We start from the raw sequence: 288,358 nt of genomic DNA, 5'->3' as shown, positions 1-288,358 counted from the left end.
TCTATCAAATTGTCGTTATCATTTCAAAGAGGTAGAAGTACGCTATCATCCATTGTTACATATACCACTTACATTTCTATGCTAGTCTTTAATGAACTCTGTAAAACCATTACGTTTTACTAACTATACTAAATATACATATCATGTATAATGATGATACTGGTCATTACCGCACGAAATAACATACAATTTGGATTTTAAGGACAGACACATCTATACTGTCTTCAGGGCATGGTAACCCCGATGTAATATTATTTAATTCTAGGTGACTAATTGACTTTGCATGTGTTTGTGACGGGTGCTAGCGATGGGGCAGGATATGCTCACCCTTTTAGAGTGAGTGAGTGAGTGAGTATGGTTTTACGCCGCTTTTAGCAATATTCCAGCAATATCACGGCGGGGGACACCAGAAATGGGCTTCACACATTGTGCCCATGTCGGGAATCGAACCCGGGTCTTCGGCGTGACGAGCGAACGCTTTAACCACTAGGCTACCCGACCGCCCCTACCCTTTAGCAGGGATTCCTTATGATAAAGGAAAGTGTGTTGTAATTTATATTTATGATGCTGTTTTAACGCTGTAGGAGAAAATAATTTTCACTTATTGTTTTCCTTCAGGGATCCCAGAATGAACTGTCAGATTAACTGAATAATCGGCTGAAACGAATACGAATCTAACCCATTGTTGTAGCGGTAATAATTCTGATTGTTTATGCGTATAGAGTCAGTTGTGTCGGGGTTCCTGCAATTTCACACAGACGTAACTGCATATTTTGCACTTGAGGCTACCAGTTGAACCAATATGATTCTGAAAGTTACTGATTTAATGACTGAAAAGACATGTCTTAACTCATAAAGGAAATGACCCGTGAAGATCCGGGATAGAATCGGTCTTCAGCAACCCATGCTTGCCGTAAAAGGCTCGCTGACTTGGTTTATGCTTGTTATCGTATCCCAATTGCGTGGATCGATGCTCATGATGTCAATCACTGGATTGTCTTGCCCAGACTCTTTTTTTTACAGACCGCTGTCATATGGCTGGAATATTGCTGAGTGTGGCGTTAAACAACAAAACACAACAACAAACAAACATAAAGGAAATGACATAGAGTCTAGTCGTGCAGTAAACAATACCATGCCAACTTGACGTCGTGACTACAATAACTATTGTATTTCATCAACTATAAATGCACATAAATGTGACCTCCTACAATCTCTAGCAATAATGGCGCCATTTACAATGCTGGTCAGCGGTGTGGAATAAAATATGTTACCCGGACAGAGCAGCAAGGACGTCAGTGACAAAAGGGATTACATTTCCGACGTCATTTAGTGGATCGAGGACATGGACACTAGTGTCTGTTTGCATGAGGTTGATCCACACCGTTACGATGTCTAGGGCAAGGACAATAGTGACAGCAATATGGAGCTGATGCACGCCTTTGGCGGTTCAAACATATGTTTCACTATTGAAGAATGTTTGCAGAATTTCGGCAAGAAAACCAAACTATATGTTATTATTGTAATTGATTGTTTTGTTGAGTTGTGGTAGTTTTGATAAGCAGATCGATCGTGACGCTAAGTTAACAACTGTGTGTCCCTGTGTAATTATACCTGCAATATGGCCTCACTCAGGACGCTGATTGTCGTGATAGCAGTCATTAGTTTTGTATTGCTGTAATTTGCCTTCATTTACAACGTTCCTTATTACGGGATATCGCACATAGTTTTATGTGTTGTTAGTTTGCATGTGGTTGTTCACGCTGTTAGGAGCTCAAGGGCAAGAACACAAGGTCAGTTCCTATGAGGTTGATCCACGCCATTAGGAGTTCAAGGACAAGGACATTAGTGCCTGTTTTCCCACGTCTTTAGCGGTTGCAGAAATATGATAATGTTTGATAGAAGTTAATAGCTGAAGTTCTGCACGAATGCCAAACTGCATGGTATTGTAATAATTGGTTGTTGTGTTGCCGTGTGATCAGTTTGATAAGCACATCGTGACAAGTGGACAACTGTGTGTCTCAGTGCACTAATACCTGCAATATTGACGTTGATAGCCGTGATGGCAGTGGTTATTTTGAGTTGCTTTAATTTACCTTTAATAGAACAATCATTATGTCATGATATCGCAAAGATAAAAAGAAGTGGCTTTACTTCAGCTCAAGTAACAATCAAACATCACAGATTGCAGGATCCGTTGGCAGTCAATTTCCCACTCCCTAAACCTGAAATAACGAGCCAAGATTATTATCTGACGAGGAAATATTCGGAAAACTTTGGTGATGTAATTAAGTGAATTCGTGCAAAAAGAACCGAGCAACAATACTGATGAAAGACAGTTTAATTATATGACGTCAACGCCAGACAACAACCAGTCTCGAATATCTGCCAAACAGATTCCAATGCGCGTAAAAGGGAAAATAACTGTGAAAATAAAATAAATAAATCACTGAAAACCAGTGATGACACCCGGTGTTATCGAAAAGGGTCAGCATGACCCACCCTCCTGGCAGCACACGACTCACACACGATGCATTACATAGTCAGTGTTTGTTGCCTGACGCGGCACAGCAGTACTCCTGGCATATGACGGCAACACTTGTTTAATAAAGATGTGATGAATATTGGAACAAAAATGTGGATAAACATTATTCTGAATGAAATGTCGGTGCGTATTTTAAATGGATATTCAAATAGCTTCATCTGATAAATAGATGTTACATTTCATGAAATGGGTATACATACATCCTTGGTTTCTTTGGTTTAAACTCACAATAATAACAAGAAACACACACTGCCTAATCTTTGGATTATACTCACAATAATAACAAGAAACACACACAGCATAATCGTTGGTTTATACTCACAATAATAACAAGAAACACACACTGCCTAACCGTTGGTTTATACTCACAATAATAATAAGAAACACACGCTGCCTAATCGTTGGTTTATACTCAAAATAATAACAAGAAAGACACACTGCCTAATCTTTGGTTTATACTCACAAAACTAAAATGAAACACACACTGCCTAATCTTTGGTTTATACTCACAATAATAACAAGAAAGACACACTGCCTAATCTTTGGTTTATACTCACAATGATAACAAGAAACACTCACGGCCTAATCTTTGGTTTATACTCACAAAAATAACAAGAAACACACACTGCCTAATCATAACTAAATTATTATTTTTATTTATTTGGAGAAAATTAATACGCAAAACATTGCGGGAAAGGTCAAATTAAGCATAATGTGATGCGTTGTACATTCATTATGTGAGTGTATCATGATACTCAGCCGTGAGTTAATAGCAATATCATGATACATTAAGGTGATGTTCTTAATAGTATAAATCCGGGGTGGGGTGTGTGTGTGTGTGTGTGTGTGTGGGGGGGGGGGGGGAATTCAGGGCTGGAAGAGGTCGCTGGGATCATAAGATTAGGAAACAACACAATCTAGTATGGGTAACATTTAAAGTAGAATACGGGTGAAGATGGATCTTTTTGCTTGATGCTTACCTACAAAAGGCTAGACATCTTAACAGATAGCAGGATGGTGTTGTCTGTGTAGGAATGTAAATACCCGGCTTGGGTCTCCAACGATCAGGAAGAGTCAACATGGACGATCTATATATTGATATGTGTGTTTAGATAACTGACAGTGATATATGTCAGGACGTAGGTTATATATAGGAAAGATCGACAACTAGACGTACTTGGGTAATTTGACATAAGCCATGTCTTTGATTAGCTTGATTACTAGACAAGGTGGCTCGAAGCTCGCATATTCTGGTCTAGTTCAGTTTGGAATAAGTGTTTCTGGGAAGTAGGCTTCAGATTTTTCTATTTATGCAAAATATAAACAAAGGAAGACAGTTGCGTGGATCGGCAGTAATGGTCCATTTGTTGACGAAAGATACACCTTTCTTAATCGTGGTCAAAATTTTGACTGGAAATGACAACATTTCCGGTGTAGGGATTATCTGTAATGATATGGATGGTCTTTTTTACGCGGTTGTTATCAGTTTCTAATGGCATGACAGACACGAATAAGTAATTGTATCGTCCGTATTGCTATGTCTAACTTCCAATATAAGTGAGTGAGTGAGAAACGCCACTTTTAACAATATTTCGGCAATTGCACAACTGGGAACACTAGAAATGGGCTTGACTCATTGTAACCACGTGGAGAATCCAAGGTTTGACTCCATGTAAGCGCATTAAACAATATTCTCTCACTCACTCATTCTAGGGTGTTTACTTTTTAATATAAGATTGGTCATTGCACATGTTAACATTATGAAGTGGCTTGTGTGAGGATGACTGGATGACTGGATGAAACTGGATGGATTATAACTGTGAACATCTAAAACACACACAGAATACTGGTGGTACATGTTTTCCACAGACAGCGCATTGCAATCAATACTTGTACAAGATAGCACTGGGACATAGTATATAAAGTTATAAGTTTTATCGATTAGTATGTGCTGTGGCGATAGTTCTACTCAATAAGATGAAGCCGTGGAGGCGCCCGAGAACAAGACGGGTTCTCTATGATGGAAAAGTGACCACATCGACATAAACTCACGCCATGTTAGATTGACTTTCCAATTACTGCGATCACTCATGTTCTGATGAAACATATAAACTTCAGTGAGGAAATGACGTTCAAGGTTGTGTGCACGCTGAACAGCAACGGTCGGGATTGTGAAATGACGACTTTCGATTTTTTCAATATTCAGCTTGTTTTCACTACTACTAAAGACAATATTTGAAAATCGAAATCAATATTTTCACAAATTGGATGTAGTACGCTATAGACAGGAAAGAAGGCAAGGAAATCTCTCGGATAAATTCACTCTCGTATGTTCCTCTCCATGGTGACGAAACAGCATGTTCGGTAAATAAGACAAGGAAGAATAGGAAGAATTCATATCCGCCTTTCTTCCTTTCTATGTCTAGAGTGTTAGTTTTCTTTTATCAGAAAGTCATTCCACGATCAGAATTTTCAACAGTATTGACTGAGTATCAAACTGAGGCGATATTGTCAGTATAGGGGGCACAGATTGCCCAATTGTCTCAGGTGCCGCAATTCGCTGTACAAGTTGCATTCTCAGCATCTAATCTTAGGCGTACCAGAAATCTATGATCGTGGGTTCGAATCCCAGATTCGCCCTGTCCAGTGATTTGTCAGCACTACATACCCGCGGTCTTGGGGGTCATAAAAGTGGAAAAAGTGTAAGACTTGCAACAACTAAAGCTTCCTCCCACATCAAGTTCACAAGCAGAGATTTAACTGAAATACTGATCTTAGCTCTGAACCAAACCAAAGTAGGATCCACAACGGTGCACTCTTGGCGATTCTGGGTCAGAATATAGGTCCACCGCAACTCCTTGTCCCGAATGACGTAACCAAACATGTTTACCTAACATAGAACGTGTTGACTAAAATACAGTCAGCACATATAGCGTCAATCTCTAGTGAAATAATCAACACCAGAGGAGAGTCCCTCTTAGCCTGTGAATATCTTGTTCAGACAGAGCGTCTGATGTGTTGACTGACAATTCTGGGATAGAACATTAAACATCGCTGGAAGTGTACATGACATGTCGGTTTGTGGAGTATAGGCTTCATAGAGCAGCTAGCCAGAATCAAGCACAGCCAAAATTAAACACAGCCTTGGTTTACAGTCAAGAGGAGCACGCCAACACAATCCTGATGACGCAACCTCTCGAGTACCAAATATACCTACTACCAAACTAGCTGTTTATTGCACTAGTTACACTGATGTTACTCAGTGAGTTACTGTCACAACCCTGTTTCCAGAAACGGAAGGTTTCTCACATTTAACGACGGATTTCATCTGACCAATCCTCCCCCTATCGAACAAGAAATTGGCCTAATAAACAACTAGTTTAGATGTCCGGAAAATGTTATTTTAAGCTCTAGCGACGTCAGACAATCTACATCTCAACGAGAAACCATTTACTGAGGTTTGCCTGAGGTCTGTGGTTTGCATAAAATGATCAAACATCAAGGATGCTTGCATCATAACAGAGTTATGTCCCTTGACAGTGTGTGGGGGCGGATGTTGGGAGTGTGAGTGTTATTTTATTAGTGAAGAACGTCAAACACAATGTCCCTATTTCAGTCGCACATGTTCCTGAAGTACACTTTTGGCCACTCGTGGGGTGCTACGTTGGGATAAGACCGATCGTCTGCTAACACACTATTACTATAATCAATATGATTTCTGCATCTTCGCTCGCCAGCAACTTGATACTTTACGCGGAAATAGTATAGTCGGGATCTTGAATTCGATTTTGTTTGGTTCTAACTTGAAGAACGAACACTATCGATCACAGGAGGATCTTCATTAATGTCGCTAAATAAACACATCACACAGTTCTACACGAGGAACTTCATTATGTACATGCAGTATATATACAGCGGAGAAAGTCTGTGACAAGAAGTTGTTCCAGAATGTGGCATCAATACCAGAACTTCTCCAATCCCATGACTCGTGAAAGGTTACCTCACAGATATGATCAGTTAACAGAGCATTCTGTACTTTCCTTTCGTATTAAGTATAGTATTTTAACCCTTACTCGTACAATCACTGGAAAAATATAAGTTTGGTGCACTTATGAATAGTCTCATTAGAAAGTGAAATATTGATAACATAAATTTCGAATCCGAGCATAAAAAGGTGTTTTCCTATGGTATGTTATCAGAAGTCCCACATGTCAACCTTGAAGAGTGATTCCTATCGGGGATGAGGTAAGCTTGTGCTGAAAGCCTTTATTAGTTCCGCTTAAGATCTCTCATGGGTTCAGCTGGTGGTCGCCGTCGTGTTGATGCCGGAATATGTTTCACCTTCATTTTTAACTTATTTACTTAACTTATCCACCTTCCTCAACACCCACTTTACTAACTCTCCCCTCACCATCCCACCCAAACACCTACTCAACCAAACACCCATCCACCTAAGGTCTACCCATGCATACACTGACAAACTCAATTATATAGAAAGTTGGACACTGACTCACTAATACGCCCACCCACCACCCACCACCCGCCACCCACCATCCACCACCCACATCGGAAGTTCGACACTCACTTACTCGACCACCTTCTAGCCACCCACTCACTCACTCTTATTGTACTTTCGACATAGCAATACGGACGATACAACGACGTATTCGTGTCTGTCGTGCCAGGAGAAGCTAGTAACAACCACGTGTACATGACCATCCGTATCCGTACATGTGATCTGTATACCGGATAGACCACGCCATTGTTCCACGTTTTTAAGCGCAGAATATGTGTTGTTTTTATGTTTGGCTAAATTTGTCAATAATTGCCAACAACTGAAGGAATTATGTTGATCCTGCTGGGGTCCATGCATTTCGCAAAAATACTGTAAGTCCCAAAGTTTCTTAGTATGGTGATGTACCTTCAGTTATTGGTGATTTATAGCCTTTTCGCATTGTTTCGCTAATTAATAAGAAATATTTTTAATGTTCTCTAAGCGTCTTAAATCGAACTTGTGATAATCTACTTTCTTTACTGTCCAACGATGATAGGGTTTTATTTAGTCAAATTATATGTATTACCAATGTAACTTCTCGTCACGATAATGTCAACAGTATCTCTATATTTCTACCACGATTGTAAAAGGTGTATCTTTCACGAACAATTAGGCCACCACTGCCAGTCTTTGCATTTTCATATTTTGCATAATTAGAACAAGCCTTCTTCCAAGAAACAGAATACCTCTTCGAAACTGAAATTACTGACAATTAAGATATGTCGAATGTTATAATGATACCAACTAGACCAGACTATGTGAACTTCGATCCACGTTGTCTAATTATTCAGCTATTCAAAGACATGGGTTATGTCAAATTACCCAAGTGCGGCTAGTTGTTGATCTTCTCTATATATAACCTACGTTCTGCCATATGTCACTGTCAGTTATCTAAACACACATATCAATAAATAGATCGTCCATTTCGACTCTTCCTTATCGTTGGAGACCCAAGCCGGGTATTTACATTCCCACACAGACAACACCATCACGCTTCCTGTTAAGATGTCTAGCCCTCAGTAGGTGAGCGTCAAGCAGACAGATCTATCTTTACCCGTCTTCTACCTGCAATGTTTCCCATGATATAGTGTGTTGCTTATAATCTAATAATATAGTGTTTTCCCAATGGGGCTTCCTGTGAAGGCAAATAAATGTTTGTACCTCGTATGGTGAGCATACAGAGGCAGTGAGATCTAGCCCACCTGCTGCATGCTACTGGATCAGGATGCTTCAGGCTCTGAATGCCAAACTTCGAACACAGTTTATCATCTGCTTATGCACATTGAATTAGGACACAATAATAAAAGGTTGTATTGAAATCAGTTGGATTCTTTTACAGTGGTAAAAAAACTTATTGTGCTAATGGACGATGAAATAATCATTTGAATACAAAACAGTGATGAAAGGATATTGTGTAAAATGGAGGGAGTTCTGCACAATGTATTGATCATTTAAATTGTTTTTAGACATGTAAAGGACATTTTCAAATTTGACGCATCAGTGACAAACATTATGTCCGATGCCACTCCCTTTTTTTACTTGTACCATATGTTCCCGTGGTTTTTTTTCGGGTGAACAATTGACTTACCTTTGCATGTGTTTGTGACGGGTGCCACCGTCGGGGCAGGCTAAGCTCACTTTTTCGCGACCACCTGGTATCATTACTTTTTTATAGTGATTCATAAGCACTTGATATTGTCGCCTGTGTTTGGGACGGGTGCTACGGGCGGGGCAGGTTACTTTCACTCGTTGCAAACACCTGGTATTATCACTATTTGAGAGTGATTCAAAAACACGTGCGTATGATAAAGTCGAAATGGACTCTGCTTGTAGCGGAGTTATCTTATGATTATGGAAAGTGTAGTGTCGCTTATATATACTGGAGTGTTTTATTGTTCTAAAAGAAGAAAGTCTTTTCACATATTTTTCTCGTCTATTGCTATGCGGGCCACAAAATGTGGCGCAAAACACAATGACGCTATTGAAAAAGTACATGCTTCCTACTTTAAGCGCTTTTTAATGGTTGGAAAATATGCTTCCAACAAAGCTATTTTAGGTGAAACAGGACGTTATCCCATTCAGGTATTAAGTCAACTTCGAATGACAAAATATTTGTTAAAATTACTGAGGATGGGGCCGCAGAGATATCCTTACCAATGTTATAAACTACTGAAAGCTCTTGATGACAAAGGCAAAACGAATTAATTGGGTCTCAAATATCAGATATTTATTATTTTCATGTAGCTATTCCTTTGTGTGGATATCCCAAGATGTAGGGGATACAAATTTGTTCTTATACTCTTTTAAACAATGGTTACAGGATATGTATAGTCAAAACTGGCACGATAGTATATCTTCTCGCTTCCTTAGCCATTACAAGGATATCAAGTCTGCTGTAGAACCAGAGAAGTATATAAGTATGTTAGATGATAAATCGCTTTATGTAAATTCAGAGTGGCATTACACAATTTCAGTGTAAATTGTAGACGTAGATGTGAAAAAAGGGACGTTGAAATGGATATCTGTAAAAACTGCCAGTTAGGAGAAATTGAGGATGAATTTCACGTTTTATTAGTATGTGATAAGTATGAACATCTTAGAGAAAAGTATATTCCAATGTTTAGCAATAGGCATCAAAACAAGATGTTAATGATCAGTAATATAAAATCCAAGAACTCTGCTGTTATACGGTCATTAGCCATATTGTTGAAACATATATTCTCTGTCAGGTAGTTTTTATATATCATGTATATCACGTGGCTAAACAAATGAAACTGAAAAAGTCAACTGTGCAATGTGGCCTAAAATACCGAATAAATATCTATGAAAATCTATGAAAAAATGTGAACACGGAATAATACGTCTGTTAAACCGAATAATAAGCTTTTGTGGATATCACTCTAATCCAGAGAAGTAAGGGGATTTGATTTCTTTATTTCCGTACTGAGGAGGCCACAGGACTATAGCAGATGTGTATAAAGTGACGTGTAGGGGTTACACTGGAAGTAACTGTTTATTCAGCACTTGATGATGACCAGTATCAGATTGTTTCTACTGCAATGGCATGCATATGTAAATTGAAATGCTTGCGGAATGAACGTCTTATAATGCATAAGGAATCTGAAGAAACTGTAATACTTTGGTGTATGTCTTATTGACTTTAAGAATACACACACATACTTCTCAACTTTTGAAAGGAATATTTGTATCTTTCCCTAATACACAAAAACAGATTATCATACTATTCCAAGTGTATATTTAACAAGAATGACATGTCGGAGTATTCCTACCAAACCTTCAGTAGTACATATTCATTGTGGTATGATGCTGACGAACCTTGGATCATAACCAGGATGAATCTGTGGTTCGAATCCACGAACTTTTATTCTGGTAGGGTTAAGGGGCGCAACGCTGCACAGCAAATGGTGACACCTTGGATTAATGGTGTCCTTTCACGAAGATATTGAGAAAGGATGCGTCCAAGGATCAATGATTTGAGAAGGTCAACTTGCTGGATTGTCGTCTTTCTGCCATGTGTTCTAAATAAACATAAGTCGCATCAACAAGACATTTACCAGCTGTACGTCATGCCTGTATCCACCCATCACTCATAGGCTGTGTGGATACATGTGGCCTTTAGGAATACTTGTAAGCATGACAGAAATAGACACAACTCCTGATAGTTAAATGGCATTATGATTCCTTGCATAATGCTTGTAACATAGATTCCGTATCTAGTTACTAAGTCACATACATTTAATAGGGAAAATCAGAATAGAAACTGATTTAACAGTCAAGATAAAACTGCTACCGACGAAGGATCTTGTACAAGACAGTTTACTTCATCGGCCCAGATGTAGAGCTTTAGGATCTTACACAATTCATAACGTCAACGCTTTAGTATAATCAGTCTCAGTGATCTGCTAAACAGGCGTACAATACAAAAAGTAATGACATCACCGGAAGATATTGGATGGTACACAACACAGTTTATTTACACCACGTCGACCGGTATGTACATCTAATTAAGGATCTACACAATGCAGTTTCTTTACACCAAATCGATGAATATATACATTTTATTAAGGATCTTACACAAAATAGTTTACACCACATCTCTCTATGTGTATATCTTGTTAATGATCTTACATAATATAGTTTACACCACATAGCTTGATGTGTATATCTTGTTAAGGATCTTACACAGTATAGTTTACACCACATCTCTCTATGTGTATATCTTGTTAAGGATCTTACACAAAATAGTTTACACCACATCTCTCTATGTGTATATCTTGTTAAGGATCTTACACAATATAGTTTACACCACATCGCTCCATGTGTATATCTTGTTAAGGATCTTACACAATATGGTTTACACCACATCGCTCCATGTGTATATCTTGTTAAGGATCTTACACAATATAGTTTACACCACATCGCTCCATGTGTATATCTTGTTAAGGATCTTACACAATATAGTTTACACCACATCGCTCCATGTGTATATCTTGTTAAGGACCTTTCACAATATAGTTTACACCACATCGCTCCATGTGTATATCTTGTTAAGGATCTTACATAATATAGTTTACACCACATCGCTCCATGTGTATATCTTATTAAGGATCTTACACAATATAGTTTACACCACATCGCTCCATGTGTATATCTTGTTAAATGTACACTTTATAATAAGGATCTTACTCAAATGAATAAAAGCGACAAAAACATTTCTGTAAACATTAAAAATGTATGCTATAAGCATAGTTCCAGCATTGTACCATTCCGACTATATTATAGTGATGATACCAGGTGTTCGCGAAAAGTTGAGCGCATCCTGCTCCACCGGCGGAACCCGTCACAAAGACATGCAAAGGCAAGTCAATTGTTCGCCTGAAAAACATACGTGGACATATGGTAGAAGTAAAATAGGGAATTGCATCGTACATCATTTTGGTTACATATGCGTCAAATTTGGAAATCTCCTCAGTTTACTGAGACCGTGAACGTTTGTAACCCTGATCAAACAAACTTAAAGCAAGTGTTGTATGGCGCCGTTTGACATCTTCGTGGAAAGAGCATGCTCGAGTGTACATAAGTTGTGAAATGTAAACACCAAGGATTCGAGCTGGGGTAATATGGCTCGACATGAAAGGAAAGTTGCATGCATCCCTATTGTCTTACAGTCTTGTGGAGAGTGATTTGTCAATCTGAATCTTTATGCATAGATGTAAATATGAAGACAATAAGGTGCGCGGTTTCGCTTGTCTGTTTTATTTCTAGTTCAGGTTGGTAAAAGAAGGGAAGTAGCTAGTCGGCCTTTATTGAATGATATCAGATCATCGATATACCTGAAGCTTCAGTTAAAATTCTCTGTGCTAAAGATACAGGTCAGCATGTAGGGAGCTCAGTTGGTCGCACGGGGAAGCCCACTTCTTGCCTAAATGTGTTATCCGAAACATTTCCCATTGATGTTATCAATGAGGAAGTCCAGCATTTCAGTGTCTTCTCAGTACACTTCAGATGACAGGTGCTTTCATTATTGACAAACTGTCCTGTACCTCTGAATGGACAGATGTAACTATGTCTGTGGTCACAAAGTTTGTTCAGTGAGATAAAAATATTAGGCTATTTATATTGCGCATATTTCCACACCACTCAGGAGCAAGTTCAAAGAGCTATTATTACCCCGGTCACTGGATCATTGTGCACTCAAGAATCATTCTCATCTCCCGAGGGAGTATACAACCGAAGCTGCTTGTTAAGGTTAATAACCACATTGCCATCGCATCCTACCGGGTACCCATTCACTGCTGGGTGGACTATGTTGAAAAATCAAAAGGTTCTTTTCGGAGTTTGCAATTCATTTCAGTTTTAAAAAACACGTTTTGTACAGCATGAATCCGAACGTACAGCTTAAGTACCATGTGCAATACAATGTACACTATATCAACTCTGACTGAAAAGGTTAAGGATCTTACACAATTAACAATTGAACATTCATATTGTGAGGGCCAAGCTGTATGAAGGTCAGTGTGTGGGAGTAGTCCATCAGTGTTTTCGTCATTTCAACTGGTCGTTCGCTCGCTTGCTTGCTTAAGTGAATTGAGAGTCTTCACTTTGTGTGGCATTGGTGTAGGCTACTGAAGATCCGGTGTAGAGTAGGTCTCCAGCAACCCATGCTTGCCGTAAAAGTCGACTATGCTTGTCGTAAGAGGCGACTAACGGGATCGGGTGTCAGGCTCGCTGACTTGGTTGATGCATGTCATCGATCTCAAGTGCGTGGATCGATGCTCATGATATCAATCACGGGATTGTCTGGTCCAGACTCGACTATTAACAGACCGCCGTCATGTTGCTGGAACATTGCTGAGTGCGGCGTTAAGCAACAAACCAAACAAACAAAATATAATAAAGACAACTTCAAAGTTCTATCAATTGCCGTGTCTTTCAGAAATATGTGATTAAACTATTCCCAAGTAGTTACAATTTTTCGTCATGCCTAATACTGTTTATGGACTTGTTCGTACATAACTTCTATATTGCACCAAGTAACACTGAACATACGACCCACATTGGGCCCCTGACCTATAGAACCTTTTGACATTCTCAGACATTCCACTGGTAAAAATAATCACAAATAAATTGAATATCAAGCGCTGATAGATGCTGAGGAAACTCCATCTGATGGGTCTGTCATCTGGTCACTCCATACGACAGTTTAAAAGCTTGATTTAAACATTGCCATATAAACCAGACTCTTTACAGATCGTATTTGGCACAATCTGCATTCGTTAATACAATTAAAAGAGACTGTGATATCTACCAAGTTTGAGTGGTCAGAACTTCACTGTAACGCATGCCCCGAGATACCATATTTCATTTCCTAATTACCGCCCAAGCGGCGAAGGGCGTCTGGTCATGTGACGCACTATTGATTAATCAACATACCCTACAACGATGTACGTGATAGGTGTATGGCCCGTCGACGGGCACTCCGGCAGATTAATTCCCCACTTGTTTTCAAAATGGCGGCGGGGAGCAGTCATTAAACCTACGTTGACGCTGATTGGTCTAGCCTATAGACTTGATGGATTTGAGGGTGCAACAAAGTGGATCTTATCCGAAAACCAAGGTATCCCCTCAAGTTAGTTTGATACAACTTCAATTAAGCTGTTGCACCGCCTAAATCAGGGTAATTTGCACATAGTGTTCTAATAAACGGTAAATGACATATCCCCAGAGCTTGTTAAAAACACAGATTCCATACTCTGTAACACCATTCCGTTGACAAGCATGGGTTTAACCCCGCTTTTAACAGTATTCCAGTTATATCACGACGTGTCAGCTTAATGTGCAGGAAAGCCCGAAGTGATGCAGGTCTTAGACGTTTACCACTTCGATGAAACCCAAGAGAACGGGTGTAGTGCTGACAAACCTGGAAACATAATCGGGGCTAACGGGGATTCGAACCCACAATTATAGGTTTCTGTCGAGCCCAAGGGACGCAACTCCACAAAGCAAAATGCGGGGTCTTAGACGTCTGGGCCACCCGTGCCCTCATAGTTTAGAGAAGGATGCCACCTTTCATCCGTCACCAGATAATTCAGTTATACGTTTCTATAGTTAAAATATTTAGTGTGCTTCAGTAAGGTGATGTGCACACCTGTCTCTGAATCCGCGAATGTGCGGGAAGAAGCTGGAGATTTATGAAAGAATACAAACTCTGCAACATAACACATTGTGAAGAGCAGGTAAACATCATCATGATAACAATCCCGTATGGACATACACTCGGCCTTCAATCTGAACCCGAGGACAGCAGAGGGCCGGATGTGGCGGTCACAGCGCATTTCACAACGCATCATCAGACATGAGAGTTCACGCGAGGTATCAGAAACTATTTACTGTTTCTTGCATCAACAAGGTTTAGTTCCATGTCGTTCTCAAAATTCTCAAAAAGAAAGATGTCAAACTGCAAACGAAAGCTTTGATGTTGCCTTGCAAACGTGCCTGTTTAGATCTCGAAAGTAAGTTATGCTGATAGTGGCTTGAAGCAAGAGATTTTTACACAGAAACATCTAATCTGTCCGGGTTTGTTTCACCCACTATCTTTCTTGCAATACTTTTTAAAATTGCGTCGTCTCAGATAAAAAAAACATTGCCGACAGAAAGTTTATCATGGCTACAAAGGAAACCAATTTCCAACATGTCATTTAACTGTTACGACAATATCAATTATTAAAATTATTTGGGCAAGCTATGACAATCTTCAGTAATATCACTTAGACCTAATCAGGAATACGAAGTTTTCCTCTCCATGGCAGACAGATGTCAGAAGACATAGGGAGGAGGTGTCAACCGCCACTGCTTGCTTTCATATTTCAAATAGATGACAGTGTGTTGTGTACGAGCACAGTTGGACAGTGACACCGGCCTTTGAACTTCTTTCAAGGGACCGACCGACGCGGCCGTACGATCGTACGTACGTACTAGTTCGAGATTTATCTTGTTAAGTGTACAGGGATCGAGGGGTGACAAGGGCGGACGTCGTAGTAGGAAACCACTGCTCAGGTAGTCGTTGACCCCAAGCGGCAAGCCAAGGCCCTAAGGTATTTTTTAAGAAACTTAAATCCGATACTACGGAGTTCTAACCAACACAAGTACCAGGACTATCATGATACGATGCAGTGTTTGCATCTTAAAAAGCTAATGTGTTTTATATACAATAAACAAGGTAACTAAAAGCCCGAGGTAATTTAACATTTAATAAACATAGGTGGTTATCCTAAAGTACTCAGGGAATGAAAAAAACTGTTTTTTCGATCTCAGATTTTAATAAATGCAGTTAATATACAAAATATATAAATATTCAAACAACTCAATTAGTACTAATTGGGCCTTGGCACAAATACAGCGTATCAAAGATTTTTATGTCTTTTTACACGTAAAAGTGCGTAAAAATATGAACAAAACAGACTATTGTGAAACTGAGCATAACCAGGTGTTAGTAGATCAAGGTGAATGTCCATCACCTATGACACCTTGACGACAGGTGAAAACAGCTGCTTGAAACCCACGTGCATGTGATTTGTCAGTGGTTAGTGATTTGTAAGTGGCATTGTGGGATAGTGAATCATCGTCAAAATATCAGAACGTAAAAGTAACATATTCCCTTCTCAAACAACAACTTACATGTCATTATAATTATGTACATAAACGTAGCTGTTATTTTTATTGTTGTTGTGATAACTTTTTTCCAGGCTAATTTGCAGAATGCCTATAGCCTGTTTCTGCCACTTGAATGTTGAAAGTGCCTACAAATTACCTCCTGTAAAGTACATTATGTATTGAGCACTGAGATAAAACTAGCAAATCCAGACTAGTACTTTTCCAGTTGTTTTGTTATTTCGTATTTACGTAATGCTTTGTGTCGATTATTAAATCCAGCAAAACAGGGTTTTTTCATTTCCATGAGTACTTTAGGAGTTGGAAGAGTTGAGCAAAATAAGGAATCAGGGGGTCGAGTGTAGTCAACTCTGAACTCAGGTGATGGTTCTCCTAGCAGTTGGAATTGTAGAGCAACAGAGGTATCAGGGGGTCGAGTATGGACAACTCTATAAGGGCACATGTGGCGTTAGGGGCAACGGACGCAGGGTTGGTTGGTTTGTTGTTTAACGTCGCACAGCAATATTCCAGCTGTATGACGGCGGTCTGTAAATAATCGAGTCTGGACCAGACAATCAAGTGATTGATGTCATGAGAATCGATCCACGCAATTGGGATCGATGACATGCATCAACAAAGTGAGTCGCCTCTTATGATAAACATAGTCGCCTCTTACGGCAAGCATAGGTTGCTGAAGACCTATTCCAACCCGGATCTTCACGGGTGTACAGAACGGTGATGTCTAACGATTCGCCAGGTGCGTGTTAGTCACAAGCGATTTACGAATTATTCCTCTCGTTTTGTATTACATAAACAATGGGTTCCCCATTTTGTTATATATTGTGATCACAGGATATTAAACTGTTTACTTTAATTCACAAAGAATTGTGAAAAGTGTAAAATATATAAACCGTGACATGTACCCCTTTGGTCGAACCTTATACGATTATCCTTAAAATTCAATACCAAAGGAGCTTTCTTCGCATCTTTTATTTTATAATATTTTTTTTATTCTGAGACGTGATAAAGCAAACAAAATCACATACTAATGAACAAAGACGTGTCCAATACTGTATATAATTGTGTTTGTTTTGAAATATTGTTTTAGGTTTTTGATTAGGTAAAATTAGTGTGTGTTTTTGATCTCACCCAAGTGATATCTCCTGTGGGAGCCAGTTTTGGATGATAAATATTAATCAACATACCAATGTCGTCTTTCTCCGACGTTGTCAAAGACATAAAACCAGCCATGACGTCAAATAAAATGGTGTCATTTTTAGTAATTCATTACGTTTGATTAAAAGGCTAGTGTTCCATTGATAATGGGGCAATATTAGTCAAATTACACTTACTTCCTTTTTTATGAAGAACGATTTCATCATTTCTTATCGGGTTTGTTATAACTAAACGTGTACAGTTTCAATATCGATATTTGTGTTGGAATAGTTTGGTCCCTCTTGAACAAAACACCATGAAAATATATTGTCCTTATCCACAGCTAATTCTCACCAGTTACAGTTAACTAGTGCTAAGCATAGCGGAGTTATGCCCCCTTTTCTTTGTAAGCGTGAAACCTCTCTGTCATCTTTTTTTGTATTGAATGTATAACGTTCAGCATAAGAATATACATCCATGTGATATATATTTGTCCATTTGTCCTTTAGATATTAGGTAGAATTCTGTTCTCTCACAGTTTCCATGAAGCTGCTCCAAAAAAACAATCGTCGCACAGTACTTTTATCGATGTACGATAAAAAATGGAAACATTTGATGTTTTTTAACGCAGAATAAATTCTCAGACAACACTTAGCAGTGTACTTTTTTCAAAACGGTTTAATATTTGCAGTATAATTTCACCATCAGATAGGAAATTCAATATTCTTCACCCCTGCGTAATAATATTGCCGGAGGTAGATCCAGTGCCGCGTGAGCTCAATTCTCGCACTACGTTTACTTTTCAGATCTTTGGAAAAAATGCGTCAGAAAAATAAATCGACATTCAGCGGGGGAAAAATGGGAGTTAGCGCCTTAGCGCGACGATAGGACACCCGAATCTAACGATACGCCGTTGTATGGTATTAAATTAAGACGTGTCAACCTTTCATGTGTTTGAAGCATTGTTCTGTTATACTCAATTTGATTATGCTGTGGATAGAGTAGATGTTTGTCTATTTACACACGACAGAGAAATTTAAAAAAAAGTTATAAGCGGCAAGTAATAAATAAAATACGAAACTCGCTCCTGTGAACTACTAATTTTATGAATCGTAACTCCCATACCTTAACATAGGCTTACGATAGTCTTTGCGCTAAGATCGCTTTGTGCAAGTGGGCCCTGGTATATGACGTTGTTGTACAATAGGCATAATAATAATAATTAAACAATGTACAACAGCTGCACTCTGCCAAGCATCGTGTCAGGCGCTTAATGTCGCAAATGTAAATAATCGAATATGGACCAAGCAATCCAGTGATCATCACCATCGATCTAAGCAGTTGGGGTACGATGGCATGTATCAACCAAGTCACCGAGCCTGACCACTCGGTCCAGTTCGTCGCCTCTTACGACAAGCATTGGTCGCTTAAGATCAATCCTAACCCGGATCTTAACGGATAATACGAGAAATTAAATATCCTTTATTGTAATAAAACCCGGTATACTTAAAAAGCACGTGTTTTTCAACCAGTATTAGGCTAGCCTATGTTCAACCGTGTGGGCTTCGGGCCCTATTTTGTTTAGCCACGTCAGTTTATGACAAGACCATGTATGAGAGATTATTGACAGAGATGAGTTATAAAAGAACTGGCTTCAATACTATAAATCCGGCGGGCATACTGTGTACACATCGGCTTTTATGCGTATACCTCAATACACAAAACATATTGACCCAATTCTTATAAATGAATACGGAAACAATAATAACTTCACAGACTGCTTATTTATAAAATCATTGAAACAAAAAAAATCCGAAATTAACAATACAACATCGGTGACATCTTTCATCGCAGTAATGCAAACTAAGGACCGTCCATTCCATCGTCTACCAATCATGTAGGAAACAGTAGTTCGGAAACAAACACAAAAAAATGCTCAAAAGCCACGAAATCACTTAAAAAAATATTTATTGGGAATACCAACCCGGGATCCAGAGTTTTGAAACGGTTGCTCTTGATGTTGATGATGTTGCTACTGGTATTGGTGCTGGTGTTGATGTACGTGCTGAGATGGTATTGATATTGAAATTCATGTTAATTATGCCACTGGTTCTGCGACGCTTTTATTTATTCATTGAAACATGATGAAAAACGTAACGAACTCTTGTGTGATGCGCTGATGGTCTTGGCATATTTCGTCTTAAAACAAAAATACGGTTGGATAGCCTAATTGGTAAAGCCATCGTTCTTCAGCCGGGTTCGATTCCCTACAAGTTCATTATGTGATGCTCGTTCCTGATGTCCCTCTGTGATATGGCTTGTGATACAGTGGTATATGTGGTGGAATACAATGCTCATATTCATCATAAATGCTGTATTGGTTCCACAAGAACAAAGCGCCCCTAAAATATTTTAAGAAAGTGTTCTCGCTTGAAAAGGGCCATACTTGTACAAGAAGATGCTTGCGTTTTGCTCTTTTGTCAAGCTCTGCATACCCGTTTTTAAATAAAAATGTTATCCAGTGTGGAAGTGTATGGAGCAGTTTTACCCATTTCCCATTTCCAAAATACACAGTTATTGAAGCGCCATATAAATCCTAGCTTCGAGACGAATTTGACGTGTTTTTGTGTTCCGCCTTGGACAGCGGCAAGAGAGTGACTTGAGTCATGTATCAGTTATCAGCTGTTCACATATAGTATAAACGAGTCATCAGGAAAACTAGTGGTCAATGGTATGAGCACTACTTCACGCCTGTGGAGTCATACACTCGACCGGGCCTTAGTTGAGAGTACGTCCCCCTTGGTGATCAAAGAAATCATCAAGCGTCCAGACACGTGAAGATATATTAGTCTTCAGCAACCCATGCTTGTCGTAAAAGGCGACTATGCTTGTAAAAGGCGACTATGCTTTCGTAAGAGGCGACTAGCGGGATCAGGTGGTCAGGCTCGCTGACTTGGTTGATGCATGTCATCGTATCAAATTGCGTGGAGCGATGCTCGTGATATCAATCACTGGATTGCCTGGTTCAGACTCGATTATTTACAGACCTTCGTCATGTGGATGGAATATTGCTGCTAGCGGCGTTAAACAACAAAGGAAACCAAGCGTCCATCTATACGCAACCAGATCACCATTTTCTGGACATTGACTTTTTTAATCAATATCATGTGAGTGGTTGGTGCTACCGCTAGAGCAGGGTATGCGAACCCTTTTCGCGAAGACCTGGTGTCGTCACTGATATTCAGTGGTCTATTCATATCATTTTCGTCACCAAATGGAAACTGTTTCGAAGGATAATCGAGACTGTTCTCCCGCCTTGACGTTATATATTTACAATAGTTCAAATATGAACGGTCCAAATCATGGAGAAGAAGAACAAGTCATGTTTACGGTATATAAAGCATTTATTCACAGAATGGTAATGTATATAGATAATATTATACATGAAGGTAATAGCAGTAAGTTTGTGATGAAGTTCAGTCAGTAAACTGTTGGTTTGCATATTGTAAAAGTGAGTTGAAAGACGCAAAAATCTAACTAGACTTTGCATAAACCTGGAAGAGCAATGAGAAATGCAAATCTAGCGAATGTATTATTACCAATATCTAGTAAATACCTAGTCTAGGGTGTACTTCATACACATAAAGCGGAAAGGGTGTTGCATAGGTCACTACTATTCCACAGCAGCGGGTACTGAGACACGCGAGTTGCCCTGCAAACCGCCCCTATGCCGAGATGCGCAGCTGTCAACATTATACGACCACCGAGAGGCATCTTGGAGGGGAGTCGACCCTGAACCTTGTTTGCGAAGGGTTAACACACAACCGACTGGAAGAAAACTACAGGCTCACATTCTTGACAACCAAGTTGGAAACCCGCAGAATGACAACTAAGAGGGGAAACCCACAGAACGACAACCAAGAGGGGAAATCCACAGAACGACAACCAAGAGGGGAAATCCACAGAACGACAACCAAGAGGGGAAATCCACAGAACGACAACCGAGGGGAAATCCACAGGACGACAACCAAGAGGGGAAATCCACAGAACGACAACCGAGGGGAAATCCACAGAACGACAACCGAGAGGGGAAATCCACAGGACGACAACCAAGAGGGGAAATCTACAGAACGACAACCAAGAGGGGAAATCCACAGAACGACAACCGAGAGGGTAAATCCACAGAACGACAGGAGGGGAAACCCACAAGTTGACAAACAAGTTGGAAACCCACAGCCTGGCAACCAAGTTGGAAACCAACAGAATGACAACCAAGTTGGAAACCCACAGGATGGCAACCAAGTTGGAAACCCATTTCGATTGTTGAAATAAATACTTTAGAATCAATAACGCAACTTTGATGATGACTTTTCTTCTCGTTTGATGTTCAAACACGTCATTTTGAATTTCTTGACGTTTTACATACATTTTATATAAAAGGTACAATAGCAGCTTTGTCGGGAAATTAAACACGTGTTCACCTCTCATTGTTCTTGTTATGGCAATGGCTGCTGTGTTTTTCCTTCTCCTGGCGGCCATTATTATATTAAAGGGTGCATTTTCTGCCTGTTATTTCGGTTACTGACCGAAGTTCCCCTTGATCAACACTGGTTAACTCAAGCTGAATCAAGTTAACCCTGGTTGCCAAGAAAAAGAACTTTGGGGAAGCTGAAGGTCACAGGTCACAGGTCACAGGTCACACTCCGTACTCACGCTCTGCAACAACCCTTTCCACTTTAGTGAGATCTAGAATGGGACATAGCAAACGGAGTCATACAATGTAGCAATGCGTATTTACCAGCACCTGACATGTATACTTCAAGCATACAATCACTACCAGAGAGGAAAACTTCAGCAAACAGAACGGTAAGCTATTACATATATAGCAGTAACACGCTGAGGAAAAGTGAATCGTGTGGACGTCTCAAGTAGACTATTTTGTCATGAAGAGTCGGGTTTGATTTAGTCCTGCCTATCGTCTATCGACTATCTGTTCCCTCGTCAGCTGACTTTTGCTTTCATTGATATTTATAGTAGTATGGGCCAAGTTCCAATCACCCTGTGAAAGCCCATGACGCTTAATTATTATTACCCCGGCCAATGGATCAGTGTCCACTCCATTTTCTTTCTCATCTCCCTTGGGAGTACACAACCCAAGCTGCCTGTGAGGCGCTAAAAGGTTAACAGCCACATTACCATCTCATCCTACCGGGTACCCATTCACGGTTGGGTGAACAAAATCACTTCCCAGACACCACATGTGCTACATGTGCTTCATTGTGGGGCGGACCGCCTCCGTGGTCTAGAGGTAGAGCGTCCGCCCGGAGAGCGGAAGGTCCGGGGTTCGATCCCCGGCCGCGTCATACCAAAAGACGTTAAAAGATGGTACTTGTTGTTACCCTGTCTGGCGCTCGGCATTCAGGGGGTAAAACAAGCTATAGTCGGCTCGGAGTCAGCATACTGTGTCTGAGTGGGACATTCATGTTAAACTGCGGCATGGTATTTCAGTGGGCTAGCACTATAAATCGGCATCAGTCCGGACTAATACAAGCAGCCACACACACCCAATTTCACCTCATCTCATTGTGGGGCAGAGCCAGAGCGCTAGAAACTATTTCCTTAGTCTTATTATTTTTACAAATCCGGCCCCGTTCTATATTCGTGTTGTTCTCGTCGTAGCTTGTTTCTTGCTGTGTCCTATGTGCGGTAAAATAAATTTCGAGCATAATTCTTAAGTCTCACTCATATATGATATAAACGGAATAGATATCACTGGCCGTCACACCAAAATGCGTTAAACGTTTGTATTGTTTCTCTGGTGCTCGGCATTAAGGGTCTAAAACAAGGACTGCTCGGCTCGGAGTCAGTTAACTGTGTCAGAGTGGGGTATCCATGTTAAACTGCGGAATAGTATAAGCAGGTCCCCTACACACGTCCATGCACGTCGCTATGTGCAATAAGTGCAATAATCCTGTGCGCCACCCTAAACCCCATTTTATCTCACCTCACCTCAAGAACTACTTTGTTTGGAACTACTTTGTCGCTATTTTCAAAATTTCATTTTTGAAACATTACCATGTTCTGAAATAATGAATGCGTTAATTTAAGATTTATTTACCCTAACTCATATGATGTAAGTTCAAAACACAGTATACCATTTGTCTTCATGGTCTCGTGCAATAACTATGAACGTCATTTGCTTAAATAAAGCCTAGACGTAAATATTAATATCTCCAGTAATCCATGTGCAAGAGGCTGCTACCCTGTAAACTACACACGGTTGTTGTTACCTCACCTTAATTACAGTGCAGTGTCCATTTAATGTGATGTACATCAACAATCATGAAGGGAATTTACAAGGCAAAAAGCAAACATTTCCTGCCACAACAGTTCAAATTATATAAAAATGTTAAAATGAAGTACTGATTCAATATCAACAAACATTGATCAACAATATGAAATGTCTCAAAATGACTTCAATAGTGGGACTTGGAAAATGTACATTACAAAACCCTGATACACGGCATGTCATGCGAAGGCAAATACTGACAAGACTCTGTCATACAATAATCGGGACACAATTTCCCATGCGGCTGGGCCGACAGATATAAATAATAACCACAATTCTAAATGCTTGAAAGAATATTATGTTGGGAAAATGTTCATCAGAAAGAACTGTAGAGCAGTTAAGGTCAAGGTTGCGGCCCACGACCCGGAAGTACCAGCAGGCGCTGCGGCATTGCAATCCTTCTGGTCGCAGAAGCAAAGATGGCCGTGTTTAGACCCTCTCTCTTTCATACAGACCAGGTGCTTGTGCATCTTCATGTTGATATCTTTGGAGCAGGTGCGTGTGTAATGTACTGCACCTGGAAATAGGAATATAATACATATACTGTCAGATTTACTCATATGTCTACATATGAGCGTTAAAACCAAGACGTAGAACCTACCGTTCCCTGAAACACTCAGACCTGTAGTCTTTGCTCAGTTTGTGCATGCAGCCTGAAAATAAGCAATACGTTAAATATCCGAAAGCATTATGATATCACGGTTGAATAATTATTTACATGGTAACCGGAATAAAATTATTGGATGAAAGCAGACTTCTGATTGTGTTTGTTATTCATGCTATCATTATTATTGTTGGGTAGTAGTAGTAGTAGTAGTAGTAATATACAGTCACGGTATTGACAAATTCACACGAAGAATCATATCAGACAATAAGTCCCACCACCCTCGCGTTTCCCCCAATCGCTTATATTTATCAATTTTAGTGGGAGGGCGTGGTTTGATTAACGTGGAGGCTCTTCATGATAGAATTGTATTGTGCACTTTTGCACACATATATTTGTCTGATGATCCTCTTGTGAAGCATGTCAAGACTCATGATGAAAACAAGACATTCCACAGTCAACCGTCAATTTGTGATTTTGCATCAAAATGTAAACATGAAATGTAGGTTATACAATGAAATGTAGATAATGCAATGATGCACGGAGGTCTATCCATGGTACGACCCCGAATATGTAGAGGTCGTCGTGGAAAATGATATATACAAAATTCTTCGGAATAGGCCCACAACAGGAAAAACATGGCAAATCCGCGGACCTCACTTTCGAAACGTGACGCGTGCATTCCAAGTAACAAGTTCTCCGACTCCCAATTTTTCTCGGTGCCTTAAGTTTGGTACTTCACAATCTTCAGCTGTTGGCAGACTTTAGGAGAGTGCCCGGGTTTGCTGTCAGGAATACAGCCCTTCTGAAAAAAAGGGTAATGCAGAAGGCTGCATTGTTGGGGAGTCTTCACATTCTCCGAAAGGTTCTGGGTGGGTTCGACTTGGCAGCGCTTCAGCATGGTATGGACTTTACGTCATGGCGTACGACAAGTTCAGTGATGAATCACACTTCAAACTCGACTTTGCAGATGGTCGAATCTGTGTATTGAGACCCCGACATGGACGATACCATCCATGTACTGTCGGACATAATTATCGATATGGTGGAGGGTTAGGTAACGGAGCTTCTACGTTTTGATGGTCGCCTTACAAGTCTTCGCTTCCGTGATGAGGTTCTAAGGCCAACAGCTGTACCCTTTCAGAGTTGGGCGAAACTTTGAGTTTCAGCAAGACAATGCTCGTCCTCATACAGCATGTGTGTCGATGGACTTTCTTCAACTCCACAACGTCACAGAACATGTACTCCCCTTGCCCGCCAAGAGCCCAGACATTAATTCCAACGAACATATCAGGGATGTCATTGGACTTCGAGTCATTTATGGGGACGTCCAACCACAGACATCGGACGCCATGTCCCTTGCTCATTGGGACGAGCGGCGTGCTGTTCCACGTCCTGTCATCCGGGCGGTAATCCCTAGTGTACCTCGCAGATATCAGAAGGTCATCCGCAGACATGGGAGACACACCAGATACAGACATTTGATTATGAGACACGTTGAATTTGTCTGCGCGCTTTTTGTACTGACAGTAAACCTAATTGCCCTATATTTTACATTGTTCCCTTTTTCGTCTCCATCAGCATATGTATCACTGGTAGACGGAAGCATTTATTGTACCACTGGTTCATAGAGATACAACTTTATAACAGATTGTTTAATAAACGTCACGCGCTGACGGGGTCGTTTATGACCTTAAACATTTACCCTAATGATGTCACTTTAGTGTCATTTCAGCAATATTTCAAACCATTCTGAACTGATCTGAACTTTATTTCACTCAAAATTACATCATCATCATTATTATCATAGCACACAAAATTATTATAGCAGTTTGAGGTTAAGAGAGGACATAATTACCTACCATGGCGATCTATAATTATTACATACAATCACTGGTGGGATTTTCAGTTGGTACTTAAATGACTTCATAACGAGTTCACAGAATTTTCCGAAGATCATTTACATTTTTACTTTTAAACATATACATCATTTTATGGACAAAGGGAAAGTAAGTATACTTTTCTATGATAACTAAAGTAGTCACATATAAACAAGTAATGATATTCATCGCCTAAATCAGAAACAAAGGTCAGATCTTCTTCCAGCAACATTTAATTTGTTACATCCTCCAGTTTCTACGGGTAGTCTAAATTGTAGGTGAGGTGAAATGTGGTTAAACGTCGCGTATATTATTGCACTTATATAGTGACGTGCATGGTGTGTGCGTATGTGTCTGTCTGCTTGTACTAGTCCGGACTAAAGCCGGTTTTATAGTGCTAGTCCACTGTGATACCATGCCGCAGTTTAACATCAATACCCTACTCAGACACAGTAAACTGACTCCGAGCCGACCAGTCCTTGTCTTTGTCCCTTTGTCCCTAAATGCCGAGCGCCAGGCAGGGCAACAACAAGTACCACTGACCTTCCGCTCTCCGGGCGTGCGCTCTACCACTAGACCACGGAGGCGGTCTTTAACTAAGATATAAATTGGGAGGTAGAAGTTCAAGGTATTCTTTCTATTTCGAATATTGAATTACACGTTATTATGTTATTAAACTGTGCTTCTTTGACAATAACATGAATGCCAACGCTGTACAAACTGCTAATAATTATAAATCAACCCTCCCGAATCCGCTTCTAAAGCACATAGACCACTGATATGGTACAGTATACCGCCCCCCCCCCCCCCCCCCAATCCCCCTCCACCAGCTCCAATATATGTAATATCAAATAGTCGGTCCCTTACGTAGCCCTATACAAGTAGGTCCATTAGTACCTGTTTGTAATTCTCGAACATGTGTTAAACTTGCGATTGTACAGAGACCGGCTGCGTTCGGATTAAGGAGGTTTAATGTAGAAGATAGTTTCGTGATGAAATGATTCGCATTTCTGTGACCATCGCCTTGTTAGCTTAAGTCTAACGAACACTGCCCCAGTCTAGATGTCTAGTCAGCGTATGCGCGATGACTCTTGCTGTATTGATCTCGACTGCGCCTTTGCTAACCCGTGTTCACCTAGCTGCCTACCCGACCCAGGACGCCATGACCCACGTGTCACTGAATAGCATCTCACTGGATACAACAAGCATACAACTGACTGACTGCTAACACGGTCACAACTCCAACACGGAACGGATCTGGTACCTGTTGCTGTAAATTTTGGAAGCGTTTGTTTGTTTGTTTGTTTGTTGCTTAACGCTGCACTAAGCAATATTACAGTATATAACGGCGGTCTGTAAATAATCGAATCTGGATCAGACAATCCAGTGATTGACATCATGAGCATCGATCTACGCAAAAGGGATACGATGACAAGCATGAACAAAGTCAGCGAGATTGACCACCCGATCCCGTTAGTCGCCTCCTTCGACAATATGGAAACGTTGACGCCCTCGTGTACTATATCAGCACCATGCCTTCAATAAAACAGTTATTCCTTCGTTAAGACTTAAAATCGAAATTGAACTGGAAAACGGTAATTCTGAAAGAAAACAGCTGATCATCTCCTCTAGGTGTTACCATACCAGGTAAGTGATTATCATTTCGGTTTCATATCGGCGTGTCACCTTACTGGTAGAGGAAAATCCAGATACGTTCACGTTTTGAGGTACTGACCAAACGATGTACATAATCAGGACCATTATGGATTCGAACTCGTGATCATCGGATCTAGGCTCGCCCGGGGGCAGCGCCAAAGACTACATGGCTAGCCACGCTCTCTTAACGTAATAAATACTGAAATACCGAATGTCTGAAGCTAATGGGGGTTAGAGAAAAATAAATTCATTGCCTAGGTAACAGTGTTACCTAAGTGGGTTCTTATCAACACGACTTACACAAAGCTCTTTTTTCACTGCATTGAGTGTGTTCCATGTCTGAGCTCGAGTTGCATAAAACGGTCAGTGGCTTCATCAACAACCCCCGGGGAATCGTACAGGAAGCAGATGCATCGTGCGAGGTGACGGCTGTGCTTCAGCACTTGAAATTATGTGCTGACCATTTACCTCTGATGTCATCAGTTGTTCACGTTCTCTCATTTTGCTACATGCTCTGTACAGGAAAAGGTTGAACTGGCTGACCCCTGTGCGAAATACGGGATATGCGGAAAGCGCATGTTAAATCTCCAATAGGAAGAATAAGACTGACCCTTACCGGAAGAGAGTTCTGTGACCCATTTGGCGCAGTAGCCCTTGCATGCTATCTTGGTCAGCTCCGGGTGGCTGATGTTGAACGGATCCCCACAGAAGTCGTCACGGGACGGGGAGATCGTCGTACAGTAGAAGCAGTCTATGACATCGTTATCTGTCAACAAATAAACATCATGTACTTTCTAGGCTGCCCAACAGTCCCTGAAAGGACTCACGAACAATTTACATCATACGACCCCTCCCACTTAACCGTGAACATCCGGGTTAGAATAAGTCTTCAGAAACCCATGCTTGCCGTAAAAGTCGACTATGCTTGTCGCTTGTCGCGATTAACAGGATCGGGTGGTCAGGCTCGCTGACTTGGTTGATGCATGTCAGCGTATCTCAATTGCGTGGACCGATGCTCATGATGTCAATCACTGGAATGTATTGCCTAGAATCGATATATTTTCAGACCGCTGTCATATTGCTGGAATATTGCTGTGTGCGGCGTTACACAACAAACAATAATCAATCATAAAAGTTTCATCTGAAATATCAATTAACCTGAACAATAACACGTGACGGCTGTGTGAAGATGTATTCTATGCAAGCATGATGGCCGATTTGTATCTTTACTCAGAGCAAATACATATTTCAACATGTAACGACTGTTCTGTCCAACGGCACATCCATGCATAAATATTCATGAAAACACTTGTGGCTGCGGCTAGCGATAAATCAATGAATGGCTACTGGATGTGAAACTGTAGATTCATCATGTGTTTTCCTATAAATCTATCGTAAGTCTTATATCATCCACATCTTGCAGCAGAAACCAGATTCGTCAATAAGCGTTATGGTCTCCAACGTAAAACATACGTAAATAATAGCTCCCTCAACACGTTGTCCTTCGCTGTGACCAGATTGGAGATCTCGCGAGACTTGCTTATGTAGTGCGATGTCAAGTAAGGGTAATTTATCGCGAGAAATTGCGTGATAAATATTCACGACTGGATCCATAGATGCTGTAGAGGGCGACAGCATCGATATGCCTTTCAGTTTGAGTCGACATACTCATTCGTAATTCAAACAAGCGATACGTGAGGCTTTACGTTGTAAATGCAATGTCCATTTTGATTTCAATAGTACCCTCGATATCAAAATAAACGCCATGTTTTATGCATGTAATATGTTCAATGTTTCAGCGAAAAGAAAAGGCTATGTTCGATCTGTTTTGTCGAATGTTGTTTTATCTGTCTATAATCTCTGATCATGTTGTCGTGCTGTATCAAATTGATTACCTCCTGTAATGCAAATATGTGCTTTTGGAAACACATGCATGAAGGATAGTATTTGTATTGACTAGCCCGGCGAGCGAACAGTAATTTTTTTTATTATCACTGGCTTGAGTCATTGGTGATGCTGGGAACAGATGCACCTTTCTACTCTGACAAACCACATCTTATGACCCAGCGTCACATAATTTGTGATATTTATGTCATATGTTTTAGGTGAGTGAGTGAGTATGGTTTTACGCCGCTTTTAGCAATATTCCAGCAACATCAACAGGGGACACCAGAAATGGGCTGTACATATTGAGCCTATGTGGGGAATCGAACCCGGGTCTTCGGTGTGACGAGCGAACGCTTTACCCACTAGGCTACCCACCCGCCCCTGTTTTAGGTGTGGTGAAATGGAGTATAACGTCGCGTCCAAATTAAATGCACTTATATAGCGACGTGCGTGCATGTGTGGGTTTGGCTGCTTGTAGTAGTCCGGATCATTGGACATTTATTATCTCAAATCTACCTTCGCTATCACACCTTGAACTTTGAACACTGCAAACTATTATCTCAAATCCACCTTAGCAATGTTCCAGGTTCAAGATGTGTCTCGAGATTATTAGATTATTTACTATGGACTATTTGTTCTCAACAAAGACATCCTGCATGTAACATTTGGGTATTCGTGACTGATCATATTTGCTTAGCCAATAAATCACTTCTTGCTGTTCGATCTCTTTTTGGGGTCAATGTTTTTCTGACTTTATTAATGCCACTGCTCGTGGTAAAATACTGAAAGTACACCACCACCCCTTAAAATGAGTGAGTGAGTAAGTGAGTGAGTGAGTGTTCAGCGAGTCAGTCAGCGATTGTATAGTTGTACCCGTTCACACGACATTAGGCATTGCACAAATTTTCAAGTTTTATTTCCAAACTGTTTCTGTTCACCCGGAAGTATATACGACCCTTGTTTACGTCGAGACAACTGACATTTCGAGACAGACGAATTGACATAAACATATCCGACGCAATAAACTCGGTGTTAAATTCAGAGATGAACTGTTTTCGATGTAACCGTGTTCGAGAGTCGAGTTAATGTGTATCAATCGCCGCTAGGTGGCGGAGTAAGATAGTGCTTCATACTTCACGTGGCCACCGCATGTCTGCTCGGCAGTGAACCAGTTGTGTTAGATTGGTTGGGTAGTAGAGGGACCACGCGTGATTCAAGCTATTCCTTTTCAGAATCAATATAAAGAATACACCACTAACATCTAACGGCTCATTATTTATTGAAGCATGCAATTTCCTGATGTAATATTTACAACAGCAATATGAAGACAGGTGAGTAGGGTTTTTATGATATATGATGGCTGTACGCCGCAACACAGGCAAAGAACCAGGGTCTCGTCACGAGGTGCTGGCGGCTCCTGGGGAGGATTACTTCGTGAGCTTCAAGAATTCTGAATACCGTAAATTCGCGCATAACAGCGCCCCGGGTTCATCTACAGAAGCCATCTTCCAGTCCTCTCCTGTCGATGTCATATTTGTTGACCATGTTCCGATTGCGGTGTGATTGACAGAAACATATGATATGCATTGAATGGCTACCTGTAATTGATAGGTTACACCAAGGATAGTGATAGCTGGACTTTATCACAGATAGTGCAGATATGTGCACAGATAGTTCAAAGATCTAACATCGGAGATAGGTGACAGATATGCGCTATCACGGATGGTGCGCAGATAGGCGACATCACAGACAGCTAAAAGAGGGATAGTACAAGGATAGTTTAATAACCGATAGTATAAAGATAGTTAGATAACAAATAGTGTAAAGATAGTTAAATAACGGATAGTGCAAGGATAGTTGAATAACGGATAGTGTAAGGATAGTTGATAATGGATTGTGCAAAGATAGCTCAATAACGGATAGTGTCAAAATAGTTAAATAACGGATAGTGCAAGGATAGTTAAATAACCGATAGCGATAACGATAGTTAAATAACGGATAGTGCAAGGATAGTTAAGTAACCGATAGTGATAAAAATAGTTAAATAACGGATAGTGCAAGGATAGTTGAATAACCGATAGTGTAAAGATAGTTAAATAACGGATAGTGTAAGGATATATACATCTCGGATAGTGCATGGTTATATATATATATATATACATCACGGATAGTTCATAGGCGACACCAGGCACAGTTGAATGATAGGTTACACTGTGCATGGTGGATCCATAGACTCCACCTTGGGTAGCCGCCTTTATGCTTTATCACGACCAAGGGCGGTAACCATGGCATGGAGGACAATCAGGAACCTTTCACGTCAATCTGCAGAATATCTGCCACCACAAACCAGCCTCTATGTACTGTTCCTTCCACGCATCCACCAGCTCGAAACACGGCAATGGCCGTTTACCGAAATACGGATATAAATGAAATATTCAGCAGCGCAGATGAATACAATTCGTGTGATTAAAATACTGCGCTAGACAACCTTTCACCATCACGCACGGCATCTCAACATGGCATGATCCGATAGAAGATTGCTCAACACCTGTTTTACGTCATATTGTTTGCAACAAAGAAAGTTTCTATCGACAAACATTGGGTTGCTTGACCAGGGGTCCTGATATTCCGGTTTCACCTTATTGTTATCATGAAGGTAGTAAACGACTTGCGGAACAGCATAGAGTGAGATGTCCGAATGAAATGGGGATCCTCTGGCCACAATGGCTGAATCTAATGGACATAGTCACGAACCATCAGAAAAGCTGTGGTTTATTGTCATCGTCATGGATGATTGTGTGAATTATTTGAGTTTGATGCTTAATGTGTTTAAGTGTGATGGTAGCTAAGAAGTTTCGCAGGCCGTTGACCATTACTATTTTGATGAAATACAAAGCGATCAGAAACATAGACATACGACAGTCGTAGTGCTGGGATCGATTTGTAGAATGGTGCCATGGTACTAACAGAAGAAAAGACAATCACAACCCACAACTTAGGGAAATAAACCTTATAATGAGTTTTTTGCGCCAGTACTCTAGTCGCAATGTGGCTGAAATAGGTCTACCGTATTCCCCCTCAACAGAACGCAAAGCCTTAAAGACTTTGCATTTGCCTATATTACAAAACATTATAACTCCATAACAGAAGACTAAAAGGTTAATTCAAGTATTGACACTCCATAATGGTTCCTGGGAATTCCCCCGAGTCATCGACAGACTGACGATGTCAGGCAACTCACCAGCAGGGTCTTGGGGGCGTAGCTTGCAGAGGAGCTCCTGGTGTTGGTACCTTACGCCTTGAATACCCATTTGTTCCAACCTCATGCCTAGCATGATAGCTCTGTCCTCGCTTCCAGGAATCAATTCCTGATAGTTCTGCTTTTCAGGTGGCATAGCTTACTTGAGTGTCGTTACTCTTTCTGAACTTAATATAGGCTTACAACTTTGACATTTGCAAGCTAAATCCTTCTCGTAAAAGTAGGCCATTTTCATGTTTTGTATTGTCACATTATTTAGTTCGATAACGTAAGAACATTTAGAGTATCAAGTTGTATATACTACGTTCCTGTACACTGGCAGAAATAGGTCAGTGTTAGTTAAAGAGTGAGTGAGTGAGTGAGTTTATTTTTACGCCACTTTGAACAGTATTGCAGTTACATCACCGCGTGTCCACTTAACGCCGGAGGAAAGTCTGAAGTAATGCAGATCTTAGACCTTTACCAATTTTGTAAAACCCACGACCACTGATCTAGTGCTGACAAACCGAGAAAAATAATCGGCGCGAATCTAGGATTCAAACCCACGACCATAGGTTTCTGGCACGTCTAAGGGACGCAACTCCGTACAGCGACTTGCGGCGTCTTAGAAGCCTGGGACTCCCGTGTCCCGATTTCCTATGAAGATCCCATCAGTCAAGAATTCCAATCTCTGGCTATAGTTGTGCATATAAATAAACGCCCCTCTGTACGTGTTGTTTAACGCCGCACTCAGCAATAATCCAGCTATATGACGCGGTCTGTGAACAAGTAAGTCTGAACGAGACAATCCAGTGATTGACATCATGAGCATCGATCTACACAACTGGGATACGACATGCATCAACCAAGTCAGCGAGCCTGACCACCCGATCCCATTAGTTGCCTCTTACGACAAGCATGGGTTGCTGAAGACCAATTCTAACCCGGATCTTCACGGCTCCCTATTTACGTGCACCAAGAGTAGTGTAGTGGTTAATGTGTTGACTTCTACAACCGAAGACCCGTGATCGATTCCACGCACGGATAAGCATTTGTCGGTGTCCCTGTCGTGACATTGTCGGGTCAGTGGTCTAAACCTCCATACATATCATGAGGAAACACGTTGCCACCAAAAAATATATTCACAAGCAATGACCTTGGGAAGGCGGGGTCGGGGTCACTTCTAAAAATTGGGATGAGTTACAAACTGGTTGATGATTATAAGTACAACAGCGGCATTTCATCGCGGACTGACGTCACAGAGCGTCCGCTCAAGACATGCGTGGAGCCTACAGTATGGAAATGTATTGTGAAATACCAATCGATATTTGTCTTCAAACAGAGTGTGAAGTCAAGGTGTTAAATACAATTAGAGTCAATTTCAGCCCGCTGTTGTTGCTTGTAATGCATTTCTTTAAACTACTCAAAACATCAAACTGAATTTGAGGTGACTCAAATTGGCTTAACACAATACGAGATGTGGCCTTACGAAACCCCAGGAGCAAATCCTGTGGCTGATTCTAAGAATAGCGGATCCCAGAGACTATGGGTACAAGGGAAGGTAAAGTAATTCTTCACAATACAAGGGAAGGTAAAGTAATTCTTCACAATACAATGGAAGGTAAAGTAATTCTTCACAATACAAGGGAAGGTAAAGTAATTCTTCACAATACAAGGGAAGGTAAAGTAATTCTTCACAATACAAGGGAAGGTAAAGTAATTCTTCACAATACATGGGAGGGTAAAGTAACTCTCACAATACAAGGGAAGGTAAAGAAACTCTTCATAATACAAGGGAAGGTAAAGTAATTCTTCACAATACAAGGGAAGGTAAAGTAATTCTTCACAATACAAGGGAAGGTAAAGTAATTCTTCACAATACAAGGGAAGGTAAAGTAATTCTTCACAATACAAGGGAAGGTAAAGTAATTCTTCACAATACAAGGGAAGGTAAAGTAATTCTTCACAATGTCTCCATTGTTATGTTTGACTATCACCCGTGCTGGCCTCATATTATTTCAGAATTGATTTAAATATTTCTTGCGTTTATGGACGTACAAACGTAAAAACCGGTGTGATCACTGTATACATTTAAATATCTTTTAGATTTATTGAAACAAAAAGCAAATACGTTTGCAATCATTTGCAATTCATTTATTCATACTTAAACTTTCAAAATGATTTAGTTAGACGGTACATTCCTCTGAAGCAAGATATCTACCACTTTAAAAAATATATATTTTATGAAGTAAGAGTGATCATTAAGTAAGTTTGGTTTTAACGCCGCTTTGAACAGTATTCCAGTTATATCACGGCGTGTCAGCTTAATGTGGGAGGAAGACCAGAAGTAATGCAGGTTTCAGACATTTCCCATCTTGTTTAAACCCACCAGCACGGGTATGGTGCTGACAAACCTAGTAACATAATCAGGGCGAACCGGAACTCGAACCCACAATCATAGGTTTCTGGCGTGCCCAAGGGAAGCAACTCTGCCATGGGACTCCGCACAGCGAATTGCGGCTCGTATGAAGTAAAGAAGTTATCTTTAACATGTATTTTTCACTAAATACATGAAACTTTCTTATTGTTTGCAACGACGTTTTGGAGCTATTTGCCCCGTCATCAGGTGAAATACTCAGTGAGCGCATTTGAGTTGATATTGTAGATGTTGCCTCACATACGTTTGTCGGGCACGGGTGGCCCAGTCGTCTAAGGCGCCGCGATTCGCTGTGCAGAGTTGCGTCCCTTGGGCACGCCAGAAACCTATGATTGTGGCTTCGAATCCCGGTTCGCCCCGATTATGTTTCTAGGTTTGTCAGCACCAAACCCGTGGTCGTGGGTTTCACCGAAGTGGTAAACGTCTGAGACCTGCATCACTTCGGTCTTTCCTCCCACATCAAGCTGACATACGCGATATGACTTGAATACTGTTAACAGCGGCGTTAAACCCAACTCACTCACTCACATTCGTTTGTTCTTCAACTTATAAATACATGTCAAATGTTATTTTCGTGATTTTATACATAATTTACATTACTTAAATGCAAGTGTTTCTACATCATGTTGAGATCCTAGGAATGACTTACGAACTTCGCAAATACCTGGTGTCATCACTGATTATTTTGTTCCATTTATGTATTTTTCACCGCAATTTTGCCTTTTACGCCGAAGATATCGGTTTCGTTGGATGTCGAGACCGGTGCTTCCCTAGCGTTGACGTTATACATTTACATCTCAGCCTTGTGGAACAAACGTATCGCCGTCTCCGGTTGTCTGGCATACACGGATAACGTTCATTAGATGAAGTTCCTTATTCATCAAATGTCATGTAATTTCCTGTCTTCATCTTGTGTGATGAGAGAAAATAGAAGCACGCCGACCCTGCTCTACGCAGGATATTTGTCACGGGCAATTTCTCATATTAACAAGTTCATTTGTCAGAGTAATATCGTTGGGAGTCTAAATGTATTTGTAAAGCCATTCCTTTGAGGGTTTTATCAAATATTGGCCACGACGCTCCGGGAGTGGGGTCACTATGAAGGCGGGTATTTGTCTCAGAGCACGGTCCTCTCATTGTGATGTAGGCCTTAAAGTCTGATACACAACAAGGGCAGGTTCACGTTCATGTATTTGTTTGTCGGATACCAAATGACATGCATATCTCATACATATATTTTCCCCAGTGGCGTTTTAGATTAGATAACATGTGTGGAGGCGGGAGAATGTTATATTTATAATATGCTTAGTTTTCAGCAAGGGACCGGACATTGGATATCCAGAGCGCGGGGCCTGGATTTAGTTGGGGGTTTTTAATATTGTAAATCTGGACATTAATATATGATTTGTTCCAGAAAAAAAGTGGCAACAATATTTGTCCATTTTTCAACCCAAAACGTTTGCTGCACAAGTCCTGAAATTTTATTTGTCGAGAAATTAATTTATCGGCCCCTCCTAAGATTTCGTGTTTTGAAGCAGTGACCAAAAGATCCAGTCTCTAACAGAAATACACACACAAACGCACGCACGCACGCACGCACACACACACACAAACGCAAGCACGAAGGCACGTGCGCACGAACGCATATGCACAAAGACACGCACGCACGTACATAAACACACGCACAAACAAACATGCATGCACGCACGTACACCCAATACATCTCGAAAATATTTATTGTTGGGTCCCGTATATTCGACAGAAAGCTTCAGATATTTGGAGTCCTGTTCGTGTTCGATTGAGACGATATAGGAGGTTTGCTGTCGTAATTGTGTCAACAGAAATTATATCCATACATTCTATATCAGTTAATCGTCACTCAGACGTGATAGGTTCGGATTTGTCACTATATACTGTAAATAAATGACATGAATATATTACCATATGGCAGTCACACAGTACTCCGAGTTCTCATATTAATACGAACCACAACGCCACGTCTTTACTCGCGAGCAAGGATCTGTGCATGCCGCTTACTGAAATGTCAGATACCTCTTGTCAATTTCCATAAACTGGTAATTAAATACTATAGGTCATACGGCAAGGTAATTACAAAAGAGCAACGCATGTAAATTTCCTCCATGTTAATCGATTGTATCCACATGACTAAACTTGGTGTCGACCTTGCTCGTTATTATTTTCGCCGTGGTCTTTGCACGGGTTCCATTGAAGTGTTTTTAACGACCGCAATATATTGTCACTTTCTATCAATTTGACAATTATGTATTCACACATGTTTTTTCTGTAATCTTTTGGTGTTGATTCGGGCTGATGCAATACGTCAGTTGCAATATGTCAACAGTGACAGGATAAAACAATCGGTACAGGCTTGTTTAACGATACGGGGGAACTGCGCAGGAAATTGATAATCACGGGTTTACTGAAACGACTGAAATGGACAGGATGTTGTGCTAGATATAGTCTAATTTCAAAATGAGTTTTCGTAAAAACACCGACGTCCTTTGGAGTGGATTGGACATTGGCATTGCCGCTACCGGAAAACAGTGTACAGCCGCGAACAGTGACGGACCGTACTCCGAATAGTACTGCAAATACAGTACAGTAGCTACTGATACTACTACCACATCTGCTCCTGCTCTCACTGCTGCTGCTGCTGCTGCTGCTGCTACTGCTATTGCGACTAAACGTACTGTGCTACAACTACTGCTACCACAATCACTACCACTGCATCCGTCATCACTACAACAACTGTTACTGCTACCATCGCAACTACCACTGCATCAGTCATCACTACAACTGTTACTGCTACCATCACAACTACCACTACCACTGCATCCGTCATCACTACAACAACTGTTACTGCTACCAGATCACTACCACTGCATCCGTCATCACTACAACAACTGTTACTGCTACCATCACAACTACCACTGCATCCGTCATCACTACAACAACTGTTACTGCTACCAGATCACTACCACAATCACTACCACTGCATCTGTCATCACTACAACTGTTACTCGCTACCAGATCACTACCACAATCACTACCACTGCATCCGTCATCACTACCACGACAACTGTTACTGCTACCATCACAACTACCACGACTACTGCTAACGTCATCACAACTACAACTACTACTGGTAACACCATCACAACTACCACTGCATCCGTCATCACTACAACAACTGTTACTGCTACTAGATCACTACCACAATCACTACCACTGCATCCGTCATCAGTACAACAACTGTTACTGCTACCAGATCACTACCACAATCACTACCAATGCATCCGTCATCACTACAACAACTTTTACTGCTACCATCACAACTACCACTACCACTGCATCCGTCATCACTACAACAACTGTTACTCGCTACCAGAACACTACCACAATCACTACCACTGCATCCGTCATGACTACAACGACAACTGTTACTGCTACCATCACAACTACCACGACTACTGCTAACGTCATCACAACTACAACTACTACTGGTAACACCATCACAACTACCACGACTACTGCTAACACCATCACCACTACAGGTAAGGTGAAATGGGATGTAACGTCGCATTAAAGAGTATTGCACCTACATAGCGACGTGCATGTCCCATAATTTAACGTCTTCTGGTATGACGCGTCCGGGGATCTAACTCACGACCTTTCACTCTCCGGGCAGACGCTCTACCACTAGACCACGGAGGCGGTCCCATCACCACTACAAGTACTATTGCCAACACCAACACTTCCTACACTACCAGTACTACTGATACAACCTCCGCCACTCGCAAGACGGTAACCATCATAATTAGCACTGCTTTTGTTCCTCCTTCCCCACCCCCCTTCTCCTCCTTCTACGACAAGCCATCTTTAGGGATTCCAGGGAAGACAAGATCCACGCAATATCACGAGACAACTGCCATATGATAGACCCTAGCTGTTTGACAATGCACGGAAACAGTAAATGTGTAATTTACTGAGGAAAACTTTGTTTCGAATTTAGCCTTGTATTACCATAGTACAATGTCAAAGAACAAACATACACAACACGATGCCAGCATAACCACACTAACAATAAGGAAATCAGCTTCACAGTGAGGACGATTCTTGGAACAGACACGCCTAGAACACTGGAACTGAATAAATGGTTAGACACAGCCGATAACAACACGTGGATGCCATCTTCGTCAAAAGTATGGGATTAACTGACACTATAACGGTGATACTTTGTAAGTCAATAAGACAATAACAGTGCGTGGTCTTTAGAATGGGGATTCTTGCACAATAGAGCGATGCTGTTTTGTAAGACAATGGATCGAATATACTGTGTTACACAACGAATGGTGATGCTTTAATTTGTAAGGCAATTTGGATTGTTCGACACAGACGCCCGTGGGTGGGGGGTGGGGGTGGTTGGTGGTTGTGTCAATGCACCATTACCACTGCTCAGTTTGGGTGCATGTAGGAGTTAAATGGTGTGAACGAAAATAAATACCTAATTGTTTCAAATTAAGTTTCAATATACCCCCGAACAGCGACTCTCGACTCGGACCTTCCTACGTTTCGAACGGTTTTATGGTAGACATGTTGAGGACATTCTCATATTTGACGCAGTGACAAAAATGATAACTGATACAATTTTCTATTTTGACTATCATATTTTCTCTGGGTTTTTTTTTCAGGTGTACAATTGACTTGTCTTTGCAAGTGTTTGTGTCAGGTGCCACCGATGAGGGAGAATACGTCATCTTTTCGCGAACACCTTGTATCATCACCATTTGAAAGTGTTTATTAAATAATAATCTCTACAATACATTTATTCAAAGCATTTTAGTTTTTAATGTCCACTGCTGGCAAGGGAGACTGTCTGTTCAAATAAAATTAGCACAGTAAGCAAAATCTCAGGTGCCCAATTTCAACACATCGGCGAAATTTATGAGCAGGAAATTGTCAAAAAGGCGAATTTACTTTTTCTAGAATATCAGTTTCTACCTTCTAGTCGCCAACTTCGCTTGCCGATGCTAAAAATCATTGGAAATCATTCCTATCAGCCAGTATTAGTTTTTTAAATGAGTATCTATCAGTTTGATACCTTTTAACAGTTCGCTGTATACAAATCTTATCCTGACATTTTCCCTTTTTTGCTGTGATATATATACATATAATGTACTTTTTAAATACCATACCTTGTCTCACTAAAGGCTGTAACGGGACGCAATATTCTTTTACAACGGAGCACAAAACAAATACAGTATGTCAACCCTAGGAACACTTATATGAATACAAGATGTGCTGAACACCATGAGTCTTACGTGTGAGTCGGGTTTAACGCTGCTTTTAACAGTATTCCAGTTATATCACGGCGTGTCAGCTTAATGGTGGAGGAAAGCCCGAAGTGATGCAGGTCACATCGGTAAAACCAACGAGCATGAGTATGGTGCTGACAAACCTAGAAACATAATCGGGACGAACCGGGATTCGAACCCATAATCATGGGTTTTTGGATTGCCCAGGGGACGCAACTCTTCACAGCGAATCGCGGGGCCTTTTACGACTGGGCCACACGTGCCCCCCACCTCCCCCTCCAACACCACGAACACGTGGTGCACATGATGTATGTGAATTTAAGATGCACGTGATGAACACACTATATCTGTGAGCACCAGCGGTAGAGCGTCCGCCCGGCCGTTTCATAGCAGAAGACGTTAAAAGATGGTACTTGTTGTGACCCTGTCTAGCGCTCGGCATTAAGGGGCTAAAACAAGGACTGGTCGGCCCGGAGCGAGTATACTGTGTCTGAGTGGGGCATTCATGTTAAACTGTGGCATGGTATCTCAGTGGGCTGGCACTATAAATCGGCATCAGTCTGGACTAGTACAAGCAGCCACACACACACACGTGCATGTACGGCGCTATATAAGTGCAATATTCTTGGACGCGACGTTAAACCCCATTTCACCTCACCTCACCTCTTTTAAGAGATTCCCCAGGAGACAAAGGTGATAATCGTCCGCGTTATATGTGCGTCAAGAAAGAATACCCAATCGAGTTGTATTGGCACCGGAATGGCCATATAACTGTGATGCTCAACCTGGCTTAGTGTACAGTCGTACCCCAACGACCACTCGAAACTCACTTCGTCGCACCCTGGGATACAAGTGTGTTATCCGCTATTAATCTGTATAGTGGAATTGCTGTGCGTCTCACAGTAAGCCGGTTTACTCTAAATGAGTTTCACTGATCGTTCCTCGTAAAATGGTTATAAAATGACACTGATATTCCATTTGACGTTAGACTTGTATTAATGTCGGTGTGTGGCTATGATGATCGGAAGCTATAGAGTCATACTGTGGAAATTATTGAGAAGTGAAGAATGCATGGAAAACTGGCTTTAGAAATTTTACTTGAAGCATGTTAGAATCTTAAATCCAAACTACATAAATACTGCATATCGATAAATGTTTCAAAATTTCAGTTTAATTTATTTTACAAAAAAAAATGTCATATGCATCTGAGTGAGTGAGTATGGTTTTATGCCGCTTTTAGCAATATTCCACCAATATTGCTGCGGGGGACACCAGAAATGGGCTCCATACATTGTAGCCATGTCGGGAATCGAACCCGGGTCTTCGGCGTGACGAGCGAACGTTTTAACCACTAGGCTTCCCGACCGCCTCGATATGCATCTGAAGATTGCATAGCGTGTCTCAATACATGTGCATATAAAATTCGTGTTGCACATCAGATATTTGACGTGTGGCAATCAATTAAGTGATATAACTGGACACGGAAAGTCATAATAACTTCTAAGAACAAATTTATATTTGAATATGATATACTATAAGCCTGACAAGTTATTTCATAAAAAGTAGCTGGATAGGACACACTTACCCGAGTGGCACTCCGTGTTCTTTGAGGCCGCCGACAGGAACGTCATCAACCACACTGTAACAATCATAGGAGAAAGATGTAAGTATCAACATCCGAGCTAGCCTACTTCGTAATACGTCGCTATGGCAACCATCAGACGCCGGGCTGTCAGCGTGTCATGGTGCTATGCAGTATTCTGTAGTATCATTCATGGGCCTTGGCTTCTTTCTGTTTCCCGTGCGTATGTGTGGCCAAGCCGAGAGGCCGACTTCATATAGGTCACGGCTCAAGCACTTGCAGTGTAGGGAGCTTGCAGCGTTACGCAATATGTTGCCTGTGTGGGTCGAAGTTCCGCGAAGATGATAACGTTTGTCTCCTCCGTAACTTCTCCTCACCTCCTCAGGGAAACAAAGATGACTTTTTATGGCAATATGTGGCAGATTACAGATCTGTTTTGAATACGCTTCAATTAAAACTGGCAGCTGGGTGGTCACCTCATCTGCCGCGGCGCGTGCTGTGAATGCTAAGACTGGCGATAGTATATACATCAGCGTGTTCCCATTCTGCCCCTGCGAATTGGAATGCATAAACTTTTAAACCATTACATTGACTAGTGGTTATGAATCATGCAAGTATTTCTCTGTGATGTAATACCTCATCAGGAAATAGGGCCATAAATCACGAGAAGAGCTTGCAATAAAGTAAAGAACTAAACACAGCTAATGTCTTTGATCCTAATAGTTGTGTATTTAAGCACGGGATTCACTGCGTGTAATTCAAATTACACTGGAGACCCTGCAATATGAAACAAACAAATCTTTACATCTTTTTTATGACCTTTCCAAATCCTTACTAAATTGACTTCAACGAGAACCGGAAGTATATGGACCGAAAACGGATACGAGGTGCTTGGCTGGATCCTCTCTTGAAATCTTTTCAATTTTGGAAATAATCATGAAAAACAGACACTTACTAAAGTCTCAAACCAGACCAATGTAAAATATCGGTTCGATTGATTCTTCTCCAATTGATCGCGAAGGTCCAGGACTTAACAGCTAAATACCGCATTCAGTCTCCTTACATAACGCCCCGAAACACAAGTCGATGCTGGGTCGAGACCAAAGAAGTAATCACGATCGCTTAAAAGCCCACAAATGGTTTTGAATTATCACTAAGCAGCACCAAGTCAGAAAGAATATTCAACGTGAATGCACAAGGACGCTTGAGAAAACAGCAGTGAGATTCCTCTCCGCCGCAGCTGAGGTTCCCGACCGGACCCGAACGACAATGTGCACGGTACAACTGTTGCTCTCTTGCAGAATGAACGGCACCGGATATCGAACCGTTTTATGGTAATAGATTCCAAGCTGATTTACGACAAAAGATGATTGAAATCACACTGTGAGGTTTAACTGACGGAGTCGAGCGAAGCCCTGCTGTTAGCGACAACCTGTGTTCAGAGCGAACGCCGGCGATTCCCCAGCGACAACTGCCTGAGATGTGACACCGAAAATTGAATAGAATAAAACGCTGGGCTATATATAGTCTATATTATAACAATGCTCTACGTAGCTGTATGAGTCTTGCCAATTGCACGAAACAATTCACGTCGCGTTCTTGTAAAATCTTATTGAAAATAAATTAGGGTGTTTCGAGTAAGGAATACGCATGTGTCTTTCTCGTGAGGGGCAATATTGTCTGAGAAGATGATTTTGAGAGTTGCGTCCCTTAGCCGTGCAAGGATCAGCTAATACTGGGTTCGTATCCCAGATTCGCCCAGATTCCAACATGTCAAATAGTACGTCTCTGATTCAACGCTTGTCTCCTCTGCAACTTCTCCTTACTTCATCAGGAAAACAAAGGCGACTTGTTTATACAGATATATAACATAAATCGCAAAGGACAATGAAGAAAGAAGCGTGTTTATTTCAAGATAAAACATTGTTTTATGTGGACGTCATTTCTGGAGACTCGGATATGCGCTTGCAATTTGACTACGTCATATATTGGTCGACGTTTTTTTTAAGAGGGAGGTTTCTGTTAAGTTGTTACCCATAAATGTAGCTGGGCCGAACGATCGCATCCAAAGGTTGCAGAGATATGACAATCGTTAGTGGAAGAAAAGGTACAGATGACCGATGTGACGATTGTGGGAATGTGCGGGAAATACCAAACTTAACCCACCTGTTCGTAAAATGGTCTATAATACATACCGTCAGAAAGATGTATACCAATACACCCTTACATACCGTCAGAAAGGTCACCAACACATCACAACGTACAGCCAGAAAATCTATAAAGATTAGCCATACGTACTGCCAGAAAGATGCATACTAACATATTCCTACGAAGTTCATAGCCATAATAGTTTATGGTTGATTTTGCAGGACGATTGAAGTCATATTTTCATAGTAAATAAAACCGACAATATCCTATCCATAATTATAAGAAATCTCAAGCAGGGTCCACTGAACTATTCCAACTAGATATAAAACATGTGTTAATGAATCACCTTCAAATAACGTTCCTACCAGGTATTCGCGAAAGATGAACGAATCCTGTCCCATCTGTTGCACCTGTTGCAAACTCCCCGTTTTAACTTGTACCCGTATTTTATCAAGTGAACACTGCACTTGCCTGTCCATGTGTTTGCGATGGCTGTCACCAGCTGGGCAGGATACACCCATCTTTTCGCGAACTCCTCGCAACCACAAGCTGGGGAATTTACACAATGAGCTGTCAAATCCATGTCCCCGATTGGGCAACTTGGATGAGATGGTGTGTTCCTATAGGAAAGTAACACTGTTGGTGGTTCCCGAATATTATGGGACCTTTGGGGCAACTGAGAATGTTCCTTAATACCCCTTTGCAAATTCTGGAACATGAGGTCTTTTTCTGGTATAGTGGCTGAACGTTTCAAAGTATCAAGAACTACACTCTCTGGTCCATACTGTGGGATCTTACTGTTTGTTAACCCGTTCATCAGCAAAAAAATTGTTGGAGTCGTTTGATTTCTTTCAACAAATGTACCACATCGATGGTGTCACTTGGCATTCGTACTTTCTTGTGACCATGGCTGCGGCTGCATCTTTGAGACGCCGGAAACAGACACAATAGGCTGATGTTGTCAGTTCTTTGGTAAGAAAAGTCTTTTATTTTGCCATTACATCAACATGACATTGCTGAACACAACAGTCGAATCATAGGAGTTTCTCTAGACATCCTATAAGTGCGACTGCTTTAAAGCTATCAGACAGATGGTCTTTTTTCCCATAGCCTTCCTTAAATGCAAAAGATGGAGTGAATTTCAGAATTGAAATGTTGGTATTCACAATTAGAAATATTTCTTTTGATGCCGATATATGCTGGCTGACTCGTTTAATCAATGCCATACACAAACACGCTTTCAGTTTGAAAGGACAGGTATTTAGAAGGTTTGTGCAGTATGCTTTTGCTGTAAAGTTAATTTTCAATTCAGGAGCTGTTACCAAAATAAGACAAGTTTTGCAATGCTTTCTGCCTCAAGATTTGTTTTTTTAACGCAAAATTCCAGCTATATGACGGCGGTATGTAAATAATCGAGTCTGGACCAAACAATCCAGTGATTGACATCATAAGCATCGATCCACACAATTAGGATACGATGACATGCATCAACCAATTCAGCGAGCCTGACCACCCGATCCCGTTAGTCGCCTATTACGACAAGCATAGTTGACTTTTACATCAAGCATGGGTAGCTGAAGACCTATGTCTGAAACATGAGTGAGTGAGTATGGTTTTACGCCGCTTTTAGCAATATTCCAGCAATATCACGGCGGGGTACACCAGAAATGGGCTTCACACACTGTAACCATGTCGGGAATCGAACCCGGGTCTTCGGCGTGACCCTACCTCCGCTCTGCCACATGAAGAAAAATTGCATGGAGAGGGGTTCGAAAGAATAAAGACCTCTGAACATTTTTTAATGATGTTAGTAAATGAAGTGAATTTTGAAATAGAAGTTAACATTCAAATAAATCGACTACAAACATGCACATGTCCATAATCATAAAAAATGAAATGGTAAAGAAAAGAAAATAAGCGGCAAAAGAAAGTATGGGTTCGTAATTTGTAATTTTCCTAAAAACAGCGATAACTAGTGGAAAGTGGGTATTGGGATTATGTCTGCCCAGGAACAGGTACCAAAAACACCTCACCCAAAGCGCCACCTTTGACGGCGCTCGTGCGGGGACAAAAACATGGTGAAACAGGTTTCCCGCCTATGACAATAACTGCACGTGCATGTTTGCTGTATAAATGCGTTCGTCTGCAGGGTATAACCACACGTGATGAAAGCACACAAAAGAAATGCCATGACTGTCACAGGAGCAGAGAGAGATGGCCGAAATGGGGGCAACACAGGTCCAAATTGCCAGAAGGTTTGGTTGTACACCATTGACAGTAGCCAGGCTGTTTCAACGGTACAGTCAGACAGGGAGGACACAGGACAGGCCTAGAACCGGACGACCCCGAGTGACAACACCACTGGAAGACGGTCAGATACGGCTCCTTCACCTGCGAAACAGATTCGTTACGGCGACGGCGACGGCAGCAACAGCATTGGGACATCCCATTAGCCAACGTACAGTACTACGACGACTTCGTGCTGCTGGAATCCGAGCGTATGGTCCTTTCCGAGGAATGGTACTGACTGCTCAACATCGACGCCTGAGACTGCTATGGGCGAGACAGGTTCGACGCTGGCAAGTGAGAAATTGGCGTCGAGTGCTGTTTACTGATGAAAGTCGGTTTAACTTGTTTCGAAATGACGGCAGAGAACGAGTTTATCGACGCAGAGGGGAACGTTTGGCTCCTGCGTGTATTCGAGAGGTCCATCCATTCGGCGGGGGAGGTGTCATGGTGTGGGGCGGTATTTGTGGAGATCAGAAGACTCATTTGGTGATTATAGAGGGAAACCTGAACGCTGTGCAGTACAGAGACCAAGTGTTGTAGCCAGTTGTGCTTCCGTTCTTACAAAACCAACAGCAGGGGACATTGTTTCAACACGACAATGCCAGGCCCGATACTGCCAGACTGAGTCGGAACTTTCTAAACCAGCAGAACGTTGACGTTTTGCCCTGGCCTGCCCACTCACCCGATATGAATCCTATTGAAGATCTGTGGGACCATCTTGACAGACAGATTAGAGCACGCCATCAGCCTCCCGTCAACAGACAAGAATTGCAGCAGGCCCTGAGAGACGAGTGGCAACGAATTCCAGTCCACGTCATCAGAAAACTGACGTCATCGATGAGGCGGCGTATCACAGCATGCATTGAGGCAGCTGGAGGTCATACACGCTATTGAAGGCAACTGTGTCGACAATGAACTTGTAGTGTAACAATTTTTGGGTGACATTTCAGACAACTTTTGAAAATGAAATTTCTTACCCCACCATTGTTTACTTTGAGCTTACATTACCTGTGATTGTACAATTTCATTCAAACTGTGGTTGATCAATCATTTGTTACCCCTCCCTAGATTATATTATAATTCACAACAAAACCCAGGGTATGAAACTCCCAAAAATTTCAGCCAGACCACAGGACTGGCTAGCTGAAATACTTGCCAGCCCTGACCAAAACCTGCCTGCCCACTATAATCATATGTTTCTCAGGATAAGCTAATGGGGTTTCTTTTTGGTTACATTTTATCATTCATCTTTACATGTGAATTAATGATTATCATCGGGAAATATTTAGAATATTGTCACATATGAAATATAACCCGACCGTCGGGCAGGGGGATTTGAAAATCTGGCAGCCCGAGTTGAAATCAACCCGTCTCGGAAAGTCGGGCAGGCAGGTATTTCGAACACTGCAAAACCTCTTCATGTTATATTTTTATCGATCATGGAACTTGACCTATACTTTCTCTGGCCGCGAAGTTTATGTCCAATGATCAATTTCTCGATGAGGAATTTTAATATTCAGATTATCCAGAAAAATGGTAAATACTCACGTGTCCATCCTATGATATGCCACATTAATATTACTTCTCACATTTTACAGTACATGTTATCATTGTACAAACGAGCAGAAAAAAACTGGAACATTTACATTTATATGAACTACGAACTATCTGTGGAGCCATTAGTGGTGCCAGCCATAACGTGATACTCACAGACATGGGCTTTAAGACACTAGCTCACAGAAGACAGGATATATAATTCATTTATTGATACTAATAATGCACTATGGATCCAGAAAGGTGCCTGTAATCTACTTCAGCTCAAGCCAGGTACCTGTAATCTACTACAACTCAAGCCAGGCACCTGGGCTATTACTGATGGGCACGTGTACAGTGATCTACTTCCTAGCTACAGAATCACGCACCCAGCTGACACAGATTGAATATAGAACATGTAACACTACGCGGACAGACCGTATCACGTGAAGACATGGCCTGGAGAGACACAGCATTAAACCTTGCAAATATATCTATTTTCAAAGTATCATTCCCCCAGAGAAATAATAAATGAAATTTGTCTGGAAACTCAGAAATTCATGTGTCGTAAAGGAGAGTTGTTTTATTTATATAACTGTTTTTGTAGATTTGGATTGTTGTAGAGAAACTGAGAAAAAATACAAGAAATATAATATGTTGCTGTTGTTTAAATAATAATTCAACTTAATTGTGTCTATGTTAATTGCACACAGGTTGTGCCATCACACACCTGTACCTACACCACGTGAAGCGGCTCTAACAAAGCATGATGACGTCATAATGCTTATCAATTGGCACCAATGACGTCATATTGCAAGGGGCATAAGCCGTGGTGTTTTTGTTATGGAAATAGGACACTTGGTAAATGTGAAATATAAATCGTTTTAATGCAAAAAATATGTTAATTAATTGTGATATTTTTATATTTTTGTCTATGACACTACTAGGTTAACACTTTTAATGTGGAAAAAGTACAAGAAATATAGGTTCATTTCCGTGTGAACTTGCCCTTTAACAAATCACAAGCGTATGGATGATATAAATTCATTAAGTGGCAAGAGTTACCGGTCTTGCATTCCACTGTGTCACACCCCTAACACGTAGATTAAGCGCAGTCTGAAAGAGAGCGACCTTGACACCCTCTGCCTTAGCCAGAGCCGGCTTAGTAATAGCCCCGGCGTAGACAATAACAACCTGCTTGCAGATCTTCCAGTCCATATTTAGATCACAAAATGTGTTTCGTAACGCTCTCCAGTCACAGTCGTAGAGAAAGTAGAATATCCTACAACAACTCTTCATAAAAAATGCCAATATTTATTTGTAACTCGTTGACTAACGGCTGTGTTGTAACCTTTTGACTGATACGTAAGCACTAACGGCTGTGTTGTAACCTTTAGACAGATACGTGAGCACTACCGGTTTTGTTGTAACCTTTTGACTGATGCGTGAGCACTAATGGTTGTGATGTAACCTTTTGACAGATACTTGAGCACTACCGGTTGTGTTGTAACCTTTTGACTGATGCGTGAGCACTACCGGTTGTGTTGTAACTTTTGACTGATACTTGAGCACTACCGGTTGTGTTGTAACCTTTTGACTGATGCGTGAGCACTACCGGTTGTGTTGTAACTTTTGACTGATACTTGAGCACTACCGGTTGTGTTGTAACCTTTTGACTGATGCGTGAGCACTAACGGTTGTGTTGTAACTTTTGACTGATGCGTGAGCACTACCGGTTGTGTTGTAACCTTTTGACTGATGCGTGAGCACTAACGGTTGTGTTGTAACCTTTTGACAGATACTTGAGCACTACCGGTTGTGTTGTAACATTTTGACTGATGCGTGAGCACTAACGGTTGTGTTGTAACTTTTGACTGATACGTGAGCACTACCGGTTGTGTTGTAACCTTTTGACTGATGCGTGAGCACTAACGGTTGTGTTGTAACTTTTGACTGATGCTTGAGCACTAACGGTTTTGTTGTAACCTTTTGACAGATACTTGAGCAATACCGGTTGTGTTGTAACCTTTTGACTGATGCGTGAGCACTAACGGTTGTGTTGTAACTTTTGACTGATACGTGAGCACAAACGGCTGTGTTGGAACCTTTTGACTGATGCGTGAGCACTACTGGATGTGTTGTAACCTTTTGACTGATGCGTGAGCACTAACGGTTGTGTTGGAACCATTTGACAGATACTTGAGCACTACCGGTTGTGTTGTAACCTTTTGACTGATACGTGAGCCCTAACGGCTGTGTTGTAACCTTTTGACAGATACGTGAGCACTACCGGTTGTGATCTTCCAGTCCATATTTAGATCACAAAATGTGTTTCGTAACGCTCTCCAGTCACAGTCGTAGAGAAAGTAGAATATCCTACAACAACTCTTCATAAAAAATGCCAATATTTATTTGTAACTCGTTGACTAACGGCTGTGTTGTAACCTTTTGACTGATACGTAAGCACTAACGGCTGTGTTGTAACCTTTAGACAGATACGTGAGCACTACCGGTTTTGTTGTAACCTTTTGACTGATGCGTGAGCACTAATGGTTGTGATGTAACCTTTTGACAGATACTTGAGCACTACCGGTTGTGTTGTAACCTTTTGACTGATGCGTGAGCACTACCGGTTGTGTTGTAACTTTTGACTGATACTTGAGCACTACCGGTTGTGTTGTAACCTTTTGACTGATGCGTGAGCACTACCGGTTGTGTTGTAACTTTTGACTGATACTTGAGCACTACCGGTTGTGTTGTAACCTTTTGACTGATGCGTGAGCACTAACGGTTGTGTTGTAACTTTTGACTGATGCGTGAGCACTACCGGTTGTGTTGTAACCTTTTGACTGATGCGTGAGCACTAACGGTTGTGTTGTAACCTTTTGACAGATACTTGAGCACTACCGGTTGTGTTGTAACATTTTGACTGATGCGTGAGCACTAACGGTTGTGTTGTAACCTTTTGACAGATACTTGAGCACTACCGGTTGTGTTGTAACCTTTTGACTGATGCGTGAGCACTAACGGTTGTGTTGTAACTTTTGACTGATACGTGAGCACAAACGGCTGTGTTGGAACCTTTTGACTGATGCGTGAGCACTACCGGTTGTGTTGTAACATTTTGACTGATACGTGAGCACTAACGGTTGTGTTGTAACCTTTTGACTGATGCGTGAGCACTAACGGCTGTGTTGGAACCTTTTGACTGATACGTGAGCACTAACGGCTGTGTTGTAACCTTTTGACTGATGCGTGAGCACTAACGGCTGTGTTGTAACCTTTTGACTGATGCGTGAGCACTAACGGCTGTGTTGGAACCTTTTGACTGATGCGTGAGCACTAACGGCTTTGTTGGAACCTTTTGACTGATACGTGAGCACTAACGGCTGTGCTGTAACCTTTTGACAGATACTTGAGCACTACCGGTTGTGTTGTAACCTTTTGACTGATACGTGAGCACAAACGACTGTGCTATAACCTTTAGACTAATACGTGAGCACAAACGGCTGTGTTGTAACCTTTTGACTGATACGTGGGCACTAACGGCTGTGTTGTAACCTTTTGACTGATGCGTGAGCACTAACGACTGTGTTGTCACCTTTTGACTGATGCGTGAGCACTAACGGCTGTGTTGTAACCTTTTGACTGATGCGTGAGCAATAACGGCTGTGTTGGAACCTTTTGACTGATGCGTGAGCACTACCGGCTGAGTTGGAACTTTTTGACTGATGCGTGAGCACTAACGGTTGTGTTGTAACCTTTTGACTGATGCGTGAGCACTAACGGCTGTGTTGGAACCGTTTGACTGATACGTGAGCACTAACGGCTGTGTTGTAACCTTTTGACTGATGCGTGAGCACTAACGGCTGTGTTGTAACCTTTTGACTGATGCGTGAGCACTAACGGCTGTGCTGTTACCCAGCGACACATGTCACTTCTGTGTTAGCACTAACGGCTTCCCATTATCCACAGCAACACCGAGACACTCAAACAAATCTGAGCACATGTTGATTCTGAGGCCTTGCTGTGTACGCTATTCTTTCAGCTATCGATTGCAACTGTATCTATTACCGAGTGTGCTCAGAGCAGAAGCAGCACTGATGTTGACTGTTCTTTAAAACATCTACATGAAGCGGTACACATTGCACGTGTATGCTGCATGTGCTTCGTGCATACACGTGGATCTTAGACAACATAATACAAATCATTTCAATTTCATATTTATGTTGACATTTCAGTTTGATCCAATGTCTTTCTCAAGGGAACAACCACCTGTCTGGGTGGCAGACAAATTGCTTCAATGCGAAAAATCTATAGTCATTATCAGTGTATTTTGATAAAAGTTGTCTTCATTCGGCATCCTATTTTGATTATAGTCATGCTATTGTTAATAAGATGTGTATCGATTGATCGAACAAATGTCAATTTGGTTTGATTGCAATACGCCAAGGGCAATTTAAAATAGGAACATCGGAACCTCAATCGGTGTTGTCAGAGGTGTATGGAAAGTGGAAAAAGCTGGGATTAAAATGGAATTTGTGAAAAATAAACTGGTAAAAGATAATTTTTCTTCAGGTTTTACCCTCGCCTATAATGTGTTCGCTGGACATTCTGCGTGGATATCCTGACAAAATGTGATGATCATGTTCCTGTTGATACTAATATATCCGTATTTCCGTAAACTATAATCATATTGGATGAAACAACAGCAAAATTCCTAGATTAAATTTACAGTTAAAGATTCAACACGTACAATGCGTACGTCATCGTTTTTTCACCTTCGTTTCATTAACACATACTTGCCTGTAGGGAAAAGAGGTTTATGTGGTAAACAGTAATCTTTAGAATATGTGCGAATGAATCTGTACCCAATATACTGAATGTGTCCCTTTTCAATACTTACTTAGAAATTCTCAATTACTGAAAGCCCATTTGGACGTTATTATGCTCAAGCGTCGCCCTGATTCATTGTGGACTGACAATGGCGGTGGAACCTTCTTTTAGTGAAGGCACAAAGGTATCCTAACTGGGAAGGAGTTGCAGTATTAAACAGCCGCTCCTACACCACATCCCCTAACAATTAAATAACGAATGGTTCATTCACTGCCATTTGTCAATTCTTTAGGATTTTGTTATGCGTTTCACTTTTACTTTTTGTTATCTTGATTTCGAAACCAATTTCCAACCAGAAAAATGCTTGCATGTATAATTCTATCATTCCAACGACTGGAGCTCCTCTGTTGGCCAGCCGCGGGAAATACCGCAGCATCAGTGTATCACTCGTGCTTTATATACCGACATCACTTATATTGAAGTACAGTCGGTGTACTGACGGTTTTGTCCCTGCACCGTTCAGCTCGTCATCTGTAGAATAGCTACAACTGAAGCAAACTGAACAGGGATATTTAGCCAATGGTTCTTTCCCTGAACACAACACTACAATAACAACAATAAAGGTACATGGAATTCTGTGGGCAAGAGCCTGAGTGGGGCCACCTTGGGTGCAAATCTTGGTGGTAGTAGCAAATATGCAAACGAGCAAAACTTGCAAAGGCCGAAACCCATAAGAGAACATTGTACGATTCCGACTACATCACAAGCAGGTGTTTATGAATCAGCATCAAACAGTGTTCATACCAGGGACTCGCGGGAGGTGAACGTATCCTGTTCCATCATTTTGACATCAATTTGGTCACCGATGCTTCATATTTGGAAATGTCCTACACATGCCTCCACTTTTTTGAAAGATTTGTTGCCTCTCTTTCAGGAACCATTGAAATTGCACATAGTGAGAACAGGACTATACTCTGCGTCGACTACTGTAATAACGCCTTCCTATCTCTACAACTGTCATACCGCCTTCATATCTCTACAACTGTCATACCGCCTTCCTATCTCTACAACTGCAATAACGCCTTCCTATCTCCACAACTGTCATAACGCCTTCCTATCTCTACAACTGTAATAACGCCTTACTATCTCTACAACTGTAATAACGCCTTCCTACCTCTACAACTGTAATAACGCATTTCTATCTCTACAACTGAAATAACGCCTTCTTAGCTCTACAACTGTCATAACGCCTTCCTATCTCTACAACTGTCATACCGCCTTCCTATCTCTACAACTGTAATAACGCCTTCTTAGCTCTACAGCTATAATAACGCCTTCCTATCTCTACAACTGTAATAACGCCTTCCTATCTCTACAACTGTCATAACGCCTTACTATCTCTACAACTTCAATAACGCCTTCCTATCTCTACAACTGTCATAACACCTTCCTATCTCTACAACTGTAATAACGCCTTACTATCTCTACAACTGTCATAACGCCTTCCTATCTCTACAACTGGCATAACGCCTTCCTATCTCTACAACTGTAATAACGCCTTCCTATCTCTATAACTGTAATAACGCCTTCTTAGCTCTACAACTGTCATAACGCCTTCCTATCTCTACAACTGTAATAACGCCTTACTATCTCTACAACTGTAATAATGCCTTCCTATCTCTACAATTGTAATAACGCCTTCCTATCCCTACAACTGTCATAACGCCTTCCTATCTCTACAACTGTAATAACGCCTTCTTAGCTCTACAACTGTAATAACGCCTTCCTATCTCCACAACTGTCATAACGCCTTCCTATCTCTATAACTGTCATAACGCCTTCCTATCTCTACAACTGTCATAACGCCTTCCTATCTCTACAACTGTCATAACGCCTTCCTATCTCTACAACTGTAATAACGCCTTACTATCTCTACAACTGTCATAACGCCTTCCTATCTCTACAACTGTAATAACGCCTTCCTATCTCTACAACTGTAATAACGCCTTACTATCTCTACAACTGTAATAACGCCTTCCTATCTCTACAACTATAATAACGCCTTCCTATCTCCACAACTGTCATAACGCCTTCCTATCTCTACAACTGTCATAACGCCTTCCTATCTCTACAACTGTCATAACGCCTTCCTATCTCTACAACTGTCATAACGCCTTCCTATCTCCACAACTGTCATAACGCCTTCCTATCTCTACAACTGTAATAACGCCTTCTTAGCTCTACAACTGTCATAACGCCTTCCTATCTCTACAACTGTAATAACGCCTTCCTATCTCTACAACTGTAATAATGCCTTCCTATCTCTACAACTGTAATAACGCCTTCCTATCTCTACAACTGTAATAACGCCTTCTTAGCTCTACAACTGTTATATCGCCTTCCTACCTCTACAACTGTCATAACGCCTTCCTATCTCTACAACTGTAATAACGCCTTCCTATCTCTACAACTCTCATAACGCCTTCCTATCTCTACAACTGCAATAACGCCTTCCTATCTCCACAACTGTCATAACGCCTTCCTATCTCTACAACTGTAATAACGCCTTACTATCTCTACAACTGTCATAACGCCTTCCTACCTCTACAACTGTAATAACGCCTTTCTATCTCTACAACTGAAATAACGCCTTCTTAGCTCTACAACTGTCATAACGCCTTCCTATCTCTACAACTGTCATACCGCCTTCCTATCTCTACAACTGTCATAACGCCTTCTTAGCTCTACAGCTATAATAACACCTTCCTATCTCTACAACTGTAATAACGCCTTCCTATCTCTACAACTCTCATAACGCCTTCTTAGCTCTACAACTGTCACAACGCCTTCCTATCTCTACAACTGTAATAACGCCTTACTATCTCTACAACTCTCATAACGCCTTCCTATCTCTACAACTGTAATAACGCCTTCCTATCTCTACAACTGTCATAACGCCTTCCTATCTCTACAACTGTCATAACGCCTTCTTAGCTCTACAACTGTCATAACGCCTTCCTATCTCTACAACTGTAATAACGCCTTCCTACCTCTACAACTGTCATAACGCCTTCCTATCTCTACAACTGTAATAACGCCTTCCTATCTCTACAACTGTCATAACGCCTTTCAATCTCTACAACTGTAATAACACCTTCCTATCTCCACAACTGTCATAACGCCTTCCTATCTCTACAACTGTCATAACGCCTTCCTATCTCTACAACTGTCATAACACCTTCCTATCTCCACGACTGTCATAACGCCTTCCTATCTCTACAACTCTCATAACGCCTTCCTCTCTCTACAACTGTCATAACGCCTTCTTAGCTCTACAACTGTCATAACGCCTTCCTATCTCTACAACTGTAATAACGCCTTCCTACCTCTACAACTGTAATAATGCCTTCCTATATCTACAACTGCCATAACACATTCCTATCTCTACAACTGTAATAACGCCTTTCAATCTCTACAACTGTAATAACACCTTCCTATCTCTACAACTGTACGTTTTTAGCTCTTCAACTGTCGTAACGCCTTTCTCCTTCTTCAAGCAGCTTGCTCCAAAGCTGAAATGATGTCTTTGCCGTCTTTGCCCTGATGCTAAACAGACATATTCTGTGCACGGAAAATGCTAAAAAGAAATACAAACATTGGTATCGTTACAATCTCTAAACAAACACAGGATCACAACATGAAACAATGTCAATTCAGTAGCCTAAGCAACTTAGACTCCTCAAGTTTCGGGAGATTTACGTCAGTAGGTTGGTAACTGATCTCTGTTGATGGAAGCGCTGGATATATGAGCCTAGAGCTTCGCCCGGGAATATGTCACGTGACAGGACACGAGATGATGCGAGAATAGCATGAAATCATAGCTTTACAAATACCTCACTTTGCATTGAATACAAATTATGCCATGCCTGAGAAACAAGGCGTCGTTTTATTCTGAGTAATGGGTTTGAGAAACCTGGCTGTACCAGCCTCCATATTAACTTGGTATTGATTTAATTTATAATTGAGATAATATAAGGTCTCACAGTTCTCTATGTCACTTCACTCAAAAGATGTTTGAATGAGTGCATATGAACACTTGTGTTAAATACTATGCTCCTTGAAAATGTGGTGTAATACTAACCTCCATATTATCCAGTCAGCTTCGATTTCAGCCATGTCTTTTCATCAGTTCTTTTACATCAATTCGCCTGCATACCACCAACTATGCTTCAATTTCCTTGCTTTCTCAGTGTAATTTAACGCACTTTCATATTATAAATTTAGCTTCAATTTCGCCCTGGTATCAGCTTCTACTCTTAAATGTAATCTGTATGCTTCCAAATATGCTTAAATTTCAGCAATCCATGTTCTAGCTTCCCCTCCTCAGTACAATCAACTTTTGTCTTGATTATAAAACGTGATTCCAAAGCGTAATAATAATCAGTACAAAGAGAGACACATTGCTGGGTCTATCAAACGTACTACCAAATCCCTGTCTGAAAGATTAACCATCATCTTTAATACAATCAAGGAAGGACTTTCTTTATATTCACAGAAAGTATTTGAGACAAGTGGAATTAATACCATGTAGTTTCTCAAAAAAATCAAAGGATTATTACCATCTATGAAATGAACTAGGCTCAATTCTGTGAAGATATTTGATTGTTCAACTTTGTACACCGCTATATCACATGACAAACTTAAGGGAAATCTTCATTCCTTGATCCATGGGGCTTTTGTTACAAAACGTGGTGACCAGGACAATTGTGAAAAATGAAAGCAAAAGCCTTCTGAAGTTTACTGAGAAACCAATATGAGAAATGCTGAACCTCCTCATTGATAACCTCGGGCGAGTAGTATGCATCCCCATGGGCACCAATGGCGCTCCCCTTCGTGTGGATCTGTTTCCTTATGAATATGAAGCGGATTTTCTGTTGGGATTGGCAAAGTCAAAACAAGGTAATTTGGACAAGTAGTTTAACTGAAGCTTCATGTAAATCGATGATCTGATATCGTTCAATAACAATCAAATAGTCAATTCCCTTCTAATAATATACCCTCCTGAACTAGAATTAAAGGAGACCAGTGAGACCGCCTCATCTGTTTCATATTTCGATCTATGCATAAAGATTCAGAGTGACAAAACACTCTCCACAAGACAGTATGAAGTGAGATGACTTCAACTTTCCAACAGTCAACTATTTTGTTGTCGAGCAATATTCCTGCAGCGCCAGCCTTTGGTGTTTACATTTCACAACTTTTGAGATACAATCGAGTATGCTCTTTCAACCAAGATTTCAAAGAGCGTCATACAACTCTTGCTCAGTTGTTTGATCAAGGTTACAACATTCAAGGCCTCAGGAAAAGCTTTCAAAAAGTTTTAAGGTCGATATGTGGAGGACATTGCAAAATTTGAGGCATCAGTGACAAAACTGATGTCCGATGCAATTCCCTATTTTGACTTGTACCCTATTTCCCCGTGCTTTCTAAGGTGAACAACTGATTTGCCTTTGCATGTGTTTATGACGGATGTCACCGGTGGGGCAGTGTACGCTCACCTTTTCGCATTACTTTTTGGTAGTGATTCATAAACACATGCTCATGACATTGTCGGAATCGTACAATCGACTCTGTTTTGGGCAGAGATTTCTCATAAAATTTGGAAAGGGTTTTGTCGCTTTTATTTCTTTGAACAATGCACATGTATACTTCCAAATCAACTCCGAATTCGGCCTGTTTTAGCTTCTATTATACACCCATTATCTTTGGCCCATTACAAATTCTTGACTGAAACCAGTGTAACTCCAGTGCGCAATGGACAAATCGTAACTTCGAAGTAATAGGTTGTTGTTCGTGCTATCATGTCATTCTGATAAAAATGTTTCTGTCAATCTTTGAGTAAAGATATGAATAAAATGGCTTACATTTTCCACACCTTGGTTCAGCCACACATTCACAAAACAATGTGTACAAAGTGAGTGTGTGAGCGAGTTAATTTGGTTTTACGCCGCTTTTAGCAATATTCCAGCAATATCATGGCGGGGATACCGATGTCGGGAATCGAACCCGGGTCTTTGGCGCGACGAGCGAACGCTTCAACCAGTAGGCTCCCCAACCGACCCATGTGTACAAAGAAGTTGTTTTTATACGTGAAACCAGCTAACCTTACCACATCATAGTAGTACAACATACTACGGCTATTCTTTACATATCTGTGGCCTAGCAACCTAACAAGTTTAAGCCAATATATATTTTGGGGTTTTATCTCAGAAAGTGTCACGGGAATGGACGTGCTGGTCATACTTGATGATGGTTCGTGTTTTACCTGTCCATATCCTTCCAGACTGTTAGCCTGAAGTGTTTGAAGTTTCAAATATTTACAGGTTTCTAGACTTCGAAATTACACATTTATGCTGCCACCATTCTGTGACGACGAAATACATTCTTGAATTTAGTGATAATTAAAGCAGGAAGTGATATTGGTTGTGATAAGGCACCGCGGCACAGTATTTAAACTACGTATGGAAAATATCAGTGCAGCATATTTTCACACTGTTTAAGTGCACTGATCAGGTCAATTCCGCGGCCATTATATGAATCACGGTTTAGATTGCATGATATCCTGATATCCTGATAAAATATGCAGTTTTCCTTTCGAATCTAACTACCTACATGGACAGTTTGTGTAATTTATGAATGTCCGTGTCAAACAATGTTCACGGTGCAACAGTGTGCAGGGAAATCAAACTCGGTAAGATATAGTGGGTGAGTGAGTGAGTGAGTGAGTGAGTGAGTTGGGTTTAACGCCGCTTTTAACAGTAATACAGTTTGTATCGCGGCGTGTCAGCTTAATGTGAAAGGAAAGTCCAAAGTGATGCAAGTCTCAGACGTTTACCACTTTAGTGAAACCCACGAGCACGGGTATGGTGCTGACAAACCTGGAAACATAATCCAGGGCGAACCGGGATTCGAACCCACAATCATAGGTTTCTGGCGTGCCCAAGGGACGCAACTCTGCACAGCAAATCGCGGCGCCTTAGACGACTTTGCCACCAGTGCCCCTAAGATATAGTAACGTACATTAGCACATGAAATCCATCACACTATATGAAAATGCATGATTGCATTGACTATGCAGCAGTAGAGATTGTATATTTCGAGTGATTGTCAAGGTCAGAAAGTGTTTGAAGCGTAAGTAAGTGGTCAGATTATAACAGGAAGTTTGATAAGAGTTACCGCCCCTTGTTGTTGTAAATAAACATAGCAAGAAACTTCGTGATGTGACAGTTTTTAGAAGGCTACTTCTATGAGAGCGACATGGGAGATTCGAAGCCTTTTTACGACCTGACTTCCATCCATGTGGATACCTTTCTGTAAATACCAAAATTCCTGCCAGTTGAGACACTATTCCGGATTCAAGACCAATGACAGGCCTGTTTCAAGACATGTGACATTAATTCAAGGGCCTGTTAATTATTGCTTCTGCCACGTATTTGACCTAGTAAAGAGCCCTTACTATAAACCTAAAATTGTGTGTTTTAATTTAATTTGTTGATTATACATTCAATTTGTGGTCATTACTAATTTCACAATTTTGCATTTCCCTATCTCAGGGTTTACCTTTGCGTTTAAAATTGGGAATCACTGCTAACACATTATTGCTATGATACGATACGTTTATGGTTTCTACAACCCCTGATATGCATTCCTATATCGGTGCAAGTATCTGTTACACCACAGTGCATAAATACTAAATGAGTATTATACGAGCATGTGGGTCATACTGATTTTACGAACCGAGGGTCAGAATTCTTGTATTTCTCGAAGGAGATCGAGGGTAATACATTACTTCTTTCATGAGTGTCGTGAACTCTATATTTTCTTAATTCTTTATTACCCATATATTCTTAATCCCTTTGTGCTCTCCTTTTAAAAACAAAAATGCACTGATCACGACCGCCGCCTCAGAAAACCACAATTGTCGAATGACCTCAACAATCTTCGGGTATGGCGTCGTTACTAGTGTGACGCCAACACTGCCGTCCGGGTGACGTAAACAATACACACGTAAGAGGCGACTAACGGGATCGGAGGGTCAGGCTCGCTGACTTGGTTGATGCATGTCATCGCATCCCAATTGCGTGGATCGATGCTCATGATGTCAATCAATAGATTGTCTGGTCCAGACTCGATTATTTACAGACCGCCGTCATATAGCTGGAATATTGCTGAGTGCGGCGTTAAACAACAAACAGACAAACAAACAAACTCATCGTGTGTACAGCTGATGTAGTAAGAGAAATGTGACACAGGGCTGTGAGTTCTCTTCTCTGTACAAGCTAAATGTTGCAGACGGCACAAGCTGTTCAAAACCTGTCGATGTCTAGTTATGCCTACATTCTCGTTCTAACATCATATTTCATACATAAATCTTAAGGTAGACTGTAAATCGATGCTTGTATACAAAGACACGGACGTAAGAGTAGAATTACATGAACATTACGTTATTCGTTGATGTGACACGAGAACAGTTGCGTGGTTAGCTTGATCAGGTGCAAAGCCAGCTGTGGCACAGAGATGCTGCTTCGCTGAAGGACAGCCTCTCCAAGCAGAACATTACCGGGAATTCAAGACCAGAATGCCTCGCAAGCTTATCGTCTGCGTCAGTTGGTATTCGGATGAGTTTGGTGTAACATCGCTTTCTCGCCTTCAATTACGGCCGCAAGAAAGAGATACAGCGAGACGAGAAAACGCCAGCACGAGACGAGAAAGCGATAACGCGAGACGAGAAAGCGATAACACGAGACGAGAAACGATAACACGAGACGAGAAAGCGATAACACGAGATGTATATCGCTCGTGCTATCGCAATACACTCTTTTGTTCAATGCGATAAAAAGTATATACGTAAAACAACAGTAATGAATTGTTAAACCACACGTTAGTACAGTATCATTAAGGGGTGGACCATTTAATAAAATGGGGGGGGGGGGGGGGGGATATTGTTGTTCCCTTCATTAAACACATTATAAGTTGTAGCAGGATCACGAGGGCTACATGGAATGTTATGCGTCCCGGAGGCCGGTGGCGAGTGGTATAAAAGTACAATATTATGGTGTGGTAAATCACATCCAGGTGTTTCTATGACATCTTCCCTAATAGCTCCGTCTAGAACCACGGTATTACGGTATGATAAATCACATCTAGGTCTGTCGATAACTTCATCCATAAAGGGCGGTCGGGTAGCCTAGTAGTTAAAGCGTTCGCTCGTCACGCGAAGACCTGGGTTCGATTCCTGACATGGGTACAATGTGTGAAGCCCATTTCCTGTGTCCCCCGCCTTGATATTGCTAAAAGCGGCGTAAAACCATACTCACTCACTCACTCTTCCCTAAAAGCTCCGTCTGGAACCACGGTATTATGGTGTGATAACTTACATCTATACTTGTCAATAATATTTTCCTTAAATGCTCCGCCCAGAACCACGGCATTACGGTGTGATAACACATCTATGTCTGTCGATAACATCTTCCCTAATAGTTCCGTCTAGAACCACGGTATTATGGTATGATAAATCACACCTAGGTATTTTTATAACATCTTCTCCAATAGCCTAGTATGGTCAGAGCTAGGTAGGAACTATTTACACATGCATTTGCACCAAAGGCGCAGGGCACTCTCACCTTTTCGCGAACACCTGGTCCCAAAACTACATTGATACTTTTTTAGTGATTCATAAATTCATACTTAGCCGGAATCGTATAACGGACTAGAGATATATTATGATTATGGAAATGGTTTTATGGCTTTTATTTACATGAGAGAAAACCACGTGTGCAACATGTATAGATTGAATAATCTGATATTTATCTTCAAGAACAATAGGTAGCGTAGCAATCGCTGACTAGCCACCAGTCACACGCCTCTCAGTAATAATGGACGCCGTTAACACAATTCTAAATACCACCATTGTTTTATCATTCTGCAAAGTTTCCTAACCTACTACTGTCTTATACGTATAACTCATACCTGTGTGTACTCTGTAATGAACCTATACTGATAGTGACCCGTGAAGATCAGGGTTAACATAGTTCTTCTGCAACCCATGCTTGCTGTAATTGTAAGGCGACTATGCTTGCTGTTAGAGGCGACTATGCTCGTCGTAAGAGGCGACAAACGGGATCGGGTGGTCAGGCTCGCTGACTTGGTTGATGTGTGTCATCGTATCCCAAATGCGTAGATCGATGTTCATGATATCAATCACTGGATTGTCCGGTCCAGACTTGATTATTTACAGACCGCCGTCATATAGCTGGAATATTGCTGAGTGCGGTGTTAAACAACAAACAAACAAACTATATTGATAGTTGAAGTGTGTACTATTAATGTCAAATGAGTTTATGGTTCTATAACACCTATGGCTCTGTTTACTAAACCAAATAGGGCTCTCCGGTAGCCTAGTGGTTAAAGCGTTCGCTCGTCACGCCGAAGACCCGGGTTCGATTCCCGACATGGGTACAATGTGTGAAGCCCATTTCTGGTCTCCCCCGCCGTGATATTGCTGGAATATCGCTAAAAGCGGCGTCAAACCATACTCACTCACTCACTCACTCACTAAAACAAATACCTATAATGGTGGTTAAATTCTACAACCGTACGACCGTGTTTACATCAAGTTCACTAGTACCGTGGAACACCAGTGAATATGGTTGCACCTTACATGGAATTGACATAGGGCGTTATTGAATTATGCTGTGACCTTCTTTCTGTTGCGTTTGGTTAGAGCTATTGTCCGACTTGTAGGCGGTACAGGCATTGTCACTCGTCGTATACAGCTGCTGTTTACGAGATTATTAGTATGTTATACCTGAAATTACCCTAAATACGCTGTTCGGTTATGTTAACAAAGGAGGCGATATTTTTTTTACACAGTACACGCAATGGAATTTACACTTGCAGCTATGCATTAAATTGCTCGTTACCAGACTTATGAGCTGACACAGAAGACGTTTTCAGTACAGGTATAAGCCAAATCAAAGAAAATAATATTTGGAAAAAGCATATAACAGTGTATAATTTACAGGAACCATAATATGGTATTATCATGAAGACAAGTACCGTCATTTTGTTTTCCTTTAGAAGAAAAGTACTAGAATATAGTATAAGAATAAGGAAATAATGAATGCATAGTATTACTGACCTGTGATAACAGCTCTAGTTGTTACTCCATAGACCTTGAGGTCCATTTCTTGCAGTGGCTATTACGTAGCATTCTCACAGCACCAACATGTGCTTACTATGGGCGTGTAATTCAGATGTTTAATACAGGCTGCCATCTGTCGCGTCTATCAAAAGATTGTCATATTGTAATTGAAATAGGTAGGAACATTCTATAAGAGCTGGCTAGCGTCTGAATATTCTGCCGTGGCGTGAAGCATGAATGGAGACGAGTTTTCTGCTTTCAACGACAACGCCTGAATGTCTTGCTTATCGTATACTTCCCCGCGTCAGCTAAATAATGCCACTACTGGGTGATTAAGTGTACCAGATTCGATTATTAGATCTGAAGAATAAAATAGGCGGTCACGCTGTGGTTGTCGTTTGCATAGCCGTTGAGAGGTGACACTTGAAAAGAGAGGGATAATGAAACTGCCACCATGTTCTTGCTGGTGTGAACTGGAGACAAGTTAGGCACAATGATGTTATTATTGACAGTGTATAGGTACACGTGGATACATTTGACAGCTGGTAACAAGTGGTCACTCTATCGCATTTAAATACATGCTGAATATATAGCACAGACTGTCATAGTTAAACACTAGTGCATGCTAAATATATAGTACACACTGTCACTAGTACATGCTAAACATGTTGCACACTCACTATCACAGTTAAACACTAGTACATGCTACACATATAGTTCGCAGACTGTCACAGTTAAACACTTGCTGAACATATAGTTCACACTATCACAGTTAAACACATGGTAAACCTTTATTCATCCATGCATTTGTGAAATACTCGATTCACATACATGGCAACACATTTTGCGCAGAAAACACGATGGAAATCGACCGGAACTACGCTGACCTTGACTATTGCTGACTAAGGTGTAGACTAAAGGCTTGCCTAGTCTTCTGTAGAGTGCCCGCTTCATGCTGGCTTACGAAGTAGCTGTACTACACACTGTCTGCTTTGTGTGTGAGTAGCTCATGTGTGAGTACCGCGTACCCTGCAGTATGACTATACAAAGTGCCATTCTTTGTATAAAGTTTTTTATCGGTGTTTCCTGAACTGAAATCGACAAGCCATTCAAAACAAAGGACGCTCACTCTTGGCTGACGTCAGAGTTCACGTTTAAGTTTCTGATGGTAGAATTGAGATAGACATGTGTTTTCCATTTAGATCCAGTTACATTTATTCAAAATTATTATGCAGTTTATAGAATTCCTTAAGCTTACATCTTGCTCAAATGTGTGACGCTCGTGTACACGTCTTGTAGATGTAGCCTAGTAGAATAAATAAAGCGACAAAACTATTTCCATGTCGAATAGATCCCGACTATATCATGAGCATGTGTTTATGAATCACTATCAATTAGTGATGACACCAGGTGTTCGCGAAAAGGTGAGCGTATCCTGCCCCACAGGTGAACACCCATCACAAACACATGCAAAGGTAAGTCAATTGTTCACATGAAAATGCACGGGGACATAGTGTATAAGTCAAAATAGAGAATTGCATCGGACATCAGTTTTTTGTAACAAATGCTTCAAATTTTGAAATGTTCTCTACATGTCCACCATTAAACTTTTTGAAAGCTTTACTGAGGCCTTGAAAGCTGTAACCTGGATCAAACACCTTCTGAGCAAGAGTTATATGACGTTCTTTAAAATCTTGATAGAAAGAGCAAGCTCGATTGTACCTCAAAAGTTGTATCTGCTGGAGCTGCAGGAATATTGCTCGACATGACGAGAAAGTTGACTGTTGGAAAGTTGAAGTCATCCCTCTTGTCATACAGTCTTGTGGAGAGAGTTTTGAATCTGTATGCACAGATCGAAAGATGATGCGGTCTCACTGATGGCCTTTATTTCTAGTTCAGGTGGGTAAAGCATAGGAAGGGAATTGACTATTTGATTGTTATTGAACGATATCAGATCATCGATATAGCTGAAGCTCAAGTTAAACTTCTTTGCCAATCCGAACAGTAATTCCGATTCATATGCATAAAGAAACAGGTCAGCAAGAAGGGGAGCGCAATTGGTGCCCATGATGATGCCTACTACCAAATGTCTTACTCCCAAATTTTATGTAGATGTTATCAGTGAGGAGGTCCAGCATTTAACATAATTATTGTTTTCTCAGTAAACTTCAGATGGCATTTGCTTTCATTTTTCACAAGTTGTCCTGAACCTCTGAACACGTAACTGTATCTGAGGTCACCACGTTTTGTAACAAAAGCACCATGGATCAAGGAACGAAGTTTTCCCTTAAGTTTGTCATGTGGGATAGTGGTGAACAAAGTTGAAAAATCAAATGTTTGGACAGAATGGAACTTGGTTCTCTTCTGAGATTGCGAAAAGTCAAGTAAATCCTTTGAGTTTTGAGAATCCACATGGTATTAATTCCACTTGTCTCAAATACTTTCTGTGAATATAAAGAAAGTGCTTCCTTGGTTGTATTAAGGATTATGGTTACACCTTGAGACATGGAGTTGGTGGTACATTTGCTGGACCTAGCAATATATCGCTCTTTGTACGGATTTTTATTGAGCTTTGGAATGAAGGACGAAAGAGGAAAAATCATGTGTTCAGGTTTTAGAGTCAAGTCAAAAGTTGACAGTACTGACTTATGGTATTGGCAGATTTCTTCTTCAGTTAACATACGTTAGACACGTTCAGATGTCTGACGCTGCTCGTGAACACTTCTTGGAGATGTAACCTGGCTGAAATCACGTTCAGGTGTCTGATGTTGCTCGTGTACACGTCTTATAGTTGTAGGCTAGAAGAAATCACGTTCAGCTGCCGGACGTTGCTCGTGAACACTTCTTGGAGGTGTAACCTGGTAGAAATTACGTTTAGGTGATGACATTGCTCGTGTACACTTCTTGTAGATGTAGCCTAGAAGAAACCACGTTCAGATGCCGGACGTTGCTCCGTTATATTATTTGAAGTAGGCTAGATGAGGGAAACAGGACAACTCGCGCTAGAAACAACGGATGTGTCCTATCTGCATTAGCAGACAAACAATATCGTATTGAAGCTTTTAATTTTTTATCCAATGCATATGGAGCTGATAATGTACTTTGCTGGACGAATGTTCGACAGTTCATCATTACTGAAGAATTTGGACTGACGCAGCACAGTAGTGCAGTAAACAAAACGCTGCTCTTGTCGAAATAGGAACGAAATAAGGTAGCGAAAAGAGCCCGGTTAAGGTCAGGTTTCACAATCAGCCAATCAAATGCCCAGGATGACCCCTGACAGACGTGAACTCTGTGTGAATACTGAAATATGTGCATCGATGTGTTTCGTTTTACCTTTGATTAAATAAATCCCTTTCTTGGACAGTCCGAGTCTCCCTATTCATGTTTGTGTATGTGTCGGAGAAAGACCACGCCCACTTATATATGTGTCTTACATAGACCACGGATACATTTATATGTGTCTGTAATAGACCACGCTCACCTATATATAAACATGTTTCTGAGATAGTCCACGTCCACGTATACATGTGTTTGAGGTAGTACCCGCCCACCGATACATGTGTCTGACATAATACGCGCCCACCTAAATATGTGTCTGAAATTATACCCGCCCACCTAAATTTGAGTGTGAAATAATATCACCCCACCGATACATGTGTCTGACATAATACCCGCCCACCTAAATTTATATATGAGTCTGAGATAGTAGCCGCTCACATATATGAGTGTGAAATAATACCCGTCCACCTATATATGTGTCTGACATAATAACCGCCCACCTAAATATGTGTCTGAAATTATACCCGCCCACCTATATATGTGTCTGACATAATAACCGCCCACCTAAATATGTGTCTGAAATTATACCCGCCCACCTATATATGAGTGTGAAATAATACCACCCCACCTATATATGTGTCTGATTTAGGGAAGGATACTCAACCACGGACAATATTTTTATTTTGTATAGTCTCATTCAGCGCTATATATCAAGCAAAGGGGGTAAATTTTACGTTTTATTTGTTGATTTCTCTAAAGCTTTTGATTCTGTGGATAGAAGTAAATTATGGATTTTATTTACCAAGCATGGCCTGAGCAGTAAAATGGTAAAACTATTGTGTAGCATATATAAAAATGTAAAAGCATATATAAGAAATAACGGTGTAATGTCCATCGCTTTTGACTGCAGCATTGGTGTACGCCAGGGATGTATACTTAGCCCTTTTTTGTTTGTCTTCTTTATTAATGAACTAGCTACAGCTGTTCATCAGAACTGTACAGATGGTATACAACTTCATCCAGACATTGTCAAGCTTTTCCTTCTGTTATTTGCTGATGACATTATCATGTTTTCTAGTACGGTGAAAGGATTGCAGAAACAAATAGCAGAATTAGAAGTTCATTGTGATAAGTTTAATTTGAAAATTAATATAAATAAGACAAAAATCGTTGTTTTCAAAAAAGGTGGCAAATTATCAAGGTTTGAAAAGTGGTTATTTAAAGGTCAGTGTTTAGAAGTAGTTAAGGGTTATAAATATTTAGGTGTGTATTTTTCCAATACGTTGGCATGGAATACACATGGAAATAATGCTGCTGTACAGGGAAAGAAAATATTGTTGGGCATGTTCAGTAGTTTAAAAAATGTTGGGGCTGTAAACTATAGAATATACTTCAAAATATTTGACACGAAAATTAAACCCATTCTTTTATATGGGGCAGAAATTGGGGGATATACACAAATAGATGCTCTGGAAAAAGTTCATTTATATGCTTGTAAGAAATATTTAGGAGTTAAAATGAATACCCCAAACGTGATGGTTTATGGTGAATGTGGACGAGTCCCTTTGTGTATAGAAGCACGTCTGAAAATAATAAAATATTGGATAAGACTACTTAATATGCCCTCCTCAAGATTCCCTAAGAAATGTTACAATATGATGTGTTTGTATGATAGCAATGGCAAAACAAATTAGGTAACCGACTTAAGGAACCTGCTGAATAATTGTGGTTTTGGTTACAGTTTTAAATTAGAACAAATTGCTTATCCGAAGTTGTTCATAAATGCTATAACACAAAGATTAAAAGATTTATATTTTCAGTCATGGAATGCAACTCTAACGCGTTCACCAAAGTCCCTGTTATATAGCAGTTTCAAGTCATATATCATTGCAGAGCAATACCTTTTCAGTGTTAGCCTTAGAAAATTTAGGGTAGCACTTGCAAGATTCCGATGTTCATCACACGATCTTTTAATTGAAAAAAGTAGATATCAAAATATTCCGATTGAAAATAGACTCTGTCCACTATGTGACCTAGGATCAATTGAGGACGAGTATCACTTTTTACTAGTATGTCCGCATTATGATGAACTAAGAAAAGTATATTTACCAAAATATTTTCATATAAACCATTGTACATTTAAGTTTAAACTATTACTGACCACTAGCAACATCGAAACCATAAGAAATCTTTCTATGTACATATATCATTCTTTTATACAAAGAAAATCAAGTTTGGAAATTATATGATTGTACCAATTGCTCCTGTAATCATGATTGTACTATAGGCCTGTGGCCTCCTCAGTACGTTGACTAAAGAAATTGAAATTGAAAATTGATCTAATACCCGCCCACCTAAATTTATATATGAGTCTGAGATAGTAGCCGCCCACCTATTATATGTGTCTGACATAATACCCGCCCACCTAAATATGTGTCGGAAATTATCCTCGCCCATCTATTTATGAGTCTGAAATAATACCCGTCCACCTTTCTGTGAGTCTGACATCATGAGTCTGATACATGGTTTTGCTAATATCTATTGAGTTGTCTCCCTGGTCAGAAGAGTGGCTACATCGTCGTGTGGCAGCAGAGCGGGATACTTGAGGAGTGCCCGTGGGGAACAATCAGATTTGTATAATTGCGCCGTAGATTACCACCCACTGCTCGGCACCACAGCCGTCTACGCTCCAGTACCGATGTCGCTGAAAGAACAGGCGGGTCTGCAGATTGAGTTTTGTTGATTTGCGAGTAACCACATTCATACTCTCGTTAACTGACAAAAGAAATCATCGGGGTTGCTTTTTATCTCTCCTAGAGCTTTGATTAATCAAATATCGACTAATTGTAAATCTGTCCTTATTCGGAAAGAAAAAGACTTTAATGAAGTTTCTCTCCTTTGGCGAATTTCGTAATTTGATTTCACTGCTTGAAGAATTCTGTGGCACATACTGCATTGCAAATAGCGGTTTCCTTTATAAAGTAACCTTTCTTTCCGGCCTATTGCAGTGCCTCGGGATTCCGTGGCAACAAGAACTGTGGAATATATGACGCCCCTCACAGATAGTTTAACAGTTTGTCTGTGTCAGGTCAGGGTTCTGTCATAGGGAGTGAGCAATCTGCTGATTCAATCCGTCCGAAAAATATCCAGACATTAATATGCAATGTATACCACTGCATGACTATAATTACAATGTAAAACTTTGTCTATAATATATACAACGTAAGCTTATGTATAATTATAAATACATCACATTAATATATATATATATATATATATATATATATATATATATATATATATATATATATATATATATATATATATATATATATATATATATGTGTGTGTGTGTGTGTGTGTGTAAGTAAGTAACTTAAACATGTATTACTATATATTAAACCTTTGTATTTCTAAGCATAAGTGGTAAATCTATGTATTACTATATTATTTACGGTTCACCTATGCGACGAGGGGAGTGGTTTTTATTCCTTACATGAGATATCAAATTATTTACAAACTCGATGTAAACAAGATTTACAAGCTTTAAAAATATTACCCGCATTTAAATAATGATGACTCCCTGTATACAATCGGGGGTATTTTCCTGAATTATTATGCGATTATCTGTACATTTATATATATTTTAATTCTGGAAACTCAATAGTCCAGAAACTCTGCGGTCTTTGCCCAGTCTCGGTCAAAGGTATTTACAAAATTAAACATGCTCTTTTCATGGGAACATACCAAGGAAGATAAAATGTTCAAGAAATTGTTCAAAAACTCAATATTTACACTATGTCGCCCATGGGCCTGCTCATGGGCGAAGTGTGGCCCATGGGTAGGCCCATGGGCGAGAATATTTTTCTTTTCTTCAAAACGCATGGTTTTGTTTCGCAAATACATACAGATGTTCTTACAAGTATCATGACACATAATGTAACTCAGTTTAACTTAATTGAACGATTTTATAGCGTTATTGAAATATTTCGCCCATGGGCGAGAAAAAAGTTTGGCCCATGGGCGAGAATATTTTCCTTTACTTAAAACTCATGGTTTTGTTTCGCAAATACATACAGATGTTCTTACAAGTATCATGACACATAATGTAACTCAGTTTAACTTAATTCAACGATTTTATAGCGTTATTGAAATATTTCGCCCATGGGCGAGAATATTTTCCTTTACTCAAAACTCATGGTTTTGTTTCGCAAATACATACAGATGTTCTTACAAGTATCATGACACATAACGTAACTCATTTTAACTTACTTCAACGATTTTATAGCGTTATTGAAATATTTCGCCAATGGGCGAGAAAAAGTTTGGCCCAAGGGCGAGAATATTTTCCTTTGCTCGAAACCTGTGTTTTAGTGTCGCAAATACATAAAGGTGTTCTTACAAGTTTCATGTCACATAATTTAACTATTTTAACTTAATTCAACTATTTTATAGCGTTATTGAAATATTTCGCCCACGGGCGAGAATATTTCCTTTTGCTCAAAACTCGTGGTTTTGTTTCGCAAATACACAAAGGTGTTCTTAGAAGTTTCATGAAATATAATTTAACTCATTTTAACTTAATTCAACTATTTTACGGCGTTATTTAAATATTTGCCCATGTTTTCGTCAGTCCCTTTAAAGCATCAACTAATTGTGTACAAAGTATATTGTATCATGTGAAATATACTTTATATTATATCTTTACATTACTATTTAAAAAGGGCCTTTGGTTGGATGTTTCCTTTATAGAAGTTTTACAAATTTCACCTGTTTTACATATTGTAACGATCTGTAATGAACACGACCTTACCTCTCAAAACGTTTTGACAGTTTGTCATACGAGTTCATGCGCTTGTACACCAATTAGTTGGCGTTATTTTCCACAACATTAAAGTATAGTTAGTTTCTTTTTCATTTCCCATTTTATGTCTCGTTGATACATCACACTGGGCAATTACGTGACACTAGGTATGCAATATACAGGTACGCGTGCGCGTATTTCAATGGAAAAAAACCGATTCGTCTTTCATTTGCATAACGTCTGGCTGAATATCTCACATTCTAACGAAATCTCGAAATAATTACTTAATTACATGCGGTGTCGAACTGACCAATGGGAATTATGTTTCAATGCGATTGAGGAAAACTTGAGTGAATATTGTGACACGAAAGCAACTTTTAAATGCATTGTCAGTTTTGGTATGATAATGGTAACAGTAAATAGAAACGCAACAGCCTTCTTATGATAATTCTCATATTCTCATTAGTACGCTGTATCTAATTACAGTGTCGGCCTTATTTACAGGTGATTCTACAATACCTGCTCTCGGTCAATTACGATCTGCCACACCACGCGTGAATAAACAGTTATGCAGGTGTTGCTGTACATGGGGGCAAATACCTAGCCTGCATATGTATATTTTTGTGTGAATACATGTATTACATATTTTCGTTGATATGTGGATACATTAAGCACAAAGACACAAAAAGTTTATGAAAGATGAATTGGTAGCTTGATATAATCAACGAGAACGAATCTTGTCTTTTCTCCGCGATCCTGATGTGTATCATCGTTTAATGGGTCATTCGTTAAAAGTATGTTGTGAGGTGATATCAAAGGAGCCGCCCAGTTTACACAGTGTCGTCCGTTTCGCGTGAACTATACCCCACCCTGTCCGTATTTGATGCGGTGTCAGTGTGGAAGGAGTTTGAATTACGTCCGCCACTGGCCACAGAAATCCTCAAAGTATAGTAACAATCAACAAGGCCAATGCCGTACTAATAACCTAGTGACGCACGTAACAACGACTGTCAATCCGTCTGCTACAGCTACCATACCATCATCCATGTCACAACTGGAGTATTAACGGCTTATTCAAATATCAATTTAAAAAATTCGTTAAGAGACTAACGTATGTCGTATTCAGTCCTCAACTGGATGGTACATTCTTTATATTAGCTAACAGCCCTGTTTGTGAAAATATGTACCAGACATAAGATTTAAAGACTAATCAAATCAATTGTAAGACCGCTTAGACCATAAAACCGAATAAAATATGTCTTGGTATCATCGCTTGTGTATTAGATTATGGTAATGACCTGAAATGTTATAACGTTAGATTAGGAAGGAGAAACATTAAAGTGTTTTACAATACTTGGAAACATGAGCAATAGGATGCAGCAACATAAACATGCATGGAATAGTGAAAATGGTGAAAGCAAATTGAAAAGGATTTTAATTCAAAATTATTGAACTAAATAACTTGCCTGAACACAAGGGGCACCCAAACTTGTTTGACATTTTTTCGTGTGTTGTAGACTGTCGAATGGGACTCATGTGTGTGCGTAGGGTACACATATCTATTGCAAGGTTTAGTACTCATACACTTTGTTCTCTTTTTGTGTTGATATGATTTCTATTTTCGTACATGATAAGATTTCATTTTTATCTTTGGCTGCTCTGTTTATATTTGTTCGAGTAGCTGTCTGTCCCTCATAAATTGATATAGTTCTGCCTATTGCATCTCTTGACTACAGGAGATCTACAACATAAAGCGGATCTAAATGCAATTCTTGTTTTAACCAAGCCCGAGTTTGACTTTCCAGTAACTGGATTTGTTTGTTTGTTAGTTGTTTAACGCCGCACTCAGCAATATTTCTGCTATATGACGGCGGTCTGTAAATAATCGAGTCTGGACAAGACAATCCAGTGATTGACATCATGCGCATCGATCCACGCAATTGGGATACGATGACATGCATCAACCAGGTCAGCGAGCCTGACCACCCGATCCCGGTAGTCGCCTCTTACGACAAGCGCTGTCGCCCTTTTACGCCAAGAATGGGTTGCTGAAGATCTCTTCTACCCCGGATCTTCACGCAGGGATTTGTGTAAAGTCATTCCGACAGCATACAATGCCAACTCAAAAATTATACTCAATGTCTCCTCAAAGTAATATAGTACGGTACTTAGAGTACATGTGATATTATACTCAGGTTAGGGAGATGTTTAATCTTTATAACGTGTTATTATTCTACCTAACAATGTATTTAATGAAATGAATGCAAAACAAACTCAACGGTTAAAAGGTTTCATTGAAAATACTACCCCTGGTCTTGCCTAATAAAACACCTGCAACACGACACAGATTAAACGCAACTTACAAACACAATCATAATCTGGTTAATCTGTATCACTCAACGAATTGGAGTAGCTTACTCTGCCCACAGTATGACAGTATTGGGCAGCTCAGTAATTAGTAGGTAAGACCAGGCAGGTACAATGGACACACTTGACTGGTCTGTCTGATGAGTAGGTCGTCTGACAATTGGGAGTAAACCATAGCAAGTAAAGCGGGATATCTAAGAAACTAGTTGCTCCTTTTATGGGACCGATTAGTTTTTTGACCACGGGCCTCGGCACAAGCGTGGTGTTGGAAGACAAGTTAAATATGTACATCCCATATGGTGACTGTTTTTCGCTATTCATATTCTAAATCCATTCACAATACCACAACATTTTAGTACTCCTTGAAACTTTACAATGACTTCAAAATGTACAATAGACTGAACGAGAACAAGTTATATATTGCAGATTATTCAATCATTGTCTCTATTATCAGCCGCTACAATTGTATCGTTTGCATTGTACAAAGAAATATTTTGTCTGTCTTATAGCAGATTTAGCCTCAGAAAGTGCTCATTCGAATTAGGAACGAAAATAATTGCTTATCATGAATATATATGATACAGTTAAAAGTTACTTGTACACTTTAGATGTATTCACTTTAAAGCGTATGCGACCTTCGACCTTCGCGAGCGAATTGAATGATCCAGGTTAATTGGAACGAAGTCTAGAACGGGTTATAAAGTTTTGTATTTGGTAATGGGTAGGTTTGTTAAATAAGATTTTTTTAATTCCTTTTATTCAAAATGTAAAAACATTAATTATGCGCTGAAAAATAGAGCTGACTTGATGCGTTAGCCACCTGAGATTGTCTGGTGGACACGGTTTAACCTTACTGGGCCCTCACCCTGGTTGTTGTTATAAGGTATTAAGAGCTACAGCTCATTACATTTTTTGGTTACAGTCTGTCTGACTAAAGTGGACATGTGCAGGTGAACTCTGTTCAATTAGTGTCTGAAATGCCCAAAAATGTGAACTCCAGACAATAATAACCTAAAAGTAAATCCACGTGCGTCTGCCTTTCCCCTCGTTCACCTTCGAAATCCTTGATCATGCCAGAGTTCTGAAATTCAGTGACAATGTTGCTGAACAGAAGAATCTGATGGACGTATTGTGCAGAACCTGTTTGACACTATGGGTTCCAGGACCACTAACACTGGGAAGAGTGGCACTCTAAGCTGAAAAAGTTTGGTCCTAACTGCCCCAACATCTCCAAGTTTGTAAGGTTGTTGACATCATTAAGAAGAAATTAACAGTCCCATGCTGAGAACTTTCTCAAAATTCAGGGAATTTGTTCTTGCACTGAAGCATATCGTGTATTTCATCTGTATATGTGTGAGGTGTATATGTATAAAGACTACACTTATACCGCATATTCTGCAACAGAGTATAATTAATCAACTTATTATTGTCTCTCCATTTACTATGGCTGACTGCACTAATACCCTTTTTACAGTGGACACCGGTTACAGTATACATGTAGGCTTTTTGTTCAAAAAGGAATATGCAGGAAATTATATGTAACAATTAACTGTGTACTAATTGCATGTTTGAATGTTATCAGTTTTGCGTTCTGAGATACAGTGATGTAAGCATCTTCTACAATTAACAATACATGAAAATAATAAAATACAAAACTCTCTGCCGGAATGATCAAGTAAAAATGACCGCGTGACAAGACGAATCAACTATTTATACCCGATAAAAGAAACTGCCTTATTTTAGGAACAGTGCCATAACAGGACATTTGAAATTTCTAACAAGCAGATACATTAGTGACTAGACTACATGTACCTAATCCGTATCAATCAAAGGTGTAAAAAAACTGAAAATCATATCTGTCGGAGACCTACCAAATTACCAAGTTTTATTAATACTATATTTATTACAATGCAAATACTTTTGTGATACATTTTTCAGAGGAGGGGACACACACACAAGTATATTGCTTCCGTGTGTGAATGCAGGTTATACTTGGCATCTCAGTTCTCAGTTTCATACCGGATGTATATCTGAATTTGTATATGGAACCATGCGTACAGCATGACAATTGCTTGCTAGTCGTCAATCTACAACACACATGACACGGTCAAACAATTTTGGGCACCGCTTTTGAAAGTTGTTTAGTACAATAATGTTTTATTAAAATGTCTTTCAATTTGCTTTCACCATTTTCCCTATTCCATTCCATGCATGTTAATGAAGCTACATCCTATTGCTCATGTTCCCAAGTATTATAAAACACTTTAATGTTTCTCCTTCCTAATCTAACGTTATAACATTTCAGGTCATTACCATCATCTAATACACAAGCGATGATACCAAGACATATTTTATTCGGTTTTATGGTCTATGCGGTCTTACAATTGATTGTATTAGTCTTTAAATCTTATGTCTGGTACATATTTTCACAAACAGGGCTGTTAGCTAATATAAGGAATGTAACATCCAGTTGAATTCCCAGTTGACGTACTTACTTCTTTTTTTTATCAAACAAGAGGACTGTATACGACATACGTTAGTCTCTTTACGAACTTTCTACAATTAATATTTTGAATAAGCCGTTAATACGCCAGTTGTGACAGGGATGATGGTATGGTAGCTGTAGCAGACAAGTTGACAGTCGTTGTTACGTGCGTCACTAGGTTATTAGTACGGCATTGACCTTGACATGTGTCCCTTGCCAAACATCGTCCTCACCAGAAGTGCTGAATTCTAAAGATGCACCTGGGTGTAAATTGACGTGGGAAAAAAATAGGAACCACATTATTGATATATTGATGACACTAAGCTCGCAGATGTTACTGCATGCGAGAGGCCATGCAATACAATAAACGGTTATGTATACAGCAGCTGTTCAATATGGGAAACGCCTTTGTTCATGTTCACAATTCATGTCAAAGATTTTAGATGACGTTTCAGAATCAGTGAGGTGAATTGTGGTGTAACGTTGCACTTCTATAGCGACGTGCATGTACGTGTGTGTGTGTGTGTGTGTGTGTGTGTGTGTGTGTGTGTGTGTGTGTGAGGTGAATTTAAAGATTGTGACAAGTTAACTGACTATAAAAGTCCAGTTTCCACCCTTGCCGTACTAGGCTGTAGTTTCTGGGCTCGACCGTAGCGCCACCAGTGACTATTACGAGTTATGTCCCTTCTATGTCCCTCCTATTGACCAATCTGATTCCACCTCTTGTGTCACTTGCATTTGCTTCAAATAAAATGGCGTCGCCCAGTCAAGATGATCTGATCGATAATCAAGATCTATATTGTAATAAAAAGGCTTTTACTTCGCAAAGTGCATCACATCCCGTGTGCACCTTGATTAAAAACATGAAAAGATTTGGAAAATGTCTGTTGACGCTAAGTTGACGGTACACAAGCTTTGCAAATCCTTCAGTCGACCAAAATCTGCACGGCAGTTTACGATCCGAATGTCCATTCGTTGCGCGATTGTGATTGTACTATGCATAGACTCGTTAGTCCAGCCAGCAAATAACTCCATAATTCTGGACTTTTATAGTCAGTTAATTCCCTTGCCTTGGGAAGATGTGACTTGTGTAATAGGACCTGTTATTTATTGCTGCTGCTGCCACGTACTTGAGCTATTGCCTTATATGATTGTAAACATAATCCAGTGTATTTCAATATAATTTGTTGATTGTTCTTTGATTTCATGTGGTTATATAGTTTACGGATTTTACCATTTATTTGGGTACGAACCAATTTCTGTCTGGGTGAACCTTTGCGTCTCAATTTAAGAATCAACACGTAACAATTTATAGAAGAGAACAGAACTTTCCCTATTCTTTTCTCATTTAACTAGACGCAGACTAGACGCAGACGCAGACGCAGACGCAGACGCAGATCCATGTACAATCACCCATCGCTGTAACACTACAATCTCCACAAAACAATACGGAAACTCGCAATGGCTTGTACTTCATCTCCGACACCGAGTGTAACAACATGTCCCCACATACTTTTGGAACGATGTTCTTAAATGAAATAACAGCAGTGGTTGATTGCCCGAGGGGCGCCTCAAGTTGCCAGGTCTCACACAGCAGGGGGTCATCGGGCGGTTGTCACAAACAGGGGCTACAGGGGACCGCCTCCGCCTCTGACTCGGACGCCCCATTGTGACTGGTACCACCGGTGGGGCAGGATACGCTCACCTTTTCGGGAACACTTGGTGTCAAATTAAATAGTAATTCATAAACACATGCTTATGGTATCGTCAGAATCGTACAATGACTCTGCTTTCAGCAGAGATTTCTTAGGATTACCCAAAGGATTTTGACGCTTTTATTTATGTACATGAAATGGTTACTAGAGTTAAACCTTTTTATAGGTTTTGATAAGAAAAATATAGAAACTAAATCTTTCTATACTTCTAGGACGGATACGTTTCTTCTGAAATATCTAAGCAAGTGTCAACTGAACTTTCTTTGATGAATTTCCAAACTGTCTCACAAAAACATAAAATAAACATTTCAAAAGCCTTTACAGCTATGGATCTACTATGCTAAAGCAAGGGTCATTATCAAGGTGAACCATTGTTTCGAACTTGCTACCAGTGGATTCAGGCGACTAAGGAACGACCCTGTGCGAAGTGTTTGTTGTTGGTTTGTTTGCTGTTTGTTTCTTGTTTAAGGCCGCACACATCAATATTCGAGCTATATGACGGCGGGCTGCAAACAATCGAGTCTGGACCTGGATCGGGTGTTCAGGCTCGCTGACATGGTTTCTGCATGTCATCGTATCCCAATGGCGTGGATCGAGGCTCAAGATGTCAATCACTGGATTATCTGGTCCAGACTCGATTACTGACAGGCCGCAGTCATCTAACTTGAATTTTTCTGTGTGCGGTGTTAAACAACAAACAAACAAAACAATGGCAGCAAGTTGTTTGTCGACAGTCCCACAGCAAATGATGATGGTTTTTGTTGTTGAAAAAGCACATGTTAATGTGTTTCTAATTCAAGACTGACAGAATTCTGAAAATAATTGTCTGACCTGACCCCAGCGGTGGACGTCGACCGGTAAACAAACATCATAATTGGCGTGACTCTGAATCAGACCTCTTAATCAGCTAATCCGGACTCAGCGAGTGACCAAATGACTGCTTCGCCTGAATTATCTCATGCAACTGGTCACTAAGCACTGTTATATACTCACACGCAAAAGAAACGCATGTCGAGTATGCAGTATACATGTTATTTATTTTCAACAGTAAAGACAAGAAAAACTAATAGGGCAAGATTGACAAAAAAATTGACTGAAGACAGTTTAATGGATTAAAAGGCAGATGACATAATAGGTTTTTTTCAAATGTTAAGGGCTTACACAGTTTGGGGTCAATACCCAAAATGTCAGTCAATACCTGGTGTGACCACCATTAGTATTGATCACTGCCACACATCTCCTGTACACTGAATGGATCAGACGCCTGTGAAGGCCCTAGGGATCCTCCTGCACACATCCAGAGGCAGTTGTAGGGACTGGGCGCCTTTGAACCTCATCCCACAAGTGTTCAGATCAGGGCTGAGGGCTGGCCACGGTAGAACACGGATGTTGTGTTGTTGCAGAAAGGCCATGGTAGCTCTGGCAACATGGGGACGAGCGTTGTCCTGCTGGAAAATGTGTTGTTGATATTGTGCAAAAAATGGAACAACGTGGGGTATGATCACTTGGCCGATATACCGCTGAGCAGTGACGCCGTGTCCCCGACCTTGACCAACATTCAGAAAGCACATGGGTCCAAGTATCGCATTAAGTCCAATCCCTGCCCATATCATGACGCTAGGGAGACACAAAAGCGACTTTCATCAGACAAGATGACACGCCTCCACTCACGATGACGCCAATTGTGAGGACCCTGTGCCTACTAAAGTCGTGCTTGTCGATGCCGTGGTTGGAGAACAGGACGACGTGCTGAGGTTGTTGGAACGGAGACGTCGGATCACAGTGTCCCGGCTAATGTGTCGATTATGTGTTCCTATGGTCTGTCGAGCACTTTCACTTGCAGTTAGGAACGGATGTCGCTCGTATTGACGGGTAATCTGCCGATCTTGTCGAGGTGTGGTGACCCTAGGACGACAGCTCCGAGGAAGGTCATCTGTGGTCTGTGTAGCATTGTATCGATGCAGGAGACGGTAAATTGTAGTTGTGTTAACGTTGAAATGACGGGCAACATCTTGGACAGAGTCTCCAGCTTCCAAACGTCCGATAGCCTGGTTTCTCTGAATTTGAGTTAGGCGTGGCATTGTTGACCAAGGAGTGGTAGGTCCAAGAATCGGCCAAAGTTTTATACCCACTACAGTTCGTGACAGTTCGTGCATTTGCGATTTCGCGAGAAATGGGTGCATGATGCCCACATATTCATTGAAATGGTGCGTTTTGGCGATTCGTTTTTTATGTTGCGTTTTTACTCGGGGCTTCCAAAATGCAACCAAAAATATTGATAACACCATCAGGCTTCACTACATGCTAAAACTCCTATCAATTTATGGTTCCGTGATTGTTACCTATTTGCTTAAAACCACTTGCGTTTCTATTGCGTGTGAGTATATATAGGCATTGTGAGCAGATAAGTCCATCGCCTGAATTAGCAGGGTCCTAACTAAGGAAATCAGACAAATTCCGCATGTTCTTCAATTTGAAAGTTGCAAACAAAAGAATTGATGCTTTATATTCAAGAAACATTCTCAGACAAGAATCAGTTTCCCCGAACGTGCCACAATATTTCAAATTTCAGGAACCACAAACAACTTCATTTTCCTATACCGTACACCATTTCGTCCAGGTTGTCGAATTATAGGAAAGTGTTTGCAGAACATGCCAATAAATGGGCCAAGAGAGAAGAAGAACCTGTGGCATGTTTTTCAGGATGGGTGAAGTCAGTGCGTGGTGTTGTCATTGGTAGAATGCACCATCTGATAAAGAGGAAACAGAAGTGGAACAAACCCATTCTGTCTCAGCCAGCTGTCATCTAAGGGCTGGCTGCCCTACATGAAAAGTTTGTAGTTAACATAACCTGGTGTTTGTAAAAATAGCAAATAATGCCCCATAAGGCCAATATGGTAAGTGGGGAAGAAATCTGCCAAAACCCTAGATCAGCACTATCAACTTTTGGCGTGACTCTAAAACCTGAAGACATGTCCATTCCTCTTTTGTACTGGATTCCAAAGATCAATAAAAACCCGTACAAAGAGAGATATATTGCTGGGTCCAGCAAACGTACAACCAAACCCCAGTCTCAAAGATTAGCCATACTCCTTAATACAATCAAGGAAGGGCTTTCTATAAATTCACAGAAGTATTTGAAACAAGTGGAATTAATACCATGTGGATTCTCAAAAACTCAAAGTAATTGCTTGACTTTTCGCAATCTCAGAAAAGAACAAGGTTCAATATAATTCTGTGAAAACAATTGATTTTTCACCTTTGTACACCATTATCCATTATGACAAACGTAAGAGGTCTTCAGCAACCCATGCTTGCCATAAAAGGCGACTATACTTGTCGTAAGATCGGGTGGTCAGGCTCGCTGACTTGGTTGATGCATGTCATCGTATCCCAATTGCGTGGATCGATGCTCATGATGTCAATCACTGGATTGTCTGGTCCCGACTCGATTATATAGCAGGAATATAGCAGGAATTGCTGAGTGCGGCGTTAAACAACAAACAAACGTAAGGAAAAGCTTCATTCCTTGATCCATGGGACATTTTTTACAAAACGTGGAGAGCATAGATTTAGTTACATACTATCTTCAGAGGTTCAGGCAACTTTTGACAAAATTGAAAGCAGATGCCATCGGAAGTTGACTAAGTTTACAATAAGTGAAACGCTGCACTTCCTCTTTGATAACATCCATGAAACATTTGAGAGTAAGACATTTAGGCAAGAAGTAGGCATCCCATGGCCACCAATTGCACTCCCCATCTTGTTGACCTGTTTCTTTATGCAGATGAATCGGAATGTCTGCTCTGATTGACAAAGTCATGATGAGATCAAAAAGATTATGCCAAGCAGTTTAACTTGAGCTTCAGGTATATCGATGATCTGATACCGTTTAATTACCATCATATAGCCAAATCCCTTCCACTGACTTACCAACCTGAACTAGAAATAAAGGAGACCAGTGAGACCGCCTCGTCTGTTTCACATATAGATCAGTGCATAACGATTCAGAGTGACAAAATACTCTCCACAAGACAAGAGGGATGACTTCAACTTTCCAACAGTCAACTTTCCCTTCACGGCGAGCAATATTCCAGCAGCTCCAGCCCATGGTGTCTACATTGTACAACTTTTGAGGTACAATCGAGCATGCTCTTTCCTTCAAGATTTCAAAGAGCGTCATACAACTCTTGCTCAGAAGATGTTTGTTCAGGGTTACAACATTCAAAGGCCTCGGAAAAGCTTTCAAAACGTTTTATGGTAGACATGTGGAGGACATTTCAAAATTTGACGTATCAGTGACAAAAATGATGTCCAATGCAATTACCTATTTTGACTTGTACCATATGTTCCCGTGTTTTTTAAGGTGGACAATTGACTTGCCTTCGCATGTGTTTGTGACGGATGACAGGATACGCTCACCTTTTCGCTAACACTTGCTATCATCACTAATTGATAGTGATTTATAAACAAATGCTCATGATATAGTCGGAATCTATTCGACATGGAAATAGTTTTGTCGCTTTATTTATTCTACTAGGCTACATCTAGAAGACGTGTACACGAGCGTCACACATTTGAGCAAGATTTAAGCTTAAGGAATTCTATGAACTGTGCAAAAATATTAAATATATGTAACTGGCTCTAAATGGAAAACACATGACCCGGTAACATCCCTATTTTATAGTGATTCATAAATACATGCTCATGACAATGTCAGAATCGTAAATCGGCATAGATTTCTTATGAATATGGAAAAGATTTTGTCGCTTTTATTATGATTATGATTATAATAGACACCGCTTTGAGTGACGCAAGCATTCAATATATGAGTAGTGTATCGGCTTTTACTTTGATACACATCCTATATTGTTTTGGTTGAGAGAAAAGAAATATCGCCTGTTGTATCTTGAATCGGTGTACCTCTTCCGTCTGATGAGTCAAAAGACGACAACTCGTTCGTCGAAACAGGCCAACACGAGTACTCTCCCTTACACTGTCAGCCTTAAAGGTTTCTCAGGCGTTCAAGTTGATAGTCGAGTTGTCACTAGTCACTTAAAACCATTTACCATAAGTAATAGACATGAACTTGAGCATCAAACACGGATGATAACTATTGTCAAATAATCATTCTTAATAATAATTAACTGCTTGTTTTAAAATGATTTCAACTATTTTTAGGAACTACAAATTCGTAAATGGTAATTTTTTTTAATTGTAATTATTCTATATATGACTGCTCGTTTGCTAAGGTACACATTATGAATTACATTTAAAATAGATGGTACTTTTACTCTGTGTTGTAATTCATTAAACACGCACTGAGCTGGAATTCGCTCACATCACGCTGTTCTGTTCGTCCTCTTGTGTTGGTGTAATAGGTGTGACATTGAGTTAACTGTAGCGAGCATTACAATAAACCAATAACATGTATGTTTTTTTTAACATGTATGTATAGGTATTTATGCGATTTTCTGGCTTCAGAACAACTGTCAACTTATAAATGAAAAATACATTAATCTCAATAAAAGTATTTTACAGGCGCTTAATTGAATTGTGTCGGCTCGGATAACAGACACTTGACGTGAGCCCCTGACAATGGATTACTAGTCTGCTCATATGGGACACTCTGTAATACGGATTGCTACATCCTTAAAACGAACTGTGAAATCTACTTCTAAGCAGTAAATTGTACACGGTCGCATTTTCAACAATGACTGTGTCGTTGTTATTATAATTCATGTGTGATATGTGTCTGTTGTGGAACGCCACAGTCAACATTCTGCCAACCATATGATGGCGGCCTTTAAATAATCGAATCTGGACAAACAAGTGATTGACATCATGAACAACTTTCCAAGCGTTCGAACCCTTGACACTAAATAGATAACAACACGAATTAACGCAACCAAAAAGGCGTGTTTATTCTGCAAAGACATGTAGTTTGGCACCAGTTTGTTTATTTGTTTGTTTGTTTGTTTGTTTGTTTGTTTGTTTGTAGTTTAACAACGCTGTACTCAGCAATATTCCAGCCATATGACGGTGGTCTGTAAATAATTGTGTCTGGACCAGGCAATCCAGGGATTGACATCATAGGCATCGATCTACTCAATTGGGATACGATGACATGCATCAACCAAGTCAGAAAGCCTAACCAAGCGATCCCGTTAGTCGCCTCTTACGACAAGCATGGGTTGCTGAAGACCAGTTCTTACCCGGATCTTCACGGGTCTCGGTAGGTTATGAAGGCCATACCAATGCTTGGATTTCAGCCAGTCACAGAACAGATGGTGGATTCCAACTGCCGGATTTCAGCCAGTCACAGAACAGGTGGTGGATTCCAAATGCCAGATTTCATCCAGTCACATAACAGGTGGTGGATTCCAAGTGCCAGATTTCAGCCAGTCACAGAACAGGTGGTGGATTCCAAGTGCCAGATTTCAGCCAGCCACATAACAGGTGGTGGATTCCAAGTCCCAGATTTCAGCCAGTCACAAAACAGGTGGTGGATTCCAAGTGCCAGATTTCAGCCAGTCACAGAACATTTAGTGGATTCCAAGTGCCAGATTTCAACCAGTCACATAACAGGTGGTGAATTCCACGTGCCAGATTTCAGCCAGTCACAGAATAGGTGGTGGATTCCAAGTGCCAGATTTCAGTCAGTCACAGAACATTTAGTGGATTGATTCCAAGTGCCAGATTTCAGCCAGTCACAGAACAAGTTGTGGATTCCAAGTGCCAGATTTCAGCCAGTCACAAAACAGGTTGTTGATTCCAAGTGCCAGATTTCAGCCAGTTACAAAACAGGTGGTGGATTCCAAGTGCCAGATTTCAGCCAATCACAGAACAGGTGGTGGATTCCAAGTGCCAGTTTTCAGCCAGTCACAGAACAGGTTGTGGATTCCAAATGCAAGATTTCAGCCAGTCACAAAACAGGTGGTGGATTCCAAGTGCCAGATTTCAGCCAGTCACAAAACAGGTGGTGGATTCCAAGTGTCAGATTTCAGCCAGCCTTAAAACATTTAGTGGATTCCAGCTGCCAGATTTCAGCCAGTCACGGAACAGGTTGTGGATTCTAAGTGCCAGATTTCAGCCAGTCACAAAACAGGTTGTTGATTCCAAGTGCCAGATTTAAGCCAGTTACAAAACAGGTGGTGGATTCCAAGTGCCAGATTTCAGCCAGTCACAGAACAGGTTGTGGATTCCAAATGCAAGATTTCAGCCAGTCACAAAACAGGTGGTGGATTCCAAGTGCCAGATTTCAGCCAGTCACAGAACATTTAGTGGATTCCAAGTGCCAGATTTCAACCAGTCACATAACAGGTGGTGGATTCCAACTGCCGGATTTCAGCCAGTCACAGAACATTTAGTGGATTCCAAGTGCCAGATTTCAACCAGTCACATAACAGGTGGTGAATTCCACGTGCCAGATTTCAGCCAGTCACAGAATAGGTGGTGGATTCCAAGTGCCAGATTTCAGTCAGTCACAGAACATTTAGTGGATTGATTCCAAGTGCCAGATTTCAGCCAGTCACAGAACAAGTTGTGGATTCCAAGTGCCAGATTTCAGCCAGTCACAAAACAGGTTGTTGATTCCAAGTGCCAGATTTCAGCCAGTTACAAAACAGGTGGTGGATTCCAAGTGCCAGATTTCAGCCAATCACAGAACAGGTGGTGGATTCCAAGTGCCAGTTTTCAGCCAGTCACAGAACAGGTTGTGGATTCCAAATGCAAGATTTCAGCCAGTCACAAAACAGGTGGTGGATTCCAAGTGCCAGATTTCAGCCAGTCACAAAACAGGTGGTGGATTCCAAGTGTCAGATTTCAGCCAGTCATAAAACATTTAGTGGATTCCAGCTGCCAGATTTCAGCCAGTCACGGAACAGGTTGTGGATTCTAAGTGCCAGATTTCAGCCAGTCACAAAACAGGTTGTTGATTCCAAGTGCCAGATTTAAGCCAGTTACAAAACAGGTGGTGGATTCCAAGTGCCAGATTTCAGCCAGTCACAGAACAGGTTGTGGATTCCAAATGCAAGATTTCAGCCAGTCACAAAACAGGTGGTGGATTCCAAGTGCCAGATTTCAGCCAGTCACAAAACAGATGGTGGATTCCAAGTGTCAGATTTCAGCCAGCCACAGAACAGGTGGCAGATTCCAAGTGCCAGATTTCAGCCAGTCACAGAACAAGTTGTGGATTCCAAGTGCCAGATTTCAACCAGTCACAGAACCGGTGGTGGATTCCAAGTGCCAGATTTCAGCCAGCCACAGAACAGGTGGCAGATTCCAAGTGCCAGATTTCAGCCAGCCACAGAACAGGTGGTGGATTCCAAGTGCCAGATTTCAGCCAGTCACAGAACAGGTGGTGGATTCCAAGTGCCAGATTTCAGTCAGTCACAGAACAGGTGGTGGATTCCAAGTGCCAGATTTCAGTCAGTCACAGAAAAGGTGGTGGATTCCAAGTGCCAGATTTCAGCCAGTCACAGAACAGGTGGTGGATTCCAAGTGCCAGATTTCAGCCAGTCATAGAACATTTAGTGGATTCCAGCTGCCAGATTTCAGCCAGTCACAGAACAGGTTGTTGATTCCAAGTGCCAGATTTCAGCCAGTTACAAAACAGGTTGTGGATTCCAAGTGCCAGATTTCAGCCAGTCACAGAACAGGTGGTGGATTTCAAGTGTCAGATTTCAACCAGTCACAGAACAGGTTGTGGATTCCAAGTGCCAGATTTCAGCCAGTCATAAAACATTTAGTGGATTCCAAGTGCCAGATTTCAGCCAGTCACAAAACATGTTGTTGATTCCAAGTGCCAGATTTCAGTCAGTCACAGAACAGGTGGTTGATTCCAAGTGCCAGATTTCAGCCAGTCACAAAACAGGTTGTGGATTCCAAGTGCCAGATTTCAGCCAGTCACAAAACAGGTTGTTGATTCCAAGTGCCAGATTTCAGTCAGTCACAGAACAGGTGGTGGATTCCAAGTGCCAGATTTCAGCCAGTCATAAAACATTTAGTGGATTCCAAGTGCCAGATTTCAGCCAGTCACAAAACAGGTTGTTGATTCCAAGTGCCAGATTTCAGCCAGTCACAAAACAGGTGGTTGATTCCAAGTGCCAGATTTCAGCCAGTGACAGAACAGGTGGTGGATTCCAAGCGCCAGTTTTCAGCCAGTCACAGAACAGGTTGTGGATTCCAAATGCAAGATTTCAGCCAGTCACAAAACAGGTGGTGGATTCCAAGTGCCAGATTTCAACCAGTCACAAAACAGGTGGTGGATTCAAAGTGTCAGATTTCAGCCAGTCACAGAACAGGTGGTGGATTCCAAGTGCCAGATTTCAGTCAGTCACAGAACAGGTGGTGGATTCCAAGTGCCAGATTTCAGCCAGTCATAAAACATTTAGTGGATTCCAAGTGCCAGATTTCAGCCAGTCACAAAACAGGTTGTTGATTCCAAGTGCCAGATTTCAGCCAGTCACAAAACAGGTGGTGGATTCCAAGTGCCAGATTTCAGCCAGTGACAGAACAGGTGGTGGATTCCAAATGCCAGATTTCATCCAGTCACATAACAGGTGGTGGATTCCAAGTGCCAGATTTCAGCCAGTCACAGAACAGGTGGTGGATTCCAAGTGCCAGATTTCAGCCAGTCACAGAACAGGTGGTAGATTCCAAGTGCCAGATTTCAGCCAGTCACAGAACAGGTTGTGGATTCCACAGAACAGGTGAGTGAGTGCGTCTTGTTTTACTCCAGCATATTCCAGCAATATCACGGCGTCGGTAATCAAAAAATGGCTTCACACATTGTACCCATGTTCGAATCGAACCCAGATGGTCAGGGTGATGAGCGAACGCTTTAACCACTAGGCTACCCCAACGACCCCCAGAAACATGATGAATAGTATCTATTTTTTACAAGTATTCGTTTTTCTACAGCCTCGGACTTCGAACGGATCTCAAATAAATGGATACAAATATGGATATTCAAGGTTTTTTAACTGTTTTTCTTTCTCTTTATCTTTTTTATCTTTCTCATATTTCAGCTTTTGGCATGTTATTCAGATTATCGCAACAGCCAGATGTTAATCCAATCTTTATTAGGCCTTAAACGAGAGTATTGTCACCATACTTCAAGCCATTTTTGTTTTGAACAAATCTGATCTTGTATGTGTAGGGCATTGATTGGTGAATATGGAAACATTCAATTTTTTCCATTGAATGGCAACATGATTTACTCGGCTAATCATTAGATTCGATGTATTTGATACGCCGAACAACTAGCCTTCCAGTTTCTGTCCTCTCCAGTTCCGTCAGGTCCGTGTACAGCCTATTTCCAGAAGTTCAAGGTCTCCCGTCAGGTCCGTTTACAACCTATTCCCAGAGGATAAAGGTCTTCCGTCAGGTCCATGTACAGCCTATTCCCAGAGGATAAAGGTCTTCCGTCAGGTCCATGTACAGCCTATTTCCAGAAGTTCAGCGTCTTCCATCAGGTCCGTTTACAACCTATTCCCAGAGGATAAAGGTCTTCCGTCAGGTCCGTGTACAGCCTATTCCCAGAGGATGAAGGACTACCGTCAGGTCCGTGTACATCCTTTTCCCAGAGTATCAAGGTCTTCCGTCAGGTCCGTGTACAGCCTATTCCCAGAGGATGAAGGTCTTCCGTCAGGTACGTGTAAAACCTATTCCCAGAGGACGAAGGTCTTCCGTCAGGTACGTGTACAACCTATTCCCAGAGGACGAAGGTCGTCCGTCAGGTACGTGTAAAACCTATTCCCAGAGGACGAAGGTCTTCCGTCAGGTACGTGTAAAACCTATTCCCAGAGGACGAAGGTCTTCCGTCAGGTCCGTGTACAACCTATTCCCAGAGGATCAAGGTCTTCCGTCCAGTACGTGTAAAAACTTTTCCCATTTCGGTCGGATCCTTGTATGCTCTATTCCCAGAGGATCAAGTTCTTTCATTAAATAGATCCCAGTGTAGCTCACTTCCTGATAATCACAATTTTCCATCAGGAACATCTATAGCCTATTCTTTGAAAATCAGTCTTCCGACGGATCATAGATTTTTTGTCATTTCGGGAAACCTGCAAGGGCGGGCATAAAGCTGACAATCAGTATCGGAATCTTTTGGAATTTGTGGGATTAGAACCCAGAAACTAATTCTGACAACATGCGGTTACTGGTAGCATTACGTTGTTGTACAGTGTCATAGAGCGCATATTTCGTGTTCTTCTCTACATCTCAGGCTTAGGTGCCGAAACTATCAAAAGTACATCAAACAGAACGTATTGCAGTTGTTCGTCTTTAGAAAAAAATGTCTATTTGCTTGCTGACTTATAGCCTAAATTTGACATGAGTATAATAAGGAAGACAATATTTAGACCAATGCCTCCCCTGTGGGTGTTATATTTCTCGACTTATCATTTACACTTCTCACAGAGAACCCCTTCCGCTAGACGAAACCAACCGTGCTGATGGAGGCAGCGGTAGCTTCATGATGAGTCAGCACACATCCGGGCAACTGGTAGCTACTGATTGTAGACGGCCATTGATGTAGTGATGACCATCGCCATGTATAAAATGCAAATATTGATGTCACAATGCTTTGCTCAGACGTTTTTTTTCTGATTACAGCTTCTTATGCAACCACCATGAGAATGCGGCCGGTACAGTGACCACCAGCAGAATGATCATGGTGGCAGTGCTGTAACAAGGTGGCGAGTACAGTGACCACCAGCAGATTTGCCATGGTGGCAGTACTGTAACATGGCGGCGGCTACAGTGACCACCAGCAGAATGACCATGGTGGCAGTGCTGTAACATTACGGCGGCTACAGTGACCACCAGCAGAATAGTCATGGTGGTAGTACTGTTACATGGTGGCGGCTACAGTGGCCACCAGCAGAATGGTCTTGGTGGCAGTAGTGTAACATGGCGGCGGCTACAGTCACCACCAGCAGAATGGCCATGGTGGCAGTACTGTTACATGGCGGCCACAGTGACCACCAGCAGAATGACCATGGTGGCAGTACTGTAACATGGCGGCGGCTACAGTGACCTCCAGCAGACTGGTCATGGTGGTAGTACTGTAACATGGCGGCGGATACAGTGACCACCAGAAGAATGACCATGGTGGAAGTACTGTAACATGGCGGCGGCTACAGTCACCACCAGCAGAATGACCATGGTGGCAGTACTGTTACATGGCGGCCACAGTGACCTCCAGCAGAATGACCATGGTGGCAGTACTGTAACATGGCGGCGGATACAGTGACCACCAGCAGAATGACCATGGTGGCAGTACTGTAACATGGCGGCGGCTACAGTGACCTCCAGCAGAATGATCATGGTGGCAGTACTGTAACAGGGCAGCGGCTACAATGACCACCAGCAGAATGGTCATGGAGGTAGTACTGTAACAAGGCGGCGGCTCCAGTGAACGCCAGCAGAATAGTCATGGTGGTAGTACTGTCACAATGCTTTGCTCAGACGTTTTTTTTCTGATTACAGCTTCTTATGCAACCACCATGAGAATGCGGCCGGTACAGTGATCACCAGCAGAATGATCATGGTGGCAGTGCTGTAACAAGGTGGCGGGTACAGTGACCACCAGCAGAATTGCCATGGTGGCAGTTCTGTAACATGGCGGCGGCTACAGTCACCACCAGCAGAATGGTCATGGTGGTAGTACTGTAACATGGCGGCGGCTACAGTGACCACCAGAAGAATGACCATGGTGGAAGTACTGTAACATGGCGGCGGCTACAGTAACCACCAGCAGAATGACCATGGTGCCAGTACTGTTACATGGCGGCCACAGTGACCACCAGCAGAATGGCCATGGTGACAGTACTGTAACATGGCGGCGGTCACAGTGACCACCAGCAGAATGGCCATGGTGGCAGTGCTGTAAGAAGGTGGCATCTGCAGTGACCACCAGCAGAATGACTATGGTGGCAGTACTGTAACATGGCGGCGGCCACAGTCACCACCAGCAGAATGGCCATTGTGGCAGTACTGTTACATGCCGGCCACAGTGACCACCAGCAGAATGACCATGGTGGCAGTACTGTAAGAAGGTGGCGTCTGCAGTGACCACCAGCAGAATGACCATGGTGGCAGTACTGTAACATGGCGGCGGCTACAGTGACCTCCAGCAGAATGATCATGGTGGCAGTACTGTAACAGGGCAGCGGCTACAGTGACCACCAGCAGAATGGTCATGGAAGTAGTACTGTTACAAGGCGGCGGCTACAGTGACCACCAGCAGAATGGTCATGGCGGTAGTACTGTTACATGGCGGCCACAGTGACCACACGCAGAATGGTTTTGGTGGCAGTACTGTTACATGGCGGCGGCCACAGTGACCACCAGCAGAATGACCATGGTGGCAGTGCTGTAACAAGGCGGCGGCTACAGTGACCACCAGCAGAATGACCATGGTGGCAGTACTGTAACAAGGCGGCGGCTACAGTGACCACCAGCAGAATGGTCATGGCGGTAGTACTGTTACATGGCGGCCACAGTGACCACACGCAGAATGGTCTTGGTGGCAGTACTGTTACATGGCGGCGGCCACAGTGACCACCAGCAGAATGACCATGGTGGCAGTGCTGTAACAAGGCGGCGGCTACAGTGACCACCAGCAGAATGGTCATGGTGGAAGTACTGTAACATGACGGCCACAGTGACCACCAACAGAATGGTCATGGTGGCAGTACTGTTACATGGCGGCCACAGTGACCACCAGCACAATGGCCATGGTGGCAGTACTGTTACATGGTGGCTACAGTGACCACCAGTAGAATGACCATGGTGGCAGTACTGTAACATGGCGGCGGCTACAGTCACCACCAGCAGAATTGTCATTGTGGCAGTACTTTTACATGGCGGTCACAGTGACCACCAGCAGAATGGCCATTATGGCAGTACTGTTACATGGCGGCCACAGTGACCACCAGCAGAATGGCCATGGTGGCAGTACTGTTACATGCCGGCGGCTTCAGTGACCACCAGAAGAATGACCATGGTGGAAGTACTGTAACATGGCGGCGGCTACAGTCACCACCAGCAGAAGGTTCTTAGTGGCAGCACTGTTGCATGGCGGCCACAGTGACCACCAGCAGAATGGTCATTGTGGCAGTACTGTTACATGGCGGCGGCTTCAGTGACCACCAGCAGAATGACCATGGTGGCAGTACTGTAAGAAGGTGGCGGCTACAGTGACCACCAGCAGAATGGTCATTGTGGTAGTACTGTAACATGGCGGCCACAGTGACCACCAGAAGAATGACCATGGCGGTAGTACTGTTACATGGCGGCGGCCACAGTGACCACCAGCAGAATGGTCTTGGTGGCAGTACTGTTACATGGCGGCTACAGTGACCACCAGCAGAATGGTCATTGTGGCAGTACTGTTACATGGCGGCGGCTTCAGTGACCACCAGCAGAATGACCATGGTGGCAGTACTGTAAGAAGGTGGCGGCTACAGTGACCACCAGCAGAATGGTCATGGTGGAAGTACTGTAACATGGCGGCCACAGTGACCACCAGAAGAATGACCATGGTGGAAGTACTGTAACATGGCGGCGGCTACAGTCACCACCAGCAGACTGGTCATTGTGGTAGTACTGTAACATGGCGGCGGCTTCAGTGACCACCAGAAGAATGACCATTGTGGCAGTACTGTTACATGGCGGCGGCTACAGTGGCCACCAGCAGAATGGCCATGGTGACCGTACTGTTACATGGCGGCTACAGTGACCACCAGCAGAATGGTCTTGGTGGCAGTACTGTAACAGGGCAGCGGCTACAGTGACCACCAGCAGAATGGTCATTGTGGTAGTACTGTTGCATGGCGGCCACAGTGACCACCAGCAGATTGACCATGGTGGCAGTACTGTAACATGGCGGCGGCTACAGTGACCTCCAGCAGAATGTTCTTGGTTGCAGTACTGTAACAGGGCAGCGGCTACAGTGACCACCAGCAGAATGGTCATGGTGGTAGTACTGTAACATGGCGGCGGCTACAGTCACCACCAGCAGAATGTTCTTAGTGGCAGTACTGTTGCATGGCGGCCACAGTGACCACCAGCAGAATGGTCATGGTGGCCGTACTGTTACATGGCGGCCACAGTGACCACCAGCAGAATTGTCATGGTGGTAGTACTGTAACATGGCGGCGGCTACAGTCACCACCAGCAGAATGGTCATGGTGACAGTACTGTTACATTGCGGCCACAGTGACTACCGGCAGAATGGACAACTACAACACTACCACTACTACACTAGTACTACCACTCCTTCTTCTACTTTTATTACTACTACTACTACAACTACCACTTAACCATCTCTACTACTACAATACTACTACTAGTAGTACTGCTACCACAATGCGGCTACTTTCTTTCTACAACGACTTCTACAAAACCGACACCACTACTACAACTTCTACAAAACCGACACCACTACTACAACTTCTACAAAACCGACACCATTACTACGTCTTCTACAATACCGTCACCACTACTATATCTTCTACAAAACCCACACCACTACTACAACTTCTACAATACCGTCATCACCACTCCAACTTCAACAATTCCGACACCACCACTTCAACTTCTACAATACCGTCACCACTACTACAACTTCAACAATACCGACACCACTACTACAACTTCTACAATACCGTCACCACTACTGCATCTTTACAATACCCACACTACTACTACATCTTCTACAATATCCACACCACCACTCCAATTTCTACAATACTGTCACCACTACTACATCTCCTACAACCCGTACATCACGACTACATCTTCAACAATACCGACACCACCACTCCAACTTCAACAAAACCGACACCACCACTCCAACTTCAACAATATCGACACCACCACTCCAACTTCAACAATTCCGACACCACCACTTCAACTTCTACAATACCGTCACCACTACTACATCTTCTACAATACCCACACCACTATTCCAACTTCAACAATATCGACACCACCACTCCAACTTCGACAATACCGACACCACCACTCCAACTTCAACAATACCGACACCACCACTTCAACTTCTACAGTACCCACACCACTACTACATCTTCTACAACCGGTACATCACGACTACAACTTCGACAATACCGACAGTACGACTACAACTTCTACAACCCCTAGATCACGACTACAACTTCAACAATACCGACACCACTACTACAACTTCTACAAAACTGACACCACTACTACATCTTCTACAATACTGTCACCACTACTACAACTTCAACAATACTGTCACCACTACTACAACTTCTACAATACCAACACCACTACTACAACTTCTACAATACCGACACCACTACTACAACTTCAACAATACTGTCACCACTACTACAACTTCTACAACCCCTACATCACGACTACAACTTCTACAATACTGTCACCACTACTACAACTTCTACAACCCCTACATCACGACTACAACTTCAACAATACCGACACCACTACTACAACTTCAACAATACTGTCACCACTACTACAACTTCTACAACCCCTACATCACGACTACAACTTCAACAATACCGACACCACTACTACAACTTCTACAATACTGTCACCACTACTACAACTTCAACAATACCGACACCACTACTACAACTTCTACAATACTGTCACCACTACTACAACTTCTACAATACCGACACCACTACTACAACTTCTACAATACCGACACCACTACTACAACTTCTACAATACTGTCACCACTACTACAACTTCTACTACTACATCTTGTACAATCATCACATCACTGCGCAAACTTCTACAATCCCCACATCTCTATGTCAACGTCAACAATCTCGATAAACACTACGTTGACGCCCACAATTCCCTCATCACTACTACCACCACTACCACTACTACTACTACTACTACTTCTACCACTACTACTACTACTACTACTACTACTACTACTACTACTACTACTACTACTACTACTACTACTGCTATCACCACCACCACTACTAGGTTAGAGTGCTCCGCTAAGCAACAAACAAACAAACAAATACTACTACTACTGTTCATTCTACTAATACCACTATAACTACCACCACCACCACTACTATTACTTTCACTACTACTTCTACCACTACTACTACTACTACTACTACTACTACTACTACTACTACTACTACTACTTCTACCACTACTGCTATCACCACCACCACTACTAGTACTAGCTACTACTACTACTGGGGCGGTCGGGTAGCCTAGTGGTTAGAGCGTTCGATCGTCACGCCGAAGACCCGGTTTCGATTCCCGACATGGGTACAATGTGTGAAGCCCATTTCTGGTGTCCCCCGCCGTGATATTGCTGGAATATTGCTAAAAGCGGCGTAAAACCATACTCACTCACTCACTCACTCACTCACTCACTCACTCACTCACTCACTCACTCACTCCTACTACTACTACTACTACAACTTCTACTACTACTACTACATTGACAACTGTCACAACAACTAAGAAAACTTCTTCCACCCCAAAATCACCACAACTTCTACAACCCCCACATCACTATTACTACAACTTCTACTACCGCAGCTTCTACAATGCCGACATCACCACTTCTACAACGTCTACAACCACGACAACACTAGGTCAACTTCTACCACTTCACCACTACTACAACTTCTACAATCCCCACACCACTACTACCGCAGCTTCTACAATGCCGACATCACCACTACTACAACTTCTACAAACCCCACACCACTATTACTACAACTTCTACTACCGCAGCTTCTACAATGCCGACATCACCACTACTACAACTTCTACAAACCCCACACCACTTACTACAACTTCTACAATCCCCACACCACTACTACAACTTAAACGATACCGACACCACTACTACTACTTCTACAACGCCTACATCACCACTACTACAACTTCTACAATACCCACACCACTACTACAACTTCTACAACCCTTGCATCACTACCACTACAACTTCTGCAACTACTACGTCACTACTACTACAACTTCTACTACAGACGTACACACTAGCCTTCATCTCTCTGCTTCAGCCTCACACTCATAGTTGTCGATGGCGCTCTCCAATCAACACACATTCATCCTTCTCCACGAAGAGCGTTGTAGTTAAATTCCTTTTGTGACCATATGTGCATTTAACCACGGGATGTGTGCTTCGCCAGTTCTTATCATAAAATCCAATTGCAAACGAGTGTATAAAAATGAAAGGGGCTTACCGTAATCAGCCGCTTTTATATGTGGGGCGATTCACATAGTCTAGTGGCAGACAAAAATCGGCTGGCAAGGGATTTTGGAGAATTGTTGCAATCTTAATGGCAATGTTTGATGAATGATGGTCAACGGCAATGAAAAGTAACGGTTCTTAATCTGTTATCTTGGATATACGGCAACCAATGAAATACCTATAATATCTACACATCGCACATCAACGGCATCGGGAAAGGTTAGGCTATGTTATTGAGAATCACTCTGCAAGGCCACGCCACGTCCACGGACAAGGCTTCGCGTCGTCTCAAGCAGAATAGGGCGATTATATGGGAGTCATTTTCTGTAATTTACAAATGAAGCCTGTTTGGCGAGAGAATGAACAATATCCGAAACTGTATAGAGGTTGAGAAAGTGTTGACTTCAAATGGCGTCTTCGCTTGTAAGACCAGACACAATCAATGGCAGTCTGTCCGCTCTAAACACTGCCTGTGATATCGCTCCCTTAGCGCCCTTTATGGTGATGCATTCTGATTTTCGGAGATCATTCCCCATGAATTGAAGCAAATCAGTGAAAAGGATGAATGTAAGAAATTTATCGCCTTCTGCATGTAGATGCACTCATGTGTTGCTCAACTAGACTACCAGTCGTCTACCGTGGCTATGTTCGGGGTATTTTCTCATGTTTCAAATAGTTTCTTAGAACCATTTTTTCTGTCATAATTAAAATCTAAGACTGTTGAATTGGTAATCTGCCTATCTAGAGATATTGTCTGACCCTACACGATGAAATTAATTCATGATGTAATTGTAATGGATCAATGTCAAAGCCCAAATATACAATGGGAAGTGGTAACGGTCATTGTCCTTTAATAACGGAAAGCTACGGAAAGTAGCAGTAGCAGAAACCGATGCAGTTGTTGTTGTAGTATTTGTTGTAGCAGTGGGTGTGGTAGAAGAAGAATATATAGTTGCAATGACAGTTGTCGATGTAGTGGTGCTTTCCTGCAGTAGTAGTAGTAGTAGTAGTAGTAGTAGTAGAAGTAGTAGTAGTAGTAGTACCTTGCAGTAGTAGTCGGAGGAGTAGTAGTAGAAATAGAAGTAGTAGTAGTAGTATTGGTGGTGGTGGTGTAAGTAGTAGTAAATGTACTAGTAGTGGTGGTGGTGGTATGGTAGTAGTAGTAGTAGAAGTAGTAGTAGTAGTAGTAGTGGTGGTGGTGGTGGTGGTGGTGGTGGTTGTAGTAGTAGTAGTAGTGGTGATGGTGTTGATGGTGACGGTGGTGGTGGTGGTGGTGGTGGTGGTAGTGGTATGGTGGTAGTAGTAGTAGTGGTGGTGGTGGTGGTGGTATGGTGGTAGTAGTAGTAGTATTAGTAGTAGTAGTGGTGCTGGTGGTGGTAGTAGTAGTAGTAGTAGTGGTAGTGGTGGTGGTAGTAGCAGTAGTGGTGGTGGTGGTGGTGGTAGTAGTAGTGGTAATGGTAGTAGTAGTAGTAGTAGTAGTAGTAGTAGTGGTAGTAGTAATATTTGTGGTGGTGGTGGTGGTGGTGGTGGTGGTGGTGGTGCTGCTGCTGCTGCTGCTGGTGCTAGCAGTAGTAGTAGTAGTAGTAGTAGTAATAATTACCAGCTGATATCGGTGATTTGTGCTGCCAAAGATATCAATGTACTTACATAGTTACGTATGTGCCGCCAGGGATACCAATATGCCCCGACGGATACCAATGGTTTGCTTTAAGTACCAGTCTGCCCCCAGTTATACCAAGGAGCTCCCATCGATACCAGTCTGCCCCTAGTTATACCAAGGAGCTCCCATCGATACCAGTCTGCCTCCAGTGATACCAAGGAGCTCCCATCGATACCAGTCTGCCTCCAGTGATACCAAGGAGCTCCCATGGATACCAGTCTGCCTCAAGTGATACCAAGGAGCTCCCATGGATACCAGTCTGCCTCCAGTGATACCAATGAGCTCCCATGGATACCAGTCTGCCTCCAGTAATACCAAGGAGCTCCCATGGATACCAGTCTGCTTCCAGTAATACCAAGGAGCACCCATGGATACCAGTCTGCCCCCAGTGATACCAAGGAGCTCCCATGGATACCAGTCTGCCTCCAGTGATACCAAGGAGCTCCCATGGATACGAATCTGCTTCCAGTTATACCAAGGAGCTCCCATGGATGCCAATCTGCTTCCAGTGATACCAAGGAGCTCCCATGGATACCAGTCTGCCTCCAGTAATACCAAGGAGCTCCCATTGATGCCAGTCTGCCTCCAGTGATACCAAGGAGCTCCCATGGATGCCAGTCTGCCTCCAGTGATACCAAGGAGCTCCCATGGATGCCAGTCTGCCTCCAGTGATACCAAGGAGCTCCCATGGATACCAGTCTGCTTCCAGTGATACCAATCTGCTCACAGGGGTACTGATGTGCTGCCAGTGCCACCAATGCGCTGTTCGTAATACCAGTGTGCTGCCAGCGTAGCAATGTCCTGCCATGGATACCAATGTGCTTCTTAGGATACCAAGGTGCTCACACGGATACCAAGGTGCTGAAATCACTGTTTTCTCTGCACCCTCTCAGGGCTCCGTCAACACCTATACAATCTATTAATCTATTAATCCCAGGGACACGACTACGTCTAGAAACACTGACGTCTCGATGCTATCTACAATTGTTGTCTCGCTATCAATAATGGCTCTCATTTCTCTGCTGTTATATGTGTCTGTATGGGGCTTTTACAACTCCTCCCTGAACGAGGTCACTGGTCAGATAGCCACAACTCAACGCTGACCTGTACCAGGGGACACAACCAGCGAATAAGTGGCCTTATCAGATATTTGGTCACATGAAGAAAGTATTTATTTCTTCATACGGTAAGAAAATGCGTTATAAAAATCAATATGGCTACCACTCGTCTCTCCCATGTCAGTCTGGGTCAAGCAGCTATCACCAGTGTGCGAAAATTACGAGAAAGGTTTTTCTAGTTCCGGATCCAAGCTGATTCTTCGTTTAACTTACTGCAAGTTTATTTCCTGATCCCGAAGAGACTGTCCCGTATGACCGGTGTTCGGCCAGATTTGCTCCCCCTGCAATTTATGACCGTCTGCAGCACCACTGAATCATCGTCTAGCTAGTGCAGTCGCATGGGGAAAACTCAGAACGTACCAGCAGAAAGGGGTCTCAATTACAAAACGAATTATTTCTCAAACATGGAATTTCAGACAATTCTTCAATAACATGTCATCGTAAATATCAGTCATTGTGTTCGTATTGGATGTGGTGTGGGGTAGGTAAGCGGTTAAGATGATTCCTCTTCACGCCATATGGATACAGTTCGCCATATGGATACATTTTGGAAGCACAGCCATGTCCTTGTGTTTTGATTGTAAGTTGTTTAACGCTGCACTCACTCAATAATCGAGCCTGGACCAGACCATTCAGTGAACGACATCATGAGCATCTGGGATACGATGACATGCATCAACCAAGTCAGCGAGCCTGACCACACGATCCCGTTAGTCGCCTCTTACGACTAGCATGAGTTGCTGAAGATCAATTCTAACCCGGATCGTCACGGAGCTGATGTTGTTGGGACGTTCCTGAGGGCGTAAAGCTATACTCACTCACTCACTCTTTCAGTTCATCCCGTTACTGGCTGCCGGTCAGCGTCCCTCGGGTAAGTACGTTGCACTTATGGTGCATACAGCATAGTGTAAGGACGCAGATGAAACTAATGTCCCATATTATGTGATCGACAATCTGGAATTAATGAGTGGTGCGTAGGGTGTGCACAGGACTCAGGACTGATACCGATACGGGGCCTCGAACTCGAACCGTTAAATACTAGGCTACCAGACAGGGCTCCACGCCACGTGGCACTCGGTCAGACTGATTTAAAGCCAATATTCAGATGAGAAACCCCAGTACCTGAAAGGTCTCCTGGTCGTATATCAACACTATTGTTCGGCTGCTGCAGATGTAGTAGGCTGAACGTTACTATTACCTGTCGGATAGATTTGTTTGTTTGTTTGTTTGTTTGTTTGTTGTTTAACGCCGCACTCAGCAATATTCCAGCTGTATGACGACGGTCTGTAAATAATCGAGTCTGGACCAGACAATCCAGTGATTGTCATGAGCATCGATCCACGCAATTAGGACACGATGACATGCATCAACCAAGTCAGCGAGCCTGACCACCCGATCCCGTAAGTCGCCTCTCACGACAAGCATAGTCGCTTTTTACGGCAAGCAGAGGTTGCTGAAGACCTGTTCTACACCCTGTCGGATCAAACTAGGGTCTCTGGCGTGGCGTGCCACTAAGCTACCCTACCACCAGCTACCCTTCTATCGGACAGAGGGGTGGTAGGGTAGACCCTAGTTTGAGCCCACATGGTACATGTGGTAAGCCGTTTCTGGTGCCCGTAGCATCACATGGCTGGAATACCGCCTCAAACAGCGTTAACACGGACAGGTTCAATGCACGTGGCCTTTGTCTTATGTAGCCGTAGTAGTGGTAGTAGCAGTTGTAGAAGCAGTAGTAACAGCAGCAGAAATAGTAGAAGTTGTGATCTTGGCAGTAGCAGTAGTAGTAGTAGTAGTAGTAGTAGTAGTAGTAGTAGTAGTCGGAGTAGTAGTAGCAGCAGAAGTAACATTACTAGCAGTAGAAGTAGTAGTAGTGGTAGTATTAGTAGAAGCAGCAGCAGAAGTAGCAGTAGCAGCAGCAGTAGTTATAGTAGTAGAAGTAGTAGTAGTAGTAGTAGTAGTAGTAGTGGTAGTAGAAGCAGTAGTAGTTCTATCTGATGGTCATACCGAACCACCACGGACTCCATGCCTGTTGATAGCCAACATGCGGTTCTGTAACCTGTAACCGTTACAACCTGTTATTCCTGTAACCCGTAAACGTTATAACCTGTCAATCCTGTAACCGTTACCTGTTATTCCTGTAACCCGTAAACGTTATAACCTGTCAATCCTGTAACCTGTAACCGTTACAACCTGTCAATCCTGTAACCTGTAAACGTTAAAAACCTGTCAATCCTGTAACCCGTAAACGTTATAACCTGTCAATCCTGTAACCTGTAACCGTTACAACCTGTTATTCCTGTAACCTGTAAACGTTATAACCTGTCAATCCTGTAACCTGTAACTGTTAAAACCTGTCAATCCTGTAACCTGTAAACGCTATAACCTGTCAATCCTTTAACCTATAACCGTTATAACCTGTCAATCCTGTAACCTGTAAACGCTATAACCTGTCAATCCTGTGACCTGTAAACGCTATAACCTGTCAATCCTGTAACCTGTAACCGTTATAACCTGTCAATCCTGTAACCTGTAACCGTTATAACCTGTCAATCCTGTAACCTGTAACCGTTATAACCTGTCAATCCTGTGACCTGTAAACGCTATAACCTGTCAATCCTGTGACCTGTAAACGCATGACATAATCGTGAGGGGACATCGTTCGTTCGTAAATGTCAGCCATGCTTTGCTCCAAGACGGTATTCAGCTATATACAACCTGACATATTTTTTTAATGTAAAAACTACAATTAATTGTACACGATTGTGACGTCACGATGAGCGATGAGCGTAAGTTAATATGAATGTCATGTATCCATGTCACGCTCTAGAGCATAGGACCGCCTCCGTGGTCCAGTAGATTGGAATACGAAAGGTTTCTGGTGGTGGCAAGAGTCGAGCAGATCAAGACGTTACTGCTTCATTCATCAATTGAAAACATACGTGAGATTTCTTCAAAAGTGATTTATTAATATACAATAACGAAATAAATATTTTACTTATAGAATCCACGGAGAGCAAAACCTGTTGCTGGGATAGTCAAAAACATTGATAAACTGGAAAAAAAAGAAAATGTACAGTTTAAACACAAAGCTGGCAAAAATGGAGACAAATTTAGCCCATGCATAGCAGGCATGACCAACATACCAGCCTGTCTGTACGGGTAGACTGTAGGAAACTCGGGAATGACAAAAGCTTTAGAACACCTTTGGGACTGTCTAACAACAAGTAGCACACGCTAGTGTCATGTTAATTCACTTCATATTTTCTCAAAAGAAAACAAACACATTGATACACTGAAAGACACGATAGAAAATTCACGATGCCATGGTTTTGGTTTCACAGAATGACAAAATGTTGAAGTACCGGAAGAATATTTGCTTATTGCTTTTTTCTTCTTTTTTTAGTTTAAAAGAATTAAACAGCAATAAAAAATAAATACGCTCCAAAACATTAGCTAAAAATGTATTGTTATAATCAAAGAGAAAAATAATAAATAACTGCTTAAGTACAATGCCCTTAAAGTAGTCGCCTATATAAGCTCAATGTGTGAAGGGTTGTTTTTCCAATGCCTACTGAAACACAAAAGTGTTTTTTTTTATAAAAAGCATACATGGTATGAACATGTGATGAGTTTTTGCACGCACTATGTATCCTGTTCACGTTTCTACTCACATCCTTAATTTTCACATCCCTTATGGTACAGCGAACAGTGCAAGAACGACGCAGCATCCCATTACAGCTGGAGACATGACCAGTACCACAGTTGATGAACAGAGAATAGAGTATCTGGAACTGCACATCATTTCCTTCGATTAATCTATAGGGAAACTGATCGCCTCCATCTTGGCACGTCTTTTGACGTTATTTCGCTAGGAACGTGACCTTGGTTGGAGTGGACATGCCCTAGCAAGACAATCTATTTATGAAATACGTTTTCAATAAGATTAATGACAAATCATCTCAGAAGTATTTTATTTATCGATCATTTTTTCCTTCGCCAAATGAATCAGGTACTTTGTGTCACTGATAACAAGATCGAAATTACAAACAGGACGTCTTGAAAGCTTTCTAATGTAAGGGAGACAACTCAGTATACCACACACATTCACTCTCGAACATTATCGTGGGAATGGACGATCTATCACAACCGATTACCACATTTTCAATGGAAAGTGCGTCGTTTGGAAAGGGAATCTATGTACCAAGGCGCCATCTATACAGAGTTAAGGGGGATAACTTGCTGGTTACTACCAACGAATACCGCTAAATAATAGACAAGACATACACACAGGAAGAACGTATGTATAGGAACACCACTCACACTTCGGAGTGTTTTGTAAATAGTGTACATAGCAAACTGGATTTCATTCAAAACCTGGGCATTTTGATATTTGTTGTTAATTCTTTTCCATTAACAAAACATCAACAGTGATTGGAAAAAAACAGATCACAAAATGCTGTATCGGTTAATTTGGTATTTCAGCTCTTCTACTTACTCAAATATATTCATGAAAATAATACCTAAGTATAAACTAAACGCTTTCCTAAAACCCATCTAGCTACACGAGGCAGAATACACTATACTGTATTCGGTGAGGCGAGAGTACAATTTACCTCAAATTACGGATGAAGCGTAATAACCTTCTGATTGTAAACCATAACAAAAAATTAAATGCTGTCTTGGTTATGTTGGTAGTATAGCTTTTGACAAATGCTCAGAAATGATTATCAGAAAATACATTTAGTGAGTATGTACACGGTACGGCCGATCTCAACCTGATCGATAAGGCAGAATGGAAAGGAAACAGCCGCGTACATGAATATATTGGTTTACATTGAAAAGATTCGGAGATTAATCTGCTAAAAGGTCCTCCAAACAAATATTCGTTAAATAAACATTTAAAAATAATTTTTAATAATTGAAGTCGTTAAAACAAGAATTCTTCACTCATAACGTTATCTCAAACACGCTAAAAGGGCAAAGTCTCCGAAATTTAGATTGTAATGTCTGACACAAAATGACCACATGCGTGAAGGAAGCCATGCGTCCGACTCGTCTAGGATATTTAATCTTGAGCAGGTCGTAAATACATGCCGATGAGAAGTGACCAGAGTGGTTCCGACACGTGTACGTCACGGCAAAATAATTTATATTATATAATGTTGCTGCTAGAAACTTTGAGCATTTTGCTTTTGTTAAATTAAAAAAAATAAACAACTACTAAACACAACATATTGTGTATTTTATTCTGTGGTCTATTTAGGTGATGTTTTCACTTTGTGGATATATTTAGTGTAATATATTTAATGCAAAACCGAACGTGGTGTTTCTGTTATGATATCCTACCAGAGATAAGAACTGAGTAAATGTTTAACGGATAAAATGTCATCCCTGTTCTGTTGCTTTTTTTAAGAATTAGTCTGGGTACACATGTTTTATGTGAGAGAAAGTTCATGGCTTAAGATAGTTGGATGTATGAAATTAAATATGGTATATATTGACGACATTCTGTACATAAGTGTAATTGTAGTTTGTGAGAACGTGTTTTATCATGATGCTCTATGTCAGTCTGTACAAAAATACACTACTCAATGTATCTACACCGAATATAGTGGAAATGATGTATAAAATTTGGCTTTCAAATAAATAAAATGTTAATATATGAAAAATGCATTGTCCAGCTACAGTCCTGCTATTATCTATTGACATACATATTTGATCAAAAAACATCATCCAAAGATATACACAGGTGTCATCAAAACACTGATGACGTCATGTCAAAAATGTCAGCACACAGTGACGTCACAATGACGTCACTTTTAGTTTTGTGTTATTCTCATAGGACATTCACATGAAGTCAATATAAGCTTCAAAATCACATGCGTACAAGCTGGCTTCGGGTTTGAAATATGGGAGTGTGTTTTCCTCCAAATCTGGGTCGATATTTAGCAAAGCACTGATATGCACACCAACATGACTTGTCTGTCAAAAGCACTATTTCAAACGACTCCGCTTTCAATATTTTGTCAGAAGTCGCATTCTGGCGTGACGTCATATGGCGGTATTGTGACCTCATAGCGGTATTGTGACCTCATATGGCGGTATTGTGACCTCATAGCGGTATATTGTGACGTCGCAGCAGTCAAGGGTTACGTCGACAAACCTTTGTCTGAGATTAAGTTTTCACATCTACACACACATCAGGGAACATATAAAACACTCCTGCTGAGGAAGAGTGATGCAAAATTATAGAGAACCTTTGCGTACCGGTGAACACCCTTCGGATCTGGGGTGTTCACTACGTCGGAGAGTTGCGTTAGCCACGGCGCATGCGCAGATAAGTCATAAAGGCCTCGTATAGGCGCAAAAACAAGATGTGCAATGTTCGCATTATTGATAACAGCATAGCAAGACGCTACTACGCCATCCACAACGATTGTTCCGCTATGGGTGAGAGGTGCATACACTCCCCTTTCAGTCCTCGATGTAACCATGGTAACACGTGACGCTTTTAAATATTCCACGTTGTCGTCATGGTTACCGTACAGAAGAAACTGGCCTGGTTTCACCGTCTCCGCATACACTACGACGCTACTGTCGAACACATTCCCTGTACAGTTGGAGTCGGTCACGTAGATCAAATGTTTCGCTGTCAGCGTAATTGTTCGTCCATCTTCAGTGGTTATGGTATAAAACAAAGCTGTCTCTCCGATGTTGCGATCTAGGAACGTTATCACCTCACTGAATTCCAGCTGTCCGCCACTGCCAACGCCCAGGACCATGTCTCCCACTGCCAGATGGTCCATGGCAACGGTTCCTCTTTGCGTTGTCACCATTCCGTAACCAGGGAAACAACCGCCGATTTTGATAGCCACGGAGGAATCTGGAGGTTAAAAAAACAGAATGAGAGAGATGAATATAAACGAGGAGATACATCCATCACTTCATCAATCTTCGTCGTGTCTATTTCAAACTAAAAAGGACGATATTCAATATTATATTATAATATAAGGAACAGTGGTTACCCAGACAAGCGCCATAATTTGCTGTGAAGAATTGTCTCCATAGGTATCTTGGTTTTGGTTGGTTGGTTTGTTGTTTAACGCCGCACTCAGCAATATTCCAGCTATATGACGGCGGTCTGTAAAATAATCGAGTCTGGACCAGACAATCCAGTGATTGATATCATGAGCATCGATCCATTGGGATTCGATGACCGTGCATCAACCAAGTCAGCGAACCTGACCACCCGATCCCGTTAGTCGCCTCTTACGACAAGCATAGTCGCCTTTAACGGCAAGCATGGGTTGCTGAAGACCTATTCTACCCCGGATCTTCCTTAGGTATCTACTAATGTGCGTTTGAATGACCTTTTCGCTGTGATATGATCCTTGGCTTGGCAGCACCATACTTATACTCGTGGACTCACAAATGGTAAACATCTAAGACCTGCCTCAATTCGGTCTTTCCTGCCACATCAAGCTAACACGCTGTGATATTCAGAAGTATTTTTCAAAGTGGCGTGATGCAAGACGCAAACACCCAAGTATATCTACCACGGTACTACAGGCATCCCGACTTGGTTGATGCATGTCATCGTATCCCAATTGCGTAGATCGATGCTCATGATTTCAATCTATGGATTGTCTGATCCAGACTCGATTATTTACAGACCGTCGTCATATAGGTGGAATATTACTGAGTGCGGCGTTAAACAACAAACCAACCAACCATGGTGCTAAGGAGAGGCGAGGTAGACAACTGGTTCAAGCATTCGCCCGAACTTCACGTAATAAATACAGTAAACAGAGGGATTAGGCTTCGAGAACTTAAAGACCCATCACAGTATTTGTCGTCGAAGATTGGATCTCCTTAAGTTAATCATTGCAATTGGTTAATTATGTCATGGTCCGTGTTACATATGTACTTAGTGTTTAAGCGGGTTTGAGTCCAACGTAATAGATGGAATACTGAGCCGTGTGCTAGGCAGTCCTGCTCGACAACGGAATGGGGATCCGTACCAATACATCACTATAACAGTATATTAAAGAAGCTGATGCCCATACATTCTGGCCGTTTTGTAGATGAAATATTGCTTACCGCGTCATAATACATAATACTAAGTCACCATGTCAATGTCTTGGTGACATTTGGTAATCTACTAATGATCACTGCAGGTTATAAAATGACACCTTGGCGTTAATCGTCTCGTGGATAAGGTACCTATCCATATACTGACTACCACGGTGCGGGTCCAAGCTCATATGAGTTGATTGATTGGCTATTTGCCGACCCGAGATAGGATTCGTGGTTTGAAATTACTCAAGCCATCCTTCTCGTAGGTTTGTTTGTTTGTTTTTTGTTTAGCGCCGCACTCAGCAATAATCCAGCTATACGACGGCGGTCTGTAAGTAATAGTGTCTGGACCAGACAATGCAGTAATTGACATTATGAGCATCGATCTACGCAATTAGGATACGATGACATGCAGCAATGGTAATAATAATAGTGTGAGTGAGTGAGTATGGTTTTACGCCGCTTTTAGCAATATTCCACCAATATCACGGCGGGGGACACCAGAAATGGGCTTCACACATTGTACCCATGTCGGGAATCGAACCCGGGTCTTCGGCTTGACGAGCGAACGCTTTAACCACTCGGTTACCCGACCGCCCCTGGTAATAATAATAATAATAATAATAATAATAATAGGGATCTATCTGGGCTTGCACATGGCCAATATTCGGTCACAAGTCAGTCCCAAATTGAAACTAGATAATTCACAGTCCCCCTTTATGGGGAGTCAAACCAGCGAACGGTTTAACCACTGCGCTAGCTCACCGCCAACTGTACTAGAGAGAATTGTGACTATAAGGGCCTTCTGGAAACATCCGAAATCACGGGCTATCTCACACAGCCCGCCCAGCATGGAAGGGGAGAGGGGGGATTGGATTGGCTTCGATAAAGCAAATGTTTAGCTGTATCAAACTTTTATATGCATTTTATTCTGCATTGGCTAAAACCATAAAATATGACCTATTAACAGCAATAATGAAAGGTAGCTTAGCATTACTCGTAAAATTGGTGATCTAGCTGAAAGATTGTCGACAAGGGCGTAAATGCCTATTCACTATTCATTGTAGAGCTATGGCCACCATTAATTCGTCTTATTGCACAAGCGTCTCACCATTAATATTGATTGTCTTTTGAAAAGATTTGTCCGATTCAAAGTTGTTTACTTGACTTTTATTCATATTCTTCCAAAGATGCTTAATGTTCTAATTTTTTTAAGCATTATATAAATTATTACTGCAAATATAATGTCTGCAGCTTCCCCATAGTAAAGAGCGTGGCATCAAATTAGCAGTTAACTTTCAAGAGACAGAAAAATTCCAATCCCAAAATAGTTGATAATGATCGTAAGCGGCTATCCTCCGGTCGTAATTAATGTGTTTAACTAACAATCAAAGTACAATTGAGTTCAAATCATGTTCCTCCGGGGTGTACATGTAGATTTCAATGAATACTGAACCTGGTATCTTAAGTACATACAAAGTACCCGCAGCGAGTGTGATATGGTTTTCCTCGCGACTGAGTACAGGCGCCGCCGACAGTCTGTCGCGCCTAGCCGACGGTGTGATAAAACTCTACACTGATTCCGATTGGAGATGGCGGACATATCAAACCGATCTGTCATTCATTTTCAAAAAGTGTCACTCAAACCCGAAATGGACAATAGATAAAACAGCGTCGGTAGGTTTTCTCGCCTTGGTGGCAAAACTATCGCGAGATGGTTCTGTACTAATCGGCGGAACTGGGTGACGACAAAACGTCATTGAAAACAAAGCCGATCAACTCACAGGAGCAATATAGCGCAGGCGTCAGACTGATATCATTTTATTACTGGAAATAGTTCAGGGGGGAGTCTCATCTGCCTCAAAAATCGGATCATGGCAGTCGGGATGGACAGGGGACTCCGCTGATACTATCTGTCGTATAATGCCTTCAAAGGATAACAGATATACAAAAGCGTCCATTGTTCAAACAATTTTATTTCCAAATGTGAAATTTAACCCGATGTTAATGCAATCCTGTACGGCTGTTTTCGTGTTGTGCTAAATTGCATCCCTGTTTCATACTGCGGTCGGTGTAAAGCAGGCAGCAACTGTTCTTGCGTGAAGTAAGTTTAATAGTGGGCATGCAAATAACGTGAATTTTTATTTACAAAATTTTATGAATAAAAGATTTCGGTTGACAATCGTGCATTTTTTTCATACACTTTGTAATAAAAAAATGAAACCATTGTCATTTTGAATCAAATATGAGTATGTGGTTACTCTTGCCCGGCATTTTAATGGCTACTTAAATCGAGACAAGGAAAGGGAAGGAAAGAAAACCTATATTTGTTTTCATTTCAATTATTCATTTTTAAAGTTCATACAAACAATAATATTAATGGCAATCTGCCCATGAAACATAATACCATCTGTACGCCAAACAGATCTCCATCACAATATCGTCAAGAAAAATGTTTTAAATAGTTGCACACTGAATGTAAGTTTCAAACGTATCTGTACACTTTCCCTAATCCACGATACCAGCATGTGTTGACTAAGATACATAAAGAAGTCAATCCATGTCAATACCTATGGGGAGTAAAGATACAGATTAGAGCAACGGTGTTAAGGAGGGACTCTACTCCACTATCAAGAACCTAGGACCATCCTTGGTCCAGCTGCTGTCTTTATACTGCTGTGTGAGGAACTGAATCATCGATCCAATCCATGGAGGGTAATATTAGCTTAAGAGGCATCTTAAATTTTCGTTTAACAGCCAAATAAAGCAATTGTTGAACGACTTGAGATCCAAGTAATGCGTGTGAATATTCAAACTTCCAAACTATCATAATACGTTTCTGAAAAACACGTTTAGAGCAGAAAGTATTTTAAAGCATTAAAATGTATCCTAAAGGGAGCCTCAGATCGCGGTAGCCGATCACACGCACGTTTAACGCCAACGACTGTCTGATAGTTCATTACGAGTACACGGGACTAGTAAACCCAAATAACGTATGGATATGTGTCGTTCTCGCACGCCCAGAAAGATCACCAACGAACCCGGTTGCGTCAAGGGCAAACACTGCAAAAATCTACAGAATGTGACGTAGAATATTTCAACATTCAATAAATGATTTCTCAAACATGCTCAAATTGAAATTCTTCAACTATTTGAAAGTTAACCCTCCAGTCTCTCCATGAAGGCCTAAGCGGTTGTCTGCAAGCACAGATGGGCGAAAACTGGAGTTTCGGGTAGCCCCTTTAACTGTTTACACAAGTTAACGTCTTCGTGACTTTCCGCGGTGTTTGGACGAGACTTTAAACATGGAGGTCAAAAGTCAGACCAAAATGGCGTAGAGTTAAGTCGGTTCGCCCGAGATCTCGCGCCTCTTTCACGTGACGTGTAGACGAGAGCAGATTTTCAGTTTGCCGAGTGTTTTTGGTCTGTTTTGGGGGTTCAGTTCCGCCGCCCTGGGGTCAGGTAAAAATGAATGTTCTTGGTCCTGGGACAGTCGTTAATCGCACTGGGAGATGTTTTGGGAAACAACAAATCAACATCATTTGTCAAACGTTACACGGACCTTCAGCTAATGATAGAAGCTCAACAGACTAAACAACACCCACAGTGAATGTGTACACGTTTTTTGGTTGGTGTGTTGTTTAACGCCGCACTCAGCAATATTCCAGCTCTATGACGGCGGTCTGTAAATAATCGAGTCTGGCCCAGACAATCCAGTGATTAATATCATGAGCATCGATCCACGCAATTGGGATCGATGACATGCATCAACCAAGTCAGCGAGCCTGACCACCCGATCCCGTAAGTCGCCTCTTACGGCAAGCAGAGTCGCAAAATCACGAAATCGCCCTCCTGTCCAGTCAGGTGTCGACGTGACGTGTGCCCTGTGTAAAACTTGTAAATATGGGATTGACACGTGAAGATCCGGTTAGAGAATAGGTCATGCTTGCCGTAAAAGGCGGCTATGCTTGTCGTAAGAGGCGACTGACGGGATCGGGTGGTCAGGCTCGCTGACTTGGTTGCTGCATGTCATCGTATCCCAATTGTGTGGATCGATGCTCATGACGTCAATCGCTGGATTGTCTGGTCCAGACTCGATTATTTGCAGATCGCCGTCATATAAATGGAATATTGTTGAGTGCGGCGTTAAACAACAAACAGAACAAAATTCCTGCCCATGCTTACAACGGGAGGATATCTGCACTGGTTGCGTCATGTACCCGATGTACGTGAAAGTGCAATGACGGGTGGATATCTACTGACGCCATTTACCCGATGTACGTGAAAGTGCAATGACGGGTGGATATCTACTGTACACTACTGACGCCATATACCCGATGTACGTGAAAGTGCAATGACGGGTGGATATCTACTGTACACTACTGACGCCATGTACCCGATGTACGTGAAAGTGCAATGACGGGTGGATATCTACTGTACACTACTGACGCCATGTCTCCGAAGTAGTGAAAGTGCAATGACGGGTGGATACTACTGTACACTACTGACGTCATGTACCCGATGTACGTGTAAGTGCAATGACGGGTGGATATCTACTGTACACTACTGACGCCATGTACCCGATGTACGTGTAAGTGCAATGACGGGTGGATATCTACTGTACACTACTGACGCCATGTACCCGATGTACGTGAAAGTGCAATGACGGGTGGATATCTACTGTACTCTACTGACGCCATGTACCCGATGTACGTGAAAGTGCAATGACGGGTGGATATCTACTGTACACTACTGACGCCATGTCTCCGAAGTAGTGAAAGTGCAATGACGGGTGGATACTACTGTACACTACTGACGTCATGTACCCGATGTACGTGTAAGTGCAATGACGGGTGGATATCTACTGTACACTACTGACGCCATGTCTCCGAAGTAGTGAAAGTGCAATGACGGGTGGATACTACTGTACACTACTGACGTCATGTACCCGATGTACGTGTAAGTGCAATGACGGGTGGATATCTACTGTACACTACTGACGCCATGTACCCGATGTACGTGTAAGTGCAATGACGGGTGGATATCTACTGTACACTACTGACGCCATGTACCCGATGTACGTGTAAGTGCAATGACGGGTGGATATCTACTGACGCCATGAAGCCGATGTACGTGAAAGTGCAATGACGGGTGGATACTACTGTACACTACTGACGCCATGTACCCGATGTACGTGAAAGTGCAATGGCGGGTGGATATCTACTGTACACTACTGACGTCATGTACCCGATGTACGTGAAAGTGCAATGACGGGTGGTTATCTACTGTACACTAGTGACGCCATGTACCCGATGTACGTGAAAGTGCAATGACGGGTGGATATCTACTGTACACTACTGACGCCATGAACCCTTATGTACGTGTAAGTGCAATAACGGTTGGTTATCGGCTAAAGACATGCGAACGCTGTTCCTGATAAAGACGGTTAGCGCATACACGTTAAAGCCCCCAATCGGGCTTCACGAAGCATTCTACCACCATATTCCGTTATGGCCGTCAAGTGGGGAAATATCAATCTGAAGTTCGTATGTTCAGTAAGCAATGTTCCAAGGTACACCACGTCCACGTGGCACCCAGCTGATCCGTTCACGTCTTACGATGTCATTTATTCAAACATATCCAAACACACCATTACATCAATGTAATAGTATGCGAGCGGTCTTCATATCAGCCCCAATTAGGGGTTTGAGTTCTTTTAAAAACATATTTGGCGTATTTGTGAAATGGGATAGCCAATATTTTGGGAGGTTTCAAGTGTACTTGCAATATCGTTGTCAAGTATTATCACAACGACTGAAAAGAAACGTGCTCCCTCATTAGCAATAAATCCTTAAACCACGTCAAAACACAGATGTTGTTTCATCTAACAACTCCATGTGGATCGTCCGCTGCAAATCATCTCCGTATTGTACGTTCAGTCTAAAGGAGAATAATTGTTTATGTCGCCAATGTTTATATTTCTCTTAGCAGCCTAATTCATGGTTTATTCCTCTTTCCAGCCCCCCTGAAAGGTGTTTTCACCACAATAGATTTAATGTGTGGAAACCGGCTGGCAAATTGACATTTCGCTATACTTTTCATTTGCTCTATTTACTTGACTAGAGAGCATTCGTTTTAACGACAAACATAGGATTGTGTCTTGAATTCCTATCCCAGTGCGATGCCATGTTCCGATTTTACACTCAACCCAGAGGGTGCGGGTTTCGTCACTTGTATTGTACTATTTCACAGATTAAGAATTTGACACCATCACCTTCACGCGAATAGAATCACACTGGCACCGAAACATTGGATGTTTATTGGGTAATAGGTATAACTAATTGCCATTTAGTTGATACAACTGTCAGAGTATGTAAATACTAACACAGGCCCAGACAAGGCGGCTGCTCAAAGTTTGCCGTCCTTTCACTTTTGTTTGGGACTGAGAACTAGAGTTATGAAGAATGCCGATGAATAGAGGTCACATTTAATGGCAACGCGACTAACAATCACAATCAGAGAAAAATTGATCAAAGGGCAGGTTGACCTGATCAAAGCGTGATAATTAAAAGCTTTTTCTCACGTACATATAGTGTGCAGCGTTGTACTGCTACTGCGTTGTATTAATACCCATACCTGTACAGGTATCTGACAAATCTAAATATTTAGATTTATGCAACGTTTACAGGTGTATTATATAAAGTCCCTCGGTTCTACACTGATCAGATTATTTTCCCTATTTACAAACAACTTCAAAGACGCCTACTCGAACTAAATTCTCTACGTATTTTATCATCGGTACGTTGACAAAATGCTCACGATTACTCTTAAGTATAAATATATTTCAATATTGAAAAAACGTTTTTGCATTTTTATTTCAATCGTACAACTTCCAAATATATAATGAAGAATAATAACCAAAATAAATTGGACTAGATGAACCCAAGCGCGTATACCAAGCGAGCAGTTGTCGGGTCACACCAAACTTCAAAGGGAGCTCAAAATACAATTAGTTGACCCGACAGACGTCCACGTTAAGATGGAATTCCCTGACAAAAAACTAGCCTAGGAGAATTTCCGAATTCCGACGTAGGCCAAGGACCTACGCATTGCCAGGTACGACACCATTCGTCGTCGCCGCGAACACGTCCTACAAACATCCACGGCATTCTCTGCGCATGTCTCATTCTTTAATGCGCATGCCTCATTTTCTGTCTAATTGCTTCCGGATGAAAGCCTTTTAACTCATATGTTTTACCCCAAACACATTGGTGAGAAAAAATTTGAAATTGAAATTTGTAACATGCTTTACAGCAATTCCGATTTACGAAGATTAAGGAATGAACCAACAGTATGCGCAATGTGTGATATGGAATTAAGTTCAACGATACGTAAACCGTCACTGAAGTTGCATCAGCCATTGTTTTAAACAAGACAGGTTGATATAAAAAAATACATTTAAATATGCACCGTAGTTGAATATACTGTTGACAATATCACTGGCCAACGCACAACAGGTAAATATTGTTGAAGTAAACTCAATCCCACAGAAATCCGAGTTTATTTTAAGACTTGTCCAGGGCACCGTTCCACAAAGCGATCGTAGCCTTAAGACAATTGTAACTCAACGTAGACTTATGACAGTCGTAGCGTTACGATCGCTTTGTGGAACAGAGCCCAGATGACTAGTCCTGATGACTAGTGTAAACCTGATCCTGCTAGTCCTTATGTCACTAGTCTGTAGCTAGTTCTGCTTCAACAAGACAGAAATGTTGACTGTTTACATTTTCGGCATTATTATCATTATTCAGTTTTATTTAGTTCCAATTTGTAACAAAATTGAAGCATTGAGAATTATAGATATCGAAGTGCTCCTAGTCAATGAGGACTACAATCACTGGAATTGTACTTGTCCTTGAACAATTTTGTTGTCTCGGGCTAGCTCACCAGCGTGAATTTAGAAAGCTCTCTTTCAGGCGTGGACCTGGATCTGTGAAACTGTTGCATTATCAGAGGCGACGCGATTTGTCTATTACATAACGGTACATTTCGTGTATCAAAATAAACTTGACATTCGCGCATGCATGATACGTTTAAGTTGGTTATAACGCCACCTACAGTACACACATCTAGGGTAATAGGCTGCTCCGCGCTCACACGTCATGGAAACGCCTTGTCATTTTGCCATTGTAGTGACAGACAAAGTTAGTCTTCTCCAACTATCGAGTCACTTTTGTGGGCGGATGTTAACGTATAATAAAGAGAAAGTAAAAGCTGAGTTACCTGCCATGTGGCAGTGTGTGCAGGTTACGGCGAATCACGGGGGTGGGGTACGGGAGAGCGGGATATACGACACTGAGTAAATATAACCACCGAGGGCCATGAGGGGTGGGGTCTTGGTTATTATTATTACATTTTCACGCAAATACCTATGCACAGTGTCATAAACTGCCGGGCAAAAGAACGTATACACTTAAAAAATGGATTTGACCCAAATAGTACAAAACGTTATCAAAACCTTACTCGGCTGAAAACAGTCGCCGAAACTCAACTATGATACCCGTATCAACTACATCGTCAATTCGTCATAAAATAATAATTTCTTGCTTGTGTCATGTTTGGCCACCATCAAACATGGCTGTATACTTTCTTTTGTCTGGCAGTGTACGTTTTGTGAAAGTTCGTGAATTTGCATTTCTATTACTGTCTTATTGCATATTAAGCAATACCGTCTAATCAAACGTTTGGGTGTGTAAGGTTTGGTAAAACCGTTTCTCGTTTGTAGATTTGAGTAAAATTGATTGTTTATAGGGAATGGCCTAACCGTCAAAAAATGAAAAAAAGCCCCAAAATGGAAAAAATAACTGAAAAGTGTACCTGGCATGCACTATAACCCCAAATCGACATGACGCGTGGCGTTAAAAAGTCTGTTTCCTTTTTTGTTTGTTTCTTCTTCTTCTACTATAGTCTTATTTGTGTGCGTGCGTGCGTGCGTGCGTGCGTGCGTGCGAGTGTATGTGTGTTTTATGTTTTGTTTTTTTGTCTGCAATATTCCAGTTACGTGGCGGCGGTCTGTAAATGATCGAGTCTGGATCAGACAATCCAGTGATTGATATTATGGACATCGTAGCATAAGCTTCTGAAGATCAATTCTAACCCGGATCTTCGCGTGTGGGGTGAAATGAACAACACATTTTAACCGTGTTACTGTGTCTCATCACGTGTACATACATTGATTGACAGTTGGAAACGTGTACACACCTGACTACCTTCTATGTAGTCATACGTATAATACATTTGCGCTGGTTATATATGTTTATTATTGTGTTGCCAAGCGTACCTTTACGTACATAACGTATTTTTGCTTTCGACCGTTACATACATAACGTATTTTTGCTTTCGACCTACCGTGCTTATAGTTCAGACAGATCATATCTTTACTACCGATCGACAGTATTTTCACTCCAGACCGATCGTATCTTCACACACACCGATCATATTTTTATTTCGTACCGAAGGTATATTTAAATCTGACCGACCGTATACTTTCTCAGACCGACCGTATATTAAACTCTGACCAACCGTATACTTTCTCAGGCCGATTATACCTTCAGTAACGATCGACCGTATCGCTAAACGAAAACAGTACTGATCTCAAAAAACCTATTTGACAGTTTTGTCCCTTTGAAATAATATCAGGTCCCACCTCCTGCGTTACAGTGAAGAAAGTTAATATTTTGTCCTTTTCTTATTTCTGACCAATCCTACTACTGTCAGTGAGTGAGTGAGTATTGATTTACGTTGTGCTATCATTCAGCTGCAGCGATTCTACTATGTGCATCTATTTCCAAAAAAGATTTCTATCACCGAATTTTTCAGTTCAACTTCACATACGACATTTACACACACAAAAAAGTTTATATTTTATTGTAAAAAAATAAATTCTGTCTTAATTCTTCAACAATAAAATTTGACAGATCCATGGGCTTTTTTGTCGCAAAAAGCATACGCAGACATTGGCTTCGGAGGAAAGGTTTGGAACTTGCTTAAAATTTGTATATGGGCGCACCTGCATAAATTGATCTTAGCACTATGACTAGCGTAATTCTATATTGTGTGGTTGTACGATTATGTTGACAAAAACATTCACGCGAGCGAGCCCAGGACTGTGCAGGCATACAGTCATTCAGTCTCACACCACGATCAGTTACTCAGTCAACGGTACGTAGCTAATGTTGTTCCTCTAAAACTTGTTTTTCCTTTTATGAAGTGAGTTCACATATCCTGGAAGTCTTCGGCTGTCCAGTATAAAAATCAAATGATCGGTTGTCCATTACAGAAATCAAATGATCGGTTGTCCATTACAGAAATCAAATGATCGGTTGTCCATTACAGAAATCAAATGATCGGTTGTCCATTACAGAAATCAAATGATCGGTTGTCCATTACAGAAATCAAATGATCGGATGTCCATTACAGAAATCAAATGATCGGTTGTCCATTACAGAAATCAAATGATCGGTTGTCCATTACAGAAATCAAATGATCGGTTGTTCATTACAGAAATCAAATGATCGGTTGTCCATTACAGAAATCAAATGATCGGTTGTCCATTACAGAAATCAAATGATCGGTTGTCCATTACAGAAATCAAATGATCGGTTTTCCATTATAAAAAATCAAATCATATGTTGTCCATTATATAATCAAGTCATCGGTTATCCATTCCTAATATTAAAAAAAGCGACAAAACCCTTTCCATTATAAGAAATCAAGAGTCAACTGTATGATGGTTACGTGTGTTTCTGAATCACTATAAAATTATAAAGATACCAGGTGTTAACGAAAAGGTGGGTGTATCCTGCCCACTGGTGACATCCGCAAAAAGACACATGCAAAGGCAAGTCAATTTTCCGCTGGGAAGACACGTGAACATATTGTACAAATCAAAATATGGAATTGCATTAGTTTTATCACTGATACGTCAAATTTGCAAAATCTACCGTAAAACGTTTTGAAAACTTTCCAAAGGCCTTGAATGTTGTAACCCTTATCAAACAACGCATGAGGAGCCGTGTGACGCTCTTTGAAATCTTCTCAGAAAGAGCTTGCTCGATTTACCTCAAAAGTTGTGAAAAGTAGACCCTAAAGGCTGTCGACATCAAAGACAGCCAACAGATACATTCACAAACCTTTCTTGACAAACGCTTTTCAACAAACACTGACATTAATTAGAATCTACCGGTACTGATAGTCAGAATATTAAACATGCAGCAGTACACAGTGTTGTGTCAGTGTTAGTCTGTCTGGGTCCCCCAACAGTATTTTTTTCCCAATCTCCAGCCCTTACTTTAATGCAGTAGCCCCAAATGAAGCAGATCTAGATATTCCATACGTTCAGGACCTCCCATCTCACTAGCCTCCTTTTCACTTAAAATGCAACAGCTTCTTTCTATCAAAATTATATATTTTCAGAGTTTGAGCGTAGTCTATATGAGCGCTGTCAGTGGTCCTCTCGTAACCACGCCTTGAACGGAGCGAAGATACTCGCAATACACAACACAGAGAAATCCGAGAATTTTTGTCAACATACTAATTATTTTGGTCGTCATTTCTACGACCCTTATAACAGCCGGCAAAGAAGCGGCGAGATATGCCCCTTTTGTTATACAACAAACGCATTTTTGGGTCAGATTATTTACCTAGCGAGCTGTTAGTGCCTCCCCAGATTGCTCGGCACGTTTTCGTGCTAATGGTCAAAGTTTAAAAAAAGTGACAGTGATTTTTTCAAAATACAAATCCGCGGATGACGAGCGTCGACCAATGAGAGTCCCAAGCACGATAGTGCTATGTTAATGGCAGTGTTGTGAGTATTCCGCTATAGAGCAGGTTTTCCGCTCTACATGTGTAGTTACACACGACTATGAAAACCGCCAAGATCGATGTGACATTTTCATGCACTATTTGCACTAGTGTCAGTTGACCCACGAAACAACACTAATGTTGGTAAATGCAATACACCTTAATCAAAAGTTTAAAAAGACATATTGGTCGGTTTGATTGAGTGAGTGAATATTGTTTAACGCCGCACCAGGAAGTTCTCGCCAACGCACGAGCTCAAGGTGTGGCAATTATATGAACGTGACTTGTTACACGGGGATCGAACCCAATCAATCTCTACCAGCGCGGACATATTTCGGCTAATTTACAAAATCAAAACTCAATTATGAAAATAAATTGACTAAGCGTCTTCAATCTATTATGGTCAATTTTCTTTTTTTAACAAACCAGAGAATACAGATTGTTTTGTAAACAATAAGTGCACCCATGGATTCCTTTCATCACACAACACACGTCACAATGCAACCTCGTTTATCCGGTCTCCACCTTTTCTAGTAAAATCGTTTGGATTAAGATGTGTCCGGATTAACGACTGTGAATGGACTAATATTTCTTTGTAATCCATGCTCCTCCAGTCACCACCCCAACTACAGAGCGTCGCGTTAACGAATTTTATCTGTGACTATTGTTTTTAAAAATGTGACACAAAACGCTTACCTGACTTTACCGAACAATGAATGTGATTCCGTGACTCGTAGTAGACCCAATCAAATCCTGATTCCACAGCGAGGCGCGCGAGCATACCATATTTGGCTCTGTCTTTATCCGACGTTGTGATATCTACGGCTCTGCCTTCATAATGCAGTGAGTCCTTGGAGTGAGTCCCATCCTCATCCCACGCCTCAGTCACGCGCAGCTTCACCCCAGGCCACTGATTCATCACCGATATCGCCAACATGTTCAGCTTTTCTTTACACCGCTGAAACAAACAATGACAATATAAAACATAATCCACGGTAGCAATTCTGTGAAAAAAACATCATACAAAATAACCAAAGATGGACAATGCAAGTAAACCAGTGATTTGAGAGGAGAATTGGTCAATGTGTGGCTAAGTCAATCGCAGCATGCTGACCCAATCTATAGGAGATTATCATTTCAATTTTGACATATAGATATTAATGTGAGTCTTATGTGACCAGAATGTGACCATTATGTCTAGATTTATGTCCAGGAGTCTACCTGTTTAGCTAATGACCTACGAATGTTGTATGCATATTTCTCGCCCATTTCCACTAAATACATTACACTCTTTTCTCTGCTAAAACTCTTGGTATTAAACAGACTAAAAGAATTCATTATTAATATGTAAAGTATATTTTTTTAAGAAGAGAATATATTACCAAATATATATTTTACAAAATTGCCAAAGGATATAAATATCCCGTCATGTTATGTGCACTTGAAGCTCTAAATGTATCGTTGTGTGGGCGCTTATCAAATATGTAATGTTGAAAACTATAATCATTCCATTAATAACGATATAAATTAAATAGAAAAATTATCAGTCTTCATTAGAAACAAATAAGCACTGAAAACAGTCAAGAAAAATGCATATCTTTGAGTGAACTGATTTACCAAGGGCCACGCGAAATCGAAGTCGTGATTGGTTAACGCTCCTCTATATTAAGACGTAAATAAATAAAAGTACAGTTATTTGTAATTTTAACGAAATGCTTTCAATCATGTGTTATTTACTTTAGTGCCCTTTATCTATCAACAGATTTAGTGTTGTCTCGTTGACCTAGCATCAAGGCATCCCATTTAGATTTCATTTGCTGTTTTCTTATATCGTATAACATTTTACGACAAAATAAATGCACCTTATGTTCCGTATTTTATTTAGCTGTCCTCGGTCTGGCTACCTCGTGCAGGAATAAAGGAAGATTTAGCTGCTATGTAATCGAACAGGGGCGGACCTGGACTAACACGCGTTATTTTCCATTGTATTCCCCAGCTGAAGTTATTGCCAGTAAAGCCCCTGGTTTAGGGCTGGGATTAGGGCCCTGTTGCCCCGATATATCCCAGTTTGGAACACAGTAACCAAGTTATATTTACAACCATTGTCATACATATAGCATCAACACTCCAGCTGAGCATGTCATGGTCGGTCGTCTTCATGATAATTGTTCATGGCCAAGGAACATGTTATTGGGCTGTTTCCTTAAATAGAAGCCCCGGGTTTAACATATCTCTCATATACTATAATTTCGTTTGCTAAAATATCAAGTAACTGAGCCGAGACTGATCGTTTTTTTATTGCAGCTTATTAATAGTTACCCTTCTGCGTTTCAGTTCTGTGATGTTCTTTTTAAGAGATGCTGATATTTGCAAAACTTATGCAAAATGAAATACTGTTATAAATCTATTGCATTGTCTGATACTGCCGCTGCTCTCACTCCCTCAAATCCTGGCAAGCCGCTTTTTCATTTGAAACCAACAAAGCATGTAATTCGAGATGTCGGGTTAATTTTCAAGTTCACTGAATCCCAAAGGAAACGAGAAAACCTAATAAAGTTCAACCGAGAAAGTCAACATTACGTAACTAAATATGCCCTTGGGGGTCATGAAAAACCGGAACGGCAAAAACGGATCGGGGCAAATCGATTATCGGAAGGCAACTATTATCCAAATTAACGTGTTTGTAAAGTGTCAAAAAGGTCACGACGGTTCACTCCTTTACCCATGATAAATCGATCCGCAGTGGCAACCTAGGGCGTTATACGCGTAAGGATACATTGGCATGGAGTGCTCGGGCCTTGTTCCGACTGCTTTTATTAACCGGAAGCTAACAACGAGCTGCTTGTTCAGTGATGACGAATGCGGATTTTAATTTCTTTCGAGAATGAAAAATTTCCCTTTAATTTAGAAGTTGTACTAAATTAGTTGGCATGCCTCAAGGTATACCGCATGAGAGCCTTACGAATAGCAGCGTAACCTGGAGATGAAGACACGACGGACCTCCTTCAAACCCATATGTGGTGTATATGAGTAAACCACATAGGGGCTAATCTCTACATATCGTGCTTCCAACAGCGTGTTTCTGCCCGGGCGTGCGGCATTTACATATCAACAAATGTATTAACTCAGTCAGCTTGTAGCAAATACGACACAGACTAGCCATATTAATAACGTATTTTTAAATTTCTCAATTGTATTTCTTAAACAGAAAAGATCGAATAGCCTCAACAAAGTGTTCATTTTTTTAAAGAGGAGTTTTCTTTTTCGGAAATTCTTGTGTTCATCTGGTTAAAACGTTATTTTGAAAGTATGTCAACAAAATATTCACATGTCAAATTAAACACTGAAATAAATAAATACACTGACTTCTGCAAATAAAGAAGTTAAATCTCCTGGTGTGTTTGTTATTAAGTATCAGCACCCCAAGGATGCGTGGTTTCTGGTATAGCTATGTCTACTGGGAACACGAATTCTGGGTTGGTTTACAGTGGTAAACACCGTACGCTTTCTGAAGATAAAGCCTGTCTCGTTTAAGATCTACCAACAAGGAGTCTGACAGCTATACAGAGCTTGTAAACACTCGAGCGAGAGCTTCGTTTGCGCTCACACAGCTGTAGTAGAGTGCAAGTCGCTTGAGAATTAATAAGACGTAACAGAGATATCGTCAGACCCACGTTTTAACGTACGTAGCGGATATATACCGTGACTTTCGCTAAATCGCCGAAACAAAACTTCAAATTGACATTCCGTACATCGATTACCTCCCTTGTAATGAGGAATTGTGTTACAAAGTGAAGCCAGATCGCAGATGTTTGAACTGCACGGGTTCTCAAAGAGGTCCCCTTGGATGCAAACAAGAGAATGGGGGTTTTACGACCCTACTATTGTTCAAACAGTCGCGGATAAGTCCTGTCTGGCCCTCTACCCACTACCTTCCAACGCCGGCGCTCTCAATTGGCAAACACGCCAAACAACAAATTCGGACATTTTGACCGAGTGGCAATAAACTCAAATTTACAATCCTCAGTTTGACCCCCAGTTTGCACGGCTTGGGTGAAAGACGCGTTACTGCACCCTTGAGTCGTGGGGTATGTGCTACCTGAGCACGTACTTGCTACACGTTACATCAAGTGTAACCTGGTCACGTATACGTACGTACCTGCTATACGTTTAGTACTGACCAGAGCACGTACCTGCTATAAGTTTAGTGCTGTCAGAGCACGTACCTGCTATAAGTTTAGTGCTGTCAGAGCACGTACATGCTTTAAGTTTAGTACTGTCAGAGCACGTACATGCTACACGTTTAGTGTTGTCAGAGCATGTACAAGCTATAAGTTTAGTACTGTCAGAGCACGTACCTGCTGTAAGTTTAGTACTGTCAGAGCACGTACATGCTGTAAGTTTAGTACTGTCGGAGCACGTACATGCTATAAGTTTAGTGCTGTCGGAGCACGTACATGCTATAAGTTTAGTACTGTCAGAGCACGTACATGCTAAACGTTTAGTGCTGTCAGAGCACGTACCTGCTGTACGTTTAGTACTGTCAGAGCACGTACCTGCTGTACGTTTAGTACTGTCAGAGCACGTACATGCTATAAGTTTAGTGCTGTCAGAGCACGTACATGCTGTAAGTTTAGTACTGTCAGAGCACGTACCTGCTGTAAGTTTAGTACTGTCAGAGCACGTACCTGCTGTACGTTTAGTACTGTCTGAGCACGTACATGCTATAGGTTTAGTACTGTCAAAGCGCGTACCTGCTATAAGTTTAGTACTGTCAGAGCGCGTACATGCCATAAGTTTAGTGCTGTCAGAGCACGTACATGCCATAAGTTTAGTGTTGTCAGAGCACGTACATGCCATAAGTTTAGTACTGTCAGAGCACGTACATGCCATAAGTTTGAGATGTCAGAGCACGTACCTGCTATAAGTTTAGTACTGTCAGAGCACGTACCTGCTGAAAGTTTAGTACTGTCAGAGCACTACCGGCTATAAGTTTAGTACTGTCAAAGCACGTACATGCTATAATTTTAGTACTGTCAGAGCACGTACATGCTATACGTTTAGTACTGTCAGAGCACGTACCTGCTATACGTTTAGTACTGTCAGAGCACGTACATGCTATAAGTTTAGTACTGTCAAAGCACGTACATGCTATAAGTTTAGTACTGTCAGAGCACGTACATGCCATAAGTTTAGTGCTGTCAGAGCACGTACATGCTATAAGTTTAGTGCTGTCAGAGCACGTACATGCTATAAGTTTAGCGCTGTCAGAGCGCGTACATGCCATAAGTTTAGTGCTGTCAGAGCGCGTACATGCCATAAGTTTAGTACTGTCTGAGCACGTACATGCCATAAGGTTATTGCTGTCAGAGCGCGTACCTGCTATAAGTTTAGTGCTGTCAGAGCGCGTACATGCTATAAGTTTAGTACTGTCAGAGCGCGTACATGCTATAAGTTTAGTACTGTCAGAGCATGTACATGCTATAAGTTTAGTGCTGTCAGAGCACGTACCTGCTATAAGTTTAGTGCTGTCAGAGCGCGTACATGCCATAAGTTTAGTGCTGTCAGAGCACGTACCTGCTATAAGTTTAGTGTTGTCAGAGCGCGTACATGCTATAAGTTTAGTACTGTCAGAGCACGTACCTGCTATAAGTATAGTGCTGTCAGAGCACGTACATGCTATAAGTTTAGTGCTGTCAGAGCGCGTACATGCTATAAGTATAGTGCTGTCAGAGCACGTACATGCTATAAGTATAGTGCTGTCAGAGCGCGTACATGCTGTAAGTTTCGTACTGTCAGAGCACGTACATGCTATAAGTTTAGTGCTGTCAGAGCACGTACCAGCTATAAGTTTAGTGCTGTCAGGGCGCGTACCTGCCATAAGTTTAGTACTGTCAGAGCGCGTACCCGCTAAACGTTTAGTGCTGTCAGAGCGCGTACATGCTATACGTTTAGTACTGTCAGAGCACGTCATGCCATAAGTTTAGTGCTGTCAGAGCGCGTACATGCTATACGTTTAGTACTGTCAGAGCACGTACCTGCTATACGTTTAGTACTGTCAGAGCGCGTACATGCTATAAGTTTAGTACTGTCAGAGCACGTACCTGCTATACGTTTAGTACTGTCAGAGCGCGTACCTGCCATACGTTTAGTACTGTCAGAGCACGTACCTGCTATACGTTTAGTGCTGTCAGAGCACGTACATGCTATAAGTTTAGTACTGTCAGAGCACGTACCTGCTATACGTTTAGTGCTGTCAGAGCGCGTACCTGCTATACGTTTAGTGCTGTCAGAGCGCGTACCTGCTGTAAGTGTAATCCGGGCACGTGTTCGTGCATGTTGAATGTTTAGTGATACCTGAACGCGTGCATGTTACATATTTAGTGTTACCTGTCCATGTTGAATGTTACCTTTACACGTGCATGTTGAGTGTTCAGAGTTACCTGAACGCGTGCATGTTGAAATGTTTAGAGTACCTGGACGCGTGCGTGTTGAATTTTTATTTCAGTGTTACCTGGACGCGTGCATGTTGAATGTTATGTGTTATCTGGACGCGTGCATGTTAACTGTTTAGTGTTACCTGCGCACTAGCGTCTTATATGTTTCATGTTACCTGGACACGTGCATGTTATGTGTTCAGTGTTATCAGGGAAACATGACACTCAATCAGCCGAACCTGTCGCAGAGCTTGGCCACCCGACTCTCATCAGAGGGTTCCTACCACCAGCATGGGATACTGGGACCTATTCTTCCTCAGTATCCCTACTGAGGGTACACAGCAGTTAAGACATTGAGTTGGATGCAAACATGTTTCTCGCGAGGGGTTATCTTCCAAGCGCCCGTGGCCAGTCTAGATCTACAGGTTGTAACCAATGTGTTGTGTGAAAGTGAGATGTAATAGCGGTAATCATTAACTACTGGCTTCATTTACATCACACAATTGGAGTTGGTGGACAAACAAACGGGGTTGAATGAAATTACTGAAACTCGCTTGGACTGTAAATTGGACAGAGGCTATTAGGATAGTATGCTAGACGCACGAAGGGCTGTGCTTAAAGGTCTATAGGCCAAGTCTAGGTCTATGGGCCAAGTCTAGGTCTTTACACAGTCGGTTTTGTCTAATGTACATATAACATATTTTTTCCTCTCTATTAATTGCAACAAGTTTTACTACGTATAATTATGACAGATAATTTGCGACGAATTACTGAAATATTCCCAAATTTAGTTTTTACATTTATTAAAGACAATTTAATATAAATACATAGCCTAAATTAATTATTTATTATTAGTACGACACATTAACATGAATGAGTGAGTGAGTGAGTGAGTGATAAGTCAGTGAGTGAGTTTGGCAAAAATGGTGCAGATGTGCGAGGGGGAGTTTGGCTTTTGTACCGTCCGGTTTAATCAAGATTCTAACCATAACACATCGGGGATCAAGAATAATTGGAACCATGACGAGAATCGAACCCCGAGTGTTCGGCGTGACGAGCCAACGCTTTAACCATTAGGTGAATATGTTCTACTGACGTGTCACAATGACTCAGTTTGACTGTGAATGAATGAGACCGATCCAATCTTTGACGCAAAGGTCCAGGAGATAAGGGTCTTTGTTTTCCCATAACCCAATCACCCACTGTACCGTGTTTACAACTCCAGCGACTCAAGAGCCAACTGTTGTCTATTTCAGCGTCTACTTCCCCCGCCGTCCCCTCATGTTTGTAGGTTCTCCGTCTATGTGATACTCTGTAAAGCTTAGACAAATCACCACTGAAAGTAGGTTTATTCCCCTAGCACAATTGGTTTAAATAACTGTCAACTCGGGGCTTACAAGGCGATGTTAATGACCTAACGATGGGCGAACATGCCGGACAGTCCACGATTGTCACGATCGCATAGTTTTCGGCAAGAATAGTTTATCTACTTTCCGGCAGGTAGTTTGATGTCAATGATGAAGTTTTGTGGGAACATTTGAATGAAAACCGACATGACAATTTCACTGAAGATGAAGAATAGTGTTAAGGTGCTGATTTATGGAAACTTTGTTGGAACATTTGAATGAAAACCGACATGACAATTTCACTGAAGATTAGGAATAGTGTTAAGGTGCTGATTTATGGAAACTTTGTTTGAACATTTGCAACCTTAACCGACATGACAATTTCACTGAAGATGAAGAATAGTGTTAAGGTGCTGATTTATTGAAACTTTGTTGGAACATTTGAATGAAAACCGACATGACAATTTCACTGAAGATGAGGAATAGTGTTAAGGTGCTGATTTATGGAAACTTTGTTGGAACATTTGCAATGTTAACCGACCTGACAATTTCACTGTTTCTATGGTGAATATAAGTTAATATTAGTGCCTGTTACTCTGATGAATATAAGTTTATATTAGTGCCTGGTTCTCATGTAAATATACGTTAACATTAGTGCCTGGTTATATAGTGAATAAAAGTTAATATTAGTGACTGGTTATAGGGTGAATGTAAGTTAATATTAGAATCTGGTTTTCTGATGACTAGAAGTTCATGTTTGTGCCTGGTCATATTGTCAATATAACTTTACACTAGTGCCTGATAATATTGTCAATATAACTTTTCACTAGTGCCTGGTGATATTGTGACAATAACTTAATACTAGTGCCTGGTGATATTGTGAATATAACTTTTCACTAGTGCCTGGTGATATTGTGAATATAACTTTATACTAGTGCCTGGTGATATTGTGAATACAACTTTTCACTAGTGCCTGGTGATATTGTGAATATAACTTTATACTAGTGCCTGGTGATATTGTGAATACAACTTTTCACTAGTGCCTGGTGATATTGTCAATATAACTTTTCACCAATGCCTGGTGATATTGTCAATATAACTTTTCAATAGTGCCTGGTGATATTGTCAATATATCTATTCACCAGTGCCTGGTGATATTGTCGATATATCTATTCACTTTTGCCTGGTGATATTGTCGATATATTGTCAATGTAACTTTTCACTAGTGCCTGGTGATATTGTCGATATAAGTTTCTATTGCGCAGTTGCCCTTAATATATTTTTCTTCGTAGCTGAATAGGAAATAAACGTTCATGACAACCTTCACGAGGCAATCCCCACCGAAACAACTTAGACAAATAAAAACACATTTAATTAAGTTTATTGTAGAGAGGATGTTAAATGCTCTGTGCTGAATTGAGCTTAATTTACGAAACTGCTACCAACTGATCAACTTAATCCCCTCAAATGACCAGTCATGTTGCCAGCCACAGTTTCGTACTTTCCATATTTTCGCCCTCTCTTCCCCATGCTTTATGATGAGTTTTGATTGGCTAAGAGCCCAGCAATAAAGATACGGAGACTCGAGAGGGTCATAATATAGCAGGGTTATTGGCAAAATCTCCCCGAGTTGATCCCAAAGGAGAGCCATGTAACTATTACTCACTCATTGCCTTGGCATGTCAGATTTTCTTTCTTGGGGATGGTCAAAGATCATTCTCACATTCACCTCTATTGTCAAATATTGCCACAAGAGTGATAATGTCGATACTACCTAGTCGATACAATTTTCACAAAACTGCCTGCCTAGCAATATCGTCAATGAAATGATACAATAAAAGTAAATGTGAATCAGATTCAGTAAAAATATGTAAATTAGTTAGTTATCAATTTTATGAAGCATGGTCAAAGTAACTAGTGAAATTTTGTGGAATAGAAGAAACTTATAAGTAGCGACGGGAGTGTTCCTCAAAGTTGTTTAACTGAATAATATATATCAGTTTTATATCCTGCACAGTACAAGTTGAAACAAAACATTTTAGTTCGTGGCAATGCTATAAAAATAAATCTTTGTGCGAGAAAGATAAATGACGCAGACATATAGAGACGAATCTTTGAAATTGAAAACATTCATTGAAGTCGTTTAATACTCAAACTTTCTCTCAGTCATTTGTATGGCGATATTCACCACCCAGTACAGGAGTTTAGTGAACACGCTAAACCACCCAAATATGAGAATATGCTAGGACTTAAACATAACGCGCAAAGTAGTGGCCAGGCTGGTGCCAGGGTGCGAGAATGTCCGTATATTTTGATAAGCGTGTTTTTCTCTTTACTAAAGATTCCACAAATCTAGGCTGTTCTCACAGCGTAATGATTATGTACGAACATTTCCCCCAATTATACGCTCTATTCAAACTGCCCCTCTCCCCGTAGGAATAATTTCCTCTGTGTATACAGGACGACACATATATCAAAAGCAAATAGCAATCCCTCTTTTTCCTGTTTTCAAAACAAATTTTCACGCATCCGTGTGTTTCATTGTACATAAACACTGATGGTGTTGTGGTATGTATCACGGAGGGTAGGTTTGAGGTTGTTTAATACTGATTAAACCGTCATATCCATCCACTCGTCAAACAGGGCGAACATCATTGGCTGCGCAGGAGTCATCCCATCAAGCTGTTTGTATACCTCACACTCTGAACATGTGTTCAATAAGATATAGCCTATAAGTCGTTGATGTGTATTTAGAAGCTGGAGATTCTCGTATTTTTGTTTTCTATTATTTCTTAAATGTCCTTAGCAAACGGCAATAATAATAATAATAATAATAATTGTCCGACTCCCCATTGTTCTTGGTGCCTTAGGTTTGGTACCTCTCAATCTGTTGACTGACATTGGGAGAGTACCCGGGTTTGCTACCAAGAATACAGCCCTTCTGACAATCTGGGTTACGCAGAGGCCTGCAGTGTTGGGGAGTCTTTACATTCTCCGAAAGGTTCTGGGTGGGTTTGACTAGGCAGCGCTTTCTGGGAGAAGTCCCATTCTCTGTCTGGGCTGCGTGTAAAATGGGTAGGGGCCCTAAAGCGATCATGGGCCTAACAAGCCTGACTGTGCCAGGATCACCCGAACCCTCTTTGTTGCATTTAATAATAATAATCATCATCATCATCATCATCATCATCATCATCTTTTCGACGTATCATTCTATGTTGCCGTTCAAGGAAATAATGTTTGACAGATTGCTTTTAAAGGTGAATTTGATGAGTTGATACATTGGGTTTTTTTAATCCATAACTTGTTCTCGTGTATATACGGCTGAAATGATGCCTATGAGACGTTAAATGTTTAATTTACACTCACAATATTCATATCATTCAGTTTCAACAAACTAGATTGATGGGGTCAAATTCGTGTTCGATTACATGGTCTTTTTCTCTCTAATCAACTTGCAGTTATTTTGATTAATCGCTACTTGAAGATGCGCACACAGGAGTACCAAGCTGAACATATCTCATCAAACTAGTAAGATGCAGCAACTCAAGTATATAAAACCCCGTGATGATGCAGTATATCTTACCATAGTAGTCTATAGCATATCTCACTCACAACCATCGTTCACGAACGTTTACATAACATCTATATATCACCAGCTCGTAATACAGCACGAAAGTCTGTCTTTATTTCGGTCGGACGAAGCGGGCCGGTTTATTTGGAATCATTCTAAATATAGAATTCCTAACTAATGATTACTTTAGATCGGGTGCTGTGGCCTAATCCTCTCACAATAACAGTAACATATGGCGACATAAGAATCGGATCAGCAAGAAGGCAAAAGAAATTCAAATTCGGTAGAGAATGACTAAATATAGAATACTGAAAGATCAAAGCACTTTCGCCGACCAGTCACCGTTAGCTGTAAGGAACACATTTAAAGGAGCATGTTCGAAGCGTGTAAAGCAATTTCTTAGCTAGTGTATTAGTCAGTAAATCCCTAATTTTTATTCAGTGGCAGTTTTCTGGAGCACAAACAGAGCCAGACGCTGACTTATTTCTGTCAAAAGACTCCCACATTTAGGTATTATCAAGTTTCAGCGTTATTAAATAGTGAGTTTTTCAGGTAAGTAAAAGAGAAGATAATCTCCAGTCGTTCAAGAGGGAGAAACTTATGTTATTGACAATTTTCCTTTACCAGGTGACGGTACAGTCTTCTGTATTACCCGTTGGAGTTCTTCAGAAAGCACCCGGGGACCGAGTGCTCAAGGGTAATCCTACCCGGTTAGGAGTAGCTCTAAATACCAACGTTATTGTGCTGTTCCCGAAACGTCGGCCCAACTCGGACAAAAGTTGAAAAGTTGCAATTTCTTTGTCTTCCGCCCAGACAAACCCTAATATTGACTCAAGACTGGTGGTAAATAATTCTCTTTTAAGGCAAAAGAGTTCCATTGAAAGTTCGATAACTGCGTAAGCACCTTTAATACTAAACAAATCGGCAAAATAAGTGCGGCTCTTCACATGTTTGAACGCGGTGTAACATGATATAACATAACGTCAGACTCGGTCTGACTTGATTGTCGCTATCCGCCTTAAGTATATCGACTTAAACATACCCTTACCTGAACGAACGACAAACGGGGAATGAGCGGCCATTACGTAAGACTGGGTTGTTGATTTTTGTTTTATACTGGCGTCACAACTCAATAAAAAGATGCATCTATTGATATAAATATCGATAATATCCTACCTTAATTGTTTTCAAATGAACATGGCGAACAGTCAGGGCTGGTCTCACTTCCTGAACATATTCACGTTCTCAAATATTTACATGATAGGATTTCGCGTTGTATTTTACCCTCAAATGCATGATTTATTAGCTCGCACATCAAGTAAAACGTCTTTATGTTGACATGCTGAATGGGGCAAATATGGTGAAATCGAATCTTTTGTTCATGATAATTTAACTTTGATAGTTTCAATGGGTTTTACTGCGAAGGCGTGAATTTAAAATAATTATATTTAATCATTCCCAAAGAGTATGGTTTTTTTATTCTCCCGAGTAATTGTTGCACTGTGTCCATTTCAAACGTTCTAATACCCCAATATTTGTATAAGTGGACCCCACATTTTGTCAATTATTATTATTATTATTATTATTATTATTATTATTATTATTCCATACAGCGAATAAGACTTCTCCCAGGAAGCGCTGCCTAGTCGAATCTTCATCATCATTATTATTATTATTATTATTATTATTATTATTATTAATATTAAAATTGATGCTACATATTATCATGATATTGCTGTTAATAATACATGTTGTCGTCATTATCTGATGATGGTGTTGACAGATGCCAACATTAGCAGGGATTGTGACAGTTGGCAGATCCCCCCCCCCCCCCCCCCCCCCCCCCCCCCCACACACACACACACACAATTCAGCCCGCCAGGCCAACATATTGTGATGGGGCTTCTTTAAGGTGTCCCACATTCTCCCCAATGATCTCAGATCGGTTGAGAATCGGCGACCTCTGGGTTATCTTAGTAAACTTATCCATATGCAGCAAGTGAGTGACTCTGTTTGAAATGATAGATCACCCTCAGTGACAAATATGAAAATCGTGATAATACCAGCTCACGGGTCCGCACCTCATATATCATACCTCGTAAATAACCTTATATGCTGAAACGTTTAGAGGGTGCGCTCGGTAGCGCCATATCCGCTTGAATATACCCCGACATGAGGCAGAAACTATTCTTGTGCCAAACCAACCAGCTGGTCATGGTATGCAATCATGAATAAAGCTGAAAGCACTGGGTAATCATTGTATGACAATTACTTTCAGGAAAGTCACACTAGTGAATCATGTTTTTGGGGGGTTTTTTTTGTTGTTGTTTTTTTGTTTGTTTACGCCGCAGCAATATTCCAGCTATATGACGGCGATCTGTAATTAATCGAGTCTTGACCAGACAATCCAGTGATTGACATCATGAGCATCGATCTACGCAGTAGTTGGTTGTTGGTTGGTTTGTTGTTTTACGCCGCACTCAGCAATATGACGGCGGTCTGTAAATAATCGAGTCTGGACCTCTACGCAAAAGGGACGCGATGACATACATCAACCAAATCAGAGAGCTGGACCCCCAATCCCGTTAGTCGCCTCTTACAAGCATTTCTATCCTGGACTTTCACGGGTTTCATTCATCACGAATACTGAGAATATTCGTTGTAGTTTGCCGTGGAGCAAGATTGGGTGATACGTTTTTAGTTTGCACCGCAAATTACATGACGCCGGCCTCTAACTGCTCCAGTGTGGGTAGGACCAAGTGGTTGATAGCATGAACATCTTTGGGGTAGCTAGGGAACATAACGAGCTACACATCGAAGCCACCAGATCCTCACAGTATAGTGTTTAGAAGAGTATTAACACGTCTCATGTCTCAGTATTCATGTCTACTGGTAATCCAATAAAGAAGCAAAGGTCCGTGCATCCTCTTGAAAACCTCGCCGTGGGACATAGATGGTCCAGTGGTCTGAGGCACTGAAGCTCACTGTAAAAAAGTGCCTCCCTAAGCTGTCAGGATCCGTTGGCCATGGGTTCGAATCCAAGATTCGCCAAAAATATTATTCTTCAGTAATTTACCACACTAAGTCTAGACGTGAAACTCATTTATGGATAACAACTTGTTTGTTGTCAGGGCTCCTTCATCGGGTGAATACATAAGGCGCAAGACGTAGCCCTGACACGTTATTACAGACAATAAAGAAGTTGTTATCCATTAAAGTTGCATGTCCATGTTCTCCCAACTTCTAAATGCCTATCAAAGACTTGATAAAGTCTACCATCTACGCCATTTCGGCTTAACAATAGGCTGACACATAACCTGTGACATAACTGATATACTAATTAAACCGGCGTTACATCCGTACTGCTACTCCCACTTGTAATCTGTCTTCTATTAGTCTGTAGTAGCGTGTCGCCCAGTTTGGCTATTCAACCACAATACCTCCTTTGCCGCCCTAGCAATTGCCAAATTACCTACAAGTGACATTCGCGTTCAGCATCTTGCAACAGCTGCACACATAACAAAATGGAACAGTTATATACCATTTTATTTTATTCCCCACCTGAGACCTCCGGAGACAGCAATCACGCCTAAAGCTCCGCTCCTCCCACACAGGTGAAACAGCGTTCCCTACGGGGCAGGGAAACTTACCTTTCCCGCGGTGGATCATACTGCATTCCTGTCAGCTGATTTCAACAAAGCCATTTCTAACCAGCCCGCAATGCCCGTATTTGCACGGGGTGTTTGTATACTATTAGGGAACTATTGTTCAATTGTCTAAGAGCTTAGCTCCGCCAGTCAACGGCGGAATGCTTAGCAAGAAAGTTGTTACGGCAATAGCTTTGTTTCACCCCTAAGTGGGGCCCTACTTCGTGTGATCGCTGTATCATCCGTCTGGATAAATGGAACTTTTGTTTATTGTTATTCACTATTTTGTTCTGTTACAGAAAGCGATTAAGAAAGCAGCGTGTATTTCCCTTTTGGAGAATCCCCGTAGGTTAGCTTGGAAATGTCGGGTCACCTGGCCAAGAGGAGATTGTCTATGTCAAGACATCCGTTCAGTCAATTCCTAAGAGACTGACAGATCAAATTTACAAAACACTAAACTCGTATCGCCCAATATACTTTCTCAAAAGTATTGCAAAACAGGTTTTTATCAAGGTCTCATTAGAAATTTAAAATATTTGATCAAAAGGCTCTTTGTTAACTGTATAACAGCGCTCTTTACACAGACACAATAACTATATTGATCGTGAACTATAGTTAAAATAGTTTAGAATCAACCTTTAATTTGATTATTCAACAGACCTAAATGGGACAGGTTTTGTAACGATTAATAGATCTGCCTGTATAAGCATGTATAAGCGTCTATTCCCCAGTGACCTGGCTGTGTGAAAATCCCATAATAATGAATACTCCCCAGGGAGCAGAGAATGCAAATTGAACGCATCTTGATCAGTTGTATGTATATAAAAATGTTCAGTGATTAGAGAACCACAAAGGCCGTAGCTTATATTCAGGGATGCAAGTTTCGAGTTCACTTCATCCAAATCCAGCATTTTGTTATTTTGTTTAACTCTGTGTCAATGTCTGCTATCTCTACTGCGTTGCAAATCATATTATGTTTGTAACAAAAGAGTTAGAATGCTGAATCACACCTGGTGAATTAATTCATTCCTTACATGTCATTGCTGCCGAATACATTACCCCCTTATTCCTCCCCACTCGCATTAGTCGTTTAAGTATACAAAGAGAATGATCCTTGCTTTTTATTAAACTTCTTTTGACCCAGACAAATTAAACGCTGTAAAATGCAGACATGCATTATTTCGTGGCATAATTCGCACAGCGATCCAACTTTTTAAATCCCCTGTTAACGTGATGATCCCAAAACAAAGTTCTGCGGTAAACGCGATGATCCTTTCTGGTTGTTCGCAATCACATCCCCAAACCGCGCCACTATACCCTAACAAACAACATTTCCCAAAGTCGTAACATTTCTACCTCCGTCGCTGTGTTTGTCTACACGGTGAACTTTAGCGGCAATGAACAAAACACGCAAATCAGCTTGATCGGTATTTATACAAAGATTGAAATTTGAATGAAGTGCAGTAACGCGGTTTAAAAGCATCAGAATTTTAACACTAGTTTTTTAAGCGTCTGTAAAGTATGTCTGGAAAATGTTTTGATATTTTTTCCTTAGTTTTAGTTGAAAACAACTGGTGGATAGATACATTTTACAGACACCCGTGTCGACACACACACACTGTCTCCACACACACAGTGTCCCTACACACACACAGTGTCCCTACACACACACACACACACACACACACTGTCTCCACACACACAGTATCCCTACACACACACACACACTGTCTCCACACACACAGTGTCCCCCCCCCCCCCCCCCCCCCCCCACACACACACACACACACACACACACTGTCTCCACACACACAGTGTCCCTACACACACACAGTGTCCCTACACACACACACACACACACTGTCTCCACACACACAGTGTCCCTACACACACACTAGACGTTTGAGGCGATAACGTGATAACGCTTGCGTTTTATGGTGGTAATAATCCGAATGTATCGTGTTTATGAAATAATACTCGTGAGTGCGGGAGCCACAGACCGTAAACATAATAACCGTAGCGCTTCTAGGCTAATCTCGACCTTGCGTCCACCTAAAGCATGAAAGCGTCCTAGAGGTCGTTAATACGCGGCTCTGTTGATCGTCAGGGCTGGCACAGACATGTGACCTCCAAGCTTCCGAACTGTCTTCTTCAGAACACGACCCAGCGTCATGAAATCAGCAAATAACAAACTATTAGCGCCAATCACTGAATATTTGTGGCTTGGAATCTCCCGTGGCGAATAATTCATTCGTGTCTCTCCCGTGCTGAGCTCCGGCTTTCTCTGCGGTCAAATATGACTAACACCAATTTTCTCTTTAAAATTAAGAAATTATTATATTGCCTCGGAGCAGTAGGTCCCCGTGGTTGTCGATTCCTACGTCACTGCCGCTCCTGATTACGTGGAGGCTCTGCTGAACTGGGAGATTCACAGTTTAAGGACCACAAAAGCGGTTTCCAAAGAGATGCGTAATATGCTATTTTAATGCAAAGTGATTTGCATTTAAACGTGTAAATTGTAGTTGATGAATTTGTTTCTCGATATTTTCCTATTCCGGTTTTTTTTCAGATTCGATTTTGTATCATGAAGGGGCACAATTTTGGCATTAGCAATGCCATTATAATTCTATCTGTATTCACGAAAACTATCTGGTACGTGAGTAAATAAGAACGGTAATTTATACCTGTACGAAGTAAGATTTCGCGACTCTACAGATAGATGTCGCAGGTAACACGAGATGTTAACGTTGTTATAATAGAAATAATTTACAATGAAATTATGCAACTCTGAAATAAGGTAATACTGTATAACGCTCGGAAGATTTCCAACAATCAGCCCAACAATACCTTTTGTTACCTGAGCGTTAATTAGGTACATACGGCACAGTTATGACCCCAAAATGACTTCTCAGTTCTATAGCACGGCTATGATTAGCCAGACTAACACAGCCCCCACTGGTTAACGCTGCCATGTACCAACAATGAAATTAGTCAATATGGTGGACGGGCACTTGTTAGTATATTCGTGAAAAGGTCTGAAGCAGAGGGCAATTCCTGTTGGGTCGTGACACACAGCCATCGGTATACACACAAGAGAAGAATCTCACCGAACGTGTCTCTAGTGGTGTTAACAAGCTACAACTAGCCTGTGGTTTTCCGAAGAGAGGGCTCAAGGATGAATGCCGTCTCACTTGTAAAGTTCAGACTAATTTTGACATTTTATTTTTTTTATAATGCGGAGACAAAAGTAAATATGTAAAGGTGCACTGTACAATGTCATAACAGCACACACTGTCACACGTACACACTGTCACACACACACACACACACACACACACACACACACACACGAACGTATTCACACTGTCACGCACGCACACGCACACACACACACACACACACACACACACACACCTCGCCCCTCCACCACACTGATTGAGGTCAGCATCTTCCGGTATAGTACCAGGGTCACATCGTGGGGTTCAGGGGGTGGGGTTCGTTCAGGGGTGGGGTCTTGTTGGCGAGTGGCAGGGACGGGCATAACATAACTCGTTTTAACCCATATATGCCGTATTGTATTGACTTTTGGTTACATCCATATTCATGGTAATAACTATAAAGGTGTTTCGGAAGCTTAGGTATAACATTTCATTGGTTGTGGGTCGAACTGTGTTAGATAACGACACTGCTAGTTTCACTTTAGGTCGCTATCACAAGGTCGGCATTTCGAGTATACTAGAATACTGTTCAAAGCGAAGTGAAACCCAACTCACTCACTTAAAAGTCCAATTAATTAGTAGTGTTATGTATTTGGAAGAATTTGGATCCAACCCAAATCGTGCGATACCCAATGAGTACCATACAAGAATGTCACCCAAGATGTCCAACCAATCAACACCTGCCTGTCTCTCAGGCGTGTACATCATGAGCGTAGTTTCCCTATTTTCAACTTCGTACTTGGATGAAGTTCTCCATCACCAGTAAGTTGCATTTTAATCAGCATCTATGACTTGTTTCGCATCCCACTGTAACAAACTGCTGAGCAAAAGATGGTATACACGTGGAAATTAGATTTGATAAAACAAATTACAAACGTTATCAAAACGTTACTTAAGTTGAAAACAGTCGCCGAAACAGTGCAAACTTTAGGTTCAAAACACAACTGATACCCGAATCGAATAAATCACCATCGAATAACAGTTTCTTGTTTGTTTCATTTTTAGCCACTGTCAACCATGGGTGTATACTTTCTCTACCCGAAGCGTAGACAATCACACTTCCAGTTGTGATTATATTGACCCTGTGTTACGAGTACCAAAAAAACCTACGCCTTGCATCCATTTGTTAGATTTGGTTAAATTTGTTATTAATTTGTTCAATCAACAGAATAACAACCATAACTCACACGAGACGTGATGCCCGTTAAGGCTCATTGTACCCAACAATGTTGCCAATTAACCTTGACTTTACCTTCTGAAAATGTAGCACATAACTGTCAAGGACATTCTCTGGCGGATGTCACTACCTTGATTCACCAATCATCACATTCCAGCCGCTTAAAAGCTCTTTCATTCATTCAAACGTTGACTCTATTGTTTTCGCCCACCGATCGTGCTCTGAGCAAGAAAACAAGTCTAAGCCAGAGACTGCTGCACAATAGATCGCGCCACCAAAGCCTGGGACTTCAGAAAGAAAGTGTTTCAAGTTGAATATACAATTTGGCCATATAGAACTACATATTGTCTCTTTGTGTTCTTAATCCGCCGGTTACATCACCACTTGGTTTGTATCTACTGGGGCGTGAAAGTTCAATGGAAATAGTTCACGGGGATTAGAACCCACGAGGTGACTGCAGAAACTTGGCCGAAGTAAACCATCTTCCGAAAACCATTGGTAGTCTATGAACATTTTCTCAACCACCAACGTAACGGTAAACTTTCACCCTGTTTACGAGTATGCAATGTCCCAATAATAGTGCTGTTTCCCTCCACGGTATGTGTAACGGTAAAGACGTTGTCGATGCAACATCAGATGAATGGACACTGTATCATGAAATGAGTTGAAGTTCGATGTATGTTCATGCCATACCTCACCGACAAGCTTTACGGCCATACACTTCATGCCACAAACACTTTAACCTTACAATTTACAAGAGTATTCTAAGTAGCTACAAATATTTATCATTCTGTTTCATGAAGGGGTTTAGGTTTCACATAAGCTGTGAAATAGTTGAAAATATCTAAACTGAAGGGGAAAAGAAAGCATACAATTGAAGATAAATTGGATTTACAAAGTTATAAACCTTATCAAAACACTGGGCTGAAAACAGTTTCCGAAACGGTGAAAACTTAAGGTCCAAAACACAACTTTATACCCTTATCAAATACATCCCCTCGAATAAACATTTCTTGTTTGTTTCATTTTTAGGTGTGTGTATACTTTCTTTTGCCCGGCAGTGTAGTTTCAACAAACTAATCCTGAACTCGTACTCATTTGCTCGTCACGCCAAGACCAAGGTTCGATTCCCACATAGGCACAAAGTGTGAAGCTCATTTCTGGTGCCATTCCGCCGTAATATTGCTGGAATATTGCTGTCAGCGGTGTAAAACTTGAGTCACTCACGTACTCATACTTTAGATATACCGCCGGAAAGAAATATGGGACTACTAGTAGGCAGAACGATGCAAGTTTACTTATATGTTAACACAATACAAACCATATCAGCAAAATAAAACCTTAGAGAAATGTAAGTGGCTGTTTTTTCCCTTCAAACATCTGGTGTCTCCCTTCCATGCCACACAGTCTATGGTGATCATTGGCCTAATTTCAGGATGTCCTATCAATCATGTGCTTCTCGTCAATAAGTTCTCTTATTTCTGTACATCAATATATACCGTCCAGGTGATATAGTGTTCACTATGTTAACACGTTTGTCATATCTGAAGTTATATATCACATATAATACCAAGATGGTCACATATTATATCAAGATGGTCACATACTTTGCTAAGATGGTTACACGTTATGCCAAGATGGTCACATATTATACCAAGATGGTCACATATTGTACCAAAATGGTCACATATTTTGCCAAGATGGTCACATATTATACCAAGATGGTCACATATTATACCAAGATGGTTACATATTTTGTCAAGATGGTCACATATTATACCAAGATGGTCACATATTATACCAAGATGGTCACATATTATGCCAAGATGGTCACATATTTTGCCAAGATGGTCACATATTATACCAAGATGGTCACATATTATACAAAGATGGTCACATATTATATCAAGATGGTCACATATTTTGCCAAGATGGTCACATATTATACCAAGATGGTCACATATTATGCCAAGATGGTCATGTATTGCCAATGGATAACATGACAAATTTGAAATTGCATACACTGTAATCGTTATAATTAGTAATCAATTTATTTAATCCAATGTACTGGATGTAATAATATTAAATGTATATGATCCATTTCTACTGTGTTCAATGATATAGAAGTTCCTTAACTTAATGCCAAAACTTTATATTCATACCAACTCGACAACGCCGATACCAAAACAGATGTTACCATGGGCAGGACTGGTAGTAAAGCAGTGTTCTTTAACTCACATGCAATGTTCGCATATCATGCTGTAAAACAAACATCATCATAAAATCACTGTCAACAACCTCAAGTACGACAACCCAACTGAGTAAGTGACAGTCAATATATCTCCATTTCAAATGAAGCAAACTATTTGACAACTATGACAAGAACATATAGCCATGGACGACTTTCTGTGTAATCAAGGCTAAGACAACGCCTCTCATTGAAAGGTTTCCACAGCTTACAGCGAGTTGTTCAACTTCAATGAAAGCGAAATCCTAAGAAGGCCGTAGTATTTGAATCGATCCCTACTTCAGTTAATCCCAGCGGTTCATATTTCTGATTTAAAGATAGTTTGATAAACATCTGAAGCACAAGACGTGTATATTTGAATTAAATTTCATACGTGGACAGAAACTAGAATTTAAATAAGTTGAGAGAATATGTCTGCAAATTTTAGTTTCAAAGGACTAGTTTACAGATACAAACCCTATATACAGAAGCAACGGGCGTAGTCTCATACCAGTGTTCATAGGCTTTTCTGTCGCGGGTAGGACCATTAATTACAGCACTCTACATATTTTGATTTTCAAAAAAATAAGTTTAAGAAGGATATAATTTGAATTAAAAGCTAATAAATAAAAAAATAAACCTAAGGGTGAAAGGAATACTTTTGATATTGCATGTTTGACATTGTACAAGAATTAAATACCCCCGCGTACATTTCATCTTCTCAACCAATTCCAAACGTAAAAGAACTCTCAATATTGCTCTGTAAATTGATATATTGGTTTTACGAATATCTTAACATAATAATTCGTGTCTAGGACAACTTGACATACTGTAATTTAAGCATAAAAAACAACTAAAAAATGTTCTGAACCACCTGATTCTTGACTATAGTTAATCTGTCACGGCATGACACGTTTACTAGAGTAATAGGAAAGAATCAGGTGGTCCCGAACATTTTTTGAGTAGAATATGTGCAGTGGTATTTGACATTATGACACGAGGAGCTTAACTTGTTTTGAGTAGTATATAACAGTATGAAACGAGGACCTTAACTTTTTGTAAGTAATATATAACAGTATGACAAGACGAGGCATGATAAGTCGAGGTAGGTCCAAGCTCACAATAATAAATCTCTTTATTCCTATTCTATGGATCTTGTAACACATTCCCCATTTGTAAGAGAAGAGGGAACGATTCCAACTGGAAAAGTTTCCCACTAGGTTTGTTGACATCCATGTTGGAAAGGCTTCATTACTCAACCGTGAATTGAAAAAAATGATATTAATCATCAGCCACGTCTCAGCAATGTATGAAACACCTTTAGATACTGCCTCTCTGTGTAGTTACAAGCTACCACATAGGAGGCGGCGACACGAGCCCCGCCGCGGCTGCTTCCGTGTGATTAATCACGGTAGAGAATCTAGCTCTGTTTCTAGTCGACTTTGATATATATCCATATGCGTCCAGTTTCTAGCTTCGGTTAAAATGGTTTGAATAATAGTAATTCCACAAATAATTCTAAAGAATTCGATGAATATGGTTCTTATTGAACTATAACTTTCTCATACGATGAAATCTGAATAACAAAGTGTTGATTTTGTTAAGAACACTGAGTTATTTTCTATTTTTTTACGAATGAATGATTATGTGACATTATGCTTATATGATAAATAAATATGTATTTATAAATAAACTATACATTGACGACATAATTATGCTAACTGGAGTATTAATTTCATGGGTTTGTCGCAATGTTTTGATGGCCTCGTGTCTGTAGTGTTCTGGCGATGTCCTGGCTATGTAGAAACATAGCTTTCGTTATACGCCAGAACATTGACAACGTACATAAAACATATCATGGGTAAGTGTTATATGTTTTTATGGTACTGATGAAAATACTGACAAACGCACCTACTTTGTTCAGTTTATTCTGCTGCGAATCACCCGAGAACCTTAAGTGATATTCACCACAGAGTTAAATAATATATTGTTAATATCGCTTTTAAAGTATTCGCCGTTTGTCATGGTTGCTTTGAAATCGATATACATTCTGTCTGGGCTTGCGTTTCGATCTATGAATTAAGGAGTTAAATAATCCAGTTAAATAATTCAGTTATTTAACCTCGCCGGTCGCCATTCGATATTTAAAGAAAAAACTATAGTGTCAAGGTCACTTGGTTAGCTCAAATCTGTCATGAAATTATGGTCCTTTCCAGCGTCCATACACTTTGAAGTCAGAAACGTTCCATGTCACCATGCACTGGTACGCTCGTAGTGTTCGATATTGCTTGTTGTTATGGTAGCCAGTTCTAGCACTTGTTGGTCAAGTGGCGATATTCTCCACCCCAGCCAGATAATATATGGCCCGACGCTTACCGAATGCCCTTAATGCAACCCAGTTTGACTGCAAACATTCAATAGATATTTCTTTTTTTAGCCAAGTTCAGATTGATAGTCTTATTCATAATAATGTTTCTGTTTCAACAATTCTATGCAAATATTCCTCGCTACAAAGCTTATACCCGCATATACTATAGTAGTGGGTTTAGTATTATTGATCTTATAATAGCACATGCGTGTATACAACGCACGTTTAAGCTTCGGCAATAGTAAATGCAGATAGACCTCAAGGCTATTCATTGCGGGTTAATCCACTTTATGAAAAGCCGTGAAATTAAAGAAAAAACTACACGTGTTTTAATGTCCATGCACTATCGATGTACTTTTAAATTAAACAGACTTTTTGTAACACGTTTACCAAGAGTGAGTTTCTTCCATGAAGAGTGTGAATATATTCTCCAGTAAGGCATCACAGTTTGTCTGGTACTACACGTATTATGGGAGATTTTAACATTGGAAACGTTGCCCTCGCTGTATACAATCGCACCATTAGTATAAGAGGGTGTCTCTTTGACGCCGGTCTCTTTGAAACGAACGAAGACTACTTTCAAATAACTCCCCTGTCTGAATACGGCTAACAACAGTGAAATATCCGCGATAAGTGTCGCATTGATTTTTGCTGCGTGAAGAAAGTAATAGAGATTTGTTGGCAGTAAGTCACTGGGTTGTGAGCAGGATATAGTGTAATAGGTAAAATGTCGACGCTTTAATCGTGCATACACTGAAATATACGCTTGACGTCGTTTAATTGATTTTGTGTACTTAACTAATTATCGATTGTGTATTTAGAAAATAATGTCAGTGAATGAATATTTAAGTATTTTAATTCGACACAAAGGTTTAATTCGCGAAACATTTAAATCAATATCATTGTACGTTTTCTTATAGCGATCAGATACTTTCAATAAGAGAAATTATATTTCTTAATTCTTCCATTCCCTGGGATAATTACTCGGAACACTTCGTTTGACTAGTGTTGCCGAGGTTAGAATGTCCTTCAATATACAATACATGTGCTATTTTAACGTATATACTTAAGGAATATTTTGTTGATTTCTTCGACGATGGAGAAAATGTTTCATCACATGTAATACCATGATAAATATATTATTATTTTGTTCTAAAAATAATAAACAAGTTCTTAAATTGCTGTGTGCGCCGTAAAAGAATTTATCGATGCAACACACACTAGATAAAACCATGAAACTCGCTCAGGCATACCAAGGAACGCGGCTCAGCCTTTTACGATTAACCCAGAGGCTTTTTCACTGTATTCTCAAATGTCCAGCTTATCTAACACTACAGACTTGCTGAAAGAGTTTTCAATATACCTTAACAATTCCTACGTAAATTGAAAGGCACGAAAATAGTTAACAATGGAAATATTTTCGAGTATTTTATTTTAAAACAGGTTTAGCGGACAGCAACGAGAAGTGTCTCACCCCGTGCTGTTGTCCAAGCCTGCGACATCACGTAAAACTGACACCTAGTTCAGAGAGGTTTATTTCGCATGCGTTTCAGGTAGAGTTGTTGATTTCAGGGTTTCACTATTTACTAAACACACTGGGTTTCATTATTTAGTGAAATCTAAAATCATTTTCCTCCGTCTCTCAGCTAAATCTGCCATTGTTTAGCAAAGAAAGACAAATCCTTTTCGATAACAACGTCATGGTGTGTATTACAAGAGAATCCTCTAGCCTCACTTTTTCGTAATGGGGTACATGGAGTAGTGTGTGTCCCCTTACGTCCCCCTAAGCAACGCTTATTCAATATGTATATATGTGATATACCCAGCACGACAGACAAATGCTTTATGACAAAATGGTCCTTTGAAATGGGAAAAAAAGGGGATGGAATATATACACATGTGCACCATCTCAATGTACTTAAAGTAAGTCCTAAAGAATTTCAAAGATCGTATTTTCTTTCATTTTTCCTGTCAACATTAGTTCATAATATCCTGCTAACAAAGAACCTCAATATTTTCTTCTTAAAATTAGCTTTCCTCGAGTGTACAATGAAGCTGATCGGCGCTACCTTGTTAATATTAGTTGATTACAACTGTAGTAGAAAATAGATACATGTTCCTTGGCATCATGAATCAAACAGACAACCCATTTTTACTATCTCAACAATACTTAAGTTATAGTATGTTAAATTTCTGAATTAGAACTAATGGTTGTTATGAATAAGTGCCTTTAATCGAGATAATTTATATCTCCCCGAGCCTTTTAAATAACTTGATATCTACTAATATAAGATTTAAAAATTTGGTTAATTTTTCCTCATTAAACGGATTAAAATGACAGACTAATGAATATCTCACCTCCGACATCATGCGATCTGCCCCCGTTCGCTCCTCATCTTTGAATTCAATATTAGGGTTCTCATTAGAAACCAAATCTTTAAATTTTGGGTCTTCTTTTGTAATTGCCCCGTCGCTTAACCCGCTTGCTCCGATGGTATTTTCGGAGACATTAGGTACATGTTGTTTAAAAACTAGGGGGGTCAGTTTCCTGGGTCGTCGTCTCCTCCCGGAGCCCCTCCCAGGTCCACACTGAAGGGACAGCGGGGTGACGAGTAGCAGAATTATCACTACGGCTTGTACCAACTTCAAGGAACAATACATGGTATATAACCTCGAAAACAATCCAATACGTGTGGAAAACGTTCTCCTCCCAAGACTGTCCCTGATGAAAAATCCGTCAGGATCTGAGAAACATCACATAGAGAAATATAAAAATATATATATGAAAGCGTTTGGTTCCTGTCTTCCGAGTTGAACTTGTCGCTGTCCGTGTCTCTGCTCAACTCTGAACACTAATGGTTATATCTCACACATTTATAATAACAGTAGTAAAATCCAGCACCAGTGTGTAGTGGTTAACCATGGTTAATAAACTCAGTTGTAAATTCAGCCTTTCAAAACTGATTGGCACTCCGCGGTGTATATCCTCAGAGACTTTTCTCGCTCGTGATTGGTCGATCCGTCCCGTGTTCACCCCCATGGCTCGGCCCTAAAACAAAAATAAAATCCATTTCACATCATAACTCTTTCGCCGGTTTTAAGAAAGCCGAAAAACTGAAAAAGACGTTTTGCACATGTAGTCATGTGACCGATCAAACCCACCTCCGATCCAAGTGTACCCTCACATCTCCCTATTTCGCCGCTCCGTCTAAAGGGGCTCAGGCTACACTATCTTCCCCACTGGACGCTGAGGTTTTCACTGTATTGACTTAAAGGCAGCGTTTCAAACAGCTTGCGGTAATATGGGCCTCTACACTCTCGGTGTCCCGGCTCGCCTCCAGAGAGGCCTCTCGTGGTGGACAGACGCATTGTTATATCACTACGTGTACAGTGTATTATAACACTCGAAAGATAATTGCCCATCTATGAGACTGCATAAACGACTTTCTTTCTGACGGTTAGGATTACTCTTAATAGTATTTAGACCATTTAAAATGGTTAACAAGAAAACAAAATATATCCTTAATTTAAAGACTTTCTCATTTCTTAAAAGTGCTATTTGGTCGCTTTAAAGTTTAAACTATAAAATTGAAAATTTAATATGTATAAAGCTTAAATTTGTATATATTACACTACCATGGATGTATATGTATTGTATACTGAACTACAGCCAGCGGTATGCTACACAATCTATACAGGTCATGTGTCGTTACTCGTGAACCCCGCTAATCCAGACACTTTCTGTGGCAGAGCTGCACTCCATATCGATATTGCAGACACCTGTTTGAGTATCCAACAATACTGTGTTATGTTTGTTTGTTGTTTAACGCCGCATCCGGCAATATTCCAGCTACACGACGGCGGCTTGAAAATAACCGAGGTTGTACAAGACAATCCAGTGATTGATATTGTGAGGAAGAATCCACGCCGTCGGGGTACGAGGACACGCTATGAATCAAGTCATCGAGTCTGACCACCCAAGCCATTCGATCGCCCCTTCCGACCAGAATTGGTTGCTTGGGACCAATTCTAACCCATAGTATCCGCGGGGGTATGGTGTTATGGGTAGTTTTAGAATTGCTGATGAAGTTATGCAAGTCTGTTGCTAATGACGTATACAAATTGGATGCTGATGACGTTATATCAATATGTTGCTGATGACGTTATAAAAATCTGACGCTGATGACGTTATACAAACGTGATGCTGGTGACATTATAGAAATATGATGCCGAAGGCGTTATACAAATCCGATTCTGATGACGATATACAAATCTGTTGCTGATGACGTTATACAAATCCGACGCTGATTACGTTATACAAATCTGTTGCTGATGACGTTTTACAAACGTGACGCTGGTGACATTGTACAAATGTGATGCTGATGGAGTTATACAAATCCGACGCAGATGACGTTATACAAATCTGTTGCTGATGACGTTATACAAATCCGACGCTGATTACGTTATACAAATCTGTTGCTGATGACGTTTTACAAACGTGACGCTGGTGACATTGTACAAATGTGATGCTGATGGAGTTACACAAATCCGACGCAGATGACGTTATACAAATCTGTTGCTGATGACGTTATACAAATCCGACGCTGATGACGTTATACAAATCTGTTGCTGATGACGTTTTACAAACGTGACGCTGGTGACATTGTACAAATGTGATGCTGATGGAGTTATACAAATCCGACGCTGATGACGTTATACAAGTCTGTTGCTGAAGACGTTACATCACATAGCTAAGCGATAAATCGCAAAGAACAATGAAGATCGATGTGTGGTTTATTTCACGATAAAACATTGTTCTATCATGACGTCATTTCTGGAGATTCGAACATGCGTCGCAACTTGATGACGTCGTAAATTGGACGACGTTATTTTTGTGGGGGAAGTGTCTGGTGAGTTGTTCTCCATAGATGTAGCTGGACAGCACAGATGCACGCAATGGCCGAACGAGATATGACAATCGGTATTGGGAGAAAAGGTGCAGATAATCGACGTTAAAATTGTGAAAATACCAAACTTAATTCCCCTGTACATTAAATGGAGTTGTCGGATTGTATTCAAGGAGTCATGATTATTTCAATACGGGTTGTACAATTTATTACGCCAATAATGGTTTATTCGCCCTGTAGTGTTCTATTGTACGATAAACAAGTCCCACTCGTCGTATATTTCTTAAATACAAGTATGTTGCTGATGACGTTATGTAGTTTGTTTGTTTGTTTGTTTGTTTGTTTGTTTGTTTGTTTGTTTGTTTGTTGTTTAACGCCGCACACAGCAATATTTCAGCTTTATGACGGCGGTCTGTAAATATTCAAGTCTGGACCAGACAATCAAGTGATTGGCATCATGAGCATCAATCTATGCAGTTGGGATGCGATGACATGCATCAACCAAGTCAGCGAGCCTGACCACCCATTCCCGTTAGTCGCCTCATACGACAAGCATAGTCGCCTTTTAGCACAAGCATGCGTTGCTGAAAACATACTCTACCCCGGATCTTCATGGGCCCACATCTCAGAAAAGACCAGCTGGCATTATTTTAAAAGTACTTATCGACATCGTGTGATTTCCTATTGATTGTTTGATTGTTCGTTGTTTAACACCGCCGCACATTCCAGCTCTATGACGGCGGTCTGTAAATAACCAAATATTGGCCAGGAAATCCAGTGATGGACATAATGAGCATCGATCTACGCATTTCGGATTCGATTCGTCTTACCACCCGATCCCGCTAGTCGCCTCTTAAGACACGCATGGGTTGATAAAGACCAATTTCTAACCCGGATTTTCACGGGCTGTCAGACTTCTTAGAAGTAAGTCAATAGTGTAGTTGCTGTCAAGAATGCAGGCCAGTTATACAGGTGACACAAGGTCATTCAATCATGAGGCTCCTACGATGTACGTTAGTCAATGTTGGCTACCTGATGTTGTGTTGGAGTATGTTCATCCCACGTGCGGCTGATGTCAGCCTATCTCTCGGACGACCCGTTTGTAAACTAACCGTGGTGATGATGCGTTTGTGAGCTAACGCCGCACTCAGAAATATTCAAGCTATATGGCAGTGGTCTGTAAGTAATCGAGTCTGAACTAGACAATCCAGTGATTGACATCATGAGCAGCGATAAACGCATTTGGGATACAATGACATGCATCAACCAAGTCAGCGAACCTGATTCTCTGGTCCAGACTCGATTATTTGCAGAACCCCGTCATATAGCTGGAATGTTGCTGAGTGCGGCGTAAAACCACAAACCACCCAACCAACTTAATAATAATGACTTTAATCTGTGATCTAGTTAATCGTGAGGTTGAAGCAAAAATATTTGAGAAAACACAAAAGATCGAAAAACTAGTGGTCTTTTCTAGACGGACGAATTTAACATGTATGACAGGGGAGGTTACTCTGCCATTGATCACGTGATGACAGATGCCCTGTGATGGAGCCTAGTGGGCGAGTTTTTCCTCTGGGTTCGATTCTGTGGGAAAATAATTTCTGATGTAGCCTCCGGCTGATATTGCTGTGATATTGGTAGGAACAGTCATAACTGTACTCACTCACTCATAAGATCGATCATCTTAAGCTCTCAGTGAAGTCATCGTTTACACTCTGAGTGGCAAGAGCGTATGTAGTACTCGTCTCTCAGCTACACAGTGAGCGGCAAGAGTGTATGTGTACTCGTCTCTCAGCTACACAGTGAGTGGCAAGAGTGCATGTGTACTCGTCTCTCAGCTACACAGTGAGTGGCAAGAGTGCATGTGTACTCGTCTCTCAGCTACACAGTGAGTGGCAAGAGTGCATGTGTACTCGTCTCTCAGCTACACAGTGAGTGGCAAGAGTGCATGTGTACTCGTCTCTCAGCTACACAGTGAGTGGCAAGAGTGTATGGTGTACTCGTCTCTCAGCTACACAGTGAGTGGCAAGAGTGCATGTGTACTTGTCTCTCAGCTACACAGTGAGTAGCAAGAATGCATGTGTACTTGTCTCTCAGCTACACAGTGAGTGGCAAGAGAGTATGGTGTACTCGCCTCTCAGCTACACAGTGAGTGGCAAGAGTGTATGGTGTACTCGTCTCTCAGCTACACAGTGAGTGGCAAGAGTGCATGTGTTCTCGTCTCTCAGCTACACAGTGAGTGGCAAGCGTGAATGTGTACTCGTCTCTCAGCTACACAGTGAGCGGCAAGAGGGTATGGTGTACTCGACTCTCGGCTACACAGTGAGAGGCAAGAGTGTATGGTGTACTCGTCTCTCAGCTACACAGTGAGTGGCAAGAGTGCATGTGTACTCATCTCTGCCTTCAACATTGTAACAACCAGAACAAAAGATTACATTCATTCATGGGGGTTTTCTTAACGCAGTTTGAGACGGAAAGCTATTAGCTTAATGTTGACTCCCACACAACCCATCTACATTTTATTACCGAACCAATGGGAAAATAAACAATTGATAATTTCAGACAAAATGTTGTTAAAATAATTATTGATTCGATATTCGAGATATACCCAGGCCAGAATCTTAGCTTGCCTATTAGAGGGGACTATGCTTTATACATATGTCGCCTTAGACACTGTATCTTCTCTCATATTGCTAACAACAGTCAATAAAGTCCGCGTCGAAATCTCTGTTGTGCCATAATGACGTTCGACTAGACAGATGGGGCGATAATATCAACGCTTTACACTTGCGCTAGATGCCGGGAGATGCTTGTACGTTTAACACGGAGAATAGGGCTGAGTGTGCACTTAAAATACAGCGGCGCCATAAATGTAATCATGTTTAATCCATCTTATTATTGAGTAGATCAAGACGTTTTAATTATCACAATATATTACTTTGACATTTCGTTGCGAAGAACATGCCACATCAATACGCATCGCCAGTGAGCACGAGCGCAGATCGGCTTGCGTCTTTGACTAACACAACAGTTACACATGGAAGTCATATCGCTATGGTTACACAGAGTGGTCATATCGCTATGGTTACACAGAGTGGTCATATCGCTGTGGTACACAGAGTGGTCATATCGCTATTGTTACACCGAATGGTCATCGCTATGGTTACACAGAGTGGTCATATAGCCGTGGCACACCGAGTGGTCAATCCCTATGGTTACACCGAGTGGTCATCGCTATGGTTACACAGAGTGGTCATATCCCTATGGTTACACAGAGTGGTCATATCGCTATTGTTACACCGAGTGGTCATCGCTATGGTTACACAGAGTGGTCATATAGCCGTGGCACACCGAGTGGTCATATCCCTATGGTTACACCGAGTGGTCATCGCTATGGTTACACAGAGTGGTCATATCGCTATGGTTACACAGAGTGGTCATATCGCTGTGGTACACAGAGTGTCATATCAATGTTACACAGAGTGGTCATCGCTATGGTTACACAGGGTGGTCATATCGCAATGGTTACACAGAATGGTCATATCGCTATGGTTACAATGAGTGGTCATATCCCTATGGTTACACAGAATGGTCATCGCTATGGTTACACAGAGTGGTCATATCGCTATGGTTACACGGAGTGGTCATATCCCTATGGTTACACAGAGTGGTCATATCGCTATTGTTACACAGAATAGTCATCGCTATGGTTACACAGAGTGGTCATATCGCTATTGTTACACAGAATGGTCATCGCTATTGTTACACAGAGTGGTCATATCGCTATGGTTACACAGAGTGGTCATATCGCTGTGGTACACAGAGTGGTCATATCGCTATGGTTACACAGAGTGGTCATATTGCAATGGTTACACAGAGTGGTCATATCGCTATGGTTACACAGAGTGGTCATATCGCTATGGTTACAGAGCGGTCATATCGCTATGTATGGTTACACAGAGTGGTCATATTACTATGGTTACACAGAGTGGTCATATCGCTATGGTTACAGAGCGGTCATATCGCTATGTATGGTTACACCGAATGGTCATCGCTATGGTTACACAGAGTGCTCATATTACTATGGTTACACAGAGTGGTCATATCGCTATGGTAACAGAGCGGTCATATCCCTATGGTTACACCGAGTGGTCATCGCTATGGTTACGCGTCGAAGTCAGTAGTACTTTTAAGCCATTTATCAAGTGATTGAATAGTACGAGTATTGCAGTTATCCTAATGAGTTCACGAAATTAATGTCACAGTTACTTGCACTGGATTAGCGTGAAACTGTATGTGTCGTCATGTAACGCACAAAGACGTCCCACTCCAAAACAAATTCCGTTGGGAGCAGCGTCCATGTCGTGTGTATTTGTAGGCTTCAGATCGGAGACAAACAGTTACATTAGGCTGTAAACACTGGGGTCATTAGCCAGCCGTGCCGATGAGTGTCGACACAAGAGGGTCATATACAGTGTGTCCTTTCCCGTTTCAGATCTGCCTTGCCAAACGCCTCTGAGACCACTGTCGCTGACGTGGGTCCGACTCGGGCAGCTCTGCCCCGAGGATGTCGTTGTCGCCGTCCACGAGGCCAGGACTGGATCAGCGGCTTTGATCTGTCACGGCTTTAGATGGCAGTTGATTAGCGCAAAACTGCTTCGAGACAAAATCGAAATCGCTGTTAAGGAATTCTCAGGACAAATCACAGAGAAAATATTGTTGAATCCCATTTTGGGAATTCAGGCAAAGTCCTAATCCTGGTCTGAATAGCGAGGCTCAGAAGAGCTTGAATCAAACAAAATATTGGTGTTTATATTTTAAGCAGCAGCGTTCAGACATAACCATCTATTGTCGTTCATGGGTATAATCTTATCCCCGATGTAGATAACATTGTTTACATTAATCTCCTCGTATAGCCGTAGGCCGTCTTCAAGCATATTAGGCCGATTTTGACCGAGGGAAAATCTACCATCTTGGAATGTTATGGTTTGATGGCTTCGATCATGACTCAAGGCTCAATTAAGATTTCCCTTAATAGATAAAGCCACACTAGGCAGGGGCTACACGACAGTCTGCTCGGAGGGCTACACATTGTCGATGCAGAAGAACCTAGGATGAATGTACGAGTTTGTATAGAAAGTCAATCAAGTCCAGACAACAAAGGTGTGTTGAATACAGTCAGAACTCGGTGGCTCGACCACTTTTACCCGTTGTAGCGTTTACATCGATAGTCATATATCGATACTCTGCTTGTTTCGAACTTCGATAAACCTCGATGGCCCGGAAGTGAATGAGCGAGTGAGCTGGGTTTTACTCCTCTTCTAGCAATATTCCAGTAAAATCAATGGGGACATCAGAAATGAGCTTCACACATTGTACCTCTGTGGGTAATCGAACCCCAACGAGCGAACGCTTTAATCAAAGGGTAAGGCCCCGAAGACATTGGGTTGAAAGGCTTTCAATTCATTGAAAACTACAAACTAGGCAGATTTGACCTGGTGTGAATCTTCAGCTGTTGAATAGGCAGAAATAATAGTAATAGATTTTTTATATCTATTTATGTATTTTCCTATTACATATTACAAATGAATATAGCATTGTTGCATGGCTAAACACAATAGACATTGATATATATACAAACTACATAAAACTAAACAGTTATCAACTAAACAATGGGTGACAATTTGACCAAAATTGTTAAAGAGGTTCTTGCTAGCATATATTGATGCATTGTATTTGGTTGTGCAGTGCTGTTGTGTTAGCTCCTATTTAAGTTGGTAAAATAATGGCGGTTTGTTTAAAACATTACATCTATAAATCATGTATTTTGATACAACGATTAGTGCATTTATTAGGCTGTAGTTCTGTGCTGGATAACATATTAAGACAACGTCTTTAGTTATTTTAATTTTTACCAATATTTTATTTAATATCCAGTTTTCTAAATCAATTCAAAGTGTTCATTTTTCTAATGGGCCAGAATAAGTGTTCAGTAGTGTCTCTGAAATCTGAACAGAAGCTACATAAGCTGTTGTCTTCGTATCCCATCTTATGTAATTTGTTTTGTTGGTGCAATACGATGCATTATTTGGTATTGAAACCATTGGAGTTTCGTGTTGGTTTCACATCTAAAAGGTTTAAAGTTGTGGTTAAGCTTATCTTTATCCGTCATCTTAATTTCTAGTAGACTTTCCAATTTATCAAAGTGATGATTTTAAGCAAAATTGTTTTGCCTTACAGAGTGAGTGAGTATGGTTTAACGCCGCTTTTAGCAATATTCCAGCAATGTCACGGCGGGGGACATCAGAAATGGGCTTCACACATTGTACCCATATAGGGAATCGAACCCGGGTCTTCGGCGTGACGAACGCATTAACCACTAGTCTACCCCTACCCCAACACCCTGTTTTGTATTTAGATTGAGTAGTAATGTTGACTTCCCTTGGATGTTTTAAATAGGTGAAACAAGTGAAAAGGTAGAGTATGGTATTCCATATTCTTTTGGAAATTGTTTATACCAATTATGCGGCAGGGTATGGCCCCGAAGACATTGAAGAGTTGAAAGGGTTTCAATATTTTGAAAACTACAAACTAGGCCGAATTGACCTGGTGTGATTCTTCAGCTGTAGTATAAGTAGATCACGTGGAACGGGAGAAATAGCAGTAGTAGTGCTTTTTCTTTACTTTATTTATTTATTTTCCTTTTGCATATTACAAATGCCACACTCAGTCATATTCAAGCTATATGACGGCGGTCTGTAAAAAAATCGAGTCTGGACCAGACAATCCAGTGGCATCATGAGCATTGGTCCACGCAGTTAGGATACGATGACATGCATCAACCAAGTCAGCAAGCCTGACCACCCGGTCCTGTTAGTCGCCTCTTACAAGCATAGTCGCCTTTTTGGGCAAGCATGGGTTGCTAAAGACCTATTCTAAATGAACAAATCATGATGCTATAACTTAATACAATAGACAGTGATATGTATACAAACTACTACTACTAGTAGTAGTAGTAGTAGTAGTAGTAGTAGTAGTAGTAGTCATTGAAGGTTGGGTGGAGGTATGACATAGAAGCAGGGTTTCGGAGAAGCATAGTAGCAGTGGTAAAGCAGAAGTCATCTTCTACCCACCATCCTCCAAAACGCTGCCCTTGCACAACAGATCACGGCAATCTTCATCTTGCTTCAAGGTTATTGTGAACTTGGTTAATGCCGCTATAGTTGGCCATCATGTAAGCCTGTCAGACCGTATTCTCTCAAGTAGGCGTTATTCTAACTATTGCCTGTGTACCTGCACCCAAGACAGCAGCCTTCTCAGTGAACACTTCGACCTACATGGCTATGTAACCGGAATTCCTTGCGAGTGAAGCACAGTTGGCAATGCAGTCGATTGCTGGCTGTGTCGTAGATTTGTCTGGAGCACGTTGCCAAAGACATCAAGACATGAGTGAGTGACAACTGCAGATCTCTTATTAACGGATATACGGCGTCTGGGTCCTTGGGGTGATGAAGTACGATAAATTGAGCTGGAGTCGTTTTGACATTTTCTAGAATCGACGTACAAACAGTGTCTTCCTAAAGAAACAGTAGTTGTAGGAGCGCCGCCTACAGCAACATGCGTTCATCACTGGTAAGGTGAGGCGAAATTGGGTTTAACCGCCTTCAAGACTTTTACAGACGAGTGTTTGGTCTGTGTCTGTGGGTCTGCTTGAACTAGTCAGGATTAATGCCAGTATTTTTGTGCTAGCCCACTGAGATCCCCTGCCGCAGTTCTGGATAAGTCAAGGACAGCACATCCGAGCCATTAGTCCTTCCTTTATCACCTTAATGGCAAGAACCAGAAAGGGTAACACCTCTTTTAACATCTTTTAGTATGACGCATCGTGACATCAAACCACCGACCGCCCCACTCCGGGCAGACACTCTATCCACTACACCACGGAGACGGTCGCTCATGACAGTGAGGGGACTTCCACTCCCACAAACGTGAAATAAAAATAAACAGATATTTGTTTCTTCCCGATGAGTCTGAGAACAAATTTGAGAAATAGACAACGGACAAGGGAGATAACCTTATGCTTAAAATATGCTTTCACCTAATAAATATTAGTGTCACTGATTATATTTCTATTATCATTTCGACCATGGACCAAGTAATTTTGAAACTGATATACAATAAGTCATATAAAGGGCCTTAGGAAATAGTTTCTCTATTGGTACTGAAGACGTACATCATTAATGGCTTCAGTGTCAATTACACTGAGTAAACAGCAGATGCCGAATAAACGTGTTGCAGCAAATCAGGCGGTGCGGTAAACACAGAAGTAGTGGTCAGTGCAACAGTTGTAGTTGTAGTAGTAGCAGCAGTAGTAGTAGTAGTAGTAGTAGTAGTAGTAGTAGTACTAAATTACTGTAGCAGCTGCAGGAGTGAGTGAGTTGGGTTTTACGCCGCTTTTAGCAATATTCCAGCGGGGGGGAGAAAGACACCATACATTGTACCCATAAGGGAAATCGAACCCGGGCCTTCGGCGTGACGAGCGAATGCTTTAACTACTTGGCTTCCCCATTAGCAACAGCATTAGCTACCCCCAGCAGGTACATTAGCAACTGCAGCAATCGCATTGGAGCAGTAACAGTAGCATCAACAGCAATGGTAGTAGCAGCAACTATAGCAGTAAGAGTAAGATTAGCTAGCAGCAGCAGCAGCAATGGTTGTAGCAGTGGAAATACTTGTAGGAGCGGCAACATTAGCAAAAGCGGAATATTGGACATGCCAAGTCAAGTTTCCTCTTGTTAATAACAGTCTATGCATAAGCTCTGAAGAATGACAAATACAGCTGCATCAGCAAGGTATGTCATTTGCAGTGGTTACAACGTCAAATACAATGGTAAGGTAAACCCGTCCGTGCTTAACCAAATGTCCATAACCGTTTGCTAGTGAATGAGGGTTTAACGCCGCTTTGAACAGTATTCCCGTTATATCACGTCTTCTCAGCTTGTGAGAGGAAAGCCCGAAGTGGTGCAGGTCTTAGACCTTTACCACTTTATTACAGCCATGACTACGGATATGGCGCTGGCAAACCTAGAAACATAATCGGGGCGAACCGGGGTTCGATCCCATGATCATTTGGTACCTGGTGTGCCCACTCTTCATCTTCTATGCTCGCGTTCCCATGGCAGTTAGTCAAGATCAGAATAATATATCTGTTAACCCAAGGTGGGTATAGTCTGTCTGCACGTGGTTTAAGAGCGATATGACCCAGTATTCTGGAACTGTACTTCTGAGAGATGTTGTAACGCCTACAGTTTGGACCCTGCGATCATGGGAAACGCCACGTTGCTGTAGAAGGAGGCGGAGGCAGATTGTCACCACTGATGCAGTATCTACAAACAGACCCGCTGCACAAGGGCCCGGTTCTCACATTCATTAACTGCACACACTAATTGGTATATTTACAATTACTACTACCGCCATACCTTCCCGACTACAATATCGATTCTGGGTAATTAAAGTCGCCCAATACATCCAGTGGTTATTCCCCGCAACTGCTGATGCTTACAGACAGATGAAACTGTCGGTGTCACGAGACTTCGATCCCTGTCTATTGCACGCCGTTCTTAGAGATAGACCATTTAAGATCTTTTGTTTGTATGTTTGTCTGTTTGTTTGTTTGTTTGTTCGTTTGTTTATAGCCGCACTCAGCAATATGACGGCGGTCTGTAAATAATCGAGTCTGAACCAGACAATCCAGTGATTGACATCATGAGCATCGATCCAGGCATCAACCAAGTCAGCGAGCCTGACTGCCCGATCCCTCTAACGACAGGCATGGGTTGCTGAAGACCTATTCTACCCCGGATCTTCACGGGTCCATATAATATCTGACACCATTTTCAGAAAACGCAGCATGATCTCTTTTTCTGTTTGTGAAACCTGCAAAATATTGTTTTTCAGGGGTATTTCTGTGAGAAAAAAAATAATTTTATACCCCGGAGCACTCCACTCCTCATAACAATGGTCGGTCCCACACACAAATACATGGCTGTGTTGTCATTATTTTGAACTGGTGGGCAAAAGAAAGTATACGCTTGGAAATTTGATTTAACAAAAAGAGTGAGTGAGTATGGTTTTACGCCGCTTTTAGCAATATTCCAGCAATATCACGGCGGGGGACACCAGAAATGGGCTTCACACATTGTACCCATGTCGGGAATCGAACCCGGGTCTTCTGCGTGACGAGCGAACGCTTTAACCACTAGGCTACCCGACCGCCCCTAACAAAAAGAATTACAAAGTCATTGAAGCGTTACTAGGGTGAAAACAGTTACAGAAACAGTGCACGCTTGGGGTCCATAACACAACTATGATACCCGAATCACCATCGAATATTATTTCTTGTTATACCCCGGCCGACCTTTTAGGTCCCGACCTATTCATTGGATTCATCTGAAACTTAGTACATATAATCTGTGTCATATGGAGGGGTGCAGTCAAAAGAAAAAAAATGATTTTATTAATTTTCCATTTTTTTATGATTTTTTCAAACCCTAACCCTATCCATTATTTAATTTGAAACTACTGACACACCAGGCGGGTCGGGCGTATAAGTGAGCCACGCTCACTTTTGCCCTTGTTTCTTACAGTTTTAGCCACCACAAAACATGGGTGAAAACTGCCCGACTGTTTATTATAATGACAAAACGCCCGTGTATTTTGTAACGGTGGGAAAAATTGGTACGCAATAAGTTAAAATCAATTGCCAATCTATACACTCGAGCCGTCATATAGCTGGAATATTGCTGAGTGCGGCGTTAAACAACAAACCAACTAACTATACACTCGACCAATTCAACCTGAAGGTTTTAGTCAACAACTGTCAAATCACGCGAGACGTTAACAGACGCGAGACAACAACACGGTGTCTAAAAGATGGCGGACAAACTCACCCATCTCATGCTATCGCACGCAGGCACGTGACTAGTTGATACAATTACATTGGCTTTGCCCTATCGATTGATTTCTGATATCCGTTATTGATTACCTCTTCAGGCGTGTGATTTATATCAGCGATATCAAAGTCGGGGGAATAATGCAGAAAGCACAATTGACACCGTCTAGACATCAGGTGAAGCGGGTTCAGGGTGGAACACATGGAGGGAATGTTCAAAGACGCACTTTGTTATCTTAATACGACCACCATGCTACAACCTTAATGAGATAAACCGCCAAATCTAGCACCGCAACCCAAGCGACCTTGTGAAATTCATGACTTGTTACGAATAGTGTTGATATCCATGAAGACTGCAGCAAATGTATTTCTTTTTTTCAACAGGAAGAACCGAAGAAAAGATCATCAGTTCTTTTGAGAAAAGACAAGAGTAAGTGAGTGAGTTTGGTTTTACGCAGCATTTATCAATTCCAGCAATGTCACGGTATCATCATCTTCATCATCTGCAAATGGATACCAGACATTTTCTGAAAGACTGAGAATTTTGATTCTGTTATTATAAGGTCACACTATGAAAAAGGTCCAGCTGAGACAAAAGCTGTTGCTATATCTGCAACCATCTGAACACCAGGTCAGTGTTTCTTATGATGCACAATATCATCTCTCTGATATCCCCTATATCCCCTATAGTTGCACGGCCCACGTCAACGTCAGTAGGACTGTACGGCCACCTGTCTACATGTCAGTAGGACTGTACGGCCACCTGTCCAAACGTCAGTAGGACTGTATGGCCACCTGTCTACATGTCAGTAGGACTATACGGCCACCTGTCTAGACGTCAGTAGGACTGTGCGGCCACCTGTCTACATGTCAGTAGGACTGTACGTCCACCTATCTAGACGTCAGTAGGACTGTCCGACCACCTGTCTAGACGTCAGTAGGACTGTGCGGCCACCTGTCTACATGTCAGTAGGACTGTACGGCCACCTGTCTAGACGTCAGTAGGACTGTGCGGCCACCTGTCTACATGTCAGTAGGACTGTACGGCCACCTATCTAGACGTCAGTAGGACTGTCCGACCACCTGTCTAGACGTCAGTAGGACTGTACGGCTAATAGTCTACAGGTCAGTAGGACTGTACGGCCACGTGTCTACATGTCAATAGGACTTTACGGTCACGTGTCTACATGTCAGTAGGACTGTACGGCCGATTGTCTACATGTCAGTAGGACTGTACGGCCAATTGTTTTACATGTCAGTAGGACTGTACGGCCACCTGTCTACATGTCAGTAGGACTGTACGGCCACCTGTCTACATGTCAGTAGTACTGTACGGCCACGTGTCTACATGTCAATAGGACTGTATCGCCACGTGTCTACATGTCAGTAGGACTGTACGGCCACCTGTCTAGATGTCAGTGATAAACACAGACGTTTCTATAATGGTAAATACCATAAATAAAAGAAACCGAATAGAAGCAATATTGTGAAACCTGCTGCTAAGAGATCAAAAATTATATTACCAAACTTCATCTCCCAAAATGCAAGCCCTTCTTCGTGTAATCTACGTTAAAACAAACACTTGTCACGTCATATATATATGTGTTAATGGCGAAAACCTGATGTTTCTCCTGATCAAGAGAAGCGTGGCATTTACTGGCACCATGAAAGAGAACTGGTAATGATCCCTATAGGAGCTAAGCACATCCACGTGGAAACTCCCGCCATGAGATATCTAAATAAACAAGCCATCCCTACTTGTGTGTAGAGAGGCTAACTGACGAGATAAATAGTGTTCTTTATCTACAGTCGTACATGTTTGTTGACTGCAAGTCTAAACAGTCTTTAGTTTTTCCCGGCCATGCAGTAAGTGCAAGTCCATTTCAAGGTAGGGATCAGCTGAAAGGTTTTTCGTTTTATTTTGAATTTATGCTAATTTCAGGATTTATGGCCATTTTGTTAGTTGTTGTTATCGGTTGAATTCTTGTCAATACATAAAATGAGTCAAATGTATTGAGCACAGTAATATTTACATGATCATGAAAAAGGTCACGATGTTGTTTGGAGATACGCGACGTTATAACGTTAAAGCCTTGCACTTTGTCAGGGGCTGTCAGGCAACTTCTAAGTATAAAAATACGGAATTTCTTTCCACTTTCCTTCAAATTGCAAAAATGTCAAAAAAATATTTTTGGGGTTACATTCAAGAAATAAATAAGATCTCCGAAAAACAGGAATAATTTTATTCATATATAATGCATGAATATCCCGGATGCATGATTGTGCAATGCATGAAGGACTGTTCGTTTGTGACCCGGACTGGTATCGAACATTAAATCTCATTGCTACGTCGTGTTTCAAAGCAATTACAAACCTTTGACATTTAATCTGAGAAAATTGCCTAGAAATTTGCTGACAGGATTAAGGTATTTACTAACTCAATCCCGGCATTTCAAAGTTGGGTTAATTATATAAATGAGCAGACTAAGAAACGAAATCTCAAAATTTGTCGCGAAGCGTTAGTGTTTAACTTGAGGTGCTGTACCAGAGAACGGAAAGAAAACCTAGTTTTGATGGATGTTACACGATAGTGAAATTATCAGGCTGGTGTCAAGACACACCTAATGTTTGGAGTCGGACGGGAGTTAGTTAAGGGGCAAAATCACAAAGAAAAGCCAGAATACCATAGAATTGATCTGACACCTGCTAAGTCACCGACAAGGCGTAGACAGCGGAGGTCAAGCAAGAAAAATCTCAAATTCCAGTTAACCCAACCCTCAAAATACACACAAGGGAAATAGAAGTAAAAAATGAAGAAAATCGGGTGGTTTGTTTTAGGTTTTGAGGCTGTCTCTTATGGGGCTCCGGCTCCTCTGTCAATACGCACCCAACCAATTAGCGACACCCCAGTGCTTATTTCGTTTCCCTTAAACAAACTTCGAGCATTCCTATATTTTGTACCATCCTCACATTTGAGCATTTACCCTTGAGTATCACCTTCATTGTATCAGTTGATTATAGTTTCCTTATTCGGCCCTACATTTATATAAATACAAATCACATGCAAGTCGCATCAGACAAAATAAATTATTTTCCGACTTTAAATAAAATAAAATAAAATTGATTTAATGCTTTAATCATAACATCGCCATATTATCCGAAGTGAAATTATCAATATCTTTACTTTCATTGCCACTTCTACTTGATATAAAATCAAATTGTGTGAACGCACTAATCATTACATCGCCATATATTCCGAAGTGAAATTATCAATACCTTTAATAATTGTCACTCCTACTTCACATGAAATCAAATTGTTTTACTGCACTCATCAGTGTATCGCAATATATTCCGAAGTGAAATTATCAATACCTTTACTTTTTAGAGCCACTCCTACTTCAATACAATCAAATTGTTTTAACGCACTAATCATTATATCGCCATATATTCCGAAGTGAAATTATCAATACCTTTACTTTCATTGCAACTTCTGCGTTAAATAAAATCAAATTGTTTTAATGCACTCATCAGTGTATCGCCATATATGTCGAAGTGATATTATCAATACTTTTAATAATTGTCACTCCTACTTCACATGAAATCAAATTGTTTTACTGCACTCATCAGTGTATCGCCATATATTCCGAAGTGAAATTATCAATACCTTTACTTTTTAGAGCCACTCCTACTTCAATACAATCAAATTGTTTTAATACACTCATCAGTGTATCGCCATATATTCCGAAGTGATATTATCAATACCTTTAATAATTGTCACTCCTTCTTCACATGAAATCAAATTGTTTTCATGCACTCATCAGTGTACCGCCATATATTCCGAAGTGGTATTATCAATACCTTTAATAATTGTCACTCCTACTTCACATGAAATCAAATTGTTTTAATGCACTCATCAGTGTATCGCCATATATTCCGAATTCACCGAGGAAGCACATGCAATGTTATTCTCGTAGTGGGTATTGATACCTATTATTAGTAGATATACACTAGAGCGAATAAACTTGCAGGTTAAAAGGCCGTGGATCGATAATGTCGGAGGGTGATATAGTTCTCCCCATGTATCTGAAGCGCCAAAAGACCCCGTGTCATCAACACAAAACTTTATAATCCAATAAAGACAGTGAAGGTGAGTTCTTAAGAGGATGATTTACCATTATAAGTATCAGGAATCTCATTTAATTCTTGCCATGATATAAACTATATATATCCCAGCCAGAAAGGTAGAGCCTGTATGCATACAACAGGACAGTCTCGTGGTGGGGTTGTCACTTAAAGTTGGGAAGATAAAGATGCTCACATCTTGAGGGGGACATAAACCATCATGTCTGGATGCAGCTAGATTTATTCCAAATTTATATGATGAACTTGCAGCTCACTTGTTGAGTGTTATCGGCGTGATAGCTGGAACACTGAAGGGATAAGCTAGTCAAATGTTGCCCCGTCCGCAGATAGTGGGGAAAAAAGACGCCCAATCAATGGTGATCCAGGATCCCACAATAAAATATATAGCGACAATATATGGAATATTGAGACATCAAATGTTATGAATTAATTCTGAATGGGGGGATGTTATTGTGTTAAGAGTGAATCATTCAACCAGCAAATAAATGGAACTCCAGACCAGTTCCGATATTGATCAGGGTAACCCCTTGATTCCACAGTGTAGCGGGTTGGACTGACAAAATGTCAAACAGCAGAATTGGAACGAAAAGAAGTATTGCAAGCTACCAGTACAGCTATCTATTCTCAAGAACTCTCAATGTACTCTTTTTCCTGATATACCGAGGGTGAAGGTGAAAGGGGGTTTAACGTTGCGTCCAAGATTTTTGCACTTATATAGTGACGTGCATGCACGTGTGTGTGTGGCTGCTTGTACTGGTCCGGACTGATGCCGATTTATTGTGCTAGCCCACTGTTATACCATGCCGCAGTTTAACATGAATAACCCACTCAGACACAGTATACTGGCTCCAAGCCGACCAGTCCTTGTTTTAGCCCCTAATGCCGAGCGCCAGACAGGGTAACAACAAGTACCATCTTGTAACGTCTTTTGGTATGACGCAGCCGGGGATCGAACCCTGGACCTTCCGCTCCTCGGGCGGACGCTCTACCACTAGACCACGGAGGCGGTCCCTGATATATCGAAGTACGTTATAGCGATATGTCTGTAATAGCGAGGTCATCATCCTTGTAGGTGACCTGATGGGTGAAGCAAATCCGTTTCCCCCAATAGAACGCATCATCACTACGAGCGGCGTAGAACAGACTGTCTCAACACCTCAATCTGTTATTAATTCCACGTGGGGATTCCGGTTTACTCGGTGGGTGAGGGCGTGGCATCGTACCCCGACAGCGTGGATCGTTGTTTACAATATCAATCACTGGATTGTCTGGTCCAGACTCGATTGTGTACCGCCCGCCGAATAATACAGCTGAAATGTCGCTGGGAACGGCGTTAAGCAACAAACATTGTTATTAATTAAACTGTTACTGTGAACGATATAACAAACTAAGTTTCGAGGGCGTTTGGATTTTGTTGTCGTTGAACGTAATGTAGATTGTATAAGTGGTGCAATATGTTGTTTCTGAAACCCATTTATAAATAAATGGAATTAATATTTCGCCAAGATTCCACGAGAAGAGACAAAGATGGTTTATTTCCCTCCCTGTACAAGCTGCACCAGAAAGTGATTGAGTGAGTGTGTGCGTGAGTGAGTGAGTGAGCGAGAAAGTGAGTGAGTTTAAAGCCGTTCCCCAAAAGCACATAGTACTCCGTTCGCGTAAAGTTCTGTGACGTCACCCCTGTCATGCGCACTGCACATAAGTATTAAACTACCTGCCATGTCGGCTGCTGACGGCTTGCTTGAAAGAAGTGGAAGTGCTACCAGCTACAAGCTTATAATCCTCTGTGTTTAGATTCGGTAAATGCAGTTTTTTCTAAAATAAACGCTTTCCGCTCGAAGTAGTGTGAAACTCCTCCGTGCCCTGGGTGATCGTCATAACAAGGCAGTAACAGCGGTAATGTATGAGTTCTGTTAAACTCCACAATCACCTTCGCGCCCTCCGACGTACAGTTTCCACCTCCTACTGTCTAAATACATTCCCAGATTGTCACTCCGTGTTTTGCAACTCAGGAAAGGGACGTTACGACTTCCGACACGGTTGGAACACATCTGGATAAAGCGCACCTCGTTAAAGTCTACATGCTACCGAGCAGGCCACACAGCCAATGTTTGTTTATTATTCTTGTTTGGGCCATTACTCTCGATTCTTTTGAACCAGTTAGGACCAATTTAAGAGACCATAAATTGCCGGCAATCTGCACGTGCCATTGCAATGGCCCCGTTGATGACATATGGGAAATTGCGCGTGTAGTGGCATGAAATCCCCAAGGGAGATCACTCTAAATAGTGTTACCGAATTACGCATCTGAAAATAAAGTTACAGATAATTAATCTTATTGGGTATTCACAATGTGGTAGATTTTTCGGCATTTAAAGCATATATGTGCATATGGTTCTACTGTAACAGTAAGAAAAATGCATACCGGTGAACAATATTTCGCAGGAACGTATAATCTCAATTATACATAACCAACTTCAGTGAGAATTGCGTTGATGGCATAATTTTCAAGTTATTGATTTCTTATATATTTATTCCAGGGTTTCCTGAAGAAAACGTTCATCTTGTCATATCTTGTCTTCTTTAAAATGGAAATAAAGGCTTGCGTCGACAATCAACAATGCCGACAGAGAAATCAGTTATCAGTTACCTGAAAACCAATCTGGTCTGAACTCGAAATATATGTCTATGAATATGCGAGGCTCACCTCGTCGAGGTTATGCGATGTATCTGGAGTACATGGTGTCCGTCGGAGGATGTTAATAATAATAATAATAATAATAATAATAATAATAATAACAACAATAATAATAGTCCATTAATAAGGCGCTGTACTCCATGTACAAGATACTATTACCCCAGTCAATGGATCAGTGTGCACTCAACAATCATTCTCAGCTCCATAGTGAGTATACAACTTTATTCAATAGCATTCGACAATGTATGTTCTGATTTCTAACCTATACATTGATGGTAATATTAATCATAACATTTGAAAATAGCCTTCACCTTCACGTTAGTTTTGGTAACGTATCTAGAGGACATGTGCACTTTGTACTATATGTCGTCGTGGTGTGCCTTTGACCTTAAACAAAACTTTCACTGAAACACTTTGTCCACGACTTCGTCCATGTTGTTTTTTCCCTTATATTGTTTGTCTTGCCCTCAATAAACGAAGCAATTATTTGAATGAAGCGCAAGTATTGTCATTAAATTGCATTTTATATTATATATTACATATGTATTATTATATATTATATATGTATTATTCAATTCAACATCAACTGAAATTTGTGCTGCATGCTGCACTAGTTGATATTCTGCGCTCTAACCAGATGTACTTCATACAGTCCTTTTTCGGTATTAATATAAACCATCAACTCAACTGAAACCTCTCTATTACGGATCTTGATATTCTGGAAACTCAGTATTCCAGACAGTATTGAGTAAAGGTCTATATACAACATATACCCTCACAAAAAATAATCCGGACATTTCTTATTACGGCAATTTCACTGTGATCGGTATAATCCGGATTTACGAGGTTGCACTGTATAACATCCCGGTTGCTATACAATACATAGGGAGGTGAGTGTCCTTCTAAAATGATACATAGGGGGTATGTTGCTTTACGAGCGTCATCTGGTTTCTTCGTTGGGAGACTTTAAGTCATATTAGATTGTTAACATTCCAATCGGGGTTCTGACATTCAATACAAGCAATAACAAGGTTGTATCCAACACTGACTGGGCTGGAAGCTCACGATGTAGTTGACGACTTCGCCATACTTTGAAGTTGTTCTGTCGTCATAAACGCGCATTCCAAAACAACGGTATCTCTCCATGCCAGGGCCTACATTACCCTAATAACAAACGTGGCTAAGATGTTGTTTACTATCTAAACGTATAGGTAATTTGACGGGGTGTAAAAACCTGGATTGACGTCTCAGTTGAAAATACGAACGATGAAAGGCTCCGAGACGTGTCGTTGATGCAACGTAGATATGTGAAGGAACATATGCTATGTCGTATTCTGTAAGAAGAGTTTAAAGCACCGAACGATTTGAAATATTTGGTACATAAATTGTTGTTAATATGTGTTGGCATATGGATGAGGGGTTATTAAAATCTGAAGGATGAAAACGCACACAAACTGTGATTTAAAACACAAAGATAAACGATCTAAGGATGTAGTCACCGTGGAAACTGCGATAAACACTTTTTAATCGAAAATAATTGTACAAATGGTCATTTTTGATAAAATTGTATCAATTCAATAATGAGATTTTGTCATTTGAAATTTTAGACATTATTCCAAAAAGCACTGATACCTATACAATGTTAACGAAATACTAAGTTACGATAGATCTAAATATAGTTTGCAATGACTGTTGGTGGTGAGAGGAAGGACTGAAACACAGACGATGTAATAAAGGCAAGATTCCCCGTTGAGTCATCGAGATCATAAACCTCTGTCGGCTCCTTTTCACGTGGTAAATGGAATATAATAGTTTTTGTTTTGGGGCTTGGGTAGAACGCTAGGGCGACGTAGAAACAGCACGTTTCTAACACCTATAAAAGTTGACAGTTATAGCCGAAAACGAAATCGCAGGAATAGCTTGATGTAAGAATGGTAGGTGTCACTTGGTACTTCGCAGAAACACTACACCTGTGTTGAAGTTTACGAGTGCCTCTCTAGGCATAAATGATATCGTAATCGCAGAGAACATCAGTTGTCAGCCCTATGTTAAAAGACAGAGGAACGAGCAGACGACAGGGTAAGGAGTCTCAAAGCTGAGCAGACGACATCGTAAATTCTCTATCAATTGAATAAATTCTCTAGAACGACAAGAAGCTAATAAGCCGGGATGACTCCAGGTACTCTTATTCATACGTGTGTGCGTTATCATTGAATCGCCGTCGGGTGGATAGCATCAGTCAGTGAGGGTCCTATAGATAACTACTGTGACTGAAACTGACATACAAGTATATTTTAGGAGGGTTTTTAAGTCTTGCTGGCTGTAAATACGTGATAATCGGAGTGAAATGTCTCTATGGCTTACTGAAAGACTAACACTATACGTGACGCAGCATGCCTGTTGTTCTTGACAAATACGTCTGAAAGGTATCAGATCGGTTTGTTTTTACATTAGAAAACGCCACACTCTTTATTTGGACAAATCAACAACAGTAACAATAGTAACATTGAGTCCACCGGTTTAACACATTGATGAATTACTTTTCAACCCAGGGTACTCACGAGAGAATTTATCCGGAGGTGTATGTACTTCTCCTAACCGTGGATCGAACCCAGACCATATGCGTGTGGCGGGGGTAGTAACGACACCGATGCAGTTACCGATGTTATACGAATTGCGAAATCGTCACTGATAAAATCAGAAATGTAACCTAAACTTAAATGTAAACACTAATACAGCGTTATCATTATCCCCCCCCCCCCCCCCCCCCCCCCCCCATGGGGTACATTAGAAAATTTGGTTTGTTCATATAGTAGTGAATATAAACTATAAGAAAGAGTCCTATAAAGACTTAAGAAGAAATAGGCACAATGGTCGCTTTATGTCATTAGAAAAGTCTTCAAAAGTATCTCTTGGATAAGGTAACTTCAGTAGTTTCCGAGAAAACATGTCCCCATTGCAGACATCATGCACGAAGTAAAATAGCATAGATCAAGCGCCAAAACTGTGTATGGTCAAAATCTAAAAACATGTAACAAGGGAAGAAACTCTGGAAAAAATAATATACGCCCATATATACGTCCTTATATACGCCCATCTATACACCCAACTATATGCCCATATACACGCCTATCTATACACTCATCTATACGCTCATATACACGCCCATCTATACACCCATCTATACACTCATCTATAAACCCATATACATGTCCATTAATACACCCATATACACGCCCATCTATGCACTCATCTATACGCCCATATATACATCCTTGTATACGCCCATCTTTACACCCACCTCTACGTCCATATACACGCCCGTCTATACACCCATCTATACGCCCTTATATATACGCCCATCTATCCACCAATCTATACACCCATCTATACACTCATCTATACGCTCATATAAACGCCCATCTATACACCCATCTATACGCCCTTATATATACGCCCATCTATACACTCATCTATAAACCAATATACATGCCCATTAATACACCCATCTATACGCCCATATAAACGCCCTTATATATACGCCCATCTATCCACCAATCTATCCACCCATCTATACGCCCATTTATACACTCATCTATACACCATTCTATACACCCATCTATACGCCCATATTCACGCCCATATATACATCCTTGTATACGCCAATCTATACACCCACCTATACGCCCATATATGCGCTCATCTATACGCCCATATACACACCCATCTATACGCCCTTATATATACGCCCATCTTTACACTCATCTATATACCAATCTATACACCCATCTACACGCCCATATACATGGCCATTAATACACCCATCTATATGCCCTTATATATACGCCCATCTATCCACCAAACTATACACCCATCTATACGCCCATTTATACACTCATCTATACACCATTCTATACACCCATATATACGCCCCTATATATACGCCCATCTGTACGCCAATCTATACGCCCATCTATACATCCATATATACATAATCTGTACAACCATCTATACGCCCATCTATACACCCATCAATTCACCAATCCATAACATACTATGCAAAAATAGAAACGCAAAAGTGATTTTAGATGTATATTTTATTTATCACATAAAAAATCAACAGATGGTAATCGATTGTTCAAAATTGGCACACATCATTGTCATTGACCTGGGTTCCATATATCACACAATGAACAATAGATCTTCAAGATGAAGGTCATTTGTTCTCAGTATCTTGTATGGCCACCACAAGACTCCAACACTGACTGGCATCGTCGTCCCATGGAATCAATCAGATCCCGAGTTGTGGCCTGGGGAATGTTGACCAACTCTGCCTGCAGTCTTTGTGTCAACTGTCGGAGGTTCTGTGCTTGTTGCTGACGTACTCGCGGCGAGCCTGACCATCCGATCCCGTTGGTCGCCTCTTACGGCAAGTATAGTCGCTTTTTACGGCAAAATGGGTTGCTGAAGACCTATTCTAACCCGGGTCTTCATGGAAAATGACGTTCGCTTCTTGCATAATGAGAAGGACGTGTGGCCGAAGGGTCTCATCCTTGTTACGTTAAATTCCCCAAAACCAGTTTCATCTACCAGTGTAGGAGATTTCCGCCCACATCATCACACTACCACCACCAAATCTTTCCACTTCCTGTATACAGTTTCATGCGTAACGTTACCCGCGACGTCTGTAAACACGACGTCTACCATCCGCAAGGCGATGCATAAAAACGTGACTCGTAACTAAACCAAACGTGTCTCCATCGCAGTCGTGGCATTACCCTGTGACCTTGACACCATTGACGTTGCAGCCATTGAAACTGACACCTCGAACTGGTCGTCTAGTGCAAATACCTTAAGCGTCAACGGTCCCTCATTGTCTGGACTGATATCCTAAGCAATCCTGGTTTCCGCGTAGATGTAGATGTGACCAAGGTGGTTCTTTCACGTAAATAAAGTGAAAAAAAACTTTCCATTTCCAATGGAAATCTCTGCATAAAGCAGACTCGATTGTACGATTCCGACTTTATCATTAGCATGTGTTTATGAGTCACTATCAAATAGTGATGATACCAGGTGTTCGCGAAAAGGTGAGCGCGTCCTGCCCCACCGGTGGCACCCGTCACAAACACATGCAAAAGGAAGTCAATTATTCACCTAAAAAACGCGGGAACATATGGTAAAAGTCAAAATTTCATCGGACATTATGTTCGTCACTGATGAGTCAAATTTTGAATTTTTTTGAAAGCTTTACTGAGGCCTTGAATGCTGTAACCTTGATCAAACAACTTCTGAGCAAGAGTCGTATGACGCTCTTTGAAATCTTGGTAGAAACAGCATGCTCGATTGTATCTCAAAAGATGTGAAATGTTAACACCAAAGGCTGGAGCTGCTGGAATATTGCTCGACATGAAGGAAAAGTTGACTATTGGAAAGTTGAAGTCACCCATCTTGACATACAGTCAGTAACCTAGAAGCATGAATCTGTCCTGTGCTCTAGTAGTGATACGTGGTCGACAGGATCAGGGAAGGTCACGTGTTTTCCAGTGTGTCTTTTAATGGTGTTTGGTGCTACGTGGAAAAACCTGGCTACGGCTGAAGGTTATTCTCCCGTTTGCAGTCGGCCGATGACGTTGTTGTGTTGGGCTTCCGTCAGTCGTGGCATGTTTTCGCTGTTCACTTGCTGTAAGATTGTGATGGCATGCAAATGAAAACCCAACGTTTTTTATAGCCCAACAAGTGATGGTGCACGTGTCGGTCATGTTGGTGTGTTTCGGCGCCAGGCTCTCCGATGGTTGTGTTTTTGAGATTTGTCCCATCTTTTCACAACATTTCTGCAGTACCTTATTCTTTCCAAACAAATCAACCCCAATCCATGCAGAAATGACCAATTCATTTTTGGTGTTAATTTTGAAGGGACGTCGGCAACACTCTGTCAGATATTTACGATTTTACTACTTTTGCGTTTGTTCAAGTTTGTTCAAGTTTGTTGAAAAGGTAATTAAAAAAGTGAAATTGGGCAATGAGAAAATAAAGTGCAGTGCCCCTATGTGAGAGAACGGATCATATTAGATACCTCGGGAAATATGGAGGCCCTGACTTCACCATCGTAAGGTACATGCATTGAAACATACCGTTTCGTAAGATACATGTATTGATACATACCGTATCGTTTGGTACATGTATTGAAACATACCCATCGTGAGATACATATACTGATACATATCGTATGGTACATACCGTATCGTAAGGTACATGCATTGATACATACAGTATCGTAAGGTACATGCATTGATACATACCGTATCGTAAGAGACATTTATTGATACATACCGTATCGTGAGGTACATCTATTGATACATAACGTATCGTAAGGTACATGCATTGATACATACAGTATCGTAAGGTACATGCATTGATACATACAGTATCGTAAGGTACATGCATTGATACATACCGTATCGTAAGAGACATTTATTGATACATACCGTATCGTGAGGTACATCTATTGAAGGTCTACTGAAAGTCAAACCATCACGACATACGCATCCCTACATGTAGTTGATCGATGATTTATTTCACAATGATCGTAAAGGTGAAATAGCCTGTGAAGGGGACATGGGTCATTACTCAACCCTGTCAACTGAATGTCCGCCATGTTTGATTCATGACGTCGTCGTATTAACAAAACAAACATTAGCCACGAGACAAAACCTCGCCCTCTCACGGCAGTGTAATTAGCACTCTCTTGTGTTTAAAGACTGAATTCCCCTCCCGCTCCAAATATTGTACCCACACAATACTTCAAAGAAACGACAAAGGGCGATAACTGTAGTGTTTATAAGGCACTGACGTAAAGTTCCCGACATTCTATTTCCGGTTTGAGTTTGTGTGGCAACATGGTACTAACGCAAGCTTTGGTGTGCAAACAATGAATCATTCTATAACACTTATGTTAAAGGGAGGCTCTCAGAACTCAGAGGATTAACTGCGGAACGATTTGTTTATGTTTGGTTTATAAACGGTATCCAGCGAAGAGTGCCGGCAAACACATGACTTGATGTAATGTGCTTAAAGTGTCTGTATCAGGGTCTCTGTCAGCGACTGTCTCGGCGTATTATACTGAAAATCATATTGTATGTGCGGCACTAACCCTTTAAGAAGAATATTTGATTATATGGTAGACACTACCCCTAAACAAGAATCTTATGTTCCATGGTCGACACTACCCTTTCAACAAGAATCTTTCATTAGATAGTCGACACTACGCCTTTAACAAGAATCTTTCATTATATGGTCGACACTACGCCTTTAACAAGAATCTTTCATTATATGGTCGACACTACGCCTTTAACAAGAATCTTTCAACATATGGTCGACACTACGCCTTTAACAAGAATCTTTCATTATATGGTCGACACTACGCCTTTAACAAGAATCTCTTCATTATATGGTCGACACCACTACATGACCAGTTAACAAGAATCTTTCATTATATGGTCGACACTACGCCTTTAACAAGAATCTTTCATTATATGGTCGACACCATTACACGACCAGTTAACAAGAATTTTTCATTATATGGTCGACACTACGCCTTTAACAAGAATCTTTCATTATATGGTCGACACCACTACACGACCAGTTAACAAGAATCTTTCATTATATGGTCGACACTACGCCTTTAACAAGAATATTTCATTATATGGTCGACGCTACGCCGTTAACAAGAATCTTTCAACATATGGTCGACACTACGCCTTTAACAAAAATATTTCATTATATGGTCCCACACTACGCCTTTAACAAAAATATTTCATTATTTGGTCGACACCACTACACGACCAGTTAACAAGAATCTTTCAACATATGGTCGACACTACGCCTTTAACAAAAATATTTCATTATATGGTCGACACTACGCCGTTAACAAGAATCTTTCATAATTTGGTCGACACCACCACACTACCATTTAACAAGAATCTTACGTTCTGTGGTCAACACTACCCCTTTAACAAGAATCTTACAATCTCTAGTAGACACTACCACTTTAACAAGAATCTTACTATTTATCTTCAATATTCTTACACTCTACGGTCGACACTTCTTCTTTAACGAGAATCTTACTCTATAGACGAAACTCCCCATTTTACGAGAATGTTACTTTATTTGGTCATTAGTACGTGTAAAACGGTAGTTAATCAGCAGATCATAAAACATAATACATTTTATTGTAAAAATCCGTACAAAACTCCACCTCGCACCGATGTTTTATCTTATCAAAGACGATTTTAGTAAAACATAGTAGGGTGATTATGAAGGCAACTATTGTAATAGTATTAATGGTGGTTTATAAAACTAAAATCCATAGCAAGTACCTGGGATACCCTATAGCTACAGGGTAGTTTTTTATGTAGTGGGGATCCAAGGTAAGTATATAGGTCCCCAGCAAGCCCTGCTTGTCGTAAGAGGCGACCAAATGGATCGGATGATCAGGCTCGCTGACCTGCTTGATGCATGTCACCGTATCCCAATGGCGTGGATCGATGTGCATCATGTCAATCAATACACTGTCTAGTCTAGACTCGATTATTTACAGGCATTCGTCATAAAGCTGGAATATTGCTGAGTGCAGCATTAAACAAACAAGATCTATGCAGTATTCGACATAATTTAACAGTCTATAACCTGCTTGCCAAGTCCTAGTTTCGGCAGTGCAGGAGAGCAGGGCACTCTGATAATTGACTGATTGACTGTTTAATGCCCGAGGTGAATTGCAATCGGTCAATTGGTAATTGAGATGTATCGATAGTGCGATTAATCGTGTCACATAGCCCTCATCCAGTATGACCTTTCTGGTTTATTGTATGAGACTTAAATGGTTGTCACTGTGTGACTTTAACAGTAGACGTGTGTGAAAGTATGTATATAGTATGTGAGTGTGGATGTGTGTGTGTGTCTGTGTGTGTGTCTCTCTCTCTCTCTCTCTCTCTCTCTCTCTCTCTCTCTCTCTCTCTCTCTCTCTCTCTCTCTTCACTCTCCGTTATAGATATTATCACCTATTCAAAACTTACAATGTATCAGTTTAAGTTTTACAGTGGAAGTGAATGCTTAAAACTGGAAAAATGTTAGTTTGATAATCGTGTTAATTATATTAAACTCATATCGCATCTGGAGCGAGTTACAGTGTTGCATTTCGTTTACCCATCAACTGTGCAAATATAAACTTACAATGTATTCAGTTTTGAGTGTGATTTTAAAAAGGGGGGGATCCGCGTGTTCCTCGGGGGGGGGGGGGGGGGGGGGAGGCAACAGCGTGTTTCTCGTATTGCATTGCGGGACGCCGTCTACCAAGCTGGCCATGACATGTCTAACTGTGAAGGCAACTGTGACCTTTTCTGAATTATCATATTGTTGCACAAAACAGTGAAATCACGATTAACACCCTCCTACGGCCATCTCGGAACAGTAGTTACGGTAACAACCGTTAAGGGTCCCTTTTCACCAACACTTGTCAATGCGACCGTTTACGTAGTTGAACGAAAGTATCACGCAGCGAACTATTACAACCCTGAAGCAGTCCTTTTTCATGAAACTGTAAATACTTGTGTGGCCGTATTGATTTTATTACTATTCGGTAAATATTTTAGTAAAGTCTTTAAATTGTCTTGTTTCTGTTTCAGCAAGTTTCTGTCTCAAGCTATAAATCACTTGAGCAGTATAAAAAGCAAAAATTAGAGGATCGCTGACTTGGTTGATGCATGTCATCGATCCCAATTGCGCGGATCGATGCTCATGATATTAATCACTGGATTGTCTGGTCCAGACTCAATTATTAACAGACCGCCGTCATATGGCTGCAATATTGCTGAGTGCGGCGTTAAACAACAAACAAACAAACTAGCTCCAGCACCTATATAACTACTAACACAACAATAGCAACTTTAACCTGTACAGTCACCAACAGCACAAACGTCTTTCTTTGTCTCCCCTTTCCAGCTTCTTATGATGATAGTAAACTTTTCTTTTCTTTTAGCTGAGTTTGCTAAATCAGTTGGTCAGTTACATTTGAAAGAATCAGTTGTTCCTATCCTTGTATTTGAACCAACGGATGGTTTATTTTAGTGCTCACGATCTCTATAAGAATGTGGCAATCGATCTTATGATGCCTGTGCTCTGACCATCATAAACATAGTTGCCAGCTAATTGCCACAATGAGTTAGAACCAACTAACGTATGTGCATTGCACATGAGTGAGTGAGTATGGTTTTACGCCGCTTTTAGCAATATTCCAGCAAAATCACGGCGGGGGACACCAAAATGGGCTTCACACATTGTACCCATGTCGGGAATCGAACCCGGGTCTTCGGCGTGACGAGCGAACGCTTTAACCACTAGGCTACCCGACCGCCCCACATGAAATAAAGTCAGCTTTCAACTCACACCCCAGTAGCTTGTTATGAGTTTTGCTTGCCCGCTACTCCATTTGGAAATGCGACCGATTACGTCGTTGAAGGCTGTGATGCAGCTCCATAGCTCTCAGTCCGATCACATACCAACCTCACCCGTTCTCGATTTTCCACTAAACCTAAGTCCAAAACTGTGTCCATAAAAAATGTTATCATAACTAAGAACAACAATACAGCGGGCGACACCCCCCTCCCCCCACCGCACAATGAACACCGGGATCTCCGTTGTGACTGGCGTCTTCACCTGTGAAATGGCTATTGTTGGTCTCGTGCTGCTTAATTAAGCAAGGTGTGTACGGTCTGGGAGTAAATGAACCTTAAGTAAACATACTAACGCTCGCTACCTATTCCTTTTGTGGACATCCTATCCCTTTTATTGCTAATTTGTCAAATTCAAACACTGATAATCGCCCCGTCCCCCTTTTGTGTAAGTTTTTGGGGTAGCCGCCGTTTGACCCAGGAGCTCTGTGGGACGGTGTCGTCGTGGGAAACGACTGGCCACATCCCTTGTGCGAGGCAGACACTAATTGGAGCTCTCTCCGGCTTCTTGACATTTAAACAGTGCTCGAATATGCGGAACTTATGTACATGGTACGTTTTCAAATCGTTTGCTTAAATTAAAATTCTCCAAATACTTTCATGGTACATGTACTTCAGAATAAATCACCTTGTTTTTTAATGTTTTTAATTTGTCGCCAAGAGCCGTAGGAGTGCGGTAACAACCGAGCAAGGGGAGTACAAATGTTTCGGTGTCATGATCGTTGTGTGCCCCAAAGTAAATCATCGTAATTGTGCAAGAATAATGATTATTGTGACACGAATCAAGTGGCGTTCGGATGTGTACACAAACCACTTTTCAACAAGACAGCCCAGGGAAACTAGATGCCTTTTTTAACGTGACTTGGGTACGAAAAGAAAATACGAACAGAACTGTTTCCTTTTTAAACTGTATCACCTTTGTAGTGGGGATGACACCAATGGGACAGTTCACCCAGTGATGGAAAGGCAGAATTTGAATCGGAAATAATGAATTTATTTATTGAATAAAGTTAACAAAGTTCTAAAAATACCAAACACGTGGGTACATTAAATTGAATTCATAAATATTTCTGAACAAATATATATAATATGTATTGGTATTTGTTTCAGCCACTGCGTAGAAATAAGGAAATGGGTGTTTTAGCGTCCTGAAGTCCCCCGTCGGCTGAGCCCAGTATTCCCAACATTCCTTTGTTATGTACAACCCAGAGACTTGTTTGAGCAGGTGCTCCAACTGATGCTACCTACGGTTAACGTTAACCATAAGAACTCAGAAAACCTGAGTAACAAGCATCACACTAGTCAATGTATGATTGCAGTATTCACATTCATCACACACGCGACATTAATTAACGGCTGCCTCTTTTCATCTTATATTTTGGTGATATTTTTGTTTATCAAAATAGAGATCCATTTATTTATTTTCCAACACTGCATATTTTAATGGTGATGCTAGTAATTTCCAAAATGAAGAATATCAAACATCAGTTATTATGTTGTTTAAACTGTGAATCTTTGCTGATGATACAGCTTCGGTAATGGCAAGCTAATCGTCCCGACTAGGACCTTTATTTGTCGGTACTGATAAAAATTAAAAATTTATTTTCTCAAACAACCAATACCGCTCATTTTTCTACCCCCTTCTGTCACCTAAGTGCATCTTTTAATTATATTCTAATGTTTAAATATCATGCTGTAGTGAGTGAAAATATATCTCATTAACACAGTGAGGATTAAAGTAACATGGCCCGACCACAGAACATGCTACTATTACAACTCACATTAATTCACTCACTGACTTGCTCATACAATAAAAATTTGTTTGTTTTTTTAAAAATGGACGGGATGAAAACAAAGTGGATTTATAATCAGGAAATCTGGTGGGCAGATAAGCTGCGTATCTGCGTAAAATACGCATCAGAAATGCAGAAATACGCAGTAAAATAAAATCCAAGCGTATCAAATACGCAACGAACATTACAGATACGCTACAAAAATAAAACTTGTGCGTATCATCAAAATATTGTGAAGTAAATAACCCTGCGTATTCGGTTAGCAAATCCGCAACTTATTTTGAAATTATAAATTAAACCTTGCCAAACTCCACGATGACAGTTACATCACGATCATTTGCCATCACACTTTCTTGTGGAAGTATCGTGGTATTTTTGAGTCCTATAAAGCTCCCGAACCCACACGACACCAGTTTGCAGGGACTAGATGAAAAGTGTTATTAAATATTTAACTTAAATACCCACATGTGTGAAAACTAGTGCGTAACAGAAACTTGAATACCCAGATAGAATTACTGATACCCAATGATTTTAAAATGCATGGGTAAAATACCCACAACACCAAAAGCTTATCTGGAGCTCTGGGTGGGGTTATATGTTTCCAGGGTAACTGAAAAGTCAGTTTGTGACGAGGAAATATAGTGATCCCTTAACACTTGGTATATACGTGTGCATTTAAACTCGTGTGTATATTTGTAATACATCCTGATAAATCTAATGACTGTATATGCGTTTTTGTGTTTATTTGTCCTGTAAATATTAACTTATGTAGTGCATTTTGCAAAGCCTACCTACTGCGAACAAGCCTCCCCACATTGAAAGTTATGTGGTTGTAGACAATCTATTTGTATTTCGGATTTTTGTTTCTATAGAAGACCAACAATGATTTTGTCTCTTGACATTTTCGCTCAGTAAATGTTGATCTGACATTACCCTTAGACATATACTACTCAAAAGCAGTTAAAGAACACACGATTCTTTAATACTGAAATAGTCAATCTGTCATGGCATTACGGTATATTATTGTGAATAATGGGGATGGAATAATTAACAATATGTGTCAATTAACTTTCAAACAAATTGTTTATATCCCTTTACATGAGTACTGTATGTATTGTGCACTGTTTCCACAACGTCATTCTTCAATTGTAAATTGTTCATTTTCCATTATGTAATATAATGTTTAACTTTATATAGGGAGAAGGCGACATTAAGTGGTGCACTTGTGTCTAATCATACTCATCTAAAGCTTAAGAAATTAGTCCCGTGAAGATCCGGGGTAGAGAAGTCTTCAGTAACCCATGCTTGCTGTAAAAGGCGACTATGCTTGTCGTAAGAGGCGACTAACGGGATCGGGTTGTCAGGCTTGCTGACTTGGTTGATTCATGTCATCGTTTCCTTATTGCGTGGATCGATTCTTATGCTATTAATCAATGGATTGTCTGGTCCAGACTCGAGTATTTACAGACCGCCGTCATACAGCTGCAATATTGCCGAGTACGGCGTTAAATATAATAGCTTCTTATATGACACAAATAATAATAATAATAATAATAATAATAATAATAATAATAATAATAATAATTTCATACTTAAGTTACGTCTTTGAGTTTTGTTTTTTTCTCAAGCAACTTTCGTATTACTAAATTCAGTAGCAAAATGTAGTAGACTGGCCCTAATCTCTAAATCAATGTTCCACAAATTAGAAGGCTACTCAGAAAGAAAAACAATGTTCAGTTATTAATTTGTTGTCGCCTACCGAATACTCTACTCTACGTGTCGCTTATCCGCAAACCTGTTAATACGCACAACAATAAACTGCACTGTCTGGATGAACAGGTCTCCACTGTGCGTGGCAAATCAGCAAATATTTCAAATGAACTGCACTAATACTTGTTGAATACTTCACATTCAAACAGCGACCTAAAACTGCCATGTGTCTTAATTTATCCGATATTTTCTAACTTTGTTAAATTAATATATCTGAAATATTTGCCAACATTAAACTTACTTCAATTCAATAACGACCAACACTGTTCTACATATCGGGAGCTGTGTGTTTCTAGTCACAGAACACCGTTCCACGAACCTGTGGTACTATCATTTCGATATTTGCAAGTCAGCTACATATTACTCATTCCCATTATGTACTGGGTCATAATGACAGACAACTATGATCTAAAATAGCCCACGGTTCTCAAATCACGCCTCCACATTGATCACGTCTGTTAGTAGATAGTCACTACCGTCACATGGCGGCAGTATCTGAAAGATGCTACCCTACTCTCACCGACGAATGGTGTCTAATTACTCGCAACAACACTTGAACAATCTTCCGGGAAATCCCCGCATGTGACGTCATAATATTGCTATAACTAAAAATAAACATAAATGCCTACCTTATTCAATATGTCAGCAAATGAAGAAAAAATCCTTCCGGCACTTTCAATCTTTCCTCGCGCTCCTTCGCCAAAGTGTGGGGCGCGAAGCGGCGAGATGCGAAAACCACTGTTTTCTTTTTCTGTCGGTGCCACCTTGAAATCTCTTTGACTATTTTAATGTTGTACCGTAAATCTTTTCAACACCTACGTCGAACTACGGTCGCTATCAGCAACACATTAAAGCAGGCCGAGCCCAGGCTGATGACGCAATTATTGACAGATCTACGGTAAAATGTTTGCGCCGGGTCAAAAAGTATACTTTGTAGCAATAGAGGAATGCCAACACGCATACAGGGCGATACCATTATACCTTCAGAGGGACCCGAGCAAGTTAGTTTGAGACAAAGGATTTATTTTAGTTATTCGTTGGTAATGTAATATTTTAACCGTCACACAGCCCTTGTTTCTTACAGCTTAATATACCAATTTTCGATTTTAGTCCGAGAATAGAGTAAAATCGTTTTCACAATATTCTTTCGGACACTCATACAACCCCCACACCAATAAGATGGAATGCTCGATTAATGATGTTAAAATAGGTAGACGACGATAGTCATATGAATCAATCAATCGTATATTTGCTTTTACTAATGGTCACAGGTCCACAGTATACAACAAATGTCAATGGTGGTGGTTGATGTATATGACTAATATTAATTGCAATCTTTTCTGTTTCACATTGCAAGAGGGGCAAACACTGAAGTTGCATAATATATAGAGTAAGTGAATATGGCTTTACGCCGCTTTTAGCAATATTCCAGCAATATCACGGCGGGGGACACCGGAAATGGACTTCACACATTGTACCCATGTCGGGAATCGAACCCGGGTCTTCGGCTTGACGAGCAAACGCTTTAACCATTAGGCGACCCCACCGCCCCATAAACTATAGAGTTTGCCTGGAGCCAGTGTTATAACTAACACATGATGGGATATACAAAGAAGTATATTTTTATTTTAAAAACTGTTTATACCAAGAGGTATTGCTCGATACATTTACGGCGAATAGTATCAAATTTGGGGTAAATCAGAAGGAAATGGTACTCATTTTAGAAGCATCATAATTTACACGTTTTGCCCATTTTTTTTGCTATCCATTCCTACATGTCGTGAAATGTATGTGTTTAGTTTAATCATTATTTCAAACCTTATTATTCATTACAAATAATAAATTACAACAATCGTTAAATCCTTGTAGACACAACACATGATCGAATAGTAATTTAGCTGGATAACCTATACCAACTCGGAACTGATATTCAGTTCGTTAAATTATGTGGTGTCGGCCTACAGGCTTACGGGTGGACGTAGGCATTCAACACAAGTTTGTTTCTTCTTCAGATTGTGTCTGCATTCAGAATATGTGCGATCCGTTCATCGTGTTTACTCTCAGATAGTGTCAGATGCTATAAAACTTGATTGTAAATCATCCAGAGGAAGCCCACTGCGCTTAAACCCGGACTCCGGTAACCGGAGCAGTAACACTAAATGTACACACATACGCCATTCTGTTCAATATCAGGTGTTTCCTTTTCTTTGAAAACTACTAATGGTTAATGTTAATACTATCATATCCTTTACATATTGACTTCTGGCGGTTTGAGTTTTGGGGTACATGTATATAGACAGAGAAGGTATGTGATCATATCTCGTCAGTCTCACCTTTGTTGTCTTATTACCTTTGTTGTTCTTACAGGTACATATATATGTTCTCTGCCTCACAGCATTTTTTCACCTGATGAAGGAGTAAGTATATACTCCGAAACCTTGTGTTCCTCATAATAAAGAAGTCCATCCATCAATTCTCTTCCTTGTAATCTTATTATTAATCGACGATTTGTAACCTAAATTTAGAGGGGTGTTCCCAACAAAGTGCAAACGTTTAAATATTACGTTGATCTTTAATAAGAAACATCATGATTTGCTTGCCTTAACACTTGTTCCAACGAAAGTAATATCAATCTCGCCTTTGTCGAATTTCATTTGCAAATCTTCTTTTGTGTACATTTCCATAGGGGAATTCAAATAAATACTTAAATATACGTAATCTCCAGCTTTCGGCCTGGTGGTTATTTTGTAGAAGGCCGAAAGCTGGAGATTACATATATTTATACAATTTCATTTAGATCATTTAGGCGGCATGCTACTCAACACACACTGGTATCTGGTAACAAAAGAATTTAAAGTCGACAAAACCCTACGTTTTCAATTCTAACCCTTGTTATAGACTACGAAAGTAATAATAAGAATTTATCAAATAAATGTGTTTCGTTAGTCAGGAGAATACGTGTGTGTACGTGCGTCGTGATGAGATGGATCGAGGGACTTTGATCATGACCATATTACAAATAATCACTCAAACCGCCCTGCCACAAATGTATAGAAACGTCATGATTGATGGTGCCAGCTATTACAAATGAACGGAACAAACCCTCACTGCAGGGCCCCATTCTATTCCTATCATACCAATATTGTTCCGGCTAAATACCGTCAACCTTTTTGTTAAATTAATGTCGTTATAATCAGGACACTGTGATCCCACGCCAACAGGTGCGAAGAACCGAACCCAGACCATAGAATACTTGCACTTTCAGGCAGCAGCGGGCGTGCTTGGCCATTACTTAGAGAATTTACATTTGGAATCTTGTCGGATTTGTCAACGCTGGGGTGAAAGGGCTTTCTCGTACCACAGGCAGTGCTCCCCTGCATGTAGAGCTGTACTGTTATTATACACACAACCCAGCATAGACGAGCGGGAAGGAAACCTTTCAGAGTGCGCACCTTTCATAACTTTGCCTTTCATAAAAGAATATTAGATCCCGTAAAAAGTATTTAATGAGGAATTATTGAATATAAAGCGCGGTAAAGATTAGGTGACCAGAAAATTATTGTTGTGAATTAGCAAGCAAGAGGACTAACATACAACATGTCTTTCATAGGAGCAGGCTTCACATACATGAAACGCAAGTTTCACAGAACTTTTGAAATTTGATACTTTTATTGTATATACACAGACTCCGGCGTCGTCTTTCAGTGCCTCACAAATGGTGTGAGAGGGTCGCAACAAAATGAAAAAGAGCAAACCTGGAAATACACTGAGGGCAAAACCAGGAGAACACAGTTGGGTTGGTAGTGTAATTACATTTCAAACCCCACCTTGCGATCTGGGCGGAATGTGAGGTAAATACATAAACGACGAGGGGCCCAGAAGACACCCCGGCTGCAGCTACATACGAGACACGCCGCTGTTCTGTAAGACGAGGTGTAATCGTGCATGCCCTTATGTATGTTTCTGATGGCTATGCGTTTACATGAATTATACGCAATATATTTGTTGAAACCTCCGATTCCTGCTGGTGCTGGTGCTGGTGAACGAGTGAGTGAGTATGGTTTTGCGCCGCATTTAGCAATTTTCCAGCAATATCACGGCGGGGGCACCAGAAAATGGGCTTCACACATTGGGAATCGAACCTGGGTCTTCGGCGTGACGAGCGAACGCTTTAACCACTGGGTTACCCGACCGCCCTACTCGTGAACGAATAAGTGGTTTAACGGTGTATGTTAGTTATATCTCGGCGTATTAGCTTATATAAGATGATGAAGCCCATGTCCGGTGTTCCCTTTCGTGATATTGCTGAAATATTGCTATAAGCGGCGTTAAGCACAACTTACTCACTCATTAAGTGTGATTCAGGGATTAAACGTAGACGTTTACCAGTTCACATGAGCATCGATCTGATGCTCACAAACCAAGGATCATTATGAGGGCGAAGCTGGGATTCGAAAGTACGATCAGTGGATCCTAGTCGGAATAAGGGAGACAACTCTGTACTGTGAGTTGCTGCATCTTAGACAGCTCGGTGACCGTAACGCTTATTAACAATGCAATTTAATTCAGGTTTTTGTATCGTTTGTCTAGATCAGTAATATGTTCACCAGAGTCAAGCGGTACCGAGTGAAATTATGCACGACAAAGTGTCATCTATCTTTTTGACTGTTATCAGTAATTCTCGAGTGAAACAGATGTGCATATTACGAGGCATTTAGGCACTTACAAGGGCATACATTTCCCCCATGTCCTTTTATTGTACCTCTTGGTGTCCTCTGTATTCTGGCGATGAAACTTGAATCATTGTCTGATGTGTCATCGTGAAAAAAATATATTAATGTGTAACCACGCGGGATAGACCTCATCAACTCGTGTCCTGACAGGTTAGAGAAAAACAGGAAATTCAATATTGGTTTCGAAATTAAATAATTCCAGTTGTACATTTCTTGTGATAACATTTCAGCAGTATCGCATTTCAAACGAAAATGATGTGGAAAACAAACGTAGAAACGCCATATTTAAGAAAATTATTCTCTAGCGAATATGTGCTACCTCTGTATTTTTTATGATTCGTCACGATCAGTTTCTCTTAAATATAGCCATTGTGACGCGGAGACAAGGGAGATGAAGAGAGATTGATAAAGAGTAGATAGACGCTATACCCATAGTCATAAATGTCCGTTGCCCGCCATCTTGTCGCTTCCTCTACTTCTCCGCTCCACACTCTGATCGTAACACGATTGGTGCCTAGCTTTGGATTTTTATCAACAATTAAAGTTGCATTAACATCAATAAATTTCCATATCGTATTTTTCAAAAATGAAAAATGAATGCGTGATGATTCTTTCTTTTTGTCTTTGCACTCTGTTTGTGATCCAACAGACAAACAAGTAGGCAACTGTAAACAATTAATTAAAGATACTGTGCAAACCATGACAGATGAAGACATATAATTTTTAACTTCATCAAAGACCCTTTCTCGTGTCTAAAATCAGGAAATATTTAAGAATTGACTCCAAAACATTTTGCGTGTGGTAAAACTGTGGAAACTGTGAAAGTCCGCCTTGAGAATTTAGGCAATACGTACACATCGGTTTTTACCTTTATATCTCTATAAACGCAAAACATATTGAAGTCAATTCTTATAAATAAATATAGTCTATAATAATTACCTCACAGACTGGTTATTTAATGATTAACACACACACAACTGTAGACAACAGTACATCAGTGACATGGTTCAGCGCAATGATGGGGCACAAGCCCCGCCCATTCTATTTTCAGCCAATCAGGACACAGTAGTTTCTAAGAGGGCGTGGCAAAAATTATTGCTAGGTTAGTCAATCAAATGCCACGGAATCGCTTGCAATTTATTTATTACCAGTACAACATTAAGAGTATACAATGTTCGTTGCACAAGGCATGCGAAGTCGTGTCAGTTAGTTATCTCCCTTTCTTGAACGTTATTATGAAAACGTTTGCGTAACTTTCAATGCATAAACTCTTCTTGTGCCAATTTTAATGTTTTACGTTTATTTAAATATGTCATATGATCTTAACAATAACTGATGTGACTTCTGATATCGCTAAAATAGGCGTAGCGTTTTCGATGGTTGAATTAAAGCGTCTGCAAATATGTTATGTCCTGTTCAAAGTACGTGATTGAGGACTACTCTCGCCTTGGCCTCATGTCCAACACGGCGGGTAATGTACGGGGTGGTGGAATATCCATAGTCAAACATTTCTACACAACCATAACGTCTTTGTATCGGGGGAGTATTGGCACCCACGAGGTGTTATCGTCCACGAACACCTAGCCTCACAGCCTTCTGGGTGTTGTGGGGTAGCCATTGTGTGGCCCACGTCTTGCTTCTAAACGAACCCGTGCTCGTGGTTTGCGGGTCAGCGAGGTCAGGGGTATGTTTAGCCGCGCATTGTACTAACGTTTAACTGAAATCGGCTAAATCTGAAATAAGCTAACACAAACAGCGCTGAACCCGCCAGATATTGCGTGAATAAGAGCCTTTGAGAGGGGAATTTTTCCCTCTTTAAGCACCCAAAACAAAGTTACGGGTGGATTTTAGGGGTCAGTCAATATCACAGGGGAGTCAGGGGGCCGAGATATGACAGCACCAACCTTAAAAAGACTAGTTATGGTTAGAAGAGTAGTAGTCTGCATTCTGTGTATCGTTTAATAGACATGATGGTAACGACCATCTACACGTGCTTCTTCATCCTGAGTGGGGAGAGGTGGTAGAAGAATCCGTAAATCGTAAGTCCGAATTCCAGGTTGATTGCGCTGGTGGGCTTCGCAAGTGAGGTAAACGTCCTTGACCTACATCACTCCAGGCCCCACCAACCCCAACCCCAACCCCAACCCCTCTCCGCCGACACGCCTCCTTAGGACTGACACACCGCTCCGACCTCAAGTACACACTCGAAAGACTTCTCGGGTCCCTGAGACACACAAGGGTATGAATCTGCCCTTTTTCGGTAAAAGTGCTGAACAATTGGAGGTGAGGTGAAATGGGGTTTAACGTCGCGTCCAAGATTATTGCACTTATATAGCGACGTGCACACACGTGTGTGTGGTTGCTTGTACTAGTCCGGACTGATGCCGATTTATAGTGCTAGCACACTGAGATACCATGCCGCAGTTTAACATGAATACCCCACTCAGACACAGTATACTGACTCCGAGCCGACCAGTCCTTGTTTTAGCCCTTTAATGCCGAGTGCCAGACAGGGTAACAACAAGTACCATCTTTTAACGTCTTTTGGTATGACGCGGCCGGGGATCGAACCCGGGCGGACGCTCTACCTCTAGACCACGGAGGCGGTCTGAACAATTGGATAGATGGTAATATCATTTTCGAGGAGTGCTCAGGTTCTCTATAAGAATATGGCAATCGATCTTATGATGCCTGTGCTCAGACCATCATAAACTAGTTGCCAGCTCATTGCCACAGTTAGAGTTAGATGAGTTAGAACCAACTAGCGTCTGTGCATTGCACATGAGTGAGTGAGTATGGTTTAACGCCGCTTTTTCAATATTCCAGCAATATCACGGCGGGGGGACACCAGAAATGGGCTCACATATGTTACCCATGTCGGGAATCGAACCCGGGTCTCCGGTGTGACGAGCGAACGCTTCAACCACTAGGCTACCCGACCGGACCCAGTTGTCGAGGAACCTTATACAAACAATATGCTGGTCCTGTTCACCACGAAGGTGATAAAAGTAGTTATAGTCACCAACGTGACATGGTCGAAATAGTGTTCCAAATGTCGCACAAAAATACAAGTCGAAATGCTGCCATTAATGTTTATTATTGAAGTTGCTATGATCTCTTGACAGACACCTCTGATGACGTATTCCAAAGACAATTCAGTGCAACGGAATTCGAACTGATTATGAATATAAAACGCTAACGCCAGAGTGAGTGAGTAAGTATGGTTTTTACGCCGCTTTCAGCAATATTCCAGCAATATCACGGCGGGGGGAACCAGAAATGAGCTTCACACATTGTACCAATGTAGGGAATCGAACCCGGGTCTTCGGCGTGACGAGCGAACGCTTTAACCACAAGGTTACTATAACGCCAGAGAATAACCAGTCTCAATTATTCGACGAAACAGATCACAATGGGCGTAAAAGTCAAAACGGTGAAAATTATATGAATGGATCAGTGACAATCAGTGATGACACCAGGTGTTCGCGAAAGAGTAAGCGTGTCCTGTAGTGGGCAGGAACACAATGGTTGGGTGTACAAAACATCACAAATCCGTTCCCAATTGGCCACACTTAATCACACGTGGGAATCTGTCCTCACTCTATCTCCCTCGTTTATCCATTCATTCAAGGTGCTATTGAAATATAAATGTATCTGTTTGTATGGATACTGGGGTTGTAGTGGACGGTGTTCACCAGAGGGCAGCGCTTTACAACGTTATGTAACAGGTGAGTGAGTGAGTTGGGTTTAACGCCGCTTTTAACAGTATTCCAGTCATATCACGGCGTGTCAGCTGAATGTGGGAGGAAAGCCCGAAGTGATGCAGGTCTCGGACGTTTACACCATCAGTGAAACCCACGAGCCCCGGTATGGTATTGACAAACCTAGAAACATAATCGGGGCGAACCGGGATTCGAAAACGCAATCATAGGTTTCTGGTGTGCCCAAGGGACGCAACTCTGCACAGCGAATCGCTACGCCTTTGACGACTGCGCCACCCGAATGTAGTAAGAGCACTTACACTACGCCCAACTGTAGTATTCCTATACAATGAGTGAGGGAGTTAATACGTCACACCGTCAATATTTCAGGCATATCGTGACGATTCCCATACACTGTCGACCTGAACGCCAGTCGAGCCGGGACTGGTTACCCAGTGGTCGACAGGGTGAGCACCGTTCATCTATGAGGCGCATTAGCACACAATCACCACGGTTACGAACTGAAAACTGTCACCGATCTTATGATGCCGGATACCGAGAAGGAAGGGCCACAACTCTGTCCGTGTTTTACCAAAGGATGTCGACCTATTTCACCTCGGGGATAATTACAACAAACCTTTCGTACATCACAACAGGGATTATGACCCAAATGTCAGGTTAAGGCGTATTGTTTCTCCTCCTGTTTTCCTCCCACTCTGTGGTTTAAAAGTACTTCCGTCGGTCAGCAGTGGATCAACCAAATACAAGCGAAACAAGCGGGAATACTTCGAGTCGAATGACAAGGGGACATAACTCATGGTGTTCTTGTCACCTGTGTTTATTTCCAATCCAGATGGAAAACGCGGGTATTTGGGGGGTGGATTTTTTTGCAAAAGGAGGTGTGCATTTGTTATCATATTTGGCACGTGCTAGACGAATACAAATAATCTGAGTTTTTTGTTGAAAACTAACTATCAAATGTGTTAGTTATAATTTGTTTTACATTTATAGTGGTATATCCAATTATCTATAAAACTTCTAAATGTTTAATTAATGTTGAGTATGGATAGCAAACGAAGGTTGAGTACCCCTTCACACAGCCCCCACCCCGCCCCAAACTTGATATCGTTTTTGTCATCATCTGTGCGATGAGAAATACGAAATTTAATTTAACGGTGCTGTCGTGCTAGTTGGTTGGTTCCATAGCCCAAGTCAGTGATCGAAATCACAATACCACCAGATTACATTAAAGATAAACACTGTCTATGTGTCATAGTCTTTTTAAATCACATTAATGATAACAACGCCAGTCTCAAAGAATGTCCTTTTGAGTAAACTGTGTAAAAATATCAAACTGGAGTCATTAATATTAAATGATAGTCTGTTGCAGCAATCTTTCCACTCGAACAATCGAACAACATCCTCCACATGATAAAACATGCTCATAAAAGAGGCAACAAGTCGGACATTTACGATGTTCTTTAATTATCAAATTTTAAAAGTTTCAAAAGTTGGCGACAAAAATCTTCAGAGATTATACATCCGTTGACACGGGGATTAGTAAGCCATCTTTTCGCGCGTGCTGCCTAAAATTCGCATATTCCTTAATGACAGGCCTCGGTTATTAAACTGCGCATGCCCCGAGGATGACTTGAAAGCTACTTTCCAAACGACTGATTCGGAAAATTGCCTGCATCCCGAGGAAGCCAAATGGCGAGTGTTGAAGGCATTGTTAAATCATGTAACATCACACAAAATTAAGTAGTATTAGTTACAGGATTTCAGTAAAGGTTAACATAAAAGTGCCAGGCAGCTTGAAAATCAGCCCTCGGATCCTCCATGTTAGGAATAACACGCCTGCGGCTTCCGGCGCTTCTCAGATACTAATAACAGAGGAAATGACAGCAATAGTCGGCAGGGGAAACAGTTTTAAAGCACAGGGATAAACCAATTTGGTAGATACACTTCAGGTAACGACTCGGTGTTAAGCAGATTGTGTTTCGAGTCTGAACTACAAAAGCCAGCCTCCCATGTAACCACATTTTCCACAGAACTAGTTACAAGCATCCAAGCGTCGTCAAATGAACCTTTCATCTGTTTTGCCTGTGGGAATAGAGGCACATAGCCAAGAATCCTATTAAAACTTTGCAAGTTGGCTTCTATAGAATGTGTTATTTTCTTGAAATATGAACTTGCATAAATAGTTCAAACACAGAAGCCCGTATTGTGTTTTATGATAAAAAATAAGATTAAGCTGAGACCAGTCGTCAGGAAAGTGATACCCACACTATGAAGTTGAGTTCAAAGCCTTAATAAGCCTGTAGTTGTTTTGCTTTTGATGTTTAAAATAATATGGACATAGAATGGTGCTTCTGAAGCCTTCCGACAAAAATCACAACCGAGTCTATGTCAAACACTTAATCAGTCATGTTATCTCATCCGCCTGGATTCGAGTGATTGACTGGACAGGATTCAAACACGACCCCTATGTCTACTGGGCTATCCCCCAGCTACCAGGACATGGAAGATTATGTAACAGGTCACTTGTACGCCGATTAATGCTGTATGGATGAATCACTGCAAATACAATGTTACATATAACTCACTCACGGTCAAACGATAAGGCAGCAGCCAAATTGATTTTAATTATTTCAATAAAACATTTTTGACAACGATTGTTGGCGTCGCAGAGGACAGAGACTGCTGATTTCACCATAGTAACGTTTAGCACAATCGTTGACGTTCCTACTCCAAGCAAGAGTGAGTGAGTGAGTTGGGTTTAACGCCGCTTTTAACAGTATTCCAGTTATCACGGCGTGTCAGCTTAATGTGGGAGGAAAGCCCCAAATGACGCAGGTTTCTGGCGTGCCCAAGGGACGCAACTCTGCACAGCGAATCGCGCCGCCTCAGAAGACTGGGCCACACCCCACCACCACCACCACCCACCACACCCACCCCCACCCCCACCCCCAGCAAAAGACCAGACACTGGTGACGATTGATGGCCATGGTTTTATATGAGGTTCTGTCCTCAATTCTCCACAGTATTGTATCCAGTGTATTATATATTCTATTATGATACATACCCTGATCCCCTTTGCCACCAAACCATCATTTCTGTAGTGACGTCATCACCATCTAAATCTCTTATCACTTAACAACAGAATGACTCCCGCTCATGACTGTATTTTGATTGGACGGAAATGTTTAGCTTTATGTAGATTGATTCGGACTCAAAACGAAACTAATGGAGCGAATGAGTCCAGGGTATTTATCCTAATGGAACGGAGATATAATACCCTTGACAATCGAGGATGAACTGGTTTAGGATCATTGGTCTTAGATGGTGATTTTATATAATCACTCTTAGATTACCTTAACATATATACGGGCGGTCGGGTAGCCTAGTGGTTAAAGAGTTCGCTCGTCACGCCGACGACCCGGGTTCCATTCCCGACATGGGTACAATGTGTGAAGCCCATTTCCGGTGTCCCCCGCCGTGATATTGCTGGAATATTGCTAAAAGCGGCGTAAAACCATACTCACTCACTCACTAACATATATACAATTCTTGAGAAAAACGCCGTGATATAACTTCAATTCTGTCCAAAGCAGCGTTAAACCAACTCACTCACTCAGTCCTGATAATAAACAATCGTATACAATCCCTGTATTCAACTAACCGCTGCGCAGTACCGACACCTGTGAGTTCAGGCAGCTCCAGGGATAGCTGAAATATGGCGTCCATCAGCGTTAGTCGTACTCTACTCCATTTTCTTACTATACATTTATAGCGCTAAAAAGACCATAAAATCGAATCTCTTTAAAATTGATGGAACGAAACTATTCTAATTATCATAGCTCGAAAGCTGTAATTGGGTTCTACTTGCCCTTTGAACCCCGTTTCATGATGTATCGGATAGACCAGCATGTAAGTAAAACTGGTAGTTTAATACGTTGCACTGGTCAGTCGCTAATACCAGGCCCCGGGCTCTGGCGGTAGCTGTACCCTGGTTTATGACACCGGTTTACAAGTGTGCAGTATACCGGCGTTGCCATGAAAGCCAGGTATATGTAATTACCGGTACATTTGTTGTAAAGGGAGCGGGCAAGGACCCATGTGATACTAAAGTTTAGGGAATTTCGCACGTCATAAAACCCACTGAGTTCTTATCTGGTATTTTGTGATGGTACTTAAGTAAGGGCTTGACATACGTGGGAGGGGAGAGGAGGGGTAATGGCTGGGCCTGGTCCATGAGAACGTCGGATAGGGTAAGTCAGGTGAACGGGAAGGTGGGGGATGGGGTGGGAGGTGAGGAGGAGGGGGAGGGGGTGAGTCAGGTGAACTGGACGGCGGAGGTGTGAGAGGTATTGTATTGGGAAATGGGAAGGGGAGATGAAGTGTTTAATCATATCCGACAGATAATACCTCGAAATTGAGGGCATCGTAATAGAGATCACTCATCATTTTAATTTCATAGTATAACCAATTTTTTGTAATTTTTACCATTTTCTATTTACCAGTTCACCCATCCCTTGCTATTTCTCGCCCCCCCCCCCCCCCCCCCCCCCCCCCGCCCCCCCCCCCCTTACCTTTTGTCAGAATAGCGTTGCTCATTTTTTTCTAAATAATAGCTCTTTTCAGAATACGTTGAATATACCCAGTTATACGCCTTTTAAAAATTATGGGGGAAGCTGGAAGTTGGAAAGTTACCATTAAAACCTGCAAAATTGAAACTAACCAAGCAGAAGACCCGCCACTGATTAATTAACAACTCTAACGATATTTTCAAATCAAAGACCACCGGCGCCCCCTCCGCCCAACATCCTTCAAGGCTTAAGGTGGCCTGTACGTTTATAATGTATGGTAAGGATATCTAGACAAAATAAAATATCCGACTGTTTTGATAATTTGCTTGATTTATTCCATAACGATTTAGACTTTTGAATGTATATTGTATGTTGAATCGATTTGTGTGATAACTGGGGAATTTCCTGTGACTAAAACAGACCAAAGCATACAGAGGGATGGCCTTCGAGGAGAGTTCCTCGCGACAGACAAGATTCTCTTAAAACATTTCTGTTGTTGCTGAGTGTTTGTGTGTCAATTTACGAGGTTCAGGCGAAACAACAACACCGTCTAGGTATTTTATGAGCTGATTGAAGGAGAGATGAAAATGGAAATGAGGGCGGAGTTACTAGCCAGTGGGAGGGGTCAAATATGTATGAGTGACGTCTTCAACATCCAATCAGAACAAGGCTTACATCCAAGGTTGCCAAATGCACACTTGCGTGTGTCTGATTCAGTGAAGGTGAAAATGCGTCTCGCGCTGGCCTGCGGAATTAGGAAATCTTATAAACAGATTACTTTCGGGCCGTTCTAATGACTTAGAATGTATTTCTTGACATGATTTGGCGCTTCAAATTCATAAATAATTAATGCTTAAGTTAGATTGATAGGATATATGATTGATAATAATTCGCTGCTTGCTTGCCTGTTGAGATATATGTGTGAACGATGGATGTTCCTTGGCATTTTAAGAGGTGTAATGGTGCTCTGGCGTAAAACATTATGCAGCTAAATGTGTTGACAATGATACAACTGAGAGGTGGTTCGACTTCTGTAATGTTGACAATGGCACAAGCATTGTACTTTGTCTTGTCGTGTTGACAATGGTACAAGCATTGTACTTTGTCTTGTCGTGTTGACAATGGCACAAGCATTGTACTTTGTCTTGTCCGGTTGACAATGGCACAAGCATTGTACTTTGTCTTGTCGTGTTGACAATGGCACAAGCATTGTACTTTGTCTTGTCGTGTTGATAATGGTACAACTATTTTATGTTGTCTTGTGCTGACAATTATACAAACATTGTACTTTGTCTTGTCGTGTTGACAATGGTAGAAGCATTAAGCATGGTACTTTGTCTTGTAGTGTTGATAATGATACAAACATTTTATTTTTTCTTGTGTTGACAATGGTACAAACATTGTACTTCGTCGTGTCGTCTTGACAATGATACAAGCATTGAACTTTGTCTTGTCGTGTTGATACTGATACAAACATTGCACTTTGTCGTGTCGTGTTGACAAAGGTTCAAGCAGTGTACTTTGTCTTGTCGTGTTGACAATGGCACAAGCATTGTACTTTGTCTTGTTGTGTTGACAATGATACAAGCATTATACTTTGTCTTGTCGTGTTGATACTGATACAAACATTTTACTTTGTCTTGTTGTGACGACAATGGTACAAGCATTGTACTTTGTGTTGTCGTGTCGACAATGATACAAGCATTGTACTTTGTCTTGCCGTGTTGACAATGGTTCAAGCATTGTACTTTGTCTTGTCGTGTTGATACTGATACAAGCATTGTCTTTGTCTTGTGTTGATAATGATACAAACATTGTACAATGTCTTGTCGTGTCGACAATGGTACAAGCATTGTACTTTTTCTTGTCGTTTTGACAATGATACAAACATTGTACTTTGTATTGTGTTGACAATGGTACAAGCATTGTCATCTGTCTTCTATTATGTTAACAATGAAACACAGATTTAAATTGTCTTCTGTTATAGATCACATAATGCTTGGACGAGTGAGTGAGTGAGTGAGTGAATATTGTCAGTGGGGAAAGTCCCATTCTAAACACAATTGCCTCATTGTTCGACATGACGTTTTAAAGGCGTTGCTTCATTGTGTTGGTAACCATGGTTCTCTTCACTCTCCACTATTACAAGTTCTGTCGTTTTCAACGAGTATATGTTCTACGCCAAGTGTAATAAAGGATTAAAATAAAACATGACCATCAAAAGCTCTAGCTGGTTCGGGTGTCATCATATATATTTGTTTCAAGCCATAATGCAAAGTCATATGATATCCCAAACTGTTTTGATCAAATAAATATGTCCGTTTGAGTTATGTTCGGAAATATACAGATGGTAATGTCTACGCTTAAGAACTGAGCTAGAAACCTGATCGTGCTAGGTGTTCTTTATAACCCATTTTTCTTAATCGGTTTTGCAGCTCTTGACTTGGTGGAATCTAATATAAGGGAGGTAACTCTGATTACATTTACCCTGTCATTCCGTCAGGAAACTACACGAGGAGACACTGTATTTGGAAGTAAACGATTTCGCCTCTTGCATACTTGCAAGAATGCTTTAAACAATCAAAATTAGATTTAATAAGGTTTTATACCAACCTGAAACTATATTCATCTACACTTGTAACTATTTTCCGTCATTCATTTTTAATAATGAAATTTAAGTTATCGAAACACATCTTTTAAATGTTATATGAAATTAATAATCAGCTGTATTATATAATAAGCAACTTCAAAATTAGTACATACCTTTGTAGTAAGGGAGATACTTTTAAATGATCATTATAATTATCTTTTGTTTTTAAATTGTGTTCTTAAAGCCGAACTACAACTGACTTCTGACTTCAGTACATTATGTCTGGTATGTCGCTAACAATTTGACTACTGTTGCAGTGACGCGATATTTTACAGTGACTAAGTGTATTCTGTCACGTGTAAGTAGTTGTACTTCAAGTATCAGCAATAAAACTTCAGATTTCCACGCTAGTCATTAACACTTGAGGAGGTATCTCATCAGAGATGACATTTTCCTGACAACCACGAACGTTGTATTATCTATTCACAGCGGCACCAAGCGGTAATCAGTAAGACGACTGACTGTAATACAAACCTGATACTTCTGCTTAATGACTCATTGGCCCAGGTGCATAAACACTGGATCGATTGCTCAGCACAAAGTTAGGTGAATCAGTGAGCCAGCGATAGGATGACACTTTTTTTTTTTTTGGGGGGGGGGGGGGGGGGGCAAATTGTGACCATGTCATTCAGTCACAAGAACGAATGTGTTAATCGCAAACACCTTGATTCAATACTGCGTATCACTGCGTTAGCGTTATTGCAGTTTAACAGTGATTGTTTTGTATCGAACTATGCAGACAAAATTAAATATATGTGATACAAAATGCTCTAATATAATCATGTTCGTACAACTACTTGCACACACACGCACACACTGTAGCCGCTGCAGCTCGTGATTACTGTATCACTACTGTCACAGATAAACACATAGATTGTCAAACATAGCTACGTAATTCTGTCACAGATAAACACATAGATTGTCAAACATAGCTACGCAATTCTGTCACTGATAAACACATCGCTCTGTCAAACATCACTACGTAATCCTGTCACAGATAATCACATAGATTGTCAAACATAGCTACGCAATTCTGTCACAGATAAACACATCGCTCTGTCAAACATCACTACGTAATCCTGTCACAGATAATCACATAGATTGTCAAACATAGCTACGCAATTCTGTCACAGATAAACACATCGCTTTGTCAAACATCACTACGTTATCCTGTCACAGATAATCACATAGATTGTCAAACATAGCTACGCTATTCTGTCACAGATAAACACATCGCTTTGTCAAACATCACTACGCAATTCTGTCACAGATAAACACATCGCTTTGTCAAACACCACTAGGTAATCCTGACACATACAAACACATTGCTCTGTCAAACATAGCTACGTAATTCTGTCACAGATAATTACATAGATTGTCAAACATAGCTACGTAATTTTGTCACATATAAACACATCGCTTTGTCAAACATCACTACGTAATCCTGTCACAGATAAACACATCGCTTTGTCAAACATCACTACGTAATCCTGTCACATATAAACACATCGCTCTGTCATACATCACTACGTAATCCTGTCACAGATAAACACATCGCTTTGTCAAACATCACTACGTAATCCTGTCACATATAAACACATCGCTTTGTCAAACATCACTACGTAATCCTGTCACAGATTAATACATCGCTCTATCAAACAACACTACGTAACCCTGTCACAGATAAACACATTTCTCGGTCAAAAGTAACCACGTATCTCTATCACAGACAAACACATCGTACTATCAAACACAATTCCGTGAATCTGTCACAGATAAACACCTCGCTCTACCAAATATAACTTCGTACGCCTGACTCTGTCACAGATAAACACATCGCTCTATCAAATGTATTATTACTCTGTCACAGATAAACACATCGCTCTATCAAATATAACTAGTACGCTTTATTACTCTGTCACAGATAAACAAATCGCTCTGTCAAACATACCTACGTAATTCCGTCACAGATAATAACATCGCTTTATCTAACATTACTGCGTAATTCTGACTCTGTCACAGATAAATGCACAGCTCTATCAAACACAACTACGTTACTTTCAATCTGTCAAAGATATTTTATTTTCCAAAGTTGTGCTTAACCCATCTGAACCTGCATGGTTCGATTATTGACGACTTGTCGTATGGTAATAGAAAGGACGATTTTCTCTATACTGGACAGCTACTGACTAGGCAGTAATTTAAACGACCCTGAAAGTTACCGACAAAGCAACTCACAACCCACGCACTCCTTTGTGGCGAGGTGAAACTCACACGGGTTCTTCAATCTCACGATATTTTCCTTCATTCCTACGAATCATAACACGGTACTGCTCACCGTAGACCCCTCCCCAGACTTCTGTGCGAAAATAGTTCTGGTATTTAATAACTTGAAATTTGAAAATCTGGCCATGGATTTGTTGGACTCCGTGTGGATTACGCTCAGATTCACATGTGAACAACGGATTTTATATCGATTAGAAATCTTTTTCCCCCAGTTAATAATACTCGTAGTTCTTACTCTATTTTGATTATAAGATTCAATATTATGTTTGAGGTGTTGACAACTCTGTTTTCGGAACACCCAAATCAATATTCTGCGATTGGAGTTAAGACGTGGACGCTGTTCATCAAGACGATAGCGTCCAAGTATGTTATGGACGGACTGAAGAAATGACCTGCGTTATTAAAGGTGATAATCCAGATGAGACTCACAAAAATGAATGTATCGTTAGTTTTGATTGGACCAATCAGATATAACGGACACACTGATTGGCCAAGATTAGGCTGTAAACGTCGTCTACCTCATGAATTGAGCGACATTTTGCCGGGAGGCAAATCTTTAGCCCAGCGATAAATCTTTGTGACTATACAATTTCATGGATGGGGATTTTGTAAGAATGTCTCTTAATTTGGTTTAAGATTACACAGCCTGCTTAAGGAGACTGGGGAGAAAACATGGCGGTCGCTCATGGCCGGTGCTGCGGAGGCAGGGCGGTGAACGCCGGGAGTAAACCGAGATGGACAAACCCTGATGAACCCCCCTGGAGGTGTCAATTAAACACCTTTGTCAAAGGCCACTTCCCCCTGCACCAACACTTAATGTGTTACAAGTGGTATCAGCTTCCAAAATGTCAAAAAATTATCCTGTAATTGCCTGTAACAACAATGGCAAGAATGTTACATATTCGAGGAAATGAGCGAATGTTCTGGGGACTGGATAGACGGGGATGCGGACTGACGAGTGTGAGGTGGAACAGGTAATATTCTTAAAGGGAGGGTGGGTTCGGGCAAAGTGGCAGTCCCAGCCAGTTTGTTTTAAGTCGACCAATTGCCTGCAAACTCACTTTCCATTACGTACTAGAATATCAGTCTCATACTCATGGCTAATACGAGGCCATGTCGATAACTAGGCGGAGAGTGAAACATCTAAGCTGGTAAGAAACTCTGGAGTGAAGTTCATCGTTAACAACTTCTAAACATATACTCAACAACAAAAGTTCCTGTGACACCAATATTTTAGTGTATTTTTTAAACAAGTAAAGTTTGTTTTTCAATATTGTAGTTCATGTATGGAATCAAGTCACAAAAACGCTACTGCTACAGAAAAGCATGCATTCCATGCATTTCATTACCCAAGAATGGGTAGAAAAACATATGCGTTAACAGGATTCCATATGCATTGTTTAGCATCGTGCTGACAACAACCACTCAGAAAAACAACAAAATTACGCAATTATTCAACATTACGAAATGCCACGCCTGTCCAAAAATGAGCGCCTGCGAGCCATTGGTATGCTTGAAGCAGGATTGAGTCAACGTGATGTTGCAAGACAATTTAACGTCCACAGAAACACCATTTGGTGTTTATGGCAACGTTGGCAACAGACGAATGCAGTCAGAGACCATCCTCGGAGTGGCAGGCCACGCGTAACCAATAATCGACAAGACAACTGGATTCGAACAACACACCTACGAAATCGATTCCAGCCAGCAACAGTGAGTGCAAGAAGCATCCCTGGCCTTCGACGAATATCTTCTCAAACCGTACGTCGTTGCCTAAGTTGTGTAGGGATTGTCGCCAGAAGACCCGCCAGACGTCCCATTTTGACAGGAAACCACCATCAAGCACGTCTACAGTGGTGCAGACAGCGTCTACGCTGGACGGCCATGCAGTGGGGACAAGTTCTAGCGATGGACGGATTCGAGTGTATCGACGTCGAGATGAACGTTACGTCAATCATTGTGTGATGGAAGAAGATCGGTTCGGGGGCGGCAGCGTTATGGTATGGGGTGGGATTACAGCAAGACAGAGGACCCGTTTTATAGTGATAGAGGGAAATTTCAATGGACAGCGCTACCGCGACGAGATCATCGGCCCTGTTGTTCTACCGTTTTTGCGTCGTCATTGCTCAGGCATTACCTTTCAACATGACAACGCCCGGGCTCATATTGCTCGACTTGTTCAGGATTCTCTCCAACAAAACAACGTGAATGTCATCCCCTGGCCGGCTCGCTCCCCTGATCTCTCACCAATCGAGCACATATGGGATGAGTTGGATCGGCGCATTCGACGTCAACCACGTGTTCCACAGACACTCCAGGAACTTCGAAACATGCTCCAGGAGATATGGACAGATATCCCGCAGGACTTTGTGCGACGCCTGGTCCATTCCATGAGACGAAGATGCGTTGCTTGCGTTGCAACCAGAGGTGGACACATACGCTTTTGATTTGTAAATTGACATTTTTGCATGTTAATGGGGTTTTTTTTATGAAATCACGCATTTTCTGAAGTCAGTATGGCAAATTAAACCATTTGAACACTTACAGGAGTCTTTTATCTGTTGCAAATCGAAATTGTTTCAGATTTGGTAAAACACATAACTTTGCATTAAATCTTATTCAATGTCGAAGGAACTTTTGTTGTTCAGTATATTAGGGGCATTTGGGTAGCCTTGTGGTTAAGGCAGTCCCTCATCACGTCGAAGATCCGGGTTCGATTCCCCACATAGGTACAATGTGTGATGCCCATTTCTGGTGTTCCCTGCTTTGATATAGTTGGATTATTTCTAAAAGCGGCGTACAGCCCCACTCACTAACTCACTATTAAGAATTAGACGTAATATGACATAGATACAACTGCAAAGGGTATTTTTTCGTAAAATGGTTAACATGGATTCCTCCGTTTTCAATAAGCAACAGATTAAGAGTGAATGAGTGAGTTCAAATTTAAAGACACATCGGCAGTTTTTCAGCAATATCGTGACTATCAAAGGTTATACATAATAAATAGACCCGTGAAGATTCAAGGGTAGAATAGGTCTTCAGCAACCCATACGTGCCGTAAAAGGCGACTATGCTTGTCGTAAAAGGCGACTAACGGGATCGGGTGGTCAGGCTCGCAGACTTGGTTGATACATGTCATCAATTACGTGGATCAATGCTCATTATGTCAATCACTGGATTGTCTGGTCCAGACTCGATTATGTTACAGACCGCCGTCATATAGCTGGAATATTGCTGAGTGCTGAGTTCAACAACAAACAAACAAACATAATAAATACATGTAACAACAGATTAAGAGTATAGTTCATTTAATCAATGTTAAAGACTTCCATGCTTAATTAAAATGCAGTGCTGTTAATCCACTATTCGCTACCCACCGATGACCCAGACTGGAAGATAGCTATTGCCAGTTATCTGAAAACTCTTGACATATCGCAAACTACCAAATATGTCACACAATACAACATATACCATGAGCTACCAGATATATCACACACTTCCAGATATATTGCCCGCTACCAGATTTGTTAGACGCTACAAGATGTATGAAATACCACCAGATACACCACACACGACCATATCTTGTACACATTGCAAGTGACATAACACACTCCTTGACATATCATCATCTGGTTATCGCACTTATCGCCCTTGTCTTTTCAGATTTCAGATATTGAAACAAGTGTGAGTAAGTGCATATGGTTTTAGCAATATTCCAGCAAATAACGACAGAGGGCATCAGAAAGGGGTTTCACACATTGTACTCATGAGGGGGGATCAAACCCGGTCTTTGGCGCAACGGGCGAACGCTTTAACCTCTTGGATACCCTATCGCCCCTAGAAACAAGACATAGCACATACTGATACATAAAGATTGGTCACACGAACCTTCAAGTCTGGTCAATAAATAGTTTATCCCCCTCAATCCTATCCACAATAGGTGCAACCCCATATGACGGAAGCCTTCTAGGGCAATTTGCTTTTTATTTTCTTCTTGAAATTTCAAGATACTAACTTGAAATTTCAAGACGCTTTGTTGAAATTTCAAATTAATAAGCTGAAATTTCAAGTAAATATCTTGAAATTTCAACTTATTATCTCAAAATTTTAACTTTGTATCTTGAAATTTCAACATAGCATCTTGACATTTTAACACAGTATCTTAAAATTTCAAGATACTAAGTTAAAATTTCAAGTTAAAATCTTAAAGTTTCCACTTATTATCTTGAAATTCCAACTTAGTTCGTATCTTGAAATTTCAAGATAATAAAGTTTCAAGTTAAAATCTTAAAGTTTCAACTTATCATCATGAAATTTCAACTTAACATCTTGTAATTTCAACTTAGTATCTTGAATTTTCAACTTAGTATCTTGAAATTTCAACTTAGTATCTTGAAATTTCAAATGAGTATTTTGAACTTTCAACATAGAATTTTGAAATTTCAACTAAGTATCTTAAAAGTTCAAGATAATAAGTTGAAATTTCAAGTTAAAATCTTAAAGTTTCAACTTATTATCTTGAAATTTCAACTAAGCATCTTGAAATTTCAACTAAGCATCTTGAAATTTCAACTTAGCAACTTAGTATCCGTACCATCTGAATGTGTTCAGGTTTCCTGGTTGATCACATGCAAACCTCCAGTAAATACTTGATACCACATTGTGACAGGTCATCATGGCACGCCGGTCATACCCAACCCTTAAATGACCTGTTCAGGTCAGCCATTATCCATCACCTGGTAGTACACTTATTAGAAAAGGTGTGAAGATAATTTAAACACAAACGCCCTCAATTAAACAAGATAACAAGGTCTTCTTAGGCGTGTTAAACACCGCTTTAAAAACTCATATACATTCTAAAATGATGTCACATACACCTAGAGGTTTTCTTTACCTCACCCGCTAAGGTGGGGAATGTAGCGCTTGGTCGTTGGCAGATGTCACTCATTTGAATTGTAAATGATTCCGACGTCTCGTCCCACGCGTGACATGAGGCGATATGTTGACGAGAATTCACCACGAAGCAACCAGAATACACCCATTAGAGCCTCCTTAAATATGATTGTGATTCTCATGATATCTTAAGTCCCATCTGAACTCGTTCGACCTCGGAGAGGAATAAAGTCCCGGGGTCAAATGCTGTCGACGACCACTAAATCTGAAGCCCATCTCTGGGACAAATATGCAAAAATGGGAGGCGACAGATGGACTTATCTACCCATAATTATTGTAACTGTAGTAATGACATCGGCCTTTTGTAGTTTTTGTGGTCATAAAATGGATAACAATGACCTTTAAGTATACATTAAAGTATTTAACTATCATACATTATTGTTTCTGTTTACAAATTCAAGAACACTATATCCACATCAGTAGATAAGATCTTTAAATAATATTCGCACATAAGATTTACCAATTCGTCAGCACTCGCCCCTTTCCGTAATATGCAAGAAGACTTGTACCCCTATCGATGAACTTCATGTGCAAAAACACGACAAATCAATCAGAATGCGCGTATGACAAGTACTTCGGTCAAAAAATCCCTCAGGAATAATTTTTGATTTTACACATGTCTTGCATCTAAACAATATACCCAAGATACAGATAAATGAGTATAATACCGTAAGTCCCGATGTCTTATAAATAGCACGCTTCTTTTGTTAATCAAGCAATCAAATACCAACAAAAGAGACTCAGGGATCTATGCATGGGCTAGAAGCTCGAGATTTTCATGCTTACATGAAACAAGCTAAACAAAAGAAGCGAACTCATTTCCACCTGTCGCCATGGTAAACTCCCAAGCCGACCAAAAAAGAAAGGTTCAAACTGAAAACCATGTTTCATTATGCCTGATTATCGTACGCAATACCATGTGTGCGTGAAACTCAGCGTTGCAAAATGAAATTAAGAAAGTGTATCCAAATCTGTATGATATATATCTGTATATCGCTATTCGGCTTGTCCTGGAATAACACGCGTTGGTCACGAATGAAGATTTACAGCTTGAACACAGGTTATAGGTAGCACCAATTAGAACGCGAGACAGAGATTGAGTTGTTTCTCGTGTCCAACGATACTGAGTGTCCTTATCTTCCTATCATGCAGATTTAGTCCATCCTTAACATCATTCCTAGGTTCTGCAGCTTGCTTGGTTCTGTATGTTGATGGGTTCTGTATGTTGCTAGGTTCTGCAGGTTGCTAGGTTCTGCAGGTTACCGGGTTCTGCATGTTGCTAGGTTCCGCAGGTTGCTACGTTCAGTTATGTTGCTAGGTTCTGCAGGTTGCCAGGTTCTGTAGGTTGCTAGGTTCTGCAGGTTGCCAGGTTCTGCATGTTGTTGGGTTCTGCAGGTTGCAAGGTTCTGTATGTTGCTAGGTTCTGTAGGTTGCTAGGTTCTGTAGGTAGATATATTCTGTATGTTGCTAGGTTCTGTAGGTTTCAAGGTTCTGTACGTTGCTTGGTTCTGTATGTTGCTAGGTTCTGTAGGTTGCTAGGTTCAGTATGTTGCTAGGTTCTGTACGTTGCTAGGTTCTGTAGGTTGCTAGGTTCTGTACGTTGCTTGGTTCTGTACTTTGCTAGGTTCTTTATGTTGCTAGGTTCTGTACGTTGCTAGGTTCTGTATGTTGCTAGGTTCTGTACGTTGCTGGGTTCTGTAGGTTGCTAGGTTCTGTATGTTGCTAGGTTCTGTATGTTCCTAGGTTCTGTATGTTGCTAGGTTCTGTAGGTTGCGAGGTCCTGAAGCGTGCTAGGTCATTAAGAACACTTGGTGACCCGTGTTTCAGGTTGACGGCAAGACCAGTGACTTCCCGTACATTAAATATGTACACATTTAGCGTTAAAACTGATGAATTGAATATCAGTGAATCCTACATTACCTATTACGTTCAGACCACAAAATAATGTGTGAATGTCTTTGATCATACTTTCAAAGATATTTGTGAGCTTAGATTTAGACAATTACTCAGATACTGATGCAGATTAATCCATATAATCGAAGCAAACCTATCTACCACAGAACTAATTAAGGTATTTAATAAGTATTAGGAGGAAACTGTTATGTAACTATTGCGTTATCAGAATAATTGGTAAATGGGATTAGGGTGTCTACGATACAATGTCCACAAACAGAGACTGTTTCATCTGCTAGAAAAATCGAAATGCAATAGACCATAATGTCTGTTTTATTTGACTGGGAAATCAAGCGAAGTGCACGTTTGGGAGATGTAACGACATTTTATGCTGATGGTATGTGAAACTGCACTCGATGACTCTCATTCCTACTGTCCATGAGCTACATGTTTTGAGACACATAAACCTGGCATGCTAGATGATAATCTTTAACGGCCAATAAAAATGCAGAACTGCATTAACTGCGTAACACTTGTGCACTTCCGGTAAGAAAGAAAGGTGATTATGCGACTGTTAAATGGGGAACAAGGTTTGTTTGGGACATTGTTATCGATCACATAGAACGGCTGTGTCGTAACAAAATGTTCAGATCCTTCAGATTAAAGTGGTTCTGTTCTCAACGGTTGCCCAGGAACGCGGCGCGGGGAGAGGGGAAAGTGTCTTTGACCCTGTTGGAGTTTTCCCCTGGAGTACGACACAAACGGGTCAAAGTAAAATGGTTGAATGTATCTACTCCACACCACGTAGTGTTAATAGAGACACAGTGTCAGTTTCTTAGGATCACTGGTGTTGTTAATGTTTCAGAATTGTTTTAAAACTTATATTTTGTTGCCAGAAAGGAAAAAAAATAGGCTTATAGGCATATCCAGTCGTCCAATGCTTCCACGAAAACATACACGCCACGCACTGCCAGTCAATCAGTTTATATTTGTGTTCACTCATTTGAAGACTAGATTAAAACTACATACAAAATAAGATGCCGGGAAAAAGAAAGTATATACCAATTATATCGGATAAAATGAAACAAATAAGAAACTTGGTGATGTATTCCATACGGATATCAAAGTTGTATTTTAGACCTCAAGTTTGCAGTGTTTCTGAGACTGTTTTCACTCGAGTAACTCTGATATCGTTTGTAATTGTTGTCCAAATCCAATTTTCAAGTGTATACTTTTAAATTCTTTTTTTTCCCCGGCAGTTTATGTTTGGGGAATATTACACAAGTACAAACTCCCAAACCCGTTAGATTCGTTCCTCAAAAGCTGACACAGTGCAAAGTTAACAAGTTAATTTGTTGCCATCTCAAATTCACAAAATTGCGGGCCATGTAAACTGTATTTGTATGGGTTGGCTTATCCACCTCTGAAATCAGCCGCTAACGCTATAAACTGACACACGTCATTCTGAAGGTCACTAAGTCGGGTTTAAAAGATGCAAGCAGTGGAGGTTATTGTTTTATTCGGTCTGCAAAACTTGTCTGGGAATGGTAATTGGTTTCTTAACTAACCGTATAATAAATAATCACTCTGTGTGCCAGCTGCGTAAAGCCGCACATAAGTGGTAAGCCCGTTTCGGGTGCAAGTTAAACTTTTTGTAAGACCCTGGCGCAATATCTTCAGCTCCATGGCTATAAATTGTATTTCCTGTCTTTGTTTCACGATAGTGTTTGTTGTACAAAAGCGGCTGGGTTCACGGACATGTGATAAATAGGTGAGCTTGGCGAATTCAATTGCAGAAGTTCAGCGAGTAAGGTTCATTGTGGCTGTGAAAGTGATATCTCTGAGGTGGACTAACACATTATAATAGCAGTTGTCACGCTAGTAGCTTATAGTTTAAAACAGCTGTGTTCGAAGATATTCCACGAGGACAAAACAAAGTCGTACGGACTAGCCTAACTTGTTGTACTTCGATTTCAGCTGCCACACGACCATTACATTTACATAATCAGTAATAGAATGCTGGGAAAAACAAATGTGACCCCAGTCCAACTGTTCTTCATTGAACTCCGCATATAACGAAGGGAACGTTTACAACCTCTTTGATAGCCTGATCAATTACTGCTACTGTTACAAGAGATTTTACTGCACAAGGACCATCGATGTCCATGTGAATATCGGTGAATGCCCGTTGACGTTGAGCATGAGGTGGTCATGTTGAACTAAAGACGACTTGATTCCTACTACTATCATAGGGCCGTCTTCACCATTCACCTATCATCCAAATACCATTCACCCATCTACCCGTCATCTAAACACCATTCACCCATCTACCCATCATCTAAACACCATTCACCTATCTACCCGTCATCTAAACACCATTCACCCATCTACCCATCTTCTAAACACCATTCACCCATATACCCGTCATCTAAACACCATTCACCCATCTACCCATCATCTAACACCATCTACCCATCATCTACACATCATCTAAACACCATCGACCCATCATCTAAACACCATCTACACATCGTCTAAACACCATCTAAACATCTTCTAAACACCATCTAAACATCTTCTAAACACCATCTGCCATCCTGTACATCGTACCTACCAACGGTGACTCTGCTACTGGACTGATGACATTGTTGCCTTTTTGAAGCTATTCAGCTTCTCCTTCCCCTGTCTCTGCAGCAACCATCGATGGCGGACCATGTTCACACCGATCACCAAACAAGTTCCAATACATATACAGAGCGTCTGCCTTGGGAGTATAAGGTCGGTGGTTCAATTCCCGAACGCGTCAAACCAAAAGGCGTTAAAAGACGGTACTTATTGTTACCCTCCCTGGCGCTCGGCATTAAGTGGATAAACAAGGACCTGGGCCCGCTTGCACAAAGCGATCTTAGTGCTAAGATGATCTTAACTCCCATACTTTAACATAGGCTTACAATAGTCTTAGCACTAAGATCGTTTTGTGCAAGTGGGCCCTGGTCAGCTCGGAGTCACCATGCTGTGTCTAAAGGAGGTTAAACTGACACACACAGACAGACAGACAGACAGACAGACAGACACACACACACACACACACACGCACACGCACACGCACACGCACACACCAGTTCACCTCACCTCCAACATATACCAACAATGTTTGCAAACTAACTGAGGACTTCATACCGCCTGGTCGTGATTACCGTTATATTTCCCACGCTACCGCTGCCCAGTCCATTTTACGATACACTATCCTGTTACCCTGCCGAAAATACGCCGTAACTACACCCTACTTACTACAGCCAACAACGCCAATTGACAACCCCAGGCTAACGGTGTGTGTTTTGACAAGAAAAGACTCATCGCTTTTTAATGCTCTATGAGTAACGACCAACGAACTGATCTTCTGAAAGAATGCAGTGACATTAGAGTGTTGATGACTTCCTAATGCGACATAATATATTAACCGTTTCTGGGTGACTTCTTACAAATGGCTACCTTTAGTTCGGACGGGAACTGGGTGAGAAATCTGAACTGGATAAAGCCCATTGACTTCTTCCCGTTGGCTTCACATGCAACGACTGTCAATGAGTTGAAGGATATAAATACCTTTCTCCGAGGACCAGGGATATATACTACTCAAAAGAAGTTGTAGAACACCGGATTTTTTTCATCACTGCAGGCAATCTGTTACTATTCTTTAACTTCCGTTGAGTAGTATATACTGGTAGAATATCATATCTAGTCGATTGTCATGTCTTTCTTTTCAGTGAGTGAGTGAGTGAGTAAGGTTTTACGCCGCCTTTGGCAATATTCCAGCAATATCACGGCGGGAGACACCAGAAATGGGCTTCACACGTTGAACCCATGTCGGGGATCGAACCCGGGTCTTCAGTGTGACGAGCGAACGCTTTAACCACAAGGCTAACCGACTGCCCCTTTCTTTTCAGAGAATATCTGATATATTATGTATCCGTTGTATCCTAATCGGTGGAATATGCCATGTTTATATCGTTATTCAGACCGTGGAATATGTCATGTATGTACCACTATTCAGTCGGTGGAATATATCATGTATAAATCGTTATTCAATCGGTGGAATATGTCATGTACCGTTATTCAGTAGGTGGAATATACCATGTATTTGCCGTTATTCAGTCGATGAAATATTCCGTGTATACATCTGTATTCAGAAGGTTAGATATGTCAATGAATCGTTAATCTGGAAATGTGTTAATCCTCAGCATTTCTCTGTCATTTCGTAAATTCATGCTGTATAGCGTTGTGTCTGTATTACTGCATATGCTACAGAGGTGAGGTGAAATGGGATTTAACGTCGAGTCCAAGATTTTTGCACTTATATAGCGACGTGCATGCAAGTACGCGCGCGCGTGTGTGTGTGTGTGTGTGTGTGTGTGTGTGTGTGTGTGTGTGACTGCTTCTACTTGTCCTGACTGATGCCGATATATAGTGCTAGCTCACTGAGATGCCATGCCGCAGTTTAACATGAATACCCCACTTAGACACAGTATACTGACTCCGAGCCGACCAGTCCTTGTTTTAGCCCATAAATGCCGAGCGCCAGACAGGGTAACAACAAGTACCACCTTTAAACGTCTTTTGGCATGACGCGGCCGGGGATCGAACTCCGGACCTTCCGCTCTCCGGGCGGACGCTCTACCACAAGACCACGGAGGCGGTCTCATATGCCACAGAACACGAGGGTTACCAGATGCGATAATAACACTAAGAATATAATAACTCCAATCCGGGAGATCAGGATATCAGAAGATTTATGATCAATACTAATATATGAAGCCTTGAATAAAATATCACTGACAGCGGTCATGTCATTCAAAGATTCCTCTCATACTTCAGCAAATGTAATTTAACAAATGATGAATCGCAAAATACAACAATGTTTAGGCAACACATTTCACTGCATCAGTAATAGATGAATCTACCTTATCAAAATGCATAGCACTAAAGGCATCTACCAAAGCATAAACCGCGTTAAGTTTCAACATGGAAATAAAATCGTTACAGAAAAATGAATAATAGCTATCGATAGATATAGCATTTCAAACCCGCGCGGCCCTATTGCCTCAACTCAACCAGTCGAAAAGAAAGGCGAGGGAAAAAAATGTGTCTTTGCATTTCAACTGATAAGAGCAGTGAATGAGTTATGAGACTACAAAATCACTTGTTTATTTTTTCTATTTCGTTATTAATGCGTGTAAAGTACACCGTCTTTTCCTTCATGTCGACCGGATGATGAATTATGACACCGGCTCAGATATAGACACAACTTGGGGATCACCAGATAATCTTTGTGTAAATCAAGTCTTTAATATTACCAAACAACCGTGATCACTTGTTTGGAGTTACCTTATCGCCCACTCCCGTATCGACAGTCTAATTGAATCCTTTTCTGTTCAAATCGTTTATCAAAGCAATTTTCCGATAATCCGCGATTCGCTTTAATTTCTTGATTATATTTTATATGACTTAGCTCCTCCCAATGCATTAAGGATTGAAATGTATGGAGACCTTGCCAGGTCATAAATTGCAAAGCGTACCATTCAGCGTGTTACACTGGGGTGTTTGAGCAATGCTTGCGAATGGTTTGATTTGAATATCTGGTTGTCATTGTTCTGAATTTACTTGATTGCACTTGGTGGTTTGGATTCTTTATTATTCTTATAATATTTATTTTGAAACGTTTGAATGGATTCTTTCCTCACAGATCAAGCTGAGACGCCGTAATATAACAGAACCACGTGGTCTCAAACCCAACTCACTCACTGTATGGCAGTGTTCACGCTTCGCTTTAACTCTCCACAAGACAAGAGGGATGTCTGACAAGAGAGATGTCTTCAACTTTCCAATAGTTAACTTTCCCTTTATGTCGAGCAATATTCAAGCAGCTCCAGTCTTTGGTGTCTACATTTCACAACTTTTTAGGTACAGTCGAGCATGTTCTTTCTTCCAAGATTTCAAAGAGTGTCAAACGACTCCTGCTGATAAGTTTTTTGGTCAGGGTTACAACATTCAAGGCCTCAGTAAAGCTTTCCAAAAGTTTGATGGAAGACACGTGGAGGATATTTCCAAATGTGACACATCAGTGACAAAAATGATGTCAGATGCAATTCCTTATGTTGAGTTGTATCATATGTTCCTGTGTTTTAAGAGGTGAACAATTGGCTTGACTTTGCATGTGTTTGTGACGGGTGCAACCGATTGAGCAGGATACGCTCACCTTTTTCGAACACATAGTATCATCATTATCTGCTAGTGATTCATAAACAAATGTTACTGATATATTCGCACTCGTACAATAATTAAGGTAATGATTTTGTCGCTTTCGTGTCAGAAAAATAATCATATAAATACGTCATATACACATCTGTTCAAGCAGATGCACCGAAAATATTTCTTCTCGTAAAACAAGTAACAAACTTACAGAAAAAGATGAATCAATCAATTGCTCAAATCAGCAATAGTACAGCTATATCATGAAAGTACAATAATCGAGTTTGGACCAGAAAAACCTAACCACAAGGATTTTTTTGTTGGTTTGTTGTTTAACCCCGCACTCAGCAATATTCCAGCTATATGGCGGCGGTCTGTAAATAATCGAGCCTGGACCAGACAATCCAGTGATTGACATCGTGAGCATCAATCCAAGCAATTGTAATACGCTGACATGCATCAACCAAGTCAGCGAGCCTGACCACCTGATCCCTTTCGTCGCCTACAAGCATAGTTGCCTCTTACGGAAAGCATGGGCCGCTGAAGACCTATTCTAATCCGTACCTTCACGGGTCAAATCACAAAGGGGTGACCCACGTTTAGAATCCAAACTATCCAGTTACGAAAACCTACAAGGGCCAATGGCCGCTCCCACCGTACTATCAATACTATGTGCCCGTTTAGTCGTTTGTTCAACAAACTTCAGCAATTGTGCCCCGATATCCCAGACTGTCTCCGTGGTCCAGTTAATAGAGTGTCTACCCTGAGAGGGAAGGTCGAGTCTCGATCTCCGGCTGCGTTATACGTTATAAGATAGTACTTCTTTCCCTGCCTGGTGCTCGGCATTAAGGGGCTAAAACAAGGACTGGAGTCGGAGTCAGTATTATGTGTCTAAGTGGGGTGTCCATGTTAAACGGCATGGTATCTAGCTGGACTAGCACTAAACTGACGCTAACAAGCAGCCACACACACGTGCATGCATGTCGCCATGTAAGTACAATAATCTTGATCGCGACGTTAATCTTAATTCAACCTCCCATCACCCCGCATCTCCACGCACTGTGGTATTCACACACGGACAACGATATCACACATCCGCATCATCTACACACCCGCTACAGATTCCCCACATATCGTAGGCACCTTAAACACCCGAATAAACCCATACTCGTGAAGATCCGGGGTAGAATAGGTCTTCAGCAACCCATGCTGTAAAAGGCGATTATGCTTGTCCTAAAAGGCAACTAACGGGATCGGGTGGTCAGGCTCGCTTACTTGGTCGATGCATGTCATCGTATCCCAATTGCGTTGCGTGGGTGGATGCTCATGATGTCAATCACTGGATTGTCTGGTCCAGACTCGATTATTTACAGACCGCCGTCATATAGCTGGAATATTGCTGAGTGCGGCGTTAAACAACAAACCGAATAAACCTTGAATTAACGAGAAATTCCAAGACAAAAACTAAACACCTGAACTGATTACAGTGACAGTGCGTCTGGTTCAGGAAAACTGATATTTCTAGCTGAGAATGGTTAAGAAAGGCAACACTCTGAATAAACGCAGTGGAACTAAACTCCGTGAGTTTTGTCAAGGTTTTACGGTACACAACGCCAGGTGTAGTAGGCGGTGTGTGCACCTTTGATCAACACATTTACCTGTCAGGTGCAAAGGTAAATTAGGACAACATAACAAAGTTGATCACGTAATATGCCTATGATAAATGTTCTCTTGAAACCTGGCGGCCGTGTTTCTCAAGCGTCCTGCAATATCACTAAAGCCAAATCGGATCAATATACATCTGAAATGTTATATATATGGCATGCTTTTGGAAGCAAACCTTGAATATCGCTTCAGGTCAACATATACCGGGAATGTTATTGAATGCAAATACGAAATGTATGTCTGTGTCTGTGTGTGTGTCTGTGTCTCAGTGTGTGTCTCTGTGTGTGTCTGTGTCTACGTGTGTGTCTGTGTCTCTGTGTGTCTGTGTCTACGTGTGTCTGTGTGTGTCTGTGTGTGTGTCTGTGTCTTTGTGTGTGTCTGTGTGTGTGTCTGTCTCTCTGTGTGTCTGTGTCTACGTGTGTCTGTGTGTGTCTGTGTCTTTGTGTGTGTCTCTGTGTGTGTCTGTGTCTACGTGTGTGTGTCTGTGTCTCTCTGTGTGTCTGTGTCTACGTGTGTCTGTGTGTGTCTGTGTCTCTGTGTGTGTCTCTGTGTGTGTTTCTGTGTGTGTCTCTGTGTCTACGTGTGTCTGTGTGTGTGTCTGTGTCTCTGTGTGTGTCTCTGTGTCTACGTGTCTACGTGTGTCCGTGTGTGTGTCTGTGTGTGTCTCTGTGTGTGTCTCTGTGTCTCTGTGTGTCTGTGTGTCTGTGTGTGTGGCTGTGGCTGTGTTTGTCTGAACAAACTAGTTTTCAACATAAAAAGATTAATCAAGCATACATTTAAATGCTTAGGACCGCCTCCGTGGTCTAGTGGTAGATCGTCTGTCCTGAGTGCGGAAGGTCGGGAGTTCGATCCCCGGCCGCGTCATACCAAAGACGTAAAAAGACTTGTTTCCCTGTCTGGCGCTCGGCATTTATGGGCTAAACCAAGGACTGGTCGGTTCGGAGTCAGTATACTGTGTCTGAGTGGGATATTCATGTTAAACTGCGGCCTGGCACCTTAGTGGGCTAGCACTATAAAATCGGACTAGTACAATCAGCCACACACATACACGTGCATTCACATCACTATATAAGTGCAATACTATTGAACGTTTTCAAACTCATTTCACTTCACTCCACCTTAAAATGCTTCGACAAAATACGATCTAATATTTTGCAATACACGTCTCCTTCATCAAACATGTTTTTTTCCTTTTTAAGATAAACATAAAAATATAACATTTTATAGGCGTTTCCAGTTGAACTATGCACTGTGTCAAAATGTTACAGTACTGTTTTATCAGCCAATTCATGACAACAATGTCGTGTCACTTGGCCTATCGATATCGCAGGGTTGTCAACTACACATATATGGAACTGTGTGACCACATGGCCATAAGCTGACAGCAGCGCTGCCACTCCAACGGGGATTTCACTGTACAGCCCTTCTTATCAATCGCGCCAGGTTCCGACGGGGTTCATTGATAAATTTGTCAATCGTGATAACTCCCTCACCACCGACTGCAATGGAGGCACGCCGGATCGTGTAAAGCATGTAGCGCTATGTGCAGGCTGCGGAGGCGTTGCATCCGTACATTACTTGGTGATTAGAATCTCCTTCTGGTGGACTCTGTTATGACATTTGTGGTAACACCAGATTGTTATCTCTGATAGAAATGACACGACGCTCAACGATAGCGAAAACATCCATAACGTTATGCTGAACCTTTATACTCTACAAAGGTATGACTTTAATTGAGTGATATACGTCATTTTTCACCTGTATCACCCTGTTTCGCTGTTTTAGAACAGTTATCTCCCCCTTGAAAAAGACATGGCTCAGGTTTTCATCCACGAATATCATTTGGTCTGCCATGAATATTTAACTAAAATCGAGATTTCCACATACGCACTAACAATTTAGAAAAAAATCAAAACTATACTGAAAACCCTTATCAAAATTTTGACTGGAAATGAATAACAAGAAATCGATTTGGGCAGTAAAATACGAATGAGATTCGAACCCGTACATCATTGTTGTGTTCAATAATCTCGTACCTAAACACGAAGAACAACTTAATTTCATTTTTGTGTCCATTTTGCCAAATATTACACAAATTCGAATATGCGTTTTCAGAGCGCGTCAATATAGTTAGATCTGCCACAGATGATGCATTTAAACAAATCAGAACCCTGGATAATATTTTAAGACACACAACTCGCAACATTGTATTGCTTCAGTGTAGCTGTAGGGTCCTCGAGCCACCTGGCCTGCACGGCAACCCATGTCCACCTGTCCTGTCAGCGCACTATCAACACCTGCCAATCAAGCGCCTCGCCCGCTGGTGACAGGTAAGGGCAGGTATACCAGAGATACGTAAACAACATGGAGCGCTTTGTACTATGAACACAGTAGGAATGAATCGATCAGCAAAATATGGAGACAATTTCTCCTTGGTCTAAAGGGCCCTGATGAGGTGACATAAAATGGTATGTAGTAGTAGTAGTAGTAGTAGTAGTAGTAGTAGTAGTAGTAGTAGTAGTAGTAGTAGTAGTAGTAGTAGGAGGAGGAGGAGGAGGAGGAGGAGTTGTACTTGTAGCATTATTATTATTATTATTATTATTATTATTATTATTATATGAGTAAGTGGGGGCGATAGCAAGACTAAAATTTCAAATAATATGTAGGGAATATTCAATACTCAACAGTATTCCAGTTATATGACGGTGGCAATAACAATAGTTATTACATTACATGGTAACTTTAAGGCGTATAATGTTGCACTCAGATTTTAGACTCAACCACACATACCCGTACGTTTATCTGTTCAGGTAAACACGCCTTCACGATCATCTTCAACAACTGTCTGCGACTGCATTTACACGCTTTTCAACCCTCAATTATAGATTTCCGTATCCGGTCACGTGACAGGAAACGACCCGTGTCTTTCAAGGGAGACCACTCCCTGCAGCTGGAATATTTTCACTGCTGATGGCGGGCGCGAGCATCATGACGTCAATGTGTAACAGAATTAACAGCATTAATAACATAATGTACCGTTGCTCCTGTGACTAAATGTGACAGTTTGTGTTTCAGGCACTCTAGGCTCCTCCCTCTCAAAGTTACAGAGATCACAAGAAAGAAAACCACAAGCTTTCGACATGAAGTCGACTGTGTGCCCGAAACCTGTTGAACCGAAACTGAAAATCACACAAATATACTTATTATTTATTTTCTGAGCATTGATGCTTGTGCATTGAGTTTCAGAGTTTCTTCCCCAACTACATGTCTTAATTTATTCTTGTATTGTAATGTGAAAAACAGACAAATGTTGAGATACACAAAATAACTTTTCATTTTTTATAACGTCGATTTCCAAATACTATATTTTTTCACGACCCTTCCCAAATCCTGTCGTGTCATCCATCACCTACTATCTCGTATCAACCCACATAATAAACGCCCGTTCACTTAGTTCTAAATCTTCGTTAAAATGTTAAAAAGAATTGCATGGCTGTATTTACATAAATACCTGCCTGAAAACTCACTTCCCTGTACACGGTAGTGAACAAACAGATAAACGCCCCGTTGGGGGTGGTAATGGTGAGGTGGGTACGTCGTCCAGAAGATGAGCAGACATGATGTAACACACGGACATCCTGTACACCGCTACTTAGTCCTGCAAACACTTCAACGTTAAGTAGACATTTTAACGGTCTGACGTCACATGGGTGTAACGACAATGTAAGCTATCACGGCCACGTGGTTTACCGAGTGAAGAGGCTCTAGCCAGTTCATACATCTATGATTACAGGAACACTATTTTGAAACGATGTAGTAATTGTATAACACAAACGGTATGATGTAAATAAGGCGTAATACATCATTATCCGAGACTTCCGGACAGCGGTTCCTTTTCTCGAAGGGGCGGTCGGGTAGCCTTGTGGTTAAAGCGTTCGCTCGTCACGCCTAAGACCCGGGTTCGATTCCCGACATGGGTACAATGTGTGGAGCCCATTTCTGGTGTCCCCCGCCGTGATATTGCTGGAATATTGCTAAAAGCGGCGTAAAACCAAACTCACTCACTCACTCACCTTTTCTCGAAGAGTGTGAGGTCGTCACCACGTCATAGCAAATATGGTTTACAGTAATAATATAATAAACTTATTCATATACAGTTATACAGCTGTCAACTGCACAATATACGCTGGCGGGCAAAAGTATACACTTGAAAATTGGATTTGACCAAAACATTACAAACGTTATCAAAACATTACTCGGCTAAAAACAGTCGCCGAAACACTGCAAACTTAAGATCCAAACGCAGCTATGATATCCGCATCAAATAAATAACAATTTTTAGTTACCATCAAACATGAGTATAATATTTCTTTTGTCCTGTAGTTTATATTATATGAATCATTGCCGTCGGGGTACGATGACACACAATCAACCAAGCCAACGGTTTGACCTCCATTAAGTCTCCCTTTGCGACACACATGTTACTGATGACCTAATCTCGCACAGCATCCCGGGGGGCTATCGCTGTGACGATTACTTTCACCGATGTAAAGCTCGCGTTAACTGCACACACTATATCATATTAATAGTTGTCATCGCGTCAGATATGTCGATTACTGCTCAACATAAGGCCCGTGGAAACTGTACAGCAAGTATCTTATGAATAACTGTTTCATCAGATATGAAAATAACCGTTACATATAAATGGTATTAATATTTGTCCACCGGTAGATAATATATCAATTCATGTTTTCTTTTAGTAAGTGAGTGAGTATGGTTTTATGCCGCTTTTAGCAATATTCCAGCAATATCATGGCGGGGGACACTAGAAATGGGCTTCACACATTGTACCCATGTCGGGAATGGAACCCGGGTCTTAGGCGTGACGAGCGAACGTTTTAACCACTAGGCCGACCGCCCCCTCATGTTTTCTTTAAAAATATCCTTTGCTCTGAATACAATAACACCAACGAACTATTCTGTGCACTAAAATCTCTTGTCACTTCCCAGAAAAGTGTTTTAAACAATTATCACTGTTAGAACTGATACCAGTGTCTGCCATAAAGAGTCGCTGGGAGTGGTCAAGCTCGAGTCGGAGAATGTGCTTGCGCTTGTGCGCGTGCGTGTGCGTTTATGCATGTGCGTGTGCGTTTATGCATGTTCCTGTGCCTGTGCGTTTGTGCATGTGCATGATGACACACCAGCACCAGCTACACGCAACGTATAGTAGTATGATTATTTACGGAAGTACATTCCAATTATAAATGTAAGTTTAAACAAATATGCATCCACGAGGCGGAAGTGAGCTAGATTTAAGGTTTTTAAAGTGATATTTCCATAAGCAATTAAAGAAAGTGACAAACCGCCAAATTATATTTAGCACAGACAACAAGTAGTTTATTTTGGGATTTGTGTCTAACATCGACGTGATGTTTAGCCAGTTAACGTTTTTCTTTTCTTCCTGTTAGTGGATGAATATTGTTTAACGCCGTATCAGCAATTGTACAGCTTTTTTCAGCGAACTTCCTTTCAGTTCACAGGTACGTGCAGACATATGTCTACAGGAGGTATAGCTATACGATTCTATAATTATGGTACGATAAAATATCTCCGTTCATACAAACAGAAATACACACAAAAATACAGCAATATTTTGAAATTACTACTTTTGGCAAGAAACGGAAACGCAGGTGACACGTTGACAGTTCCCATAGCAACACAATGTCAGTCAAGATATAAGGGAGACGTAGCTGTGTCATGAGCACGCACGTAAAGAATGTTTTGGCCTTGAACGACGTACTTCCGGTGTCGCTGGGACACTCGCTCGCATTCTGACTCAGGATAAGAAGAATACAATAGACATTCATTCACGTGCTTTGCCCATGGGATCTACACAGTCACACATCAGTGTGTGCGGGACAGAATGTGTGCACGTGTGTCTGTGTAACAGTGTGTTCGAAATGTGTGTGTGGACAAACGACGAATATGTGACCGTCCTGTCCCCCTGGGAAATCTTTTTCCATATTCAAATAATTTCACCATATGCTCGTCGAACATCATGAGACCACCGGATGTCGTTGCTGATGTGACTTTCTTCTGGCAGACTATGCGATGGCACGCCACACACTCTAACATGATGATATCACGATGGCACGCCACACACACAACCATGATGATATCAAGATGGCACCCCCACACACTTTACCGTGATGATATCAAGATGGCACGCCAAACACTCTACCATGATGATATCACGATGGCACGTCACACACTCTACCAGCTTGAAATCAAGATGGCATGCCATACACTCTACCAGGGTGATATCAAGATGGCACGCCACACACTTTACCGTGATGATATCAAGATGGCACGCCACACGCACAACCATGATGATATTAAGATGGCATGCCACACACTTTACCGTGATGATATCAAGATGGCACGCCTCACACTCTACCAGCATGATATCAAGATGGCACGCCTCACATCCTACCGTGATGACATCAAGAAGGCACGCCACACACTCTACCAGGATGATATCAAGATGGCACGCCACACACTCAACCATGCTTCCATTAAGATGGCACGCCACACACCTTACCGTGATGATATCAAGATGGCACGCCATACTCTGACATGATGATATCAAGATAGCACGCCGTACACTCTACCATGATGATATCAAGATCGGACGCCACACACTCTACCAGGATGATATCAAGTTGGCACGCCACACACTCTACCAGGATGATATCAAGATAGCACGCCACACACTCTACCAGGATGATATCAAGATGGCACGTCACACACTCAACCATGCTTCCATTAAGATGGCACGCCACACACCTTACCGTGATGATATCAAGATGGCACGCCATACTCTGACATGATGATATCAAGATAACACGCCATACACTCTACCATGATGATATCAAGATCGGACGCCACACACTCTACCAGGATGATATCAAGATAGCACGCCACATACTCTACCAGGATGATATCAAAATGGCACACTACACACTCTACCGCGATGATATCAAGATAGCACGCCACATACTCTACCAGGATGATATCAAGATGGCATGCCACACACTCTACCGTGATGATATCACGATGGCACGACTCACACTTTACCATGATGATATCAAGATGGCACGCCTCACACCCGACCGTGATGATATCAAGAAGGCACGCCACACACTCTACAAGGATGATATCAAAATGGCACGCCACACACTCAACCATGCTTCCATTAAGATGGCACGCCACACACCTTACCGTGATGATATCAAGATGGCACGCCATACTCTGACATGATGATATTAAGATAGCACGCCACACACTCTACCATGATGATATCAAGATGGGACGCCACACAATCTACCAGGATGATATCAAGTTGGCACGCAACACTCTCTACCATAAAGGTATCAAGATGGCACGCCACATATTCTACGATGGTGCTGTCAAAATGGCACACCACACACTCTACCGCGATGATATCAAGATGGCACGCCACACACTCTACAAAGATGATATAAAGATGGCACGCCACACTCTCTGCCATGAAGATATCAAGATGGCACGCCTCATATTCTACGATGGTGCTGTCAATGTGGCACACCACACACTCTACCATCATGATATTAAGATGGCACGTCACATACTCTACCATGATATTAAGATGGCACGCCACACACTCTACCAGGATGATATCAAGATGACACGCCACGCACTCTACTATGATGATATCAAAATGATATTTCACCCTCTCAACCAGGATGATATTAAGATCGCTCGCCACACACTCTGCCATGATGATATCAAAATGATACTTCACCCTCTCAACCAGGATGATATCAAGATGACACGCCACGCACTCTACTATGCTGATATCAAAATGATATTTCACCCTCTCAAACAGGACGATATTAAGATGGCACGCCACACACTCTGCCAGGATGATGTCAAGATGGCACGCCACTCATCTTTGCCATGGTGATATCACGATGGCCTCCACACACCTATCATGGTATCAAAATGGTATTTCACACTCTCAACCAGGATGATATTAACATGGCACGCCACACACTCTACCAGGATGATATCAAGATGGCACACAACACACTCTACTATGATATAACGTTTTGGCACGCCACACACTCTACTGTGGTATTAATATGGCACGCCACACACTCTACCAGGATGATATCAAGATGGCACACAACACACTCTACCATGATATCACGACGTGGCACGCCACACACTCTACCAGGATGATATCAAGTCGGTACACCACACACTCTCCCGTGGTATTAATATGATACGTCAAACACTCAAACATAATGAAATCAGAAGGGCATGCAACACACTTTATATGATGGTATCAAAAAGGCACGCCACGTACACTGCATGATGTCACGATGTCTCAAAGTAATAATATGATGGCATTTATCACCTACGCTATATATGATGTATTGAATTATTTTATCATCCAAAACTGGCTCCCAAAGGAGATATCGCTGCAATGAAATTGCATCACAATGCTTTACAGACCATTGTGATGTCATTGTTATCATGACGTCACAATCAAATGACATCACTAATGGCCCTTTTTACACTTAAGACACTGCTTATTACTGTATACAAACTGAAAAAGTTGGAAGAATGATGTTGGATGATAAATAAAATCTTACCCGAATGTCTTTTGATATCAAATATATCAACACTCGTTGATAAAAGTGGAAAAACTCCGAGGCTTGCCTCTTTTATCATCTCGTGTTGATATATTTGATATAAAAAGACACTCGGGTGACATTCTCTATATGTCTCCCACTAAACGTTATTTATATCGTTTACGACTGAAATACGTATTTAACCCACCTCACTCACTCACTTCAAGACGGGACTTATTAGTCACTCTACCATTGTTATAAGAAATGATTTTACCCCCTATTCCACCAGTGTTATGTACAGATTTAGTAGATATGCCTCAAAGCGACACCCGGGTGGTATTCCTATTGTAAAGACAAGGTTAGAATGAAAATCTTCAATAAAGGTCACATAAAGATGGCATTTGTCAGCCACTGCACCTTACATGTACGGTGGGAGAGGAAACATGTTTCTCAGCGTCCATTCTATCCGAGTTTTACTCCAGTTTTTACTGTAGTATCAATGACCCGTTACTCACCCTCCCCGTACATCACGGCACACCAAGCCGAAGGGGGTATCGCATGACCAATGGAAGACAGTTCAACCGTCAATCCATAGCAGGCAGTGCACCATTGTGATGGGAACGGGGCCTGGGTGTCTTTGTACAACACAACCTTAGCACTGCGACAGTCGTAAGTCTATGTTAAAGCATGAGAGTTACGAGCACCTTAGCGCTAAGATCGCTTTGTACAACGGCACCCAGGACTTGTATGTACCCAGGGATTCTAGCGATCAGGCACATCGGAGGCCATTCTGCCTATGTGATGTAACCCAAGTCTGTTGGCGATTGAGTCATCGTAACGCAGACCAGGACGGTAGGCATGTTATGGAGCTATATACAGGGCACTTAAGAGGCCATGACCCTGGGGGAAATATAGGAAAAGCTATAAACTATTCATAGCCGTGGTTCATCATTGTCATGACATTGTCCCACGGTTCTCCTCAAGTTTTTATTCCGTGCTATCACTTACTTGCATGTTACAGAACTGAGAACACGTGTTTCCGGGAGCTTTGCGTCGCTGTGGAACCTACACCCCATCCTTTGTCGAGGAAATGACATTTGGGTGAGAAAGCGGAATCTATATTCTCCGTCGATATATATCTCGCCTTTCCTCCACAATCGATCACACGTCAAGATAACCGAGATTTACACTTTAAAGAAACGGAGCCTGGCATTGGGATTACCACGATGCATAACAGAAAACAAGTAGATTACATTAAACACCGCAGAAACCCAAACACCTGATATTGAAACAAGGATCTACACCAGACTGATTCGTGGGCCCACTTATAGTGCCCGCTGCCAGACTAGTCTCGCGTCTATCAAAGAGACCAGGCACTTGTTCCCAGATCGATACACAATAAGTAGTAGCTGAAACACTTGTTGAACTGCACCCAGTGTAGGTTTGAACTCTACGCTATTATAGCCGACGCAGGACAACGTTAAACCACATCGCGTGAGGATTGTGTTTCTTCGCACGGCTACACCGTGGCAGATGAGGGAGGGAGACCCGTTCTATATCAGTGCATAGTTTTTGAATTACAGAGGTATTACGACACACAGAATGCATACGGACATGTAGATAGATTCGAGTACGTACCTAAATGGCTTATTGTCTTATCAGGTGTTATATCAGTACAAGCACAACGTATAGTTACACGTGCTTATAACGCCAATACACACTGACATATTTCTCTGTATGAATGCGCAACATGATGTGATTATACCAGTTTTAATCATCACCTTTCTCAATGTATTAAGATCAGTCACTGCTATCAACCTACACTTAAAACAGTAAGGCATTAACCTAGAGAACTAAAAAGGCTTAAGTTATTAGCTGCAAATAAGAGTACTTCATGCTGCTCTCAAACATCAATTTGATTCAACTTTAAACACATTTGAAGCATGTGATATGATCTGATATATCTTGAGTGGTTTCAGTCTGCGGATTTACATAATTATCAATGACTGCCCCTGGGTAACTGCAATAATGTAATCAACCCATGACGTGTGAAATAAGAGGTAAAACTCCGCAGTCATTGTTCATGGAAGAGACTTGTAAATCCCTTAACCCGTAACTAAACACGTTAACGGCAAAAAACGCTTCCTCTCTTGTCACACAACAAATAGCCCTTATGTCTTTATGAAACGCCACAAAGACTTTGAAACACAAGACACCTTTAAATCAATGCTACTATGTGTAGTATACGCTTGCAATGACGTACCTTTTGTGGGAATCTCGTTGCATTTGTACTCCACGGAAACGTGTGATAACCATTGTCCATGCAAGGTAGATTTAAGACCATCAGTCGGTTATCGTCAGTCAGTGAGGCTCTCACACTCAGGGTCCAATCAAGCGAAGGGATAGCGTCATTGACTTCTACACTCAAATCTTCAACTGGCCAGTCCCATTTTGGAGGTCGACATTCCCAGCTGACATGTCGAGTTGGCTGTTAGTGGACGTGCATCAGCCAGCTGGTCTTGACCGTCTTGACAACATAGACTCTGCAAGAAGATTTCCAGGGCACTTTAGGGGACGATTAACGGTATATCCAAGACAGCTTCCGAATTCCACCATCGATCTAGTCGGGATCGTCTCTTGCATGGTGTAGAGGCCTGTGTGTTTGTTGGTAGGGAGGTAGGTGCCCTAGCTCGATTTAATTTACAAATATACACACACAGAGCATTTATATATCGTCCTCAAACCTGTCGATTTAAGCCAAAAAAATTCTAATATGTAAGATATTTGCGTATTTGGTGTACTTTTCAAATTTCACCATTTCACCCAATGCGAGATGTATATAACGTGTGATTGCTGATTGTGATGTTGTGTCACATGCATTGAGACATATCATTGCATAGAGCTCTACCGCATTGGTAAACCCTGTGTTCGTATCCCAGCACTGCTGTCGCGATCATCTCCAAATGGTAGGGCAGTAGAGAGGCCGGGGGTTCTATGAATGTCTGTCAAGAGGGCTAAAGTACAGGCGCTACCGGAGTATTTGTGAATTTGTCACATTCAGTGATAAGCTCTTGGACCGGATGAAAAGTCAGAAATGTTGACAAACTTGCACATGTAATAAACTTGGTGATATTTGTAGAAAACCCAGCCAGTTTGTTCGGCTATTAATTGATCTTTAAAACTACAAGTTTAACAAGGAATGTGGTTCAATGCGTAGTTTTTCAGTTACATGTTATAAATGTTTCAAAATGAGGTTTGCTGTGACAAGACAGGTGGGTTATAGTCAGCATCTCATATATTGTGAGGAAGTTGGATATCCGGACGTCATATGTATCGCCGTATGCTAAGTCGTCAGTAACTCGTGTCGTGCACGTGTGCGCATGAGGGTGTTGTAGACGTGTTATTCAATAATGTCGTTGCTGTGGCTGTTGCTTTGTTTTGATGTTGTTGTTAATTATTCATGCATACCCGCAGAACTAAGGAGGAGTGCATCTGTCAGTGCACAAGACGATCAGTCTTTAGGTGTAATTATGCCGCTAAACCGCTCTCAGGTTTTCTATTTGCTAGTGTTTATTTTTTTACTGCAGAAGCCTTTTTATTAGTTTTTAATTGATTTCAGTAATGCAAGGTTATGTGCTCTTACTAAAACCCTAACTGCAACGCCATACTCTACCGTCCTACCTTCCTACCACCATCTCACCCAAACTGTACACCCCTACCTTCACATCACCATCTCACCCAAACTCTACACCCCTACCTTCCTGCCACCATCTCACCCAAACTCTACACCCCTACCTTCCTACCACCATCTCACCCAAACTCTACATCCCTACCTTCCTGCCACCATCTCACCCAGACTGTACACCCCTACCTTCACACCACCATCTCACCCAAACTGTACACATCCTACCTTCCTACCACCATCTCACCAAAACTGTACACACCCTAACTTCACACCAACATCTCACCCAAACTGTACACACCCTACCTTCACACCAACATCTCACCCAAACTGTACACACCCTACCTTCACACCAACATCTCACCAAAACTGTACACACCCTACCTTTACACCATCATCTCACCCAAACTCTACACACCCTACCTTCACACCATCCTCTCACCCGAACTGTTCACCCTACCTTTCTACCACCATCTCACCCAAACTGTACACCCCTACCTTCCCACCACCATCTCACCAAAACTGTACACCCCTACCTTTCTACCACCAACTCACCCAAACTGTACACCCCTACCTTCCTGCCATTATCTCACCGAAACTCTACACACCCTACCTTCACACCAACAACTCACCCAAACTCTACACCCCTACCTTCACACCACCATCTCACCCAAACTCTACACCCCTACCTTTCTACCACCATCTCACCCAAACTCTACACACCCCACCTTCACACCACCATCTCAACCAAACTGTACACCCCTACCTTCCCACCACCATTTCACCCAAACTCTACACCCCCTACCTTCAAACCATCATCTCACCCAAACTGTACACACCCTACCTTCACACCACCATCTCACCCAAACGGTCGCCCCTACCTTCCATCCATCATCTCACCAAAACTGTACACCCCTACCTTCACACCACCATCTCACCCAAACTCTACACACCCTACCTTCACACCATCCTCTCACCCAAACTGTACACCCCTACCTTCACACCATTATCTCACCCAAACTCTACACCCCTACCTTCACACCACCATCTCAACAAAACTCTACACACCCTACCTTCCAACCTCCATCTCACCCAAACTCTACACACCCTACCTTCACACCACCATCTCACCCAAACTGTACACCCCTACCTTCACACCATCATCTCACCCAAACTGTTACCTTCCTACCACCGTCTCACCCAAACTGTACAACCCTACCTTCTGCCACAATCTCACCCAAACTCTACACCCCTACCTTCACACCACCATCTCAACAAAACTGTACACCCCTACCTTTCTACCACCATCTCACCCAAACTCTACACACCCCACCTTCACACCACCATCTCAACCAAACTGTACACCCCTACCTTCCCACCACCATTTCACTCAAACTCTACACACCCTACCTTCACACCATCATCTAACCAAAACTGTACACCCCCACCTTCCCACCACCATCTCACCCAAACTCTACACCCCCTACCTTCAAACCATCATCTCACCCAAACTGTACACACCCTACCTTCACACCACCATCTCACCCAAACTCTACACACCCTACCTTCACACCATCCTCTCACCCAAACTGTACACCCCTACCTTCACACCATTATCTCACCCAAACTCTACACCCCTACCTTCACACCACCATCTCAACAAAACTCTACACACCCTACCTTCCAACCTCCATCTCACCCAAACTCTACACACCCTACCTTCACACCACCATCTCACCCAAACTGTACACCCCTACCTTCACACCATCATCTCACCCAAACTGTTCACCCCTACCTTCCTACCACCGTCTCACCCAAACTGTACAACCCTACCTTCTGCCACAATCTCACCCAGACTGTACACCCCTATCTGTACACCACCATCTCACCCAAACTGTACACCCCTACCTTTCTACCACCATCTCACCCAAACTCTACACACCCCACCTTCACACCACCATCTCAACCAAACTGTACACCCCTACCTTCCCACCACCATTTCACTCAAACTCTACACACCCTACCTTCACACCATCATCTAACCAAAACTGTACACCCCCACCTTCCCACCACCATCTCACCCAAACTCTACACCCCCTACCTTCAAACCATCATCTCACCCAAACTGTACACACCCTACCTTCACACCACCATCTCACCCAAACTCTACACACCCTACCTTCACACCATCCTCTCACCCAAACTGTACACCCCTACCTTCACACCATTATCTCACCCAAACTCTACACCCCTACCTTCACACCACCATCTCAACAAAACTCTACACACCCTACCTTCCAACCTCCATCTCACCCAAACTCTACACACCCTACCTTCACACCACCATCTCACCCAAACTGTACACCCCTACCTTCACACCATCATCTCAACAAAACTCTCTACACCCTACCTTCACACCACCATCTCATCCAAACTGTACACCCCTACCTTCACACCAACATCTCACCCAAACTCTACACACCCTACCTTCACACCACCATCTCATCCAAACTGTACACCCCTACCTTCACACCATTATCTCATCCAAACTGTACACCCCTACCTTCACACCACCATCTCATCCAAACTGTACACCCCTACCTTCACACCACCATCTCATCCAAACTGTACACCCCTACCTTCACACCATTATCTCACCCAAACTCTACACCCCTACCTTCACACCACCATCTCAACAAAACTCTACACACCCTACCTTCCAACCTCCATCTCACCCAAACTCTACACACCCTACCTTCACACCACCATCTCACCCAAACTGTACACCCCTACCTTCACACCATCATCTCAACAAAACTCTCTACACCCTACCTTCACACCACCATCTCATCCAAACTGTACACCCCTACCTTCACACCAACATCTCACCCAAACTCTACACACCCTACCTTCACAACAACATCTCACCCAAACTGTACACCCCTACCTTCAGACAATCATCTCAACAAAACTCTCTACACCCTACCTTCCCACCACCATCTCACCCAAACTCTACACACCCTACCTTCACACCACCATCTCACCCAAACTGTACAACCCTACCTTCCTACCACCATCTCACCAACACTCTACACCCATACCTTCACACCATTATCTCACCCAAACTCTACCCCCTACCTTCACACCACCATCTCACCCAAACTGTTCACCCCTACCTTCCTACCACCGTCTCACCCAAACTGTACAACCCTACCTTCTGCCACAATCTCACCCAAACTCTACATCCCTACCTTCACACCAACATCTCACCCAAACTCTACACCCCCACCTTCACACCATCATCTCACCCAAACTCTACACCCCTACCTTCCCACCACCATTTCACCCATACTGTACACCCCTACCTTCCTACCACCATCTTACCAAAACTCTACACCCCTACCTTCCTACCACCATCTCACCCAAACTCTACACCCCCTACCTTCCTACCACCATCTCATCCAAACTCTACACCCCTACCTTCCTACCACCATCTCACCCAAACTCTACACCCCCTACCTTCTTGCCACCATCTCACCCAAACTCTACATCCCCTACCTTCCCACCACCATCTCACCCAAACTCTATACCACTACCTTCCTTCCACCATCTCACCCAAACTCAACACCGCTACCTTTCCACCACCATCTCACCCACACTCTACACCCCTACAACAATCTAAACCTGCCTCAACCCCTCAAGCTGCCACACTAGCCCCTTCCACACGAGCACACACATTTACGTGTTTCCACTACCCTCTTTCTAGACCTGCAACATTATCCTTCCGCTTACCCTGCATCTCTACCAGTCCAAACCTTCCCCACCCACACCCACACCCACCCCTCACCCCCACCCCTCACCCCACCCCACACACCCACCCCTAACGCCCCACCCTTCTCTCACCCACACAAGCCAGTCTCCCCACCCTACATCTGTCCCCTCTTTCCTCTTTACCAAACTAACCACTGCCCTTGCTCTGCCTCATATTACCCTAGCCCTAAGAACCCCACCTCACCTCACCACCACAACCCACTCCCACACACACAAGCGACTACCCTCATTCTCACTCCTACCCTAACCGCTAAAACCTGCACCTGTACCCATCACGTTGCCCTGACAAGGGACTTACTTTATGAGTGAGTGAGTGAGGAAAGCCCAAAGTCATGCATGTCTCAGACATTTACCTATTTGGTGAAACCCACAATCACCTATGTGGCGCTGACAAACCTTGAAACAGAATCGGGACGAACCGGGATTCGAACCCACAATCATAGGTTTCTGGCGTGCCCAAAGGGCGCAGCTCAGCACAGCGAATTGCTGCGTCTTAGACGACTGGACCTTCCGTTCCCTCCTGGCAAGGGAAGGATGGAGAGATGCCATTTGGATGCGGAATCATGATAATCTATATCACACATTAATCATGCTGTCATACTGAATATCTTGCTAAACGTTTGGATTAATATTCAATATATGATTTAAGATTCTGAAACTGCATTGATTACTGTCTCCAGAATATACAATTTGATGCACTCCCCATTATATCGAACGCAAAGCAATTAAAATACGTCAATATATTTCTATACACCTTTGGCCCTGACCTTTTTGGTAAATGAGTAATCTTCAGGGTAAACTCTTCTGGCGAAAGCTTTGTGGGTAATGTCTTGTTGTTAAAAGCAGGAGGGTAAAGTCTAGAGGATAAAGTCTTCTGAGAAATGTCTTGTGGGTAAAGTCTTTTTGGATAAAATCTTGTGGGTAATGTCTTATTGGTAAATCCAAGAGGGAAAAGTCCTGTGTCTAGTGGGTAATGTCCTATGGGTTAAGTCTAGTGGGTAATGTCCTGTGGGTAAAGTCTAATGGGTAATGTCCTGTGGGTTAGGGTAGAGTGGGTAAAGTCTAGTGGGTAATGTCCTGTGGATAAAGTCTAGTGGGTAATGTCCCGTGGGTAAAGTCTAGTGGGTAATGTCCTGTGGGTAAAGTCTAATGGATAATGTCCTGTGGGTTAAGTCTAATGGGTAATGTCCTGTAAGTTAAATCTAGTGGGTAATGTCCTGTGGGGAAAGTCTAATGGGTAATGTCCAGTGGGAAAAGTCTAGTGGGTAATGTCCTGTGGGTAAAGTCTAATGGATAATGTCCTGTGGGTTAAGTCTAGTGGGTAATGTCCAGTGGGTAAAGTCTAATGGGTAATGTCCAGTGGGTAAAGTCTAGTGGGTAATGTCCTGTGGGTAAAGTCTAGTAGTAATGTCCTGTGGGTATGTCCTGTGTCTTCTGGATAAAACATTGTGGGTAAAGTCTTATTTGTAAGTATAGCGGATAAAGTCTAGCGGAAAGAAACCTTTTTGGTAAAGACTTCTGAGTAAAGTTGTGTGGGTAAAGTCTAGTGGGTAATGTCCTGTGGGTTAAGTCTAGTGGGTAATGTGCTGTGGGTAAAGTCTAGTGGGTAATGTCCTGTAGGTTAAGTCTAGAGTGTAATGTCTTATGTGTGAAGTTTTCTGGTTAAACTCTTCTGGATAAAACATTGTGGGTAAAGTCTTCTTTGTAAGTATAGCGGATAAAGTCTAGCGGAAAGAAACCTTGTTGGTAAAGACTTCTGAGTAAAGTTGTGTGGATAAAATCTAATTTATAAAATCTTGTGGGTAAAGTCTTCTTTCTAGGTATAGAGGATAACGTCAAGTGGATAAAGCCTTGTGGGTAAAGCCTTGTGAGTAAAGTCTAGTGGGTAAAGTATTCTGGGTAAAGTCTTATGAGTAAAGTCTTGTGGGTAAAGTCTTGTGAGTGAAGTCTTGTGAGTAACGTCTTGTGGGTAAAGTCTTGTGAGTAAAGTCTTGTGAGTAAAGTCTTGTGAGTAACGTCTTGTGGGTAATGTCTTGTGAGTAAAGTCTTGCGGGTAAAGTCTTGTGAGTATAGCATGTGAGTAAAGTCTAGTGGGTAAAGTCTTATGGGCAAAGTCTTGTGAGTAAAGTCTAGTGGGTAAAGTATTCTGGGTGAAGGCTTGTGAGTAAATTCGTGTGGGTAAAGTATTGTGAGCAAAGTCTAGTGGGTAAAGTATTCTGGGTAAAGTCTTCTAAGTAAAGTCTTATAGGTAAAGTCTAGTGGATAAATTATGCTGGGTAAAGTCTTGTGAGTAAAGTTTTATGGGTAACGTATAGGGGTTAAAGCAGTCTGGTTAAAGTCTTGCGAGTAAAGTCTGAGGGGTAAAGTCCATTGGTTAAAGTCTTGTGAGTAAAGTCTTATGGGTAAATTATAGTGGGTAAAGTATTCCGGTTAAAGTCTTGCGAGTAAAGTCTGATAAGTAAAGTCTAGTGGTAAAAGTCTTGTGAGTAAAGTCTATATAGGTAAAGTCTTTTGAGTTAAGTCTAGTGGGTGAAGTATTCTGGATGAAGTCTTGTGAGTAAAGTCTATATAGGTAAAGTCTTTTGAGTTAAGTCTAGTGGGTGAAGTATTCTGGATGAAGTCTTGTGAGTAAAGTCTTGTGGGTAAAGTCTTGTGAGTCAAGTCTTATGAGTAAAGTCTAGTGGTTAAAGTATTCTGGTAAATTCTTGTAAGTAAAGTCTTATGGGTAAAGTATTCTGGGCAAAGTCTTGTGATTGAAGTCTTATGAGTAAAGTCTAGTGGGTAATGTATTCTGGGTAAAGTCTTGCGAGTAAAGTCTGATGGGTAAAGTATAGTAAGTAAAGTATTCCAACATCACGCGAGGAACCCGCTTTCGATTGGTTCTGTAATACTACGGAGAGTCCGTTCTTGGTGTGTCGCCGTATTTGTTGTTGGAATATTCAAGTAACTATAAGCGACGTAAATACATTAAGGGAGCGACCCTTTTCACAATATACAATTTTGCCACAACTTTTCAACACAAAAGAATAAATTCTCCGCGTGACATGGTGGATGTCCTGTGAAAATGCTTTTATGAAAAGAGGTCATGTTCTTCAGCTATCCTCCACGGAATAAAAATTGCAGTGACCGAAAAATGACAAATGCCTAAAAGTATCTTTCAAGTTACGCAGATAGGTGAGTCGGTCACAAATATTCTTGGTAAGGAAACAATACAATTGATTATTTTTTGTAGAAAGCTGTGATAAAAATTGGATAAAATGAATACAAGAGATGAAATAACAATTGTTCTAATTTAATCACTTATCAACCTTGGCAAGGAATTAGCCAAAATGGATCACGTTTCCTTTATGTGTATTTGACTGGGACTTTTCGTATGTTCCTTCGATCACTTACATGTATCATCAGTGCATACCTTAGTTGGAAACACGTACATAGAAAATTTATCACGTCCATAAAGGAACGACAAGAAACCGACGCCTGTTGTCCATCGACTGGATGCCTAGCGGGAAGGCTACAGCCGATTGTATTCAGGTTTGCATGTGTTGAGATAAACTACTGGGCAAAAGAAAGTATAAACTTGAAAATTGGATTTGACAAAACGTTATCAAAATGTTATTCGGCTAAAAACAATCACCGAAACACTGCAAACATAAAGCCCAAAACACACCTTTGATACCTGTGTTAAGAACATCACCATCGAATTCTAGTAAAGGTTTCTTGTTTCTTTAATTTTAGCCACCATCAAACATTGGGGAATACTTTCTTTTGCCCAGCAGTGTATGTCTTACGGTAATAAAGTGAGTGAGTGAGTTTGGTTTTACGCCGCTTTTAGCAATATTCCAGCAATATCACGGCGGGGGACACCAGAAATGGGCTTCACACATTGTACCAATGTCGGGATTCGAACCCGGGTCTTCGGCGTGACGAGCGAACGCTTTAACCACTAGGCTACCCGACCGCCCCTACGGTAATAAAGACAGGTACTGGGGGTGATAACGCATGTTGACAGCTTCTATATAGGATAGCAGGTGTTATGATTGACAGTGCAGACGGTTTGATATTAATTGAATGGTTGACGAAAATACAAAGACAATAATAAATGGTTTATATTTGCTATAAAGCATAGTATGTGTCATGCTTAAAAAGAGCACTATGAGTTGATATCGAATGATTGACGAGAATACGGAGCTATAAGGGATAGTACATGTTATGATTGACGAGGGCTGAGGTGAGCATATCGAATGCTTGACGAAAATACAAGGGTATAATGATAAATGTTTGACAAGTTTTACAGAGGGGTGTATGAAAAATAATAATTCAATCAGCGTATAATAGATGCTCATCAATATACATTCGCTGTGCAGAGTTGTGTCCCTTGGGCACGCCAGAAACCTATGGTTGTGGGTTCGAATCCCGGTACGCCCCGATTATGTTTCTAGGTTTGTCAGCACCATACCCGTGCTCGTGGGTTTCACCGAAGTGGTAAACGTCTGAGACAGGGGCTCTCCTCCCACATTAAGCTGACACGCCGTGATATGACTGGTATACTGTTAAAAGCGGCGTTGAACACAACCCACTCACTCACTCACTCATCAATATACAGCTAGCTACTATGATAGTATAATGCAGGAAATAAAACCGTATTTCAATAATATTTCTGTTATTACTGCTATCGCCTTCGTGGACAATCATCTCACTGCCGTACCGCTTATATCCAGGTTATCAGATAACTATTCTGCGCATGCTCCGCGCCCACCTGGTGCCTGTTTCAATCTAAATCCACTTAATAACTCTTATGTTCACATGGCGTACACGACCGATTACTAAATCAGAACCCCGACATTACAATGAATAGGTAAACACCGTACTTTGATTTAAACTGAATAGGAAACGTTTACAGGCTATTTAGCTAGTGTTGTTGTAATAAATACGGTTCAGATAGTCAACGATAGAAAAATATTGAACCTTTTATCGACCGTATGGTATATGGTGACCACGGTTAATTGGGTGAGAGCTGTCTGCTTTTTGGTCCTGTCCACGGTGTCTTTATGAGCAGATACCCTCAGTCGCTACCAAGGGAGCAGTTCTGTAAATTGACACGCCCATAAATTGTGTTCGCAAGAAATCTGTGACAGATGAATTTAATGGAGAGTATTTGAAACTAAATTATGTAACCTGGTGCCTTTGTTTAGCCGATGAGGAGATATTTATTGCTGGATGTGTGTTAAAGCATCGCTAAACGATGTACAATAAATCTCCCGCTGGGTAACGTCTGATGCATCCTGTATTATAGGGATAACGTCAGTTTATATGACACAATGAAATTAATACACTTACATACAGGGTACTAATTAATATAAATTAATAATGAAATTATGAAATATTATGAAACAAGAAGCATGCAATATTTTCTCTAAACGTTTCCTTGGCAGTGATGTATAACGTTAGAACATGAAGACATCACTCTTCAAATCTGCACGAATCTTTTCTTTACAGGGGTGAGTGAGTTCGGTTTAACGTTTCTTTGAATAGTATTCCAGTTATATCACGGTGTGACAGTTTAGGGTGGGAAGAAATCCCAAAGTAATTCAATTCCCTGACGTCAAGCACTTGGTGAAACCCTAACATGGTGCTGACAAACGAAGAATGAAAATCAGGACGAATATGGGATTCGAACCAGGAAATTCGGATTCAACGATAAAAGGGACATAACTCTATACAGCGAATGGAAACACCTTAGATGACCGAACCAGCCATGCCCTTCACCAAAGTGATACTTTGGATATATCAGTTTTTGACATAAAGCTATCACTCTCACAATCCAAACACACATAACCTTAATCTTAATGGTACGATGTATATAACTGTATTCCAAAAGATGCTTTTGCTCTTTAAAGGTAATAAAAACACTAGTGACGTAAGGGTAGTTTCACCCGTATTAAAAAAACAGCTTCACGAGGACCGGGCAAGTGTTGAGGGTATAAACACGAGTGTCAATATTGTAACACTGGCCATGTTTACTGCCTACGCCTGCAAATTAAACGACAATAAAACACCTACCCTCTGTCGGAAATTCACCCCAACACACGGAGCACCCGGTAGTCCCGCGTACACAGTGGCCATTTAGCTTGGCAATACACGACTTAATTTAACTAAATTATTATACACCGGTGCATTTGGCAGATCACAATCTAGGCCTTCAAAGACCATACACTCCGCCCCTTTGAGCATGGGCGAATCAAGCGGTCCTCGGGATTCTACACGCCGTTGACTTCGTGCCTTGTATATGCATTGCGGAATCCATGCAGTTGTTTTGGCGGTGTACCCGCTTAACTTAGTACTTCACTCTTCATCTGCAGGCTGTACTCTGACTTACGGGATGTCATGTTTGACTGTAAGTCTACATGCGCTTCCTAATTCATATCACTGCTCTTTCTACAGACTGAATCCTATGTAGGTTGTCAGTGTGTTTGGGATTGCTGTAAGCTCACTAGATGTCAGGGAGTTAGGACAAGAGATGGGAAACTCGCGATGATTGGGAAGACATTCTGAAGTTATAGCAGTAGCAGTATTAAAAGTAGTAGCAGTAGTGGTGATAATAGTAGTAGTAGCAGTAGCAGTAGCAGTAGTAGTAGTAGTAGTAGTAGTAATACCAGTAGTAGTAGTAGTAATAATAGTAGTAGCAGTAGCAGTAGTAGTAGTAGTAGTAGTAATACCAGTTGTAGTATTAGTAGTAGTAGTAGTAGTAGTAGTAACAGAAGTAGAAGTTAGGTAGTAGTGGTAGTAGTCGTTGTAGTAGTTGGGTATTTAGAGTGGTAACATATGTAGCATAGATGGAAGAGGAGTGGTGGTAGTAGTAACAGCAGCAGTAGCAGTAGGAGCAGCAGTAGCAGCATAATAGTAGTAGTAGTAGCAGTGGCAACAGCAACAGTAGTAGTAGCAGCAACAGTAGCAGTAGCAACAGCAGTAGTAGTAGTAGTAGTAGTAGTAGCACCAGCAGCAGTAGTAATAATAGCAGTAGCCGTAGCAGTATCAGCCGCAACAGTAGTAACAGCAGCAGTAGTAGCACCAGCAGCAGTAGTAATAATAGCAGTAGCAGTAGCAGCAACAGTAGTAGTAGTAGTAGTAGTAGTGGCAACAGCAACAGTAGTAGTAGCAGCAACAGTAGCAGTAGCAACAGCAGTAGTAGTAGTAGCACCAGCAGCAGTAGTAATAATAGCAGTAGCCGTAGCAGTATCAGCCGCAACAGTAGTAACAGCAGCAGTAGTAGCACCAGCAGCAGTAGTAATAATAGCAGTAGCAGTAGCAGCAACAGTAGTAGTAGTAGTAGTAGTAGCAGTAGTAGTAGTAGTAGTAGTAGCAGTAGTAGCAGTAGTAGTAGTAGCAGTAGCAGTAGCAGTAGCAGCAGCAGCAGCAGTAGTAATAATAGTAGTAGCAGTAGCAGTAGTAGTAGTAGTAGTAGTAGTAGTAGTAGTAGTAGTAGTAGTAGTAGTAGTAGTAGTAACAGAAGTAGTAGTAGTAGTAGTAACAGAAGTAGTAGTAGTAGTAGTAACAGAAGTAGTAGTAGTAGTAGTAGTAGTAGTAGTAGTAGTAGTAGTAGTAGTAGTAGTAGTAGTAGTAGCAGTTCGTCACTAATAGTATATCGTGTGAGATTAAAGTGCAGTGGATGATAGTTAGTGTGTCAGGAGAAGTACTGATGATGGCTCATCACTAGCGACTGGTAGTCCGATGTGGTCGGGGTAACTATAGTCATACAACAATGGTGGGGTTCAATGTAGCGAAGCACACCTAATTATCTATGCTACAGTTAAGTTGAAGTTGCACCATCGGGAAGTTTTTCTTGTCACGCACTGCATATCCATGACAACGGGTAAACAATATGCGAGGAAGATGCCATAAGCCATGTGAAATGATGCCATCGTGATTTATGTCCAACCTGCGTCATATCTAACCGCATATGTGTGATCTGTCGTGACTAGGGGATATGAAAACACAACACAAAGAGTCTTTATATGGCAAAAGCCTGTTAGATCCAAGCATGTAGAGTTTGGCGGTGTGTTTAATATGGGGACACAGAAGAGTAACCAATTTTAAGTGTCCGTGTGTTTTCCTATGATAAGCAACGTAACTGAATAAGATAGGCGATCTCTAACCTTCAGACAACCACGAGAATAATAAAAGTCAAATCCCACTTATCGCAATGTTCTAGACCACAAACCTGATCTAAACACGATTCTAAGATCATCCAGAGTTCTTCATCTTGGGTTTCCGGTTGGGTCACAAGGGTGGATAATTAGTGGAATAAGCGGGTATCCACTGTCTGGATGGGTTTCATCTGCCGAAGCAATACAATAGCACACTGTGATTAAGAAAGAGCCGGATTGTTTCGTGTTGCTCAGATTATATGTTGATAAGACGAGTGCACGTCCCCAAATCTTATAATCCTTCAACTGGCAGGCCTAGGTGTTTGTCGTATCTAAATTCCAACGCGTTTATTGATTTTCAGCTATTTAAAAGTAAGACTAAATTTTTAAAAGATGAAAATACCTTTTTAACATTATATCACTCTGTATGACGCATGCATGCCGGTATGCAGTGTGACACTGTCGTAAATGCGTCGTATGAATTTGGTGACAACGTTGTAAATGTCAACGTCAGAGAATAATCAATTCGATATCTACTCAGACTGATTGAATTGAGCGTAAAAGGCAAAATAGTGGTGGATTATATGAATGGATTAAGAAAATGACATACTTGTATAAGTTGGACAGGAGGGTACTACTTCAAACTGACGAAGGTATTTTGTATGTTTTAATGGTTGCGGATTCAGATTCATTTGTTTATTGTGGAGGTCATTACTCCAGATATCAATAAAACCAGAAGTGGGTGCCGTTGTACAAAGCGATCTAAGCGCAAAGGTGATCCCACACCTTAACATAGACTTATGACAGGCGTAGCGCTAAGGTTGTTTTGAACAACGGCACCCTGGTCTGTAAGCCTCTTGTCATCCTCGACGGAATAAAATACTCAAGAAACAAGTTAGGGAAAATGAAAATTTGGGGTTGTATTTATAGTGAAGACAAGGCACAAACTTTCATAAAAATATCCCCACCCCCCACCCCCACCCCCCACACCCCCCACACCCCCACAACCACCACCCACACCCCCCACTCCCCCACCCACACCCCAAAAAACTCATGATCCCTGCCATTTTGTTTCAGTACATGTTCAACAACAAAAACTCATGACCGGTGATGATTATCTCCAGTTTTCGTAAGTTGTTATAGTTCTTTTTAAGATTACAATCAATACATAGAAACACGTGAGCCAGGTAACATATAACCAGTTAACATATAACCAATTAACGTATAACCAGTTAACATGCAGACAGTTAACATATAACCAGTTAACGTATAGTATAACCTGTTAACATTTACCAGTTAACATATAACCAGTCAATATAACCAGTTAACGTATAACCAGTTAACATATAACCAGTCAACATATAACCAGTTAACATGTACCAGTTAACATATAACCAGTTAACGTATAGTATAACCTGTTAACATATACCAGTTAACATATAACCAGTCAATATATAACCAATTACCGTATAACCAGTTAACGTAAAACCAGTTAACATATAACCAGTTAACATAAAGCAGTTTACATATAACCAGTTAACATGTAACCAGTTAACGTATAACCAGTTAACATATAACCAGTTAATATAAAGCAGTTAACATATAACCAGTTAACATAAAGTAGTTAACATATAACAGTTAACGTATAACCAGTAAACATATAACCAGGTAAAATATAACAGTTAACATATGACAGTAAATGTATGACCAGGTAATATATAACAGTTAACATATAACCAGTCAACATATAACCAGTTAACGTATAACCAGTCAACATATAACCAGTTACCGTATAACCAGTTAACATATAACCAGTTGACATATAACAGTTAACATATAACCAGTCGACATATAACAAGTAAACGTATAACCAGTCAACATATAACCAGTTAACGTATAACCAGTTAACATATAACCAGTTAACTTATAACCAGTTCACATATAACTGTTAACATATAACCAGTCGACATATAACAAGTAAACATATAACCAGTCAACATATAACCAGTTAACGTATAACCAGTTAACATATAACCAGTTAACATATAACAGTTAACATATAACCAGTGAACAGAGCCTAAAGGTTGAAACCACAATTAGAAATCGATTGAATTGATTTTGAATTGATTGTAGTAAACAGTTAAACACACAGCCCTAAGATTCCTGGCTACATGGTGTTACGTACACGTTGTCCTTAAAGTACAAAACGATAACGCTGAGCATACATTTTTGACTGATGAAAACCGTATTGGTTGGAAGGAATGTAAATATAATACGTCAATGCAGGAGAATAACCAGTCTGGATTATCTGCTGAAACAGATTCCATCTGGCATAAAGAGCAAAATAACTGTGAAAAATATATGGGATCACGGAAAACCAGTGATGACAACAGATGTTCGCGTAAAGGGTAAGTATGTCTCATTCACAAAATTTACTTTAATCAAAGAAGTAACAGTGATTATTCTTAACGTCTATTTGACACGGACACACAAAACGTGTGTATGGATACAGCAATATAATTTATAAATGATTGACTGTTTTATCTTTAACGCCACACTCAGGAACATTCCAGCTATCCGTAAATAATCGAGTCAATCTCAATAATGGACCAGACAATCTAGTGATTGAAATCATGAGCATCGACCTTTGCAATTAGGATACGATGACATGCAACAACCAAGTCAGCGAGTCTGACCACCCGTTAGTCGCCTCTTACGATAAACATGGATTGCTGAAGACCTATTCTAACCCGAATCTTCACGGGTCAATTTATGAATGAGAAAATAAACTTTGCTGTATCCCGTTTAGTATGATCGATGTAGAAACATAAACAGAAAGTTGATAAAACACATTATTTTGTATACTTACTTTAAAACGTTAACATTATGATGACACTTATAAATATGCACATTTATTAATTATATACACAGACGTTTAATATCACTATGTCAGCTCAGATGATGTATTACCACAGAGACAGATTTGCTTCGGTTGTTTTTACGAAATAACAATACGGCCAAATTACTTCAGTAACGACCAACCCTTGACCTTGCAGCGCACACTTGCCCTGACCGAACCAAACACAAGCATTGCTTGTTTCCCGTGTCATCTGACCATCTGATATTCCCTTACCACTTACACGGGCGTGTGCGAGAGGTTTAAGCGTTTCCTCAATGGCCCTATATCCGCGAGGGTGGACAACGCAGCGCCCCTCCCTCCCCCGCACAACAAAGGTCAAGTTTAACTAAACTTGGCCGTGGAATCTCAGAAGAGCAACATCCACGAGATCGAAATACGAGTTATAGTTTCTTAGGTCAAGGTCGTTAGCAGACAGCACTACAACGTTGCATTGTCATTATGTAATCATAACTGTGCTCAACTGTGCTTATGATCCATGTGCTCAAGATGTTAATATGCCTGTTATATTATTTTCACTAAGATATTTTATCATGAACCTCTGCTTTGTGCGGAATAAATGTCCGTCTGTGTATGACTGTCTAATGCCACACACACAGTGACAGATCTTTCCCTCACCATTCTACGATACATTTTGCCATACACAGTCGTGAAGATGTTAATGTCACAAACATATACTACATACGTCGACACGCATTATAATTCTGTGGTCAAACAGATCACAATATATTTTGTGACCCTGGCTTTCTTTGTAAGCAAAACCATATCTCATTCTTTATCAGCAATACCATGTCTCTGTCTTCATCGGCTATATCATGTCTCTATCTTTATCATCAATATCATGTCTCTATCAGCAATGTCATGCCTTTATCTTTATCAGCAATACCATGTCTCTATCTTCATCAGCTATATCATGTCTCTATCTTCATCAGCAATACCATGTCTCTTTCTTTATCAGCTATACCATGTCTCTATCTTCATCGGCTATATCATGTCTCTATTTTCATCAGCTATATCATGTCTCTATATTCATCAGCAATACCATGTCTCTATCTTCATCGGCTCTATCATGCCTTTATCTTTATCAGCAATACCATGTCTCTATCTTTATCAACAATATCATGTTTCTACCTTTATCAGAAATGTCATGCCTTTATCTTTATCAGCAATAACATGTATCTTTCTTTATCAGCAATACCATGTCTCTGTCTTCATCGGCTATATCATGTCTCTATCTTCATCAGCTATATCATGTCTCTATCTTCATCAGCTATATCATGCCTTTATCTTTATCAGCAATACCATGTATCTATCTTCATCGGCTGTATCATGTCTCTATCTTCATCAGCTATATCATGCCTTTATCTTATCAGTAATACCATGTCTCTATCTTTATCAACAATATCATGTTTCTACCTTTATCAGTAATACCATGCATTATTCTTCATCAGTAATACCATTTATCTTTCTTTATCAGCAATCCTATGTCTCTGTCTTCATCAGCTATATCATGTCTCTATCTTTATCATCAATATCATGTCTCTATCAGCAATGTCATGCCTTTATCTTTATCAGCAATACCATGTCTCTTTCTTTATCAGCTATATCATGTCTAAATCTTAATCAACAATATCATGTCTCTATCTTCATCAGCAATACCATGTCTCTATCTTCATCGGCTCTATCATGCCTTTATCTTATCAGCAATACCATGTCTCTATCTTATCAACAATACCATGTCTCTATCTTTATCAACAATATCATGTTTCTACCTTTATCAGCAATGTCATGCCTTTATCTTTATCAGCAATACCATGTCTCTTTCTTTATCAGCTATATCATGTCTAAATCTTAATCAACAATATCATGTCTCTATCTTTATCAGCAATACCATGTCTCTACCTTCATCAATAATATCATGTCTCTATCTTTATCATCAATATCATGTCTCTATCAGCAATGTCATGCCTTTATCTTTATCAGCAATACCATGTCTCTTTCTTTATCATCAATACCATGTCTCTACCTTCATCAGTAATACCATGTCTCTGTCTTCATCAGCAATATCATGCCTTTATCTTTATCAGCAATATCATGTCTCTGTCTTTATCAGCTATATCATGTCTCTATCTTTATCAACAATATCATGTCTCTACCTTTATCAACAATATCATGTCTCTATCTTTATCATCAATACCATGTCTCTACCTTTATCGGGAATACCATGTATCATTCTTCATCAGCAATACCATGTATCTTTCTTCATCAACAATACCATGTATCTTTCTTCATCAACAATACCATGTATCTTTCTTCATCAACAATACCATGGCGCTTTCTTTGTCAGTAATAACATGTATCTTACAGAAGGTTGTCTTACACATTCTCTTGAAATCGTTTCAACTATAATTCACGTGAAACGTTATTTTTGTATTTTCAATGATATTGTATAGTACTTCAGTTGTATGCCGAAAGTTCAAAGCAGTACAAACAAGGTAAACATTTCGACATGTCTCCCTGGCTGATTGCATGTCTCATTAAGGGAATATAATACTACTCTCATTCCAGGATGGACAAAACTGATAACTTCATACGTATTCATAAGTATGCTGATAGTTTGACGCGTCTCAGCGTCCCCATCATGCGTTTGGCAGCAAATGATATCTCTTTATCTGTCCATGGCATTTTGCGGGTAGTTTAGACACCCAAAACCTCAGAGAGAAAACATGATACCTTATATGAGTTTATGAAGTGTGATTATTACTGCACAATACAACTCTAAGACAGGTGTTCAGTGACGTCACAGGAAGACTTAACATATTGTTCATAACGTATATTATTGAGCTCGGACTAATTATGATACATTCATGTTTCAAAACGCTAAACATTGAATGGTCAGACAGTGTACGCTACGTCTCACACACATCTCGCCCTTGCCAATACGTGCTAACCTCCAACTCAACACACTCTCCCTAATCTAATAATAATGAAAAATAATTTTAGAAGTTGCTGGAAAATAATTTTGATTAAAGTTTTTATCCATAAAATAGGGATTGGTAGCTGGACATGTTCTGAAAAAAATATGTTGTTGAAAGAAATCACCTCCCAGTGACCAAGGAAATGTTTTCTCTAACAATAATCAGGAATATTGAACGAGAGGTCGCTTGAAGGTGCTACGTCGGAGATTGGATCTCACACACACACACACACACACACACACGCACACACGCGCACACACACACGCGCGCGCGCACGCACGCACGCACACACACACACACGCACACACACAAATAAACACAGACAGACAGAAAGACTTTAACTAAGTACCACACATCACGAAAACTAAATCGTCAAGTATAAATCTAAAATATAAAACGTCAAGTGTAATAATTGATCCTAAAACATTTTGTTATCGACACAAATGGTTAAACATTAAACAGTAAACGTACCTACCTTGACGCAATATGTATCTAAATTTTGTCACGGTCATCACAGATTAGTCTGCGCCGCATATACTTAGAATATGATTACCTGGGCAGAGGGCATGACCACGCCCACTTTCATCCTTTGTGGCAGATGGACTATCCTTAAACATTCAATCCATGTAGAGGAGAATGGATGGTCACTTTCCTGATTTCCCATTGACCAGTGTCAACGTCCACTACACTGAACTGAGCTATTTGTCAATTCTTCATCCTTCCTGGTAATGGTGAATATAGTACATGTAGTGCCCATTGATATTCACAAGGCCATCTTTCTAGACCAAACGTGTTGTACTTTATGGTATAGCCATGTTAATAGGTCTTCGCCTTTTTATGTCCGATTGTGTGATGTTGTCAAACATTATTACCAATTATTGGTCTTTACCATTTATTCTCACAAACATGGCTTGAAAGGAGTTCTTAAACACAATACTTTGTTGTCAAAACCTGTCGAATTTATAAGTTTGGACAAAGGGCTATTCGGATTGTTGCTACAGAAAGCAGTTCATTTCGATATTTAATTGAGGTAGACTAAGGACACGTTTTGTCCCGAGGACAAAGTCTAAAAGTCAGGTGGAGAGACCTGATGAATGTGAGCATCCATCTTGATTGTCGTCCTCGGGGACGTTCATCGTCCAGCCGAACTGAGAGGGAAGGGGACAACCTGAGATGATATTGGTCTTGACAAGTTTAATTGGGGCGATCGCCGGAATTGTAAACGTTTTAGATAACTGTGTCGCTTCTTTTGTAACTGGTCGTCTTGCAACAGTGGCGTTGGTATGCGAGGGTGGGGTGACTGCTGTAACGTTACAGTAGACGTGGGGGATGGAGCGTCTCGACGTACGTGCTGGAGGCTGGAGGGATCCTTGAGGTCTCATTAACCTTACATAGGTAGATCTTAGATGATGGAAGATTTAGTTACATATGCACATGGTGTAGACAGCTGATCATATGGTGTAGACAGATGGAAGACAGTTGATCACAACAATTAGATAGATGACCACATAGTGTAGACAGTTGATCGCATAATGTAGACAGCTGATCACAATAATTAAATATCGGGTCACGTAATGTGGACAGCTGATCACAGATTAGAGGCAACTGATCACATGATGTAGACAGCTGATCACATGGTGTAGACAGCTGATCACATGATGTAGACAGCTGATCACATAGTGTAGACAGCTGATCACATGATGTAGACAGCTGATCACATGGTGTAGATAGCTGATAACATAGTGTAGACAGCTGATCACATGGTGTGGACAGCTGATCACATGGTGTAGACAGCTGATCACATGGTGAAGACAGCTGATCACATGATGTAGACAGCTGATCACATAGTGTAGACAGCTGATTACATGGTGTGGACAGCTGATCACAAGGTGTAGACAGCTGATCACATAGTGTAGACAGCTGATCACAAGGTGTAGACAGCTGATCACATGGTGTAGACAGCTGATCACATAGTGTAGACAGCTGATCACATGTTGTAGACAGCTGATCACATGATGTAGACAGCTGATCACATGGTGTGGACAGCTGATCACATGGTGTAGACAGCTGATCACATGAGGTAGACAGCTGATCACATGGTGTAGACAGCTGATCACATAGTGTAGACAGCTGATCACAAGGTGTAGACAGCTGATCACATGGTGTAGACAGCTGATCACATGATGTAGACAGCTGATCACATGGTGTGGACAGCTGATCACATGGTGTAGACAGCTGATCACATGATGTAGACATCTGATCACATGGTGTGGACAGCTGATCACATGGTGTAGACAGCTAGTCATTAGATGTAGACAGCTAATCATATGGCGTAGACAGCTGATCACATGATTAAGACAGCTGTTCACATGGTGTAGACAGTTGATCGCATAATGTAGACAGCTGATCACAATAATTAAATATCGGGTCACGTAATGTGGACAGCTGATCACAGATTAGAGGCAACTGATCACATAGTGTAGACAGCTGATCACATAGTGTAGACAGCTGATCACATGGTGTTAATAGGTAGTGCCCATTGATATTCACAAGGCCATCTTTCTAGACCAAACGTGTTGTACTTTATGGTATAGCCATGTTAATAGGTCTTCGCCTTTTTATGTCCGATTGTGTGATGTTGTCAAACATTATTACCACTATATTATTATATATTAGCTGATCACATGGTGTAGACAGCTGATCACATAGTGTAGACAGCTGATCACATGATGTAGACAGCTAGTCATTAGATGTAGACAGCTAATCACATGGTGTAGACAGCTCATCACAAGATGTAAACAGCTGATCACAAGGTGTAGACAGCTGATCACGTGGTGTAGACAGCTAATCACAAGGTGAAGAAAGATGATCACATGATATAGACAGATGATCACATTTTGTCAACAGTTGATCACTATAAACAGCTGGTCACACAATATAAACAGTTGTCACATGATATAGACAGCTGGTCACATAATATAAACAGCTTGTCACATAATATAGACAGCTGGTCACACAATACAAACAGCTGGTCACACAATATAAACAGTTGTCACATGATATAGACAGCTGGTCACATAATATAGACAGCTTATCTGATGCAGTAGTTCCTCCCAGATGACAACATTTGCATACTTGTATTTAATGAATCGAGGTTCCAATGATAATGACACGTAAACACAAAATGAAGACCTTGAACATCGCCTGATGTTAATAGATGTTCACGGTGACACGTGTTTCACTTACTGTATTCCATAACGCTGATATATGTTACTGTCATCCACGTTTACTACACTGAATAAGGCCCTCTTATGTTTCTGTTTAAATATGGAATGTCATCATTAAATTGTATGATAAGTATACAACTGTCCAGTCAAATGATATGAACAATTCCCGTGAAGATCCGGGGTAGAATATGTCTTCAGTAACCCATGCTTGTCGTAAGAGGCAACTACCGGGATCGGGTGGTCAGGTTCGCTGACTTGGTTAATGCATGTCATCGTATCCCAATTGAGTGGGTCGATGCTCATGATGTCAATCACTGGATTGTCTGGTTCAGAGTCGATTATTTACATACCGCCGTCATATAGCTGAAATATTGCTGAGTGCGGCGTTAAACAACAAACATCCAAACGGTATCAACATGTTACCAGTAAACAACAATGTTACCGTTGATACAAGCCGGATATGCATGCATCAATGTAGATCCGATGGTATATAGAGATTATTATTCGAATGTGTTTCCGTACCGTAAACATCATATATTAGGAATACAAATTCTTATACTATAATATATTCTTATAAAATAATATACAGTTCTTATTCCTTACATAGCATATTTATAATACGGAAACACACGAGGGTAATAATATCTTTATCATACAATGTCATTCTTAAAATAATCGACAAGACATATTGCTATTCGCTATTCAATACTGTAACATAAGAACGCACACAAAGTGTGAACCGCCCCGGTTATGACAGTGTTCCAAATGATGTACAGGCATGTTTGTTAGCATACGCACCCACACGTCGGAAACCCCTCTGATCATTCAAAGAGCCTTATGCAATAGTTTTTAAACAAGTACGCCTCCCATAGATAGATCCTGCCAGGTGACCGCATTTGCATATTGGCTCGAAATACCACGTTAATCAGATTGGTTTATTGCATCTATAGAGGTTATCACGCGAGTGTGTTTGGGGATGGTAAATATCCTGCATTAGGAATAAACATTCGCCAAGGCTCGCTAAATACATAGTGTTTATTCCTAATACAGGATTTCTACCATCCCCAAACACACAAGCGTGATAACCTCTTTATCATATAATGTCATTCTTTAATTCTGTGCTTCAAAATCGCTTTCCCTCTCTCACAAATATTACCGAAACATTGCGAGTTTTCCTGGAATGCGCGCATTAATATTTATTACGTCACAGGGTAAGTGATGTGTCAGTCGGACAGTGACAGTAGCCAATATAGTTCCAGCTGAAATCTGTTTCTAATACAGTGGCGAAACAACAAATACGCAAAACAACAATTGTTTTTATTTGCCTTTCGCTGCAATCCTTCTGTCTGTCCGCTAGAGTAACTGCCCTTGAAACCCTAGTCTATGAGACGTCACGGCCATGGTCAGACGTTGTTGACGGTCGGTCTGTCCTGTCATAAGGTTAAGAAGTGTAGTTAGATGTACACACAGCGACAAAACGAAGCAAGGTACCAATTCAAACATTTTTCGGTCAAATCCAACTATTTTAATTTGTGGAGAAGGTTTCAAGCCGCAGAGGTCTACAAGCACAGATATGGCTACTGATCCCGCTTGGCTAAGCCTCGTGCCCTCGCAAAATTGTTTCGAAATTTATATCTCCAAAGTTGCCAAAACTTATAAGATGCCTTAGCTACGTCACAGTTAGACACTGATTTTCAGTATATTAGATTGTTCTTTTGATAATGATAGCAATTATCCCTGTAGTTTATCCAGATTCCCGATGGTTAATTCTGACTCGATCGCCGAATGACGAGGGCGACGCCATGTTTGTTTATTAATATCATTTTTATCCGTTTAGTTGGCTTTATCCTGCCGAGAAACCTACCCATAATATGTTAAATTATGTTATCCAGATATGATAAACGACATTATAACTAAAAGATTTTTTAAAATTCATACCTAGAATTATTCCCTTCTTTGTCTTGACGAGCTTTATTATCAACCTGCATAATTACTTGCTTTAAATATATAGGATACACGAGGGGGTCTGGTATTGTGGAATAGCTTGTTACCAATCAACATTGAACAAGGTAAGTTTAAATAAAATGGACAAGTCATGATATGATGTCACGAGACATGCATCACTTGTCTTCGTGTATGTCTCGTACACTTGTGATTAGAAATACAAAGGGGACAGTTATTTAAATGTTGAAACATGTGACAGTTATGTAAATAGGTTAACAATATGTTAGTTAGGTTTGATGCCGTTGGTAGAACTACGCGGGTTTCTGCTATTAGAAATATGTTAAATTCTCATAGATTCGGACATGCGTGGGAATTTCAAGATGCTGGTGATTCTGAATATTTTATAAGTGAGTTTATACGAAGGGTTAAGGACTGTCGTGTTCAAACATGGTATTCTGAAGTGTCTGGGTGCTCGAAATTAGACTTGTATTCATTATTTAAGACATCATTATCACTTGAACCGTATCTATTAAATGTATTATCAAAAGAAAAGCGACGTATGCTTACCCTTTTACGTATTGGAGAACTGGGAATTACGCATAACACAGGAAGGAGGGATGGCTTCGATAAGACATTCTGGTTTTGTCCACTGTGCAAGTTAAGGACAGTTGAAAATGAAATTTATTTCATTCTTGTTTGTCCTATATTCGCTCAAAATATTCGCTCAAAATATTTCCCTTATTTAGACTTTACTACTGGTAATAATCGTAAAGATATACTAGTTAGAATGTTAAACGCTTCTGATGTAAACTGTCTTGAGAACTTAGCCAATTATGTTAACGATGCTATCTGTCTTCGTTCTGCCTACCTGTAAATATTATTCATGCAGCACTTGATGTGAAACTAAATTGCATATATCTTTACGTGGGCTTGAGTCCTTATTACCGAATTGATTGATTGATTGATTGATTGATTGATCGGATACAAGAATACGGTCTGACACAAGAACTCTTTTTTTTCCAACGGTACACCTTGTACGAACATAAAACGCCTATCTCTGAAATAGACTCCATTGGTTGTAAAAGGCTAAATAGTGGTGGTAATTATATGAATGGATCACTGAATATCAGTGATGACACCAGGTGTTCGCGAAAAGAGAAAGGGTAAAAATCAAAATCACCACTCCCGTGTTACGGGGATTAAAGCTGAATCGGGGCTGTATTCCTTCCTCGAGTGAGTGAGTAAGTTGGGTTTAACTCCGCTATGATTTCCGTTATGTCATTGTGTGTCAGCTTCAAGTGGGAGGAAACCCTGATGTGATGCAGCTTAACCAGATAAAACCACGATTCAAAGAATCATATTCAGGATGGATCTGGGATTCGAACCAAAGAGCAGAGGACAACACAGCGACACAACTTTTTATAGCAAATTGCGGTTCCAAAACCACAGAGCCACCCGTGTCCCCACTTTAAGGGCAACTCTGCTCAACATGCTGTGTCCATGTCAACTCAAGTGTGAAACTTAGACATTGTCTCTGTGCATTCAGAATTCTTCCCATGCCTATCGGTGTCCGTCAAGGAGAGACTTTATCACGATATTTATTTTCTCTATTTCTAAATGATTTAAAAAGCTTCTTAATATCTAAAGATTGTCCAAGATTATCAATTTATTCTGACACAATCGACTCCGTGCTAGACCTCTCAATAACACTTTTTGTTCTATTGTATGCGCGTGACACTGTCTAAACAGCCACATCAAGTATTAATATAAAAAAAGCAATAACCAATTTTGAAGATTATTGTAAAACTAGGAAGTTATCTATTAATGTACGAAACAAAATTGTATTTGGTGGTAATAAAATTGATAAGAGAAAAGATATAGTCCTTAATAACATCCACCTACAATATGTTGATGAACATAAATATCTTGGTAAACGTTTGTCTTAACAAAATGTTATATAAAGTATGTATTACAAATCTTTGTCAACGGGCCACTAAAGCAAGTATTTTGTCTTACGGAAAAGCCATATTATAATATGTCTATACAATATCAATTATATATTTTGATGCAATGGTGAAGCCTCTCTTGTTATATGGGTGTGAAACCTGGTGTTGTTAATTTAAAACAAATTTAAAATGTTCATGTATGTTTTATTTGAAAAATATCATGTTTAGAAAAGTACTTCTTTGTTTATGCTTTATGGCGAATAAGGCAGAGTTCCACTTTCCTTTATTCACAACGTATTTAATAATCTAGGATTAAGCTCTATATGGCTGACACAGTCTCCTATTGCATCGTCCTTGATTAAACACAATGCTCGACGTACTTTTAACTGATAATGATAAACAAAATTGGAGCTCAGATATGGCAAATTCAAATAAGGGTACTACCTATTCCCTTATGAAACCAGATAAAAATTGAAAACTATCTAAAGTCCTTCCTATAAAATATAACAATACAATTACTCATTTTTCCGTACGTCATGCCACCACTTACCTATTGAAAAGGGAAGGTGGAATAAGATACCTTTATATGATAGAAAATGTAATAAATTATTTGTGTTGTACAGATGATATTGAGGATGAATTTCAATATAAATATAAAGGCACATATTTGACAAAATAAAGAAAATTTTATATACCGAATTCATAATTATTAAGACATATTATTTTACAATTTCAAGCATTTTTTATATCTACAAAATTATCTGTAATGAAGAATCTATGTAAATAATGAAACTTGTAAAATCTTCCGGCTACACTCACATCCGTCGACACATGTTCTATCCTGATAAGGATATTCATAAATGGCTAGATTAAAATCCATCATAAAATGTGATTAAGGTGAGCAAGAAAGAGTTGTTGAAACGACTCACACTTGCAAGGACTGTAAACTGGCCGGAATCTAGTAACCCTTAACGATGCAACAGGTATGCTATTTTTAAAATACAAAATGTTTTCTAAATTTAAATGCAAATAACGTACCTTCAGAACAGTGGTCAAATCGTATATGACTGTATGCGTAAACACATCATTGTCTTCACTGACACTGAACCCAAGATGACAAAGAAGGAACAGACATTTCATGACAAGCATTATCCGCGATTCTCAGAGCTGTAACGTCTGTCAAAGTTCAAACTATATATATATAAACTGTTCTTCCAGCAAATGTACAATTTCAAAAGCTATTCTTTTATTGTTTGTAACATATTTGGTACAGAAGCTACCCCCTACACAAGTGTTGATAAACGTGTTGATATAGCCCGGGGCCTACAATGATTATGTGTCCATCAGCTCGACATGTCCATATGACTAAACAGTGCCCTTGCTACAATGGGATAGGTCCTTGTAAAGGCCCTGTCTTAATAAGAAGGATCATATTCGGAGTACGTTAATCTAGCCCCAAAAGACCGTGTGACACTAACACTAGAGGAGGCCAGTCCGGCTATTGGGGATGGCCATCGGGGGATTCTTCAAAGGTATCAGTTGGTTCTGAACTATATGAAGTGCTCGCCAAGAGGTGAACGTAGGCACTGCCGCGAACATATAACATACTTACATTCGAATATATACTCATAACACGTCTTTACAATCAGGACAAGAGGCATTATTTCAGTATTAAGGTAGTAAAGGCATTATTTATCTTTGAACACGTCACAGTTTCAAAACAGTATTAGTTTTGTTGTGCATGTGAATATTAGACAATTATTTTGAGCAGAAGGCGAGGTCATAGATGGTGTGCGTTTCTACGCCATATCACAGTTCCTTCTTGACAGAGGGAGGCTTTACGTTCATAAATTCAATACATTTCCTCATTGTGAAGAAGTTAAATAGTTAGCGTACGTTTTACCTCCTCTTTACAATTCGTTCATGGAAGAGAAGGCTTTGTGTTCGAGATGACATTAAGTCGTATAAAGAAGTTAGATGGTGTGATATTTTAGCTACATCACCATTTAACACTTGGTTCCACGGGGATGTTTACTTCACTCAATGATAAGCAAAATGTACACTTCTCTATTCAAGAGAGATGCGAAGTTGCCAGTGTTTACGAACATTCGTTTCAATATACACGCTTGTACTCTCGGTAAAAACCTCTACCTATGGCTGCCCCTATTTTGCTCCCTAACTCCAGCCACGCAGAGACACAATTTGACGAACACACTTTGACAGGCAATTACTCGCTTTGGTGCCCGGGGACTATTGGGGGCCGTATAGAAAGTGTTGATTATTCAAACCGACTGTATGAACATGCATTTCCTATTTTCAAAATAATAAATGTTATCAATTTAAGTCTAGTTTTTCATTCAACTTTCAAACGGTCAACACTTTGTTTCAACTGAAATGTCAAGCTTGTGTCTCACTATATTGTTTATTGTTATACCTGAAAGTGTAATAAGCTGTAGTATATTGCATATAGATATTACTGCATTTAAGTATAAGCAGGTATATATGAAAGAAATATTTAACACTTGTTATAGATTAAGTTGTTGTCCCATGTCGAGGTGACATCACACTTATTGCCACTTTTAACAAGCCAATTGTATGTACAGTAAACTACGGTTATAACGAACACGCTTATAACGAACTGACGGATATAACGAACTTATTTTTTGGTCCCGACTATTTGCTGTAGTTATGTTGTATATATGCTTATAACGAACTACGGTTATAACGAACTAAAATTACTAGTCCCTTTGAGTTCGTTATAATCGTAGCTTACTGTATTTTAATTGTACTATAAAAAAAACTACACTTACACACAGAGCGAGTTTTAGGCATTATTTTCATGTATTCTGTCCGTATTAAGACGAGAGACACTAAGATAGGATTCACATATTGCAGTTTTAAGAACCAAACCCTGTTCTACGGTGAGATGAATTGTGCTTTAACCCCAAACTACCCACTAACTACACTAAGAAGTACAACGCCAAAATAGCATTTACTATCATACTTCGAACGTCGCTATATAAGTGCAATAATCTTGGACGCGACGTTGGACGCGACGTTAAACCCCATTTCACCTCACCTCCCCATCATACCTCGAAAACAAGTCATTGATTGTACACACAATGCCTCATTCATAAAACAACACAACGTCGTGTTTTACATGTGATATCCTTGCATGATACATCTGTTTACGCGCTAGAGTATTGCATATGGTCAATCAATCGCCTTCTTGTTCTGTGTGTAGATGGTCTATCAACCTCTTGTCACGGAACATTGGAGGAACTCCAAACGGTGACACCGTGTCTGGGTATTTGCTTCGGACAGACACTCAACATGCTATCGACATAGATCTAGAAGTTACGTCTGGTTTAGTTTATGATAAGCCTGTCAGAACAGGATTATGTCTTCTTCATAGGTGATCTTGGAAGTCGGTCTGAAGACTTATTGTTCGTTGATTACATAACGAAATCACAGTGTATCAAAATTGTTGCCACAGACAAGCTATATGAGTAAAACCACCATTGTCCAAATGGTACTCTGTGTGTAGTACCTGTTATTCTGTAATTATTTATGTTTGAAAATCTATTTCATTACACATCATTAGAAAAGTAAGGATAAGAATGTATGGATGAACATATTCTTTATTACAATTAAGAGCGAAGTCATTCGTCGACTCTCCAACTTCTAAATGCCTATCAAAGAAGTTACATCATTAGAAACTCCGGTAAATTACTCAAATCAAATCTACTGTCGTGAATAGTAACCTTACTGGACAAACTGCAATACACACGACTTTGTATTTATATATAGTACCAATCACAGAGGGGTTTTTTCCCCTTTTGACTTTAGATGATAACCTACAACACATGAAAGCAGTTTCTCCAGTACTAAACATCGGGTTTCGAAGTTGGGTGACTGGACCCCTCGCTTTAAAATATCAGCAGGCAAAGTATGTTTTTCAGTGTTGTGGAGGACATTGTTGCATTTGAAATTTCAGTGTTTATAGGAAAATGTCATTAAAGATAAACTATGACCATCAGTTCGGTACAAGAAGATCATAATCATATCTAAAGGTACGGGAGAAGTTAGTTTTAGTTTCGCCTCGAGTTTTGCCAGTTCAAGTCTAACGGTTCAGACTCCCCCTGGTTCCCACAGCTATCAGCCACCTGTTGCCATGTCCGAGAGGTTCCCATGGATGCCAGCAGAGGTTTGTGCAAGGCTCGGTTTCAGGCAAATCCATGGCAGTGTCGGCGGGTGAGTCAAGTTGCAGGTTATAGCTCCTGTTGCAATCTGATTACGTCGGGACACACAATAGTCTTGAAGACTACAATGACGCTCGAGCAGCAGTGCACAAGACTTTGACGGTTAATTACAGATGTAAAGTTCTCTTGCATCAACTTGGCCAATTTGAAAGCCAATCGTTTCCGCATCAGCTGGGGTGAATGCTGAAGGTTTTCGCAGGCTAATAACCCCTTATATGATTGCTCCTGCGATCTACTCAATGTCTGAAAACTTCAAAGCCTCAGCTTAATAGATGAATTTGGGGTCTTAGGTCCGAGAGCTACGGAAGCGTCTTTTCAAAATGAAACAAAAAGAGTTTGACTCCGACCTGACAAATACGCAACGTCAGAGTTTTAATCCTTAGTTATTTTCAATCATTTGACATTGGAGACGATTTTGAAAATGTTATCATCTTAAACAGAATGTTGTGGTCAATATGAGCAACAATTAGAGTTAATTATGTAAGTACTGATATGTTTATTACATGGTCTGGTACGCAGTAAATATCATCATTCTGTCTGCTTAAGCTATTTTGGTAATTTGTTAGCATTACCCCTTATCTGCAATCGACAGACGTCAGAAGTAGTGTGTTGCAATGGAGACAGTTTACTCATGCATTATTTACACACTTGTTTATTGAATTATTTGTTTGTATGTTTACAAACAATCACCTATTATGTTTGACAGTAAAAAAAATTTCATCGCAGTTTCATTCAAAAGGTAACAGATTTGTTAATCCTCGTGAGAATTCGCTGCGAAAACAGACCACTACTATAAGCCGACATTTAAAGTCTTTACGAGCTTATAACTAAACAACGAGTCAGTTTTTACACGAGTCATCAATTTTATGGTTTCGCGTGTGACATTACGCGTACTTTTAACACGCGAACACTATGAAAACGCACTGCCGTTTACAAGCTATTTTGAAAGAAATGATCACCAATTTATTTTTCTGATACTTCCATGAAATTTTTTATCCTAACTTGGCTTCTTTCAGACAAATATCCTGAACATGCCTATATAACATGGAAACATTCATAACATTTTCAATCATTATTAGGCTCTTACTGAATCATTATATCGATTGTTACAAATCATAAAAAAAGCTGAAGATATCGTTTACAACATATAAACAAACGTACAGCAGTAACCATTTACAAATATTCGTGAAGAAATTGATGCTCTTGTGTAAAATCAAGTCAGCATTTCGTTCAAGATAGAAGAACTTTTATAAATTTGTATTGTTTCATTACATAAAACAGACGGCAACCCTAAGCGTTGAGACAAGTGACAACCAATTGTTTCAATGATTAAAGCACGTACCAAAATCGCATGTTGTACGAGATGCACGGCGCGATAATAAACGAAGGCCTCGACATATATCGAAAAACGATAGAAAGAAAGCGTATTACCTGCTGTAGTTGCCTAAATCCGCCCTTCATGACACCATGGAGTGTCTAGACTGGACAGATTCGTGCCGACGACGTTTACACAACCTATCAAAGTTACTTGATACGATCTGTGGTACGGAAGTTTTACTGCTGACTGAGGGCAATGTCACCTTTACTTTTAAGGGAAAAAATCACTGAAAAATATTCAAAGAAATCACTGCCATGGGACAAAGGTGCTTTCTAACAAAGGGCAACGTTTTGAGCATATTTCACGGAATATACATGTGTCCATGTCCTGATGATAAACGTAACCTTAAACCTCGCTCTTCCTCCTTTTTACCACATTAAAGATATTGTAGAATCAGAAACCAGACTCCCTGTCTTCAGTTTCCAAAGTTCTGAATTCAGATAAATTGAGCTGCATTCATATATTTATAATAAAGTCTCCGGGACAGCCGTATCTCTTAAAGTATTTGCTGTATAAATCAGCTTACACGCTCAGAGCGTCACAGTTACTATGAAGATAGTGATCAACGGACTATTGAAACACCTTCCACGCACCTAAAACATGGCGTGTATTGCGATAACACCCGTGTGTTAATCGTGGCTTTGTGCACTCGCTATAGTTGAGAATACAAGTAATTGAGCACGATGGTGTTCAGCTTCACGTGACATAGGTGCAACAGAGACGGCAAGTGTTACACTGCTGATATATGGCTTTCAAGGAACGATCCTATCTCTATTTTACATGACAAGAATAATTCTCCGTATGTTAAACTGCTATTTCTGGTCGATTGTCCATATTCTTTATCAGTGAATTAATCACAGCCTTCGAACAGAAAAACTTTAAATGCCATATTTAACTGCACTTGTTTCTTTTTTGGTGTGTCCAAACAACATTCTATCTGAGCCCAAGGCATACCTCGTCGCCAAAATGCGCAACATGTCATGTTCCTTGGACATGGTGTGAAATGCGCCAAACACTAAATCATCTTTAATGATTATCTTGAATACCTATCAGCACCACTTCAAAAGAACACCCTAGGACCTGTTACCAAGGCATAGAAATGCGAAAATGTCAAGTGGTAACGTCGTAAAAGATATCAAGTGCAGATGGAACTTTACCCTTTGTTTTAACCCTTAACAATAACCTTTAATTATATTTTTAATGGACCTTAACATATATATCATAATATTAGCATGTGATGTGACACCTTATCATTTAGTTATTACAGCAGAATTATGGTTTCGGTCCGACACAAAGGACAAACAAAGCCATTATGAAGTCAATGTGGTTCCAATTGCCTGAGTTTGACCAACAGCGTGGCAACAAAAGCGACGAAATCATTTCTATACTCATAAGAAATATCTACTAAAAGCATATGACTACACTATGACTATGCCATAAGCATGTGTTTATGAATGAATATCAATTATTATTATCATCATCATTATTATTATCATTATTATTATTATTAATAAGAATAATAATAATCAATGTCAAAGAGTGATGTCCTTCCCCACCTTTATCAAATGTGATATGAATATTAATAATAAACAAGGATATAACCGACAGAGAACCCGGCTGTAAGGTGACACATGTCATATTTCAACAATATTTGTCAGGACCATATGTCGATCGTAACAAAAGGAATATCCTTATCGTCTTTATCATTCCGTTTTACAATAACACGCTATCATCAACTAAATACCACAAATTAATTAAAAATTCTGTTTCTGCGAGTTTTGTGGATACACGGAAGGTTAAGGTTGTGGTATGCGAGGCAATATGTCAATTCATCCCTCCATGTAGATATATAACGCCACCACCAGAGATTAATCAGTCTCAAGTTTCTTCTTACACAGATTTCTTTGGGCGTAAGAGGCAAAATAATGATGAAAATTATTAAACAATGGATGTCAAAAACAATTTAAACCATTGATACCATAGCCATAGTAGTGATGAGTATGATATTGATTTGATAAGGTATACATAGATGACAAATAATTTCACAAAATATACTTTCCCTGAATAACGATGTCGCTAATACTATATTGTGAGGAGACACGGTTAGTGATTAAGGTATTACCCATATTGAACATTTTATACACTTATCTATTTTTACACAAATCATTGTTTCTTTTCAAATAATAGTTTTGTTGCAAACATTTTAAACAATCATTATCAACAAAGACTACAGTCACGTGACACGCTAACACTATTACAAGCCACTCAAAAGCAAAAGTTTAACAACCAGACATTTTATCACATGATGTCAATGGTACAATCATATCAAACAAGATTAAATCATTTTCCACTTCAACACGTTATGGGAAAAGATTTTTCAAACTTAACTTAACCTGAATCGAAAAATACTTTACAGTGAAGGATATGTCTGGTGACCAGACAGGGTACCTGAAGATCTACCGGCCTAATCCACATCGCGTGAAAACACACCATTTCTTCAACATGGATGGCACCAGAGCAACCACGCAAGGCTTGACTTATGTCTTTAAAATGTTGTTAAACAGGACCCGACGTCCTATCACGCACTGAATTAAGCAAAAGAGGTGACAAGTCACATAATTTATTTCCCAATAATCATCTGTCAAAGGCATGGTAGTATGATAAGAGATGTAAGTCTTCTGCCCAAATGAACCTGGAGCAGGCGACGCGCATACCTTGTGCGATCGCTTCAGCGTGTGGTTAGCTTCAAAGTAGGGCGGTGTCAGTTGCTGTGACAGACATCTGGATGTGTCTGTGTAGTGTGCATCTTCTACAGATGAATGTATACACCTGTCACATAGAAAGGAGAGAGAGGGGGGGTGGGGGGTTGTGGTGGGGGGGGTGGGGGTTGTCCAAGACTGTCCGGGCCCCCAGGGTGTCCGGGCCCCCCATTTTGAAAACCAAATGTAGTATGTTTTTTGTAGGAGAGGATTATGATATTTTGGACCCCTCCCTCTTAAAATGCTGGATCTCGAATAGAACTTTCTTTCTTTCTCAAAATGTATAGAAGTTGGAGTTGTGTAATAAAGCAGCAAAATTACCTCATCCCCTTCACCCTACTAGCAGCATATGAATAGTAACACACTTAGTAGTAATACACTTAATAGTTCCACAATTAAAAGTATTATTATTATCACAGCGTTGCATAATGTTACACTGGTGAGTTGGTGTATTATATATTATTATTGAAATGTGGCTATATCATGGCCAAATAATAAATGATATTCCTATTCTAATTATTTTTGAAAATGAGTAGATGAGAAATTTGGTATCTACGAATGTCATATTACCATTATTGAAGCTATTTGTTGTATTATTGCAATGATACAACAGTTTCAATAATGGGAAAATCACACACACTCACACACTCTCTCACACACACACACTCTCTCACTCTCTCACTCTCTCTCTCTCTCTCTCCTCTCTCTCACACACACACACACACACACACACACACACACACACACAGATATATAAACACACAAATTATGCACCCATGTTTGATGGTAGCTTTAAAAAGGAACCGACAAGAAATAGTTATTAGATGATGGCGTATTTGATACGGGTATCACAGATATGTTTTAGTGACTGTTTTCAGCCTTGTAACGTTTTGATGAATTTGTAATTTTTTTGTCAAATCCAATTGCCAAGTGTTCACTTTGTTGTTCCCGGCAGTTACATCTGTTTTATATGTATGGCGTGTGATAAAATAACTACTTTTGTTGCATCGTAAAATGAACCCCCTGCCTCAACAATATCTGAAAATGATATGTGAAAATGGGATTGATTATATTCACATTAACCAGCTGCTTCCAATTGCTACAAATGTCGTTTAATTGCTATTAAAAATATATTTAAATCCTTATCTCTCTCGTTACCATGTATTAACGTGTATTTCGTGTGGATTTCCCACAACAGTTCCCCAACGTAAGCGAGCATTACATGTGTAACTTAATTATAGCGGTAATATCTATAACTGTAAATGATCATATTCGATATATGAACCAGGATGACATACCTCATGCAGCTAATCATAAAATACACAAAATCTACCCCACCTTTCTGCTCGACATACTAAATGACCTTATACACAAAGGAAGATCAAATCCTTTTATCAAGCTTCGAGTACCTACCTCACGCATACGCTGTCATCCTTTCGGTAAATCCATCCCCAAATGGCAGAAAATCGTTTCACAGTCAGAGTCCTTCATCAACGTATGATGTTTTTTTAAATCAACGGAATAATTCCTTCATTAGAAACTCATAGTCTTGTGTACAGAGCAGTAATACCGATAAGTGGTACATGGTCATTTTCTGATATCCCTCCAGTGTGGGGACTCGCGTGTGTATGTGTTCTGCGTGCAATTTGACACTTGACGCTTAGGGGGACATCTCGACAAGACTAGGTGGTAAATGTAGCTAACAAAACACCACCAGCTCCTAAGCGGTGTAAATTACTTTTTTATCAAAGGATCATTGATAATTTTGTTCTACTTTATAACAAGGCGACGCCGAACAGTTGGGACAGGGAGGCCCATTGAGACTTATCAGCCTGGGTGAAATTTACCCTACGCTTTGTCCTTAGTCATTAGCATCATAATTGACGTCTGTTTCACAGGGGCCTTGTATTTATGTCCAAGTCCTGCCGCTTCACGAACATGTAAAACTTGACATGGGACAATCTCGGTGGCTGTTCATGTCAAGACCCATGGAGAACATTGACATGCCTTGTGGAAACTTGAGATAAGGTTACAACAGAGGATTCATCACCTCTGGCAGACGACACTCGCCTGCTTCAGACGACATGTTCCCGCTATTTGTTACGATAGAAACGTTTAAGGAAGGAGCACAATGCTGGTGATTTGGCGGTACTGGTAGCTCTTGTGTCCGCAGACCGTGTCTGTCCACAGCTGAAGCAGACGACACTTGATGGCAGACGACAACTGTTACCTGCACCCTCCTCAACAGGCCCTGATGAAAATGAATCTGTAAGTACCCCGCGACTGTCTCACTGGGATGTCTTTTCGTGACTCACTGAGGATTACCTTAAACAGCTTCCTTCAAACATCTGTGTATCCTTTTGAAAACTAACGTAATGCAATACCCTGTATACTTAACGTAACAGCAATAAATATTTATAGGGAAAACTGCACCTAAGTGAACATTCTGAAATAGCTTTAAGTATTTTCCTGATATCATTTATACGATTAATCTTCGCGTTCCCCAGGAAGCCCCTGGGTTTAAATTGCTTCAGTTTGATGGTATGTTAGTTATAAACCACAAAATAAATTCTATTTCAGAAAGAAATTTGGAGCAATGTCTGACACTCTAGCAATTAATTGCAAGTCGATTATCGCATTCCCTGAGACGAAGCGATTGATCCAAGATGACACACACCATCAGATTCAGGCCTTTGGTAAATAGTTCAAATGAGAGGAAACAGATTCCCGTGGGTCACTCATACACCCCACTGGTCAGCTTTACAACATGGCCTCAGGGGAATGGTCAGAGGGCTCTTGGACTTCCTGGCTAGACTGAGTTTGCCAGTAATTCGACCCCTTCCGGTTCCCTTCAAAGGCGAGGCCTGGATTCCCCTCCATCAATAACTTCATCTCATGTACGAGTCAGTATGTTATTTCATCAGGAATGATTGCGTTTGTGTGTATAGGTTTTGAGGGCAGACCTTCAGCAAAGGTTTCCTCAGCACTGTAAGGTCTGCCCTGGTAATGATAGGCCATGAAGCATGACCTCATATCAAATCGTATTTCGTTTGCTGTTTTTTATGAAACTAGAAATAAAATAGATGCATGTGCAAAAGAGTTTTGTTAACAGGACACACTGTATCATTCAAGTAAAATGTACATGTAACTGTATATAACTCAACAGAAAATAGTTTATATAACTATGAAAATGACACATGACACTGTATTCACATTTTCACATGTACTCACGATTGTCTACATCTGTTGCTTAACAACGCGATTGTCTACATCTGTTGTTTACTAACCTGATCGTGTACATCTGTTGTTTACTAACACGATTGTCTACATCTGTTGTTTACTAACCCGATTGTCTACATCTGTTGTTTACTAACACGATTGTCTACATCTGTTGTTTACAAACACGATTGTCTACATCTGTTGTTTACAAACACGATTGTCTACATCTGTTGCTTAACAACGCGATTGTCTACATCTGTTGTTTACTAACCTGATCGTGTACATCTGTTGTTTACTAACCCGATTGTCTACATCTGTTGTTTACTAACCCGATTGTCTACATCTGTTGTTTACTAACACGATTGTCTACATCTGTTGTTTACAAACACGATTGTCTACATCTGTTGTTTACAAACACGATTGTCTACATCTGTTGTTTACTAACACGATTGTCTACATCTGTTGTTTACAAACACGATTGTCTACATCTGTTGTTTACTAACACGATTGTCTACATCTGTTGTTTACAAACACGATTGTCTACATCTGTTGTTTACTAACACGATTGTCTACATCTGTTGTTTACTAACCCGATTGTCTACATATGTTGTTTACTAACACGATTGTCTACATCTGTTGTTTACAAACACGATTGTCTACATCTGTTGTTTACTAACACGATTGTCTACATCTGTTGTTTACTTACACGATTGTCTACATATGTTGTTTACTAACATGATTGTCTACATCTGTTGTTAACTAACATGATTGCCTACATCTATTGTTTACAACACGATTATCTACATCTGTCGTTTACTAACACGATTGTCTACATCTGTTGTTTACAACACGATTATCTACATCTGTCGTTTACTAACACGATTGTCTACATCTGTTGTTTACAAACACGATTATCTACATCTGTAATTTACAACACGATTACCTACATATGTTGTTTACTAACATGATTTTGTACATATGTTGTCTACTAACATGATTGTCTACATCTCTTGTTTACTAACACGATTGTCTACATATGTTGTTTACTAACACGATTGTCTACATCTGTTGTTTACTAACACGATTGTCTACATCTGTTGTTTACTAACCCGATTGTCTACTGCTGTTGTTTACAAACACGATTGTCTACATCTGTTGTTTACTAACACGATTGTCTACATCTGTTGTTTACTAACACGATTGTATACATATGTTGTTTACTAACACGATTGTCTACATCTGTTGTTTACTAACATGATTGTCTACATCTGTTGTTTACCAACGCGATTGTCTACATATGTTGTTTACTAACCCGTTTGTCTACATCTGTTGTTTACTAACACGTTTGTCTACATCTGTTGTTTACAAACACGATTGTCTACATCTGTTGTTTACTAACCCGTTTGTCTACATCTGTTGTTTACTAACACGATTGTCTAATTTGTTGTTTACCAACACGTTTGTCTACATTTGTTGTTTACTAACACGATTGTCTACATCTGTTGTTTACCAACATGACTGTCTACTGCTGTTGTTTACAAACACGATTGTTTACATAGGCTGCTTACCATCAGAGCTGTCTAATCTGATGATTACCAACACGAAGTCCCACATCTGTTATTTACCATTAGGACTGTCTTTATCTGTTATTTACCGTCAGGACTGTCTATATCTGTTATTTACCATCAGGACTGTCTATATCTGTTATTTACCATCAGGACTGTCTATATCGGTTGTTTACCAACATGACTGTCTACTTCTGTTGTTTACCAACACGATTGTTTACATGGGCTGCTTACCATCAGAGCTGTCTAATCTGATGATTACCAACACGAAGTCATTCATCTGTTATTTACCATCAGGACTGTCTTTATCTGTTTTTTACCATCAGGACTGTCTATATCTGTTATTTACCATCAGGACTGTCTATATCTGTTATTTACCATCAGGACAATCTATATCTGTTATTTACCATCAGGACTGTCTATATCTGTTATTTACCATCATGACTGTCTGTAACGGTTGCTTACCAACACGACTGTCTTCCTCTATTGTTTACCAACACGACTGTCTTCCTCTATTGTTTACTAACACGGCTGTCTCCCCCTATTGTTTACCAACACGACTGTCTTCCTCTATTGTTTACCAACACGATTGTTTACATGGGCTGCTTACTTTAGAGCTGTCTTATCTGATGATTACCAACACGAAGTCCTACATCTGTTATTTACCATCAGGACTGTCTATATACGTTATTTACCATCAGGACTGTCTATATCTGTTATTTACCATAAGGACTTTCTACATCTGTTTTTTACCATCAAGACAATCTATATCTGTTATTTACCATCAGGACTGTCTATATCTGTTATTTACCATCAGAACTGTCTATAACGGTTGCTTACCAACACGACTGTCTTCCTCTATTGTTTACCAACACGACTGTCTTCCTCTATTGTTTACCAACACGACTGTCTTCCTCTATTGTTTACCAACACGACTGTCTTCCTCTATTGTTTACCAACACGACTGTCTTCCTCTATTGTTTACCAACACGACTGTCTTCCTCTATTGTTTACCAACACGACTGTCTTCCTCTATTGTTTACCAACACGACTGTCTTCCTCTTTTGTTTAGTAATAGGGCTGTTTACTTATTTTGTTTCTTCCATTTACTGTCTGCTTCTGTTTAATTCAGAAAAATCAATACAAAATGCCTGCATTTTATCTGCTGGCACCGTATTGGCCATGTTGTGTAAATGGCACAAAGCATGAGTCCGGCACGGGATTCTACCCGACAAGTTGATCCTGTAATCACTCCTGCTAATGAACATGTATCATTTACATTGCGGTGGCCTCCGCGTGTTTCTGTCAATCACTCACGCCATGACACTCTCGGTTTTCGCGCCAAAATATCGACGTCAGCACAAATCGGAAACGTCTTTGATCTGCTGGCTATAATAAGCAAACAGTCTCTAAATAACGCTGCAATCATTGTCTGATGTTCTCGCTCTCTGTAACAGAGCGTAGGAGGATCATACCGCGCCATTCTGCGCGTGCAGATGTAAATACATCTAGGCACGGGACGCTCGTGGCCTGAAGCTATTGCAACCAGACAGACAGTCGGCATAGTTCGTTTTTTTCCTGTGTTTCAGTCCATTCATAAATGTTATGTGGGAAAAACAATCGACTATCGTGTTAAATCAAGGCTCATAAACTACTCGGCGGCGACGGTAATAACAAGTCCAGGTGAAACAAATGTTTATGACAAAACATTCTGAAACCAGATCGGTGTAATTATTTGATATGCAAGATTTGCATTACATGTATTTAATAAGGCGGCCATTCGCGCAGAAACAGGTAGCCATTATATGGGTAACTAAGGACATAGCGATTACGACAATTCGACGATTATCCATTCACACGGGTGTAACAACTAACAAACACGGTTCTGAGTCGAAGGGTGGGAATGGGGGCCAATGTTTAGATTATCAATCCGCTGTGTTGACCTGTTGCACACGTGTTTACACACGGGCGCTGACAGTCAGCAGTTGCTTGTATCTTTACACTCAGCTACTGATAGTGGCCGGTTACCTGCATCTTTCTACACAGGTATTGACAGTAACTAGTTACCTGCATCTTTCTACACAGGTATTGACAGTAGACGGTTACCTGCATCTTTCTACACAGGTATTGACAGTGGCCGGTTACCTGCATCTTTCTACACAGGTATTGACAGTAACTATTTACACGCATCTTTCTACATAGGTATTGACAGTAACTAGTTACCTGCATCTTTCTACACAGGTATTGACAGTAACTAGTTACCTGCATCTTTCTACACAGGTATTGACAGTAGACGGTTACCTGCATCTTTCTACACAGGTATTGACAGTAGACGGTTCCCTGCATCTTTCTACACAGGTATTGACAGTAACTAGTTACCTGCATCTTTCTACACAGGTATTGACAGTAACTAGTTACCTGCATCTTTCTACACAGGTATTGACAGTAACTAGTTACCTGCATCTTTCTACACAGGTATTGACAGTAGACGGTTACCTGCATCTTTCTACACAGGTATTGACAGTAGACGGTTACCTGCATCTTTCTACACAGGTAATGGCAGTAACTAGTTACCTTCATCTTTCTACACAGGTGTTGACAGTAACTAGTTACCTGCATCTTTCTACACAGGTATTGATAGTAGACGGTTACCTGCATCTTTCTACACAGGTATTGACAGTAAACGGTTAACTGCATCTTTCTACACAGGTATTGACAGTAACTAGTTACCTGCATCTTTCTACACAGGTATTGACAGTAACTAGTTACCTGCATCTTTCTACACAGGTATTGACAGTAACTAGTTACCTGCATCTTTCTACACAGGTATTGACAGTAGACGGTTACCTGCATCTTTCTACACAGGTATTGACAGTAACTAGTTACCTGCTTCTTTCTACACAGGTATTGACAGTAACTAGTTACCTTCATCTTTCTACACAGGTATTGACAGTAACTAGTTACCTTCATCTTTCTACACAGGTATTGACAGTAGACGGTTACCTGCATCTTTCTGCACAGGTATTGACAGTAGACGGTTACCTTCATCTTTCTACACAGGTATTGACAGTAGACGGTTACCTGCATCTTTCTACACAGGTATTGACAGTAGACGGTTACCTGCATCTTTCTACACAGGTATTGACAGTAGACGGTTACCTGCATCTTTCTACACAGGTATTGACAGTAGACGGTTACCTGCATCTTTCTACACAGGTATTGACAGTAACTAGTTACCTGCATCTTTCTACACAGGTGTTGACAGTAACTATTTACCTGCATCTTTCTACACAGGTATTGACAGTAACTATTTACCTGCATCTTTCTACACAAGTATTGACAGTAACTATTTACCTGCATCTTTCCACACAGTTATTGACAGTAACTATTTACCTGCATCTTTCTACACAGGTATTGACAGTAACTAGTTATCTGCATCTTTCTACACAGGTATTGACAGTAGACGGTTACCTGCATCTTTCTACACAGGTATTGACAGTAGACGGTTACCTGCATCTTTCTACCCAGGTATTGACAGTAGACGGTTACCTGCATCTTTCTGCACAGGTATTGACAGTAGACGTTTACCTGCATCTTTCTACACAGGTATTGACAGTAGACGGTTACCTGCATCTTTCTACACAGGTATTGACAGTAACTAGTTACCTGCATCTTTCTTCACAGGTATTGACAGTAGACGGCTACCTGCATCTTTCTACACAGGTATTGACAGTAGACGGTTACCTGCATCTTTCTACACAGGTATTGACAGTAACTAGTTACCTGCATCTTTCTACACAGGTATTGACAGTAAACGGTTAACTGCATCTTTCTACACAGGTATTGACAGTAACTAGTTACCTGCATCTTTCTACACAGGTATTGACAGTAACTAGTTACCTGCATCTTTCTACACAGGTATTGACAGTAACTAGTTACCTGCATCTTTCTACACAGGTATTGACAGTAGACGGTTACCTGCATCTTTCTACACAGGTATTGACAGTAGACGGTTACCTGCATCTTTCTACACAGGTATTGACAGTAGACGGTTACCTGCATCTTTCTACACAGGTATTGACAGTAGACGGTTACCTGCATCTTTCTGCACAGGTATTGACAGTAGACGTTTACCTGCATCTTTCTACACAGGTATTGACAGTAACTAGTTACCTGCATCTTTCTACACAGGTATTGACAGTAACTAGTTACCTGCATCTTTCTTCACAGGTATTGACAGTAGACGGCTACCTGCATCTTTCTACACAGGTATTGACAGTAGACGGTTACCTGCATCTTTCTACACAGGTATTGACAGTAACTAGTTACCTGCATCTTTCTACACAGGTATTGACAGTAAACGGTTAACTGCATCTTTCTACACAGGTATTGACAGTAACTAGTTACCTGCATCTTTCTACACAGGTATTGACAGTAACTAGTTACCTGCATCTTTCTACACAGGTATTGACAGTAACTAGTTACCTGCATCTTTCTACACAGGTATTGACAGTAGACGGTTACCTGCATCTTTCTACACAGGTATTGACAGTAGACGGTTACCTGCATCTTTCTACACAGGTATTGACAGTAGACGGTTACCTTCATCTTTCTACACAGGTATTGACAGTAGACGGTTACCTGCATCTTTCTACACAGGTATTGACAGTAACTAGTTACCTGCATCTTTCTACACAGGTATTGACAGTAGACGGTTCCCTGCATCTTTCTACACAGGTATTGACAGTAACTAGTTACCTGCATCTTTCTACACAGGTATTGACAGTAACTAGTTACCTGCATCTTTCTTCACAGGTATTGACAGTAGACGGTTACCTGCATATTTCTACACAGGTATTGACAGTAGACGGTTACCTGCATATTTCTACACAGGTATTGACAGTAGACGGTTACCTGCATCTTTCTACACAGGTATTGACAGTAGACGGTTCCCTGCATCTTTCTACACAGGTATTGACAGTAACTAGTTACCTGCATCTTTCTACACATGTATTGACAGTAACTAGTTACCTGCATCTTTCTACAGAGGTATTGACAGTAGACGGTTACCTGCATATTTCTACACAGGTATTGACAGTAGACGGTTACCTGCATATTTCTACACAGGTATTGACAGTAGACGGTTACCTGCATCTTTCTACACAGGTATTGACAGTAGACGGTTCCCTGCATCTTTCTACACAGGTATTGACAGTAACTAGTTACCTGCATCTTTCTACACAGGTATTGACAGTAACTAGTTACCTTCATCTTTCTACAGAGGTATTGACAGTAGACGGTTACCTGCATCTTTCTACACAGGTATTGACAGTAACTAGTTACCTGCATCTTTCTACACAGGTATTGACAGTAACTAGTTACCTTCATCTTTCTACAGAGGTATTGACAGTAGACGGTTACCTGCATCTTTCTACACAGGTATTGACAGTAACTAGTTACCTGCATCTTTCTACACAGGTATTGACAGTAACTAGTTACCTTCATCTTTCTACACAGGTATTGACAGTAGACGGTTACCTGCATCTTTCTACACAGGTACTGCAATACACCAACATTCCTGTGTGTAATGAATTGATGGACTGACCGGTAGCCGGTGAAATTACAAACTGATGGCATAGTTACATCAGTCACAAGCCGTGACTGTGGACCTTTCGGAGGAGGAGTTGAGAGGTTCAGCTGTGAGCATGTAACTGGTCAAGTTGATGGTACTGCTAACAATTTAACAATGTGCTTTTGACTCACATTTGTTAGGTTTAATGCAACCATGAAACGAGATATTTACTATTGTGATGGTTAACACATTTGGAATACGATCAAATCAAGCTCTGTCTGTCTGTCGGCCTGCCTGCCTGTCTGCCTGCCTGCCCGCCTGCCTGTCTGTCTGCCTGTCTGCTTGCCTGCCTGCCTGCCTGTCTGTCTGTCTGTCTGTCTGTCTGCCTGACTGCTTGCCTGCCTGCCTGCCTGTCTGTCTGTCTGTCTGCCTGTCTGCTTGCATACCTGCATACCTGCCTGCCTGCCTGCCTGCCTGCCTGTCTGTCCGTCTGTCTGCCTGTCTGCTTGCATGCCTGCCTGCCTGCCTGCCTGTCTGTCTGTCCGCCTGCCCGCCTGCCTGTCTGTCTGCCTGTCTGTCTGTCTGCCTGCCTGCCTGTCTGTCTGTCTGTCTGTCTGCCTGTCTGCTTGCCTGCCTGCCTGCCTGCCTGCCTGTCTGTCTGTCTGTCTGTCTGTCTGTCTGTCTGCCTGTCTGCTTGCATACCTGCCTGCCTGCCTGCCTGCCTGTCTGTCTGTCTGTCTGCCTGTCTGCTTGCATACCTGCCTGCCTGCCTGCCTGCCTGTCTGTCTGTCTGTCTGCCTGTCTGCTTGCATGCCTGCCTGCCTGCCTGCCTGTCTGTCTGTCCGCCTGCCCGCCTGCCTGTCTGTCTGCCTGTCTGCTTGCCTGCCTGCCTGTCTGTCTGTCTGTCTGTCTGCCTGTCTGCTTGCCTGCCTGCCTGCCTGCCTGTCTGTCTGTCTGTCTGTCTGTCTGCTTGCATGCCTGCCTGCCTGCCTGTCTGTCTGTCCGCCTGCCTGTCTGTCTGTCTGTCTGTCTGCCTGTCTGCTTGCATACCTGCCTGCCTGCCTGCCTGCCTGCCTGTCTGTCTGTCTGTCTGCCTGTCTGCTTGCATACCTGCCTGCCTGCCTGCCTGCCTGTCTGTCTGTCTGTCTGCCTGTCTGCTTGCATGCCTGCCTGCCTGCCTGCCTGTCTGTCTGTCCGCCTGCCCGCCTGCCTGTCTGTCTGCCTGTCTGCTTGCCTGCCTGCCTGTCTGTCTGTCTGTCTGTCTGCCTGTCTGCTTGCCTGCCTGCCTGCCTGCCTGTCTGTCTGTCTGTCTGTCTGCCTGTCTGCTTGCATACCTGCCTGCCTGCCTGCCTGCCTGTCTGTCTGTCTGTCTGCCTGTCTGCTTGCATACCTGCCTGCCTGCCTGCCTTCCTGCCTGTCTGTCTGTTTGTCTGCCTGTCTGCTTGCATGCCTGTCTGCCTGCCTGCCTGTCTGTCTGTCCGCCTGCCCGCCTGCCTGTCTGTCTGCCTGTCTGCTTGCCTGCCTGCCTGCCTGTCTGTCTGTCTGTCTGCATGCCTGCCTGCCTGCCTGTCTGTCTGTCTGCATGCCTGTCCGCCTGCCTGTCTGTCTGTCTGCCTGCCTGTCCGCCTGCCTGTCTGTCTGTCTGCCTGCCTGCCCGCCTGCCTGTCTGTCTGCCTGTCTGTCTGCCTGCCTGCCTGCCTGCCTGCCTGCCTGCCTGCCTGTCTGCTTGCCTGCCTGCCCGCCTGTCTGTCTGTCTGCCTGCCTGCCCGCCTGTCTGTCTGTCTGTCTGCCTGTCTGTCTGCCTGTCTGTCTGTCTGTCTGTCTGCCTGCCTGCCTGCCTGCCTGCCTGCCTGTCTGCTTGCCTGCCTGCCCGCCTGCCTGTCTGTCTGTCTGCCTGCCTGCCCGCCTGCCTGTCTGTCTGTCTGCCTGCCTGCCGCCTGCCTGTCTGTCTGCCTGTCTGTCTGTCTGCCTGTCTGTCTGTCTGCCTGCCTGCCTGCCTGCCTGCCTGCCTGTCTGCCTGTCTGCCTGTCTGCCTGTCTGTCTGCCTGCCTGTCTGTCTGTCTGCCTGCCTGCCCGCCTGCCTGTCTGTCTGCCTGCCTGCCTGCCTGCCTGCCTGCCTGCCTGCCTGCCTGTCTGTCTGCCTGTCTGCTTGCCTGCCTGCCTGCCTGTCTGTCTGTCTGTCTGCTTGTCTGTCTCCTTGTGTTATTTCGGACTAATGCCGTGTTGATAGTTCTCGCCCACTGAGACACCATGCCGCAATTTGACAATTTTAACACTCAAAAACAGTATTCTGACTCCGAGCCGATCAGTCCTTGTTTTGTCCACTTAATGTCGAATACCGGGCAGGGAAACAACAATCACTCGATCTGGGGATCGAAATACCGGCCTTCCGTTCTCTTAGCGGACGTTCCACCCACTATACCACCCGGGCAGTCTCTTCAGAATGAAGCACTGAACATAGACTGTATGCCCAGTTCATAAATAGTGATAGACAAATGCCACATGCACTATCAGTATATGTATAGCGCCTGTTTCAATACTCAAAACTCATTTTGTTTCATTTTTTCACCCGAACACTCGTATTTCATTGTGAAACAGAATCTTCTGAGCATCCTAAAAACATACGAAATTATCATCTTTTATTTTTACCTGAGAGGAAGAGCTTGGATGAAAGACGTAAAACGTTATGGAAAACGATATTGCTATCTTGAGCATTTTTTAAAAGAAGCGTTCAGTGCCATCAGACAGGTAGGCGGATCAACTGACGAACGACAGACAGACAGACAGATGTATAGATTGACGTGTACTGCCTAAACTCTTCTTCTCTCAGGTTTGCCATGATTGATTTCCCCAAAGATCGCGAGGTCAGTATGACGACAAGAGTGTTTTTGTGCCGTCTTTATTTTACAACTCAAATATATTGAGAAATGGAATTGAAAGTTTGATTTAAGTTCCCGTCGTGGTCGTTCCCCTGCCGCTGATGCTGTCGGTACTATGTCAGTGTGTCCGGTAGTTGACCGCGAGGTCCGCCCGGCCAGACTGCCCCATCGACACCAGCATCATCCTCGAGGGGAACCGCCGACGGCGACTGTACATTCAGCGTTACATAACGATGTTTAGTAGCTCGTTTCAATCAGCTGGGATCGATTTTCCATACGTAAAGATAGTGTGAAGATGACTGCCCCAGTGACGAGCTGGCTGGGTCAAGTTGAAATGTCTGGGCGCGTCCCCAACAACATCGGGTCAAGTTGATTTAAACAACTTCTGCTGAACCACGGCGACTGGGAACTAACGGGGCTTCAGCGGTTTGGATTAGGGAGAGCGGGGAAGATCTCCTTGATTATGGTCAATAAAGTCCAAATTACGCTGTCCGTTGTCAGTGGGAGATATCGCGTATTGATGTTGGCTGGGATTCTACCGCTCGAGTCCAGCTTATAGATACTTTTTTGCCCAGGGTGGACCATATGCGCTGAACCATTCTAGATCCGGAAAATGCATGCGTTTGTTGTATTGACAGTTGATGATAGGGTCTTGTTATACTCTTGTGTAATAGCCCATGCATAGAAGCTGATGGTGTTGGAGAAGAAGCCGATGTGATAGTTTTGAATACAACACATATCACACATCACACATCACACATAACACATCGCACATCGCACAACACACATCAGATCCTACCAATATCATACACGCACGATACTTGTCACACCATACCTCAATGTCAATGCATACATCTCTACCCGACCCCCCGTACCCGACCTTCCACACCCCTACCTAAATACCCCATGCAACACACCACACCCTACACACCTCACCCAGCTTACCAAACTTCCCCTACCCGACCCGCCATTCCCAACCCTAATTCTCCCATGCACCATACCCCTCCCTACACACCATTCCTACACACCACACCCTACACACACCTCCCTACACACCCCTCCCTACACAAACACCCGACACACCCCTCCCTACACACCACACCCTTCACACCCCACCCTACATACCCCACCCTACATACCCCACCCTCCATATCACACCCTACATACCCCACCCTACACACCCTACCCTCCATACCCCACCCTCAACACGCCAACCTCCATACCCCATCCTCCATACCCCACCCTCAACACGCCACCCTACATACCCCACCCTCCATACACACCATACATACCCCACCCTACAGACCCCACCCTCCATACCCCACCCTCAACACGCCACCCTACATACGCCACCCTACATACCCAACCCTACATACCCACCCTACATACCCCACCCTACATACCCCACCCTACACACCCCACCCTCCATACCCCACCCTCCATACCCCACCCTACATACGCAATCCTACACACCCCACCCTCCATACCCCACCCTACATACCCAACCCTCCATACCCCACCCTCCATACCCCACCCTACATACGCAATCCTACACACCCCACCCTCCACACCCCACCCTCCATACCCCACCCTCAACACGCCACCCTACACACCCCACCCTACCCTATACACCCTCCATTCCCCACCCTCAACACGCCACCTAACATAACCCATCCTCCATACCCCATCCTACACATCCCACCCTACATACCCCACCCTCAACACGCCACCTAACATAACCCACCCTACATACCCCACCCTACAGACCCGCCATTCCCAACCCTAATTCTTCCATGCACCATACCCCTCCCTACACACCCTTCCTACACACCACACCCTACACACACCTCCCTACACACCCCTCCCTACACACACACCCGACACACCCCTCCCTACACACCCCACCCTCCATTCCCCACCCTCAACACGCCACCTAACATAACCCATCCTCCATACCCCATCCTACACACCCCACCCTACATACCCCACCCTCAACACGCCACCTAACATAACCCACCCTACATACCCCACCCTACATACCCTACCCTACACACCCCACCCTATACATCCCACCCTCCTTACCCCACCCTACACACCACACCCTACACATTCCATCCTACACACCCCACCCTCCACACCCCACCCTCCATACCCCACCCTCAACACGCCACCCTACACACCCCACCCTACCCTATACACCCTCCATTCCCCACCCTCAACACGCCACCTAACATAACCCATCCTCCATACCCCATCCTACACATCCCACCCTACATACCCCACCCTCAACACGCCACCTAACATAACCCACCCTACATACCCCACCCTACAGACCCGCCATTCCCAACCCTAATTCTTCCATGCACCATACCCCTCCCTACACACCCTTCCTACACACCACACCCTACACACACCTCCCTACACACCCCTCCCTACACACACACCCGACACACCCCTCCCTACACACCACACCCTACACACCCCACCCTCCACACCCCACCCTCCATACCCCACCCTTAACACGCCACCCTACACACCCCACCCTACACACCCCACCCTACACACCCCACCCTCCATACCCCACCCTCAACACGCCACCCTACACACCCCACCCTACCCTATACACCCTCCATTCCCCACCCTCAACACGCCACCTAACATAACCCATCCTCCATACCCCATCCTACACATCCCACCCTACATACCCCACCCTCAACACGCCACCTAACATAACCCACCCTACATACCCCACCCTACAGACCCGCCATTCCCAACCCTAATTCTTCCATGCACCATACCCCTCCCTACACACCCTTCCTACACACCACACCCTACACACACCTCCCTACACACCCCTCCCTACACACACACCCGACACACCCCTCCCTACACACCCCACCCTCCATTCCCCACCCTCAACACGCCACCTAACATAACCCATCCTCCATACCCCATCCTACACACCCCACCCTACATACCCCACCCTCAACACGCCACCTAACATAACCCACCCTACATACCCCACCCTACATACCCTACCCTACACACCCCACCCTATACATCCCACCCTCCTTACCCCACCCTACACACCACACCCTACACATTCCATCCTACACACCCCACCCTCCACACCCCACCCTCCATACCCCACCCTCAACACGCCACCCTACACACCCCACCCTACCCTATACACCCTCCATTCCCCACCCTCAACACGCCACCTAACATAACCCATCCTCCATACCCCATCCTACACATCCCACCCTACATACCCCACCCTCAACACGCCACCTAACATAACCCACCCTACATACCCCACCCTACAGACCCGCCATTCCCAACCCTAATTCTTCCATGCACCATACCCCTCCCTACACACCCTTCCTACACACCACACCCTACACACACCTCCCTACACACCCCTCCCTACACACACACCCGACACACCCCTCCCTACACACCACACCCTACACACCCCACCCTCCACACCCCACCCTCCATACCCCACCCTTAACACGCCACCCTACACACCCCACCCTACACACCCCACCCTACACACCCCACCCTCCATACCCCACCCTCAACACGCCACCCTACACACCCCACCCTACCCTATACACCCTCCATTCCCCACCCTCAACACGCCACCTAACATAACCCATCCTCCATACCCCATCCTACACATCCCACCCTACATACCCCACCCTCAACACGCCACCTAACATAACCCACCCTACATACCCCACCCTACAGACCCGCCATTCCCAACCCTAATTCTTCCATGCACCATACCCCTCCCTACACACCCTTCCTACACACCACACCCTACACACACCTCTCTACACACCCCTCCCTACACACACACCCGACACACCCCTCCCTACACACCACACCCTACACACCCCACCCTCCACACCCCACCCTCCATACCCCACCCTTAACACGCCACCCTACACACCCCACCCTACACACCCCACCCTACACACCCCACCCTACACACCCCACCCTCCATTCCCCACCCTCAACACGCCACCTAACATAACCCATCCTCCATACCCCATCCTACACATCCCACCCTACACACCCCACCCTCCACACCCCACCCTCCATACCCCACCCTTAACACGCCACCCTACACACCCCACCCTACACACCCCACCCTACACACCCCACCCTACACACCCCACCCTCCATTCCCCACCCTCAACACGCCACCTAACATAACCCATCCTCCATACCCCATCCTACACACCCCACCCTACATACCCCACCCTCAACACGCCACCTAACATAACCCACCCTACATACCCCACCCTACATACCCTACCCTACACACCCCACCCTATACATCCCACCCTCCTTACCCCACCCTACACACCACACCCTACACATTCCATCCTACATACCCCACCCTCCATACCCCACCCTCCATACCCCACCCTACACACCCACCCTAACTACGCCATATCTAAATCAGAACACATCCAACCGCTCGATCCATGAGGTCAAAGCGAAGAACAACCAGTTCCTACATGGTGTGTAGCCCTCATAGGTTTGCATGCCCTGACAGAAGAGACGGAATACGTCCCACAATCACCCTGAACCTAAAACAGTGGATCGAAATCGAAATCGAAGCCCCCTGGTGGAATTCAACATGAGAACGTTCACTCCGACTTTCTTAAAGACTCTCGGTTTTATGTCCTCCCTCCCAGCACCCTGTCTAGACGTCTAGCTACAGCTTATCACGCATCTCAAACAGCCGTCTGGAGACTGGGTTCAAACTCATGAGGTCTTCCCAAAGATAAGTCATGTATACTACCCAGTTCCCAGATGGGCGACCTGTGCTGTTGTGCGGTGCTCTGGGTGACACTGTTTAAATACTCGCTATTCAGTTTCTTATTAATTGATGCCATGAAATGATGGGTTATGCTTTGATCACCATCAATGTGTAGGAATGAGGCAAAGGTTGATATCGTTTCAGGGGCGGTGGGGAAGCCTAGTAGTTAAAGCGTTCGCTCGTCACGGCGAAGCCCCGGGTTCGATTTCCCACATGGTAAAATGGGAGTACCCCGTCGTGATATTGCTGGAATATTGCTAAAAGCGGCGTAAAACCAACTCACTCGCTATAATATCTTTTCACATTGAGTCAGCAAATGGTTTAGGGGATAGTTAGCAACAGAAAATCAACATCAAGCGGGATGTAAGTAGTCGAATCAGGATCAGACACACCTATGGTGGAAAGTGTGAGCACGATTCCGCCGTCGGTTGCGATGACCACACACACACACACACACACACACACACACACACACACACACACACACACACACACACACACACACACACACACACACACACACACACACACACACTCTCTCTCTCTCTCTCCCCCCGGTCAAAATTGTTCGTGCCTCGAAATCCCTTAATAAATAGGTATACTCAGCTCCCCTTCTGACCACCCGGTAGTAGTAGAGCGTCCGCCCGGAGAGCGGAAGGTCCGGGGTTCGATCCCCGGCTGCGTCATACCAAAAGACGTTTAAAGATGGTACTTGTTGTTACCCTGTCTGGCGCTCGGCATTAAGGAGCTAAAACAAGGACTGGTCGGCTCGGAGTCAGTATACTGTGTCTGAGTGGGGTATTCCTGTTAAACTGCGGCATGGTATCTCAGTGAGCTAGCACTATAAATCGGCATCAGTCAGGACTAGTACAAGCAGCCACACAAACACACACACGTACATGCACGTCGCTATATAAGTGCAATAATCTTGGACGCGACGTTAAACCCCATTTCACCTCACCTCACCTCACCTCAACTCACCTCACCTCTGACCACCCGATGTCCTCTCTTACACTGCTAGCGACTAACACATGCTTTGGGTGTTCGGGTGTTCCCCGAGTCGGGTTATTGATAGGAGTAAGTGTACGTTATTTGACACTATTTGACACAACATCGATCAAATAGTCAGTTCGCCAAACACGATCAACGATCCCTCACAAAAATACAGGAATTGGAACATATTTAAACCTGTGAGACATCCTAGTTCAAATTGGTCCCCAGCAACCTAGCCTGGTCGCAATTGGTAACTTACGCATCGAATGGTCAAACTTGGTTGGTAGCCTGTCATCGTATCCAGACGACGTGGACCAATCACGGGATTGTCTGGCCCAGACTTAATCATCTAGTTGGAACATAGCCGAGTGGGCGGGGAGCAACAGACAAGGCACATGAAATAATCTCGACTCCCAATTATACACGTCTCGTAACATCACGCGTGAGTCACGGGTAGAACTTATGGTTTCGCCATTGACAAATATCTTTTAAAATTTCATAGCTGTTTGTCTCAGCAAACCCCCTTCCCGTCACGTCGCCCTGGGGCACATCGGAAACAGTGTGTGGTTTGTCGGCTTGATTCTGGTATTGGTATTCCATTTCATAACACACTTGCGCTAAAGAGTTGCCGCTTGGTCTCATACCTCGCCACAGATAATTTCAAATTGTCACGAAGACCTTCGTTGATCTTCGTGAGGTCTTCCGAACTGTATCCCGTTCAAGGCGCCGCAACGCGCACATTAAATCTCCACGAAAATAAACGATCACAATTGCTACAATCCTGTAAAATTTATCAACAGGGATTTCTTCATTTTCCGAAATTTTACATTTATTGGGCTAACGGCGGGACATAAATTGAGCAAAAAGGTTTGGGGGTCCTTTAATCAAAACATTTATTGGCAATATTTTGTGATGAGGATTCGGAACGAGCCTATAAAAAGACAGGAATCAATAGCGTTACGAAAAATTGCATCGTTGCGTAATATAAATTTTGACAGCTCTTCAAGTAGATTGCTTCACAGCAAATAACTCAGCGTTAAAGCCGCACACACCTGGCGCTCGTCCCATCATGGCATCCCAGTGAGGTGACAATACAAGACAGAGTTGTTTCACTGCGTTAAAGTTAGTGTAATAACCTAATATGTCGAAACCATACGATTGCCAGTAGTGTTCTGATAACGTAGAACAAGAAAGGATCTGTTTCAAGCGTTCGTTTCTTATTATTTCAGAACAGTTTGTTAATATGTATGTCATTTCTTATATCCATTGGTCGTTTTGGTGGGGCATAGTTACTGATGAATCAACTGAACAATGAACGCATGATTTTCCTGTAACGTTGACTGAGAGAAACCCAGCGTTCGATGTCGAAACGAGGGATTAGTACACCAAGTACTCTTCCAACTCATTGTGTAGCTGAGAGATGGGTACACATGCACTCTTGCCACTCACTCTGTAGCTGAGAGACGAGTACACCATACACTCTTGCCACTCACTGCGTAGCTGAGAGACGAGTACACATCCACTCTTATCACTTACTGTGTAGCTGATAGACGGGTACACATACACTCTTGCCACTCACTGTGTAGCTGAGAGACGAGTACACATGCACTCTTGTCACTCACTGTGTAGCTGAGAGACGAGTACACCATACACTTTTGCCACTCACTGTGTAGCTGATGAGACGAGTACACATGCACTCTTGCCACTCACTGTGTAGCTGAGAGACGAGTACACCATACCCTCTTGTCACTCATTGTGTAGCTGATAGACGGGTACACATGCACTCTTATCACTTACTGTGTAGCTGATAGACGGGTACACATACACTCTTGCAACACTGTGTAGATGAGAGACGAGTACACATGCAATCTTGCCAATCACTGTGTAGCTGAGAGATGGGTACACATGCACTCTTGCCACTCACAGTGTGGCTGAGAGACGAGTACACATGCACTCTTGCCACTCACTGTGTAGCTGATGAGACGAGTACACCATACGCTCTTGCCACTCACTGTGTAGCTGAGAGACGAGTACACATCCACTCTTATCACTTACTGTGTAGCTGATAGACGGGTACACATACACTCTTGCCACTCACTGTGTAGCTGAGAGACGAGTACACATGCACTCTTGTCACTCACTGTGTAGCTGAGAGACGAGTACACATCCACTCTTATCACTTACTGTGTAGCTGATAGACGGGTACACATACACTCTTGCCACTCACTGTGTAGCTGAGAGACGAGTACACATGCCCTCTTGTCACTCACTGTGTAGCTGAGAGACGAGTACACATCCGCTCTTATCACTCACTGTGTAGCTGAGAGACGAGTACACATCCACTCTTATCACTTACTGTGTAGCTGAGAGACGAGTACACATCCACTCTTATCACTTACTGTGTAGCTGATAGACGGGTACACATACACTGTTGCCACTCACTGTTTAGCTGAGAGACGAGTACACATACACTCTTGCCACTCACTGTGTAGCTGAGAGACGAGTACACATACACCCTTGCCACTCACTGTGTAGCTGAGAGACGAGTACACATACACCCTTGCCACTCACTGTGTAGCTGGGAGACGAGTACACCATACACTCTTGCCACTCACTGTGTAGCTGAGAGACAAGTACACCATACACTCTTGCCGCTCGCTGTGTAGCTGAGAGACAAGTACACCATACACTCTTGCCACTCACTGTGTAGCTGAGAGACGAGTACACCATACACTCTTGCCAATCACTGTGTAGCCGAGAGACGAGTACACCATACACTCTTGCCACTCACTGTGTAGCTGAGAGACAAGTACACCATACGCTCTTGCCACTCACTGTGTAGCCGAGAGACGAGTACACCATACACTCTTGCCAATCACTGTGTAGCCGAGAGACGAGTACACCATACACTCTTGCCACTCACTGTGTAGCTGAGAGACGAGTACATGTGCATTCTTGTCACTCACTGTGTAGCTGAGAGACGAGTACACCATACACTCTTGCCAATCACTGTGTAGCCGAGAGACGAGTACACCATACACTCTTGCCACTCACTGTGTAGCTGAGAGACAAGTACACCATACGCTCTTGCCACTCACTGTGTAGCCGAGAGACGAGTACACCATACACTCTTGCCAATCACTGTGTAGCCGAGAGACGAGTACACCATACACTCTTGCCACTCACTGTGTAGCTGAGAGACGAGTACATGTGCATTCTTGTCACTCACTGTGTAGCTGAGAGACGAGTACACATGCATTCAGGTCACTCACTGTGTAGCTGAGTGACGAGTACACCATACACTCTTGCCGCTCACTGTGTAGCTGAGAGACGAGTACACCGTGCACTCTTGTCACTCACTGTGTAGCTGAGAGACGAATACACCATACACTCTTGCCACTCACTGTGTAGCTGAGAGACGAGTACACATGCACTCTTGTCACTCACTGTATAGCTGAGAGACGAGTACACCATACGCTTTTGCCGCTCACTGTGTAGCTGAGAGACGAGTACACATGCACTCTTGCCGCTCACTGTGTAGCTGAGAGACGAATACACCATACACTCTTGTCACTCACTCTGTAGCTGAGAGACGAGAACACCATACACTCTTGCCACTCACTGTGTAGCTGATAGACGAGTACACATACACTCTCGCCGTACTCGTCTCTCAGCTACAGAGTGAGTGGCAAGAGTCTATGTCTTACTCGTCTCTCAGCTACACAGTGAGTGAGAAGAGTATATGGAGTCGACAGTTTAATGTTCGCCTGTAACACCTGGCGTGTGTAAGTTGTTATAGAAATATGCATGATTAAAAGAACCAAACAACTGTGTACATATGAATACTGTTAGCCTCACTACCACTTCAAGACGTTTGTTAGATTGAATTAACCCTTGGGCGGCCTTGTCTGCAGGAACGCGCAGGAATGGATGGATCAACTCTTGCAAGGCTTTGCGCAATCAGAAATGTGTTTAATGATACATCATGCCCATTTTCAGAAGGAAATCTGTAAAAGTCTTGTCTATTGCCTGAAGTAACGATTGTTTGTTGTTTATTGTTTATTATAAACAGTCTTGATCAACTCTTGCAAGCTTTGCGCAATCAGAAATGTGTTTTATAATATGTCATTGCGCTCCATTTTCAGAAGGAAATCTGCAATCGGTACAAAGTCTTGTCTTTTGTCTGAAGTTACGATTGTTTATTGTTTACAATAAACGGTCTATGTTGGACAGTAAGCTGACGAGATACTAGCACCCAAAACTCAACAGAAAGTACAACATTCTAGATTTCGTTCACCCCTCCGTTTGATGTCTCGGTAAAGTAAATTATAAACCTGCCCATTTGGGTATATTTGACTTCAGAGAAAACAAGAAGGATTGTTTATTTTAGAATGTGTTTTGAAAACAGCTGCAGCATTCGGGCCATTACAAAGAGAATGCAAGGATCCCAACAACACCGAGAGCGGCGAAGGAAGTATAACAGTTCCACTTAGACAGCACTAACAGACATAAACATGGAATGGGCATATAGCAATATGTCAATGAAGCTGTCATAATCTTGGTATTCCATGCATCAGAATGATACTTACCGAAATCTCTGGATGAAGGTGTAGGACGGCCCAGGCTACACGTAGCTAGCCGACACGTTATAACAGGAGAACTCTAGACGGCGGTTCCATTATTTCTCGTAATATAAAAATAAACGTCTTGCTCCAAGAATTTAAAGTATCCTGAAGTATTTAACATTCCACAAGATTGTCTGTGGTGCGTGGGAGGCTGTTTGATGGCTGCAGTTATCTGCCCTGCGATGGCTGTGAGCTGGATCAGATAGTGAAGCAGTGTGACAGTGACTGGCGTTATTCAAGTTGAACCAAGAGTACCAAGAGGACTGTGATGGCAGCCTGGGCCTAAATTACAACTGATCATAAGGGTTTAATTGATATCGAATTTTCAATCGGCATATAGTATTGACAGATTATTTCATTGGCCTTGTGGGGTCCGTTGAGTCACAGGGAGACAGAGAGTGGGATCCGGGGCAGCATCGATCTGACTCTGGCGCCCTCTCCCATGGTTCTGTCCGGTGTTTAGAAATTCTACTCATATTGTCCGCATGCCTGTCCCAGACCAAAACTGACCATACATTTCTCAAAGGATTTGGATCTATCTGGACTTCAGTTCTCCCACGTTTGTGCTTTTACAAAATGGCGGACATTGTCGTCTGCTCAAAAGAAGATAGGGGACCCAGGGGAATGGTTCATCATGCTAGTCATCGGAAAGTTCAAAACAAGATGATCAAAAGTGGTAAACAAGGTGTCCTGACTCATCCGGGCGTGTTGCCTTGTCACCCAGGACTTACACTACGCACCGTCGCCATGTCCTTCCCGTCTTAAACTTACAAGCCGAAACGGACAAGGCACGGTAAGGACCCTTCTTGGACAACAGGAGCTGTATCACATAAATGAAATTGACAAAAAAAACTTTCCATTATCAAAAGACATTTCTACCAAGAGTCGATTGCACGATAACCGACTATATCATAAGCATGTGTGTATGAATCACTCAAATATTGACGACACCAGGTTTTCGCGAAAAGGTGAGCGTACTCTGCCCCATCGGTGGCGCACGTCACAAACACCGCAAAGGCAAGTCAATTGTTCATCTGAAAAGACGCGGAAACACATGGTTCAAGTCAAAATAGGGAATTACATCAGACATCATTTTTGTCACTTATGCGTCAAATCCGGAAATGTCCTCCACATCTCCACCATAAAACGTTTGACTAAGGCATTGAACGTTGTCATCCTGATCAAACAACACTTGAGCACGAGTCGTATGATGCCCTTTGAAATCATCGTCAAAAGGGGCATGCTCGATTGTACTTCGAAGGTTGTGTAGACACCAAAGACTGAGCTGCTAGAATATTGTTCCACAAAAAGGGAAAGTCATCCCTCTTGTTAAACAGTCTTGAGGATATTATTTTGTCCTGTTTATGCATAAATCTAAATATGAAAGAGATAAAGCGGTTTCATTGGCTTCTTTTATTTCATTGGCTATTTGAAGGTCATTGAAGGACATCCGATCATCGATATACCTGAAGCTTAAGTTAAACTTCAAGGCCAAAGTCCTTGCCAATCCGAGAATTATTTTTTACTTGTCTGTTTGTTTGTTTGTTTTTAACGCCACACTCAGCAATATTCCAGCTATATGACGTAGGTCTGTAAATAATTGAGTCTGGACCAGACAATCCAGTGATTGATATCATGAGCATCGATAAATGCAATTTGATGACATGCATCAACCAAGTCAGCGAGCCTGATCACCCGATCCCGTTTGTCGCCTCTTACGACAAGCATAGTCACCTTTACGGCAAGCATGGGTTGCTGAATACCTACTCTACCCCGGATCTTCACGGGTCATTTTTTACTTGTATGCATAAAGATAGATTAGCAAGGAAGGGAGGGGGGGGGGGGGGGGGGGGGGGGGGGGCGGGGGTAGAGACAATTGGTGCGCATGGAGATACCTAAATGTCATATGTGTAAACAACAGAGATTATGAAAATAGTGCGAAAACCTAAGACTTTTCCTTGCATTAAGCAGCGTTTAGAAAGATCGTTCGTTGACTGACTACCTTTAATAAACTGAGAATTGCATATTGCCGACATTCTCTCTCTAAGAACGACATCCCACCAGATGCACGATGGGTTCACCATCAACCGTAGTGATTACATACAATGGCAGAACTTCTGCCAGTATTTCGCATTTCCTGGCAGAAGTCATCTCCGTTCTATTATGATATACACCCTCCAAGCATTCGTTTCCATAGCGTCCTTTGTGAAGTACGTGACGTCATGATTTCTGTACCCCTTGCGAGTAACATGGTACATATTTCCCTTTTCCAGTGGTATTGTGTTACTAGACGGCTATATGCATGTAGCCGTCCAATCCGATTCAAAATGAAACTAAAGTACTGAATGAGTCGAGGGTATCACAATATTGCAGAGAAATATAACACTGACGCATCTATACCCATTTCACTCATTGGATGGATGTAAGGTCAGTTGCGGCCATGGGCCCTGTGTACAGTGCAAAGGTCATAGATCAAGTGAATTTAAGCGATGTTGGTTTAAGCGGGTTTAATTAATGACACGTTTCTTGTGTCATTACAAGACACAAAGACGTTAAGAATTGTACTTAAAATCGCTGAAATATGTGTGGGTCAACGATTGTCATGTTTGAAAGTTTTGTCATAATTATTATTGTAGTTGCTTAGCGATCGTGTAGAAGGCACACAACCAATGGAAGCATTAGTGAGTTTGGTTTAACGCCGCTTTTAACAGTATTCCAGTTATATCACGGCGTGTCAGCTTAATGTTGGAGGAAAGCCCAAAGTGATACAGGTCTCAGACGTTTACCACTTCGGTGAAACCCACAAAACGGGTATGGTGCTGACAAACCTAGAAACATAATCTGGGCGAACCGGTATTCGAACCCACAATCATAGGTTTCTGGCGTGCCGAAGGGACGCAACTCTGCACAACGAATCGCGGCGCCTCTGACGACTGGGCCACCCGTGCCCCCTGGAGGCATGACAATAGAACAGCATCCATACAGTGTAGCAGTTAAAACACATCAGTTCAAATAAGTCCATCTATACCATTCATGACTCAATCGTAAAACAAATCCAATAATATTCAGATAATTACGAATTTAACGTGAACATACATTTTTCATTATATATTATTAAATTCAGAATACGTGATTACTCACTGAGAAACCTAAAGTCAACTTCAGGCTTGAAAATTGCTAATAAAAAATAGATCAACATCTCAAGGTTCTCCGAAACTGAACTAATATTCAAAGTGATGACAAGCCCAACTCACTCACCCACCCAAAACTCTACATTATTGCATGTATAGCGATTGAAACGGTAGCGGATGCTGCAAAACTACTGCCGAACTTCCTGTTCACGGAAGGGATGTAACTATGAAATGACACAGTTAAGTAGGATTAAGTGAAATGGGATTCAAGATTATTGCATTGTTCAGCGACGTGCATGCACGTGTGTGTAGCTGCTTGTACTCGTCCGGACTTATGCCTGTTTTATAGAGCTAGCCCTCTCATACACCATGCCGCAGTTGAACATAGATAACCCTCTCAAACACACTATACTGACTCTGAGTCGGTCATGCCTTGTTTTATCCATTTAATGCCGAGCGCCAGGCAGGGTAACAACAAGTACCATCTTTGGAATGAAACAGTCAGGGATCGGACCCCAACCTTCCGCTCTCCTGACAGTCGTTCGTTTGACGACACATGGCAGCAGCTGCTCTCGATGATGGGTATGTCAGTCAGTAAAGACGCTTTCCCTTTCGGCCAATTCCTCACCGAAATCCTATCGCTGCGACTGACGTTTGGACGCTACGTCCCTGTTTTCACCATATCATTAACAACCGAGTCTGAACTAGCTGACAACTTCAACATAGACTCGTTGTTATTTGTCCTTAAGTGGCTGAACAACTGACTGAGCTCAAATCCGCCATCTGGGGTAGGAATGAGAAAGCTATGATCAACGACTGTGTACTTTCAATTTTCTACGAGTAGCATCAAGTGTGAGGAGATGGCTTTATGTGCCTAACAGCAAAACTACAGTTAGAACACTCGCAGTCCTAAGATCGTGTTGTCGACTGCGGCTGTGTGTTTACAAAACAATTACAACACTAGCAGTCCTAAGTTCGTGTTGTGGAAGAAGCCCTGTTCTTTAGTATATACTTGTAAGTGAGTGAGAGAATATGGTTTTACGCCGCTTTTAGCAATATCACGGCGGGGGACACCAGAAATAGGCTTTACAAGTTGTACCCATGTCGGGAATCGAACCCGGGTCTTCGGCGTGACGAGCGAAAGCTTTAACCACTAGGCTACCCGACCGCCCAAGTATATACTTGTAAATCTATCACTACCGATATCGTGTCGTGTAACGGGACGGGGTCTTCAATATAAACTTACAACACTTGCAGTCCTTAGATCGAGGAGCCATGGGGCAAAATAATGGTTTAAGCATCCCTAATGGGTACAATGTGTGAAGATCATTCTTGGTGCTGCCGCAGTTATATGGCTGGAATATTGCAAACAGGGACGTGAAACCCATCTCACTCACTCACACTCATAAGACCGTGACGTGTTCTTTTACTTTCACACTCGAGGCCCATGAGGCTCCCTGCACCTTTAAAAGCATGCTGGTTCTGTTTACTGGTCAAACCAGACCGCCATACATCACACGTAGCATCCCATACCGGGATGGCCGTCTACACAACAGATCCTATTTATAGTAAAACGATCTCATATAAATTCATATTATTGATTAAATCCTTTGTGTACACCGATTGATTATGTTGCTGCAATGGGCCCCTGTCCCCTCTTGGGGGGTCATTCAAGACGAAGCAATGCGTTGGCCATCTTTCTTCACGGGAGCCGTTTAAGGGATACTCTTTCCATGTCCCCGAAAATAGACTAGAAAAACAACAAACCATTATTATCCTAACCATTTTCATGTTTGGAGCTTTGACTTTTTGCATCATTATTGCTGATAGGTTTTATTACCTCGCCACCTACTCTCTCTGTGATGTTTGACAGGTTGACGGAACGCGACGGCACCAACTGGAAGCTTTCAATCACAGTTGATATTTTTGTTGATATTCTCTGTGATAATTACAGGTTGAGGTTGTATAAGCTATTTATTACTGCGTTAACATGTCATTTTGTACATAATATATGTTAACATGTTAATCATTGGCGTTGTAAATCTTATAGCTCTCATTTTGAGCGTTTATCATGCGCAGACAATAATGAAGCGTTTCCCATTCAGATGACGCAGGCAACAACAACACGGATATGTCCTTCATGTGGTTATACAAAACCTAAAAAGTACTAGACCAGTTGTAATCCTTGATAACAAAACCCCAACAATACTAGACCAGTTGTAATCCTTTATGACAAAACCCCACTAATACTAGACCAGCTGTAG

General features: G+C 41.4%; 4 protein-coding genes across 9 annotated transcripts; 2 read left to right on the top strand and 2 right to left on the bottom strand.

Moving 5' to 3' along the window:
* Positions 1-22,908: 22,908 nt before the first annotated feature.
* Positions 22,909-64,628, bottom strand: LOC124112191. 2 transcript variants are annotated; one of them, XM_046472190.2, is made up of 4 exons: positions 64,402-64,628; positions 42,399-42,452; positions 28,532-28,681; positions 22,909-24,292 (listed from the first exon to the last, which is right to left on the bottom strand). In XM_046472190.2, the coding sequence occupies exons 1-4, from the start codon at positions 64,445-64,447 to the stop codon at positions 24,072-24,074; spliced, it is 471 nt and encodes a 156-aa protein (XP_046328146.1). In that variant the 5' UTR covers positions 64,448-64,628; the 3' UTR covers positions 22,909-24,071. The 2 variants fall into 2 exon arrangements, with proteins under 2 accessions (XP_046328146.1, XP_048238594.1); XM_048382637.1 differs by lacking the exon at positions 64,402-64,628 and adding an exon at positions 43,351-43,831 and having other exon boundaries at positions 42,399-42,946.
* A 38,426-nt stretch (positions 64,629-103,054) lies between these two features.
* On the bottom strand, positions 103,055-260,925 carry LOC124112190 (sonic hedgehog protein A-like). Of its 5 annotated transcripts, none has more exons than XM_046472188.2 (5): positions 260,687-260,925; positions 224,469-224,748; positions 146,397-147,087; positions 120,744-121,005; positions 103,055-106,992 (listed from the first exon to the last, which is right to left on the bottom strand). In XM_046472188.2, exons 3-5 carry the CDS (start codon positions 146,697-146,699, stop codon positions 106,310-106,312), a joined length of 1,248 nt encoding a protein of 415 aa, XP_046328144.1. In that variant the 5' UTR covers positions 146,700-147,087; positions 224,469-224,748; positions 260,687-260,925; the 3' UTR covers positions 103,055-106,309. The 5 variants fall into 5 exon arrangements, with proteins under 5 accessions (XP_046328144.1, XP_046328145.1, XP_048238082.1 ...); XM_046472189.2 differs by lacking the exon at positions 260,687-260,925 and adding an exon at positions 235,779-235,861; XM_048382125.1 differs by lacking the exon at positions 224,469-224,748.
* On the top strand, positions 170,069-216,699 carry LOC125372290 (the record flags this gene model as incomplete). The annotated part of the gene is made up of 3 exons (XM_048381612.1): positions 170,069-170,145; positions 170,398-170,487; positions 216,603-216,699. Coding segments are annotated over 3 exons (264 nt in total), but the record flags the coding sequence as incomplete, so codon positions are not given.
* Positions 220,894-229,569, top strand: LOC124112175 (mucin-2-like). Its single transcript, XM_048381611.1, has 2 exons — positions 220,894-221,528; positions 225,825-229,569. The coding sequence occupies exons 1-2, from the start codon at positions 220,894-220,896 to the stop codon at positions 229,567-229,569; spliced, it is 4,380 nt and encodes a 1,459-aa protein (XP_048237568.1).
* Positions 260,926-288,358: the final 27,433 nt, after the last annotated feature.

This window comes from Haliotis rufescens, unplaced genomic scaffold (assembly GCF_023055435.1).
Source record: "Haliotis rufescens isolate VD_foot unplaced genomic scaffold, xgHalRufe1.0.p SCAF_4, whole genome shotgun sequence".
Taxonomy (NCBI): domain Eukaryota; kingdom Metazoa; phylum Mollusca; class Gastropoda; order Lepetellida; family Haliotidae; genus Haliotis; species Haliotis rufescens.
The sequence above is the reverse complement of the archived record's forward strand: the minus strand, read 5'-3'. Positions and strand labels throughout refer to the sequence as shown.

Coding starts and splice junctions, on each gene's coding strand:
- LOC124112191 (XM_046472190.2), bottom strand. CDS start 64,447: ATGGACCTCAAGGTCTATGGAGTAACAACTAGAGCTGTTATCACAG. Junction 28,682..42,398: donor GAACACGGAGTGCCACTCGG/GTAAGTGTGTCC, acceptor ATTTGTTGACAG/ATAACGATGTCATAGACTGC. Junction 24,293..28,531: donor GGTCACAGAACTCTCTTCCG/GTAAGGGTCAGT, acceptor TCCTATTTCCAG/GTGCAGTACATTACACACGC.
- LOC124112190 (XM_046472188.2), bottom strand. CDS start 146,699: ATGTATTGTTCCTTGAAGTTGGTACAAGCCGTAGTGATAATTCTGCTA. Junction 121,006..146,396: donor CAGATCGCATGATGTCGGAG/GTGAGATATTCA, acceptor TGTTTGTTTCAG/CGGTGTAAAGAAAAGCTGAA. Junction 106,993..120,743: donor TCATTGTTCGGTAAAGTCAG/GTAAGCGTTTTG, acceptor TTTAACCTCCAG/ATTCCTCCGTGGCTATCAAA.
- LOC124112175 (XM_048381611.1), top strand. CDS start 220,894: ATGGGACGCCACACAATCTACCAGGATGATATCAAGTTGGCACGCAAC. Junction 221,529..225,824: donor CGCCACTCATCTTTGCCATG/GTGATATCACGA, acceptor AATTGATTTCAG/TAATGCAAGGTTATGTGCTC.